We start from the raw sequence: 288,358 nt of genomic DNA, 5'->3' as shown, positions 1-288,358 counted from the left end.
AAACATTATCACATACACAATAAAGTAAATATGTAAGATGATGAATATGTTAATTTGATGGGGAAATTCTTTCACAGTGTGTAAGTATATCCAATCATCATGTTGGGAATCTTAAGTAGCTTATTTTATTTGTCAGTTCAGTTCAGTCACTCAGTCATGTCCTACTCCTACTCTCCACTTTCACTTTCATCAAGAGGCTCTTTAGTTCTTCATCACTTTCTGCCACAAGGGTGGTGTCATCTGCATATCTGAGGTTAATGATATTTCTCCCGGCAATCTTGATTCCAGCTTGTGCTTCCTCAAGCCCAGCATTTCTCATGATGTACTCTGCATAGAAGTTAAATAAGCAGGGTGACAATATACAACCTTGAGGTACTCCTTTTCCTATCTGGAACCAGTCTGTTGTTCTATGTCCCGTTCTAACTGTTGCTTCCTGACCTGCATATAGGTTTCTCAAGAGGCAGGTCAGGTGGTCTGGTATTCCCATCTCTTTCAGAATTTCCCACAGTTTATTGTGATCCACACAGTCAAAGGCTTTGGCTTAGTCAATAAAGCAGAAATAGGTGTTTTTCTGAAACTCTCTTCCTTTTTCGATGATCCAGCGGATGTTGGCAATTTGATCTCTGGTTCCTCTGCCTTTCCTAAAACCAGCTTGAACATCTGGAAGTTCACGGTTCACGTATTGCTGAAGCCTGGCTTAGAGAACTTTGAGCATTACTTTACTACAGTGTGAAATGAGTGCAATTGTGCGGTAGTTTGAGCATTCTTTGGCATTGCCTTTCTTTGGGATTGGAATGAAAACTGACCTTTTCCACTCCTGTGGCCACTGCTGAGTTTTCCAAAATTGCTGGCATATTGAGTGCAGCACTTTCACAGCATCATCTTTCAGGATTTGAAATAGCTCAACTGGAATTCCATCACCTCCACTAGCTTTGTTTGTAGTGATGTTTTCTAAGGCCCACTTGACTTCACATTCCAGGATGTCTGGCTCTAGGTGAGTGATCACACCATCGTGATTATCTGGGTCATGAAGCTCTTTTTTGTACAGTTCTTCTGTGTATTCTTGCCACCTCTTAATATCTTCTGCTTGTGTTAGGTACATACCATTTCTGTCCTTTATCAAGCCCATCTTTGCATGAAATCTTCCCTTGGTATCTCTCATTTTTTGAAGAGATCTCTAGTCTTTCCCATTCTGTTGTTTTCCTCTATTTCTTTGCATTGATGGCTGAGGAAGGCTTTCTTATCTCTCCTTGCTATTCTTTGGAACTCTGCATTCAGATGCTTATATCTTTCCTTTTCTCCTTTACTTTTCATTTCTCTTCTTTCCACAGCTATCTGTAAGGCCTCCTTAGACAGCCATTTGGCCTTTTTGCATTTCTTTTCCATGGGGATGGTCTTGATCCCTGTCTCCTGTACAATGTCACAAACCTCTGTCCATAGTTCATCAGGGACTCTGTCTATCAGATCTAGTCCCTTAAATCTATTTCTCACTTCTGCTGTATAATCATAAGGGATATGATTTAGGTCATACCTGAATGATCTAGTGGTTTTCCCTACTTTCTTTAATTTAAGTCTGAATTTGGCAATAAGGAGTTCATGATCTGAGCCACAGTCAGCTCCCGGTCTTGTTTTTGCCAACTGTATAGAGCTTCTCCATCTTTGGCTGCAAAGAATATAATCCATATGATTTCAGTGTTGACCATCTGGTGATGTCCATGTGTAGAGTCTTCTCTTGTTTTGTTGGAAGAAAGTGTTTGCTATGACCAGTGCGTTCTCTCAGCAAAACTCTATTAGCCTTTGCCCTGCTTCATTCCGTACTCCAAGGCCAAATTTGCCTGTTACTCCAGGTGTTTCTTGACCTCCTCCTTTTGCATTCCAGTCCCCTATAATGAAAAGGACATCTTTTTTGGGTGTTAGTTCTAAAAGGTCTTGTAGGTCTTCATAGAACCGTTCAACCTCAGCTTCTTCAGCATTACTGGTTGGGGCATAGACTTGGATTATTGTGATATTGAATGGTTTGCCTTGGAAACAAACACAGATCATTCTGTCATTTTTGAGATTGCATCCAAGTACTGCATTTTGGACTCTTTTGTTGACCATGATGGCTACTCCATTTCTACTAAGGGATTCCTGCCCACAGTAGTAGATATAATGGTCATCCGAGTTAAATTCACCCATACCTGTCCATTTTAGTTTGCTGATTCCTAGAATATCGATGTTCACTCTTGCCATCTCCTGTTTGACCACTTCCAATTCTCAGTGATTCATGGACCTAACATTTAGGTTCCTATGCAATATTTCTCTTTACAGCATTGGACCTTGCTTCTATCACCAGTCACATCCACAACTGGGTATTGTTTCTGCCTTGGCTCCATCCCTTCATTCTTTCTGGAGTTATTTCTCCACTGATCTCCAGTAGCATATTTGGTACCTAACAACCTGGGGAGTTCCTCTTTCAGTATCCTATCATTTTGCCTTTTCATACTGTTCATGGGGCTCTCAAGGCAAGAATACTGAAGTGGTTTGCCATTCCCTTCTCCAGTGGACCACATCCTGTCAGACCTCTCCACCATGACCCTTCTGTCTTGGGTGGCCCCACACGGCATGGCTTAGTTTCATTGAGTTAGACCCCGTAGACTATACAGTCCATGGAATTCTCCAGGCCAGAATACTGGAGTGGGTAGCATTTCCCTTCTCCAGGAATTACAAGCATACCTTGGAGATATTTCAGGTTCAGTTGTGTGGGTCGCACAATAAAGCAAGTATCACAGTAAAAGGAGTCAAACAAATGTTGTTGGTTTCCCAGTGCTTATAAAAGCTATGTTTACACTATGCTGTTCATGTTTACACTATACTGTAGTGTAAGTGTGTAATAGCATTTTGTCTAAACTAATTATCATCTGAGCCTTCATTGCATTGTAGTCAGAATAGCAAAGATCACTAATCACCAATCACTGTCACAAATATAATAATAGTGAAAAAGTTTGAAATATTGTGAGACTTGACAGAGTGTTACACAGAGACACAAAGTGAGCAAATGCTATTGGAAAAACGGTGCTGATAGACTTACTCAATGCAAGTTGACACAAACCTTCAATTTGTAAAAAGTGCAGCATCTGCAATGCACAGTAAAGTGAAGCACAATAAAGCAAGGTATGCCTGGATATGAATATTAAAATAAAGTCCCATGTTTTCTTCCCATATTACCATAGATTTGCTTGACCTACCAGATGAATTCTGCCCCCATAGGAGGCTTCTTGGCTTCCATATGCTTTAAGGATGCTGGAAGGAATGAACTGTGCCACTGAGGCTGGTGCAGCCCCCACCAATAGCCTTGCTTTCTAGCCTCACAGCTCAGGAATGCATCCTTATTAAACCAGGCTCAGAAGCTCAATGTGTCTGCTTTGAGTCACTGAAAATTTTCCTGGAATATGACATCTGCAGTGTTAGGGAGAGCACAACTTTGTTGTGTGGCATTTAAACTTTCAGCAGGATCACAGAACATCTGTTATTTCAAGTTGGACTTGATTATTTTTTTTTTTAACCGCCAGACTTTCAGACCATACAATACCAGCTTTCTTCAACTGTAACTCTTAAGTTCCTTTTATGGTAAAGTTTAATATGGTGAACATATGGAAGGTCTGAACGTCTGCCAAATGTTTTAAAAGACAAGGTTATAAATACCCCGGCAGCGAGCTTTGTTCCTTAATGTATGGCTCTGTTACTCAGAGTCAACGTGGAAGATAAATCAGAACATAGAGCTGGCTTGGGCATTAACTTGATATTTCTGGCAAGTGTTCATAGTATCTCATGAGAGAGAGAGAGAGAGAGTAGTGGTTGTTCTGAGGTAACATTAACAAAATGCAAAAAAAAAAAAAAAAAAAAATATATATATATATATAGCAAAGAGTAAAATTACAGCTTAACTAAAACATGTAAAATGTGAATGCACTGTCCAATTTTCTCACCGGAAAATTGAAGCATGAAGAGTCATCAGGAAGCCCATGGGACTGGATACTACACTATTTGCCTCTTTCCTCTAGGCTTGGAATAGATACCTCTTAATTTCCTGGGTAATGGATCCCCCCATCCCACCTCAAGCTCAGCTCTTCACTAATCCCCAGAACTCTATTCTCAAATGACCCTCTGCCCAAATTTGAGCTCATCCCCACCTGACTCAGCTCAAGACCCACCACGATCATTTCTCTGATTCTGGTCTTTCCCTAGAAATGGGGATTTGCTGACCTGCCCTTGCTCCTCCCAGTGTCTGACATGGCTGGTCCCAGTTGTGGCTGGGCTAACAGTCAAAAGGGCCCTTACGAACTCCCACAACACAGGATGCACTATGTCAAGCCTGGGCCAAACACATCTTGGAGACGAAGCCTCTCAGGTGAATAAACCTCAGTATGGCATAAGGAAGGCTCTTTGCATGAACTTTTCAGGTCACTAGGATAATGTTGAATGGTCCATGTCCTTCTCACGTAAGTGCACTTAGTATCCTGAATGGTGAAATGTAGCTTCCAATGAGTCCAGAAACGGCCAAGACTGAGTGCATGTATGTGGCAGAATGTGATTAAGGGCAGAAAGCCAAAAAAGGTATCAAGAGAACTTCACTATTTTTTTCACTTCCTGGTTGAGAGTCATTTGTTCTTTTTTACATACCATCTAAGCCTGAATTTCCACATTTCTAAAATGGGAGTCATAACAAACCTGACTTACTTAGAACATTAATATGAGTCTCACATGACATAAAGCCTGAAAAAGCTCAGAAGAGCCTAAAAAGTGCTCTCGTGCTTTGTATTTATGAGCTGAAGCTTTCTTGTGTAACAAAGAACCTTCAGCTCACAGTGGATTAGAAACACAGCTTCATCTCTCACACGTGATACCTGTTATCTGTAGGTGTCTTGGCACTCTGCTCCAAGTGTCTGCTTCACTCCAGGATCTAGGGTATCTCTGCACCCAGAACTGTTTTCTGGTAGCTGAGGGGAAAAAAAAATAGTAGAACCCTAGGGAGGTTCTTGAACCTTTGTCTCCAATGTGGCATGTATCAAAGCTGATCATATTTCGTTAGCCAAAGCAAGTCATACTAAGAAACCTAACCCCAATTGGGTAGAAAAATATACATATCTCACAGGAAAACAAAAAATCTGCCCAAACTCTCTCGTTTCTGCCTTACCTGTAGCCCTTGACAAGCTATGATGAAGTAGCGTAGAAAGAAGGGACTCATCTGAAATTGAATACATAAGGATGGAATAGAGGATAGGTTTTAAGGAGACAGTTCGAGAGAGGAAAAAGACAATAAGGAATGAAAAGAGAGTAAAAAAAGAGAGAATAAAACATCACACACAACACTTCTGTCCCAGAATTTGTGGAGGAGATGTTGTAATTAATAGCACACGATTAGAGGTGCATTTTTAGTGAAAACAAGGGTTCACACACTTGGTCTATCAACAACTGTGACAACTTACATTAAACTCTGGGTCTCACTGAGCCTTGGTTGTGTGGGTGCATGCTAAATCACTTCAGTTGTGTCCAGCTCTTTACAACGCTATGGACAATGGCCTGCTAGGCTCCTCTTTCCATCGGTGTTCTCCAGGCAAGAATACTGGAGTGGGTTGCCATGCCCTCATCCAGGGGATCTTCCAGACCCAGAGATAGAGCCCAAGTCTCTTATATCTCCTGCATTAGGCAGACTGGTTCTTTATCACAGGTGCCACCTGGGAAGCCCTGCACCTTGGTTACTTGGCTGTAAAATGAGACGCAGGTAGCCAAGTGCATCTCATAAATTTCAATGAGATAATTAGATATGGAAGTGTAAATCATAAACCTATCAGGCAGAAATAAATGTTAAAGCAACATTTGGGGTGGAGAGGGGGCAATTTATTTGGTTTTGCTTATTCTAACAACAATCATGATAGAAAGACCCAGTAACAATCATTCTCTCCTCCCACCTACCCCGCCATTGGCCACCAAGTCATCCATACGCATATACAACCTATATCTCCCTACACGAATGATTTAAAAAATTGAGACCTCCATAAAGATAACAAAAGCATTTGCTGAAAACAGCTGGCAGGTATCATAGTCCTGTTGATAATTACATAGATGTAATTTACCCTGCTTATTTAACTTCTATGTAGAGTACATCATGAGAAATGCTGGACTGGAAGAAACACAAGCTGGAATCAAGATTGCTGGGAGAAATATCAATAACCTCAGATATGCAGATGACACCACCCATATGGCAGAAAGTGAAGAGGAACTCAAAAGCCTCTTGATGAAAGTGAAAGTGGAGAGTGAAAAAGTTGGCTTAAAGCTTAACATTCAGAAAACGAAGATCATGACATCTGGTCCCATCACTTCATGGGAAATAGATGGGGAAACAGTGGAAACAGTGTCAGACTTTATTTTTTTGGACCCTAAAATCAGTGCAGATGGTGACTGCAGCCATGAAATTAAAAGACGCTTACTCCTTGGAAGGAAAGTTATGATCAACCTAGATAGCATATTCAAAAGCAGAGACATTACTTTGCCAACAAAGGTCCATCTAGTCAAGGCTATGGTTTTTCCTGTGGTCATGTATGGATGTGAGAGTTGGACTGTGAAGAAGGCTGAGCGCTGAAGAATTGATGCCTTTGAACTGTGGTGTTGGAGAAGACTCTTGAGAGTCCCTTGGACTGCAAGGAGATCCAACCAGTCCATTCTGAAGGAGATCAGCCCTGGGATTTCTTTGGAAGGAATGATGGTAAAGCTGAAACTCCAGTACTTTGGCCACCTCATGCGAAGAGTTGACTCATTGGAAAAGACTCTGATGCTGGGAGGGATTGGGGGCAGGAGGAGAAGGGGACGACAGAGGATGAAATGGCTGGATGGCATCACTGACTCGATGGACATGAGGCTGGGTGAACTCTGGGAGTTGGTGATGGACAGGGAGGCCTGGCGTGCTGCGATTCATGGGGTCGCAAAGAGTCGGACACAACTGAGCGACTGAACTGAACTGAACTGAATTATGGACCATATTCAGTATATGCACATTTCTTTCTGCAGAGCAGATGCGGGGAGGGAAACTCAGAAAACTGGCTGCACAAAGCTCAGGGATTTTTGGTTGTAAGCAATGGAAACAGAAGCTAAGCTTAAACTAGAAAACTTAACACTTTCTTAAGTTTGAACCTTCCTTCCATAATTGGAAAGGTTGTAGGTATACATGAACTGAGTCACAGGAGATGAAAAGATGCTATCACACTTATTATCATCTTCATTACCCTCACCCTCCTTTCACAGTATTTTCCTCTCCCTCCTGTTCTTTCTCTCCCTACTGCTTCTTCAGCCTCCCTCCCCTCCCAATTCCCTTCCTCCATTACTTTTCTCTGTGTCTCCATTTCTATTTATGAGTCTCATTCTCTACTGTTTCAGGTATGGTTTCTTCCTGGAGCTGGGAAAGTGGTCCTAGTTAGCAATGAACCCATATCCTTAAGTTTATAATGCACAAGGAAAAGTAGGTCTTTTACCCTCATGCTGCTGCTGCTGCTAAGTTGCTTCAGTCGTGTCCAACTCTGTGCAACCCCACAGATGGCTGCCCACTAGGCTCCCCCATCCCTGGGATTCTCCAGGCAAGAACACTGGAGTGGGTTGCCATTTCCTTCTCCAGTGCATGAAAGTGAAAAGTGAAAGTGAAGTCATGGAAGAATCTGCTTGAGTCCAATGGTCACCCTTCTATGCAACTTTGTGGACAGGCAAATGATGTAAGACAACGTGCTTGCAGGAAGCAGCATGCAAGATTATCCCCTGAGAAACAAACAGGGTGGTCCGGCACAGCTCTCACTGGAACAGGACAGACACAGCAACAGAACCCCCCTGAGGGCATCTACTGTTTGTAGCTGTCATTGCTACTGTCCTCCCTATGACTAACAAGAATGTCTACACTTAACAGTCTTTAATGACTTCAGAGCAGCAACTGTCTACCTTGCCTACACTAATCAATTAATATGAGCTTCCCACCCCAAATCCCCAGGCTTTGAGGAACCCCAGGTTACAGTCTATCCACACAAAGTTAGGAGAAGCCCATGATACACTTGACATTGCTATTTGATGATGCCTACAGAGCATTACTGGAGAAGGCAATGGCACCCCACTCCAGCACTCTTGCTTGGAAAATCCCATGGACGGAGGAGCCTGGTAGGCTGCAGTCCATGAGGTCTCAAAGAGTCGGACACGACTGAGCGACTTCACTTTCACTTTTCACTTTCATGCATTGGAGAAGGAAATGGCAACCAACTCCAGGATTCTTGCCTGGAGAATCCCAGGGATGGGAGAGCCTGGTGGGCTGCCGTCTATGGGGTCTCACAGTGTCGGACACAACTGAAGCAACTTAGCAGCAGCAGCAGCAACAGAGCATTACTCCTGAAGACTAATAAAAAATATCACTTTTTTTTTCACTTCTCTTCTGCAATTCACTGGAATTACAGAAACAACTATTACAATTTTCTATCTACATTAAAAAATTAAATGCAAAATGAGTTAGGTTAGAGTGCAAGTGTTATGGCGAGAAAGTTATTTTTAAAATGCATCAGTGGCTCCCACACAGTGGGACCTTAATAAATGTTTAATAATGGCTATATTAGTTTACATCCTATAATTGTTTCTGCCATTAAAATGCACTTCTACCTTCTAGAGGAAAATGACAAGTGAGAAGGGTTAAGATTTGGAAACAATATGCCATTAAGATGATATAAAGAACATTTTTTCCCCAGCCAGAACCAATAGCTCAGGGGTTTGAACTTTTTACTTTCTTATTTAGTCACACATAGATTGTGTATGTAGAGACTATAGGATTCATCTAGTGGCATCCAGCACTATTTTATTCTTCTCTCTCCTAAGTGTTGTGATTTTGGAATAATCTGTGAGCAAACCAGTACACCAAACATTTTCAGAATGCCCCCAGCAAACAAATAAAGGTATCAAGTGATGTGGGCAATGCAGAGATGAAAGTGCTGAGAGTTCCTGAGAGATGGGAAGGAAAGATTTCTGTTGAATACAAAATATGTTGTAAAATTGTCTGATATGATTATTGTGTGTGTGCTGGTTTTATAAAGCCTGACATTCATACAAAATAACAGAAATCATGTTTTGTGAGGCACACTAGCAAGCATCCATTCAAATTAATTAATGCTCCATTTAAAACTTAATCACTTGGTAAGAACAACAAATTCTTACACAGTGTATTAGATAATCCATTAAATTCCTCATTCCAAAATATCTAATGTGTCATTGTTTTGTACTAACCTGCAGAGACAAGTAGTCAGCTAGCTCGTTCCTATCTTTCTTTTGTTCCTATTCTTTTAAAATAGCAACATAACTGACATTTTGAAAAACAAGTGCTAGGAATTATAAATAACCAAAGAAATAAGAAAAACTGGGGAGATATTTCACATTTTATCAAGCATTATTTACTACTACCCATCCTTTGAGTTGTTTTTTCCACTAAACTCAGATGTGTGATGTACCCTTCTGTTTCATTTTATATTATTGCAATCCCTAGAGTAACACATTCCCCTCTTTACTGGCAATTAAACTTTCTGAGCTACTATTCACAAGATATGAAATCAGACTTGATCTTCCAGTAGGGAAGATCCTGTGTTTGAAATATTTGATGTGTTTAAAGAACCATAAATAGTTCTTTGGGCTTCCCTGGTGGCTCAGTAGTAAAGAGTATGCCTGCCAGTGCAGGAGGCATAGATAGGTTCAGTGTGTCAATTGGGAAGATCCCCTGGAGAAGGAAATGACAACCCACTCCAGTATTCTTGGCTGGAGAATCCCATGGACAGAAGGCTATAGGCCATGGGGTCACAAAAGAGTCAGACGTGACCTAGTAACTAAACAACAACAACAAAAAATAGTTCTTTATATCTGGTTACATAGATATATCCTATGGGAAAACCCAAATGAACTTTTTCACCATCTAATATGGGTAGGTATCGAAGACAAGAATGATGGACGGCAGCTGGTGTCAGGGGTTTCCCTCATCATTTCATAATGTTAGCTGTGAGTGAACAATAGAGGATTCTAAGCATTGACGTAATCCGATATGTTTCTTAGAAATATCACTCCAGTGATTAGCCAATGGACAAGATGGACTAGACAAGATCACTTAGAGCATTGAAAGAATGAATATAGGAAGATCAGTAGGGAGAAATTTTGGAAAAGCCCAAACCAGGCAGTAGTGGAGCAGACAGGGGATTTGAAATCCATCAAGGAGCAAACACTATTGGATTTATGGGATGATGGAGCATGGGGCTGGGGGATTCAAGTATGCTAAAGAAACAATTGGGTAGATAGATAGGATCTGGAATTACTTGTTTTCCCATATCTTGTCAGAAATTCTTAAAAGGTGGTATGATCCCTGAGAAAATATATTCATGCGGAAGTTAAGAGAAGCCCACTGAAACCACAATGTTCATGGGAAACCAGGCCACCCAAATTCTTATTAATGGCAAAAGATGGGACCTGGTTATAAGCTTTAAAAAAAAAGAAAAGAAGGAAGGAAGATTCCACCTTATTGTTCAAGAAATGTTTGATTATTGGCCCAAATAGAACCACCACTTTAGACTGAGGAGTGTGGAAGTTACCTATATATTACACTTACAGTCAAAAAGACAGAACTTAATTTTGACCAATAGTTATAAGGCTTATAGCCAAAACTTTATGTGATATAACTGTTAAAGTACATTACATGGGTTTGCATGTTTAATTCTTGCAACAATTATTTGAGACAGGTACTATTATTAGCTTTACTGTGGGGTTGTAAAGAGTTAGACATGACTGAGTGACTTTCACATTTACATTAGGGATAAACCAATGAATTGCACATTAAAAATCTTACATCAAAAAAATGGTTGTGAGGGGATAATTTATCACTGTAAACTCAGACTTAAGGTATGACTAAACACGAGTGTGCTAACCTTACGGATGTGAGGTCAGAGGGAAAACAAAGTGACAAAAGGTGTACGTTAATTTTATTTCTACTTCAAACGTCTAGTTTGAAAACAGTGATCCAAGAATTTGGCACCTTGGGTTGGGTTTTTGACATGAGAAATTAAGAAATTATTGCAAAATGCTCTTTAAAATCATTTTTATTTTATCATTTTTCTTTCAAATAGCAAATTATTTTGGAGAAGGAAAAGACAACCCACTCCAATACTCTTGCCTGGAAAATCCCACGGACGGAGGAGACTGGTAGGCTACAGTCCATGGAGTCACAAAGAGTCGGACATGACTGAGTGACTTCACTTTCACTTTTCACTCTCATGCATTGGAGAAGGAAATGGCAACCCACTCCAGTGTTCTTGCCTGGAGAATCCCAGGGACGTGAAGCCTGGTGGGCTGCCGTCTATGGGGTTGCACAGGGTCGGACATGACTGAAGCAACTTAGCAGCAGCAGCAGCAGCAGCAGCAGTAAATTCTTTATGGAATAGTTTCTTATTATTAATATTTATAATAATTGATCAATGATTCTTTGGTTTATAAACATCATATGGAGAAGTTGGGAGGACTAAATGCTGTATTTGATTGAATAAGTTTTCATGAAGTTCTTTGAATAAGTTCTCATGAAGTTCTTACATATCTAGATTTTATATCTATAATGTATGTGATCATTGAAAGTTAACAATTTACAAAACCATACTAAAGAGCATAGCAAAGTCAATAGACAAAAAGGTGAAGATTCTATATTTTTTATGTTTATTTTTAATTGGAGGATGATTGCTTTATGATACCATGTCAGCTTCTGCCATACAACAAAGTGAGCCAACCATGAGCATACACGTGCCCTCTCCCTCTGGAGCCTCCAGCCCACCCTCCACCCCATCCCACTCCTCTAGGTTGTCACAGAGCACCTTGTTGAGCTCCGTGTGGTACACAGCAACTTCCTATTGCTCAGCTGCCAAGCTGTGTCCCACTCTTTGAGACCCCATGGACTGTGGCCCACCAGGCTCCTCTGTCCATGGGATTTCCCAAGAAAGAACACTGGAGTGAGTTGCCATTTCCATCTCCAGAACTTCCCATTAGCTATCTATTTTACATATGATAATGTGTATGTTTCAACGCTACTCTCTCAACTAGTCCTACCCTCTCCTTCCCCACTGTGTCCAAAGTCAGTTTTCTATATGTGTCTCTGTTCCAGACCTGCAAATAGGTACCATTTTTATAGATTCCATAAATATGTGTTAATATATATTTGTTTTCCTCTGACTTCTTTGTGTAACAGGTTCTAGGTTCATCCACCTCACTATAATTGACTCAAATGCATTCCTTTTTATGACTGAGTATGAAACTGCATTTGCTAACATGGCTAGCCATTTGTGAAACTCACCATGTCTATATTCATTTCACACTGCCCTGATTATATCTAGCACTCTGTTTCTCTGAACCAAAATTTAGCCTCAGGATCCTTCTCAACATAGGACTTTAATTAGCCATTACTAACGAAGAAGACTCTTGAGAGTCCCTTGGACTGCAAGGAGATCCAACCAGTCCATCCTAAAGGAGATCAGTCCTGGGTGTTCATTGGAAAGACTGATGTTCAAGCTGAAACTCCAATACTTTGGCCACCTCATGCAAAGAGTTGACTTATTGGAAAAGACTCTGATGCTGGGAGGGATTGGGGGCAGGAGGAGAAGGGGACAACAGAGGATGAGATGGCTGGATGGCATCACGGACTCGATGGACGTGAGTTTGGGTAAACTCCAGGAGTTGGTGATGGACAGGGAGGCCTGGCATTCTGCGACTCATGGGGTCACAAAGAGTCGGACACGACTGAGCGACTGAACTGAACTGAACTAGACAGAGTTTTGCCACATGAGATAAAACTTTGTTTCCATCCAAAGGATAAAATACCTATCCTATTGAAAATGAAACAAACATGCTTCCATAAAGCTGTCTCGCTTAGGTAAATCTGAACCTGTTTCTGCAAACTTTTAAGGAGAACAGCTGCCCTCATGTCCTGAAGAAGTGCTGGGGAAATTTTCTTCAGTTTCTTTCCAGATGTAATTCTCTTAATAGCCTTTGTCCTGACTGTTAAAGACCTGAGAAAACTCTCTGCTGTGAAAATCTCCTCAGAGACTGAAGATCTATTTATAGGCTGGGAGAATTAATAATAATTTTACTACCTAGGCAGTAGGTGTTTGTTAGATTAAAAAAAAAAAGCCAGCATTCACTTGTGTTAAAGGGTCAACAGAAAGACTTTAGGACCCACCACCTGAGCACTTCTGGGCTGCTGCTTCTCACACAGGCCCCATGACACATTAGAAAGTCAGGAAAAGAAGCATCACACCTTTATTTGTCTCTGAGCTCAGAAAAGGTGGTGTGGAGTCTGAAAAGTGTCTAGAAATTAAAGCCAGGTAAATAGGTTTCATAAATTAGTTACAATAGTTGTTACTACCTTTTGGGGATTGTGTAGGTAACACCAGCAAATGAATTAAATGGCTGATGTTCTAAGACGGAAATCAAACATACCTCTCTGAAGGGATCATGGTGTCCTGAAGCTCCCTGAACGCCTCGACTTGACAGTAACGGTTGATGTGCTCAGTCGCTTCAGTCATGGCCCACACTGCGACCCCATGGACCGCAGCCCACCAGGCTCCTCTGTCCATGGGTTTTCCCAGGCAAGAATACTGAAGTGGGTTGCCATGCCCTCCTCCAGGGGATCTTCCCAACCCAGGGATGGAACCCGAGTCTCTGGCGAGTTTCCTGCCTTGCAGGCGAACTCTTTACCTCTGAGTCACTGGGGAAGCCCCAGTAACGATTGATAACTTATCCAGAGTCAGAACAAGTCCATCCAGAAGGTGGGAGAAAGTGGTCTGCCGTGGACATCTAGTAAAGGATAGTCACAGAAACACGTGCAGGCAACGTGTAGAAGTGTCTGTGTAAAGATGTCTAGGAGGTGAGTCTTAATGAAGTGAGGAGGAATCTTAATCAGAGATTGCTTTGCTTGAAATAGGGGAGGGGGGTAGAACAGCAATTCTAGAATTCAGTGACCTTCTTCAGATACATTCAGATAACATCTTTCAAGGAAATAACAATGTCCCTAAATCCCTAAATTATTTTTTCCCCCTTAAGTCCAACCTGTATATTTCAAAGCAGCTACTTTGAAACTAAAATGTCTAATTATGAATAAAAGTCTACAGCTCACCTCTTGAAGAACTGCCCTGACTGGGTTGTTCTAGCAGCAAGAACAAATTCTTTTCATCAATAATCCTGTCTAAAAGCCAACATTTTATGCTGAGGAGGGCAGGAGCAGTTTGAATCCCAGGAGAAACTTTTTTGACTTTAATTTTTAATTAAATTGTTTCTTGCCTGCAATAAAATATAGTTTAGGGAAAGGTCATCCACCAAAAAAAAAAAAACATGATTTTAAAAGGAGCTGAGAGAGTGAGAATAGGAAATGCTTAAAATCTTCTCTAATTTCCCACAATACTTTTAGAGAGTGATTCAATGTTTAATTAAAGGCAATCAGCATTTATTAAATGCATACGTGTTGAAAATTCTGAGCTGGGGGTTTAATTTGCTACCATCTCAAAATACCCACAAGGTCTGATCCTAGCTTTATGTTGATTTTTTTTCAAGTGAGGAAACTAAATGTGGGTGGCATGAAGTAATGTACCCCTGGTTGTAGATCTGAAAATGGGAACATCTAAGACTAAAACCTCAGGTTTAGGAATTCAATATTATCTTTCTCAGCCATAATCTTTCTCAGTGAAGGAAAACACAAAAGAAACTTGAAAAAACACAACGCAAACACTTAGTAATATGTGCAGCCAGAATCTGATAGAAATTCAAATTTTCTGAACACTTTCCTCTGAAATATAACAATCAATCCTGCCACTTTTCTTAAATTGGAAACTGTAATGCACTGGGTTAACAGTATTCTTCTTTTACTGATACTTGATACATCTTTTTCTCAGTAAATGTATTGTGTTTGAGCATATATGCATATGTGGGTGTATAATGTTTGCTTCTAAAACAAGAGGACTTCTGTATTATTCTCCTCAGATGCCCGTTCAAATTAGCCATAGGGGAAAAATTATAAAGTGATGAAATCACGCATTCATGCATACATTCTTTTATTGTCAACAGTACTGTGATCAGTTAACAAGGTAACACTGGTAAAAAAAAATCATTTTGATTTTAGTAGAATTACATCTCACTATTCTTCAGAAATGCAGAGAAACTTCACATTACTATGGATGGCATTTTTAGATTTTTAAGTACATAGCAGCCAATCATTCATTTCTCCCCCCCCCCCGCCCCGCCACTGGGGGAGAACTTTGTTGCACACTAGAAACTTATAAATCAAATTCCAAAGAAATTAAAATACTTATGGAACATAGGGAAAAGAACTACATAATTATGTGGTTGTAGTGGTTTGGAACACTTAGTAACCTGATAAACACTTAATATATTAATAAGATCGTCATTGTCTCTACTCCAACGGGTGCTCTGTGTGAATTGCACTTATAAGCCAATCAAAATCACACTTATCCTTAGGAAATAAAAAATAGTAGCAATGCCTGAGACGCCTATAGTGTATTCATATTTTTAAGAGTTCACTGTTTCATTAGTCCTCACAAAAGCCCCAGGAACAGCGATAATTTTTCCTCTTTGGAGAAGAAGACAGAGAACCAAAGACTTATGCTGGCTGCCTAATTTGACTAATATAGTCAGTGGAAGAGCTTTGACTTACAATACGTTCGTCTTCTGAGGCTAGAGTCACAACTTCCTACCACAGCTGCCCACAAGGAGCTCCAACAGTTTGATCACTGAACCACTACTGGCCCATAGTGCTGTAGACTGCTTGCTTATTTCCTGACCAGACGTGGAAGTGCCTGCTCTGTGCCCAGGACAGTGCTGGACACTGGGCATGCCGCACTGAGCAAGCACGGTCACCATGTACAGGGCCAGGTGAATATTAAACAAGGCAAAGCCTGATGATGGAAAGACGATCAGGTGAGCAAACCAGACAATGTATTTAGAGTGTGTACGGATCAGCAGGTTCTGGGCCAAAGAGACAGAAGGAGCAAGGCTCTTCGATATGAGTCCTATGAGCTGAGGATGGAGGAGTAGTGTCAGACTATAATAGGTCCATTAGGCCATCAGGATTTAGCATATCTCTAAAAGTCAGTATGAGGTGACTAAAGGGTCATAACACTGTGGGCAGAGAAAGGGTGATGTGATTACATAGTAGACTGACAATCTTAAGAAGAGTCTACGGAGTTGGGATCACTGAAGGCAGCAAATGATATCTCCACCTTATTCTCAGCTAAAATAAGCAATACCAGATCAAATAATCAAACCTTTTATTTTTTCCTTTTTAAAAAGGTCTCATGGTGCAAAAAGGCTGGGGTAAGGCCGCAATATTTATTATCAGTCCACAAATACTTGGGATATAAAAAAAAATTGTGTGTAATTTCAGGAGTGGAAATAATCTGAGAAAAGCCCAAGTCATAGCCCTTCCCCTTACGGGCAAGGAAACCAAGGGTCAGGAAGTGAGTTATCAGAATTCACAGAGCAAGTGAGAGTCAGGAGGGGCGTTTTCTTGGCTGCCTTAGCATTTTCCATTTCTAGGGAGATGTGAGCAAATTTCCAGGAGATTAATCTCCCCTCTTCATTCTGCACTGTTTGCAACCAAGATGCTACAGTACCTTTAGATAACAAAGAGTAACAGCTCTCAGTTGACTGGCAAATATCCATTTCAGAAGCAGTGGGGACATTAAATGCAGGAGGCACGTACACATTTATGCATTTTCCATATCAGAAAATGACCTTGTTAACTGTCATCTTCCCATTGAGCCATCTCCCTCAGCACAACATATATTAAATTTATGAATACAAGGTATAAATATAGTCACTAGCCATTCATTCAGCCAGCATGTATTAATCACTCGTGTGCATAGCACCATAATTCAATTAAATTCAGTTCACATTTATAAGTATTTGGAAGGCAGCAAGAGGAAAGACTACCAAATACAATTTTGAATCACACCTTCAGTACTTCCTGAGGGAAATGTTAGGTGAGACATATAATAACCTCTGCAAGTCTCAGTTTCCTCCTCAGGAAAAGGAGGATAATAAATAATGATGTCATTGTGGATAGGAGCAAGCATATAAAGTCATTCTGCACCTAGTCCTTGCACATAAGTGCTTAATACATGTTTTCTAAATGTACAAATGACTTAAAAACACTTTGGGCTTTTTCACTCTTCTGTTCTTGATTCTCTGTTTCTGCACAGATATTTTGGTATTTCTCTACTAGGAGACCACTTAGAACAGAAATTGTTCATTTGTTGGGTGCATCAAAAATGAACCCATTAGTGTTAAATTGACTCAAGGATTATGAAGTGGAATCAGAAAACTGGGTTCCATTTTGCCAGGACTTGGAACACTGTCCCATGCAGAGAGGAAACACCGCTCCTGTCTCAGGCACTTAAAGATTCTTCTAGACCCATTATATTCCCACCATAAAATGAAACTGATTAACGGCCATTTTAAAATTCCTTCCTGCCACACTGTGGTTTGGCCAGTGCATGAACTGCTAACTGGCTTCCCAGAGTCCCGGACTATTTCTGTGCGCACAGAACTCAGCTCAGCTGGGGAAGCAGCAGTGCCTGATTACATTAGTCTTGAGTGCCAAGGACAGGATGGCAGATCCATGAACCGCTGGGAGAGCCATTTGTGTACTGCATTTCTTTGACCATGTGGCTGTTTTCCCCATGTGTCAATTTCTGGTTAGAGTTTAGGATGTGCTTGACAGTGCTCACCTTCAAAATGAGGGAGATGGCTCATATTTGAAAACTGTCCTTACCGTTTGATCTAATAGACACTCTCTTTATGTATTTAAATGTGAATAATTCTACTGCTTTGTGGTACACATACACAGACACGCGCACACACACACAAATATAAGTGCACTATGTACTTACACTGTACTTATAAAAATATGCAGATGGATATAGTTAAAAAGACATGGGGTTCAGAATCAGTTGAATTTGGAATTGATCCTACACTCAATCTCTTGCCAACTCCATGACTTTGAGCAAGTTATTCTGCCTCTCAGAGCAGGGCCAGGAGGAAGGTGGTGTCAGAGAGGCACCTAGGGTGTATACTTTAAGAAGGCATACAAATCCCTGACAGTCTACCTCCTGGCATACTCATTTTGTATCCCAGGAGTCTTGTTTGCCCCACCATCATGCTGGCACTATCTTGGAGCTTCAGAATCTTATGAATCAAGACATGTAAAGCACTTACTGTACTACTTACCACAGACACCTAGTAAATGGTACCCTTTAACCAGAAACATTCACATATATGGGAGTGAGTGTGCCTGGTGCCATCAAAACCACACCCAGCTGTAGTGCCTGGCTCCCTTCCACGCTAGGGCAGAGTAGGTTCTATGACCACCAAGGGGTCATATCAGAAAGCAACTACTAATAACTTGGCAGGAATTTTGAGATACAGATTAAATAGCAACATGTGAAATTTATGGGGCAGTCCTGGTAACCCAGTCCAGCCACACTCCTCATGGAACCATCAGACTAAAGCAAAGGAATACCAAAATAACATTTAGAATAGCTTTCCTGCTCATTTGAGTTAATTTTAGGGAACAAGTAAAATACAAAACCAAAGTAATATTCCACAATAGAGTCACTGTTCATTTCTGGGGTAGTTTTTTTCCTCTATTATTCACACTTGCACATAATTTGGCTTGCATTCCATTTAAAGATTTCCTTTTTTGCTGTTGTCTCTTACTAAAGATTGCATCAAGACTATTACTCCATGTCATTAAATGTTTTTACACTGCAATTGCTAATGGCTAAAATGAAGGCCATTTCATAGATGTAGCATGACTACTGGATTTTATAGTATTAGGTTTTGAATTTAGGTCTGAAACACATAATATTTTGATGACTATCTTGTACTCATTTATCAGACCACATGTTTGTTTATGTATTAATATTTGTCAATGGAATTATGCATCAAATGTCATGAACATGTTTAAGGCTTCTTAATACCAGATTTAATACCAGACCACCTGACCTGCCTCTTGAGAAACCTATATGCAGGTCAGGAAGCAACAGTTAGAACTGGACATGGCCCAGCCCTGCCTTCCGCTTCCGGTTGAGGGCGGGAGAATGCTGCTCTGTGCCGAAGTGCCTCAGTCCTGCCTAGAATGAAGCACATCAACTTGTCCTTTGCAGCGTGTGGGTTTCTGGGCATTTAAAAAAAAAAAAAAAAGAACTGGACATGGAACAACAGACTGGTTCCAAACAGGAAAAGGAATACGTCAAGGCTGTATATTGTCACCCTACTTATTTAACTTCTATGCAGAGCACACCATGAGAAACACTGGGCTGGAAGAAGCACAAACTGGAATCAAGATTGCCAGGAGAAATATCAATAACCTCAGATATGCAGATGACACCACCCATATGGCAGAAAGTGAAGAGGAACTCAAAAGCCTCTTGATGAAAGTGAAAGTGGAGAGGGAAAATCTTGGCTGAAAGCTCAACATTCAGAAAACGAAGATCATGGCATCTGGTTCCATCACGTCATGGGAAATAGATGGGGAAACAGTGGAAACTGTATCAGACTTTATTTTTTTGGGCTCCAAAATCACTGCAGATGGTGATTGCAGCCATGAAATTAAAAGACGCTTACTCCTTGGAAGGAAAGTTATGACCAACCTAGATAGCATATTCAAAAGCAGAGACATTACTTTGCCAACAAAGGTCCGTCTAGTCAAGGCTATGGTTTTTCCACTAGTCATGTATGGATGTGACAGTTGGTCTGTGAAGAAGGCTGAGCACTGATGAATTGATGCTTTTGAACTGTGGTGTTGGAGAAGACTCTTGAGAGTCCCTTAGACTGCAAGGAGATCCAACCAGTCCATTCTAAAGGATATCAGTCCTGGATGTTCTTTGGAAGGAATGATGCTAAAGCTGAAACTCCAGTACTTTGGCCACCTCATGTGAAGAGTTGACTCATTGGAAAAGACTCTGATGCTGGGAGGGATTGGGGGCAGGAGGAAAAGGGGACGACAGAGGATGAGATGGCTGGATGGCATCACCGACTTGATGGACATGAGTTTGAGTGAACTCTGGGAGTTGGTGATGGACAGGGAGGCCTGGCGTGCTACGATTCATGGGGTTGCAAAGAGTTGGACACGACTGAGCGACTAAATGGAACTGAACTGAACTGATGCAGATTGCTGGATGTCTTTCCAGGAAAGTTGTACCAATTTACATTACCCATAGCTGATGCTATAATGTGTCACAAGAGGACATCTTCACTGTTCCATGGTTGGCAGTTGAGGGAACAGACTGAGTCTTAAACTATTTAGCCGGGGACAAACCTCCTACTTGTGATGACTCTTCTCCACTCAGCCACCAGCCTGTTTCCTTAGCCACTCTACTTGTGTCCCATCCCCACAGCTATAATGCCCCCTTGGTTCCAACAGAAAATCAGGCATCCGTCATAACTTTGCTACCTCATTCTTCTATAAAAGCAAACTACGGCATAAAAGAGTGAGTAGGCTGCGCTGGACACAAAGCAAGAGGAGGCACTGCAGAAAACTGACCTTCTGTGTCAAAGTACAGCTGGATAAAAGACAAGAAGTTTCTAGGAATTAGTTAAATATGTGAAAAAACATTTTGCACCTCAAAAAGTGAAGGTGGCTGAAAAGGTGGATCTGAGTCATTTATATAAATTGCTTTTTACTCAGCACAATGTATTTTACTTTTTAAATTCTTATTGAAGTCTTGTGACACAGGCTATTATTACTCTCATATTAGGTGAGAAAATAAGTTCAAAGAAGTTCAGAGAAGTTCCATTCCCCCCACCCCCCACCCCCAGAAAAATCAACTAGTTAACCGCTTACCCTGGATTCAAACCAGCCTGACATCCATGGTTATCTTCTTTGTTTCAAAATGTACTTTGGCACCAGGCAAACTAATTTGGATAGTTGGACTTCATAAGTAAATATTTTTAATCCTTCTGATCTCAACATTGTTTTGAAGTGGTTGAGCTTGTCCAACTCTCTCTCTTTCAAAATAATGACTGGTGGTAACTCAGTGTTTCTGCTCTTCCAAGGCATTTTTCCGAGAACGTTACTTCTAAGAAGTCATTTAAACCTCAAACATCCCCTCAAGGTAGTTACCATCATTCTTCTCATCTTACAGTGAGGAGGAGGAGGCCCATAAAGGTTGAGAAATTGGCCTGTGGCTGTGCAGTGATTGAGTGGTATAATTGAGCTTCTCTCCAGATCTTCATGATTATGTTCTGCTTCAGAGGTATTCCTGGCAACACCTTACATCCCACTGTTGACCCAGAGGTGGAATCTGCAAGAACCTCCTGGAATGCATTGAAAGCATAAAAGCAATGGGTAAAACCCCATAGGCAAGTGGTTTTAGACCTGGGACTTATCAGAGATTATCAAATAAGTATAAAAAGTCAGCTGCCTCTATATCATTTGCACCTAAAATGTATTCAAAATGACCAACCTTGGTGGTGCCTTACCATCTTTCTTGTGCTGGGTTTCATGAGTCTGACCTTTAGACACATAATGCTGCCTGCATATCCATGCCCTACACCTGGCCCCTATTAGAGTGAGTACATGCTCAACATTAATTGCCTGAATAACTCCAACCGCAGAATGGCAGATGAATTTAAGCAACCAACCATCCAACAAAGAAATTGCCATTAATATTCACAGAACTTAGAGTGCAGTAGAGCAAAGATTCAAATTGATGTTGGTTTTAATCTGGTGATGAATACATTCCTATACTTCTTAGCAGGGGTGCGGGAGGTTGGCAGTGTGTGCAGATGGGGACAATTTCTTCCTGCAACCAAAATACAGCGATTCCTTGTGCTCTAGTTTGGACACAGCCAAGTTCCATCTGCAATATGAACTTCAGAATCAGGTGAGAAGATTTTAACTCCTTTAAAGACCTGGGTAGTTCCACATGCCGCTGCAACATTTAAGTGGAGAGTAAAACATATGGTGCTTCTTCCAGATAGTTTTTCCTTGTTGAGCATATAGATGTTTCTGTATCTTCAAGTATCTGGCACCAAATAGCAGAAGAAAAATTCAGGTGATAGATTACATTTTTCCTTTTACATCCACACATTTTTTGTGGGGCATGTGAAATGGTGTGCTGCAGGGATCTATTTCTGGTTTGAAGGAATAAACTAACCTACGAGTGTTTTCCTATTTTCTCCAGCCAAAACAGAAAATAGCCACACACCACACAATCTCAGGGCTTGATAATATATCTCACCCTGCCATGAAAAACTAGGCATACTATTTAGCAGAAAGAATAGAGGTTATTCGTAGGGTGGGGGAAGGGGAGGGACAGTGTTATTTCTTCATAACATGAAGAAGAACTTTGAAAATATTTGAGAAAAGGAATAGAGAATTTGGAAAGAACAAGGCTGAGGAATCACACGGATCTTCCATTTACCAACTGTGTGAAGTTGAGATAATTGCAAAACCACTCTGATCTGTGACTTGAATTTTAGGGAAAGCAAAATTCTATCAGTTGCTATAAGAACTTAGGAGATGGCTTACACTGAGTCCCGAGTGGCTTATATTGACCCCTTCTTTTGTAACACTCTTCTAAGCTCTTTATATAAACTAATTCACTTTAGATACAAAATAACCCAATGAGATAGGAACTATCACTTTACAGATGGGGAAACTGAGCCTCAGAGAGATTGAGAGTTGGTTTATATAAATGACAGAACTGGGGTTTGATAAAAGGCAACTTGACCTTGAAATCAGCATTCTTAAATATTATACAACATTGCTCCCAGTATATCAGAAATGATTTATAAATGTCTGCCACCTCAGGATTATCTGTTGCAAAGTTGACCAAGTTCTCTGAACAAACTCTTCACAAACAGAATGCTCACAGGTGTAATCCCCAAGAGTGGCCCCAGGGTTTCAAACTTGAGTTCCAAATATTTCGTATACATTTCATGTACCTTATGATTCACCTGTACATGAGGGAAAACACAGCACAGAAGTAAAGAACATGGGCTTTGGAGTCAGGTTGTTTTGGGATCTAAAGCCCATTTTGTTACCTAGTAACTGAGTAGTCCATGCACAGGCTTAATTTGTTTATCTGCTTGCTTTGTGGACTAATCAGTACTGTAAAAATAATACCATTAAAGTTCAACAAATATTACTGATTGGGACGATGGAGTCACAGTAGCAGTACAGAGTAGTAGAAATAATTGTAGTTGCAATGGTAATCCTAGTAGTAGAAAAATGGGTATTTAAGGTTGCAAGGGCCACAATAACAATGTATGCAGTACTACAGACTGAGTGGCTTTAACAACAGAATTAATTTTCATCCATTTCCTCTGGATACTGTAGAGATCAAGGTGTTGTCAGGGTTGATTTATTCTGAGACCTCTCTCCTTACCTTGTAGATGGGTTTCCTCTCTCTGCATCTTCTGTGTGTGTGTGCGTCCTAAGCTTCTTTTTTTATAAGAGCACTGGTCATATCGGATTAGGACTATCCATATGACCTCAGTTTATCTTAATTACCTCTTTAACTACCCCTTCTCCAAATATAATCACATTCTGAGGTACTGGAGGTTGCTGCTACTGCTACTGCTAAGTCGCTTCAGTCGTGTCCGACTCTGTGTGAGCCCATAGACGGCAGCCCACCAGGCTCCTCCATCCCTGGGATTCTCCAGGCAAGAACACTGGAGTGGGTTGCCATTTCCTTCTCCAATGCATGAAAGTGAAAAGTGAAAGTGAAATCGCTCAGTCGTGTCTGACTCTTCGAAACCCCATGGACTGCAGCCCACCAGGCTCCTCCACCCATGGGATTTTCCAGGCAAGAGTACTGGAGTGGGTTGCCATTGCCTTCTCCGTCTGGAGGTTAGGACTGCAATATAGAAATTCTGGGAGGCACAATTCAGCCCATAATTTCAGGTCTTACACAAACCAGTTTCCTGTAAGTCAAAAATCCTTCAGAATGGTTAACATTATGTAATTCAGGACACTCAACCTCAGAAGTAATGATTTAAGCAATTCAAATAAGACATCAGACAGGTGGCACTCCACCAAGGAAGCACCACAGAATGTGTGTTTTAATGATGATGAGGATGGGAGGATACTGGTATTTGAATGGTGGGAGGGTGTAAGAGAAACAGTCTTGTACAAGGAAAAATTCTCATGCATTCTGTATGACTTTTGAAAGTCCCCCAGGTAAATTAGGTATATTGAAACCTCTTTATAATCATATGTACCTAGATTCTAGTCCATTTCTTGTGTAAACATGTAGAGTTTATCTCATTGCTTTAAAATGCACTGAATTTTTCAGAAATACAACTTCTGTGTAAATTGGGAAGGTAGATTTTTAAGATCTTACCAAGTCAATTATACTTCCATTAAAATAAAAATATTACAAAGACTTATTTACCTTTGGGGAAGTCATATTAGTTACAGAAATACCCTCTACTGATGTCTATACTGCCAATATGATATATCTGTTCAGTCTGCATTTTTGGCTATTCCATTCATGGTGATTTTATGTATGGATGTAGGTATCTTACTACTTCATTATCTTCTATAATGTCATGTCACACATTATAACTTAACTTATGGGAAAAAGTTATTAATATTATCACAGTAATACTTATAGGGAATAGTTATTACTTTATTATAATCTATCTATCATCTTTAATTTCTCTTCTGTATTATGATTAGGGCATTGTACCAGTTTTATAGAATTTATGTAGATAATCTATATTATTTATGAATTGCATTTCAGGATGACAAAGGGAGTATTATAAAACATGTGTTATAAAAGGAGGCACTGGATCAATAAGATTTAAAATAACTGGTGCCCGGGCGAAAGAAAGCCAAGGCGGCAGCGGCCAATCAGCAGCCAGCGCGTGCGGCTGTGCGCCCCTCGCGCCCCACGTACGTGCGGCGGCTGGCTCCGCCCCCGTGGGCGGGGCCTTAATTTTAAAATAAAATAAAATAAAATAACTACACTCATCAGTGCACCCAGGATTAGAAAGTCTACAGTGGCGAATGGGTTGAATATTGCACCCTGGAATTGAATCCAAATCATCAAAGCCAAAGGGGGAACTGAGTCTGAGAGAGACCAAGTGATTTGCCAAGGTCACAGAGCAAGAATTAGAATGTCTGGAATTAGAATGTCTGTATTGTAGAAATGTTGGTGGTATTAGATCTCTGACTCTGAATGAGGTTTTCCACACTAGCTTTCCTGGTAACCCATGAGCATGCATAAAGGGCCTTTGGATTTGAAAAGGAAAGCTGAGTTTAACATCCAAAGCTTGAGCATCCTAATACGTCACTTCTATTGGTGGTTTTGTTTGTTCATGGCCCTAAATTAATTTCTCAAGTTTATTCACTCAGCTTGGAACTCTATGAAGGAAGAAGATAAAACACAGTAATTAGCTTATTGCCCTGCAATTATCGAAAACCTATGATGGCAGTCCCCATAGGAATCTCGCTTTGTGTTACACTCTTGGAAGAAAATGTTACTTTATACATAGCTTAGTTTTGCTTATTTTATGGTGAACCACATGATTCTGCCAACAAACTAAGTTAGAACAGACAGAAGCACTCTCCTTTTAGCTTTAGATGAGCGAACTGCATCTCTTATCTTCACTACAATAATCCTGGTTCAGAGAAATATCTCTGTAAGTTTGAGCCATTGATTGACAAACCAAATTCTGTCAAAATCTGCAGCAATCCTCTACCACATAGATGATACAATTCATATTCTCCGGAATGGCATTTGAGCCTGTCCTTATGATTTCCCCATTGATTCAGCCTCATCTCCCATCCTGTCTCCTCTAATCCAGGTCCAATCCAGCCACATATACAGTAGGAGATTCATTATCCATCATGGCCTCCCATATAGACTGTTTCCAATGCTGGGTTTCCTAGTCTACACAATATTAAATTTATCCTCAATATCAAAGACCCAGCTCACATGAGAAGCACTTCTGTTCATCATCTTTCTTCCCTTTCCCCTCATGTCTTCCCACCCTATCACATGTCACTTCAGAACATCATCAATGATGAGCCAATGTCTGTGGATCCCACCGAATCAAATTGTGAGTTTTTCAAAGGAAAATACTTTTCATATTTATCTTATAGCCCCAGAAATGAGGACAGTGTTTGGGACATTGCAGCTTGGTCCTATTCGGTGAATAGAATAACTGATGAGTATCCAGCGCAGAACGTTTGGCCTCCTTATAGAATCATGAGAGAGAAGTGATACTCAAGAACTGGAAGCAGTTAATCAGAATACTGGTAGAAACTTGTAAAAAGTGGTTATTTCCTTAAAAGATATAGGCTGGTAAGTCAGCCTTGGTTCAGGTAACTGTTCATGACTCTGGGGCAGAAGCATTCAGTAGAGACTTCTGGTGAGGCCATATGATGCTAGAAGGCCCTCCCTCTTCCTGCTGAAGCTGCAGAGGCAGCCAGACACACTAAGAGGAGAAGAACCCTCTCATGAACAGCTGGCAAGAGGAGATATTGGTGCAAACTTTCTAGGGAGGAACGTATACATCTCTGTGTTCAGTTCAGTTCAGTTCAGTCACTCAGTCATGTCCTACTCTTTGCAACACCATGAATTGCAGCACACCAGGCCTCCCTGTCCATCACCATCTCCCAGAGTTCACTCAAACTCACGTCCATCGAGTCAGTGATGCCATCCAGCCATCTCATCCTCTTTTCCTCCTGCCCCCAATCCCTCCCAGCATCTGAGTCTTTTCCAATGAGTCAACTCTTTGCATGAGGTGGCCAAAGTACTGGAGTTTCAGCTTTAGCATCATTCCTTCCAAAGAAATCCCAGGGCTGATCTCCTTCAGAATGGACTGGTTGGATCTCCTTGCAGTCTAAGGGACTCTCAAGAGTCTTCTCCAACACCACAGTTCAAAAGCATCAATTCTTCGGCACTCAGCTTTCTTCACAGTCCAACTCTCACATCCATACATGACCACTGGAAAAACCATAGCCTTGACTAGATGGACCTTTGTTGGCAAAGTAATGTATCTGCTTTTCAATATGCTATCTAGGTTGGTCATAATTTTTCTTCCAAGGAGTAAGCGTCTTTTAATTTCATGGCTGCAGTCACCATCTCCAGTGATTTTGGAGCCCAAAAAAATAAAGTCTGACACTGTTTCCACTGTTTCCCCATCTATTTCCCATGACGTGATGGAACCAGATGCCATGATCTTCGTTTTCTGAATGTTGAGCTTTCAGCCAACTTTTTCACTCTCCACTTTCACTTTCACCAAGAGGCTTTTGAGTTCCTCTTCGCTTTCTGCCATAAGGGTGGTGTCATCTATGTAGAAAATTTTATTAATAAAGATATGAGCATATTCCTTCTAGAATTACTGATATGAGACACCAGTGAAGAAATTAAAAATTTAAAAGTAGGGGCTAATTCTAGTAAACCATGTGATGTCTACATGATGAAATATTGTGAATCATCAGACGCTTATTCCAAATGATAAGAATACCAACCACACAGCTAGACAATTTTAAACGTTAGCCATTTTCATTCCCATTATCAAGATATTTAAGATATATGGTTATTATCATCCCCAGTTTACAAAGAACCTAGAGTAAAACCAAACAAAAAACACGTTGTCTTGCTTAACATTACATGATTACGTAAAGCTGTGATTCAAACCAGATGTGCTGAATGAAAAAAAATCTGTATTTTTCCCACTTTACTGAATTTCTTGTAATACTTTCAGTGACATGGAAAAATGTTCAGGCTATAGTGTTACATGACAAAGATGATTATAGATACATGCACTGATTTAAGACCACGAAGTAAAAAAAAAAAAAAAAAACAGAAAAAAAAAGGCAAGAGAGAGAAAGAGAAAGAAATAATAAAGTTGGAACTTGGCTATACACAACTTTTCTTTTCCTTTTATTTTTCCTGTTCTTCCTATTTATTCTATAATGAGCAGGCATTACTTATATAATGCAAATATGAAAATAATGTAGGATAAGGAAATATTCTAGTATTATTGTAGATATCAATTAAGATGGCATTCGCTTGTCATTTTCAGGCAGATCCTAGTGTACCCACTGAGCAAAACTAGGCAAGAGAGGGACTTTATCCTGGTCCCAGCAGGTCCTGCTGCATTTATAGCAGTATCACAGAACAGCATGGGTAGGAGAGATGGGGTGGTCAAGGTGACAAATGATCCAGTATGGTTGAAGGTAGTAGCAACCAAGAAACGCCATTAGACTTGGTGATTAGAAGGATACTGGCAGCACGTGCCATAGTCCGTGGGGTATCAGGCCCAGAGCCAGACCACAGGGTGTGAAATGAGGAAAATGTCAGCAGGTGTATGCCGCTTTCAATCAATGGGAGAGTAATAGCATGTCAATTGAAGTGTGCCCAAGTTTATGTGGAGCTTGCCCATTGTGATTCAACAGTCATTTTAAATTTCTCAACCGCAAATATTCATACACATTTGACGGGAGGTAGAAATTGTTGTTGGTTTTTTCCTAAAGAAAGGTCTAAGACTGAGCCATTTTGGATTGCCACCTGAATACTCTGCTAATTCCTGGAATAGAGTGTTTTCAATGGCATCATCTTGAAAATGGGGTTGTCAATGCAATAGGAGTCTCGGTGTGGATTAACTGCTGATTTGAATCCTTGTGAACTAAACATTTTTGCTCTATGTAGCTTTCTAAGAAAAGAATACTACAGGAGAAGCAACTGCCATTAGCTCAGCCTGCCCTGGGAGAATTTAATGAAGAAAAGCAACCTGAGGAGAAAATAGCACTTTTTAGATACAACCCGGATACATCATTTTCACCGGCTTCCCCATCCTAACTTGTCTAAGCAGGATCCCTTTTTCTCCTGAGCCTGGTAAGGTTTTCCAATCCGCCATCCTTTCTTTAAGTGGCTGCCTACAATTTAACATATTTATTGGCATCCTCAAGTGAGCCTTCAACAGAACTGAGCCATTTAAGGGTTTGCCCTCATCTTATTATAAATTAGGTTTGAATATCTCTCAGTATGCACAACATTCCTCAGCTACCCAAGTTAGAACTCCTTATTAGACTAGGAAGAATTTGCGTTTTAATTAGTTTTACCTCTGGTGTACGAAGCCCACTGAGATTACTACACTTAGTAAAATTTAATTAACTTGACAAAAGATCCTAATTGTTTTCGTGCCACTGGTCCTTTGCAGGGCTAAAATTAATGCCCTCCAAATTAAGCGGCCACCACAAAGCTTCATTCTGACTGCCCTATATTGAAAAAAAATTCAAATTATAATTCACGGGAAGTTTTTGTTTGTCAGACACCAGGATTTGGGTGCAGAGGCAGAGATTTACAGCCCCCCTAGGAAGAGCTATCTAGGGGCAGGGATGGGAAGAGGGCAGCAGGAATGAGCCCCCCCCCACCCGCCGCACCACACAAGCACACACACACACACTCTCTCTCTCTCTCTCTCTCTCAACTTCATTCTTGTAGAAAGCTTTGTGGAAATGAGATGAGGAACATATTGATTTGTTCAACTCCTCAAAGACTGAAGCAGATATAATATATCATGTGAATTAATAATGAAGGCTTATAAGTAAAAAATGCTGAATGAATAAATATTCATTCATTCATTTAGGCCTCCAATATGCATTTCCCAAGTGCCTTTGGGGTCAGGTGCTCACAATGGAATATCTGACTGTAAGAACCTGGGCCTCTGCAGTGTCATTCTCAACGTGTAGCTTTCCTTTTTGTCTGCTCACTCCAGCTAATATCCTATCGCCTTCAAGACCAGCAACATTTTTTGCTTACTCCTTTGTGTTCCTAAAGTGTTTTGTCTTCCTGTCCTCATAATGCTAACTGCATTGGAGTGATGTGTCCTGACACTGTGTGCTCCTGCTGTTGGCTTTTCTTTGTTTGTGGCAAAGGAGGTTTTAACCTAATCAATCTTGGACTTGGTACAAGAAAATCTTTGTATTTCAGTCTTCTCTTCAGAAGTGATAACAGCCGCTTGCTGGTGGAAGCTCTGAAGGATTGAATGAGAGCTTAATATAAAAAGAACAAGATTCAGCATAGAGTTGATGTTCAGTATTTCATTTTGAGTGTCACTCCTAAGAACCAAGTCAGTTCCCTCAACTCTGATCCTACTTGGCCTAACTTCCCTGTATCCTTCCTTCAGACCACCATATAATTTGAGAACGCTCAGGCCTTATGATTAAGCCCATTTCATGGTATATTTTTGACCTGAGAACATTGTCATCATCATTATTACAACTTATTTAATGAACACAAGACTATGCCTGTTTCAAAAGTTGTATCCATTAAGTGTGGCTAAAATTTTTAAAAGAGTTAATAGTTAATATTGAGTATAAGCTTCAGCATTTCAAGAGGTCCTAGTTCCGCTTTGTTGCAGAATCAGGCCACTCTGCCACATGCTGGAATACGGTGGCGATGCCCAAGGCTGTACTTTCTTTGTTCTGTTCTAACTTGCTGCCCTTACCAAATTAGCAAGGACTCTGAAAAAGTTCTTCCATTTCACCAGTTTTTTTCACTTCTTTTCTACATTTCTGAAAAGGCAGACTCCTCATCTTGTGTTTAGTAACATCCTCCTCCCACTCCAAAACATCCTTTTTGGAGCGCATCTTTCTTCTGCTGTTGCTGCCAATCACAAGTGTCACTAGTGGTAAAGAATCTGCTTGCCATTGCAAGAGACATAAGAAACTCATGTCTGATCCCTGGATTGGGAAAGGTATGGCAACAGACTCCTGGGGAATCCCATGGACAGAGGAGCCTAGCAGGCCACAGTCCATAGGGTCATAAAGAGTCAGACACAGCTGAAGCGACTTAGCCCGCAGGTATCCCAATCACAGTACTCCATCCTTCTGCGTGTACACATGTGAGCCAGGTCTGGGGCTGCTGCCCCAGCCCAGTGGCCGCAATGACTGCATAGTGATGAGTGTGTCAGCAGTCAGGACTGTGTACAGACAAGTTAAGCTCTCCATCTCCTTCAGGCTCAGAAGAATAGGCCAGTGAAAACCTGGAGTTGGCTATGCCTGGGACTCTCTTGTCCAGCCACACGGAGGATGCCTGACTAGGGAAGGAAAGACAAAGGGGCATCTACCGAGAAAATTAAAGCTAAGACATGTAGAAAGAGAGACCAAGAAGAAGAGAACTGGAGAAAAGAGAGGAAGATGACAATAATCCTAAAGTCACTGGAGACATTTAGCTCTGAACCTCAGACTTTCTCTTTATGTAAGAAAGTAAATCTTTCCCACCCCTCCCCTCCCACTCTCCTCTTTCCAACCCCCACCCCACCCCTTGCCCTAGGTTAGTTTGAGTTAAATTTCTTTTACTTACTACTGAAAGACTGGTTTTTTAAAAATATTTATTCACTTATTTGACTGTGCCAGGTCTTCGTTGCCACAGTCAGGGTCTTCCATCTTTAGTTGCAGCATGAGAACGCATTGTTGCAGCGTATGGGATCTAGTTCCCTGACCAGGAATAGAACCCAGGCATTGGGAGCATGAAGTCTTAGCCACCGGACCGTCAAGGAAGTCCCCACTGAAAGACTTCTTCTCCATTCCTTTGTACCTTCCACCTCTTTATCATGCCTTCCTTCAAATCCTTTTCTTCAAGGAGGACATGAACAGCTCCAAAGATGAGGCTGCCACCAGTGCAGACATTTATGGGAACGCAGGTCAAATGCTGAGTGCCCGTGAGGGTGCCACCCTTCACCCTGCCTCCAGGCTGTGTACATCTTGAGCACACCAGATGGCACGTTGTTTCAGGGACTTGCTCTGTGCTCACTGATGAATTCTGATGGGGTCAGCCTTAGAGAATCTCAGCCTCTTTCAGCACCAAGGCCTTTACAAATTTGAAGGACAGCCAGAAATAAATGAAGACTCTTCCAAATCACTGCACTGCAAACCACACATCAGACTTATGGCTCAGAAAGGGGCTTTTTTCCTGCTGAAGCAGGTAGACCTTCCTGGCAGTGTCCCCCCCTACAAGATACAGTTCAACTTTGCACCACATTTTAAATGAACCGAAGTCATCTTTGTTATTCAAATACCATATATTTCTAAGGTCAACCATTAGCACAATATTTATGAACTTTGACAAGCCCACATTTTAGCACAGGGGAGAAATGTGTATGTGATTGATATCCACAGCCATATCCATAATTATATCTATACTTTTACCCGTTACCCATAGCCATAGCCATTATCTGTCTCTCTCCTTCTTGCTCTAAATTTCCCAGGGACCAGAGCGATAACATTTATATTATTATAAAGAAAATCATCCCTAACCTTGTTTAGTCAATCCACAGCTACTCTCACTCAACAAAACATTAATGAGCACCTACCATGTGCTGCTGAAAGGTGTCAGGAAACAAAGATAAGGGAGACAAGCCCCTGTTCTCAGTTTATACTGAACCCAGTCTGCCCTCCATGTCATACTCACATTTTGCACTTAAACTCTTTCTTCTTTCTTCAGTACCCACTGCTTCCTGATGTGTTTATCCACATTCCTCCCAAACTTTACAATCTTATGAAGTCATCTCTGATCTAGCCAATGTGGACATGGTTTCTTTTCTAGATTTTCATAGTTTATTAGCTGTCTGTCCCTTTGGAAATATAATACATTTGGTCATTTAGTAGTTATGTATGTGCATGTCATCTCTGCAAATCAATGATTCTATTATAGAAATATAAACATCTATGTATACATATGTGTGTATAGCACATAATACTCAAAAGTGTGTGTGTGTGTGTGTGTATGCATCCTAGGAAGCTCCAACTCTAGTTACTGTGCTCAGTACCAAGTCTGACACATCGAAGGTGATTAAAGTAATAAAAGAATGTTCAGTGATCTTACAAATGACTGACTCAAATTCCCCATTGAGTGTAGAATCCGTCCCACTAAGAAATGCTCTTTAGAGACTCTTTAATGCCTCTCTGAGCTTGTTGTATTCCCCAACAAGAATGCTGAGGTGTGTTTGCACTGGACAGAATGAATTGCTTCCCTCTGACTCAAGCATCTGTTTGAGGGATAAAATTAACAAGTTCCTGCAATGACCACCAAAAAGGATTATATTGATCTCTGAAATTGACAGGCACATGTCCTACAGATGGAATATTCATTTAAGAAAATTATAAGGATCAATAGCTTAAAGGTTATCAAGAGAGATCACAGATTGTAATTTCAATATATGGCCTGCCACAAGCTAATGAAAAAGGAAAGGCCCCATTTGTCACATCCGGGTGATAAATCTCCCATGTGGCTCTTTATTAAACTTAAACTCACACAAGCTGTCGGCAGCTGTGGCCTGGGCATCATAAGCTGAGAGATGGGGTAAGGTTTACTCTGTTTAACAAAAGTACCATCCCAAAGGAAAGAAGTGAAGGCAGAAATGGTTAAAGGCATGAAGCACATGCCAAACTTGGCAAAACAGACTTTCACAAGTGCTATCAAGTCTCATACTCACAGGAGCCTCAGGGGGCAAACAATGTCATTCCTGCTTTTCAGATGGAAAAACAAAGTCCTCAAGGGTGGCAGGGCTTAGCACAGTCTGTGAATGCAAGCGGAGAAGGCAATGGCACCCCACTCCAGTACTCTTGCCTGGAAAATCCCATGGACGGAGGAGCCAGGTAGGCTGCAGTCCATGGGGTTGTGAAGAGTCAGACATGACTGAGCGACTTCACTTTATTTTTTCACTTTCATGCCTTGGAGAAGGAAATGGCAACCCACTCCAGTGTTCTTGCCTGGAGAATCCCAGGGACGGGGGAGCCTGGTGGGCTGCCATCTATGGGGTCTCAGAGTCGGACATGACTGAAGCGACTTAGCAGCAGCATCAGCAGCAGCAGCATGGATGCAAGAGGAAACTGGGGTCAGAACCAGCATCTAACTGATTCTGGGGTCCAGAATCTTAGCACTAAGCCTTATAGAGCAAAGACTCCTCAGGACGGCATTCCAGAAAGATCATCTCAATCCCCAGCTGGATCCACCAATTTCCTCCAGGCTGACATTTGTTCTCCCAGCCTCAGTCCCTCCTCTATGAAGTGGGAATAAGATGTGTGAGAAAGGTATTTAAGTTCTGGAGGATTCTTGAAGCTTCTGCATGTCACACTTTGAAATGTCAGAGCATTTTATTTGTGTATTCAGATAAAATATTTTTACTGTAAAGATGAAGGTAATGTCACATATTGGAGAGAAGGCTTTTATTTTTTTTTTAATTTTGTTATTCATCTATCTAATTCATTTATGATCTAATCCATGAACGTTAACACCAGCCCTGGGAATATAGCCCTCCTCCATCTCATGGAGATAGCAGAATTCATTTGGGATTCTTGGTTTCCCCAAAAATCCATGCTTAGGGTCCTATTCCACTCACTGTGAAATATACAGGCAAATCTCAGATCTAATCCCTCAAAAGTTTAGAACAAGAAAGGGAGATGGTATGAATATAGATATAGTATAGATATGAACATTAATCACACACACACATTTCTCCCCCTGTGTTAAAATGTGTGTTTGTCAAAGTTCCTGAGGGCACAGAATAACATGCCTCCTGAATCAGAACCCTTAAGACTTAGGCAATGGAAACCAGTTTCCCTCTCTGAGGGTGTGTTGATGGCCCTAACACACTGTCTGGAGCTGCAGAACATTAAAAAATGGCAGATAAGAGACATACTGGGAGATGCTTTGGAGGAGGTCAAGGAGACAGAAGTCACACACTCAGGGCTCACTCTGTGGCAGGCCCCGTGCCAAGTGTGCTGCACGCAGCACTTGGTTGACATGTCCCGACACCATGAGGCAGGGCTGTGATTTTTGCAAGTGAGGCCACAGAAGCACAGAGAGAGTAGAATTCTCTTCAAGGGCACGACTGGGAGGATGGGGCCCAGGGGGATTGACATCACCACGGTGCCTCTGCGGCTGCAGAGTGCGTGGAGACAGGCTGCCCTTGCCCTCCAGGGATTCATTCCAGCAGACTACATGGGTTTTTAATCCCTTGGGGATTTAGGAAGTGACCAGAGGAAATAACCAGCCATGGTAGATGAGAGGTGGGCATAGGGCCATTGGGTGTGCATCTCTGGACAGAGAGCCTGGAAGGAGGAGGGGCAGTGAGAGGCTCTGGCAGCCTGGCCACGACCTCGGAGGGGAAATGGGCTCTTCGCCAAGCCTTGTACTGCAACTCCCGCCTCCTGGGGCCAAGGCCACAGACCTTGCCCTAGGAGCACGGCAGTGCCGAAGAAAAGCCTTCTCCTCCTCTGGGCTCCTCTGTTGTTTCTGGATCCTTCACCACTTTTGAGCTCTCTGGCCACACTGGGAAGTCCCGCTCCAGAAACAACCTGTGAAAGTTATTGCTCATCTTCTCTTCCCTTCTTTGCCCTCTGTGTTAGCCCTCCTGCATTTTTAAGATACTAAAATATTGTTTGTCACAGCATTTTCTTTAAATAATAAATTTATGGCAACAAAATTGGAACAGCCTTCGAAGCACATTCTTTGAGATGAACTTGACGTGATGTATTACCACACATAAAGCGGGAATTTCGCACACAAATGACTCACCAGGACCTGAAATGATTAGATACATATGAAAACAAAAAACAAAAAACAAAAAACAGCAGTAATGGGAAAGGCAGGCCCCTCTCTGACCTTTGCTTCCCACAGTCAATACTAATCTTGTTTCTTTTTAATGACATCCATAGCTCTTGCCTAATGAAAAATTTCCCACTATGAGCTTCTGTCAAAAGAATGCACAAGAATGATGCACGTGTCCACATCTGGGTACATACAGGAGTATTTGGGCTTCCCTGATGGCTCAGCAGGTGAAGAATCCATCTGCCAATGTAGGAGACATAGGAGATGTGCATTCAGTCCTTGAATCAGGAAGATCTCCTGGAGAAGGAAATGGCAACCCACTCCAGTATTCCCACCTGAAAAATCACATGGACGGAGGAGCTGGGTGGGCTACAGTCTATAGGCTCTCAAAGAGTTGGACCCAGCTGAGCAATTAAGCACACAGCCCAGAAATAAGGACAAGCCTTCATAATAGCACACACTTCTTTTTCAAAAGCTGATGGTAGCAATTCCCAATTTGTGTTTATCTCAAGGGCAGTAAAAAATTACAGCAAGTTGCCATAAAGAATATGATTCTTTGGCCCTGATTTAATAATACAGGGGCAACTTGAGAGGCATAGTTCTAAATTATCCTTTTAATTTATTTTAATACATTAATCAGCCATGGAAGGAAGTGAACGTAATTACCACACTTTTGGGGAGACCATACACTGTCTGCCAGTTGACACTTCAAAATAAAGGTGGCCCTCTTGAGCAAAATATGGTTCCTTAATTTTGTGCTATTGCATTTTAAGTCACCTTTGAGATTTTGTAATAGCCTATAATTGATTGTTTTAGTGAATTGCATCTTAATTGAAAAGTATAATGTCTAAAAGCTATTTTAATTAGCAGTTATAACTGCATTTAGCTGCTGCAGACCCAAAGAAAAGAAATAAAGAAATGAACAAATAAGTACATAAATGATTTGCCAGCTCTGTCTCATGGCAGTGTTCTATTTCAGAACATAGAGCTGTGAACTGGAGCTCCAAGGGTAGTTACAGAAAGACTAAAATCAGCACCTCTTATGTGACTTAAACTTCAGTCCACGAAAAAGTGTCTGATTTTTCACCCTAGCCATCATACCCCACTGAATTGTCTTCAGTCACTTACCCAACTGCTGTTTGAAAAACCAGGTCTTCTGGACAATGCTAATTTTAGATTTAGAATCATGGATTCTTTACATAGAATTAAAGGAGTATGCTTCACAAGGGATTTTTTTTTTCCTATATCATTTGAGGGTGGGGAGGATGAAGACCTATAAAACTAATGCTTTAAATCTACTTTCTAGAAATCTGATTTCCTTCAATATTGCAGTATTGAACAGGTCAGAAGTCACTCAACTCTACATTAAAATCTCTGCATTTACTATATGTAAATTGTGCCTCAATTTAAAATACACAAATATTAGGAGTACATAAACCTAATTTACCTAGATTTATGGCCTTCTTGGCTAGTTTAATGTGGCATTCAGTTCTAGTGGGGAAACAAAGCTAAAGGTTTTGTGCCAATTCATGTTTACAAAGATGATTATCATGTAGCACCTTCTATATCCAAGGCATGCGTTTTTAAATGAACCAAACAAAAATGTCTCCAATTTTGGGGGAAAAAAGTTCAGAAAACTTGAAAAACCAAGTGACATGGAATTGTACAACTTTAAGCCTCAGGGGAAAAAACAGAAAGAAAAAAGAGAGAGGGGTGGGAGTATAAAACCGAACCTGTTTATAATATATTTAACCAGCCAATTACGCTGTTAGCCCACAATAGCAAATTTCTCTCCAAGTACTGCTTAGCTGTTTCTCCATTCGGGGCATTAATTTTCTTCCAATTTGCTACTGTTTCATAAAGTTTTGTCAATCATAAGCATTTTTTTAGAAGATTGAAATGGCAAGTTGATGGTTTACTCTAAAAGAGGCAAACACCGGGGAAAAGAACAGCTGCAGCATTTAAACATCGATAGAGAACAGCGAAGTAACGAAGGGGCAAGCATACAATTAAAGGGAAGGAAGTGCTCTCTCAGAATGAAATCCTGAAGTGGGGAGTTCTCTAATTTGTAAATCTATTGAGGATTGTTTAAACATGTTCCCTTTGATCAGTGAAAATCCTGGTGGCCATTTGCATTCCCTGTGAATGTCCCCAAACTGGTATCTGCAAGCTTAGCAGAGTTGAACACAAATGAAATCAAGGCAAACCCAAAACACTCGTGTGTGTGTCATTTCTGCAAAGATTTGAACATGAGCAAAAATGGTGTGGATCCTAAAAACAGTGAATTGAAAAAAATCAAAGAATGTTACAGGTGTCTTAGAAGAAAAAGAAAAAATATATGTATATATGTCTTGGAAGAATTCAAGTCCAGACTTCCCACATTGTCTTTTCTTTCTTTCTTTGAAATCTGTAGAAGGATGGAGTGAGACATGAAAGCAGAACACCAGTATTTAAATCTCTGCATTAGGAAGCTGGGCATATCCGAAATAGATCTGGGGAGAAGGGTGTGTCTGCCACAGAGAGTTTGCCACAAAAGGCTTTCCTTGCGCTTCACTCTCTTTGCTTATTCTGTATGCTTTAATTTACCAACTCTGTTACTGACATCATCAGATAGAAACACTCCTCTGGTATATGCTGCATATTTTCATTTTAAGTGATTTCTCTTGGCTTAACCCACACAACATTTTCAAACCTTTCTCATATTTCCCATCATTTGGTGGTGGTGTGTGTGTGTGTGTGTGTGTGTGTGTGTATTCTTATTACCAGTGTTCTTTAGTTTGCTCTGTTCTGCTATGGTCTCTTGCTGCACTTCCAGTCTATAAATTCCACTGGGTTCCACTGTCATAAGCTGCCTTGGGTAAAAAACCTCGCCCTTCTTTTGCTCCTATCTTTGCACATCTCTTTGAAGGGACTTTTCCTAGTTTGATAATCTGATAATAAATCTACCCAAGTATAATACTAGTCACAGTAATGTCCATTCACCTCTTTGGAAGTGGCAGATGGATCAAATGAGTGGGTAAGGAAGAGACTTAGCAGACAGCTAGGAAAAGGTTCAGTTGGGCAAGATGGCTATAAACACTGAAACCCAATGATTGGGGGTGTCCAGGGATCCCCTTCATCACAGGTAGGAAGCAAATGGAGAATGTGATACTATTTGCCCCCAGAAATCTGGGGCCTTCAGCTCTGACCTCTGTGCATAGCAAGAGCAACGCTTACTCTCTGTGATGAGGGGTAGACGGGAATCCAGGACTATGGGACATTTCTATTTATTTCTTTTAAGAAGAAATTTTAAAAGGAAAGGATTATCAGATAAGCAAAATTTCCCATTAAAACTGCAGATGAGTGAATGAAAAACTCTTACCTGGTGTTTCACAGCTGGGAAAACTGAAGAGAGACGCTCTAAATGACTAGGCTTCTGCTACACTTTACATTACATATGCACTCATCTATTATTGACAGACAAACAAAACCTTTTCCTTTTGAAGAAACACCCTATGCCAGTCCCTGTGCTAAGTGCTAGGACAAAGTGACAGAAAGGCATGGCCATGGCCCTCATAGAGTTTACAGGTTAGTAGAGGAAGCACTCGTTAGAAACTAAGGTACGGGGGATTTGGTTTCGTTTTGGCCAGTGTGAGGAAAGCAGTTAATTGTGAGGTTCAAATTCAAATAGTTAAATTATTTTTCTGATTGTGGAAAAATGCGTGCTCATTCATAAAGGTGGCATCACACCATGTGAGCTGCTCCCTAAGCTGCTTGTATCACGGAACAACTGAAACCTGCAGAGCGTGTTTTCCAACATCAAGATAGGCTTCTATTTTTTGAAGGGCTGCTCGGTAGTTCATTGCACAAGTGAACAATTTCCCCTAGTTTTCAGTTATTTCTCCCTAAATCATAATACTCCTGTTTGCATCAGACTGTAAATAGGGTTCTTTGTGATTTTACTATGTGTTTTGGAAGCACATTAGACAAAATGTTTGAGAACATTTTATAAGCAATGAACACAACACAAACTGTTATTTTTCTGTTTCCTTACTATTTCAAGAATAGACTAGTATTTTGCTTCACAGAAATGGTGATCAAATCCTGGTTCTACCAACCAAATGGGGATTTTTGTCTTGTTTTATTTTTCTCTCTCTCTACTATATGCTGCTCCTCCTTAAAATCAGTATACTTACATCTCAGGGTTCTCCCAAGGACTAGGGGTATCAGTTCAGGCTAAATGCCTGGAATGTGAAACTGCTGATACACGTTAGGTGTGTTCACTGCTCACTGCACCACTCTGGGCTCTTGTCACCTCTAGTACAGTTTACTCCTACCTGGACTCTCTTTGACTAATCAGTCACTCCACACTGCAGAAAGGCCTGAAATGCTCATAAGTGCCTGTGTATATGAATTCAACTAGTCTTCCAACAACCCATAGGAGGATACTATACCACCTTAGAGGCAGAGGGGCTCAGAGAAGTTAAGTAAATTGCCTAAGATCATTCTGTCTATAGGTAGTTCTCTAAGGTGGTATACGAACTAGGAGAAGGGAAAAGTTAAAGTTAACACTAAAGAGATAGGCAGAAGCCATATGACAATAAGCCAGTTTGTGCATTTCAATATAGAACATGAGTTCAAAGACCTCGGCTCCACTACAACTGCACATAATAGGATCCAAGTGGAAGAAATCATCACTGAGGGGCCGGCATGTTAAGACAGGAATAGTATAGAGTGCCTGAGGCTCGCGGTCACGTCACCAAGGTTTGAACTGGCCTGACAACAGTGATAGCATCACTTACTACTTATTAAGCGTGTAAGATACAAGTCACTGTCAGAACTGGATCTAGAGTCAAGATCGAACACCAGGACTGCAGCGCTCACCACCTTTCTGAGTTATCCCTACGTGAACAGAAATGTTCACTGTGGTCTCATTGATTAGACATTCCAGGAAGAGAAGAGAAGAAAACAAGCTCCTAGTCATTCCTGTTATCCACATTTTAATTCGTAAACATTTTCCAAAAAAAAAACAATAAAAAGAACAAAAATTATCTCCCCAAAGTATCCTTTGTCACAGAATTCTTTTAAGGAAGACAGATGCTGATAGAATGCAGTCATATGTAACTGAGTAGCTTAATATGGGGTAAAGGGAAGACTATATATTATGACAGACAGCAGCATGTGGAGGAAAATTCCATTGCCACGTGATAACTTCTGCTTAGATAATACATTAAAACCCTAAAAGAAGTCTCTAAGGAGCGTGGTCTGATGGGCTGGGGTAGAGGAAAGCCCAGCATAAATAGCCATTTATGTATGAGATCATACACCAGAGTTGCTTTCACAAAGACTGAAATGGCTAACCAGGAACCCACCTGACAGCAGAATGGAGTAGACCCTCCATAATGCATGTGTGTGAGAAGGGCTGATATCTCAAGGGGACCCCCATAATAAAGATGCTTATGTTGTTTCCGAGAAGGGTGATACTACCTTATGCTGGAGAATGCCTCAGTTACAGAAATTCAGATTTCCCACTTTACCCACACTCATTACTATCAAGAAATGCCCCCGTGTTTGATTGTGTTGAAAACTACTGGTTAGAGCTGGAATCAAATTATAAATTATTCTGATTTCTTGCATGATGCATACAAGTTGGCAGAGAAGCATTCCATTAAGTCTGAAATCACTTACTTAAAAGAAGATTCTAAAACAAATCAAAAGGATCATTTTACTCTGGTGTAGAATGGAGTACCATGTAATCCTACACTCAGTTGTGTCCAACTCTTTGTGACCCCATGGACTACAGCACACCAGACTTCCCTGTCCACCATCTCCCAGAGCTTGCTCAAACTCATGTCCATTGAGTCAGTGATGCCATCCAACCATCTCACCCTCTGTGGTTCTCTTCTCCTCCTGCCCTCAATCTTTCCCAGCATCAAGGTCTTTTCTAATGAGTCAGCTCTTCACATCAGGTGGCCAAAGTATTGGAACTTCAGCTTCAACATCAGTCCTTCTAATGAATATTCAGGATTGATTTCCTTTAGGATGGACTGGTTGGATCTCCTTGCAGTCCAAGGGACTCTCAAGAGTTTTCTCCAACACCATATTTCAAAAGCATCGATTCTTCGCACTCAGCTTTTTTTACAGTCCAACTCTCACATCCATACATGACTACTGGAAAAACCATAGCTTTGACTAGACAGATCTTTGTTGGAAAAGTAATGTCTCTGCTTTTTAATAAGCTGTCTAGTTTGGTCATAACTTTTCTTCCAAGGAGCAAGTGTTTTCTAATTTCATGACTGCAATCATCATCTGCAGTGATTTTGAAGCCCCAATTCTGTCATTGTTTCCACTGTTTCCCCATCTATTTGCCATGAAGTGATGTGACCGGATGCCATGATGTTAGTTTTCTGAATGTTGAGTTTCAAGCCAACCTTTTCACTCTCCTCTTTCACTTTCATCAAGAGGCTCTTTAGTTTCTCTTCGCTTTCTGCCGTAAGGGTGGTGTCATCTGCATATCTGAGGCTACTAATATTTCTCCTGGCAATCTTGATTTCAGCTTGTGCTTCATCCAGTCCAGCATTTGTCATGATGTACTCTGCATATAAGTTAAATAAGCAGGGTGACAATATACAGCCTTGACGTACTCCTTTCCTGATTTGAAACCAGTCTGTTGTTCCATGTCCAGTTCTAACTGTTGCTTCTTGACCTGCATACAGATTTCTCAGGAGGCAGGTCAAGTGGTCTGGTGTTCCCATCTCTAGAAGAATTCTCCACAGTCTGCTGTGATCCATTCAAAGGCTTTGGAATAGTCAATAAAGCAGTAGTAGACGGTTTTCTGGAAGTCTCTTGCTTTTTCGATGATCCAGTGGATGTTGACAATTTGATCTCTGCTTCCTCTGCCTTTTCTAAATCCAGCTTGAACATCTGGAAGTTCATGGTTCACGAAAAGGGAAGACTCATGCAATTGACAGTTATAATGCAGTGTGATTAGCTCTATGATATTTTTGTTTGTCCACACAATATGATAAGAATGATACAGTTTATCTTAAAGTGCAAAGGATAAAAGGAGACAAGATCACTCACAGGCCATGGAGCCACTGAGACTTTGGCTAGAATGGACCAACTCCTGAAGGTCAAGACAAGGATACACAAAGGAAGTGTTTTTAGCACAGATATATCACAAAACAGCTAGCAATTCTGAGAACATTCTCTGCTCTAAAATATATTGCTTCCTGAAAACAGAAAAAAACCTCACAAAAACAGCATCTGCCTCTCAAGTTGTTGTAGAAGTACAAGGGAGCATATACAAGACCCAAGCAGTATGCCTCCTGCACAGTGTGTGACCACTCTCACTTTTTTCACTACTTACTCAGAATCCCTCAAACCACTAGGCCATCTCTGACCATGGTGACACTAACCCTATAAATGTGGATCTTTATTTAGAGAGAGCTAAGCTCTTGAATATCTTCCAACTCCTCTGGCATTCTAAATATGTGAAAGGAAAATTCTACCAGCAAGAATCCATTTTAGCCTTGCCGTTTAGACCTAATTATGTCACCATGTCAACTTAACATGTCCACCACTAAGAATTACTGAACTTCAAGAAGTGGCTTTCCTAAATACGTGACTCCTTTCTACTTCTCTCTTTATGTCAGTTTCATAAGTTCCGTTTCTATGAAATAGCACACCTCTCTATCTAGCTCATAAAACCAGCAGACACTTTAGTTGGAAAAAAAAACAAAAACTATCATTTGTGGCTTTTTATGATAGTTACTATCTTAATAATTAATAGCAAATCAATACTTATCGTCTGGTAATAAGTTTTAATTCTGGTTTGATGTAAGCTTTGAATCTGAATTAATGAATACCTCATTAATAAAATGGAATTAATATTAGTAATAACTATTGCTTCTAGCAGGTCAATACTGATAGATGCCAACAGATCCTACAATAATTTAACTAGATCCTTGAGACAGGATCTATTAGCATTTATCTAACAGACTTCAAAGCCTGTACTCAAGCATTGTGTGGCTCTTAATCCCAAATGCTTCCCCAAGAACTTGCATGTTCTCTGTTTGTCTCCTCCCCATAGCATCCTGGACCTGTGTGAGATACTCATGACAACTGCTCTTGTATCACTTATTCAGGAGGATGATACAATTTACCAGAGAGAGAAAGAGAGACAGACTTATAGAAACAGACAGTGAGAAAAAGAAGTGGAGGGTAGGGGCACCCAAAGATCTGAAGGTGTCCTCACTCTACTACTATGTTGAGAATGATGGCATTTCACTAGCAAAGTTCCTCTCACAGTTAAGAACTCACTGATCATAAAAAGGAGGCAACTTACCTTTCTACTTAGAATAATACAGCCACTTAAGTCTGCAGGAAACCTTTCTAAACCACTTGAAAAACATGAAGAATTAGGTGTCCGACCCCATAGACCTACTTTCGGACTTCCTCTGAAGTCCGAAGAAAAAACAGTGTTCCACTCTATGGAAGAATCGTATTCCCTAATGGTGCCCTTGGCCAAGCTTGTATGAAGATTACTACCATCACTGTAACAGATTTGAGACTAAAATATAGAACATTGATTCTAAAATATCATGGGGAGAAAGCTGGGAAATGGCAAAAGGGGAAGAAAGCCCTAGCTTCTTAGATTCTGAAGGGCCCTTGAAAATCACACGGATCTACACCATGACCTTGAATCCTCCATTGCTTTCAAGGCAATTACCCAACACTTTCTTAAAACCTCCAGATGCAGGAAATTCCATTACCTGCCAAGATAGTGCATGTGCTTTGTTTCTGACATTGCTAGAAGTTCTTGCCCCTATTTAGATGAAGTTCCAACCACACCCAGAATAAGTGCTGTCCCTTTCAATCATGATACACATTAAATAAGACAAGGGGGTGTCACCCTCCCTCCCCTAACCCCCTAAGTATTCTCTGAAGTGAAGAGGCTGGGCCTCAACTATTTCTGGGAGAAGAGATTCATTGCAGAGTTAAGGTAAGAGAAGCTGTCAGGAAACAGACTGAAAAGAATAGTACTTTATCACATCTTGAAGGAAGAGAAATACATCCCAAGTCTTTTGTGGTTTTTTGGATGCAAAAGCAGCTCTAGTTCCTAATATGATTTGTCAGCCCAGGACTGATATTACATCAGGGTGATTTTCCTTACAGGCATGTAATAATGAGAGGAAACAGGCATTATTCATAGGAATCACTGTGCTTATATGGAATACTGTTCCTCCAAAAAGCCCATGCATTTAAACTCTTTTCTTCCTGTGCCTGCCTTTCTGGTCTCCACACATAAATGTTTAATTCTCCTTCTTGTCATCAATCAGTTCACTGCTTTGGGAAGGGTCTGTGGATAAAAGCCACTGGGTGAGGTCTGCCTGGATCTCCTGATGCACTCAAGGCACCGAGAGCTTCTAAAGAGCTGGTGTCAGGATGGGGCCCTTGATGAATGATTCCCTGGGACATTCTGACACCCCTGCAGGGATGGGGGAGATAAGAGCCCAGACAAGATTGCCAGAAAGCCCTGCTTTAGAGGAGTGAGGTCAAGGTCAAAGACATCAGCAAATCCACCACAAATCCAAGGCCAAAGTTTCCTCTGGGGCAGCAGTGTTTGCCAGCAAGGCCAGGAAGAGAGCTAAAGATCACATTATGGTACTCAGAGGCAAGTGGGAGATAAGACAGATGGAGTTAAAGGGGAGAGCAGAGACAAGAGGAAAACTCCACAAATAAGTGAGGCAGAAGGCGCCCAGGGATTTGTACTGGAATGTGTGATTCCATCTATCAGAGGAAGGACTGTTTTGTGTCACTAGCCTTTGGGTCTGCTCACTCGGGGGGAGGGCTGGTCATCTGCTTAATGCAGGAACATCTCAAAGTATAGGACTTTTTTTTAAATTGAAGCTCTAAATTTTTAAGAGCTGGAAACAATATTCTCCCTGGCATGCGTTCTTAACCAAGGAAGGTGGCTCTGGTCTCTCACTTCAAGAGACCATCTCAGGCCAGGAACAGTTGCTGTCACAGACAAACTCAACACATGATCCACTCCCAGAAGAGAAGGAACGAGAATTTGGTCTCCTTGAGTTTATCCCCTGAATATTTAACCTCCACTGGCCGCACCCCATCCTTCTCCCCATGCTGCTTGAGCCTAGGGCTTTGTCCCTCTCAGCTTGGATTATCACAGGAGGCCTCTGCTTGGCTCCATGGCATGTGTCCTAGTATCCTCAAGTTAGTCTCTAATAAGAGTGATCCACACCAATCAGAACAGTGTGTGTGTGGTGGGAAGTGGGGTGTTTGGGGAGAAGGAGAGAAAGGTTAGCATCCAGTGAGTATTCTTTAAGCGTGAACCAGTTTAAAAATATGTATGTGTGTGTATTGCTGTTGTTCAGTCACTCAGTTGTGTCCGGCTCTTTGCGACCCCATGGACTACAGCATCCGAGGCCTCCTTGTCCTTCACCACTTCTAGGAGCTTGCTCGAACTCATGCCCATCAAGTCAGTGATGCCATCCAACCATCTCATCCTCTGATGTCACCTTGTCCTCCTGCCTTCAGTCTTTCCCAGCACCAGGGTCTTTTCCAATGAGTTAGTTCTTTGCATCAGGTGGCCAAAGCATTGGCACTTCAGCTTCAGCATCAGTCCTTCCAATCAATATTCAGGATTGATTTCCTTTAGGATTGACTAGTTTTATCTCCTTGCAGTCCAAGGGACCCTCAAGAGTCTTCTCTGGAAGCACAGTTCAGAAGCATCTCTTCTTGGGTGCTCAGCTTTCTTAATGGTCCAACTCTCACATCCATACGTGACTACCAGAAAAGCCTATATGGACTTTTAGCGTTAGAGTAATGTCTCTGTTTTTTAATATGCTGTCTAGGTCTGTCATAGCTTTTCTTCCAAGGAGCAAGTGTCTTTTAATTTCATGGCTGAAGTCACCATCTGCAGTGATTTTTGAGCCCCCCAATATAAATTCTGTCCTGTTTCCATTGTTTTCCCATTTATTTGCCATGAAGTGATGGGACTGGATGCCATGATCTTAGGTTTTTGCATGTTGAGTTTTAAGCCAGGTTTTTCACTCTCCTCTTTCACCTTCATCAAGAGACTCTAGTTCTTCTTCACTTTCTGCCATAAGGGTGCTGTCATCTGCATATCTGAGGTTATTGATATTTCTCAATCTTGATTCCAGCTTGTGCTTCATCCAGTCCAGCATTTCTCATGATATACTCTGTATATAAGTTAAATAAGCAGGGTGGCAATATACAGCCTTGATGTACTCCTTTCCCTATTTTGAACCAATCCATTGTTTTATATCTGGTTCTAACTGTTGCTTCTTGACCTACATACAGGTTTCATGGGAGGTAGGTAAGGTAGTCTGGTATTCCCATGTCTTTAAGAATTTTCATGCATATGAACACATAGCTGTGTATAAACATGTATATGTTTATTTATTTATTTCCTTATTTATGTATATAAATAAATAAATATGTGTTGATATAGACAAATACCAAGGAGATCCAACCAGTCCACCCTAAAGAAATCAGTCCTAAATATTCATTGGAAGGACTGATGCTGAAGCTTAAACTCCAATACTTTGGCCATCTGATGTGAAGAAGACTCGTTGGAAAAACCCTGATGCTGGGAAAGATTGAAGGCAGAAGGAGAAGGGGATGACAGAGGATGAGATGGTTGGATGGTATCACCAACTTAATGGGCATGAGTTTGAGTAAACTTCAGGAGGTGGTGATGAACAGGGAGGCCTGGTGAGCTGCAGTCCATGGGGTCGCAAAAAGTTCAACATGACTGAGTGAATGAACTGAACTCAACTGATAGACATACAGATAATAGTATCTATCCGGCTGCCTAACTATCACTTGAATGCATGCTGTGACTATAACATACACCCTTTATGCCATAATTCTTAGACATCTAGTGGAAAAAAATGTCCTGATTATAGAATTTCTTAAAGGTCCCTCCTGGCTATATATTTCTCTGGCATTTGTCTGTTTGAAATTGTGTCACTTGTCAGAGGGAAAAAATGTTGACCGTGAACTTTATTGTCCAAGGACTATAACTTGAAGCAATATCTGTCCATTCATTCATTCATCATTCAGTAATTATTGAGGTACAGACTAGGCACTGTATGATAATCTGGAGTTAAAATGATCAGAAGAGTTGAGTGTCTGCCCAAGAGGCTCAAAGTTTATTGGAAGAGATAGGCAAATAGAAGGGCAGATTTCAATACACTGATAATTTTTGGTAGCAAAGCAGTGCTCCAAATACTTTTTATCCACCTCCTCAAACAGAACATATCTTCTTGTATATGCCAAATAAGATATGGAAATCAGAGACTGATATTAAGATGTGGTTTTTCTCAAACAAACAAAAAAAAAGCCCTTACAAAATTATAGCAACAGATAGTTTAAACTAAACAATTAAATATTTCTTGACCTTGCTTTTGAACATTTTGGTTTTTTTTTTTTTTTTTGGCCATGTGGTCACCGTCTCAGCTGAGCATCCCTCAGTGCTAGACAGTCCTATGAAGGTAGCAAAGTCAGCTGCATTTTGAGTGTTTTGAGCTCCCTAATCAAAGACCAAGAGACAGTAAGAAGACACAAGGGGTAATATAAAAGCTTAAGGGAACAAGTGTATAATGTTTTACTGTCCCATGGAGCCCCACTGCATGGGAAGTAGTGAGGGAACTTCTGATACATCCTATGGGAGAAGCAGCACAGACCACAGCCACATCATCCTGAGATCCTGCTGCTTCTGGCTGGAGAAGAACCACTGGGTCCCACCCCTGAGGGGCGAAAGCAAGGAAGGAGAGGCAGGAGCTATTTGCACATAAGAGGAAGACACCAATGACTCCCTCATGGAACTCTTAACTTGCTTGGATTGGAAAGAAAAGATGGTCAAGAGCCAAATGAAATCAGAATCATGATAAGAAATAGCTGAAACTGAAGGTTTAGTTTCATCATCTATAAATAGTGACAATAATACACACCTCTTGCCAACCAGGTGCAAAGGTGAAATGATGACATTTATAAAGCCCAGTATGGCACCCCACTCCAGTACTCTTGCCTGGAAAATCCCATGCACAGAGGGGCCTGGTGGGCTGCAGTCCATGGGGTCACTAGGAGTCGGTCACGACTGAGCGACTTCACTTTCACTTTTCTCTTTCATGCATTGGAGAAGGCAATGGCAACCCACTCCAGTGTTCTTGCCTGGAGAATCCCAGGGACCAGGGAGCCTGGCTGGCTGCCGTTTATGGGGTCGCACAGAGTCGGACACGACTGAAGCAACTTAGCAGCAGCAGCAGCAGCATGAAGCCCAGTATCCCCTACTTATTGCAAAGAATTAAAGTCTGGTAACTGGCAGCCCAGCATTCTCTCTGTGAGCATGCTCTTACCCTGTCTGTCTTGAATGATCTTGATGACATTCCCCCGCATTCATCTTCGATGAGTCCTGGAGGCCCAGACTCCTTCCTTCTGATGCACATTGTCTCACTGAAGCAGAAGATACCCCAGTTCTTTCCATCCCAGCCTCTCCTTCCCTAAATGTGGAAACCAGCCAAGAATGGAGGAGCCCTGATCCCTGGGGAGTTCTGAGGGAAGCTGAGCCAATACCCAGTCAGTTATCAGACAAGAAGCACAGCAGACAAGCTTTCTCTTCCCAGGAGACCAAAGCTCACCAGCAAAAGGGATTCCAAGAAGGAAATGCAAAGCCTCGAATTAGACACTTGGCTGCCTCAGGCATCCTCACTGCCTTGCAGTATACTTGAACACCTGTCACTCCTTCCAAAAGTACAGCTGAGAGCCTTCTGCTGTTGTTGTTATGAATAGAGAGTCTGAAGAATCTGGGGGCAGTACAGCAATGGAAATGAGAAATTAAGATTCTGAAAAGCAACAGGGTATGGTTGGGAGAAGCACAGATACTCTGAACATGAAAGGAAAAAGCACATTGGACAATAAGCCTATAAATTAGTCTTAAGTTTAGGGTAATCAAGTGCATGAAAATTTAAAAGACATAATTTGACTATTAGTTTGGCAAATTGAATGAACAAATGAATAGAGAGATGATACCTAGTAGTGGAAAGTATTTTGGAAACTAGAACTTTAATGCATTGTATAGGAATAAAACCAGGCCACCTTACTTATCAGTGACAGGCTTGACAAAATTTTAAACGTGCTCTGTGCCCATTGGGCTTCCCAGGTGGCTCAGTGGGTAAAGAATCCCTCTGCAATGCAGGAGACATAGTCAGATGCAGGTTTGATCCCTGGGTCTGGAAGATCCCCTGGAGGAGGGCATGGCAACCCACTCCAGTATTCTTGCCTGGAGTAATCCCATGAACAGAGGAGCCTGGCAGGCTACAGTCCATAGGATCACAAAAAAAGTTGGACACAACTGAAGCTATCAAGCACTCATGTGTGCTTGTGCCCATCAACCCTAGAAATTTATACTAAATGAATCACTGGGTAAATATACTGAAGAAGAAATATTTATGCTTCTTCTTTACTCACATTCTACTTCCAGAATGTTTCTGACACTGCTGGTACCCAAATACATAGAGGTGGGTAGGGTAATTCCATACCAAATAATTCTCAGACATTAGCAGGGGCCTTACAATTTTGTTCAAATCAGATACTATCTACCTGGAGATAGCACCAGAACCCACAGTTCAAGGACTCGGTCCCACAAGACTGCCCCCACTTCCAGTCACTAGTCTAGGTTGTCAGCTGTGCTTCTGACCAGCTGGCTATTATTCAGAGTTCCCCACAACCCCTTTTTGAGTTTGATAATTTGCTAGTGTAACACACGGCATTCAGTAAAACAGTTTATTTACTAAATTATGGGTTATTATAAAAGGATACAACTCAAGAACAACCAGAGGAAGAAATGCCTAGGGCAAGGTATGTAGGAAGGGATACAGAGTGTCCATGCTCTCCCTGGATATGTCATATTCCAGGTATCTTCATGTGTTCATCAGCTCTAAAGCTCTCTGAACTTGTACATAAGGGACTTATCTGAAGATTTTACTATGTACGTATAATGTGAGTACCATTGGCTATTGGTGATTGATTGAATCAATCTCCAGCCTCTTTCCCCTCTCAGAAGGTCTAGACTGGACTAAAAACTTCCAACCCTTTAATCAGCTGGTTCCTTTGGCAACAAGCCCCCATCCTGTAGTTATCTAGGGGTGTTCCAAAAATCACCTCATTAACATAAATTCAGGTGTCATTGAAAGGGAATTGTTGTAAATAACAGAAAACACCCATTCCACCTTTCTGGATCTGAAGTTATTTCAGGAACCCATGAATAAAACCAAATCATAGAATAAAAGATACCCTTTCACTCTAATCGCTTATTTACCTACTAACTAAATAACAGAGATTATTCTAAGGAATTTGCATGCTTCATCTCATTTGAGCCTCGCAACTTCTCCAAGGGCAGATATGATTAAATATTATTATTATAATTCATATGGAACAGTATACAAGTCAGGCAACTTCATTATCCTTTCTCACACAATTAAGTTTTTTAATTAAAAAATTTAGCGAGCAAACAGAAACATTTTAAATGATATCTTGGGATTTTTTTTATTAATATAGGAAAAACCAAAAATACAGAATTTGATAGGAAAACATACCATTAAAATTTTATACATAATACAATCTTAACTGTAAAAAGTTCATGTAAAGTCATGCATAAGGAGATTGGTGAAAAGAATGCAGCAAAAAATTTGTAGTTGTTTCTTTGAGCTGTGAATTATGATGATACTCAGTTTTATGTTCTTCCTTTAAAACTTCAACATGAACCTGAATTAATTTGAGAGTAACATTTCATAACCATAGGTCATATGCTCAGATAAAATACTAATTTTTAAAGAGTATAAGCATAAGTGTTTAAATAAATACATTAAATACGTGAGTAAATAGTAGTACACAGTTTCTTTTACTCAGTTTTACTGAGGCCTGAGATAGTCTGGTCTTGTTTCTATTCCTATTTAGGATAGAAAATGAAAAAGAAAAGGAAAGAAATACAAAACAATGTATTCCTGGAATGCTATAAAAAACCAAAACCAGGGTTTTGCTAAATGCTAAAATGCCTTTTTGACATAGGATCTTAATCTTGTCTCCATGTTATAATCACTTGGTGAACTTTATAGCTTACAGAAGCCCAATCTTCAACACCAAGTAATTCTGATTTAATTGGTGGGGTATGAGACCCAGAAATCTGTGTTTTTTTCTTAAACCTTCCTAATTGCTACTGGAACTTCTCTGGTAGCTCAGATGGTAAAGAATCTACCGTCAATGCAGTAGACCTGGTTTGATTCCTGGGTCAGGAAGATCCCCAGGAGAAGGGATAGGCTACCCACTCCAGTATTCTTGGGCTTCCCTGGTGTCTCGGATAGTAAAGAATCCACCTGCAATGTGGCAGACCTGGGTTCAATCCCTGGGTTGGGAAGATCCCCTGGAGGGACTGATGTATAGCCATGGCTGAAAATCATTAGGTTGCATCCTTTAAATTCCAAAGGCTGTTTCCAAAGCCTGTGACAAGAATTTCAGAGTGTAGGTGTTGGAAATATTGCCCCCAGCCTCCCTCCATACAGATACAGTCAATGGCTTGACCTAAGCCTATTTCTGAACCAGACACTATTGTAAATTTTCTTCTATCTTCTCCTCCATTTTCCTTTTCAAGTTGCAGACAATGCTTCAAAGGGTATCTTAAGATTTTAGATGTTTTTCTAATCCTTTACAACATACTCTTTTTTTTTTTTTGAGATATAATTGACACTGTGTCTAACTTGAAGTTGTGCAATGTTTAGATTTGATACATTCATATATTGTAATATGATTAGCACAGTAGCCTTCAGTTTAGTGCAGTCATTCAGTCGTGTCTGGCTCTTTGCAACCCCACAGACTGCAGCACACCAGGCCTCCCTGTCCATCACCAACTACCGGAGCTTATTCAAACTCGTGTCCATCAAGTCGGTGATGCCATCTTGTCATCTCATCCTTTGTCATCCCCTCCTCCTCCCACCTTCAATCTTTCCCAGAATCAGGGTCTTTTCAAACAAGTCAGTTCTTCACATCAGGTGGCCAAAGTATTGGAGTTTCAGCTTTGCATCAGTCCTTCCAATGAATATTCAGGACTGAGTTTTGTTAGGATTGACTGGTCAGCTCTCCTTGCAATCCAAGGGACTCTCAAGAGTCTTCTCCAACATCACAGTTCAAAAGCATCAATTCTTTGGCACTCAGTTTTCTTTATAGTCCAACTCTCACATCCATACGTGACTACTGGAAAAACCATAGCCTTGACTAGAATGGCCTTTGTTGGCAAAGTAATGTCTCTGCTTTTCAATATGCTGTCTAGGTTGGTTATAACTTTTCTTCCAAAGAGCAACTGTCTTTTCATTTCATGGCTGCAGTCACCATCTGCAGTGATTTTGGAGCCCAAGACAATAAATTCTCTCACTATTTTCATTGTTTCCCCATCTATTTCCCATGAAACGATGGAACTGGATGTCATGATCTTAGTTTTCTGAATGTTGAGTTTTAAGCCAACTGTTTCACTCTCCTCTTTCACTTTCATCAAGACACACTTTAGTTCTTTTTCAATTTCTGCCATAAGGATGGTGTCATCTGCATATCTGAGGTTATTGGTATTTCTCCCAGCAATCTTGATTCCAGCTTGTGCTTCTTCCAGCCTGGCAATTCCAAGGCAAACCATTCAATATCACAGTAATCCAAGTCAGTAATGCTGAAGAAGCTGAAGTTGAATGGTTCTAAGACCTACAAGACCTTCTAGAACTAACAACCAAAAAAGATCTCCTTTTCATTATAGGGAACTGGAATGCAAAAGGAGGAGGTCAAGAGATACCTGGAGTAACAGGCAACTTTGGCCTTGGAGTACAAAACGAAGCAGGTCAAAGGCCAACAGAGTTTTGCCAAGAGAACGCAGTGGTCATAGCAAATACCCTCTTCCAACAACACAAGTGAAGTCTCTACACATGGACATCACCAGATGGTCAATACTGAAATAGATTGATTATATTCTTTGCAGCTAAAGATGGAGAAGCTCTATACAGTCAGCAAAAACAAGACCAGGAGCTGACTGTGGCTCAGATCATGAATTCCTTATTGCCAAATTCAGACTTAAATTAAAGAAAGTAGGGAAAACCACTAGACCATTCAGGTATGACCAATATCAAATCCCTTATGATTATACAGTGGAAGTGAGAAATAGATTCAAGGGATTAGACCTGATAGAGTGCCTGAAAAACTATGGACTGAGGTTCGTGACATTATACAGAAAGCAGTGATCAAGACCATCCCCAAGAAAAAGAAATGCAAAAAGGCAAAATGGTTGTCTGAGGAGGCCTTACAAGTAGCTGAGAAAAGAACAGATGCTAAAGGCAAAGAAGAGGAAAGATATAATCATTTGAATGCAGAGTTCCAAAGAATAGTAAGGAGAGATAAGAAAGCCTTCCTCTGTGACCCATGAAAAGAAATAGAGAAAAACAATAGAATGAGGGAGACTAGAGATCTCTTCAAGAAAATTAGAGATACCAAGGGAACATGTCATGTAAAGATGGGCACAATAAAGGACAGAAACACTATGGATCTAACAGAAGCAGAAGATATTAAGAGGTGGCAAGAATACACAGAACTATACAAAAAAGATCTTCATGACCCAGATATCCACAATTGTATGATCACTCACCTAGAGCCAGACATCCTGGAATGCGAAGTCAAGTGGGCCTTAGGAAGCATCACTATGAACAAAGCTAGTGGAGGTGATGGAATTCCCCTGAGCTATTTCAAATCCTAAAAGATGATGCTGTGAAAGTGTCACACTAAATATGCCAGCAAGTTTGGAAAGCTCAGCAGTGGCCACAGGACTGGAAAAGATCAGTTTTCATTCCAATCCCAAAGAAAGGCAATGCCAAAGAATGTTCAAGCCAGCACACAATTGCACTAATCTCACATGATAGTGAAGTAATGCTCAAAATTCTCCAAATCAGGCTTCAACAGTACATGAACCATGACCTTCCAGATGTTCAAGCTGGATTTAGAAGAGGCAGAGGAACCAGAGATCAAACTGCCAACATCTGCTGGATCATCAAAAAAGCAACAGACTTCCAGAAAAACATCTACTTCTGCTTTCTTGACTGTGCCAGAGCCTTTGACTGTGTGGATCACAACAAACTGTGGAAAATTCTGAAAGAGATGGGAATACCAGACCACCTGACCTGCCTCCGAAGAAATCTGTATGCAGGTCAAGAAGCAACAGTTAGAACTGGACATGGAACACCAGACTGGTTCCAAATCAGGAAAGGAGTACATCAAGGCTATATATTGTCACCGTAGCCTTAACTACTAGCTAACACTTTCATCATGTCACATAATTATCACTGCATTTTGTGGTGAGAACATTTAAGATCTAGTCTCTTAGCAACATTGAAGTATATAAGACAGTATTGTTGACCATAATCACAATGCTCTGCTTTAGATCTATAGAACTTATGCATCTTCTGATTATATCTGTATACCCTTTGGTCAACGTTTCCCCAGTCCCCCCACCCCACAGCCCCTGGAAACTGCCTTTCTCTGTTTCTACAAGTTTAGGTTCTTCAGATTCTGCTTATGTAGTATCTGTTTATCTCACTTAGTATAATGTCCTCAGCATCTATCCATGTTGACATAAGTAGCAAGATTTCCATCTTTCTCATGGTTAAATAATATCCCATTCACATCTTCTTTGTTCTTTCATCCATTTAGGTAGTTTATATAGCTTGACTATTGTGAATAATGCTATAATCAACATGGGGTGAAAATGTCTTTTTGATACTGTTTTCATTACCTTTGAGATTACTGGACAACATGATAATTCTTCTTTTACTTTTTTGGGAAACCCCCATACTATATTTCATGGTGTCTGAATTTCACAGTGCCTACATATCTCAGTTGGTAAAGAATCCACCTGCAATGTGGGAGACTTGGATCCGATCCCTGGGTTGGGAAGATCTCCTGCAGAAAGGGAAAGGTTACCCACTCCGGTATTCTGGCCTGGAGAATTCCACGAACTGTACAGTCCATGGGATCGCAAAGAGTCGGACAAGACTGAGAGACTTTCACTTTCACATTCCGACCAACAGAGCACAAGGATTTGTTTTTCTTCATATCCTTGGCAACAGTACTTATTATTTCATGTCTTCTTGATAACAGCCATTCTGACAGGTGTGAGGTTATAGTTCATTGGGGTTTTGACGTGCATTTTTTTGATCATTAATGATGTTGAGCATCTTTTCATGTTCCTGTTGGCCATTTATATGTCTCCTTTAGAAAAATGTCCATGCAGTTTTTGTGCTCATTTTTTAATAAGATTGTTTTTCAATATTGAATTGTATGAGTTCTTTATATATTTTGGATATTAACCATTTATCAAGCACATTGTTTGCTGTTGAATAACTTCCCTAATCCTCTGGAGGAGGAAATGGCAACCTACCCCAGTATTCTTGCCTGGAAAATCCCATGCACAGAGGAGCCTGGTGGGCTATGTCCATGGGGCCACAAAGAGTTGGACACGACTGAGTGACTGAGCACATGCAACTTACCTCATATTAATTCTTTGGTTAGTTCTTTTAACAAGCTTGAATATTTTCATGACTCTGGATATTTTATATATTAAAGTCCAAAAAGGTTTCTATCAATTTCCATGCCTTCCCATAGCATGAGTTTGCTAGTTCATCACAAGTAAATGCCAAATTACTCCATTTTTCAGTTTTTTATTTTATAGCAAATGAAAACATTCCATCTGTGTCCTCATTTTTGACCATAGACTGTTCTTCCCTACTTGAGAATTTTTCTGTACCAATGTATATTATGATTTGGGATTGATTTTATTACCAATATGTGTACATTCTATAGGTGTTTCAGATATCAACTTTATTGATGATTTAAAGCCTTTTTTTTTTCTTCTGAATCTCACTTAATTTTTTTGTTTCTTTTACTTTACAGCAGAGAACATTTTCATTTTATGAGAGATAAAACTGTGGATTTTTCCTTTAAGATACTATCACTTCAAAATGCATACATAGTTTATCATAAAGTGTCAATTTTTATTTTTTGTGCTCAGATTATCTGTTAGTCTTTTATCCATTAAGAATTTATATTAGCACATAGATGTAAAGGATTTGTTGAAATTTTATCCCTTCAAAAATTAACTAATTTTACAAATATCATTTATAAAATGGTCCCTGCTTTCTAATTATATAATGCCATGTTGAAGTCATATGGGTACCTACACAAACAGGTTTTCCCTTCTGTCTCATCAATTCATTTGTCTGATTTTGTACAAGCACCATGCTGTATTATGTTTTTGCTGCTGTATAATATAGTTTTATACCTAAAAGAGAAGGCAATGGCATCCCACTCCAGTACTCTTGCCTGGAAAATCCCATGGACGGAGGAGCCTGGTAGGCTGCAGTCCATGGGATCGCTAAGAGTTGGACACAACTGAGCGACTTCACTTTCACTTTTCACTTTCATGCATTGGAAAAGGAAATGGCAACCCATTCCAGTGTTCTTGCCTGGAGAATCTCAGGGATGGGGGAGCCTGGTGGGCTGCCGTCTATGGGGTCGCACAGAGTCCGACATGACTGAAGCAACTTAGCAGCAGCAGCAGCATACCTAAAAGAGCTAGTATTTGCCATTTCATTAAGCCATTAATCGACATGTATATGCCCCTAAATATTTTATAATAATTTTATTTTGCTGCTGGCATTTCCTTTTGATGTTTTATTTAGGATTAATAAAATATATGCATTAACTTATAGACTAAAGACATGTTAAGCAAATGGCTTTTTTGAACACTCAGTGAAATTTTCTAATACTCACATTGGGAATCAAAGAAAAAGATGATTACTTTGTCTGCATGCGTGCATGCTAAGTCACTTCAGTCGCGTCCAACTCTTTGCCACGCTATGGACTGTAGCTGGCCAGGCACTTTGTGTCTCTGCTGAGGACTTAATTTTGATACTGCTCCCTTAGAACTGAGTTTCTTACCTCCCAGAGGTCTGAGTGTTATGGAGAAAAATCACAAGATTTTCATTTCTACTTTCTGACAGAGACACTAAACGAACAGAGCAATAACAAATCTATGACTGGCACTGGATTTAGATTTTCCCTGCAAACAAAGCATGCAGTGCCATGCTGAGGTTGGATGTGTACTCTTGCCTCATAAAAGAAAAGGGTCGAGGCAATTACACAGGGCAGTCACGTTGAGGTGCCAGCTTTTTTCCTTGCTCAGTTCAAATATTACTGCTTTTAAATGTCAGCATATCACCATTGTAAGCATGTGTACTTATTAAAACTTCTTCTTCCTGAGCCATTTCAGGTGGACACCTTGGAACATGGTATGTGTTTAAAATGTTAATCACAACTCCAGAACAGTGAAGCTTGGATTGGAGCTGAATTGTCTAGGAGATAATGAAATTTAATTAACGTCCTGCCATAGGCATGCTGCAGTGTTAGGCATGTTCAGTTCCCATGAGGGTGGGATGTTTTTAAATTCCCATTTCACAGATGATGAAATTAAGTTTCAGACGTTGGGAATTGAAGTGAGTCTCAAAGGACACCCAAGTCACTGCCCCAGCCTTTCCTTGCTCATGGGCATTGTCAATATCTTGCTAACATTGCAGAGAAGCCTTGTTGAATACACACGTCTGTACACCTCTGAGGATATTAGCTCATGCCTCTTCCTCCAAAGCGAGCTCAGTCCATTCCGGTCTGACTGTTTAAAAACAAACAGAACAACACGCTTGATACCAAACCACAACTAATTTCCTGACCCTTTCTGACCTGAAACTTTATTTGTGTCTACTATAGTCAAGGAAGAAAATTCTTCTCTCTATTCACATGTGACTCAGAGGCAACTCAGGGGCCAAGTCATTCCCAATGAGTGACAAACGCAGCATTTGTGAGATGAAGAAACTGGCCCCTGTTCTGATGTCTGTTAGGAACTCAGAGTGCCCTGTCTCCTTTTCTAAAGACCACCTCCTTCATCCTAGGGATATCAAGGACACCTGTTTCCCCTCCCCAAATGTCAAGACTCACAAAAAGCCCCTGGACCTCACCTTGAGCCCAGGGAGGAAAAAAAAAATGTGTCCTCAACATCCATTTCTGAGATCTCTGTGTTCTAGGAACATGTAACCTTTCCTCTTCCTATAAAGTAGAGGGAAGTCAGAATTTTACACTATTGTTCTTTTCTCCTTTGGAACCTCTCAGATGATAGTTTTTCAATGTCTTGTTTGATTCACCCTGTAGTCCCTCAGAAAATGTGTGGGTGACTTGTCCCTTGCCTGGTCTTCCTGAAATCTCATTTCTCTCTGCTCTGCTTTAGAGAGGAGATGGAGACCAGGTCATTTCTGGTTATGCCCTCTAATGAAGGCCTGGAGTAACAGCATCAGGGTAGGGGATTTGATGTCAGGAATGATCAACGTCCAATCAGTATGAAATTATTTTCTGACTCCAGCTGACCACGCACTTTTCTTTGCCGCTGCAACTTCATTAAATGGAGGAGTGAATTTCCAACAAGTAAAGGTCAACATTTCCATTCGGGCATTCAAACATCTCCAAGATGGGTTTGAGGCTTTAGTGTTCTATTGATTCAGCCATCCCCATGCTGAGCATAGAACTTTGCCCGGAATAGATGGGCTGTGTCAATCAAGGCTTACCAGTGGGGCTATTTATTTTCCCTTTGATTCACAGGGCTATCAAATATTGAAGTTGAAGGGGATGGAGGTAATTCTGCTTTGGTATAAATGTGCAAATAGGGCTTTATTTTCACAACTGTTACATTACTGAAACTAAAATTCATGAAGAACACTTTGAAATGGCAAGGTTTTCTCCTGCAAGCATTTGATTTATGTTTAGCAAATATCCACTGAATATAAAAAAACTCCAAAGCAGGGATCTCCAGAGGAGACAACTGAATCTGTCTAAAAGCAGCTATCATAATTAGGTGGCATAGAAATATAAAGCACTTTTGATCAGGGAAGAGGCAGTCGGTGATTTGGAATATAACAGAGACTGGTGGCATTTGTACATGCAGAGATGAAGGATACTCTCCTGCTGGAAGAAATAGTAGTAGCTTACCTAAACGATAAAAATACTCACAGCAACTTCTTTAGTTTTATACTTTTTTGTGTACTTCTATGGTGTGTAGTTGCATCCTGTAATGCTTTTATTTTAAAAAGCTATTTTTATACTACACTTGTAAGCTTCTTCTCTCAATATTGTAAGCTATATGATAGATGTTGTTTATCAATTATTTTTATGAACCCTGTATTTGGGAGCTTTTTTCCAGGTTTTCTCCTTCTAACCTCCATAAGATGAAATTTGCACTCTGAGTGGTTCATCCCCACTCCCCCCACCCCACACACACACACTTAAGATTCAGGTTTTCTGGAACCTTGGAAATTCTTTGTTCTCCAAGTCTGCCTCTGTCTTTCCATTCCCAATTAACTGGCTTTAATTTCAAGCATATTCAATTAGCAGTGAATATATCAAATCAACACTAAAGAAAATGATTCAATCACTGATAATCATACCCCTCTACCCAAAGGTTACTTATAACCCTTCAGATAAAATGCCTGCCCTTTACTTTGTAAGCATGCCCACATCTCCAGCATCTTTACATCTCTAGCATTTGGCTAATTGATTTCATAGATTTTATATTTTATTTTATTTTATTTTTGGTAAAGAGAAGGATCAATTTCTCCCTCTTTACTATCTTCTCTTTTGAACTTTTCTTTAGAGATGTTCAAATTCTGACTTTCCTGAACCAGAATTTAATGCCTATGTTTAATGTAAAATATATATGCCATCTCTTTTAAAAAAAGTATGAATAACCATTGACTATATAGGATAATTGAGATATTACTAAGTCTACATATGTGAAAGTTCTGTAGCAGGAGAAAAGCCTGAGCAGGGTAAGTCATATCCCTGTGGTGTTGCTGTGTGACATGAGTTACAATGGCCACAGCTCCTTCTACCCTTTGTGTTTGGAGACTGGCTGTGCAGAATGCAATCATGAGCTCATCTTGACTGGTCCCCAAGGTGATGCTTCAGGCGTGCCTAGGAGCAGGTTCTCTGGCCTTTTCCTCACCTCGTCATCTAGCTACCTCAACTCACTCTCTAGCAGTGACCCTGAAGAAGTCCCCACTTGTCTAGGAAAAGCTGTGCATTGATGGTGACTCTGTGCATGCCTCCACTCTGTGTTCATGTCCTCTGGTCCTAGAGGAACCCCTTTCCTGGGACTTACCTAAGGCTGCAGAGACATGGCTGGCAAGGTGCATGAAGGTTTTGCTGAAGATCTGCTTATAGCAGAGAGGACAGACTATTCTGCCCCTCCTTGGAACACAGACTGCACTGAATGCCTCTACAGAAATCAGACTTTCTCATCCTGGTTCTTTTCCTAGTCAAGATGACTTCTTCCAAGGGTGATTGATAGCTAGAGTCCCCGTTCCCTTTAAGAAACACTCTCCCCACCCAATATCCCCAGCACCTGCTCTAGGAGACCCCCATGAGACCCCATCTCAGCACACAGACACTTATTTCTCAGGATATGAGTTACTCAGTCTCTCATATCCCCATGTGTGAGATGACCTCAATGTATGCCAATTCTCTTTAGTCTCTCCTTCCTAAAGGCTTTAGAAAATCTTGATGCCAATAGTTTCCTCACCATGACCAAAGAAAGCACAGTCCTTGCACAATAAATCAGTTCACTCAATTCATCCTGTCTCTCCACAGTAATATGCAGCTCATCTTTCTTCTTGATTCCATTCTTTTCATATCATCATGGACTTTGGAGATAGAGATTAAATTCAGCAAACATTGTGTGAGTATCTGTGATGAAACTGAGCTTGAGTGAGCACGGTGGTTAGGACTAATTTTAAGAAGAGAGGTCAGAGGAAAGGTTCTGAATATCTTCAAGGAGAAGAGTAGCCTGTTTTAACTGGAGTATGTGAGGGGATGTCATGGAGGTAGTAGCATAAGAGTTGGCTCTAGAATAAAGGTGATTATCCAAGAACAAGCACCCACTTATTATTCAGGTAGATGCCAGGAATATTCTCTATTTGTATATTACTGATATGATGATGTTTCCTTTCACCTGACACTACAAGCCTGATACCCAGCAGCTCTTTCCATCAATTCTTACCTAGAGACTCTGGCATACTTTCTCTGTGTCGTAATATTTATCTTTCTAAGAACTCCCATACACTGCATGGAAATGTAAATTGATGCGGAAGTCTCGCAAAGCAATTTGGCGTTAATGGATTGAGAGTCTTAAAAATGTTCACAGAGGGTTATTATGAGCCAGCAATTCCACTTTCAGAAATCCATCCAAATGAAATAACCTAAGACATAGGGGAAAATAAACATGCCTAAATATATTTGCAGAAATGTATTTATCACACCATAGTTTCCCATCCTGTTGATATAATAAAAAACCTAAATAGATAATAAAAGAAAGTATTAAATGATAACCCATCTATATGATGGACTGTTATGCAGCCATTAAAATAGTGCTAATGAAAAATTGGTAACAAAAAATACATGTGATATACTTTAGGAGAAAGATGTAAGGTGCAGAAATGTGCATGGGATATGATCATGATCATGCAAAACTTGCATCTGAAACAGGCTAGAAGCAAATAAGTAGAGTGGGGGAAAGGAAAAGCTCTAAAATGTTCCCAGCTGGATTCTGTATGGATTGTTCTCAACTTTTCTTTCTACTTTACTGAATATTCTCAGTACTCTTGAATGGACAGGCATCCTTTTTTTTTAATGTATAATATCTGCAGTCGATTTTTAAAAGGCACCTCTTCATCAAAAAGTTTCTCTTGTTCTTGCCAGGCTATGTTTTGTACACAGGCACACAGCCCAGATGTCTCCACTTGCCTCCCTTCATTATCAGGCTTGAGTGCTCATAAATTTCACGTTTGAGGCTTCTCAGCCCACACACGCAACATCAGTCACTGGGGCCAACTCGCTCCCTCCCTGGTAGGGGTCATTTCCACCCAGCCCACCCACAGAGCACAGAGAGTCTGGCTACTTTAATATACAATAAACATACATATTTCTGTAACTTGTCTAATGTTCCTGACCCCTGCATTGTACTAAAGAGAAAATTCCAACTTGTTTGATACAAACTTTGGTCTTGATTAAGCTCTTAGTCCTATCTGTCTCTCTCCATTGTCATGAGTTTGGTGTCCCATAAATGTCAATATCAGCTCCTTTTGGAAGGTCTCTGCAACTGACACTCCAAGCCTTCAGTTATCTTAGTAAAGGTGCACAGGTGTTTATTTCCATAAACACCTGAAATTCATGTTTAGCAAAGCCAGTGCATTCCTCCCACTTCCAATGGACTCTTTCTCACATTTTGTAATGACATGTTCATTGTCCCACGTCTTCCGCTGCCCACAGCTCTCATCTACGCCTGATCATCCAGCCTGAGATTTAGTGCAAGTAAGGAAGTGAGACTGCTTAGTAACCTCCTCCACAGTTTGGTCTGCTGCTAAAACATACATTATCTGATGCTGGTCACTTTCTTGTCTCTTTCTCCCTACGTTTGTTTTTCTTCCCTCCTTCCAGAAGAACTACAGCATGGGCAATTTTGCTGTGTGCAATTAATCAATAATCAGACATGCATTGAGTGCCTGCCATATGAAAAGTATAGTGCCAGCTCCATGGGAAAGTCAGAGAAAGAAAAATGGGTATCCCTACCTTCAGAGACTGAGTTGTCTAGTGAAGGAGATAAGATAGGTTTGGTTAGCATGTACACCTAAGGCATAACATGTAAGTGATACAGAAGGAAGGAAAGAAAGAAGGAAGGAAACTAATGTTGATTAAGGCCCTTTCATGTGCTAGGCCGGTAAAAATCCGCTACAGAGAAATAAAGCCAAAACTTTGAAAGAACTCCATAAATATTCACAACTGTATTTATCTTCATAGAAAGAGCAGAAAGATAAATGCACACTCAGTGTGTGGGGGGAGGGATGAATTTGTAGCAGAGTTTCAAAAATCCAAGCTTAAGAGATATAAGTTTGTATAGATAAAATTAAAGTGATAAAATAAGCAAATAGAGATGGCATGTGGACAAAACATTCACTCATTCCCTCATTTGATATATTACACACTTGTTATGGGACAAAAATAATTCTAGGACTTCTAAAATGGTGGAGTAAGGAGGCTGGTGGATAGTTTCCCCAGCAAAAGAATAATTTAACTCATGGAAATTATAAAAAATAAAAACAGATTGCCTAAGGTATCTGGAAATCGTCCCAAGGACATATTCAAATGAAGAAATATGTATTTAAGAAAATTTACTACGTTTCAATATGTAAAACAAGAGTCCATAGCCTCTGAGCTAGGACCTGCTCCCTTTCCTCCTAGCCCCATGTCACAAAAACTCTACCCTGGGCACTCTACTCTGGAGTCAAGAAGACAGAGTTTCCTTCTTCCCCAGCTCATGATGTGGGGCTACTGGTCTACCCATGATAGGCAGGCTACCTGTGGTTTTTATCCCTCACCCCTATGTCACAGGGGCTCTATTCTCTATTTCAATTATCCCTCATTCCTAAGGGGAAAGAATGCTTTTAGCCCCAGCCCTCCATCAATTCCTCCCCATCACCTCTGCCCCAGCTCATTCATAGAGAGGAGTGGCTATGCTGAAGAGGCAACTGAGAAGACTGTGAGCTTCTGCTTCCACATAGTGCCCAATAATAAAGCGCTGATATCACTCATGGAAGAGTGGGTTCCATCCCCAGTTCCATCCACATTTCCCCTGTGACCTGGAGAAAAGCAGGTCACAGGACGAAGGCTCTACACTCTGCTTCCTTACCTATGAGTGCTGTGGTCTGAATGTTTGTGTTTCTCCCAAACTTATAGTCCTGAACCTGAAAGATGATGGTTTTCCTGAGTGGGGCCTTTGGGAGGTACTTAAGTCACAAGGGTATAAAAGAGGCTTCAGAGAGACACCTTCCACCATATGAGAACACAGTTAGAAGATACTGGCTATGAAACAGGAAGATGGTCTTTACCCAACCATGCTGGCACCCAGATCTTAGACTTTCAGCCTCCAGAACTGTAAGAAGTAAATGGTGTTGTTGATAAGACATCCATTTGGTTCCATTATAGCTGCCCAAAAGGACTAAGACAATAGATGTTGTGGAGAACAAATGAGATCTTGGTGGAGAGTAGTTCTATTGTAGAAACAAAATGGCAGAGTCAACAGAAGTTTAATAGAGAGAACCAAGGAAACAGAAAAGAACATAAGCAAAGCATTATTTGATATAATTCATAGCAATATTTTCCACAGTCAGCTTCCCAAAGCAAAAGAAAAGCAAAAAATAAACAAATAAACTTACAAGCTTTTGCACAGCAGAGGAAACCATAAACGAAACAAAAAGATAGCCTATAGAATGAAAGAAAGTATTTGTGAATGATGTGACCTAAAAGAGATTAATTTCCAAAATATGCAGACAGCTCAAAAAGCTCAATTTAAAAAACAAAAACAAAACACAACAACCCAATCAAAAAAGATGGGCAGAAGATCTAAATAGATATTTCTCCAAAGGAAAGATGCTCACCAATCCTGATTATTGGAGAAATGCAAATAAAAATTGTAACGAGGTATCACTTCACACCAGTCAGAGGCCATCATTAAGAGCTCTAAAAATAATAAATGCTGGAGAGGGTGTGGAGAAGAGGGAACCCTCCTACACTGTAAGATGGGAATGTAAATTGGTGCAGCCCCTATGGAAAACAGTATGGAGGTTACTTTAAAGACTAAAAATGGAGTTACCACATGACCCAGAAATCCCACTCCTGGGCATATATCCAGAGAAAACCATAATTTGAGAAGATACATGCACCCCAATGTTCATAGCAGCAGTGTTTACAATCCAAGACATGGAAGCCCCCTAAGACATAATCTATTTAGCCGGGATACTCACTTGAATAATTTGTTTCATCACACAACTTTCTAAGTTCAGCTGTATCCTCTCCTCTGGAATTATTCCATGTTGTTAAGGCTCTAAAAGTTCTGCTCTGGTCACAAAGCAAAGTCCCCAACCCTACCAGAAAAAAAAAATGTATTTTCTTAAGTTTAAGTGAAGTAGCAACTAAGGTGTGAGAGGGCAGGCACTGGTTGGAAACCCCGCGTTTCTGCCCACAGCAGGAACGAACAAGACCGTTTGGGGCAAGTCTGCTAGCCTGGAGTGGAAGTGCAGGCACAGATGATGGGAATACACTTACACAGCTGTATGAAGAGACACAGTTGGCTTCCTGCACCCCCACAAATGCCAGATGGGCCTAGGAGTGACTAATAAGGATATACCAGGGAAATAGCCCTTCTCATATTCGAACTGAAGAAGATCTCTCTAACCACCAGAGGTTTGGCACCAACACCTCCAGCCGTCCAATTCCCCTCTTTGAGCATTTGAGTGAATTCTTCTCCAAGAAGGGTTGGCTATCTGTTGCTTAGACTACTAAGCAGATGGAGTGTAGTTTATAGTTCAATCAGGAATCCAAATTAAAGTCGTTGGCTTGTTCTTAATGGGATTAATGGGAGTTGATGAATTCATCCTGGCAGCTTGAGAAGCTGCCTGGTTTTGGCATTAAGCCCACCCTGTGTTAAGTACACATAGGTATGCCAAGTGGCAAGATCCCCTTCTGGGATTTCGGATCTGGACCAGGAAGCCTGCTGGCAGGATGGCACAAGATGAAGATGCTCTTGTTTATTAAAGCCCCAACATTTTGTATCTTAATACAATTATTTTTTTCATTTATTTTATTTAGGTGTAAGTTATATGCAGTAAAATTCATACTTTAAAGAGCAGAGTTCTGCTAGGCTTGATAAATATAGACAGTCACATAACTACCACCATGATTTAGATATAGAAGAAAATTCCTCCGTTTTTCTTTATAGTTGACTTCTCCCCCACCCCCAACTCTTGGCAAACACTGGTCTACATACTGTTCCTACAGTTTTGTCTTTGAAAAAAGGTCTCAGAAATGGGAGCATGTAATATGTAACCTTTGAAGCTGGCTTCTTTCACTGAGCATAAATGCTTTTGAAATCCACCCATGTATTTAACCCTATCAACAGTTCATTCTTTTTGTTTGATGTACCACAGTTTATCCATTCCCAGTCATTTTTATTTTACATGGTTAAACACTGAAGAGTAGGTGTACCTCACTTTATGAAAAATTGCTGAAAGGTTTTCTAAATTGGTTGTAATATATTGCACACACCAGCAAGGTGTGAGAATTCCAGCTGGCCCATGTTCTTACCAACACTTGGGTTTTTTTTTGTTGTTTTCGTTGGTTTTATGTTAACCAGTTCTGAGAGGTGTCTAGTGGTAGTTTTCCTGTGGCTTCAATTTGTATTTCTTCAGTGACTAATATATTAAGCACCTTTTCATGTGTTTATTGGCCATCTACACATTTCCCTTACTTTAAAAGAAAAGCTGGATTTTCTTAAAACGGGGCTATATCAAAATATTCATTGTAACATTCAGAATTATAGGTGTCTAGGCCTATTACACCCAAACCCAACCCTAATATTCTTGGATTTGGTAAGAGTATTTAGAAATGAAAAAAAAAAAAAAAAAAGAAGAGGGACCTTTAGATTTTAGTCTAAATCCCTAACAATCAATGTATAAGCAATAACCCTAACCTGTAATTCTATAATATCCCTGTAAATGCCACCAGTAATGGAAAGCTTATTTTCCAAAGACATACATTCCGTAGTCCTTCTTTACACTGAGAACAATGTTTTTATTGCTGTTACTCCCACCCCCTGTCCCACCTGGAGGAAACCTAACCCCATCCCATAGGATAATCCTTGGGATTATTGTCAGTCCTAAACATACCCAGACGGGTCTGTTTTGTAGACTAACAGGACTGTACCTTTGGCCTTCATTCCTGTGAAATGGTTTTAAGATCCTTTATCACTTAGATATCAATTTGTTAGTGCTTTATGACAACTGGGATTTTCATATCTAGAAAAAATTCTATAGTTGTGATGTGACCAGGGCAGACAGATATCTATCATTCCCCCCTTTATTCTGTTGAACAAATAAAGGACTGTCCTTGGAATATAAAATGATTATTAAGAGAAGATTTTTGTTTTAGCTCTGCTGGTTCTTCGTTGCAGTCCACAGGCTCTTTGCTTCTGTGTGTGGGCTTTCTCTAGTTGCTGCAAGTGGGAGCCGCTCCCTAGCTGTGGTGCGTGGGCTCCTCTTTGTGGTGTGGTCTCTTGTTGCAGAGCACGGGCTCTAGGGTGCACGCTGAGTAGTTGTGGCACACAGGCTTAGTTGTCCCGGGGCATGCAGGGTCCTAGTTCCCAGACTGGGGATTGAACTGGTGTCCCCTGCATTGGCAGGCAGATTCTTATCCACTGTACCACCAGGGCAGTCCCCAGAGAAGACATTAATGCCACACTGAAAGCTCTGAGTGGGCTGGCTAGGATAATACCTGCAGTGACTCTAGTCACACCTTTTGTCTGCTCAACACAACTAGTGTCCTCCTTCCTCTTGTATCACTTTTCTCCAAGAGATCTGCTCCATATGGTACAATGGAGGCTGCTTTTTTTCCCATTCCCACTCTTGTTTAATATGTCGTAGCATTTACTGTGTCACCATATTACCTAGACATTTTAACCACTTTTGATAGCTGTATATTAATTCATTGAGAGACTGTGCCATAATTCTTAGCTCATATCACATGCTAGACATTTAATTTGCCTCTGATACCACTGATGACTCTTGTGAATACACACATGCATGTATTTTTTTCTGTATTTGGGTGACATTCCTGGGTAGATTCTCAGAGGTAGAATGACTGCTCCTATGACATTTGGGGTTAGGGTAAGTTCAGTTGCTCCATTGTGTCTGACTCTTTACGACTCCAAGGACTGCAGCACACCAGGCTTCCCTGTCTATCACCAACTCCCAGAGCTTGCACAAGCTCATGGTCATCGAGATGGTGATGCCATCCAACCATCTCATCCTCTGATGTCACCTTCTCCTCCTGCCTTCAATCTTTCCCAGCATCAGGGTCTTTTCCAATGAGTCAGTTATTCGCATTAGGTGGCCGAAGTGTTGGAGCTTCAACTTCAGCATCAGTCCTTCCAATGAATATTGAGGACTAATTTCCTTTAGGATTGACTAGTTTGATCTCCTTGCAGTCCAAGGGACTCTCAAGAGTCTTCTCCAACTCCATAGTTCAAAAGCATCAATTCTTGGGCACTCAGCTTTCTTTAAGGTCCAGCTCTCAAATCCATACATGACTACTGGAAAAACCATAGCTTTGACTATATGGACCTTTGTCAGTAAAGTAATGTCTCTGCATTTTAATATGCTATCTAGGTTTGTCATAGCTTTTCTTCCAAGGAGCAAGTGTCTTTTACTTTCATGGCTGCAGTCACCATCTGCAGTGATTTGGGTACCCAAGAAAATAAAGTCTGTTACTGTTTCCATTGTTTCCCCATCTATTTGCCATGACGTGATGGGACTGGATGCCATCATCTTTGTTTTTTGAATGCTGAGCTTAAAACCAGCTTTTTCACTCTTCTCTTTTACTTATATCAGGAGGCTCTTTAGTTCCTCTTCACTTTCTGCCATAAGGGTGGTGTCATCTGCGTATCTGAGGTTATTGATATTTCACTTGCGATTCATCCATCCTGGCATTTTGCATGATGTACTCTGCATATAAGTTAAATAAGCAAGGTGACAGCATACAGTCTTGACGTACTCCTTTCCCAGTTTGGGTTAGGGTACAAATTGCCAAATTGATTACTGATTTATACTTCTGTCATCAAAACACCAGTGTGTTTGTTTCTATGAATTCTTGCCAGGACAAGCACTATAATTTTAGTTGTTTTTGCTTGTTTTTATGTTGGTTTCATTGAAATACAGTGGTTTAAACACTACTTTAGTTTAGTATGTTTGTTTGTTTACTTGTCAATGATGCTATATACATGATTTTTTTGGTTTATTGCTGGTCGGTGAAGTTACTCTTTTGTGGTTTGCTCATAATCTTTACTCATTTATCTATTAGTACTTTACTGATGATTTGAGTTATCTGTATGTTAAAGATGGGATCCCTTTACCTGCTGTATTTCATGGGAATATTTTCCCTCTCTCTCTTTGCCTTTCTAGTTCGGTTATCTTTGCGCTAGCTGTTCCGACTGCTTGAAATGCTCTTACACCACATGTCTGCGTGATTAGCTATGCCTCCCCTTCACGGCTGTACTCAAATAACAGCTTCTCACTGAGAACTTCTCTGGTCACACCATTTAAAATTTGAATAGCTTCTCTTCCACTCGACAATTCTTTTCCACTTTCACTGGCTTATTTTTTTCCTCCTTACCACTTTTTACTATACAGCTATATATAACTTTAATAATAGCTATAAATATTTATATATAGTATTATGTGTTACTCGTGTGTCATGCTTACTGCCTGCCCTCTCCCATTGCTAAAATGAAATAGTAGTATACTTTTGCTAAATATTAATCAAACCTGAGTCTCCTTATAGTCTCCATCCCACTCTATTAAAAAGAAAAAAAAAAAAAGCTGACAAAATGTTTTGTGCCAAGAATACTGGAGCGGGTAGCCTATCCCTTCTCCAGGGGATCTTCCCAATCCAGGAATTGAACTAGGGTCCTCTGCATTTCAGGCAGATTCTTTACCAGCTGAACTACCAGGGAAGCCCATTAAAAGAAAAAAAGTTGCCAGAATGTTTTGTACCTCTAGCCTCAAGGATATTTGCCCTGGAGAAAGCAGACATAGCCTGAAGTCAAATAGCTTTTCAAACTGTTTTATGAAAGATTAAACCCAATGAGGAAATAATAACAGTGGGAGGGGAGACATTTAAGCTTCCACCTCTGGTCTCAACGAAGACAAAAAGGTGTGATACTCATCTGATGGGACTGACCCACAAAACCCAGAGGTACCTGCTGAGACTACATTGAAGTAGAGATTACAGACTATACCTCCATTTTTCAGAAGGTTTCCAGACTCGAGCCCCAAACAGAAAGTTGAGGGGCAATAAAGGCTGGGGTGGAATTCATCCAGTTTGGCAGATTGGACATGCCCCCATAGATTAAATAGACTTAAAAGAAAAAAAAAATGGACAGTGGTATTCTTTGCAGTACCAAGGTTGCAGTCTGAGATTAAAAACCTATACAGTTTCCCAGTCAGAGTTGGTTGCAGCTCAACCCACTTTGAGCTGCACGCATCAAAGCAAAGCAATAGAACGTATGTACTCCAGGTAGGATGTTTTGCCCACTGACCCCTGACCCGAAAGGGACTTTTTCAACCAACTGTGGCAGGCTTGTGGGGACCTGAAGGAAATATATGAACAGGATACAGAGTAAGACAGGAATTTGATGGTGATTTTCAAGAAACTGGGTTTGGGGCTTCCTTTGGGCAGGATTGCTGTCATACCCTGGTCAGTAGTAATGGCAAGAGGAGTCTCAGACCTCTTGTTTTCCAATCTCTGTTTACTTAATGGGGAGTCCTGTGGGTTATGAAATGACTCACTTCAGATGGTTTTTTATTTTCGGTCACATCCTACAGGCTCCATTCCAGACCTGCTGAGTCAGTTTCCAACAGGATCCCAAGTTAGTTCACATGCACATTCAATTTGTAGACGTGTAGGCCTAGACTGGTGCCTACAGAAGGCTTCTCTAGGCAAGCATTAGAGTTCAGGGCTGAAGAATTTCCCCCGAGGCACTGGCCTTGGGTGGAGAATATAAGAGAGCTCTGAAAATCCAATTCTCAAGATAACAAAATTTAAGGCAAACTTTTTTTTTTTTTTGGAGAGTCAAAATTAGTCCAAAAAATACAAGATGAAGAAAATATCAACTCTCTAAGTAAAGGCAAAATTGGTATTACTAATTTTTCTTTTCCCTCTGGCTCCAATATTGCTAGATAAAGCACTGCTTTAAAAAATACAGATGTGTAAGTACCACCCTATTCTAAAACAATTGGTCTTGTATGAGGGCAAGATATTAGTAGACAGGGGAGAAATTTTCCTCTACCCTTCTAGATTCTTCTAGTTGGTCTAAGAGTCAAATTGATGTTAGACATATTAACAGGAGAAAAGCAAACAAATTTAATAACATGTATATGTGGAAGAGACCCAGGAAAATGGAGAAATGTGTCAAAATGGCTGAAACCCTCATCCTTAAATACTGTCTTTAGCTAAAAACAAAAGAGGATATCGGGGTCCTTCAAAGGGGAAGAACACAATTCACCTGGAGATGAAATAGCAAATGTTTGGTTAAAAAAAAAAGGTTTGCTGGGCTCTGTGGACGCAGTGGGACACAGAGAAGAATTTTAACAAGCAGACTCTGCCGGGTTCCTCCTGTCTACATACCTTGTTCATAGTATGCTATGCTATGCTAAGTGACTTAAGTCATGTCCGACTCTGTGCAACCCCGTAGACAACAGCCCACCAGGCTCCCCTGTCCCTGGGATTCTTCAGGCAAGAACACTGGAGTGGGTTGCCATTTCCTTCTCCAGTGCATGAAAGTGAAAAGTGAAAGTGAAGTTGCTCAGTCGTGTCCGACTCTTCACGATCCCATGGACTTCAGCCCACCAGGCTCCTCCATCCATGGGATTTTCCAGGCAAGAGTACTGGAGTGGGGTGCCATTGCCTTCTCCGTGTTCTTAGTGTAGTTATCTATTTATCTTCCTTCCTGAAACTTTCCTTTAGGTGGTCAGGGAGAAAGCCAAAGGTTCTTCCTGTGTGTTTGGGGCCTTAAAAATAACCAGTCTAAATTGATTCTTATGCCAAAGTGACACATTTTGGGATGGCAGATTTTGCCCCCCAACATTATCAAGAATAGCAACAAGCAACAACAGTAAAGCCAGATGAACATTTTCTTTATTTTTTACTAGGGAAAATATAAAACAAAAGTAGAAAGAAGAGTATAGTGAGCCCACATGTATCTATCAGATAACTTCAGCAACTTCCCACACATGAACAATCTTATTTCATCCATATACCTTACCATTCCCTACCACATCCCAGCCCCAATTGTATGTGGGAAATTTTAGACATCATAATATATGTGTGTATATATATATAGCAAAAAGAAAAAACTTTAAAAATTGAATCACACTAGCAATAACATAATGAATAATATAATGTTAAATTATTATCAAATATTAAATGATATAAAATAGCCAGGGTCCAACTGACTGTGTGTGTATGTGTGTGTGCGTGTTTACTGAGCATTTTGTTTGCTTGAATAAAGATCCAAGTAAGATTGAATAAGGATCCAACATGTTTTATTTGGTTGCTTTATACCCCACATCTTATTTAGTTTCTAGGTTCCTCCTCCATAATTTTTTGTTACAATTTAGTAGTTGGAAAAATTCAGCCATTTGTCCTAACAATTTTCCTATCAAGTTATATACCTGTGTCAATACTTCATTACCATCTGAACATCACCAGTAGAACTTACTCCACATGAAGGCAGGCACTTGGTCTATTTTGCTGTTGTTTTCCCTGGGCAGTGATGAACATCCAGTTTATAATAAGGTGTTTAATAAATATCTGCTAATTTAAGAACATATAAGAGAGGATTCATCCATACAGTATAATATTATTTAAATTTAATATAATTTAAGCAAGTGTTAAAAAGACCTTTTGATGTTGGATACAGCCCATATGTTAAGTGAAACATCAAACTGTAAAAACAATATAAACCCAATATTCCTCTCTTTTTTTTTCCTTCAGTATTTCTATATCCTGGGGAAGAGGGTTAAGTTTACTTTTAAAAAATCGTTTTTAAAATTTAAGCCTGCAAAGAGGGAAGAAGAGGATATATAAGAGTATTTCTTCAACATTAATGAGATTGAGTCTCAAGTTTCTTTCTTTTTCTTTCCTTCCTATAGTAGATGAATCACCTTTCCATAGTTGTGGGAGAAGCCTCTATGGGCCACTGAACACCTGCTGCCCTGTCAACATATTGTGGGATAAGATCATTGGCAGGACAACCGTATTAAATATTATCCAGAAAGGGCCATTTAAAAAATTTGCTTTAGAACCACAAACAAAAACTGACACCGTCTCAGGGAGAACTAACATGCCCGTAAGAAGTACCCTGCCCGTACTTGTTACTGATAAACAAACAAGAAGTGTGGCTATGGGACATTTGGATCTTCTGGACTTCAGTTATCTTGCTGGAAAGTTAAAAAAAAAATCCACATAGTGAGTGGTATCTAGAATATTTCATTCCATTTGGAGTTTTATCCATAACACTAAACAATTGAAAGGGAAAGGTTCTGAATTTTATATGGGTCTAATTTCTGGAACAAAGCAGGCTGCCCATAAATTGGCCATTTGATTTTTGAGGGTGGGAATTATGTGCATTTTGCATACATTACAGCTAAGAGCAGGTGTTTAACATTTAGCAGAACGACTAGCAACTACCTTGTTCCTTCTCTACCACCCTACCTGGGTTTAATAACACATCATAATTTAAACAAAAAATGTACCCCATTAACTAGAAACTCACTTCATGGCAAAGCTCTTCACATCCTTGTGGGTAATTAGGATGGGATTTTGAAGCTTTCTTTCACTGAAACATTGGGTACCCAAGAAAACGAGGTCAGAAGACTCTTTGTGCACTCACAGCGGGCTGTATTCACTTCCTGTAGAGTCTGTTCTTTAGCACCGGGGATGCCTAGCTTTTGGTCCTCTTTCTAGATGATGGAAAAGCTAGAGGGAAAGCCTCTGATAAGGAGTTAACAATTGCTGATCAATCACTGCTCTGAGTATCTGAAATGCCTGTAGTGAAGGAGTGAATGCAGGTACACTGTATTTTCTCTGACCCTCATTTTGTTGACAGCATCATTCCTATTAATAATTGGAACTGAAAGAAATAGTTGAATGAAGTCTCACAGGATTAAAACTGTATGTTAAAAACCAAGGGTTGATAATGCTTATTGTTACTGATTAGTTCAACAATTACTTACTGAGCTTTTGTATATGTCAGACACTGCTCTAGATTCTGCGCTTATGGGGAGGAACATCACAAAACTACTGTTTTCATGGAATTTTCATCACAGTAGGTCAGAGGACACAAATAATAAACAGTACATAGGTATCCTTTATAATGTCAGTTAGTGCTAATTGCAGTGAAATAAAAAAAATGAGATAACAGGCTTGGAAATGAATGCAGAGAGAAGGGATATTTTATATAAGGTGGTCAATGGAGGCCTTTCTGAGGTTACATTTGAGTAGATCGATGATGAATATAAGGAGAAATCAGTGTGTCTGGGCAGGAAAAAAACACCTGGCAGGAAAAAACTGACTTAGTGGTTGGTAAATCTGAAGTTCAGTTTTCCTAGAACTGAAAGAAAGGTCGTGAACAGAAGACCCTTATTTTCTTTCCAGATCCTCTTCTTGGTCCTCCAATTCTTTTTTTTTTTTTTTTTGCCTGCCTGGGTCTACACTGCAGCATGTGAGCTTTCTCTTGCAGTGGCACATGGGCCAGTAATTGAGTGCATAGGCGCAGTAGTTGAGTGCATGGGCTTAGTTGCCCCACAGCAAGTGAAATCTTAGTTCCCTTACCAGGGATCAAACCTACATTCCCTACATTGGAAGGTGGAACCACTGAACCACCAGTCCTCTGACACGGGTATCAAGATAACTTATCTTCTAGGACCTCAGTTCTGCTGCTGCTGCTGCTAAGTCGCTTCAGTCACGTCCAACTCTGTACAACGCCATAGACGGCAGCCCACCAGGCTCCCCCGTCCCTGGGATTCTCCAGGCAAGGACACTGGAGTGGGTTACTGTTTCCTTCTCCAATGCATGAAAGTGAAAAGTGAAAGTGAAGTCACTCAGTCCTGTCCGACTCTTCCCAACCCCATGGACTGCAGCCTACCAGGCTCCTCCGTCCATGGGATTTTCCAGGCAAGCGTACTGGAGTGGGTTGCCATTGCCTTCTCTGAGGACCTCAATTCTTTCATCCATAAATAGCCAGTGTTGCCCAAACTCTCAGGAGACCACTGAAATATCCCTTCTTTCCCCATTCTCTGCCCAGTCAACATATTTGAGTAATATGTACTATTTACGTAATATACATTTATCTTTAAATAACTCATTGTTTATCTAAACAGATGTATTTTTAAAGGTTTATGCACCCAGATCCAGAGGGGAGGGGATTGGATTTTCCCCACCAGCAAGTAATTACTGGGTACAAACGATATCCTATAGTGTTAGTGTTAGTTGCTCAGTCATATCTGACTCTTTTTTGACCCCATGGACCATAGTCTGCCAGGCTCCTTTGGCTGTGAGATTCTCTAGACAAGAATACTGGAGTAGGTAGCCATTTCCTTCTCCAAGGGACCTTCTCAACCCAGGGATTGAACCCGTATCACCCACATTGCAGGCAGATTCTTTTCTGTCTGAGCCACGAGGGAAGCCCAGATATCCTATAAGTCAGTTTAGTTTTGACACTATTATGGAGATGGTGTTGTTACCAAACCATGGGACTGAGGGAGGAAAGGAACAGGCCGACTGACTCCATCTTGAAAAAGAAGGAAACTCCATCTTGCACTTCCAGTGAGCTTTGGACCATGTGCCTAGTAGCCCTGGGGATAACATACCTACAGCCAAACTGGCCTCCCAGACTGATAAACACCAGACTATACCAAGATTTCCCGTCGCCAAAAAGAACGTGATAATCCCCTGTGTAGTCAGTCACCTTTGTAATCTTTATGGACCCATTGGTGTAGGCTACAATGTGTAACCAGCTGACCCTTCTGATTATGAATCATGGCTGTAACCTGATTGTATCTCCCTTTAACACTTTCCAGACTAGGTTTAAGGAATTTGGGGATGTGGGCTTTCACAAAAACTGGTCAGGGTCCTTGGCTAAGAAGAGACTCTGCCTTGTGCCCACTGGTGTACTAAACTGCACTCTACTATCTGCATCGTCCTTCTGAGTGCGTTTGTTTCCTGGAACGGGTGGCTGAGCACTCAGGCCTTGAGACTATCGCCCCTCCCCTGCCCTATTCCAGATGCTGCACTCTACTATCTGCATCGTCCTTCTGAGTGCGTTTGTTTCCTGGAGTGGGTGGCTGAGCACTCAGGCCTCGTGACTATCGTCCCTCCCCTGCCCTATTCCAGATGCTGCACTCTACTATCTGCATCGTCCTTCTGAGTGCGTTTGTTTCCTGGAGTGGGTGGCTGAGCACTCAGGCCTCGTGACTATCGTCCCTCCCCTGCCCTATTCCAGATGCTGCACTCTACTATCTGCATCGTCCTTCTGAGTGCGTTTGTTTCCTGGAGTGGGTGGCTGAGCACTCAGGCCTCGTGACTATCGTCCCTCCCCTGCCCTATTCCAGATGCTGCACTCTACTATCTGCATCGTCCTTCTGAGTGCGTTTGTTTCCTGGAGTGGGTGGCTGAGCACTCAGGCCTTGAGACTATCGCCCCTCCCCTTTCCTATTCCAGATGCCAGTCAAAAGTCCAAATTGTCACTTCTGCTTACCACTGACTGACTAGAGATTGGTGGTTCCAACCACCCCTTCCTTGGGTTTGATTAATTTGCTAGAGAAGTTCATGGAACTCAGAGAAACATTTTAGTTCCTAGATAACTGGTTCATTATAAAAGGAAATAACTCAGGAACAATCAGATGGAAGAGTTGCAGAGGCCAATGTAAAGGGAAGGGGCATGGAGCTTCCGTGTTCTGCAGCACCACTCTCCCGAAATGTCACATGTTCACCAACCCGGAAGCTCACAGAGCCCTCTGCTTTTGAGTTTACAGAGACTTCATCACATAAATATGGCTGGTTAAATCATTGGCAATTAAATCTGTTGTGGTTGACCTCTCTCCCCTCCCTAGATGGTCAGCAATCAGCCCCTGGAACCTTAGGTGTATTCAAAAAGTCACCTAGTTAACACTACAAAAGACACGTCTATCTCTCTACACTAAGGGGGTTCTAGTGGTTTTAGGCTTCCTTGGTGACTCAGAGATAAAAGATTCCACCTGCAATGCAGGAGACACCAATTTTATCCCTGGGTGGGGAAGATGTCTTGGAAAAGGAAATGGCAACCCACTCCAGTATTCTTGCCTGGGCAATCCCATGGACAGAGGTGCCTGGTGGGCTACAGTCCCTGGGGTCAAAAAAGAGTCAGACACGACTGAGCAATTAACACTGCATTACTACAAAGGGGGAAGTGGATTCCAAGCAGAGGAGAATTGTGTTTATTTTATCAGTTTACTATTTTAAAAGAAGACGCTATTCTCTCTTTAGTATTGCTGCTGCTGCTGCTGCTGCTAAGTTGCTTCAGTCATGTCTGACTCTGTGCGACCCCATAGACGGAAACCCACCAGGCTCCCCCGTCCCTGGGATTCTCCAGGCAAGAACATTGGAGTGGGTTGCCATTTCCTTCTCCAATGCATGAAAGTGAAAAGTGAAAGTGAAGTCGCTCAGTCGTGTCCGACTCTTTGCGACCCCATGGACTGCAGCCTACCAGGCTCCTCTGTCCATGGGATTTTCCAGGCAAGAGTACTGGAGTGGGGTGCCATTGCCTTCTCCGTTAGTATTGCTAATGACATGTAAATAAACCTTTTCTTCCAACCACCAGAGAAATGTAGAAGTGCACATTCAAACTTGGAAAACAATGGACAAGGATGGACTATCCCTCATAGCCTCCACTTGAAAATGAGTCCAGTTGACACTCTGCATTGGCGGGTTCTGCATCCGCAGATTCAACCACACAGATGGGTTTGTTTTTTTTTTTAATTCCAGAAAACTCTAAAATGTGAAATTTAATTTGCTGCAGGTCAGCAACTATTCACATAGTATTTACATTGTATTTACAGCAATTTACATAACACTGACATTGAATTAGGTATTATAAATGATATAGAGTTGATGTAAAGTAGACAGGAGGATGTGCTTGGATTATAAGAAAATACTCTGCCATTTTATATAAAGGACTTGAGTATCTGCAACAAAGTTGAGAGGCGAGTCTGGGAGAACCCGTGGGACCACAGTCCTTACACAGTAAATTGCAGTATCCGTTTCTTAGAGTCAGTTTAAAGCCTACCCTAAGGCTACCAGATCAAAGTCTTCAAAAGAAAAACCAAATCTCTCTTGACTTCACTTTGGATCAGAGGTCACCTCTTGCAGATGCTACAAAGATCAATTTATGGTAGAAACCAGCCCAAATAACATCAGAAACAACAATAAAATCTCTCATTTGTGCAGCAAGTCATACAGTAATTTTCCCATTCTAGATCGGTCATTCCTAGACTTCTTGGAGGAATGCCAGACAGACTACATATCCCCACTGTATTAAAAAAAATGAGACCCACAGACGGTAAGTAGAGTTCCAGGGCTAGGAAGTCACATAGATTATCAGATGACGCTTCAGTGATCTGCTCTGTGCATCCAGGCCCAATTTGATCTGACTGTATGCTGGGTAAATATCCAGTCATGTCAAATCTAAATCCCAAGCATTATTAATGGTACTATCAAAATAGTACCATTTTGATGGAGGCGAAGTGGAGGCAAGGTACCCAGAGGAATCCCCATATACACATTTCCAGTAGTTTAAAATGCTATAATACCTAGGTCATAAAATGAAGAACTTATTTTCCTTTGCCCGTTCATCCTTATATTCCTGCCCCAAACATTTGCTCAGCACCTGTCCTGGGCTAGGGATCCAAAGAGAGAGAGAGAAAAAAAGGTGGGTCTCCCACTGATCTAGTTTGCTTGGTCACCATCATCAAACTAACCACCTCTTCACTAATTTATCTGAGAAAACATTTTGAAAATTGTATTTCCAAGCACTATTATTTCATTCACATCCCAGTTAGTGTTTGGAGAAAAGAAAAGGAAGAAAATTACCATAGCATGAAATAATTTCCAATTTCCTGAGTGCTAAATGAAGTAAAAATTGTGGTTAAATTAAACTCATCAGGATTGCTATTAAAAAAAAAAAGTATTCTAATAAAATTATATATCTTCAAATCTAAATATTTTCAGAGTTATGTCTATTAAAAAGGATTCCCATTGTTTGAACAAATGAGCAAAGATATATCAAATATGAAACGCACTGTATTAAAAATGTCAAAGTTTGTGCAGTTCTTGACAACCTCATCCCAATTTCATGTATCACTTGATACATAATTTCTACCTAATTAAACACAATTCATAATCAGGTCAATTTATTTATTGTTTTCTAATGAAACATTTAAAATCTATTTTACCTGGTGCTTTACCAATGTGCTATACATTGTAGTCAAACAGCTGAATTCATCGATCAAGTAATTAGCCTTATTGTATATATATGTAAAGGTATAACATATACACGGACTGCATATATTATAAGTAGCCTGGCATGCTGCAGTCCATGGGGTCACAAAGAGTCAGACCCGACTAAGCGACTGAACAACAACGACTCTATACTTATATTTGGTGGTAGTAACCTCTGCCTGTCCTAAGCTATGGAATGCCAGGCTATGTTCTACTGTTGGCTCAGGCTAGAATGATGAGACAGTGAATTGATTTTGAAGAGGAAAAAGGAGGTATAAAGAAGAAAATTCTTCCCTTACATTGTTCAGCAACCTAGGACTGAGAAAAGGTTACTCATAATAATATAATTGCTACCTTATTTAAAGCATTTGCCCTGTTCTAGAATCTGAGTGGCTCTAGAAATATGAGCTCATTTATTCATTACCACCACAGGCCATGTTATTTTTTGCATTGCACATTTGTAGAAAAAGGCATTCAGAGAGGTCAGTGTACCTGGCCAAAGTCACACAGCTAGTAAGTGCTGGAGCCAGGCTTTACACACAGTGGTGCAATGAATGCCCACCCAACAAGGCTGGGTAGTATACAGCTTTTACTCTTGAGCTGAAGATTTGAGGTTTGTGAGGTTTGAGCCTTAGACTTGTGTTGCCTCTGTGAGCCTGTGAGAGATGATCATGTGCCAGCCATCAGCTGATTCAAGTGGCAAATAACTGTAAAATCACATGTAAAAATGGATCACGACACCTGGAATGAAGAATGCTCCATGATCCTAAAAATGATCAGCCGAGTTAGTCTGCAAGATGAAAATTCAATTCTTCCTCCCAGTCTACTGGGGCCTGACAAAGACTCTAGACATTGACCTTTTCCCGCCAGCACAGTTTTATTGCAACGAAGAGGATGAAATATCAAACTTCTCTGTGAAACATATTACAAACAGCTATGACATGCCTTATCAGTTTCTTTTATATCTGATTTTCAACAGCCATCTTGTAAAAAGACTTCAAACCCCAGCAGAAAGAATTCACAATCCTGTCTCATGAATCACTTTGGACTTGGAAGGCAGGCTAGGCATTCAGAGCTGTGACTGGATCCAGTTGTCCAGCTCTGTGGTGAATGGCAGCTCAAAGGACCGTCCATCCCAAGTTCTTACTGCCAAGCCTGAGCTAAGTCACTGATGATGAGGAATAGCTATCACGGTTAGCTCTTTAAAGGATAAGCCCTTGACACCAGGTGGGAGAAACAGGATCCATTCTTATCCGGCTCTGACAATCACTTCCTGTGTATGTGTTGAAGAGATGTTTAGCCTCTCTGGTCTAGTAAGGTGAGGATCATAGCATAACCTTTGTCTTCTCATAGGAATCAGTGTCGTGTATCTAGTACACATTCTCACACAGTACAGGCTCAAAAAAAAAAAGCCTCATTAATTGAAGAAAAAATTAATGCATTAATTAATATCCCCTTCTTATTTTCAAAGCATTTGACATACATGAATAAGGTTTATGCCTACTAATTATCCTTATTAATAAAACTAAAGCCAGCATTACTCTTCAACACCAGAGGGACTTACATTACCATCAAAACACTCCTTTATGATCCAGCAACCCCACTGCTGGGCATACACACTGAGGAAACCAGAAGGGAAAGAGACACGTGTACCCCAATGTTCATCGCAGCACTGTTTATAATAGCCAGGACATGGAAGCAACCTAGATGTCCATCAGCAGATGAATGGATAAGAAAGCTGTGGTACATATACACAATGGAGTATTACTCAGCCATTAAAAAGAATACATTTGAATCAGTTCTAATGAGGTGGATGAAACTGGAGCCTATTATACAGAGTGAAGTAAGCCAGAAGGAAAAACATAAATACAGTATACTAACGCACATATATGGAATTTAGAAAGATGGTAACAATAACCCGATTATACGAGACAGCAAAAGAGACACTGATGTATAGAACAGTCTTATGGACTCTGAGGGAGAGGGAGAGGGTGGGAAGATTTGGGAGAATGGCAATGAAACATGTAAAATATCATGTAGGAAACGAGTTGCCAGTCCAGGTTCGATGCATGATGCTGGATGCTTGGGGCTGGTGCACTGGGACGGCCCAGAGGGATGGTATGGGGAGGGAGGAGGGAGGAGGGTTCGGGATGGGGAACACATGTATACCTGTGGCGGATTCATTTTGATATTTGGCAAAACTAATACAATTATGTAAAGTTTAAAAATAAAATAAAATTGGAAGAATAAAAAAAAAAAAAGAATAAAAATAAAACAGAAAAAAAAAAAAAAAAACACTCCTTTATAGTTGGGAGAGAGCAGTGAAACCCAATTAGACATACAGTCACTCCTGAGACTTCACCCCCTTGATAAGGCTTACTCCGCATGCCCAGCCCTACTTCTCTAGTGAGCTAAATGGCAAATCCATATTTCTCATTACCTAGTTCCACTTAGCTGCCACAGAAGCACCTGCGATTTACAAGTCCAACCCAAACTTAATTCAACTTCTTTGCCCCCACACCACTTCTCCTTTTAGATTCTCAGTCTCAGATACCAAGATCACAATCCACTCAATTTCTCAGGTAAAGAAAGCTTAGTATCACACAGACGTTCTCTAATCAGTCATCAAATCCCAATCAGTCTGCCTTATTGGGTACCATCATCCATTCAAGTATTGATTGCACAATGCAAAGGACTGGGCATACAATAGGAAGACAAAACCTCTACCCCCTTGAGGTTTACATTCTGGAGGGGCATTCAGAATCACAGACAAAAGAAAAGCCAATAAGCAAAATAAGTTTACAGAGTTCTAATCGAGACAAAGGAGACCAACAGAGGATGAACCACTTTAGATGGAAAGGGGGGCACATTTTGTCTGTATGAGGAAGTAATAGATGGCCAGGGTGGTTGGATCACAGTGCACTGATAGGAGAATGGAGGAAGGTCAAGTTGGTGAGATTTGCAAGGCACTAGTCATGTAAAGCAATATTTAAGACTTTGGAAAGCCAGTGAAGAGGTTTAAGGTATGAAGTCAGGTGGTCTGAGTTGGGTGTTTGTATCCCTCTGGCTTCTTTGTGGAGAAGCTGGGAACAGATCAATTTAAGAGGCTATTTCCATCCTCCAGGTCAGAGATGATGATGGGCTAGGCCAAGTTGACAGCAGTGCAGAAGCAGCAAAGCCTTGCCTCTTTTCCATCACCAGTTTACCGAATTCCTTTAGAATACTTATGTCACATTTTGACATTCATAAAAAGCCTCCTGACATGCCTCTAGGTCTATATGACCCTAATGTGTCCACACTGCCTGCCAGATAGATTTCAATACTCTTCTCAGAGATCCCAACTCACCCCTTGCTGTCCTCCAGAGGCTCTCAAAGAGATGAAGGACGTTGCATAATCAGCCAGGAGCAATTTCAAATACTGTTGACCAGGTCCCATCTGATTCACAAGGCCATCCTCTCTGGGCAGCCTGAGTGTGTAATTTTTAATAAGGTCTCCAAGAAATGTAGATCATCTGCTCTCTTACTTTCCCCATCATGCCAGAAACACTGGCTCATAAAATGCGACTTAGCAAACACAAGGTCTGTCCAGAAAGTTCCTCCACTCAGTCAGCATCTCACTGTTTTCTGTTAGGCCTTTGATTTGTTTCCTTCCCTCGACCCTTAAGGATAGGAAATAGCCAGATGCATTGTCTGGAGAGGCAGGTGGGCACAGAGGTAAACAGGTGATTAACAGGATAGGTATTTTGGAACAAGTTTGCAAAGACTAGAAGATATCAAGGAAGCTTCTTCATTCTGTATCCTTGAGAAACTACTACAGGGTCTACAAAATACGTTTTGATGAGTGAATGAATGACGGATGGAATAGTACCTACCACTGAAGGACAAGAAGAATGAAGCAGGGCCCTTTTGAGCTGAATCCATGTCATAATGCAGAGATTCCTTTATATCGAAATAAGGGAGGACCACTTAAACTAAAGCTTGCTTTTAAAGGAATATGTTCCAAATGAAAAAGGACTCCACTAGTCAGGAAAGACACTTTATTTGAGAGCTTCTAAGAGGGTTCTACAAACAATAGAGGCTTAAAGCGAAAAAGAAGATAAAAAGGAAAAAAAATGAAAAACAAGTATTTTAACTATTGAAAAAGTAAACAGCCTTTTAAAAAAATTTAAACACAAAAATGTGAAAATGTAGTGAAATCTAATCCAAATACATTCCTAGAAAAAAGGATCATCCACAGTGACGGGGTTACTTACAGCTGTATACTTGTTTAAGTGCTATTCATTTTCCTTTTGAATTATTTCTTCACTTCAAATTCAATTGGAGATCTGTGCAAACCTAGCAAAATATTCTTTGGATTACAAAAACTATATAAAAAAATGAACAAAACTTGTCATTTTGGAAGTATTGAGAGTGTGCAATCCTTCACTGAAATGAAAGATTCCAAAGTGACATCGTCCACAGAATTTATTCCATTGAAGTGTTCAGTTTGATTCAAATGCAAAGGAATGTGGAAGTGAGCACTTCATCAAAACATTTCTCTTTGTATGCATTTTGACTGAGTCATAAAAATAGTCTGTAGCAGGATATCAAGAAATTGCTTGAAACAAACTCCCACAATAAAGTTTAAAAAAAGAGAAGATAATCTAAAAATTATCTGCAGTCCAAGAAAAAGCATGTGCCCTGTGTCTAGGGGAAAGAGAAAAAGCACTTCCAGCACAGCGTGACTGGCGTGTTCTTCCCCCAAGTATTGCTATGTTTTGACCTTTGGCCCTACAGAGCAGGTGAAGTATCTTTCACAGAAGTCCCAACCCCTAGACAGCAAGATGGGACCGCAGGAGACTGCAGGCATCCCTGCATCAGAATCCCACCGTGGTCCCTGTCCTCATTCAGAGCTTATGGCCCAAAGCATATTTTAAAACAAAGGTTCAGAAATGAATTGCTCTTTCTTTGATCAAACTTTGAAATGCCACATTTTAAAAGGAGTTACAATTATAAAAGGAAAAAGAAACAGTTTCAACTGTCAGAGTCATTATGATAGCCTGGCAAGATCAAAGTAAGGAAAAATAGAATAACACTGGAGGTCTGATCTGATAACTACACGTGGCAAATGTGTATTTTTTACTCTTCACCCCCGCCAACCCCCAAATGCTCGGTATGGGGCAATAACATCCACATCTTGAACTTTAGAGTTCTAATAGATTCATTCCCACATGGATTCATTTCTCATAAGCATCAAATTACTGATATACAAGATAAGTCCATATTATATAACAAGTATTGCAAAATCATAGACTGACCTAGATCTTTAGCATCCTTCTTTGATAGAAGATGTGTATGAAGAAAACCTAAGAAGCTAACACCAAGAATGTACAAAAAGGCTTTACACAATGTTACAGAATCTTGTCTGAAAAAAAAATTTGTAAAACATATCCAATTTTAAATAAACAATAAAATCAGCAGACTATAACAGATCATAAATAGGGTTATGAAAAGATCACAAATATCTTAAATTAGAATTATAAATGGGTAATTAGAAATACTTAATTGTTTTCAATGTTAAGAATCAAACCCAGAATTAAAAAAGAATCTTTTTATTTCAAAGGTTGCTTCTTATATTGAAGCTCATATTAAAGCAACAGTACAATGTTCATAAAATATAAGTGTGATGCCGTAACATTTCTTACATGTCAGAATACTGATATTCGTATGTATACTAAAATAAGAACTTTAAAATTGTACAAATAGATACATTAAAAATGACATAGAAATAGGGCGCCTCTCACTGAAACAAGACAGTTATATCTGGCACATATTAGTTTAAGATGAAAGTAGAAGCAAAAAGATTTACAAGAATCAGCAGTAACAAGATTGATGCTCAAGAGACATAATTGTACATTGTATTGTACATACATTGTATGGGTTTAAGCTGGCTGAATATTATATATTTCAAGTTTAAAAATGCACTACATATAGAGTGTCCATAGTTTAAGGCGAAATTACAGCTCAGAACTGTTGTCCTTTCTAATTTTGTGGAAGCATCTTTGACAGATTAAAAACAAAAAGAAGAAAAAAAAAGAGTTCATTGTTCATGACACATAAACAATTTCCCTTCATTGTGAGTTCACCATTAAGACTTCCCCTTCTCTTAAATATTTTGTATGCCAAGTGGTTTTTCTCTAGCCAAGTTGATAAACAACTTCAATATTTGCCTTTTTGTGAGAAAAGGTACTTCACAGTATTTACCACTTTGATGTCCTTGCAGTTTTATTAAATGTATCCTCTCTGTAAAACTTTGCTTGTTTTAAATGAGCCTTTCCTTGATTTAAAAAAATACCTGTTTACATATCTTCTAGATTCCTCAGAACGCCAGACACAGTTCTTAAGGCCAAATTTGTATCGTTATTGTTAAGAGTCGTCATCAAAAGTGTCTTTGGAACCGTACAAGTCCGCTAGTTTCTTAAACCGAGGGCCCCAGTTCTGTAGGTAGTCATAGTCCAAGTCTGAATCTGTGGTAGCCGACTCTAAGGAGCTCAGGGACCCAGCCACGGAGCCCCTGCCTTCGTAACCGTAGATCTGGATGGAGTCATACGGAGGGGCAGTCGGGTCATTATCCGCCTCCTGTATTCTCGTGTTGATGAAGTCATCCACATCCACGCTGTTGGGCGCTGGCCGCAGCCCAGGTCTAGGCATGTACTGATACTCAGGCTTGATGTCTTTGCGAGGGATAAATCCATTGATACCATCAGGGTTCTGGAGGGTGGCGATATCAAAGGCTTCTGTGTCTTCTTCCCCACCGCCCTCGTCATCATAGGTGATGATGTTCTCACGGACATCTTCTTCCTCGAAGACGATGAGTGGTTCTTTCTTTTGCCTTCTCAGGGTCACGAACAACACTACAATAACTACAGGGAAAGACAAAGAAAGGAAGCAAAGGTTAAGTCCAGTCTTCTGGGGTTCTCTTCCCAGGGGAACTCTGCTTACCTTAAAGCATGGCGTACACAGGCTTCAGAACAGGGACCAGTCTATGAAATGAGTGCTTTACCTAGAATCCTCAAAGATTTGCAAAAGCTACCTGTCTCTTCCTCTGCAAAAACACTGCCAGGAAAATATTATTATCCAAACAAAGTGGCAAGTTGGAACTATGGTGAGGTTTTTACAAATCAATCTGATACTATTTGGAAGTCATTTCCCAAAGAATTAGGAAGATTCTAAATATGTCTGTCCGTCTGCAGCCTCTTAAATGTGGGTTATGCCTGTCTCTTTTTGCAAAGGAAGGCAGCTGCCTCTCCAAAGTTTACAAATGAGGACACGAGAGACTTGAGGTCCTGTTCTAAAAGAGGTTGCAAGAGCTCTGAGGTGAGGCCAGCACTGAACCCACTACACCTTTATAAGAAACTGTATCATAAGCATGGCTACACTCTCTTCAGACCACCATATAGAAGAGAGGTAGCTTCTAAAGACCCCCAACAGACAAATGACAAATGTTCTCTATTTGTTTGAACAGAAAACAGTGTCAGCTGAAACTCCAGATGAAACCAGTTATTGTCTCTTCTCTGAGAGAGGGGATTCCACCAAACTCAGGCCATCTAGGTAAGTGAGCAGAGTTGCTTACAAAGAAAGCTCAGCCACTGCTTCATTCCTCTGGCAATCCCCCCCACTTCCCCATAAGAGGCTTCTACAGTCTTTCATTGGAACACATGGGCTTCCCTGGTGGCTCAGTGGTACAGAATCCACCTGCCAGTACAGGAGACATGGGTCGGGAGGATGCCTTGGAAAAAGAAATGGCAACCCACTCCAGTATTCTTGCCTGGAAAACTCCATAGAGAGAGGAGCCTGGCATGGGGTCACATGGTGTCTATGGGGTCATAAAAGAGTTAGTCACCACTTAGCAACCAAACAACAGCAACTACATACTCAGCAAGACTGCAGAAAATGTTTGTGACTGAACTTGGCAAGTGACCTTAGAGCCTCTTTGGATCCACCATCACTGTGAGATGTAGAATGAGGGTGTGCACTTGCCTAGACTCTGAATGACTTCCAGTGCTCACTAGGCAGTGTTTTTCCCCTGTGCCTAGTTCCTAACAACACCTTCACCAGGATCACTCCTTTTCACTTTCTTTGCTTGGATAACTTTTAATCTTTCATCACAAAAATCCTTCCTCATATCCCATTCTGATACCAGACAGGACTGCTGGTATCCATTCTATGTATCCACCTGGCCATCACCATGACACGTGTTACCCTGTTCACACATCTGCCTCCCCCACTCGATGATGAACTTTTCAGAACATTTCTGTTTTCTGTCCCCTCTGCTTGGACTATCCATCCATCCCAGCCCCTTTCCTCAGATAGAACACTCAGCATCTGATAGGTGTGTTACATCCTCCAGGAAGATGTCTCTACCTTCCCACTCAATGTCAGGCACTTTCTACTCTTGTGCCCCCACTGCCTGTTATGTTCATATCCCCAACATGGTGCTCACCATGTGCCTCTGTATTTATCTGCTCATGCCTATTTTCCTCAATAGATGATAAACTTTTTGATCACTGAGATCTTGTATAATTCTGCTCTTTATCCCTCTAGGCTGAACACAAGGCCTGGTATCCTGAAAATACTCATTAACTATTTGCTGAATTCAACTCGTTGGCTCTTCCCTATGCATCGAGGATCCATTAATTCATTCAGTAGACAACTAACCATGATGGAACAAGTATAAATTGATGTCTGACATACTTAGGTTTGAATCCTGACTTTTTTGTCATGCATGAGTTCTGAGACTTTGCGACTACTGATGCAATCTTCCTGAAGCTTTCCTGCTATTACAGAGTAAACTATAGATGGGATGACGTGCGGAAGAGGGGCACAACTCAGTGGGCAAGTGCAGGGAAAGCTTCTCCCAGGTCCCTCCGAGCTGAGGCATATACCCAGATATTACATATGACAACTGGGGTGGGGGGTGGCGGGCAGCCAAGATCCAGCTTCAGCCGGGCCAATGTTCATCCAGTTCCTTGAGTCCTCCATAGACCGTCTTTGACGTCACAATTACTCTTTCTACCTCTAACTCTTCTCATTCTTCTTGTAAGGCAAATGGTTGTTCATATACTCTATCTCTGCCTAAATTGCTCTCCTGAAAAGTATTCTGATGTTCTACCTGGGCCTCTGTTGATGCCCCCAGATGTATTCTGCTAGCAGTCTGGTGATGCCAGCAGTTTGCTCAATACAAAGTTCCCCCAACTCTGCTCTAATGCTTGTTTAGTCACCTGCTCCCCCTGCCACACCCTGAAATAGATGAGCAGGCAGATACCACTTCTCTTTTTGTCCCAACTTGCACCCACAGTATATAGCACATATAACTTGGGAAATATACGTGTGTCAAGGATGGGCATCTGGTTGAAAGGCCCTTCCCACGGGTGCCCGGGGAGATCCCTTACCCAGGAGAATGACGATGCAGGCAAGGATGGCGATCAGCGCCCCAGTGCTCAGGCCGGCGTTCAGGATGTAGGCTTCTGCGTTGCAGGACAGCAGCGCCCCGTTCACATCACACCCACAGACTTTGATGGTGAGGGTGTTGGTGCTGCTCATGGGAGGGATCCCGCCGTCACTGATCACAATGGGCAGGAGGTACAAGTCCTGCTTCTGCCGACTGAACCCTCCGCGCCGGGCATACACCCCCGCGGTATTATCTGTGGGAAGAGGGGAGACAAGGCTCACTTGGAGAGCAAGGCCAGGGAGTCACAGCCTTCATCCTGCTCCATTCAGCTTGGCTGATCTGAGCGTGCTCTTCTCACCACCAAGGCTAACAACCAGAACCGCCCCACTTGTTCTTTAGTCTAGACATCTATAGAAGCCGCTGCCACTTGGCATGACAAAGATCCCTGAGTTTTGTCCCATCTGGAAACAAAATTCAGAAATTGGCTCTTTTTTATTTTGTCAATATGAATACTTTCAGTGGCTGGGCACCATTTTCTGTTTGAGTGTGTGTCCTTTTCCTCAAATACAAGGACGTACGGGCTTCATTGTATCCTTAGTGAAGGATACAATTAAATAGATAGGCGAGTGTGCACTTTCCCAACTTCATGACAAGCCTTTGGCCAGTTTTTGTTAGTTTTTTGAGAGATTTCTAATCCACTCTCAAATCTTGCCCAAACTACAAACCCACTCATAAGTCCTAAAGGGAAATGTTATCTTTAAAATGAAAATATTTTATAAACCTAGCAGCAGGTTTACAGTTCCTCTGAAATTCAAGCAACATCAGCCACCCAGTTGAAAATATAATTCCTGCTTAAAACAATGATGTTTTCTCTGTTGCTTACACAACACAGCCCACATCTACACAGTGGATCACCAGATAGTTCCCTGATCTAGATTTACCTTGCCTTCCAGCCTCACGCCTGCTGTTTCCCGCACACCCAGTTCAGCCTGCTGTGCAGAACTTAATGATCGTTCCCCAGCACACCACATTCGTTGTACGCCTTGACTTTGACCCTTTGCTTTAAAATGCCCTCCGATCCACCCTAAGTTCCTTTAATCATGACAAGTGAGTTTCTCAAGCCTCAAAACTGAATCCAAAGTCTCCTTTCTAGACCTCTCCCCCCATCTCCGTTGGGACCCAGCACGCTGTACATTCCTATAAAAATCAGTCTCCCACTCTTCTGTCATTATTTGTTGGCATAAAATACTTGGTTCTCCCCTAGACTGTGGACTTCTGGAAAACAGGGGCTGTTATCTGCTTCATCTCAGTCCCTCCAGTGCTGGACACACAGCAGACATTCAACAAATATTTGTTGAACAAATGTCGTAACCATGTTTTGGGAAAGGTTTCACCCAAGTTCCAGATGTTGGTTTTCATGTATTTCTCAATCTTTTGTAACCTATTCCCAAATGCTTCCTCATCATGTTTTCTGCATATCTCTACCCGCCAAAAAGATTTTTTCTAGACCATATGCTCTGCGCTTGGAAAACATTGCTATTATAAAACAGTGGATGTTTTGAATATGCTCCATCAAATTACACAGACACACACACACACACACACTCAATATGGCATGCCTCATTTTGTGAGGTTGGAATCAGTAATTTATAGCAAGGTTATGACCAAGATGATGGCCCATTGCTTTGAATGAATTGATAGTACCATGAATTAGCTCTTGTGGTAGGAAAAATTATCCTAGAACCTAAAAGCTGAATTCATATGTTTAGGTTAAAGAAATTGTAACATATTTCTGTGTGAGGTAAAAAAAAAAAATATCTATACCAGGTTCAGTCTCATTTAGGACTGAATAGATATTCTGAGTATTGCAGAAGCTAAGGTGTGTGCACTGGCTGGTTTTTGGCAAATCTTATTAATGACAGATCTTCTGCCCTTTGCTGCCAATCTCTCAATCAAAACAGGGCAGAACTGCCAGCCCTCTTCTCTATATTTTCTGAAGTTTGTGTGATTAGCATATATTGCTCTTATCACTGGAGAAAAATTATATGTACTATGAAAAATCATGTTTTTTTTAAAAGCTGGTCAAATAGAATGTAAACTTAACATTCCATTTGCTGGCTGTTCTTTCCTATTGTAGGCTATACCATTGTTCTATGCTTAACAAACACAAAAAAACTGACATATATACATAAATTACTTCAAATGTTATTTTTTCCTTCTCATAATTTTATTTGAATTCAAGTAAGACTTTCACAAATTAAATGTTAAAACATTTACTGTATTTTAATGATCTGAAATATCACAAATGCCATGCCATCATGAATAAAAATAAATATGAAAAAATTTATGAAGAAATTAATTAAATTGCTTGGTCAAATATACCTCTCTGATATGAATGACACCCCCAAGAGATGTCATCTATTGAGTCCCATCCTGTTACCCATGGAGAAGTTTGGTGGGAACGTGACCTGAGTGTTTTTATTTTTCTTTAAACCTGTGGAGGCCATGGCTTAAAAATCTACTCTTCAGTGTGCAATCCATGCAAAACTGTACCTCCAGATGACAGCAGGCTGGCTTACACATGGAGGTAATTGAAAATCAAACACTAGTAGAAAACATGTATATTAGCAGGACACCAGCCTGTGAATTCAAGATGTTTCATATTCCGAACAGCTGAGTCCTCTCACACACACTGAGACTATGAAATGAAAGCTCATCAAAGGACCCAGCTGACTGAATCGTTTATTGTCTCTGAGTGATTCATCAGTAGAATCTCAAGAACTTTTAAAAAATGTTTCACATATGGATTTTAAGTTAGTTTGAGAGGTGGAAAATAAATGGACTGAATGTCTGTTCCTTGGCATGGTCCAAACACATGCTTTAGAAGGAGTCATTTGTCCTGCCAGAGCCTTACTTGTTCACCTTTAAAGTGAGGACACAAGTTGATAGCAAGCATGCCTCATGGGGTTCCGATTAGTAGTAACAGTTGCTCAGTCATGTCCAACTTTTTGTGACCCCACGGACCCCGCCAGTCTCCTCTGTCCATGGGATTTTCCAGGCAAGAATAATGGAGTGGATTGCCATTCCCTTCTCCAGAGGATCTTTCTGACCCAGGAATTGAACCGTGGTCTCCTGCATTGCAGGAGAACTCTTAACCCTGTGAGCTACAGGGAAGACCTGGGGTTGCGATTAGGACCAAATAATAAAAACCTCTGGTTGTGCTCTGGGCTGTGCTTCCAGGAAGCTCAGGAATCCTTCTATAGGAAAACCCGGCACCAGAATCCAGGTCCTCCAGAGCTCGTGAACTGGTGCGGAGTAGGGTATGGCATAGTTAGACGAGAAGCATGTCTAACCAGACTAGCTTGGCACTTAGGTGGTTGCTGTTGCTTGAATGCATACAATATCCCCCCTTTAGATCTAGACATCAGCACCAATGGGAGGATGGTGCTGCAGGGAGGGCCATATTGGAGGAGACAGCACCATGTCTGTGATGGTCTTTCTTGTTGTCCACTCTGGTCACTGATCCTTTATTAACAAAAAGAACCACTATAGGCAGGGAGTCCATGAAAAACAACTCTAGCAAAATACATGGAAAATGAAACTGACAATAATAATAAAACCTCTGTAGGAAATCATTTTTGTATCCTAGGTTTGGCTACAAATTCTCTCATTATTTTAATTAGCCAGCTACTGTATATCCATCTTTGAGAGGGTCCCCTCAATTTGGACATACACATTTCTGAGATGTATGGGTGACACAAGAAAAAAAATAAGAGCTTCTGTAAGACATATTTTCAGGGAAGTGTCAAATTGATTCCATGGTTAATAAGATGAGGCAGAAAATGACAAATGTTCTGTCAATTTTTAAGTTTTCATCAAGAGATTTCTCAAATCCTTCTCCTTTATTACTGTTGTTGTTAAGTCACTAAGCCGTGTCCAACTCTTTGCCACCCCATGGACTGCAGGCTCCTCTATCCTGCTGTCTCCTGGAGTTTGCTCGTATTCACGTCCATTGAGTCAGTGATGCTATCTAAACATCCCCTCTGCCACCCTCTTCTTTTGCCTTCAGTCTTTTCTAATGAGTCAGCTCTTCACATCAGGTGGCCAAAGTATTCTCTTTTATAAAGCTTCCAAAGAGCAAATCTCAATATTTGGGGTCAAACAGATCTGGGTTTGAATCATGACTCTTCTACATATTAATTGCCTGACATTTAGACATATTAGGTAAATGTCTTAAGTTGCTATATTCTCATCCAGGAAATTAATAGTTTTTAGGGTTAAATTTGATTCCATTCATAAAAGCACTTAGCACAGTGCCAGGCTGTTGCAGATGACCAATAAATATCAATTCTTTTTTGGAAGTTCTCCTCTTTGTGCAGTAGACTAATGAGGAAGAGAAACATATTGGCAAAGAGAGGAAAGTGAATTCTTAGAAATGTCATTGCAGCCTTGAATGCAATTGCCTACAGAGAAGGGCGCTTCCTTCAGAGGTGGGAAGATAGTTCATGCTCTTCAGTTCTGGGTAAGGTATTTCCCATGGTAAGAAAATGTTTTTCAATCACCTTGGTGTTTCATCCTGACACCTTATATTCTTCTCCCTGTCCACAAACATAGAAGCCTTTCCTTTCCACCAGCCCCCTCCCCCGCCGCCACCTTAGGCAAAAACTTGCAAATGAGGTCATTAATTACTAGTATATGTCTTGTACAAACTGTAGTATTTCTATTAATGGTAAATAAATTCAGGTTTCAAATTTTTATGTCTACAACCTAGACTCCTAACTGGATGCTATTTTTATCTGTATACTTTGTGATTACTTTAACAAAAGGTAAAAGTTCTTCATAATGATGGTCTCCATGGTACCGGTTTGGAGATACAAACGTAAGGGCCATGATGATGATATCACCCAAGGGAGGGATATATACAAAGGATATTAAAAGGGAAAATTATGATAGGGAAGCAGCCTTTGATACGTCAACTGCACTGGGTGCCAGTCTTGTATTAGCCAAAAGAAAAACAACCATGGCAAAATGGCAAACTCAGTCGTGTCTGACTCTGTGACCCCACAGACTATAGCCTTTCAGACTCCTCTGTCCATGGGATTTTCCAGGCAAGAATACTGAGGGGGTTGCCATTTCCTTCTCCAGGGGATCTTCCCGACCCAGGGATCGAAACTGGGTCTCCCGCACTGCAGGGAGACTCTTTACCATCTGAGCCACCAGGGAAGCCATATATGGGCATAGCAACCTGAAAAGAGGAATCACTGCAGCAAAGGATTTAGTACTTTCTGCCCTCATCATGATGTCAGAAGAGAGGCTTGGCCTAAAGTGAGAGAATAGTGCCCTAAAGAGCATCTTAAGACACTCTTCCTTACCACTTCTTTTCCTCTGTCCCTCTCTGCTCCAAAGCTAAAGATCCCCCTACTGATCAACTTGATCAGAGATATTAATACTTAGCCTGTGCAGACAGACACTGTCTGCATCCTACTAGAGCCCATCTCTTGAGACTGCAAAAGATCTAGGCCAAGCCTTGCTCTTATTTAATTCACTTCTGACCTAAATCTACCTAATTTACCCTTTCTGCTCCAACCTTAGCAACAAACTAAATCCATCCACCCCATTAAAAGCTTCCACACACTTGAAGACAGTTATGCAGTCCCTAGCAGAATAATCATGATGTGATTATGTTCCTCTACTCTTGCCTGGAAAATCCCATGGATGGAGGAGCCTGGTAGGCTGCAGTCCATGGGGTCGCGAAGAGTCAGACACAACTGAGCGACTTCACTTTCACTTTTCACCTTCATGCATTGGAGAAGGAAATGGCAACCCACTCCAATGTTCTTGCCTGGAGAATCCCAGGGACGGGGGAGCCTGGTGGGCTGTCGTCTATGGGGTTGCACAGAGTCAGACACGACTGAAGTGACTTAGCAGCAGCAGCAGGGTCTTTTCTACTTTCCTTATATATGTGGCAATAGCTCTATCAGGATAATGAAAAAAATATATATATATATAAAGTGTGTCCCAAAAGTATTTAGTGAAGCTTCAAACTTTTAAAATTTCAGAAAGACACATGCTACAGAATTATTGTACAAAAGACATCATTGAAAAGTCTAGTTATTTAGAGTTTTTGGTACCCATTTACATTTGTGATTTTTGAAAAAATAATTTTAATTTTTGATGGCAGTATTTGTGACACCTTGAATCTGAGGGAGGGACTGAAATAATAGAAATTTCAAATAATGTTTTTAAAGTTTGCAGCATTAACTTTCTGAGATGACTAATGCTTAAAGGTAAACTTAATAGCTTCTGTATATATCTTTTATTGTCTTTCTAAACACTGTATGAGCCACCTATCTACCTGTAGTCATTGCTCATATTGAATATTTCACAATCTATGACAACTATTTGAATGTGTGTCTTCTCCAATGGACAGTAACATCCTTGAAGGCAAGAACCTTGCTTATTCATCTTTGTTTGGTCAGCAGTGTTTTGTGAGCTAGAAAAATAAACAGTTGAAGGAGGTTTCTGTCATCACATTCAGCATCCATTTGGCTTTTCCACACAGTCAGATTTTACTGACTTAATAGCTTGCCATCAGTTTCCAGACTGCCTATCTTCTCCCACTTTGTACTTTTGAACCCAACTTGATCATCACTGCCTCTATCTATAGTATAGATTTTGTTCCTGGAAAATATCATCTCTTTATCTCATAATTTTTTCTTATTATTTTGGGTGAGTCAGATTTAATTAAGTAACATTTATTGAGCTGCTAATATGTGCAAAACTTATTCTTTGTTACTTCCACCTACTTAACCCCAAAGAAATTTTGAACTATGTGCAACATTTCTCTTCCCATAGCATTTCCAGAAACACACACACCTTCAAAAACAAACCAGTATCCAGATGTAAAAAGAAATCTATTATTTTTCTAAAATTTTGGAATGATGGAAATGCTACAGTGAGGTAAATTCTATGAGACTAGCCTTAAAATATTAATGTAGAAAATTGTTTGATCCAAGACTCAGAAGGCTATGTCTCCCCTGTAAATGAAGGCCTACATCTTACAGAGGAAGGGGGATTATGATCTTTTAATTTTATCTCTGATACTGAGATTCAAAATTCAAAACACAACAAATAACACGGGAATAACTGCCTATGTGCATGTATATACACACATAGATTTGATGCTTTTGAACTGTGGTGTTGGAGAAAACTCTTGAGAGTCCCTTGGACAGCAAGGAGATCAAACCAGTCAATCCTAAAGGAAATCAGTCCTGAATATTCATTGGAAGGACTGATGCTGAAGCTGAAGCTCCAATGTTTTGGCCACCTGATGCAAAGAGCTGACGCATTGGAAAAGACCCTAATGCTGGGAAAGATTGAAGCCAGGAGGAGAAGGGGATGACAGAGGATGAGATGGTTGGATGGCATCACTGACTTGATGGACACAAGTTTGAGCAAGGAGTTGGTGATGGACAGGGAGGCTTGGCATACCGCAGTCCATGGGGTCACGAAGAGTTGGATACGACTGACCTGGACTGAACTGACCTGATGTGTATAGGAGCATCTAAGTGTGCACTCTTTGTTGGTGTCAACAGACTTTTCAGGTTGTAGTTTATCACATTCCTGAGAATCAACTCTCCTTCCACTTTTGTTAGAGGATAATTTTCTCTTGGTGATAGGGAGGGAGAAAGGAACGTATTTCCTGGTTTTAGAAAAGGAAAACTACCAAGGAATTCAGTGGGAGATAAACATTTAGGGTCTTTTAATGAGTTGAGAAATCCCAAGGGTTAAGTCACTGACCAGAGTGAACCTTGAAAGAATAATATATCTAATTCACCGAAAACCTATTTCTCCTTCTTTAAGGTTGAGGAGGGGGTGGGTTTCCAGACAAATTGTGTTCTGTGTTGGACAAACCACAGCAGTGAATTTCAGGCAGAAAAGGAACATAATTATTTATACAGTGAAAATGGCAGGGCATTAAAAGCCATCTGCCATTTTGATCTGCCAACAGAGAATCTTCCATATTGAAGCAATTAAGGGGGGAAAAGTCCCACAGAAATCTGTTTGATTATCTTTAAATTATAAAAGTGAAAAGCTAGAAGCATATTTGGATGTTTTTTGGTGCTGCTCATCAGAAAAAGAATTGTCATTTGTTTAGACCAAAAAAAAAAAAAAAAGAAGAAGAAAGAAAGAAAGATGTTTGCCAGTTGGTCTAATCAGGATGAATCTGTCTTGGCTATCTTTCCTTACCCAGCCAAACCTGCTTTCCATACAAACTTTTTTTGTTCTATTTTTAAAAATATTTTTAATTAATTTATTTTTTATTGAAGGATAATTGCTTTACAGGATTTTGCTCTTTTTTTGTCAAACCTCAACATGAATCACCCATAGGTATACATATGTCCCCTCCGTTTTGAAGCTCCCTCCCATCTCCCTCCCCATCCCTCTAGGTTGATGCAGAGCTCCTGTTTGAGTTTCCTGAGCCATGCAGCAAATTCCCATTGGCTCTCTATTTTACATATGGTAATGTAAGTTTCCATGTTACTCTCTCCATATATCTCACCCTCTCCTCCCCTCTCCCTATGTCCATAAGTCTGTTCTCTATGTCTGTTTCTCTCCAATGTTGCCCTGTAAATAAATTCTTCAGTACCATTTTTCTAGATTCCATATATATGTGTTAGAATATGGTATTTATCTTTCTCTTTCTGACTCACTTCACTCTGTATAATAGGTCCTAGGTTCATCCACCTCATTAGAACTGACTCAAATGCATTCCGTTTTATGGCTGAGTAATATCCCATTGTGTCTATATACCACAATTCTTTACCCATTCATCTGTCGATGGACATCTAGGTTGCTTCCATGTTCTAGCTATTGAAATAGTGCTGCAATGAAAAACGAGATACATGTGTCTCTTTCAATTTTCGTTTCCTTGAGGTATATGCCTAGGAGTGGGATTGCTGGGTCATATGGTGCTTTTATTCCTAGTTGTTCTATTTTTTTTAAATTTGATTTAATTTGATTTTTTAGCAGTGTAAACTTAACTCTGAATGTATCATGTATCAGAACTCATTTGATCTGCAACTTGGTGCATATTAGATAATATACTTACAAATTTAATACATTTGAAAGTCATCTCTTCCTGGATCCAGACCTTAGATGTCCAATATCACTTTGTGCAATAATATATGATGAAAGGATAAAGGGATGGAAGGGGTGGCTGATCTGGTACTGACTCCTTCAGAACTTTCCAACAGAGAAAGAAGGGTTGTCTTTTTTAGCCTGGAGCTTATCTCATAACATAATCATTTTTCCACAATAATAACTAACCCCCAAAATGACTGAAGCACATTGCATGTCTTTCTATCTACTTTTTCCACTTTAATTCATGCATTTGGTCAACCCACTTTTTTTTTTTAAGTTTTGGGATGCCAGAGCTCGTATTCTAATGGGAGAGAGACAGAGAAACGTATGCTTAGAACGCAGAGTGATTAAAAAAACACTAGAGGTTAGTGCAGTGTTCCTGGAGCACAGAGGACGTAGCATCCAGGGATGGGCTGGGATGCCCAACAGAGCTTCACCTAAGAGACTTCATTTACTACGCGACTTGAAAGAGGAGGTATAATAGGCAGGGACGGGGATACATTTCCACAGAACAAAAGCATGGGCATGTGAGAACACAGCGTATTTGGGAAAATAAAGATGGTTTGAAGTTTCTGGAGCATGGTTTACGGTAACAAGAGAAAGGAGATGATAGACCCAAAGTTTATGGGAAGTAGGTCATATCATTTCTTGCTCACTAGGCTATAAAGTTTCAGTTAAAGCCATAGGAAATGGAGACCCATAGGAGAATTTTAAAAAGAAAGACATTATCAGTGGGGGCAAGTTAAGTTACGTGGGGGCACGACCAGAGTCAGCCTGTTTGGAGGCCGCCGTGAGGGTTACAGCTCCTCTGCAGGACGTCATGGACAGTCACTACCAAAATCACCTGTGCTTTCACGAAACAGCTAACTTTGCTGCGTGTGCTTTAGGAATCTCCTGATACATGGGACTATATCTCACTCGCTGCTACAGCCAACATTTAATCTTTAACCCTTGCTCTTTCCTCTACATTTTATCATTATGTGGAATAGAGGTTTGGAAATTAGAAATATGAAGTTCAAAATCAGGATATTTCAATTTAATGTATCAATTAGGTCAGGGGTCAAAATCATACTATCTTATTATTAGTACCCAAAAATTGTGTTAAAAACTGAACATCTGTTTTTTAAAATAAAATTAAAATGGAAAGGAAGCTTCCTAAAATACACACAACACAAATCTTAATTTTAATCTAACAATCAATATTATGCTTAACGATAAAACTCTAGAAATAATATACCCATTAAATTAACAAGTAAAGCCATTATTATTGCTATTATTTAACACATAAAGCACAAATCTATGCAGTTTGTCAAAAAAACCCAATTTTTTTTTTTAAAAAGATGAAGCAAATTGTCATTATTTAATTTTTATGTAGTTGTTTCCCTAGAAAACCTAGGAAAATAGCTGAGAAGTTATATTAATAACTTCTCAGTGTCCAATAATAAATGAACTAAGTAAAATAGCTATAGTTTATACTAAAAATTGTCACTTAGAAAATATACATAATTTTAAAAATCTATCCTAGGACAGCATCCAAAATATAAAGTAGCTAGTCATTATCTTAATAAGAAATACTAAGAACAAAAATGAAGAAAACTATAAAATATCCCTTATGGTAATTAAAAAGAGAACAGATTCAGTGGAAACTCAGATCATGCTTCTGGATAGGAAGAATACTTTAAAATTCTTAGTTTTTAAATTAATCTGTAAATTTAAGGTAAACACAACAAAATTCATGAAGATACTTATCAAGCACCTAAAAAAGTTCTAAATTATATCTGGAGGAACAAAGAAACCAAAATCTAAGGAAGAGTAATAAAAGGAAAACAATGTGGACAAATTTTAGATTTTAACATAATATGCGTGAAACCATTAATGAAAAATATGATGCTTTCATGAGAGTAACTAGAATAGGAAATGTTGATAATCTATAAAATTTAGCAGTATGTAATGCAGGTGAAAATAAGGATGGTGTTACAAAGAAGCTAGAAATGACTATTTCTTAAATAACATTTTAAAAATGGCCAACAAAGGGAGCCTGTGTATTTATCTCATAAGGATAAAAGGTTGGAATGGGAAATGTGATATATAAGAGAGAAGCTAAGTGAATATTGATGTCAATTTTTCATGAGGCAAATCTTGCTAAGAATAATATTACACAGAAAAACTGAAAGGTCATGTACACACTGCTATATTTAAAATGGATAGCCAACAAAAACCTATTGTGCAGCACATGGAACTCTGCTCAGTGACATGTGCCAGCCTGGATGGAAGCGGGGTTTGGGGGAGAATGGATACACGTATATGTATGGCTGAATCTCTTCATCGTTCACCTGAAGCTGTCACAACACTGTCAATTGGCTACACCCCAATACAAAATGGTTTTGGTCTTAAAAAATTAAAACGAAAAAAAAAACTTAAAAAAAACACAGCATAAACAGGACTGAAAGAACATTGAAACAGTGGGGAGATTATGCAGTAGGTATGATAAGACATGCTATCAAGGTTATGCTCAAAATTCTCTATGCAGAGCTTCAGCAGTATGTGAACCAAGAACTTCCAGATGTACAAGCTGGGTTTAGAAAAGGCAAAGGAACCAGAGATCCAATTGCCAATATTCCTTGGATCATAGAGAAAGCAAGGGAATTCCAGAAAAACATCTACTTCTGTTTCATTGACTATGTGAAAGTCTTTGACTGTGTGGATCACAACAAACTGTGGAAAATTATTAAAGAGATGGGAATATCAGACCACCTTACTGCCTCCTCTGAAACCTGTATGCAGGTCAGGAAGCAACGGTTAGAACTGGACATGCAACAACAGATTGGTTCAAAATTGGGAAAGGAGTGAGGCGAGGCTGTATATTGTCACCCTGCTCACTTAATTTATATGAAGAGTACATCATGTGAAATGCCAGGCTGGGTGAAGCATAAGCTGGAATCAAGATTGCTGGGAGAAATATCAACAACCTCAGATGATACCACTCTAATGCCAGAAAGTGAAGAGGAACTAAAGAGCCTCTTGATGAGGGTGAAAGAGGAGAGTGAAATAGCTGGCACAGCATCTGATCCCAACACTTCATGGCAAACAGAAGTGGAGAAAGTGGAAACAGTGACAGATTTTCTTTTCTTGGGCTCCAAAATCACTGTGGAGGATGACTGCAGTCATGAAAGTAAAAGACGCTTGCTCCTTGGAAGGGAAGCTATGACAATGACAGACCTTAGAGAGCATATTATAAAGCAAAGACATCACTTTACGGAGGGTGAGATGGTTGGATGGCATTTCAATGGACGTGAGTTTGAGCTAACTCCAGGAGATGGTGAGAGACAGTGAGGCCTGGCGTGCTGCAGTCCATGGGGTCACAAAGAGTCAGACAGGACTGAGCAACTGAACAAGAAAAGTGTGTGAAAAGAATGTGCTTGCCCAACAATAGTCAACTGATATCATATACCCTCATAATGAGGTCAGGAGGTTATTTAGGAAAAATATGTTGACGTAAGTATAATGATGCTAAAAAATACACATCATGTATTATTATGTAGGGAAAAAAGAGAACATTATTTTATGGCTGCCTTTTTTTAAAGATCAAAATATATGCCAAGAAAACAGCTAGAAGGCTATAAAAATTAGCAGTGATTATTTTTAGATTGTATATTACCAAGTTATTTTATTATTTCTAAGTTTATTTCTGCTTGTTTGTATTTTCTAATTTTCATACAAGGAATATGTGTTAATTATGCAGTAGAATAAAATTATAAAATTTGTCCTTCACAAATATATTTTACTATAATTTCCATGGCTGATTAAAATTACAGTTTGTCCTTTTCTCTTCATACTTTCCCTGGAATCCTAGATTGATGAATTGAATTTTAGATCTTTTTCTCTTCAAAATACTGTTGTTATTTGATTACGGGATAAACAAAGATTTTTTAAACAATAATTCCAAAATCAGAAATTAGAAGAGACACAAGCTCTATATTCATAACGTACAGTGTTACTACACCTGACAGAACTCAGTAAACACACAAGCATTCTAGGTCAATTTATTTCTTGGCAGGGTGACCTTAGGCAAGTCTCTGAATCTTCTGACTTTTCATATTCCTTCCTCATCTAGGAAATGGGGACAAAAATATCCAAAATGCCTACTTTCTGGGGCTGTTTAGGAATTAAATGGCAATTAGAAAGCTTTATAAACCAATGAAGAGCTACATACACGAGAGGTGCTATTCTCAGTATTTTTTTCTTTGTGCTTTTCTTATTCATTACATGTTCCTCATGTTTTTAAAAGGTGCCATAAGTCTAGTATTTTCAAACTAAATGCATCTCAAAGCCTGGGTGGATCAGCTCTTCATCTCCCCAAACAGCACCACTCTTGATATTAATAGCCAAAGATGGACTCGAATGTCGAAGAGTTACCAGTGCTCTACTTCCCGGTTCCCTGCTGAGTTGTCTTTGAAGCTCCCGTGCTGTAGAACGGAGTAAGATAAAATATGAAATAAAAGGCTCCTGTGTATTAAGATGGCTTCCCCTCTTGTATTTTTAAAGAGGCCGAATGCTTCCACGGAGTTTAGGCAAACACAATCCTGATTATTTACATGGCATAATGGAGGTAAACACTCAAGGAGAGAGAAAGCTGATGCTTTTACTCAGCATGCTATAAACCATTATCTCATGTTTTCTATGGAAAACAGTCTCAGCCGGGAAATTTGGTAACTCAGTAGGCTATTAATAGGATGTGGAATGTGATTACTCTTTTTGGATTACTTCAATATGTAATTACTTTTAGGAGCTGGTAGAAAGAAACTCTATTAAATGATAATTATAGGACTGTATTTGCTTTAAGGTTTTGTAATAGCTCTAAACATGGGAGTTTTCATTAACTGTTTGCCATAGTTAATAAAGGCATTTTTCTTAAAAAGTAGCAATTCCGTGCAAAAGTGGGGGCTCCACATAGAATTAGTTTCTTATAGGAAAGGGCAGGGGAAACAAATCATGCAGTAGGTTGGCTTCTCCATGGTAATATAATCTCCTTTAACATATAGATGGCATCCCCAAAGTATTGACAAAGTGAACTATTTATAGTCGGACACAACTGAGCGACTTAACAGCAGCAGCATCAGAGAACAATAGGTCTTAGTATAATGCTTTCAGAGGGTTAATAGCAACTAAATATTAAAGAACACATAAAATGAAGACAAGGCAGGTGATGGAGGTGAAGCTGGCACAATAAGAAAAGCCTAGAAACACCAGCTGTTTCAGGAGGTGTCCAGTGATAAATAGGGATGTTGCCAGGAATACATCCAGGAGTGAGACCTCAGATGTAAACTGGGGATTATATGAATACACAGATATAAGGATCATAATGAAATGCTCAAATCAGCCCCAGAAGTAATAATAAAGTACCATATCCCTTCAAATCCAAGGGGCATGGGAAGCACTTCTCTGCTTTAATAATTTACCCAGGAGGGCACAATGGTTCAAGCTGTCACCTCTAGCCTTCTGAAAGTCCAGGTTTAAAATCTAGGTCTCGCTCCCACGTGGCTGACTTACTTAATGGCCTGTCCCTCATTTTCCTCATCTTCAAAATGGGAATGATACTAATTCTTACTGTTGAGAAAATTTAACAGAGTGCAGGAAGGATCTTGGCATGGTGTTTAGAACATAGTTTGCGCGATGGTTGTTTAGTCACTAAGTCATGTCCGGCTCTTTGCGACCCCATGGACTGTAGCCCACCAGGCCCCTTTGTCCAGGGGATTTCCCAGGCAAGAACACTACAGTGAGTTGCCATCTCCCCATCCAGAGTGTCTTCTCGACCCAGGGAACGAGCCTACATTTCCTGCATTACAGATAGATTCCTTATCCCTGAGTCACTGGGGAAGCCCCTAGAACATACTAACTGGTATTTATAATATTGATAACACTGATAACGGTGATGGGGAAAGTAATAATAATTAGTTTAATTGAAGAAGCTATAAGCCTGATCTCAGTCACCAAGAAATCAATATATAACCTCCCACATAGCTAGCATGTATCTAATGAAAAGGTGTGAAGAAGGACCACACGTCCTTCTTTTATTCCTATATTGAATCACAGCATTTGTCTTCCTGTTTTTACAGACTTGCATTGTCACAGGCTTATAGGAGCAGGTGCAGATGAAAATAGTCTGGAGAGGAGTCAAGAAACTTATTTTTTGATCTTGGCTCTGCTGCCAGCTTTGTCTAGGGACTGAACTGTTTGGGCCTACACAACAACATCGAAAAACAACTACTGCAAACAATTTGCAAATCTAGAATCTCCTTGACTAATGAAATAAGAAGTAGAAATCACATCAAATCTTGCCATGTTTACAGCAGAGAGACTAATGCCCTTCAGGCAATAATTCTACAGCCACCTTTAGGTATCAAGCTCTGTACCCAACCATACTACAATAAAACTGTGGTGGAAAGGGAAAGACAGCTGAAAGATTACATTGCCTTACAAAGTTGAACTAATCTCTTTTAATGCTTTTCTTGATATCAATATTCATAAAGCCATACTGTCCCCAAAGGGTTTATCAACCTCTTAAAAAAAATAAATGAAGTTGTTTGCATATTGACCCTGTAAGCATCCCCGCTTGGTTTCCTCAGCACTTCATGAATATCAAAGCCAACAACAACAACAAAGAGTAAAATAAAAATAGACTCACTTATTCCTATGCACCAAATGAGCCCGTGTCTCAAAATAAAGGTGGCGTTATTATTTCTTGTTTGTTCTTCAACAGAAAGGCATTATTAAGATTAGGGGGAAATACTTGTGCTCTGCAATACAAAAGCCATTTGTTTTCCATTTCTACTTCTCTGAACACACAGGAACCTTGGTACGAACCTCTGTTGTCTCTGACTGTGAAATTTGGATTGTGAATGATTTCAGGGGGTAGGCTGAAGATAAATCTTGGTCCATTGGCTGTGTCATCCTTGTCATCTGCACTAATTGTAACAATTGGCTGAAAGAGAAAGGTGGCCCATAAATAAATCATGCTGACATTGACACATCATTTATTTAAAAATTCCTGTCTGGCTAAGAAGCCTGATTTTAGAGAACTTAGCTTCTGAGCTAAACCAGGGCTCTGAAGCCTTCTTGGGCAGTTGGGAAGTTTCTCCAAGGGATGCTCTCAAAAGCAAACTCTGGTCCTAAATGATTGCTCCTAGCCAGGGCAGGGCAGCATTACCTGGTTGGAATGCGGCTTGGTCTGGTCACTCTCACAGATGAAGCCTTCATAGGGGGCAGCAAACTTGGGAGCATTGTCATTAACGTCAAGGACCCTAATGGCCACAGGGACTTTGGCTTCCTGATGCCGGTTGTCTGGAAGGAGAGAATTCAGATGGTAAACATGTGCAAGGGAAGAATCCATGTTGCTCCAAGGTTACTCTCAGGAAAGAGTGAGGTCCAGCTTCACTCAGGCCCTGCAGGCAAATGCACTGTTGGCACTAAAGTCACCTAAACCCCGAAGCATGCCAAGTCCAACGTGCAGGTGATGTCCTAGAATAAAGGCTATCATTAGACCGGTAGGAAATAACACCACTTTTCCCTTTCTGCTGAGGTTTAATTCCAAAAGCTTATAGTGTAGCCTGGCTCCCCAGAGTGTAGTCCAACAACAGCAGTTCTCAAAGGAGGGTTCCAGGACAGCATCAAACGATATGGGAATTTGTTAGAAATGAAAATTCTCAAACCCAACCCAAGACCTGAGTTAGAAGCTCTGAGGGTGGGGTCCAGAGATCTTTGTTACAACAAGCCCTTCATGATAATCCACTGCATGATCAAGTTTGAGAATCTCTGGTCCTCGACTGTTTGCGACCCCATGGACTGTAGCCGCCAGGCTCCTTGTTCATTAAACTGTCAGGAAAGAATACTGGAGTGGGTTGCCATTCCCTTTTCCAGGGAATCTTCCTGACCCAGGGATCGATCCTGAGTCTCTTGCACTGCAGACAGATTCTTTACAATCTAAGCTACCAGGGAAGCCCCCATAGGTAAACAAAAACCCATAAATCTTGGCTTTAAGGATTCTGCTGCTCTGGGTTTAAACAAAACTGAGGATAAAGTGGGGAATCTTTTGGTGGTGGTGAAGAGTTTCAAGCTGCTACAGGCTATCAGCTCATGTGCCAAGCCTGTACCCAGTTCTGCCAAAGAAAATGAAAACAACTCTATTTGCTTACATGTCTTTCTAGATAGATGACCAAAAATAAATTTTAAAGATTGAAAAATATATTTGACTGAAAAAAAAAAAAAGCTTGTTCTATCTCAGCTATCTACTATTTTCCAGAATATACAGAGTCTGAAGGAATACTATTTGGCAAAGTAGAATCAAAACCCTTAGGATAATACTTACGGATTTCTGCTGCAAAAACTGATATGTTGAGCCAGGCAGTTTCTTCTCTATCCAAAGGTTTTGTAGTTTTAATAAAACCATCCTCTGGATTAATAGTGAAAAACCTGTCCAGGTCAGTATGACGATCGATTGAATACCTAAGCAGAATGCAAATGAGGCAATTAGACTGAGACATTCCAAGCAGCTTAATATTGGAATATTTTCTCCATGCTATATTTAAAGCAACTTTTTCAATGACTTGCTTGAGCTAGATTTTCTTTTTAATCAAATTTACTTTTCAAACTCCGTACATGAATCTTTTATAGAAATCATTTTGCCACATTGGAATTCTTTATTCAGGACAATGAATGAAAGAGCTGTTTAGCATATTTGATTGAGAAACAGAATAACATGCTGCATATTTGATTGAGAAATGGAATAACAGGCTGCATATTTCTTCATATTTACTACAATCATCCACCATCTGAATATTTATGAACCTGCATTTGGGAAGCGGGTTTACCTTGCTCCCAAACTACTCAAATAGTCACAAGTGTATGGAACTTCTGCCAGATTTTTGCATATGAAATATTAAATACTTTTAAGTTTACCTAAAGTTATCATCAAAGATCATTCACAGTCTAGAAAAAAATCAGTTTTCTCCATACTTAAAGGAAAATGATAACTACAGTTTGAGTAAATGTATTCAATGTATTTGGTTTTAGCGGTTCTCCAGGTAGCTTGGTTCTGAATTCCTTTGTGAAATATGTAAAGCAGGCTTGGCCATTCATTTGTAGAGCATCCTCCCCACACTTTAATGACCCCCTACTAAGCCTAACACCATAGTTGGAAGGTTTCAGCTACTCCAGTCCACTAGAAAATTTGCTTTTTTCTAAAATAAGACAGAGTAATTTCTAGAATATTACAGGGCAAGGTGAGGTAGAATATGGTCAAGAGGAATGGTCTTTACTGAGGTGTCATAAGGTAAAATAACTTGCCCAGGATAATGTACTAGAGCTGCTGAGCTGCTAAGTCGCTTCAGTCGCGTCCAACTCTGTGCAACCCCATGGACTGCAGCCCACCAGGCTTCTCCATCCATGGGATTCTCCAGGCAAGAACACTGTAGTGGGTTGCCATTTCTTTCTCCAATGCATGAAAGTGGAAAGTGAAAGTGAAGTCACTCAGTCATGTCCAACTCTTAGTGACCCCATGGACTGCAGCCTACCAGGCTCCTCCATCCATGGGATTTTCCAGGCAACAGTACTGGAGTGGGGTGCCATTGCCTTCTCCCAATGTACTAGAGACTCAGCTCTAATAAGTGTTGACAGTTGTCCATTGACTTCCATGGGGGACTGGATCCAGGATCCCTGAGGATACCAAAACCCATGGATGCTCAAGTCTCTTATATAAAATGGTGTAATATGTGCATATAACCAACACATATCTTCCTGTACACTTTAAATTATCTCTAGATTACTTAAATACTTAATATAATGTAAATGCTATGTAAGTAGTTGCTGGTGTTCCACAAATCAAGTTATGCTTTTTGGAACCTTTCTGGGCTTTTTTCCTGCAAAATATTTTGGATCTGCAGTTGATTGAATCCATCAATATGGAACCCATCAATGCAGAATCCATGGCTAAAGACGGCCAGCTGTACATATGTCTAAAGGCATTCACTGAGAGCCATACAACCAAATAATATTACAAAGAGATAGCAAAGACCCTGGGTGTCACAGAGTTTAATCTCTTCAATTTATAAATGATGGGATTTGCAAATGACCTATCTCCTGGTTTCTGGGGAGCCAATATTAGAACCTGGATCTTCCAGTTCTAGATCATGTTATTTCCAAGAAAGAGGAAATAAGTATGGAGCAGCACTTCATAAAACATAAAACATGAGCTCATCCATGATACCGTTGACTTCACAGCTCCCTATGGGAATGGAATGATGAGTCCCCTTCCCCGGTGATAAAACAGAAGATAAACTACCACACACCTCATAAATGTCAGTAGAAGCTCAGTGATTGAGCTGACTGAACCCTAAGTAGAGCTCTATGTGAAAAAAAGAGAAAAAAATAACATATTTTCCCTGACTCCAGGGAGTTTACTATCTACTTGACATGACAAGACAGGCTCATGGGAAGAAAGATAATTAACAAAGTGTTATTCTATACAAGTGGAGCACATGGATTTTGGTTTTGTAAAGTCCTAGGTACAAGTTCATGTCCCCACTGTATATACATCAAGTGATATTGGAGAAGCCACTTAAGTTCTTTAAATCTCAGCTTACTTATCATTTAAACTAGAATATTAATAGTTCCCAACTCTCAGGTCTTCTGTGAGGATGACATGAAACAACAGATGTTGAAGATGTACAACCCAGTGCCTCACACAGTCAACAGAACAACAAATACAGCTGCTATGATTTTTGCTGTTGTCACCGCTAATGCGCACTGGGTAGACCATGGAAGCTCTCGAATGTCAGTCTACAGAGTATGACTTTCATCCAGTGAAAAAATCACGAAGGGCTTTCCATCAGAGGAAAAACAGACTGAATCAGACCATCAGGATGATGAACACGATACGGGGGGCAAGGTGGGCTGAGCTAGTGAGAGTGGGGGAAGGAGCAGTGGAAACTTAAGGAGTTGATGTACTTTTTAAGGAATATGAGGTGATAAAAGAGTTCGGTGTAGGAGTGACAGAGGGAATGAAAGGCCATGTGATAAAGACAGAACCAGTAAGATTGAGTTGATATTTGGGGATCTGTGGGAAGCTGGGAGAGTCCTAGAGAATTTTTAGCATGAGTGTCACAGAGAGGGAGGCACTGGGAAATACTAAAACAAAGTCAACTTAGCAGGAAGGAGAGACTTAAATTCTACTAGGGCTACGCTGCCATGCCAGGGAGGAAAGATTCAAGTCTATCATAGGTTTCACAAAGTTACGAGAAGAGCTGATCTTCTTCTTCTTCTTTTTAAAGTATGTCACAAGAAGCATAGGCTCAAAAATATCTTTCTAATGAATGAGCGAGGGAAGGGAAAAGGAAGTGGGTAAAAATGCACAGCAGATAGCAGAAAAAGTACAGAATTAGAGTCAGGGAGAAAGATCAGTCTAGAGGTAGAAAATCTGGAGCATTAACTCAATTTAAACAGCAGAATGGAATGAAACTATAAATAAATGGACACAGGGAGAAAGAAAACCTGAGGTCAAAGGTTGAGTCTCAGGGAGTCCCCAGTGACTGGGCTGGGATGGAAAACTAGCAAAGACACCACGTATGTCTGAGGCATGAAGAGGTTACTGGCAATGAAGCTAAGACGAAAGAATATTTTAGGAAGGCAATGGTAAAGAAAGGGTCTCTAATGCTACAGAGTCTGAGAAGAAAGATTTGCAAAAATTTCTAAGCAGCTAAGAGTTTGGGTGACACTATAAGGCCCTACCTGTATGTCCAAGGACACAAATGCCCTTAAAGGTAAAAATAAGCACTCAGGAAAGTAGGCAGTCTGGCTAGAAAGCTTACCGAATAAAAAACTTTAAAAGTTTTTCTATGCATTGTTTGGTAGTTCTAACAACTAGGACCTGAGTGGTTGAGGGAAGTTGGTTCAAGGGCAGTAATGAGCATCTTTGGATAATTATAGACATGAAAAATGCCTTCATTCATTCATTTCATTCAAATGAAAATATGACCCAAATAACCAATCACAGATGTGGATCCCCAGAAATAATGAGGTGCCAAGGAAATGAACGGTTGTTCATGTGTTTTTACGTCACCACTTCTAAAATGCTACTGCTGCTAAGTCGCTTCAGGTGTGTCCAACTCCGTGCGACCCTGTAGCCCACCAGGCTCCCCCATCCCTGGGATTCTCCAGGCAAGAACACTGGAGTGGGTTGCCATTTCCTTTTCCAATGCATGAAAGTGGAAAGTGAAAGTGAAGTCGCTCAGTCGTGCCTGACTCTTAGCGACCCCATAGACTGCAGCCTACCAGGCTCCTCTGTCCATGGGATTTTCCAGGCAAGAGTACTGGAGTGGGATGCCATTGCCTTCTCCGAAAATGCTGCTAATGTACCTCAATATCCTAGGGCAGAGCTAATTAGTTTAAAATTAACACCATGAAAATTTTTGAGTAGTTTAAAGGTGCTATCAAGCTCCTCAGATCAGATCAGTCGCTCAGTCGTGTCCGACTCTTTGCGACCCCATGAATTGCAGCACCCCAGGCCTCCCTGTCCAACACCAACTCCCGGAGTTCACTGAGACTCACGTCCATCAAGTCAGTGATGCCATCCAGCCATCTCATCCTCTGTCGTCCCCTTCTCCTCCTGCCCCCAATCCCTCCCAGCATCAGAGTCTTTTCCAATGAGTCAACTCTTCGCATGAGGTGGCCAAAGTACTGGAGTTTCAGCTTTAGCATCATTCCTTCCAAAGAAATCCCAGGGCTGATCTCCTTCAGAATGGACTGGTTGGATCTCCTTGCAGTCCAAGGGACTCTCAAGAGTCTTCTCCAACACCACAGTTCAAAAGTATCAATTCTTCGGCGCTCAGCCTTCTTCACAGTCCAACTCTCACATGCATACATGACCACTGGAAAAACCATAGCCTTGACTAGACGGACCTTTGTTGGCAAAGTAACATCTCTGCTTTTCAATATGCTATCTAGGTTGGTCATAACTTTCCTTCCAAGGAGTAAGCGTCTTTTAATTTCATGGCTGCAGTCACCATCTGCAGTGATTTTGGAAACCAAAAAAGTAAAGTCTGACACTGTTTCCACTGTTTCCCCATCTATTTCCTATGAAGTGGTGGGACCAGATGCCATGATCTTCGTTCTCTGAATGTTGAGCTTTAAGCCAACTTTTTCACTCTCCACTTTTACTTTCATCAAGAGGCTTTTTAGTTCCTCTTCACTTTCTGCCATAAGGGTGGTGTCATCTGCATATCTGAGGTTATTGATATTTCTCCCGGCAATCTTGATTCCAGCTTGTGCCTCTTCCAGTCCAGCGTTTCTCATGATGTACTCTGCATATAAGTTAAATAAGCAGGGTGACAATATACAGGCTTGACATACTCCTTTTCCTATTTGGAACCAGTCTGTTGTTCCATGTCCAGTTCTAACTGTTGCTTCCTGACCTGCATACAGATTTCTCAAGAGGCAGGTCAAGTGGTCTGGTATTCCCATCTCTTTCAGATTTTCCCACAGTTTATTGTGATCCACACAGTCAAAGGCTTTGGCATAGTCAATAAAGCAGAAATAGATGTTTTTCTGGAACTCTCTTGCTTTTTCCATGATCCAGCGGATGTTGGCAATTTGATCTCTGGTTCCTCTTCCTTTTCTAAAACCAGCTTGAACATCAGGAAGTTCACGGTTCACATATTACTGAAGCCTGGCTTGGAGAATTTTGAGCATTACTTTACTAGCATGTGAGATGAGTGCAATTGTGCGGTAGTTTGAGCATTCTTTGGCATTGCCTTTCTTTGGGATTGGAATGAACACTGACCTTTTCCAGTCGTTACGTAATGTATCTTCTTGCATACAGAGCACAGTACTCAAACTTTCCTGGGAAATCTTTCCATTAGTGCCTGCTCAGCCAGAGTAAACCACTCAAGGCAGATACGGATTAAAACCCAGTCTCCAATACTGACTGGTCATGTAACTTTGAGCAATTCACGTCAGTACTTTGAGCTCCAGTATTTCCATCTATTGGATCCTAAAGTGATCACTGTCTCAAGGTTGTTTGAGGACTAACTTCTATAACTTAGCGCAGGGTTGTCTGGAGCCAAGAAAACTGTCTTCGTTTCTCTGCCTTTAAAAACTGTCTGCCTTTAAAGACTTAAAGGCAACTGAACAACATTTACATTTGGACTTCCTTCTGCTCTGTCAGCATTTTTTTTTTTTTGGTATAAATAGAAAAACTCCACTGTCTGTGATTTTTTTTTTTCATATTCAGATATATTTACTTTTCTTCCCAGCTTTATTGAGATATGATTAATAATAATGAAAAATCTGTATTTAATGTCTAACAACATGATGTTTCAAAATAAGTATACCTTGTGTAATGATTACCATGATCAAACTAATTAACATATTCGTTGCCTCCTCGCATAGTTACTATTCTTGTGTGTGTTTTGCCTGTGTGTGGGGGCAAGAACACTTAAGATCTACTCTCTTTGTAAATGTCAAGTCCACAATACATTATTATTAACTATAGTTACCATGCTGGTCAATATCCCCCCCCATTTCCCCTATTCTCTAGATCCTGGCAACCACTGTTCTACTCTGTTTCTATCAATTAGACTTTTTTAGATGCCACAAAGGAGTAACATGCTATATCTTATGTCTTTCTGAGTCCAGCTTATTTCATTTAGCAGTTGTTGTTGTTGTTTAGTTGCTAAATTGTGTTCAACTCTTTGCTACCCCATGGACTGCAGCATGCCAGGCTTCCTTATCCTTCACTATCTCCTGGAGTTTTCTCAAACTCATGTCCATTGAGTTAGTGATGCAATCTAACCATCTCATCCTCTGCCACCTCCTCCTTTTGCCTTCAATCTTTCCCAGCGTCAGGGTCTTTTTCAGTGAGTCATTTATTTGCATCAGATGGCCAAAGTATTGGAGCTTCAGCTTCAGCATCAGTCCTTCCAATGAATAGTCAGGGTTGATTTCCTTTAGGACTGACTGGTTTGATCTCCTTGCTGTCCAAGGGACTCTCAAGACTTCTCCAGCACCACAATTTGAAAGCATCAATTCTTCAGCATTCAGCCTTCTTTATGGTCCTGCTCTCACATCCATACAGGACTACTGGAAAAACCAAAGCTTTGACTATATAGACCTTTGTCATTTAGCATAGTATTTATTCATCATTTAGCATCAGATCAGATCAGATCAGTCGCTCAGTCGTGTCCGACTCTTTGCAACCCCATGAATTGGAGCACGCCAGGCCTCCCTGTCCATCACCAACTCCCGGAGTTCACCCAAACTCACGTCCATCAAGTCAGTGATGCCATCCAGCCATCTCATCCTCTGTCATCCCCTTCTCCTCTTGCCCCCAATCCCTCCCAGCATCAGAGTCTTTTCCAATGAGTCAACTCTTCGCATGAGGTGGCCAAAGTACTGGAGTTTATCCCCAAAATACACATATGTTATCACCATTGGCAGAATTTTCTTTCTTCAGGCTAAATAATATTCTATTATATAGATATATCATGATTTCTTTGTCCATTCATCTGTCGATGGAAATTTAGATTACTTCCATAGCCTGTCTATCATGAATAACACTGCAGTGAACATGGGAGTTCAGGTATCTGTTCAAGATACAGCTGTTATGGAAAGCAGTATAGAGGTTCCTCAAAATGCAGACGGTGGCTTGTTCTGTGGGCTGTAACTTATCAACCCATGACCTAGACAGACATATCCCTGGCCCTCTTTGAGTATGCCAATGGCAACACAGTGTAAGCTGTCACTGTGATGCAGCATGGTAAGAGCTGTGAGGTAGAAGCTGCATCCGATCTGTCTTAGGGTGCCTGGGAGAACTCCTAGAGGACATGACACCTAAGTGGAGATGGGAAAAATGAGTACCATGTTGCAAGCTGGAAAGGATGAGGGAGAGAGCTCCAACCAGGAGGAAGAACATACAAAAGTCAGGAACTAGAAAAGGACAGGAAATAGCCTAGTCTAGCTGCAACTAAGAGTCTGGTGAGAAGGGAGAGGAAGAACGCAGAGAGACCAGCAGTAACTGAGGGGTGGGGCTTGAAGAAGAGCTTAAGCTGAGTGAGAGACTTGAGATTATTTTGGATTATGAGACAATGAGAAACAATTTGATCAGTGACTTTTTTGTTGTTGTTGTTTAACTGAAGCACGATATGATGTTTGGATCTTGCTACAGGATGATGGAAAGGTAGGTGGTAGTCTGGGGGTAGGGAGACCATGAGCAGGCAGAGGGAGGAATCTAAGCAAGAACAGAATTAGGGGAGTGGCCACGGAAGTACAAACACCTGCTAGAATCCAGGGCAGGTTTCAGACAACTTTCCATTCCTGCCCTATATAGACATGCCTTGACTGTATAACTCAAGCTTCCTTCTGGTCAGCTTCTTTCTCAACACTGTCTCATCTTCATCATCAGTCTCATTGGTTATTAGCTCAGGTTGGGGAGACAGGGGAGGCAGGGTTCTGTTTTCTAGTTTTCTTTTCTAAGTCACAAAAATGTATTCATGATAAGAAAAGCACTTTAAATTTGAGGGTCACTTTATTGTCTCTTCAAAATGTTCAGCAGTTAGATAGACAGGGCTTGCTTTCTGAGCCCCCTGATCACTGTCTGGGTTCTTTGGTTAAGTCACTTTGTCCTGCAGAACCCTGTTTTTGTCTCAGCTTAAGGAATAATAATTCCTATAAAATAATGTTGACAGGATAAATTAATTTATGTATCTGATTCCCCTTAGTGAAGTAACGGGAACATAGAAAGGTATTCAATAAATTAGAATTACAGTTATTATTTTACAACCATTATTTATACTTCACCACAATTCTCTGAGACAGACAGGTGAAGATAAGGGTTATATTACCTAGTATAACCAGGAAATCTGCTCCAGAAATTATGGAGCCTGAATGAGTCTATCCAAATAACTGGAGTAGAATTTTCATGTCTCCTAAGTCTTCATCTTGTTTACATTTAATGATATCTTGGACCCTTCTTGAGACTGAAGGATGTGGCTCCTGTAGGGCTTTCCTAAAACCTCTTGCCTCTAGAATTCCCCATCCAGACTTTAAAAATAAGTTTATCTGTACCTTATTGGGCTGTTGGCAGCATCAGGGTCTTTGGCATGCACTCTCCCCACCACAGTGCCAGGGGCTGCATTTTCTTGGACTTCGTGGATATAACTTGGGGCCAAGAACATAGGGGGCTCATCAGCATCTTCTACTGCAATCTTGACTGTCACGGTGTCCTTGAAAGGCCCATTGCTGATGAACTTTGGGTCAATGTGCACGTTGGCTGCCTCTACCTTCAAGCTGTATGCTCTTTTGGTTTCAAAATCTACAGGCTGGCAAAAAAGAAGAGAAGATTGACAACCAATTCCTTGAAAGAATAATGGAAAAGAAAGACCTGATTGTTTTTATAGGGCAGCGTGAATAGTTGTTCAAAGACAGAAAATCAGTGTCTATTCAATATCCAATTACCTGAGCCATTTGGTCAGAAAATCAGACAAATCAATTGTTAAAACTTGGAATGTGTTTAATGGGTAATTCTAGGAGCAGGGCAGACTCCGAAGGACCCCATCATCTAAAATGAACCACATTATCTGAACACACTAAGGCTTCCCAATTCAGTCACTAAAATCACTTAAGGAAAGGAATTAAAACATTACAAAAATAAATGTTGTAGCCCATTATGAAAAGTACTAAGAATCTTGGTAATAAAAATACTCAATGAATTTTAGAGAAAAAAGCAATGTCTTGTTAGATGACTCTCCCCTCTACCCACACACACTCTGGCTTAATCATATTAACAGTCTCATTTTTAAACTTTTTGACCACAGAGCATTTCTCAAAGTCTAGAAACCTTACCAGCAGTGGTCCATAATCTGACTTAACAGATTATGGACCAACTTAACATGGTTTATGGGTAATTTGAGTGGGTGGGTTTTTTGAATGACATTATCCTCATTACTGATACTATTATCCTTTTTCCAATTCTTTCATTCTCAAACACATCAAGGACATCTCAGTACTAATTTTTAACATACCTGTTATGCTTCCTACTCAGTACTAATTTTTAACATACCGGTTATGCTTCCTAATCTCCCTTTTGAAAGATTACGATAGAACTCTCTAGCTAGAATGGAATGACATCACTTTGTTTGGACTGAATTCATTTTTTTAGGTTACTTCCTATTTATGGCAAGTGATATAGGACAGTGTGAGTACTTCCCAGTTACAAGAATGTATATTTGTACAGAAGTCCATTGAGAGAAAAACAATTATAAATAATATAGGTTTTACACACATGTGAAAAAAAAATGAAGTAACATTTGAATGGCTGTCATTATTAAGAAACTGATAGTAAGCACTCCCACATTCTGAAGGAGGGGTGGTTCTGTGAATCAGTCAGCAACGGGTGCAAAGTAAAATCACAGAGGAGAAACAAGCCTTCCTGCCCGGAAACCGAACTTTCTAATTAGCACTCTGAATGACGCTGAACTCCCAAATGTTTGCAAAGAGTTGGGTCTTTTAAGGCTAGCATCTGCCTGCCATGTTGCTGTCATCCGCCTAGTTTTATTTTGAATGGGCATGTAATCATAGGGCTTAGTCCTAACCTAATTCTACAGAATTCTAACTGAGGATGGTTCCAGTTTCAGGAAGGTTAGAAGCATTCAACACCCTTGAAACTTTTCTCGCCAGATTCAGAGAACACTCCCTTTTCTTGAAGCAAAATCTGTCCCCAGCTGTTCCAGGTTCCCCAGCAGTCTCTTTGTCCTTCACTGGGTTACTGAACAGCAGGAAGGAAGGGTATTTATAGGCTGAAGGTGTGAGACTGCTGCAATCCTTCAAAAATCTCTGTGATTATTAGACAAAATAAAAAACCTGAATATGATAGTTCTGAGACCAGGCAAGAAGAAATTTTCTTCTCTCAGGTAATCTATCGATTCACCTGGTAACAGAATGTTTTGAACTTGACTTAGGTACACGCCTAAGGACCCAGAGCACTGTTTCCACTGGAAAACCTTGTTAATGTTAAAGTTGGTATAGTATAGTTTGACTGGTACCTGCTGAATCTAGAGCAATTCTCCCCAGATCTTTGCAAATGCTTGTCTGGAATGCCCTTTCTAGTTTGGTGAAACTTTACTGTCGTCTGGTGGTCATCCCAGGCTTATGAAATCCTCCCCATCTCCCCCAGACAGATTGGTCTGGCCCCTTAATTGCCCATCTGCAGTCCCTTGTCCCCCACCCCTGCTGGGTGAGGAGCATCCCAAAGAACTATACGCAGTTGCGTTGATCTTTGCTGACCTCTGCCTCCCCAGCAACCAGGAATGACTATACCAAGTGATAGTATGCACCAATCACTGTGGCTGAAAGGAAAGCAGAGTTGATGGATGGACAACATTTAAGCATCTGCCTCTAATTTATTCCCTGCCTCCTTCCAAAAGAGATTTAAGGTAGTTTCCCTATCCATGTTATGAGTAGTTGAAATGAAGCTATATGAAGCAACATACTACATAAGCCATAAAAATCTCAATACTCCCGAGTTTACTAATCCCACCTCTAAAAATCCTGCCTGAGGGATTAATTCAACATAAAACCAAAACACACAGTATTCAAAAATGCATGATGTTGTTTAGACATCATTGAGGGGTTATATCTAATCCTGGGAAACATACACACAAAACACCAAATCCAACTGTGAGATTTTATTAAGGAAATAATGGTCCATCAATAGGATGGGATGTTATGTAGTCATTAAAAATGATTATGTATATTATATAACAGCATGTAAGACATTTATGATGTGCTATTAAGTTAACACATCTGATTACTCAATGACTGCAACTGTGTTAAATGTTACACATCCACATCTATATATATGTGGACAGAGAACATAAAGAAATAATCAGGCATGCATGAGTGCATGCTAAGTCACTTCAGTTGTGTCTGACTCTGTGACCCCATGGACTGTAGACTACCAGATTCCTTTGTCCAGGGGATTCTCCAGGCAAGAATACTGGAGAGGGTTTCCATTCCTCCTCCAGGGGATCTTCCAAACCCAGGATTGAACCCACGTCTCCTGTGGCTTCTGCATTGTAGGCACTCTGTTTTTTTTTTTTAACCACTGAGCCACTGGGGAAGCCATAATCAGGCATAAAAGTGGCTTTACTAAAATTGTTATTTTAAAAATATTTAAAATGCCTTCTAATACTGCTCTCTCACTGCTTTACAAGGAGTTTATTTGTTTGAAAGCGAATACCTCAGAGACCATGAAGAGATCTCTCAGTGATAACTGGGAATCCCATTCAGTCAAAGCTGTTGCAGCATCGGATTTTCCTAAGTCCACCAAGCCACCTACAGGTCTCATTTTTACTTTGCACTGGTTCTTCTTCAGCTAGTCACACAGAGACCATCTCAATATGCTGAAGGCAGCTCCTCCGTTTCTCTCTCTTTTTTATAAGCCTGACACTCTGTCTCACACAGGGTATTCAAGAAATATTTATTATTTTCTAAGCTATTCAGTACAAGAAAGTGAAAGTGTTAGTCACTCAGGTCCAACTCTTTGTGACCCCATAGGCTAGAGCCCTTCAGGCTTCTTTTCTGTCCATGAAATTCTCCAGGCAAGAATACTGGAGTGGGTAGCCTTTCCCTTCTCTAGTGGAACTTCCCAACCTAGGCATTGAACCCGGGGTCTCCTGCACTGCAGGCAGATTCTTTACCGTCTAAGCCACCAGGGAAGCCCATTCAATACATGAATAACTCCTAAGTAACTCTTGAATTCTTTTTTTTTTTTTCTTTTAAATTTTATTTTATTTTTAAATTTTACATAATTGTATTAGTTTTGCCAAATATCAAAATGAATCCACCACAGGCATACATGTGTTCCCCATCCTGAACCCTCCTCCCTCCTCCCTCCCCATACCATCCCTCTGGGTCGTCCCAGTGCACCAGCCCCAAGCATCCAGTATCGTGCATCGAACCTGGACTGGCAACTCGTTTCTTACATGATATTCTACATGTTTCAATGTCACTCTCCCAAATCTTCCCACCCTCTCCCTCTCCCACAGAGTCCATAAGACTGTTCTATACATCAGTGTCTCTTTTGCTATCTCGTATACCAGGTTATTGATACCATCTTTCTAAATTCCATATATATGCGTTAGTATACTGTATTTATGTTTTTCCTTCTGGCTTACTTCACTCTGTATAATAGGCTCCAGTTTCATCCACCTCATTAGAACTGATTCAAATGTATTCTTTTTAATGGCTGAGTAATACTCCATTGTGTATATGTACCATAGCTTTCTTACCCCAATGTTCATCGCAGCACTGTTTATAAACTCTTGAATTCTTTACGTTTATCTCTTCTGCCTTCTTCCAGTCTTTGTAATTTCTCTCTTGAATTCTAGCAAGATTTTTTCAACTGGTCCCACTGTATCCATCTCAAAACCCTCAAGACTGAACTCACTCAAGTTTCTTAAATGTGTCCTGTTTTCATCAAGACCAGTCCTTCAGGCACTAGTGTTCTCTGACCCTTCTCTCCTTATCCACTTGATAAATTCCTACTCACCTAGGAAGACGTAGCTCTAGAACTGCTCCCTGTAAGTGGTCATCCATGACCCATATTCATAGACACTATCATGCGTTATCACAGTTGCTTCTCAACCAGGAAGTGATTTTGCTGTGCCTCACCCCAGGGAATATTAGGCTTTGTCTGGAGCTATATTTTGTCATCACAGCTGGTGGGGCTGGGTGTGTGCTTTCTGACATCAAGTAAGGAGAGGTCAGGATGTTGCTAAACACCATACAATGCACAGAACTGCCCCCTACATCAAAGAAGTCTCTGTCCTGAAATGTTAAAAATCTCAAGGGTCAGAAACACCCTCTCTATTTTAATTGTCTTTTTTGCTTAACTGTCCTGTTAAATTCTGATCTCGCTATGACCAGAACTCTGTTTCTTCAATTTTAGATGCCCAGCCTCTCACAAAGGGCCTGCCTGACAAATAATAAAAACTCAATCACTCTTGGTAGAAAAATAAGTTGAATGAATTAAGAAACAAGTGAAAAAAAACAACTATATTAGAGAATATTTTTAAAAGGCAAAAATAGTTTGGTGGGTCTCTCGACATCTTTTTATATTATTAAATAATATATAATGCTTCCATCAATTTACTCTATTAAATTCACCTCTCAATATTTTTTTTTCCTCCTGGACAGTTAGAACTTTATGCTATAAGTTTAAGGAAATGTTCTTTTACAAATGAAAGAACATCCTACTCTGTTTTCAACCTAAACATCAGTGCTTTATGGAAGATTATTCCTTTGCCTGAAATAAACACATTGAATTGGGGGGAAATGTGCAAATTAATCATATGCAGAGAGCTCATTTGCAATGTGTTAGTCCCATGGGGTGACTTAAATGTTTCAGATTTTAGAGACACAGTGTGTGTTCATACCCTGAATACACTGAAAACAGGTGACAACCTTAGCATAACCAACTACCAATTACTTGAACAGCCAAGGATGCGGGCAGGAATCGTTGATGTCACTGCTCGTATGTCAGTGTCAGGCAGGAGGGATAGTCATATTAATTAACAAAGCAAGTTGACAGCTCTATGCTACAGGCCAATTCACACAGCTACTTTTCCAGAGGAGAAACCAGAGGGAGTGATTATCCCAGCCCCTTGTGGCTGGTGATTAGGCTTCGGAGACTATACCATTCATCATCACTAATGTTGATTTTTCCATATATCCAAAGTTTACCCCAACTTCCATACTCTTTCATGACAGAGTCACTCCTACTTTCTTTGTTTTTGGGTCCCCTCATATTTCTCCCAAACCCAACAACGTTGCTTTCATATGTTGTGAAAAGTGGGCTTCTGAGAACACATCTCTCCCTGCTCCCTTTACTAAAAGATTCCTCCCAGGAATCTCCCTCCCATCCCACCCTTGCCTCCTCTCCAGCAGCTAAACTCTTTATTGGTTCTTGAAATTAATTTTTTCATCAGTGTTCAAGTCCAATCTTTCCTATCATACCAAGGAGCTTAATCTTCAGGCTACAAAATCAAGTTGAAAATGAATGTTTGATTAAAACCAAGGTAATTCCATCATCCAATTCAGATTTGATACTCCTTATACTTTAATGATGGAGAGAGATTGATTTCTCAAGTGGTAAATCGGTGTGGGGGGGTGGTAATCGTTTTACTAGAATATACACTGAAAGCAAAACCAATCTGGCTCTCTTTTATAAAACCTTTTGGTCCAGCTATTTCCAAAATGCCTTAAGTGGAAAGATGTTTTAGAATACATTAATTTTGAATTCCATGTCTTTAAATTGCTAGCTGTGTGATTACAACAGGATTAAATTATTTAACCTGTCTGAGCCCCAGCCTCCTCCTAATTAAACTAAGGTATCATTGCCCACAGGGATACTACCATCTATTTTATATGATTTTCATCATATACCAAACAAAGGTTAGTATGAGTCACAGGCTGTCTCTGGCCAATATTTAGAATTGAATAAATTAAAAAAACAAAATAAGAATAAACAATAAGCTCATCTTTGTAGTGAATTAATCCCAGGAACACATTTTTAGCAACAATTTAGCTGACTATGAGGGAAGATCCATTATTTTTGTTTCTCAGGCTCAGTTCTGAGAGAAAATTGAGCAGAGGGTTTGGTTCACGTTTCATAGAAGGCCTAATAATGTAACAGACCTTGGATGTTTGAGATGGGAAAAGTTCTGGAGAATCTATATTAATAGACTCAGCTTGGCAGATCCAACGAGGAAACCTCATGCATGCTGAGGGCTGCTCCAAAATCTAGATTTATCTAAACATCTTTCTTTCCCTGAGGAAACTGTGCCAAGGCATAAAAGAACTAATCAGTAATCTCAGGGCAAGTATTATCACCCCCTCTCTTTCTTCCAGTTTTACTGAGATATAATTGACATACAGTACTGTATAAGCTTAAGATATACAGTATAAAATCTGACTTTCATACATCATGAAATCATTACCACAGTAAGTTTAGTGAACATTCATCATCTCATATAGATACAAAAGAAAAAGCAAAAATTTCTTTTTGATGAAAACTCTTAAGGATTTACTCACTGAACAACTTTCATATATAACATTCAGCAGTATTAATTATATCCCTAATACTTATTCATCTTATAAATGGGAGTTTTTCCCTTTTGACTGCCTTCATCCAACTTCCCCTTTACCCATCCTCCACCTCTGATAACCATACATCTGATCTCTTTGTCCATGAGTCTGTTTTTTGGTTTGTTTTTGAAGAATAATTGACCTACAGTACCATGCTAGTTCCTGGTGTACAACACAGTGATTTGATATTTGTATACATTTCAAAATGGCAAGTCTGATTGTCATCTGTCACAATAGCAAGATATTACATTATTATTGACTATAGTCCCCAAGTTGTATAAAAACTATCAATCTCAGGTAGGCATCATCAGTCCCTTCTGCCAGCTCCCTCTGAAATATAGTTCTGTTCTCTCCCAAAAGCTCAAAGCTCAGCTGCAAAGTCTGAAGTCCAGCCCTCAGTTGTCCATATTCTCAGTTTTTAGCCTTCAACTCTTTGTTTCCTGCAGCGTTGTCCTGGCAAAGCAGGCCACACTGCTGCCACATCTGACTCCTCACCCTAACTCACCTTTTTCAGTTTCACCACGCCCTCCTGTGTTTCATAGTCCGTTGTGATTTCAAACAATTCCATCCCATCTCCATCAACAATATTGTACGTGACTAAGCCATTTTCTCCAATGTCTGGATCTTTAGCCTTCACTCTTCCCACTTCCTCCCCTGGGACAGCTGCTTCTGACACAGACATCTGGTATACGCCTAGAAGAAGAAGATATCTATTTTTATTTTCCCTTTTATTTGGCAGCTGTAAGACTTTAGATTTCATTGAATCCCAATAAATTTCTCAAAGGGTTTGACACTGAGCTTCCTATTGATTGAAAACATGAAAAGAAGTGAATGGATGCAAGGAAGATCCCACACAGCTTGCTTGTCAAAGAAATGTTTTCTGTAAAGAATGATGAAATAATATCAGGGTCCAGGGTGGTAGGGTGGGGGCATGTGCCACACGTGAGAAAGGAAAACAATGCCCAGTTACATTTCCCATGAGGAACTGATGGAGGCCCATGCATATCTTCACACATTCAAAAAAAATCAAAACCTCTCTTTACGTCTTTGGAATGGCCCAGAGTTCATTCTCAGGCTCACATATGGCACTCCCAGGTGCCCAGAAAGAGGATGTCTTCTCTGTTTAAAAGCCTTCTGTAGCTCCATATTTATTTTAAAGTCAAATGCAAATTTTGTCTTTCAAGGTCATGACCCTTCCAGCTCTATATTTGACTCTCTTCTTACTTTACCTCCTTCACCATTTGATGAATGAATATCTTATATGGAAAGGTTTCTCACAGTATGACATTTCCATATAGATTTAATATGTATTGGGAACCTACTATATGCTGAGCACTGTCCTAGCCTTTGGGAACTCAGTAGTAAATGAAAGAGTCAAGATTCTTCCCTCCTTCTACAGAGAAAAAAAAATCAGATGTATACATACTCTGATATCATTGCTAAGAAGGAGAAAAATACAGTAAGGGACAAAGGATAATGAAAGTGTATAAGTGTGACTGTGTATAAGTGTATGTTGTGTGTGAGTGTGTTCATGTGAGTGTGTGTGAATATCTCCTGAAAGGACTGGGCCGGATAAATCATGTAAATATCTGGGGATGAAAGTACAAACAAAGCAAACAGCAAATTGCAAAAACCCTAAAGTGAAAACAGTGAATATATACAGAAGAGTAAGACCACAGGTGTGATTGCAGCCTTCTGGTAGGAAATCAGTGTAAATGGGCTGGGGCCTAACTGTGCACAAAGGGCACTGCAGGAGCCGGAAAAGATGTCCGAGTTTCTTTAAAAACGTGTAGGAAGTCGCTGAAAGGTTTCATTAAAGAAATAAGACTTGAGATCATCTCAATTGTATCATCAGAATTAAAAAAATATTCTCTGCGAAACAACGTAGAGAAGCAAGGGTTGGATATCTCTGCCTCTGTCACCGCCAAACCTAGTAGTTTGGGACAAGCTACTTAAGCAATTTAAGCTTTAGTTTCTCCTTACGTGGATTTTATCAATTTTCATACTCTGTGTACATTTATCTATATTGTTTGGCTGTGACTGCTTTCTGTTCAGACCCATATTCAACTTAAACACACCATGTCCTCCATGATAAAGCACAAGTAGGAGATGGGAGTCTCTGTAGATAATTACCAATTTACATCAAGGTTTAGAAAAACTTGCTCTCAGGTAATTTTCTCTAAATCTCATTCAAGTCCACAGCTATAAAACTGGTTATCTTCACAGCAGTGATGTACCTTCACTCTATGCCGGCAGGTGAGCAAGGACATTGATCACCGCCTGCTAATAGCCCCGCATGGTCCTTTCCATCCAGCATCCATACCAGACAGTTTCAGAGTGTGGATAATGGAGCATGCAGCTTCTTAGAGTGCTCTATGAGGCTTAAGCTTATTGGGGATGCTGAATCTTGTGCCTGACCAAGCAAAGTAATCTTCATCTCTTTGGGGACTTTATGAGAATTGGCTGTCACCCTGTAATCCTCCACCTTAATGTCTCCCTTCCAGAGATTGTTGTCTTTGAATTCCTTTGAGTGACCATGGTCCTTTCTGGGACCATACTTGGTGGCCTTCCCTGTTTTCTCATTTGTAAAAAGTGCCATCTCTCTGGCAATAAACTCATAGGCTCTACCAGCTAATCTAATAAAGAAGCTTTCATGCTGAACTCCCCATGATCTATCAGCACCAGCATCATTATGGTTATACTGTACCTCTGTCTATACCTGCACTATACACATAACCAGATTTGTGTTCAAAATCTGGCTATGCTGTAATTCTTCAGGCAACTTACAGCACCTTCCATGGAACCCAGTTTTATCTGTGAAATAGAGGCTCTCATAGAGATTTGCAATAGTAGTAACTATTCATTGAAAGGTTGTAGTTGTTGTAATTATGATTGTTAATAATGACCTTTCAAATTATTTTTCTTTTATTTCCTGCTGCAATCCTATTAATTTTGTAGGACCATAATCACCTAGATTATAACAATGGCTAACCTTTGTTGAGAGCTTATGCCAGACATCATTGTAAGATTCTACAGTAGCTCATGTAGTTCTAACAATATCCAACTAATTTAAATGTTTTTTTAAAAATATTTATTTGTCTATTTTGCTCTGCTGGGTCTTAGCTGCAGCACGCAAGATCTTGGCACATGGACTCTCTAGCTGTGGCTCGGGCTCAGTAGTTGCAGCACGTGGGCCCAGTTTCCCCAGAGCATGTAGGATCCTAATGCCCCGACCAGGGATTGAACCTGTGTCTCCTGCACTGCAAGACAAATTCTTAATCACTGGACCACCGGGGGAGTCCCAGTATCCTATTAACTGAATCTTGTGGAAGATTTTATTTTGCAAAAATAGTCCAAACAGTATCTCCCAACCCATATGCTTCTCTTTCAAAGAGGCTTTAACAGTCCTTCCCTTGAAAGGTGGGGTCTGTAAGAACTCCACTTAAATTTGAGCAGTCTTATGACTACAGTGGAAATGATGCTATGTGATTTCTGAAGCTCGGTTACAACAGGCAATACAGTTTCTACTTGGTGTCCTTGGGGCTCTTCTCACTTTCAGAACCCATCCAAGCCACTCCTTGGAGAGGCTGACACGAACGGGAAGCAACAGCTGACATTAACTTGCCAGCCTCGTGACTGAACCAGCTTGGAAGTGGATCTTCTAGCCTCAGTCAAACTCTGCCAACTGATGCTGTGAAACAGAAACAAGCTGCCTCTTTCAGGTTTTGCCCACATTTCAGACTCATGACAAAATAAACAATTATTATTGTTTTAAAGCACAAGATCCGAAGTAGTTTGTTAGGTAGCAATAGAGAACTGATCCAGCTACGATTACATATTCAGGTTAGAAATGAGAACACTGAGGCAGAAAAGTTAATTAATTACTACATCACATTATGAGTGCCTAGCAAAATGGATTTTTCTCTTTCCAGGGTTGTGAAACATTCCATGCCTTTCTCCCACTTTCTCCCACTACCTCTCCTCCACTTAAGATTTCTGTTGTTATTACTGCTGTCTTCTGTGTTTTGTTTTTTTTTATCAAGAATGTTATAAAGAGCCTCCGTTACTCTAGATTCCTTCTGGAAAGTTGAGTATAGCAGGGATGGGTCAGAGAAGAGAGTTGGCTGTGGCACCATTGGAAAGTGAAAACCAAGCCCACTGACTTACTCTGCGGAAACTTTGGTGGGTTGTCGTTGACGTCGGTCAGTGTGATCGTCACTTTGGTTGTCCCTGAGAGTCCACCCATGTGTCCACCCATGTCCTTGGCCTGGATCACCACATGGTACTCCTCCTTGGCTTCCCTATCCATGTTGGGAAGGGCAGTTCTGATGATACCTGGACAGGCGAGCAGGGAACACCACAGATCTTCATTAATTACATTATAACAAGAAAGGTCTAGGCACAGGAAGCAGAGATGAATAAAACAGCAGCTGTCCGCACAGAAGAGTCACTCCAACATATTTATCATCAAAAATAGCCATACTTGGAGCATCATATAGACATATTTTCCAGCAAACTGCCATCGTTATTAATGTAGCATTAAAATTTTATGTTTTATATGTTGTACTATAAATGCAAATTATAATCTCATCCTTCTCAGGTATAACAATTAAAGATGCTAAAGACTGATACATTTGAGGACCCACTACATGAGCATCCATAGCATAAACCCATGCTTCTGGACTGTCAGCAGAATCCTTTGACTATCAGTGCCTGCATATAATTCTTAGAAACATTACTCTGGTCTATTTTAAGTTAAAAGTAAATGGCAATACACTAAAATGTTAATATTAGCTTTTTAAGTGTATAACAAATGGGTTAGAAATATACACAATGCTTATGTCAACTCTAGTTGTTTACTATCACCTATCACTGACAAGGATACATTAATAATTAAATTCTACATGATCTCTGTATATTAGTGCATTACTTGTGTGGAAACCATGTTCCCTTAAAATCTTTTGGGAACACGTGCAAGCTTTTTCTGTCTGTAGATGTAGCAACATTTACACTGGAAATCTAAGAGAGTGTCGTGGAAGCTTTAAGCCCTTATCCTTTTCTGACCCCGATGTTTGTATTTTTTTCAGCAATATTCTTCAACTCGCTGAGCCTCGTTTTTCTTGTCTGTTAAATAATTTGGTAGGTTCAAATTTGTCCTTCCTAACATGAGTCCTTGAGATAACGAATATTGCAACTAGAGTCCCTCCAGCAATTTTAGTATCTCAAAAACTTAGATGCAATTCCACATTTATCCTTGGCAAAATTAATTGGTAAATGCCTTTGATGAAATCATAGCAAGTAGCCCCCTAAATTGTGATCCAAAGCATAGTGTCTACAAACAAATGATCACATAGGTAAGTGGAAATTATATTCGGTAAGCAGGCAAAATATCTGATTGGCAGGCTATGCAATATAATATTATACACACACACACACATATATGCATATATTTGATAAATTTCAACTGTATTAATATAAGTGGATTTTTTGTAAATATTTTGCAAACATATGGGGGTATATTGTGGAAAAAAGAAGGGAGTTTGAGGTATAATACTGTGGACTGACAGTTTCATAGGATTTTAGTGTTTATTCTAATAAAAGGATCCTAGAATCAAATTTGGTACACATGGAGTGAAATATTTGGTGTAGGTTTTGGCTGGCATATTCGTTCACTCTTTTTGTTTGCTATTTGTTTTCTGTAAGGATTTGCAGAACCTCCTTTTTGGATGTTAATGCCTGTTGGGAACCTCGAAGCTCAGCAGAAGAGGTGGGGATGTGCCACCTCCCAGACATACCTGAGCCTCATCAGTTCCCACCCCCACCACCCCCAACCCTGCACAGAGGTCTTCAAGCTTTGAGAGCTGCCAGTTTTTAAAAGTCCTCAAGTCCTATGGTCTCTTAATTTGGATCCACAGTTGAATTTTATGATAAAACATATTTGAAGATACATTTTTAAGTTGAAGTTGAGTTTTAAGAACTGATATCAAGAGGAAAGTTGCAGTCTAGGATTATATTTATTGCTGTGACATGGCACAATACAAACAAAAGCAGTCACAAGTATAATTCATTGGGTGCTAACTACAGGCTAGGCCATGTGCAGTATGTGACATGCTGCAATACAAATAAAAGCAGTCATAAGCATAGTTCATTGAATGCTAACTACAGGCCAGGCAATGCACAGTGTCTACACTGCACAATAGTCTTGTTAGGTGGCCCATTTTATATTTTAGAAAACTGAGACTCAAAAAGGTTTCAGCCAGCAGGCCTGGACTCCTTATTTACAATGTGTCACAAATCACAACGCCATTCCATGGTACCTGTCTGTGCTTCTACTGAAAAGTAGGGTTGTCCTTCCAGGATGCTGTACACTAACTTGGCACTGTTTCCATAGGTGGGGTCATCTGCGTCTGAAGCTGTCACCTGGATCACTGACGTTCCTTAAAAGTGAAATATTCATTAGAGACAATCCCTCCGCTTTTCAAATTATATGCTAGTTTGCAAATTTTGTCTTAAGATTAAAAACTAACGAGAGCCCCAATATGCTTTGATTTTCCAGACTGAGATGCAAAAGTAATTTCCCTTCCTCCCCCCTCCCTTTTTAATCCCCATAGTTTAAAAATGAACTTTCTATATTCATAGTGCATCCTGCTATGCTTAGTAGTTAAAATAATAATGTGAACATTATTGCAAAAACATTCTAAGGCCCATGCAACTGGAATGTTCAGTATATGAAATAATTAAATAAAAATCTTCCCAAAGAGTATAATAAAGGATAATTAATGATGAATTGCTTTTCATGAAAGGACAGAGTGCAGTCTTCCATCTGTAGCAGAGCAATAAATACATCATTTTATTGTTGCTTTGCATGTAATAAAATGGCTGCTAATACTACATTTTAATTAATTTATGGCCATAAATATTGTACAGAATGTTGTTCCCTACTGGCATGAAAATTGCATCTTCCCACCTGCAATGGGTCTAGTAGTCACACAACAGAAATCACCAGTAGACATCTGGTGAGATCTAAGGCCAGCAATTGCGAGCCACAGTGGAAAGAAACCAGGGAATTGAAAGAAGCGGGGATTCTGTTTTTCGTAGGAAAACCCTTTATTCCTTTACGGTTCAGAATGGGGCAGGGGAGACGGTCAAGGGAGAGAGCTGGTAATTATAGAATCCCTCTGTGCCAAGCACTGTTTGGGGCATGTTCCAAGTATTCCGCCCCTCTGCTAGGTGCTTTCTACGTTCATTGCGCTTGTGAGGTACTGAGTGTGACAGGTAGGAAGTTCTGCAGGCTGTTTTGCAAAGTGGGCCACTGTCAGAGTCAGGATTCTAACCTCTACCCAGCAAACAACCAAGCCCAAGTTCTTTCCGTGACAGTTTCAACCGAGGAGCCAGGTTCCATGTGAGAGGCAAGGCAGCCCATTTATACAGCCCGTCAGCCCTCTGATCTACAAGTTTGCTGGTGATTTTCACACAGTGTAAGAACAAATTTTACTTTTTAAAAAAATTCTGTAATTCATTTTTTCATACAAACAACTTTTGGGGGAGGATTCATCCCACAAAACTAGGTACTATTCTAAATCATGGACATTTGTAATGGCATTAATAAGCTCTATTTTCTATTTTCATGGTAGAGCTTGTGAAAGTATTATTTTTTATGCTTAATTTGCTTCAAGAAATCCACTAAGTTCATTAAAACTCTTTGTATTTTACATCTATGTTTATTTAACCCTCATCAGAGTTTATATTATCCTCATGTTATAGATGACAAAATGAAAACTGAGAAAGATGTAAGCTGTTGTCTGGGTTGACCTGGTTGGTCAGAGGTACAGCCATGATTCCAATCCAGTACTATCTGACAGCAGACAACTCTCATAGGCCACGATGCAAAGTCTGATATTAATCCTTAAGCACTAAGCTGCCCCAAGACATGGGGTCAATGAAAATTCCCCTGGAGCATCCTTTTTGATGACTGGCCTTTTCCCCCTGGCTCAGCTGCTGACACTGTTGTCCTCTATTTAATGATTTCTTTGATGTCTGCTGCTTCTCATTAAAAGTCCCCAGGTGACTACTGAGAAACTAAAGAACTGGGCAAGGCAAAGACAAGACAGAATAGGCCCAGGTGAGTTTTTATAAAGTATGAGAAGGGTTTCACGTTAGTTGGAGGAGAAGAGGGCTTTTTTTTTTTTTGCACCACAAGCTCTATATGCAAAGTGGAAGGAGTAGTTTTTAAATCTTTATTTGGCTGCCCCCAGTCTTAGGTGCTTCATGCAGGATCTGTCGTTGCGGTGTGCAGACTCTCTGGTTGCGGCTCATAGGTTTAGTTGCTCCAAGGCATGTGGGATATGAGTTCCCTGACCAGTGATTGAACCCACATCCCCTGCATTGCAAGGCAGATTCTTAACCACTGGACCACCAGGGAAGTCCCGAGGGGTAGGGTTTTAGTTACTTCTGTATCTAACTTTCTTGGGCAAATTGATTCTCAGTCTCAGTGCTTGGTTTTCTCATCTGTAAAACGGGCAGTTAGGCCCTGATGATCCTTAAGCTCATCAGAACTTTAAATCTCTGATTTCATAACCATACTTACTCCCTGATCAGAACAGCCCTGGTCACTGTCTGAAAAGCAAACCCTTCTTAATATGAGGCATGCTTCTAAAAAGCAAGCACAACAACCTGCATTCTATAAAGTCAAACAAGAATTATTGCCAGGAGAATTGTCCACTAACAATGTTAGGTGTCTGTATGCATGATGAAAGACATAGCTGCTTCTGAATTATTCTAACAGATGGTGACACAGTGTCATGGTGAGGTGTATATCCTGGATCCACTTAATAGCTCAGATGACCTTGAATAAATTATAATTAACTTGTTTCTAGCTTTGGTTTCCCATTTACAAAATATGTCAAATAGGACCTACCTCATTGCAAAGATGAGTCACTGAAAAGATTAAATGCAACAGGGCATGTAAATCATTAATGAGCACTGTGCTGACATGCGACAAACTCTGCCGCTATTACTTACTGAACACCAACATGCGCTAGTGACCAGATGTATATTATTTATAATCCTACATGAGTCGAAACTTTTAGTCCCATTTTACAGAGGAGAAACTCAGGCTAAGAGAACAGATGGAACTGATTCCAAGTCAAAAGGTTAACAAGCACCAGGGCCAGGATGGCCTGAGTTCCATCACATTTTTCCTATTCTTCTATGCCTCCTCATCTTTTGTAAGGTTACAGTTTAAAACGTCAGGGCAATTTGAAATATTTGAAACTTCAACTATATACATGAAATGTTTTTTGTTTGTTATTTTGAACATAGAAGCTACAGCATAAATTCTACATCCCGACTTGGGAGAATGGGCACCAGCCCACCCACCCGCAGAGACAGCACGCCTGCAGGTGGAGCAGGTCCGTCCTCCCCCTCCCTTACGTACCCACGTTGGACCTCTCGGGCACGTTGGCGTGATAGGTCTCATGTAAGAACTCAGGAGGGTTGTCATTAATGTCCTGGACCTTGACAATGAATTCCGACGGTGGCTCCAGGGGCCGGTTGGTGTCCCTGTCCACCGCCTGAGCCATCAGCGTGTACTGGGCTCTCTCCTCTCGGTCCAATGTCTTGGTGGCATGAATGTTCCCTGATTTGTCATCAATCACAAAAATGGTTCCGGCTCCTTCACCTGAGAGAATGTATTTAATGTTCCCATCACCAGAGTCAATATCGGAATGAAGCTAGGAAAAGAGAAATGGAGACTTGTAATTCCATGACGGATGCTCTGGGGAGGTAGAGACACACTCACATGCTGTTTGCTAGAATACACTGTTTACACGCAGACATACACACACACTGAGAGGGAGACACTCTCAACCCATTTACAAATGAAGAAATGTAATCTTAGAGAAGATGTCTTGGCTAAGGGCACATATGGGGAGCAGTGAAGCCAGAGTCCAGAAGATTTGAATTTTAAGATTCATGCTTTCCGTCTCCCTTTCCTATTACATATGCATACATATGAAACACATATAATACACATTAGTAGAGCTATTTTGAATGAAATATATGCATATTATAGAAAGTAAAAGACACACATTTGAGCAAGAAGTAAATCTTGTAAGTTCTGATTGCCACGCCTTCATTTTCCCTGTAAAAGACAGCTCTTGTTATCAGTGTCTCATGAGTCCTCTAAGACATATTCTATGCATATGCCAGACTATCTATACAAATACATGTGCTCCGGTTTATTTTTACACAATAAAGTGCACAGTGCACACACCACTCTCAACTCTGTTTTCCTACCACAGTAAATTCAGAGGACCCTTCCAAACTGGTATATATGTATTGATCTCATCCATTGTATAGAGGTCATTATTTCAGTCTTCTTCCAAAGGACACTAAGGTTCCAAAGGACGCCAGGCTTTTGTTACCGCAAACAATTCACTGATCAGGATTTCTGGATGACCTGCTGTGTGGCACAGAAAGTATGAGGCTCTGGGGATGGACTCTGCCTGGAGGACCTCCCCCATTCTCCTCATAAGCACGGAGTGCGTGGAGAGGGCGGATAGACATGCAGCTTCTTAGACTAAAGAAAGACTAGTTCCTTGAGATTTTCCCCTCCTTTGACAAAGCCCAGCAAAATGATGGAACTCACCTAAATCCACACTTGGCAGGGCCAGGAAGTCATCCAGGTCACCTGACCACCCACTTGTGCCTTCTGCCTTACTCTGCTGTATTTTGTAACATGGAACTCCCCTAAAGACCACATCCAACTTTCCCATAGCAATAAAGTCTTTAGTGTACTTTGTTGTCCAAGCTAAATTTCTGCAGCTATCATCTTAATCTGAGTTCTTCTGCCCTCATTTTACCCTTTATGGGAAAAGATAAGCATTACTTTCACTGTTCTCATAGGCTTCAAGAATAGGCAGGTGGATAAAAAGCCCTTGGTTCTACCTACTACCTAAGAAAACCTAGTGTAAACTAAAAAGCTTTATTCTCAGGGAAGTAATAATGATAATAATACTTATTACTTAAAATTATTATCTTAATGTTTATTATAGTGCCATTTTAATATTATTATTAATGTGATTTTAATTATTATTATTATCATGAAACCAAGACCTAGAAAGCTTGCCCAGAATCACAAAGCAGGATAGAATACATTGCTTTTTAAATTTTTTTGCATTGTTTCAATTTTCCCCAAAATATCTAATGGATTTGCATTGCCTCAGTGAAACACCAATTATTTCAGCACAGAGGGATACCTGTAGGTACAAATTACATTTTGATTTTAGTCTATAGTGCTTATTAGGGGGAAAAAATACTTTCCTTCAGAACTTGTTATTCATGACAAGCTACGTGTTGTCATGAAATTATGGCTAAACACTTCTTATGAATAATGCAGTTTATAACATACAAAGTTATCTGAATATACAGAAGCTCCAAAGGATGACTCAAATTGCCCCAATCTTCATACAAGTTTCCACAGTAGAGGCAGACAGTCTTCTGGCTGTCCTCCTAACCCCCCATAATTGTTTATATTTGTTTGTTTTCTCTGCCTCAGACTTGGCAAAAGTCAGGAGCTCAGCCATGACTGTGGAATATGGAACAAGGAAGTCAATGCAACACTTCCTTTAATGGGAGTCTAGACAAGGAATGTTTCTAGGGACCTTTATATATTACATATGAATTTGGGAAGACTCTTGGGAATTAAACTTCATGATCAACCAAGTAACTGAAACATTTAAATATAGTGCTCATTTATATTTTTTATCTTGTTTTCAGAGTTCAAAGTTGGATATAAATTCCCTTTTGCCCTCTCCAACAACAACTAACCACACAACTAACAATGACATTTATTAGTTTGGACACAAAAAGCAGTTTGGAAACCCATTCAGTTCTATCAAGGGATCAGTTGCTGAGGCAGACACAGCCAATTCCTAACTCCCAAGACTGAGGCCATCCCCTCAGCAGAGCATAGCATGATGCAGACTCTGCTCCCTGCAGATCTAAAAGTCCATAGTTTGCCAAATTCCACATTTTCAGAACATCCTGCTGCTGCTGCTGCTAAGTCGCTTCAGTCATGTCCGACTCTGTGCGACCCCATAGACGGCAGCCCACCAGGCTCCCCCGTCCCTGGGATTCTCCAGGCAAGAACACTGGAGTGGGTTGCCATTTCCTTCTCCAATGCATGAAAGTGAAAAGTGAAAGGGAAGTTGCTCAGTCGTGTCCGACTCTTCGCGATCCCGTGGACTGCAGCCTACCAGGCTCCTCCATCCATGGGATTTTCCAGGCAAGAGTACTGGAGTGGGGTGCCATGGCCTTCTCCATCAGAACATCCTAAATCACTCAATTTCAAATGACACCAAATCAAGGTTTTTAGGGAACAAGTCATCTAGTCTAATCCTCCTATTCATGGAGAACTAGAGATCAGCATTATCTCAAAGGGAAGTTCCATAGGCTCTAACCACTTTCTTTCTTTTTCTTTCTTTCCCCATCCAATCTGACATCTGGTTCATTCTCACATGCCTAGATTTTCCCCTCCTCTTGTATCTGCCGCTGCCTTTTAGTAGATACAACACCTGCTTGCTCCATAGAGATGCCCTCTAGGTCCTGTGTCTTTTGCCCTCCCCACCCTAACACACACCCTGCTCCCTAGGGAGAAAGTCCCTGTGGCCAAAGTTCTATTTTCTCAGAACAATTCACAGACACTCTCCACATTGTTCAAGCCACACAGCTCCTGCTGTGGCTCAAGTCTCTTCTTCCTCTCTGGGCATAGAGACTATCTCCTTGATGGAAGGAATTCTATGTGCCAATCATTTCCCTGTGCTCCATTTCTCAAGGGTACTTCTACTTTGGGTGTGATCTTTCCATTTTGGATATAAATGATGAAACTGCTCTGGTACATCTCTTCAGAAAGACCCTTTTCCAACCCTTAACAATATTATCAGGACACTAATATGAACCTCTTCCAAAGATGTCAATTCCATAAATATGGAATGGTAGTTCCATGTTAAGCAGCAACTAAGATAACTTCGTTGGAATCTATGAGGCTCAGAAATGAGAACCCCACAAATCTGCTCTTGTCCCTCTCCCCTTTCACTAGATAACTCCTGCTCATCTTTCAGGTCACAAGTTATTACTATCGTCTCCATGAAGCTTCCCTTCATGCTTCCTAAACTTTGCCACGTAAATTCATAATCACTTTTAGTGAATTTCTTTATTATTCTACTCCTTATCTTAGTTTTGTTTTTTTTTTTTAATTGCTTAGATAAGTGTCTCTTTTTCCACTAGCCCCTGAACTCTTTGGGGCCAGGGACTATTCTACTGCAGTGTACCATTTGCCTCCCTCTTACCTTCACATAGCAGGCTTTCTGCTCTTATGTGTTATGTATCTGAAAGATGGCTGTATGTTTTACCACAAGTGATAGCTGGCAGTCAGTTTTTCAAACATATTTTGTTATTTTGTTTGTTTTTATTTTGGGTTTTGAAATTTGGCTGCACGGCTTGCAGGATCTCAGGTCCCCTATTAGGGACTGAACCAAATCCCCCATCAGGGGCTCCTCAGGGAAGGTGCCAAATCCTAACCCCTAGATCACCAGGGAACACGCCCTCAAACATATTTTGGACTCTTTCTGCCCTTGCACTTTTGGAGGGGATACTCAGAGAATGAAGGATTTCTCAGTAGTACTAGGACTCTCAAGCCTTCTGAAATGGGGTTTTCCATCCCTGAGCCCAACTGGATAGAATCCCACCCATTCCCATGACGCATCCATTCATCTTGTCAAATATTCACAGAGGTGTCCCCAGAAGTGGGCTTTGGTGTCAGAACCTGGGGATACAAAACTGAACCAGTTCCTGATGGAAGTGGCTCAGGGTCCAGTGAGGGAGACAGAGGGATACACAGACGTGTGTACTACAGGGAAAAAGCCATGAGGAAAATAGTACAGAGCATTATAAGAACACAAAGGAAGGCATCCTCGCTGGGGTTTGGACGTCGTGGGGGAAATGCCCCCAGTTGGAGAATGGTTAAATAAATAATCATCATTTCTATTCAAGAGACTACTGGGTAGCCATTAAAAATATAGTTTTTAGGGTATAATATCAAGTGGAAACAGAAGTGTTCTTAACATGGATGCCTAGGAATTAAAAAAAAAAAAAAAGCTGGAAGGATGAATGAATAGGATATGGTGGCTTTTAGTGATGATCAGACCACTGCTACCTTCCCTCCTAGATTTTTGTTTTGCCAGGACCCCTGTCCGGAGAGGGTGGGGAGTGAGAAGTGAGCATGCAGTTAGAGCAGCCTTACCCTGCCCACGAGCACAGGGTCGGGTCCCGTGTATTCCTCTATCACGAAGAACTGGTTCCAGACCCAACCCCTCTTGGAGCGCTGCAGCACCTGACCCTCCTTGCCCTTCTCGTGGTGCCCGTGGAACGAGGGTCGCAGGTGGCTCCTCCGGTCCGTGGCGAAGGCCTGGCTGTGGCACAGCATGCCCAGGCACACCAGGGCGGCTTGTAAACAGTAGTTCTCCTTCATTTTTGGTTACGTGGTAGGCACAGGAGAATGCGGCTGTCACCCCGTCCGCTGACCGTGCGGCTGCCTGGCGGATGGCGGCCTCCCCAGACGCGTCACGCAGACCTCACTCGGGCTGGAAGGTCTCTCCTCGCCGAGCACATCACGTCAGGGCTGCCCACGTCCCCGGTCGGCCTCTGCAGGGAGCAGGAAAGGTCAGATTAGTCACAGGTTCCATCCCCACTTCCATTCTATTCTGTAAACACTGACCCATGCTGGACGCCGTGAGGGCTTTGCGCTGGGTACTGAGGAGTTAGATGCCAGTGAGAAATAGTCTCCAGGCTCTAGCCAGTTCACCACGCCAAATAAGATAAACGTACAGGAAGAAACCCCTCAAAGTCTATATGAGGATAAAACGTGTGTGCTGTGGAGTCCAGCTGCCCAAGTCTGAGAGTCAGTTTTACCAGTTACTTAGCTCTGGGTTTAGGGTAAGCCAACACTGAGCCCAGCCTGCTCATTTATGAAATGGGCCAGGGAATCCTACTCAGTAAAAGGTACAGATCTGAGTCATAGCCCTAAGTCTCTTAGCCCAGACCTCCTATGTGGTCAGCACTTCATATTTATCTGTTATTATTATATTAATGATCGTGGGACTTCCCCTGGTGGCTCAGATGGTAAAGCGTCTGCCTACAATGTGGGAGCCCCGGGTTCAAACCCTGGGTTGGGAAGATCCCCTGCAGAAGGAAATGGCAACCCACTCTAGTATTCTTGCCTGGAAAATCCCATGGACGGAGGAGCCTGGTGGGCTGACAGTCCATGGGGTCGCAGAGTCTCAGACATGACTGAGCGACTTCACTTTCTTTCTTTTCATTATATTAATGATAATGATTGTTCTTGGCTGTGTTTTTGTAGTAGGGAGGCCTAGGGCACTATGGGCATTCCACAGAGGAACACATAGTTGATGGGGATTGAGAATGGAGATGGCAGAGAGTGGGGACTGTTAAGGAAGACTTCCAGAAGGATGGGATGGAAGGGCTCAACTGTCAGATGAGTTACTGTGATAAGAGTGGGATGGATCGGATGTCCAGGTAGAAGGAACAGCGTGCCCCAAAGCACAGAGCTGTTCACAAGCACAGTACCTCCCAAGACTGTTCAGCTTACTGGATTGTATTACGGAAGGAGGAAGCCAGCAATGACTCCTAGGATATGAGAGGTCAAGGTAGACCCTGAGATGGTCAGTGATGGCCACTAAAACATTTGTCATTGAAATAATGGGTCAAATTTGCATTGTTGGGTCAATATAGTGTCAATTCAATAAGCACGATTTGCTTTTGTCTGGTCACATGTCCACCCAAGAAGATGAAAATCCTACCTTAACCTGACAGTCTTTCTAAGCATACTCTGTAGGCTCCCTTCAACACGGAAAAACAAAATAAAACAGCATTCCCCACCAACTGGTCCAAAGGTCATGTTCCTGGCACTCGGCCTTAACTCCGCTGCTCATCGACAGTAAGGATGAGCCACTAACACGTTTCCATGCCTCTGTGGTTTCTCCCCTATAGTCACTCTAGTCCTCGCTCCAGCACTCAGGTTCTTCTCTCTGATCTTTAACTCCTGCCTCAGGTTTCTTGGCTTCTTTATGGGACTGTCTTTCTGGTGCCAGAAACTTATTCTTCCCCAAGGAACTTCCAGTCCTCATTCTCCTGTCTTAGAATCCCACACCTTCTTTTGAACAACCATCATCTCCTCTTGCAACACCTCTCAGACACAAGTTGGAGCCTGAGTTCCCAGAACCAGATGGTCCTCACTACCACCCTTACCTGTAACCTGACGGGCTCTCAGAAAGTTGCTGGGCATGGAGGCTGCAACTATATTTCAACTCCCATGGGTCTAAATGAAATTGGTGAGCTTCTTCTTTTTTTTTTTTAATTGAGAGGTATAGTTGATTTACAATTGTGTCCATTTCAGGTGTATCGCAAAGCAATTCAGTTATATGTAGCTGTGTGTGCACATATTAATGTTCTTTTTCATATTATTTTCCCTTATAAGCTATTATAAAACTGAATATAGTTCCCTGTGCTATACAGTAGGTCCTTGTTAGTTTATCTATTTTATATATAGTAGTGTGCCTATGTTAATCCCAAACTCCTAATTTATCTCCCTCACTCCATTTCTCCTTTAAGGGAACTCCATTTCCCCTATAAGGGGAAGAAACTATAAATTTGTTTTCTGTGCCTGTGGGTGTATTTCTGTACATTAAGTAAGTTCATTTGTATCATTTATTTTAGATTCCACATATAAGCAGTATCATGAGGTTTGTCTTTCTCTGTCTGCTTTACTTCACTTGGTATGATAATTTCTAGGCCCAACCATGTTGCGGCAAAGGGCTTTATTTTATTCTTTTTAATGGCCAAGTAGTATTCCATTTATATGCCACATCTTCTTTATTTCTCTGTCTCTGGATGTTTCTTTAGGTTGCTTCCAAGTCTTGGGTATTGTAAATAGTGCTACAATGAACACTGGGGTGCAGGTATCTTTTCAGTGATGGTTTTCTCCAGATATAGGCCCAGGAATAGGATTGCAGGTAGTCTTATTTTTTGTTTTTTTTAAGGAACTTCCATACTGTTCTCCATAGTAGCTGTACCAGTGAAATTGGTAAGATTCTTGAATGTTGTATGAATAAAAACCATCACCTAATTCTTTGCTATCTGATTTGGACAAAGTGGTTGGATGGGGAGAGAGGTGAACAGAAAGGAGACAGTATGCATCTTGGCAGAGTGGAATATATCTAGATTTGGAGGTTGGGTTGACCTGAACTGAAATATCATTGTATACTTTAGTCTGGGTGGCCTTGCACACATTGGCCAGGCACTCTGAGGCTTCAAGGTCTAATCTGAACAACGGGGATGACGAGAACTGGTGCACACATGTGGGGCTAAAGACAGAGAGAGAACTGGGCACACACTGGGTCTCCTCCTCTCTTTCCAGAGCTCCACAGTCCAAGTCTGTGGGCCTCACTCAGCAGAAGGAAGTGCTCTGATCTGCAGGTGGAGATGCCCTGAAGACAGCGGTGAAGTGCTTTCTCTAAGAGAGGAATTGAGGAATAAGAGTTACATGGAGATATCAGAGCCATCTGTCCTTAGAAGTCTCAGAAATAAGGGAACTGGTGGAATTCTACTTTGCTGGTGAACAACTCCTTTTCTTCTGAGGCTCTTTCATTTCACTGACCCAAGCCTTTCTGATGCTTTGTATGTAATATGGCAAAATGGTATCTGGAGAGGTCACACATGTACAGTAATTCCAAGTATCCATCACTGCCCTGAATACTATTTTGTGATGTATTATGTAAGTCCCTTTTCAAGGAATAAGGACTTCAGTATTTGTTGTAGACAGACTCCAGGATATGTTAAAGGCTGTGTAGAAACGAGAGAAAGATTCAGGAGGCAGTGTGGTCACTTAACAGCTTCTCCCGCGACTTGGGCATATCAATACTACATCAAATTCTGCTTCTTGTAAAGCAAACTGACTGCATGGAAGGGACCAGGAGGAGTTAAATCCTATAGTGAGGTAATGTGAAGTCATAGGAAGATGCCTGCATTTAAGTCAGAAAGCCAAAGATATGATTAAGCATCTTCCACTTAGCTCGCGGTGGGGCATGCCTCAGCTCCGAGAGTGGCAGCTGTGCCTCATTCTCTGTAAAGGGAAGCCATTGGGTGACATTTTCTACAGGTGGTTTCCACGTTCACATTCTCATTTGGGTGAAAGATTTTGGAGGCATTTCTGATTCATAGCACCATCTCCTTACTAGACTGGTTGCTTCTTAATGGTTGGGATGTTATCTTATTCACAACTGGGTGGCCAGTGCCTGAGCAGGACACCAGTAAAAGCTAAATATATGATTTGAACCCCATACTTCAAGTACAAACTTGATAATGCCTCCATAGAATCTCAAGAGGAAGAAATAGAAAAGTAAAAGCATATGGTGCAACAAGATCTCTGCCCATTTCACACCACACCAAGTATTAAGTGTTCATTCACACAGTGATAAATTATTCTTGCATATACTGGGAAGAGTATTTAAAAGAAAGGGTTTAATTAAAGTTGATATTTCTGCACCTCTTTCTTCTGGCTGCCATTTTGCTGTAAAGCACAATTATTTCTGACACTAAATGTGTTGAAACTAGATGACAACTTTTTTTTTCTTTATAAAAAATTTCTAGATTGATACTAACAGATTTAAGTTTTCATGTGACCAATAAACGATAAATGTCACCCTTTGTTAAAAAGGTGATACATTTCACCCTTTGTTAAAAAGGTGAAATTATCTATTTTCTTCTGTTGGAAAGAATAGCAAGATCAACTTGCTTTTAAAAGTAGTTCCTTTTTTTTTTTTTTTATTCTTCCAATTTTATTTTATTTTTAAACTTTACATAATTGTATTAGTTTTGCCAAATATCAAAATGAATCCGCCACAGGTATACATGTGTTCCCCATCCCGAACCCTCCTCCCTCCTCCCTCCCCATACCATCCCTCTGGGCCGTCCCAGTGCACCAGCCCCAAGCATCCAGCATCATGCATCGAACCTGGACTGGCAACTCATTTCCTACATGATATTTTACATGTTTCATTGCCATTCTCCCAAATCTTCCCACCCTCTCCCTCTCCCACAGAGTCCATAAAAAAAAATAAAATAAAATAAAAGTAGTTCCTTGAAACCATTATTTATAAGTGCTTATATGACTGTGTGTATTATATAAAGTTATTTTAATGGTAAATCTCAGGTATGTTAAGATGAATTTTTAAGACATTGTTTTTTAATTCAATTTTGGAATGAAAATTTACTGAGCAAAATCTTTTTCTAGCCATTGCTCTAAAATCTTTATAAATAGTAACTCATCTATTAATTTCTATAACAAACTTATGAATGGGGGACTGTGAATATTCTTATTTTAAAGGATGGAAACTAAGATCTGGGTAGGTTAAGCAGTTTATGCAAAGTTATGCTTCTGATAAATCACAGCACTGAGTCTGAGCCCATGACAGCTGGCTCTGGAGTCTGTCTTTAACCAGTGAGCAATACCGGCTGTCACCACTTGTTGGCTTCTGAGGTTCGTAAGGGAATGATACGGACACTGTGACAGAAATGGAAACCCAGATGCAGTGAACCAATAGGAGAACTAGGTTTATGCTCATAATATGATTATGATGAAAATGGTAATAACAGTTAACATTTGCCCAGTCTTATTGTTTGCCTGGGCTTCCCTGGTGGCACAGATGGTAAAGAATCTGCCTGCAAAGTGGGAGACCTGGATTCGATCCCTGGGTTGGGAAGATCCCCTGGAGAAGGGAATGGCAACCCACTCCAGCATTCCTGCCTGGAGAATCCCATGGACAGAGGAGCTTGGAGGGCTATAGTCCATGGGGTCACAAAGAGTTAGCCATGGCTGAGTGACTAACACTTTCACTTTCACCTCTTTCATTGTTTGGCTATCATTCTTCCAAGTGCTTTCAATGAGTTGAGTCATAAATGTTCATAATAACTCTACACTGCAGTATTATTGTAATCCCCATTTTACAGATAGGTAGTCTGAGGCATACCAACATGAAGTAAGTTGCTCATAGTTACAGAGACAGCAAATGGAGGAGCTGAGATATGAATACTGGATGGTTAGTTCCAAGACCTGCATTGTTATCCCCCACAATGCACGTGATATTGCCTCTCTAAGAAAAGACAGGAAGCCACATATATACACATATCATAAGACAACAGTCTCACGATGAAAACAATTTAAGTTTTGGTGGTAAGGGGTAATATGGTAACTAAAATGTTAAAACCAAACCAGAAAGAGGAAGATAAAACATTTTACAGCAGTGATCAAAGTGAAGATGAATAGGAGGTAATTATATCTGTTATCTGATTCTGTGGTACCAGTATATACCAATATAACCAGGTTATATAAACAGTTGGCCAGTTAACAGTATAACCAGTTAACCAGTATACAGGTTATAACAAGTCCTTGAATAGTATAACCAGATCCTTGAACAGCACCACTACACAAAAGTAAATCTTTGACTTCTTATTTTTAAACACAGTTTCAGAATTTTCAAATGTATAGGTTAAAAAGATGTGTTCAGAAAGATTATTATTAGTATTATTTAGAAATGCTTCTAAAATCTAGAGATCTGGTTGATATATGCAGTGGTACAGAGTTTGCAGGAATCATGCATAAAAACAGGGGACAGCCCTCCTAAGAAGACCTTGACATTGGCAACAACTAGGGAAATATATCAATGTTCTAAGTGGTTTTAATAAAGACCCCCCCACAAGGCAGTTCTTGAACAGTCCTATTAAAGCACTTTCTAGCAGTATGCCAGAAATGTCTAAGCATTGAAGTTCTACTAAAACATATAGGAGGACTTTATGATAGAAGCATATTGCTTGGAAGGAAAAATAAATGTTGTTGAAAGTCACAGAAGTAATAACACGACAGGAAAATGGATTTGCAAAACCACCAGCTCTTAAGTGGAAGGCTCGCCCCTCTATCTTGAGAGCAGATAGCCCGTCATGAGCTACTGCGCCTTGAGCATAAAACTCTCTCGCTGTGCTTGCTTTTGTCTCCGTAAAAGAAAATGACATAGACGGGTGTTTAAGTATATTTGGACTCCTGCTGGAAATTGTTATCGGGTAGAGAAAGAAAGACGAAAGCGCTTAGCACAAAGCAAGCGGCTTTGGTTTTTTAGCGTTCTCCTCCCCCACGGAGCTGTAAAGATCAGACGGCTGACCTGTTCTTTTCATTTCCAGGGAGTTAATTTACAGTTAAAGGCAGGTTATCATTACATTAAGAATATTACTTAGCCCACGAGAGCTCAAAACCTTATTCTGCAAGTGCTCTGTCCTCCTGTCAGGAGCTCAGGGGCTCTAGTCCCCACTGCAACAAACACAGCTTTGTAACCAATCGGATTCCATTATGCAAATTAATTCAAGCATATTTTATTCTCGGTTCAGATCTCATCACTCAGCACTGAGCTGGTCTCTAGTTTCAAATCAAATCACAGGAATTATGCCATGTCTGTGGAAATCACAGAGAATGGGGACAGGAAGTAGTACAGGAACTACTGAATCACATTTCTTCCCCCATTTCTACACTTGGAGCAAAGCATAAGCTTGTAGTAGTAATCACTTCTGCTTAGGTGCAAAATACACAGCAGAGATGCAAAAATAGGCATTGCGTATGTTACTCTATCTCCAATACCAAATTCAAATGTTAAAATAGGAAGCAAATGGGGCCCCTTATCAATGACCATGATGTTCTGTAAGGGCAAGTGGAATGTTTAAAACCGCTCCAATGTAAATGTGATTCTCTGCTTCTAGAGATAGAGAACCACAGGAGTGTCAGCTTTGAAAGTGAAAAGATCACTCCCTGCCTGGTGTTGGGAAGGCCCGGGTCCAAATCACTCATCACTTGTGGGAGATATAAAATTAGGTAATGAGAGCTGGAATTATCCTCGATGAGGTACTTGCTTTTTCTGTACTGCGGGGCAGTATACTCAGGGCTTGGTGTACTGCATTTAATTGCATTTCCACTACAACTATATGTAAATATCACCCATGATATTATCTACAAGGAAACCAAGGCTCTAGGCAATTAAATAAATTACTCAAGAGTACACCCTGAAACACTGGCAAGGCTGCACTTCAAATTCAAATTTATATGATGGCAAAACCCATGCTCTGGCTTTACCTGGCTCCCAAACACTAAGATCTTCAACACATGGAGAGGCAGGATCCATTTCCAAGGATGATCTAAACTCCATATAGTATTTGACATTGAAAAGAATTTTTGTTAGAGGTGAATTTCATTTATTTTAAGTATGTACAATCAGCTTTTATATTCTTAGGCCACAGAGTATCACAGAAATCCAGCTTAAGTCCCCAGACCTCAAACACACAGAATCCCTCGCTGATTATTTATTTATCTTTTGAAGTAATTAAATCATCTCCAAATGATAAGATGACTAAATGCAATGTGTGCTGTGAAGAACTTATTATTTTTGCTCTACTCAATCCTTAAGATCGTCTTTTCCTCACTGTAATATTTTTAAATGTTAATCATTAAGATGAATGAAATACATCGACCCATACAGGAAATAACATTGTCACCAGTGTCATCTTGGGCTATGAAACACCCCATATGAATGTGTGGAAAGAGAGCGATCTTATTTTCCATTTTTCTTTTGCATGAGTGAAAGTATCAGAGGGAAGATCAGGGCAAAAATGGTAATGATAAACAGATCCTCAACATAATGTAATGTCATTGGTGGTATCAAAGGCCTATGTGTAAATCCCTCTTTGTCTCAGAGCTGTGAAAATCTATATATAAAGTTTTCTTTATTTGCTGGTTCCTTCAATCAGCAGTAACTTTTCTCAGTGTCACACCTGAGTTGGTCTCTGGGGAAACATAGCTGCAATGCGTCTCTGATCTGTAGACTCAAATGATGGTGAGACAGTTGTCTGAGCAGATAGATGATGGTATGCCATGACACGTGCAGACAGGACTGGGTATCAGAACACAGAGGCATCAGTGGCCACTCTCTGCAGATGAATCTGTAACATATCCCTCCTGCCTTTTGGAACTTGCCTACTCCTGCCTCTTCCAAGTGTTAACAAATATGTATATTAACAATCTCCCACATCTGGAATTTCTGCTCTCACCCTGAGCCACGGCTGATTGAACCACATGTAGTCCAGTGACACAACCAGACCATAAACCAACCACAGATTGTTTCAAACTGTGTAACCTGGTCAAAATGATAACCTGGGTGAGTTAGATTCACTGGGGAACTTGAATGAAAGGAAACAGAACCATTTGCCAGTTAGTAAGGGAGCTGAAATCCCATGGACAGAGGAGCCTGGTGAGCTACAGTCCATGGGGTTGCAAAGAGTCAGACACGACCTAGTGTCTAAACAATGAAGGGAGCTGAAACAGAAAGGTCAAGAGGCATATAGGCAATGGAATAGCAACAAAGTGATATCTGATGGCCAATGTTTTGGTAAAATCAAGGTATGAACAAGGTATGAGAAACCAAACAGAAACAAGCATGGTCTCTGTCCCTCAGCCATGTAAATGGCAGAATGCATGGCCCTTCCTGGTCTCTGAAGATTTTGGCAATCAAGGACTGCCCTCCGGCTGCTGTCTCCATGGGGCCCAGCCTTAATGATAGTCCGTTTCTGAATTTCTGTGAGGTTCTTTGCACTGCCTCCCTATGCATAGGTAACATTAAGCCCCTTGTACATGAGCCACCTTAGGTGCTTTTTTTATCATCAAACAGCAGACCTAGTTAACTATAATAATCCAGAGGAAAAGTTAGGTGGTTCTTCCTCTGGTAGAAGGTGAAGTAACATAGCTATGGAGATCATTTGTTCAGATGTACAAAATGCCTTTTTTTTTTCTCTCTCTCTGAATTCCCAAGGCATTTTGAGCAATAGGGAGAAAGTGAAGTCATTCAGTTGTGTCCGACTCTTTTGCGACCCCGTGGACTGTAGCCTACCAGGCTTCTCTGTCCATGGGATTTTCCAGGCAAGAGTACCTGAGTGGGTTGCCATTTCTTTCTCCGGGGATCTTTCCGACCCAGGGATTGAAGCCAGGTCTCCCGCATTGCAGGCAGACACTTTACCCTCTGAGCAATAGGGAGAGCTCTAGAATAAAATTCAAGACAGTTTTGTTGTAGGAAAGGTTCTGCCACTGAACAGTTGTGTAACCTTAGAAAAGACACTTTTCATTTGGGACTAAGTTTCCCCTGCTATAAACTGGTAACAGCCTATGAAGGGTCTTCCACAACTACAGGAGCCTGTGAGTCTGTGCTGGGCTTCGACAGAGCAACTTTCCTGGGGTGGAGAGAGGTGAAGATCTCTTTAGAAGGTTTAGAAGGTCTGGATCCCACTGTGCTGGCAGGACTGCTCCACACACAAGTCCAGGAGGCCCCACTTACATCAGATAGAATGTGAATGGTGCCGGCAATGCAGAGCCCTGATAATGTGACAGGCCTGGAAACCCAGCATCAGGGATCCAGACTTCACCTGAGGGACAGTGGGCATCATTAAAAACTCTGGTCAGGAGATTGCTGGAGCCCGAGCTGTCAGAGGTATGCAGGATAAACCAGCGTGAGAAATGGCATTTCTAACAAAATGGTTGAGAGCATGGGCTCAGGAGTCTGATGGGGTTAGAGGACTACAGCTCAAGAGTTTCTACTCACTAGCTGTGTGACTCAGCCTCTGTGAGTTTCCACGCTGCCTTACTGAAAATGCGAAAAACACGAGGACAGTTCTTAACAGGGGAGATCTAAAATGAAATGAGATGGTTCCCAGAGAGAGCTCTGTGTAGTACTTGACACTGGCTGGCACACAGAAAGTGATAAAGAGGATACGTTAGGAGTTCTGTCCCTTGAACAATAATACATAAATATGGACTGTAAGCCCTGGATGCATGAATGTGACGCGTAATATACATACAGCAGCATGCCGTACAGTACAAGCCTTACAAAGGGCTCCAGGAGGCTGTCCATTAAAAGGACATAAACACAATAACACTTACAACAGGACTGCTGAGTGCACTGACGCTGCTACATGAGTCCAGGGAGACTCCTGGAGTCACTGCAGTAGTTCAGGTGAGAGGTAGTATGCTTCTGAACTAGAAAATAAGGCCCACATGGAGGCAAAGGGGACTTTCTAGAAACCACGCAGGTGTGAAGGGCTCTGGGACCTGGACAGGTTGAGGATAAAGGATGAGATTGCAGTCTGAGCAGAGAGAGAGAAGACAGCGGTACTGTTCCTGGCCTCAACAGAAGAACAGACTGGTTTGGGGATAACAAGCATGAGTTTGGTTTTAAACATATTAAGCTTGTAAAGCCAGTGGATTGATGCTCAAGCGGCGAGCTAAGTCCAAGTTCGGTTTCCAAGTACTTCCGAAAGCAGGTACTGTCAACGTCAGCATTTCTGCTTCAAGTTTGGACACCTTCTTGCCTTAATCAATCCTAGAATCTCAGAACTGGGGGAAACCCTAGGTAGACTTTCCACTATTAGTCCTTATTCCACAGACAAATGGGAAACTGAGATACAGAAGTGAGAAGTAACTTGCAAAATAGGAGACAACATGAACAAAACCTGAAAGCCCTTGCTGCACAGAGGGAAAATGCAGGGGGAGGAACAAGTGTCAACAGTGAAAGGAAATTTTTATAGCATCTACCGTGCCCTTTCCTCACAAAACCCGGCTTAAAAGCAACCCTCCTTTTCAAAAGATTTCTATGGAAACAGCCAGTCCAGGTTCCATAAGGGAACAGACAGTCAGAAATAAGGACCTGGGAGCTCTTTAAAGATGATCTGTGGAGAACTGGAAGAGAAAAAACAATCTACATATTCTCACTTGACTGTGACATCCTGCAGAGAGCCACTGTCCACAAAGTCTGTTTCTTAAGCACAAACAATAAGAGGAGGAATTATCCCAAGGTGGCCTTAATAACTGACAAGGGCCTGATGTGGTTTTTCTGAAATAATTACTAAGGCGAGGAGAGAGAGTGCCTCCAATCAGCACCTCCAAGAGCCTTTAGAATTCTGAGAAGGCCAGCCTGTGACCCCAATCCACCTCAGTCCGTGTGCATCCGTCCAGCTTAATCAGCCACCAAACCGGAGTGAGGAAAGCACAGACTCAAGCTGCTTCCAATTATCAGAGGCACAATTTTTTTTTTTATCGCAGCGTGGGTGGGCTGTTCTGGAGGTCTCTTTCCAATGGACCTCCTCAAACTATGCTATCATGCTAAGAGTAGACTAAACTCTGCCATGTTTTTAAATGGCTTTTTATTATTATTATTTTTTTGTATCTTTATATACCCCATAGAGGGTCCCCCTCCTTGTTCTCAGAAAGCAGACACCAACAATAGCCTCATAATGATTGCATTGTGGTTCCAACTAATCCAATCTCTGAAATCCACTTCTTTCTTTTCAAGTGCATTAATGTCATTTATCAAAAGGAAGGGGATTTTTTTGAAAAAAAGTTAAGCATAAAAGAAAAGTAATGGGATACAGCAAACTAGTCAAGTGCGTTGTACAGACGTGCGCGGAGCATTTTCTGAAGCATATACCCAACGCTCAGACAGGCAGGACTTTCAAAGGCAACGTTAAGTGTCTTTTGTGGGTCTCAGATAATGTGGTTCACTTAATTAGATTTTCTATAATCCCAGGTTAATCCTATTGTGAATTACAGACGTGAGTTCACTTGCCTGGCAGAAACATCTACTGCTACAAATGCATTTCTGGAAAAAATATATACCTTACTTATAATTCATTAGCAGAGTCATTTTTGCAAAGAGACCTACTTCATTTTCTCCCTCTACCAGGTAGAAGAAACCCTTTCCCATTCCTTTGGATCACAATGTCCTTTAAAACAATTTAATTATGTCTTCCTTTTACCTAAGTACTTCCCCGGTGGCTCAAGACGGTAAAGCGTCTACCTACAATTCGAAAGACCCAGGTTCAATCCCTGGGTGGGGAGGATCTCCTGGAGAAGGAAATGGCAACCCACTCCAGTATTCTTGCCTGGAAAATCCCACGAACAGAGAAGCCTGGAGGGCTACAGTCCATGGGGTCGCAAAGAGTCGGTCACGACTGAGCGACTTCACTTCTTTTCTTTTTTCCCTAGGATTAAGTTCCCTACGAGTTGGGGACACAACAGTTAACTTCTCACTGAATACCTTGCCCCTGACTACAGTGATGTATATGCTGACATGAGGGCCCAGGAGGCCTTCTGTCCCTCATGGAACTTAAAATATAGACTAGTGTCTCTAGAACTTGACTGCATATTAGAATTAACCAAGAATGGGGGAAAAGTGAAAGTGAAAGTCACTCAGTCATGTCTGACTCTTTGTGACCCCTCTGACTGTATAGTCCATGGAATTCTCCAGGCCAGAATACTGGAGTGGGTAGCCTTTCCCTTCTCCAGGGGATCTTCCCAACCCAGGGATTGAACCCAGGTCTCCTGCATTGCAGGTGGATTTGTTACCATCTGAGCCACCAGGGAAGCTTGGGATTGGGGAGGGGGGTGTCTTAAAAATCCCATTGCCAAGGCCTTACTCTAAACTAATTAAAAGCAAAGAAACTAGCAATCAATATTTTTTGAAGTTCCCTGGGTGGTTCCAGTGTACATTCAAGATGAGAACCACTCGTCAAGAGTAATACTATCCAATATGGTAGCAATCTAGACACATATAGCTTTTTAAATTTAACTTCATGTAAATTAAGTGAAGGGCGTCCCCAGGGGCTCAGCAGTAAAAGATCTGCCTGCAATGCAGGACTCCTAGGAGACACAGGCTCAATCCCTGGGTCGGGAAGATCCCCTGGAGGAGGGCATGCAACCCACTTCAGTATTCTCACCTGGAGAATCTCCTGGACAGAGGAATCTGGTGGGCTATAGTCCATGGGGTCACAAAGTCAGACAGGACTGAAGCACCTTAGCACACAAATTATATAAATGTTAAAATTTACTTCCTCCATGCCCTAGTCCCATTTCAAGTGTTCAATGGTGATTTCAGTCATCAAAAAAAAAAAAAAAAAAGTTCTGTTATTCATCAGTGCTGGTCTTGGACACTAAAACATCCTCATCTGAAGCAGAAATGAAGCAGGATGAAGGTGGACAAAGAACACTGCATTTAAAGACCTGCCATGAACTCACTGCCTAATTCCTATCATCTAGACCTCAGTTTTCCTCTCTGTGAAACAAAGGGCTGAGTAAGCTGGTGAATCTCTACGTGACATTAGCAGAATGCCTGAGAAAAACCAAGGGACAGGGTTACAACGGGTGGGGCCACTGAGCCAACTGGCCCCTTGTGAGTGTGCATGCTTTACCCAGGACCGACTCTTCGACCCCATGGACTATAGGCACCAGGCTCCTCTGTCCATGGGATTGACCAGGCAAGAATACTGGAATGGGTTGCCATGCCCTCCTCCAGGGGAACTTCCCAACCCTGGGATCAAACCTGCAACTCCTGAGACTCCTGCGCTGCAGGTAGATTTTATACTGCTGAGCCACGTGAACTGGCCCCATACTCCACAGGAAACAGAACATCCAGCTAACCTGGCCAAAATGTTTCCTTGAAAAGCAGTTCAACTGCATTACAAAAAAACAAAGGAAAAAAAAAAAAGAAACCACTTCTGAGATCTTCATACTTCACAGAACTTGCTGTCTCAGTCCAGGGATGGTTAGTAAATTCCTGCTTCAGTGCCCATAATCTCCCGGTTCAGGAAGGAGGTCCAAGCTTAGGAAACTGTGGGACCACTGACAACCGACAACTCACTTCACCTCTATGAATCTGTTTTCTGTTATGAAAAGGAGGGCGAAGGATGCATGACCTCCCTGGCTCCCAAGTTAATCTGAGGGTCGAATAAGATAATGGTTTGGGAAGCTCTTTGTCAAAGCATAATGTGGGCTACATGGGTGAAGACAAGCCTGGTGAAACGCTGACAGCAGTGGCAACATCTATTTATTTGAGTAATTTTTTAAAGTTTTGGCTTTTAGCCTTCAGTGGCGTGGATTGTAGATGAATGTAAATGACTTGTTTTTGTGACTTCACTCCTTTTCTCTGATAGGGATATAAAATCTTTCAGATGCTGCAATGGACACGGGCATCCTTTCTGTTTGCCCCCGGACCCAATGGGATTCTATAGTGGTGACTTGTGAGAACACTGTCCTCCTTGTCTAGGGGATGGTGTGTGTGTTGGGGAAAGTGGGATGGCTGATTCCCACAAGGAAAGGTGTGACAGTGTATTAGGGCCCCCAGACTCAATAGGGATACAGACCAGAAGTCCCTCTGCAGAATCTAAGGGTCTTTCAGTTATCCTTGATATGGATGAGTATAGAGTAATCATGGGGAATGTGGACAAAGATGCCAAATGCTCATCACAGGAGAGGGCTGGCTCCCTTAACTGGATGAGTTCTGGGAGGCCACCTTAGCAGATCCTTTATTCACCATTTAACCTCCGTTTGAAAGAGCCCCATCCCTGGAAAAGAGGCGCATGGCATTACTGTTACAAAGTTATCATCTACAAACTAGCTGCTGTGTTTCTGAGAACCTACTATGGGATAGGTGCTTTGCTAGGTGCTATACGTAGATTCTTTACAGCCTCTCTCTCCCCAGCACCTTTGAGAGTTTTGTATTACTGCCTCCTTTGCCTAGATATGGAAGCAAGGGCTAGGGGCACTTCATTTTCAGAGCATTCTGAAACCTGCAGTGGAATTTGAAGCCATATATGGCCCATTTGGAAGCTCTTGTCTTTCTGCCTTTGATGATGAACTTCTCTACAATTCTTTTCTGAAGGTCTTAATTTTTCCTTCCAGGGATATTCAGAGTTCAGTGAGATCTCATTCCACATGGCAACCATTTGATAAATTTTTGTAGGATTTCCACAGTTGTTAAATGCTACAAACTTAGGTGAAACATATTCTTTGCTCTCAAGGAACTCAGGTTACTATCTTTTTAGAGTGTGCATTCCCTCTAAGAGTTTTGCAATTAATTCTTCACTTTGAACAGTATCAGTCTGTTAACATTTCCTTAGAGCAACTGCCCCAGCCCTTCCCTAGATGTTCTCCAGCCTGCCCCGCTCTTCAGAACAGTCCTCGAAGGAATGAATCATGATTTCCAAACTCCCCTCTCTCTCACACACACAACATTTTCCACTTTAGAACAAAATTTTGCTCTACACCCTTCACTGCCTCAGCCTCAAAGAAGGTGCTAATGAGTAATAAGACACAAGCGGCACAGGGAACTAACTGTAGGAAGACAGCCAGACAATAAATACCTTCCAACAAAAGGAACGAGCCCAACAACGTGAGACAGCTCCGTGAGATCTCACATGCTAACATCGTTGAAAAGATTAGGTATGTCGCTCTTAGAAGGAGGGATTATGCTTTGATGGAGGCAAGTCCCACACATCAATGGTTCACCCAAGGACATTCAAGGTGAGACCCAGACGTATGCCTTCCTCTCAGACAGGAAGACCATCACAGTACCCACACCGCAAAGGAGATTCAGTCCAGTTTTTAACAGCAAATGGAAACATGGTGGGTAGGGGAATGACAATAAGTTTTTTAAAAAATAAAATTACATAAACAAATAAAAGTGTAAAGACTTTCATCAGTGTATAGAGCACCACGGTGATATTTCCCCAGACATGCATGATGGCTCCCCAGGGGAAGCATGTGCAGCAGGGGATGGGCACTGCCCTTGCTCTCAAGAATCTTACATCCTTTAAGCAAGTACCTCTTTCCAAAAAGATGTTATTGGAAGGGAAACTTGCAATCCGTGAAAATATAAAAAGGGTGCTTCAGTGTCACCCAGTAAGGGGATGTGCCTTTGGACCAGAGCTGCCCCAATCTCACAAGGAGTAGATGAAGACAGAACAACAAACCAGTTATTGTATAAGTCATGAACTTTACCATCAAGGACTTAGTTAAGCCTTCCCTGAAAGATATCCATAACAGAGATGCCCACTCTTGCCTCTCAAGGATGGCTGCCCAGAGGGTCATAGAAACATGGCTTCATCTCCTCATTCAGTGTGCTCCTATGAATGTGAATCCAACCATGACATTGGGTATCCCAGACTGGGGCCCTCTGCATCCCCAACATTTAAGTTCCCATCCTCCATCTCTTCTATGTATAGATATTTTAAGATCTAAATCCCAGCAACCTAATAATGCTCACCCAGAACTTATAAGTTGGGTGTATGTTTGTGGGGGGGAAAGGTGGGGAATGAAGATTCAGAATTTGAAAGCTAGTTGATTTGACAAATACACCTATTCAGAAAACACCAACAACCGCGGATCAAGTCAGCTCATTTAAATGAACAATAGAGATAAACATTCAGAGAGGTCAAAATACACTCAGGATGGCACAGCCGCTTTACCAAGAGAGGAGATAGGACCTAGATCTGGAAACAAATTGGTAGAATTTTGAAAGGCAGAAAATGGAAGGACGGTACTGTAGCCTGTTTCTTATTCCTCCTCCAAAGACATGCTCTCCACAACAGGAGCTGATGGGAAACCCACTGCCTAGTCCTCACCATGACTGTTGCTCTGCTGATGTGCCCAGCTGGACTGCCTAGAGCTTTGAGGTTCTACCTAGGCGATGCTAGGTTTTTCTCTCTGGGGTCTGCCCCCTGCCTCTGACATTTTACTTCTTGGGGTCTCCCTTCTATTTGCGCAGAGGAGACAACAAATGATGCTGCCTCCTGCCTGTATCTGCTGTGTATCTCTGCCAAGGACTATGCTTCTTTCCCGGATTTATACCCTTTAGACCAACCCATGGCAAGGACTCTGGGGTCCTGGGGTCTTATTACTTCCTATTCCATTAAAGTTGTTCTAGCTAATGGCTCCAACCAAACACACACACACACACACACACACACACACACACACACACACCTGTGTCTCCCCTTCCCACCCTTCCCCACCCTGCCACTGAGGCCTTCCCACCAGGCCCGGTGACAGAGTTTTTGCACCTTGCTGCTGTTTCACCCTACAGGGAGTGAACTGAACCTTCAGCTGCTACAAAATTTAAATCTTTGTCTTCTGTCAGATTTCACCAGCTTGCACATCCTCTTCAACAGATGGTCAATCTTCAGTGCTTGGGTAATACCTTCCCACTGAAGAGGAAAAGTTTAAGTGTTACACAGGATACAGCCTGGCAACTATGTTTCCACAGAAAGAGGGAATCTGCTTTTCAGATTGTTTCCAGATTGAAAAGTGACTCTTAACCATAAAATGAGCAGAGGAGTATAGGTTTCTTGAGGGTGAGGAGGGGATGGAGGTTTCACTATGAGAAAACCCACAGTGAAATATCAGTGATATCTAAACCAAAAGCCAGAAAAAAATTTTTCCGGGGTCATAAGAAAAAGCAGGCAGACATTTTGTTGAACATACTTAAAAGAAGCCATCTCCTTCAAATCGTTACAAGTCACAGACTTGGCGCTGAGTTTGCACTTTGAGCAGATACATTTTTCCCCCTGCAAAGAGTAAGGAAGACCTTAATACAAAGACGTGATTTTTTTTTTCCCAGTGAAGTCATCTTGGAACAAAAAAGCATGACAAAGAGGAGAAACTCAGATTACAGCAGAAGAGTGACAGTTATTTCACTTATGACTGGTTAAAGAATTTTAAATCAGTTCCTTAGTAAGCATGGAGAACTGGAGTTTATTTTGGAGACAACGAGACATCATGTATACTGGCTAAATGGATGGCTTCAGAGGAAATTGTTTGCCAATATGCTATTGTATGACTCTGGTTATCCTCAGTACAGTTCCTTTCTCAACATCTCACATAACAGAAAACAGCATTTTTTAAAAGAGAGAACCTAGCCTCAATGCGCACACACCTGGCATGTGCAGTCAGGCTTGTGGGCTGAAATGACGAAACCATGTTGCAATTACCCTCGAGGAAACTGTTTTAATATGGCTCACTTCTACTGAGTTGGATTGTGTGTTGAAACAACTCTTTACTAAAATGGGCAGATTTCTAGGAATAATCATCACAAATTTGCAAAAAGCAATGTGTGTCAGAGTAGAAAAATTTCCAGTTGCAATCACATGATTTAGGAATGAATACTGGTTTAGGACTCAGAAAATCTGCCTGTTTCCAACTTTGTCATGCTGATGTGAGGCCTATCAAATCATAATGGGCAGGTGATTAAATTTAATGAAAAGTAGAGGAGCTCCGGGCTTCCCAAGTGGTGCTACTGGTTTAAAAAAAAAAAAAAAAAAATCACTTGCCAATGCAGGAGATAGAAGGGATTCAGGTTGGATCCCTGGGTCGGAAAGGTCCCCTGGAGGAGGGAAAGGCAACCCTCTCCAGTATTCTTGCCTGGAGAATCCTGTGGACAGAAAAGCCTGGTGGGCTACTGTCCATGGGTCAGACACAACTGAAGCAACTTAAAACATACACACACAGAGGAGCTAGACTTAGCAAATGAAAATACAGGACGTCTAAATAAATTTGAGTTTCAAAGGAACAACTATTTTTAGTACAAGCATGTCTTACACAATGTTGGGGGATATAGTTATACTAAAACATGTCTTTGTTTATCTGAAATTCAAGTTTAACTGGAAGCCCAGTATTTTGTCTAAAAAAGCCGAAACATTTGTATAAATAAAGAACCAGACTAGGTAAGCCAATCTTCAAGCTTCAAATTATTTTTATCCTAAATCCCCAAATCATCTTATCTTCAAATACCTTTTCTGTGAACTCATTACACTCCTGCCCACAGAAGCAACATCACAGACTGGGCAGAAAAGATTGCATTTGGGGAAATGTTGACAGTTTGGGAACTTTTAACAACAGCGTAACTGAGGTCAGAGAAATCCAAAGCAGGAATTTAGATTTCCCCAGAGAAGGTAGAATAGGCCATCAGATATTGACAGGTGACCTACAATGTAGAAAGCCTAAGGATGAAAGGATTATCTATAGCGCTAATTGATTGAGGAATTAGGAATAATGTTCTCTTTCATCCTCTGACTTGACACTAGCTCTGAGGAAACAACCCAATACCTAGGTCTGAGAGTCAAGATCATTTATAGTAGGAACATATACCATGCCAGATTAGCAGGCAACTTCCAAGGTCATTTTCAGAAGGCAGCATTCATGGATCCCTATTCTTTCACACACACACACACACACACACACACACACACACACACACATTTAATAAAAATGAATTAGCCAGAAATGCCCTCAGCATGAACTGGGAAACCAGTGTTGAGTCAAGCAGAGGGAATAACAAGAGGATGTTGTCATGGTCCTCCAGTCACCGAGTGTCTCGTGGTGGTGGCAGACTGGGCAGCAGCCTAGAAAATTGGGAAATAGGATGTGGAAGGAGCTTTGCTGGGGATATGAGAGAGCAGAAAGAGTTCATAGGAGACTCACGTAAATGAGGGCATGAGGATGAGGTTGGGCAGGGAAGACTTAATTGATAAAGCAGAATTAAGTCTTGAAATATATGAATGAATCAGATGTTCAGGGTTGGACCAGTAGGAATAAAAATCTATGGCATGAAATTAGATGCTGTCTTTGGGTAACAGTAGGAACAACGAAGGAGAAGGAAATGGCAACCCACTCCAGTGTTCTTGCCTGGAGAATCCCAGGGACAGGGGAGCCTGGTGGGCTGCCGTCTATGGGGTCGCACAGAGTCGGACACAACTGAAGTGACTTAGCAGCAGCAGCAGCAGGAACAATGAAAGCACAGGGTCTGCTCAAGAGGAGGAAGCGGGTGAGGCAGCAGAGGTGGGCACAAGGCAGACCACAAGCAAAAATAATCGCTAATTACTATAATACTAATAGCATTTACTCTTTGGCCAGTGCAGGTGAAGGAGATGCTTGGCTTCATATCTATACTGCAGCAGTGCAAAGAGGGAAAGTCAGCAGTGAGTCAGTTGACTATGCAAAAATAGCCAAATGTCCAACGCTGTGGTTCTTCTCTGTCAACATAAATGGGTGTCTGCTTCAATTATTCATTTTCCATCTGGATGCATTAAGACCTGAGAACTCAGAAGCAGCAGAGTGCCTAACACTCAGATTTAAGGTGAGTGTGTTATGGCCATGGGGAGAAAAGAAAACCAAAAAAGCAACCAACTCTGCTCCACCCTTCAAGGATTGGTGGGTGGGGGAAGGGAAGGAGAACAAAGGGAAAGGCACATAATATTGTATCCCTTGCCTACGAAGATATTAGACTTCAAGCTAGAAGCATGAATGATGCTTGAATTCCTTACAGTCTTGTGATGTAGGGATAACTATTCCTACTTGACAGATGAAACAAAGAATCACAGAACTTCAGTTTCCCAAGTTCTGTCGCCAGATAAAATGGCATAACTTCCATTTCACCCCAACTACAGGAAATAAGCTCAAATACATGTGTTCAGCATTCTACCAATCCCCAACAAAATCAGCCAAAGAAAAGTGGCTCATGATATAACAGAGGTGGTGCCCGTGCAAAGAAGGAGATTCATTTCATTCTGATTTTCCCTGATCTGCTCTGTAGGTATCAAATCAGAACCCTCTTTGCAAAATTAAGGGCCTTAGTTATCTTTCCATTCAGTCGGAGTGGCATTATACTTGCATGCAGACGTTCCTAGCTAAGCGGAGGAATATCAAGTTTTTACAAAATCATTCATCAAGAGGTGAGACCTAACCCTGATTAGCGTTTCAATAAGAAGCCTTAGACTAAATAGAGACTAAGCAGACGATCACAACGGCAATTAGGCATCTTCTAGACAGCCAAGCTTTTCCTCAGACCAAACGACTAGGAGCAAATGAGAAATTTTTTTTTCCTATCTCTCTTTTTTTTTCCCCCCCCTGCTGTGAAATGAACTGCCTTAAATAACTGATGAGGTGACAGCAAATCCGTTAAAGAAAACATTTGCCCATTAAGTGAGGCTTAATTAAACAGAGCACAGGCAAATCGTTATTCCGTCTAACAAGTGGTACGCTATGGCTAAAATCATCCTATTTTCAGTGCTTGGTCTGGGAGGCCTGTGATGACACCCCACCAGTGAACTAGGGGAAAACACACACACAGAGACTTTTAAGAAATCACATGCCACGCTGCAAAGCAATGGATGAATTGGAGATGTGCATGTGCAAATGAAGTTAATCAAATATTAATATTTTTCTCTGGTTACTCTCTCTAGATTTTCTCAGAATAATGAAGCTTATCCCCAGGGCAAGGGGGCTGCAGGGAGGGAGGTGTCTTGTTGTCTAGTTAGTAAGTCGTGTCCAACTCTTTGAGACCCCCTGGACTGCAGCCCACCAGTTTCGTTTGTCCATGGGATTTCCCAGGCAAGAATACTGGAGTGGGTTGTCATTTCCTTTTCCAGGGGATCTTCCCAACCCAATGATCGAACCTGCATCTCCTGCATTGCAGGCAGATTCTTTGCCACTAACATTCACTTATCTGCTAAGATGAGCCATTTGGAATTACTGATAAAAGGGCTTAGCTGTAGGACTGTGAGTGTCTAGGACTGAAATTCTCTAAGAGTGCATCATCAATGCTCCATGACAATGGGGGTCATATGTGTTTTGTTCATCATCCTATCTCCAGTCGGTAGCTTGATATTGGGCACATGGGCAGCAGTCAATGAATACTTGTTGACTGAGTTTGTGAGAAAAAGACTCGGAGTGGACACATTTGTGTCTTAAGTGGTAACCCTAGAAATAAGCTTGGAGGTATTATAGCCCAAACTGTGTTTCTCTAACAAAGGCTTGACTCCTGACTCCCAGGAACTGTGAAGGAAAGGTGATCGTATTTGCAAACAGGGTCTTTGCAGATGATCAAGTTAAGATGATGATAAAGTCATCAAGATAGTCTCTCATAAGGATCATCTTCCTTATTAGAAGAGGACATTAGGATTCGGGAAACACCATCAATAAGCCAAAAACTGCCCAAGGCCACCAGAAGCTAGGAGAAAGGGGGGCACAGAGTCTCCCTGCCAGGCCTCAAGAAGAAGCACACTCTGCCAGCACATTGATTTTGGACTTTGGGGCTCCCAAACTGTGAGGCAATAAATTTCTGTTGTTTAAGCCACCCAGCTTGTGCTGCAAGCTGCTAAGCTACCAGGGAAGTCCTGAGGGACTGTCTAAGTCCTCCACATTACCGCACTAGGTAATGTCCAGAGCTTTCAGATCATTATCTTATTTACTCTTCACAGCCACTCATGAGGTAAGAATACTATCCATATTTTACAAATGAGGAAAGTGAGGTTCAGGAGTCCTTTGGTGATTCTGGGCAAAGTCACAAAGCACAGCAGTGGCTGGTGTTCAAACCCAGTGGAATCCCAGAGCTGCCCCCGCTGACCATCGTGCTCCACTGCTTGCTGGCATCTGAAGTGTTGCCCCTGCTAGAATGCTGCTGGCACTTAGCAGTTACTGACAGTTCAGCAGTACTGAAGACTGCAGTGTCAAATCCATCTGCTCATAGTTTATAGCCACACACTTAAAGAGGCATAAATGCTTTCTGAATAGCACTGGTTCTCCTCCTTAATTTTCTGCATTGTTTATAAGATGCCTGGAGTAGAGCAATCACAATAATAATTCATATTTAGAGCACTTTGTAACTTACAAAGGGCTTTCACACACATTAGCTTGTGTTACTCATCATCCAACAAAAGTAAGGGTTATTATTATCACCCTCGTTTAATTGATGGAGAGTGAAAGGATAAGTCAGACTCTTTAATGTGCACAGACACCAGTGAAGGTGAAGGCTGCTATCTGTGAGTAGGGCTTAGGCTGAAAATCCTGCTCCAAGAAACGAAAGAATTTCCCTGAGGGCGAACAGAGTTTTCAAAATCAGCTCCCAATTGGCCTTCTTCTCATCCAAGACAGAGCTGATTAACAGCAGCCGGTGATGAGGGGGCTCACAATCCCAGGGTGCTTACTCCATGCTGAATATCGAGCCCTGCACTCTGCATGCATGCTTCATTTTGATAATCTGCACACAACTCTGAGGGTTTATACTACTGTTCTCCCCATTTTATAGGGCTTCCCTGGGGGCTCAGACAGTAAAGAATCTGCCTGCAATGCAGTAGACCCGGGTTTGATCCCTGGGTTGGGAATACCCCTTGGGGAAGGGAATGGCTACACATTCCAGTATTCTTGCCTGGAGTATTCCATGGACAGAGGAACCTGGAGAAGACCCTTGAGAGTCCTTGGACTCCCAGAAGATCAAATCAGTCAATCCTAAAGGAAATCAACCCTGAATATTCATTGGAAAGACTGATGCTGAAGCTCCAATACTTTGCCTACCTGATGTGAAGAGCCAATTCATTGGAAAAGACTCTGATGCTGGGAAAGATGGAGGACAGGAGGAGAAGGGGGCGGCAGAGGATGAGATTGTTGGATGGCATCACTGACTCAACGGACAGGAGTTTGAGCAAACTTTGAGAGCTAATGAAGGACAGGGAAGCCTGGCATGCTGCAGTCCATGGGATCACAAAGAGTCAGACACAAGTTAGCAAAACAACCCCATTTTATAGGTGAAAACATGGAAACTCTGAAAGGTAAAATGACTCACCGAAGGTCACATAACTAATACCACCCTGACCATCTGACCTTAGAGGCCTGGCTTTTAACAATTCAACTTTAAGGATTGCTCAATTAGTATAGCCTTTCTTGTAAAGAGAAAAAATAACAAAACATAGGATCTGTTTTCTTTTTTCCCACCCCCAGAGCCTTCTGACTTTCACTGCACTTTGCACCAGGTCGGATTCAAGGCTAGATCTGTGTTTGATTCAAGTGTTGGCTTCATTCTGCTCAGGACTCTTACAGGCACTGGGTCTGATACTTCACCCACTTGGAAGGTGCCTGCTGTGTTCCTCCTCTGTACAGACTGTGGTTTTCAACTAAGGAGTTTAATTCTGTGTAAACACCTGAATAAAAGTGGAAGTCACTCAGTCATGTCCAACTCTGTGTGACCCCATGGACTATATAGTCCATGTAATTCTCCAGGCCAGAATACTGGAGTGGGTAACCTTTCCCGTCTCTAGGGGATCTTCCCAACCCAGGGATCAAACCCAGGTCTTCCGCACTGCAGGTGGATTCTTTACCAGCTGAGCCACAAGGGAAGCCCAAGAATACTGTAATGGGTAGCCTTTTCTTCCTCCAGGGGATCTTTCTGACCCAGGAATCAAACTGGGGTCTCCTGCATTGCTGGCAGATTCTTTACCAACTGTGCTATCAGGGAAGCCCAACACCTGAATGCATGCATCCAAATGTCCTTATGGAGACAGCTTCTGAGTCACAGAAGACACACAGACCCACCTCATCAAAGGCACAAGTCACAGCTCACCACAATCCCCACCAAGTGGCAGGACCCCCTCACTGCCTGCACCCCTCTTATCTCTGGATGACTCTGACAAACTCCCAGTACTCTCCCAAGACAGCTTCCAATGTGCACGGGGAAGTGAGCTCTGAAGGCTACGTGGGTCCCTCAGATGTGGGGTCTCAACTTGTTTGCAAACTCCCATCACTCAACTTCACCTAAAATAACTCGGAAAAAAGGGATCTGAGGTAGGAAGACAGAAGGCTGAAAAGGAGACAACAGGGCCGATGGAGATGTTTTTCTCAGGGAGTTTGGGTAAAAGGAAATGATGGAGTGAAATATACCGCCGCCTTGGCTTTCTGACCATTAGGGAGGGAGAGTGGAGACCACCAGGGCTGACCGAGTCGCCTCACAGAGTGCGATGCGCATCCGGGAAAGTGGACCACCCGGGCTGAAGCAGGCTCCCTGCTACAGCTAAAAAGCCCCGTTTCTGGAATTTGAAGTATTCATTCAGTTTCCTTCTTCTCCAGTCACTTGCCAGCTGTGAGGCCTCAGGCAAATTAGTCAGTCTTTTCTAAGGCTCTGTTTTCTCATTTGAAAAAGGAAGATAAAACGCTCCCCCTACCCGGGCCAAGTGATGGGCATTCAGTGATATAAAGAGAGCACCCTTACATGTCTGACACCTACTAGGCATCCTCCTCTTTCTGCTTTCTTCCTCCTCAACACTGTATCCATGACTGATGTATCTTCTAAATAGAAGAATTCACCACCACCACCCTCACCTTAAGCGTGGAAGCCTGAGCTCAGATCCTCACTTGTCTGGGATCCAGTCATTACAGAAAGCGCCCAGTGCCAGGCTCCTGTCTACCCCATCATGTGGCCCAACCTGAGCCAGAAGCACCCAGTCAGCAACCCTCTTGAAGGCCCATGAAAGGCAGGAGAAGACGAGAGCTGTTTTTATTGCTGTTGTTTTGCCATGTGCCGTTTTCTCTGAGAAGCCAGGGAACATCCCTTAACATCAACCTGCACCTTTGCGGGTTCACGTGTGACCATTTCTTATAGTCTATAGATTTTCAGCAGAAGAGCTGCTGAACCCCAGAGCTCCTGAGCCAAGCCCCTCCTCCTAACCTCAGTGTGCAAATAAGAAAGGGGACACTTATAAAGAGGTGAAATTTGGCCAGGCTAACACAGTTGGAGGGAGCATTGTTCAGATAGAACTGTCTCTGCAGACTGGCTTCCTTCCAAGGCTGAGATGAGTGGAAGCCTCCAGTCACTGCCAAACAAGGCCACTGTCCCTGCCAGCATGCAGAGCAGGGCAGTTACAACTGTGGCCGTCCCTAGCTGTCTCTGGGAGGTATGCAAGCAAATGTCATTATCAGTGATTCTGAGCAGGAGAAGACACACTTAGTGAGTTACTCCTATGAGCTGGGAATCGTGCTCAGTGTTTTACACGCATTATCTCATTCGATCCTTGCAGTTGCCCTCTGAGTACAAACAATGCTCCGGTTTCACAAAAATGTCCACGTGCTAATTCTCAGAACCTATGAATGCATTGAGTTGTATAGAAAAGAGGACTCTGCAGAAGTGGTTAAAGTAAAGGTCTTGAGATGGGCATAGCATCCTGGATTATTCACGTGGACTCAATGTAATCAAAAGAGTCCTTATAAAAGAGAGGAGGAAGGACAGAGACAGAAAGAGAATGGGTTAGAGGAGCAGAGGATGAGGTGATGAACTCTGAAGACAGAAGAAGAGCCCATGAGCCGAAGTATGCAAGAGGCCTCCCCCGATCCGATAAAGACAAGAAACGAGATTCTCCCCTCGGATCTCCAGAAGGAACGCAGTCCTATCAACATTTCGATTCTAGCCCTCAGGACCCATGCTGGGCTGCTGATCTCTAAAATTGTAAGACAATAAAGTTGGGTTGTTTTAAGCCACTAGGTTTGTGGCAGTTTGTTACAGCAGCAACAGGAATCTATACACCCTTTTAACAGATGAGAAAGTGGGTGCTTTGTGGAGTTAAAGCTCTTGGCAGAAGTCGCAGTTGTCAGTTCACAAGGGAGCTGAGATGATGTGTGGGTGGGGGGAAGGGGGAGGCCATCACTCCTGCTCCTCTTACTGAGCTGCATCTTGCTGGGGAAGGAGGAAGAATGCACAGTCTCACGATTTAATCATGCAAGTCCTTCTTCAACCCTGGAAGACAGTCTGTTTTGTTTCCATTAAAAACAGAAACAAAGAATCATGAGCACAGGAGAGAGTCACTGATCTGTTCAAAGTCACAGTTAGAGGAATACGCGAAATTCCAACCCAGGTCCCTTTAGTGACACCACTCCCACTCCCACCCCCCACCCCCCACCCCCCGACCCAGGCACTGCTGTCCTGTATCTTCTGGGACACTTTAATTGGCACTACCCTTCTGCAAAGAGGAGCACCCCATCCATGGGAACTAATTTTGCTACCTTCACAGGCTAACACTCAGGCCAGTTCAAGAGCGCCAGCCCTCCAGGGTAAGCCTGCGTGCACGTGCTATACAAACCTGACTATGATCTGGATTCCATCAACCACTGCAGATTTCTGTCTACATGGACCTGAATCTGGAAATACCTGGATATTTGGAACTGTATAGACTCAGACACTACCATCACCTCCACCCTGAGTCCTGTTGAGGAAGCCCTCTTCACGTGACAGGCATTGTTCTAAGTGCTTTAGAGGTAATACCTCCATCCACTGTCACAAAATCCCTACAGAGTAGATGCTGATCATCGGGCGATTACAATAATCACCCCACTGTTGACCACATTTGACAAATTAGTAAAGAGGCACCCAGAGCAGTCACTTTCCAGCACGAAACAAGATTAGAACCCGAGCATTCCCAGCCCTGAGTCAGGCCACCAGTCCAGACCCTTCGATGAGAGGAAAAAAGCAAACCCTCTGAAACAGACAGGGGTATATTTCAGGAAGTACTAATCTTTTATTTTTAAAAAATTCTTTTAACTTCTTTAAAAGCTAAGAAAACTGTAATGAAACTGGGAAAGAGGATTCTTCTGCTTGACAAAGGCACTCGTTTCCTAAAGCTCAGCTCCTTTTTACCCTGCAAAGATCTTATTTTATTTACGCATCCTGAACGCAGCTGAACAGTGGGGACTGCCGGGATGTGAGCTCTGGCGGGAGATCGCAAACAGAGCTTTTGTTTTGATCTCACTCCTTAGGTTAATGCCTCGTGATTCCCCCACCAGCTGTTTCCCAGGATGCTGTTTATTCCAGTGTCTGCTGGGGGAGAAAATGTCCCTGTGAAAGTAAATGCAGTGCAGCAGTATTTACAAATCCCGAGTCAGGTTTCCATCCTGTCCAACAGGATGAGAATGAGAGCCATTATTTACACTAGTAAGCTGAGAATGACATCAAAAGCTCTCTTATGAACTGCAGGGGAGATAATGATGTAAGTGACTTTAATCTAGACATGTGCTTTACAATGGAAACGTGTATCCGCTCTTTCCAAAGAACAGCACTGACTTCTACGTTACACTCACACGACACCCAATTCCAGGCCTTGTTTCTAAATATCTGTGGATCCCACATCTCTATGGTTTCACTTAGAAACTCTGCTTGCACTGGAGAAACAGGATGCATATCCAGGTCCAGGGAGAGACAGAGCCCTAAGTGGAGGTGGAAGCACCCTGAATGCCTAGAGAAGAGAAGCCAGTGTTCTTTATGCGGACTGGAAAGCAGACGTGATCTCCTTCTTCTTAGACACACCCCACCTCCACAGATGCAGGCACACCTGTACCCATCACTCTCATAGGGATGCCGTAAGAACAGATGAGAGAAAAGAGAGGCGAGGGTGCTCTGCAGAGGGAAGTCACTGTTACCGTGTTATTTGTGTTATTTGTCATTTGTGTTATTGTTACATTCCAGGGGCTGGTTTTTTTCTGGGCACCGGCAGTGTGGTGGGGAAAGCATCTAAACACTGGAGCCAAGAAGGGCTAGAAGTGAAGTCGTGGCCTGAATATTTACTGTGGCTTCATGGGCAAAGGACAAACTGATCTGACTTCATTTGCTCATCTGAAAAATGGGTATGTGCTTCCTTCCTATCCAAGCTAGTCTGTCTCACCCCTTCTTTCTTTTGGAACTATGCCCAACTCTCTCTGAACGTATACAAGATTTACTGAAATTTAACACTTAAAAAATAAGAGATTTCCTGAGATATAATTCACATAAAGTCCACCCTTGTAAAGAATATATAGTTCAGTGTTTTTAGTAAATCTTCCAAGTTGTACATCAATCCACATATATCTATTTCTAGAACATTTCATCAATTCCCAAAAACAAAATTATAGCCACTAGCAGCTATTATATTTAGAATAAAGTTTCCTATTTAACATCCTGTTCTTCCTCAAGGTGTAAAAACTCTTCACCAACGTCCACAATGAATTACTCCTCAACTTACAGTCAGCACCAAAGCGTTAGGCATTTGATGTACACCCCTCTGGCGCTTCCAGGTTGACAGCGGAAATCTGCCCAGCCTGCCCAAATTGATGGTATGTTCTTGGAGTGCAAAGGCCGTGTTGCCTGCACTCTCTTTCCCCCAGCACCTCCGCTCAGGGATGAACACACATGTAGGCGCTCGGTAAATGCCTGGCTCCCGACCGACTGACCAGTCGCCGCTTCTTCAGAAGACCAGCACGTTTGTCATCTGTCTGCTTCTCTGAATGCCAATGCCTCCACAAGCTGTCATGTTCCATGATTATTCTCCCCAAAGCATGTGCTGTTAATTTTTCATCTTAATGAACTGTCCAGTCGAGTTTAGCAATGGGAATAGTGATAGAGGCACAATAAAAATGGCTTATGTCTTTGCTATTGTCAGAAACCTTCTCCCCACAACACCGGCACATAATTGAAATAAAAATATCTCAACAGCTACAAACATCATTTGTCAAGAATAAAGTGGGGTTTAAGTGCTATTTCAAAAATTCATACTACAGGCTTCATAAACACGGATTATTGGAACGTTCTTCCAATTGATATCCGCTCAAGCATTTAAGTGCTTGGCTATTATTCTATGTTTGCTTGAGTGAAACCACTTTGGGTACCAAGCTACATGTCAGCCCCAATTTTCCAGAGTATTACAGATGCACATTCTTTCCTGGTGGGAGAAGGGTCAGGCAAGCCAGCGCAGGCCCGAAAGGCCTGTGTTAATGCACAGATGGACATGCGGGAAAGCCATTATGCAGCTGTTGGCATCCTCAGAGTGGAGTGCTCTGGGAACCGGTGTCACTCAAATCTGAATGATGGCCCAGGAGGAGCCCAGAGGGGGAGAGAGAGAATATGAGGAATAGAGGAGAGAGGCTTGAAGATTCTGAACAAGCCAGCAATACGGAGAGGCCCACACTCCAGCCCTCGGCCCCACGCGATTTTCTAAGGCCGGCAACCCACCATCATCTTCCTGCCGACCCATAAAAGAGATGTTCAAGAATTAGGTATCGGCTGAAGTCATTCAGTCGGGAACTATTTACTGAGCTACAATTAGCCTGGACCACACTGCTCCTGATGTTGACGATATAGGGGTGGGCAAGGCAGGCCACATCTCTGAACCTCAGGGGGCTTAGACTCTCACGGGGGAACACAGAAAATAAACAAGTAAACCATGAAGGGAACTAGACATGATATTCACACATTATGATGACTCCTGTGAGGGATAAGACAGCAGGATGAAGTAACGAATAACAAAGCAGTGGGTGTGGCTTTACAGGTGGTGATGTCAGGAAAGACCCTAAACAATGAAGAATCAGGGGTATGAAGAGACTGAGACTGAGGGAAGAGAAAGGGCCAAGGCCCCAAGGCTCCTCCATTAGACAGAGTGCCTGGAGTCCACAATATTTCTAGGGGCTCAAGGAACGTTTCAGTTTCTTTTCAAGTCGGAAGAAAAACTGATCTTTGAGGGTGAAGATTATATTCATCTTCATACCGAAGCAGTCATAAATACAGTATTTAATTTTTTCTTTTAATAGAAAAAAAAAAGAGTTCATAAAGGCAAAGATGCCCCAGGCCCATGAAGACATATCAAGATCCCTAAGGAACAAAGGACTCCAGTCCAGAACCCCAGCTGGAAGATAGGGTCCTTCTCAACCTCTTCAGACAAATGGAGCCTGAGAAGGAGAACCAGCCCAAGAGCATGGAGGGTTAAGCATCATGATATGTGGGACTCACAGTAACATGGTACGGATGGAGAGTTAACTTGGGGGAGGGAATGAGGTTTCAGGAGAGGGGAGGGGGTGGGGGCTGGATCCTGCCTTAGGAGCCAGGCAGAGGACCCTGCAGTTTATCCTGCTAAGGGCCACAAACTTCTGAAGCTTGGGGCTTTTCACTGAAAGGAACTCAATACAATTCAGGCTTTAGAAAAACCCATCCTTCTGAAGCTCGGCAGAAAAGGACTGGGGAAGAGATGAGGGAGCCGGATGTGCTCCCATGAACCCAGTCACAGTTACCCTGGCCCTTCCCATGTGAGCACAGGCTGCTCCCTGCCACTGTGGGGCCCAGCACAAGCCCTGGACAGGAGTGTGGCCATGCAAGCATCCAAGGCCTTTTCTTTGCCCAAAGCATGATGTAAATGGTTTAGGGGCAATGAATAACAATTCTCCTGAGTCCATTTCTCAAGCGGAAATTCTGAAGAGAGATTGGGAGCGTCGAGAGGTCCAAAATAGCATCAGTTATGGACAGAAATGTGATCCTTAAGGAAACTTGCTAGACATTCCTTTAGAGAGGTTCCTTCTCACCAGTCCTTGCAAGTGTGTGGCCAAACTTTTAAACATCCGTTTTCTTTCAACAAAAATGGTTGCTATGACAACCTAACATCATTTCCAATGGTGCTTAGAGACTAAAATTCAGAGCCTCCTGAGAAGATGAACTCACTGGCCCCTCCATGGTTTTTCTGAAGCTTGCACACAGAGGTGCCTGCCAGGTGTCCAGTTGCAGCCTTCTAGATCCTCAGCAGACACAATTAGTTGGTGGCAGATTTTGTCCTGTTACCCTTCCTTCTCCGCTCTCTCAAACTGCCTTGAGCTCTGAGTCCCCCACAGGGCGCAGGGTAATTTGGGTTAGTAGCCTCCAGAGGAAACGATGAGTCTCTGGCTTAGAAAGCATGTGGAGCTGGGAGGGCTGTCAGGCAGTGGCCTGATTTTTGTCCTGAAACATTCTGGGAGCAGCTGAACCTTCCTAATGGACCCAACTGAAGGAAACAGGTAGACTTAGAAGAGGGTCGGGGAGCCCCATCACTGGCACATGATTCCATGAGAACAGGAAGTGCAGTGAGTCATAGATGCACATATGGATTTAGCACAGGGCTTCCCAGATGGCTCAGTGGTAAAGAATCCACCCGCCAATGCAGGAGACGCAGATTCAATCCCTGGGTCAGGAAGATCTCCTGAAGGAGGAAATGGCTACTCACTCCAGTATTCTTGCCTGGAAAATCCCATGGACAGAGGAGCCTGGCGGGCTATAGTCCATGGGGTCACAAAAGAGTCGGATATGACTGAGCAACTGAGCGAAAACAAGCAGTCAGTAAATGTGTCTGATGTATGAATGAATCAGTTACTGAATGGCCAGGAAGTCATTCCCTGGAGATTTCACCCCACCCCTCTCAGGTCCACCTGTTTTCTTCAGGCCAGATTCATCTATCACCCTATAGACAATGGGCATCCAGCCTGCACAGAGCATGCCTAGGTCTTGGCACAAAGCATGAAAGAATGTCACGGTGTCTTTCAAGAACTATTTGACGAGTGAGTGAATGAACCCCTGAAAACAATCCCCCTGGGCCCAGAGCACTTGACTGCAAAACCATATATTATTCTGTCTTCTTGGATTACTTACCGTCTGTCACAGTATTCAAAGTCCCTCTCACATGGAGTACAAACTATTTCTTGCCATGAAATGCACAGAGGAAATGCACAGATAAACCTGAGCAGCTCAAGCGCTTTGATCTTTAAAAGGAGGGAATCCTACACCAGCCTTTGAGATGCCGTGTTGACTCCAACAAGCAAAAAAGAAAAGTCACACTATCTAAATGAGTGGTTGTCGGAAATGAAGTGATTAGATTTCAACGGGACTGTCTGCTCCCACCCTGGACCCCTGGGTCCTGAAGGCAAGTGTGCAGAGAGTGCGATCACCTGGCCGAGACTCCAGTGCTCAGTGAGATGGGAACTGATCCTTTCCCAAAGATGAGCATCAGAGGGGCAGTCCATGGCCAAAAGAAGGGCCCTTCCTGCTGTCTCCATCCTGAGGGTGCATTTGCTGTTTCTGGAATATCAGGGAAAATGACACAGACAGGAATGTGTTCTTGGTTTCAAGTACATCTTGGTCATCTTACTAAATAAGTGCTGGGGGGAAATAGGAAGCTCACCGAAGTATCTGGGTAACTGATGTCAAGCTGTATCTCGGTCAGGCATTAAATTCATACAGTTGTTGCGTGGAACGTGAGTAATATGATTTCTTTAAAAAATCAATGACTCTAGATGAAAGGTTTATAGGAATTAATTGTACTATCAATATTTTTGCAGCTTTTCTGTAGGTTTGAAATGTTTTAAAACTTCAAGAAAGTTTAAAATCAGAGAACAAGCAACAAAAACAAGGGGGACTATTTAAAGTTCTCTTTTTTATTAAAATATAAAGTGCGGAACAGTGTACATACTAGTGCTTACAGCTGGATGCTGCCAGTGTATCCAAATGCGCAGGAAACAAGTACATGGGTGTGTGTGGCTGTAGCTTCATGACTGCTTGGAAACTCTGAATGGTCGCATAGAAAACTGAACTGAGAAGTTGCCTCCACAAAAGGAGGGAGGGACTAGAAATAGGATTGAAGGATACTTAATTTTCTGTAGACTTTGTAACTGTCTTGTCTATTTATATATATATATATATATATATATATATATATCTTTATATGTATCTTTGAGTGTATATATATTGGCATGTATATATATATATAGTTGGGCTTCCCTGGTAGCTCAGTTGCTCAGTTGGTAAAGAGTCCACCTGCAATGCAGGAAAGCCCTGGGTTTGATTCCTGGGTCAGGACACCTGCTGGAGAAGGGATAAGCTACCCTCTCCAGTATTTTGGCCTGGAATTCCATGGACTGTATAGCTCATGGGGTTGCAAAGAGTTGGACACGACTGAGCGACTTCCACTTTCGCTATATATAAACAAACCACCTAGTCAGGAAAATTTTGGCTCAAGAACCTCTGCGCTGTTCTCTTTGTTTAAAAAATCCTTCATGATTGTCTCCTGGTAAATTCTGACTTATGCTTCATATCTCAACCCAAAAGTCACCTCTTCCCTGAAGCCTTTGCTGATTTCCTCTATCAGATTCCATCCCTCTGTGCTCCTACAAACCCATGGAGCTACCTCCAAAAAACTCTACACCATGGTTATTGTCTGCTGGCCTGTCTCCATCAGAAGAAGGGGTGCTCTTTAAAGACATGGCTTTGATACAACTGTTGTGTAGATACATGTGCATCGGGTTCATTCGTTGTAGCTGCACCTAGTCCACGGCCTAAAACAGGAATGCTTTCCAAGAGATGATTTATGAATGAACACACTTGGGATTCTTTTTTCCTCTCCCCATGGGTTATCTCTCACGCAGTACACACATTCAGCAGCACACTGCTGTATTAGCCAGAAGCACTTGGCCCACATGGAGATTTAGGACATGACCACCAAAAGAACTGTAATATAACCCCACCCTCCAACTTGGTTAAGATCAGAAAGCACGATACCAAAGAATCAGAAGAGACACACTGGGGGCACTACGGCGTGGAGGCCCCGACTCTACAGAGTTCACTGTATGGCCCTCGACAAGCTCATTAACCTCTCCGAACCTCAGCATCCTCATCATAAAAGAAGCAGGATGACGGCACATACCAAAGCACTGGTGATGTCACACAAGACAATGAACGTAAATCATGTAGCCCAGTGTTTGCATACGGGCATCTCATTAAATCAGGAGGGTCTCTGCATTGTGTTCATCCGTCCTAAAATAAAGCAAGATCAGAGAACCACAACTTCGGTTGAAGTTTGTCCTTTCAGTACTGATTCTGGCAAAGGTAGGACATTTCCACTGCCTGGCACACGGGAGCTTCCTAGCTCTTGGTCGATCACGTTAGTGACAGTCACACGGTACACACTGAAGATCTGCAAAGGAGTCAGCAAGTGAACTGACTGTCTGTTTATGATTCTCATGGCACCGGCTACAGACAGAAACTTGGCCTCTTTCTCCACAGTGGCCTACATCCCAAAATAGGAAATGCCTTCACAGACAGACCCAGCAGGCAGAGGGGGTTAGGAGGCAGGCTGCCAACATTTCAAACTGTCAGGGACAGGGCAGAGCCTGGAGGATGCTCCAGCACAGGTGAGTTGCCCAGGCCCCTGGAAGCTTTTCAGGATTGATTTTTATGCAAATGAAAGAGAATCAGTGACCTGTGAGGAGCAGCCCCTGCTGAGTAATCAGTCGGGAGGGTCTCAGTGTGTGTACACTTTTCATGAGTCTAAGAGCAAATATTTTTCACTTTAAGACTTTCGATCTGTGCCCCACTGCCCTACTAAAAGCTCAGTGAGGTAGCGCGGCCGGGAAGCTCTGTCCTGTAGCGGCTTAGGTCACCTCCCCTGCTCCGGGAAGATGCCTGAGTCAGTCAGATGTCCCAAGAACAGAAGTTCAAGTGGACTTCCCTAGAAGTCAGCTGGAGAGCTGCTCCTGTAAGTCCAAACCACTTCACCACCATTTGTGAAACGTGTTTCTCTCTCTCTCTACACAACCCATATCCCTCTTTTCTCTTCCTATTAGGATTCTGGGTACTTTATACGGAGCTCCTTGACTGTAAGCTCCTTGAAGAAAGTGAAAGCTACTTTATCCCTGCCTGTGTCCCAGTACATCATAAGCACCTGTTTAAGAAATGCTGGCATCATGAATGGATTGAGGATCAAGAATCTGGGTCTTAAGCCAAAGTTGTAGGTTAGTTTCATTTTGTTCTTCCAAAACCTTATAGTGTGATCATGAATAAACCCTTTCCTCTCTCTAGGCAAAAAAAAAAAAAAAAAATCCTCTGTCTAAAACAAGAAGATTGTTCTGAAAGATCAAAGGACTGTTAAGGACTGTTCCATCTGTACTATGCTGTGTTTTTTTAAGGGTGCTGCAAACATCAGAATAGTTTACCTTCCTGTCCTTGGAATAAAAGCGATGCAGAACTCTTCGAAACAGGCTGTTCTTAATTTCAAAGTGGAAGAAAAAAACCTAAATAATTTCCTAGATGAGAAATTAAATTGAAGTACTTTCTATTTAACTTCTGACTCTGTTTCACTGCTACCTCATTCTAATTGTCAATATTATCGAGAAAAATAGAAAATGTCAGTCGCATGTCCTATTGAAAAATTCGAAGGGCTGCTGAAATGAAGAGACCTATTTGGCTTCACAGAAATGAGATGATCGTCATTCACAGGCATTTTCCACAGGAGGGATGCGTTTCCTCTGCTGAGCCAGGCTTCAGAGCAAAATATGCTAATGTGAGAGGAGCCAACTATATAATTTCCAAATCATATTGATACATTTGCAGGGAAGTATGGCCCTGCTTCCACTAAGAGTGTTTTCATTTAGTGGTTTATACCCATGACAAATGTCGACCAGAACATGAGAGAAGGAGATGGGGTAGGGCTCTCCAAATTGAAATTTTGTCCCCAAACAAACCCACATTAAAACATGAGTGAAAAACATCTGGAAAATCACCAAATATTTACATGTCCCAGTCACAGGGGCTGACCATCTAAGTAAAAATAGTTGGTGTGGACTGCAGAAAAAGTCTTCAGCCTGCCATAAAGGACATGTCTTTTGTCCATAATGGACCAGATTCACTCATGGGGAAAACAAAAGAGAGGAGTGCTCAAAGATAAAAGCTCTGGCTAAAGTCAAACTTCCAAAGATAAAAAAAGTACAGCAATATGGCTACAGGCAACTTATCTTTTCTAAAATTCAGTTTTCTCATTTATAAAATCTTTGGATATTAATAGTGCCTATCACAGTAGGTTTTTGCAAAGATTAAGGGAAGTGATACCTTTAAAGACCTTATGTTCCTGACATAGCATAAGCACTCAATACCTGTTAGCTGCCAGTGCTGTGACTTTTCTCTGTGTGGTAACATCAGGCTCCCTTTCTTATCTTAAAGTCTCTATTCATATGTTCAGTAAATATTTATTGAGAACCTACTTGGGGCCAGAATAGTGCTTACAACCAGGAACCCGGTGGTCCCAAAATAAAGCCAATCCTCAAGAACCTCCAGGTCTAGCTAGGAAGACAGACACCTAAACAGTGGGAATCACAGTAAATGGTATAATCTTGATGACTAAAGCCCAGGAGATACCCATAGCTCAGTCTTCAGCAATTAGAAAGAAATCCTTAGAGGTAGTGAGGTTCAAGTGAAGGTATAAAATGAGTAAAAGCTAGCTTGTGAGGAAAGGGAGCTCACTGGGCTCTGTGAAATAAAGGTTGTGCCTTACAGTAGACCTAGAGTGGATGAGTACAGTGAAGGCTAGGTGTGCAGAGACAACAGCTGAGTGGGGGTCTAAACAGCACAACAGTGGGCCCATTACTAGAGGGTCCTGAAAGCTTGAAAAGGAATTCAGATGCCTCAAAGGGAAAGGATTAGTAGCAAAGTAACATACTATCTGGATTTAGGGACACTGTTCAGGATATGTATGAAAGACGGATCGTGCTGGAGTTGACAGAGGGAAAAGTAACCCTGGAAGCATAAAGATCTGTGAGGTGGCAACTGCAGCAAAATCTTGGAGAAAGGGATTCTGGCTTGCATTTGATGGTGGCAATGTGGGTAGACAGAATAAAGTGTTTCAGAGATAATCAGAGAGCAAACCAATCGGAATCAATTACTCCTGGAGATAAGAGGCTAGGAGGTATATAGGATGCATCATGTTTCAGATTCAGTGAGTTTTGATGCTGGCACTGAAATGTGGCACACAGGACAAGGTAAAGGCTTAGGGGGAGAGGTCATGACTTGCATTTGGCCTCTGCATCTAGGTCACTTGGTGGACACTCACAGCGAGATGAGCCACTGACACACGCAAGGGTGAGTTCTACGATGGGACCGTGTGGCAAGTCATGCTGCTAGAATTAATTCTTAAAGTTTCATCGGAATATTTCAACATCCTATAAAAATAGCTTCAGTTCCTAGTGACCCGATAAAGGAGGTAAATGTATTCATAGAATCCTAAAACTTATGGACCATTAGTTACTCTGGATCCAACCACCTTTGTGGCCCAGAGAAGAGTTTGTTAACCCAGGGGCACACAGACAGTGAACAATAGAGCCAGGTTTGGAGCTCAAGTCAGTCTCCCAGCTTAGGATCTAGTGCTCTGTCTTTTGAGAGCTAAAAGATTCAGCCTCCTAGCAATCTCTTTTCCTTGAGGGATATAAGCCACCTTGTACACATTTAAAGAATTCTTTTCAAAAGAAGAAAAGGGGATAAAGAACAACATGGTAGTCGTGTTAGTCTCTCCAGCCAAGTTTTTGCTATGGAATTATATAACCCCTTTAGTTCCTTCTATCTCCTATCAACCTTCTATGGTCCAAAAAGAAAAACACCCAAAACAAAAAACTATTATCATCTTCGTACAGGCACATAATAGGTGCCCCCTAAAGATAACCCAATAATAACAGGAATAATCACATTCCTCAAGGCTCAGGATACCTTCCCTGTCAAATTCTACTTGGGATCTGTGAGGGCAGGCACATTTGCGGGATGGTCCTGGAAACCATCATTTCTGTCCCCGCAAATAAAGTAATGATACACTCAGTAACGCTGGTCCATCTTACCTTCTTCACCCATTGGATACTTGCTGCCAGTTTCTGTAACACAAAACTCCACCCATCTGATTGGTCATTCAACAAATGGCAACCGGAAGGATCGTCAGGAGACCTCTGAGCCGAATACACAGCGATTTCTGCAAAAAGTGAAAGGATCATTAGTAACCTGGAGGTGACATGAATCAACAGAATGATACTCTCCTAAACGCTGGGGGTACACAGTTGCACAGGATACGCTTTTCTCTTTGACAATAAGGGTCCATGTATACAGTGAGAGATGTAAATAAATGACCACAATGGTGTGCAAAGTGGGAAAAACTTGTCATGAGGTACCACAGGATGGTTCGATGAATGTTATGCATTCGGTTCTTTGATAACAAAGATAAAAGCAGTCATGTATCCAACGTCGTGAACTATTCTACATACTTCACACGTATTTGCTCTAGCACGAACGACAAACCTGTGGGGGAGATAGGAAATCGTAGACTCAGTTGCTGATAGAATCCACATTTTACTGGCCTCCAAAGCTAGTTTCCTCCCTTCTAAAGAGAGAAGCACCATCCTGGTGCTGTCAAATCCTGGTGGAGTGACAGACTCAAGGGCAAAGAGTGACAGCGGTGGCAGTCGTGACAGGAGATGTCATCCCCACGCTGGCAGAGCAGAGCACTGGGCTGACAGAGCTGCGATTCTTTATCAGGACTACATTCCTCTGTGTTCCCCCTTCTGCTCCACATCACATTCTGAAGTTTCTGTGTGTGGGGGCTGTGTTCTGCCTGGATGCTGGTCTGATTCATCTTCATATCTCCCGAAGTGTCTACCACTTTTCCTAGCCCAGAGCAGCTGTTCAATGTATATTTGCTGAATGAATGAAGAGAGGAATATGGAGTGTCTGAACAGCTGCCGTCTTCAAAAAACCAAGGCACTGAACCAAGGAAGGTGCCGCTGGCATAACTTCCCGAACACGACAGCAGAAAGGAGTTCTTGAATGTCCTTCCTCTCTAGAACATCTACTTTCGAGGATCAACCCGGGCTGCACTAAGGGCTTAAACAGCTTCTTACTTTGACTTTGTGTCGTGTCTGACTTTTTTGCAACCCCATAAACTGCAGACCGCCAGGCTCCTCTTCCCATGGGGATTCTCCAGGCAAGAATACTGGAGTAGGTTGCCATGCCCTTCTCCGGGGTATCTTCCCGATCCAGGGATCGAATCCAGGCTCTCCTGCATTGCAGGTGGTTTCTTTACCATCTGAGCCACCAGGGATGCCCACTTTGACTCTATTATCCTTCATTCTCCCAGACCCACTTTTCCTTGTTTCATCTTGGCTCTACCTATCAACTCTTCACATACAATGCCTTTTCCAAAACAACAGGGACAACAGCAACATGGGAAAACCCATCTGCACAGGGCTGAGGATGGACTGTACATCTACTGAAATCTGTTCACAGCACCTTAATTTGGTGACTGTAGCAAGAACAGCAGAACTGTCCTGTGCATGCGTGCTCAGTCCATCAGACTCTGCAACCCCATGGACTGTAGCCCGCCAGGTTCTTCTGTTCAAGGGCTTGTCCAGGCAAGAATACTAGAGTGGGTTGCCATGCCCTCCTCCAGGGCATGTTCCCAACCCAGGGATAGAACCTGTATCTCCTTTGGCTCCTACCATGTGTGCTATTTCCAGGATGTCAACAATGGAGCAGGGCTGGGGTCATTCCCAGATGTACCTGGAGTCATGGAGAAAAAGCCACAGGGGAAGGACCTGTTCATAACCCCAGAGGAAGGACCCAGCTCACAACCATGTCATAGCCACTCTCCAACAGCCCTCCCTGGATGAACCACATGCCCAGAGAACCATACCCTTCTGTGATCCCCTTCCATGTGACTCCAAATTGCCCTGGGGTAACCAATGAAATATCAATAACCTCAGATATGCAGATGACACCACACTTAGGGCAGAAAGCGAAGAACTAAAGAGTCTCTTGATGAAAGTGAAAGAGGAGAGTGAAAAAGTTGGCTTAAAACTCAACATTCAGAAAACTAAGATCACGGCATCTGGTCCCATCACTTCATGGCAAATAGATGGGGAAACAGTGACAGATTTTATTTTTTTGGTCTCCAAAATCACTGCAGATGGTGACTGCAGCCATGAAATTAAAAGTTGCTCCCTGGAAGAAAAGTTATGACCAACCTAGACAGCATAGTAAAAAGCAGAGACATTACTTTGCCAACAAAGGTCCATCTAGTCAAAGCTATGGTTTTCCAGTAGTCATGTATGGATGTGAGAGTTGGACTATAAAGAAAGCTGAGCACCAAAGAACTGATGCTTTTGAACTGTGGTGTTGGAGAAGATTCTTGAGAGTCCCTTGGACAGCAAGTAGTTCCAACCAGTCCATCCTAAAGGAAGTCAGTCCTGAATATTCATTGGAGGGATGATGCTGAAGCTGAAACTCCAATACTCTGGCCACCTGATGGGAAGAACTGACTCATTTGAAAAGACCCTGATGCTGGGAAAGATTGAAGGCAGAAGGAGAAGGGGTTGGACAGAGGATGAGATGGTTGGATGGCATCACTAACTCAATGGACACGAGTTTGAGTAAGCTCTGGGAGTTGGTGATGGCCAGAGAGGCCTGGCATGCTGCAGTCCATGGGGTTGCAAAGAGTAGGACATGACTGAACTGAACTGAGCCAATGAAACATAGCAAAAGAGATACTATTAATATATGATTTCAGAAGCTGAGTTCTAAAAACCTGGTAACCTGTCTTGTGTTCTTAGAAAGGTTGCTCTAGGAGAAGTCAGCTGCCATGTCTGGAGTCTGAATGCTCTAGATCCCCATGCTGAGAGGAAGCTCCAGCTAGCCATGTGGAGAAGGTGCACAGATAGCGAGAGAAATGCCCAGCCATCCCCAGCTGCTGTGGGCATCTAAGCTGAAGAGTCAAGTGGTGAGTGAAGATGCCATCTTAGACATCCAACCCACCTGGACCTTCACGTGACTCCAGCCATCTGACTTTACACCATGAGACCCCAAGCAACAACTGCCCAGATGAGTTCACTCAGTTGTAAGAGGTAAGGATAGACAGTTGTTAAAAGACACTAAATTTGGGGATGGTATGTTACCCAGAAATGGATAAATAGAACACCATGAACAGGGATGGAACAGGCATTTGGTGCTGTCCTTACCAATATATTCTCTTTAAATGCCTATAACCACGCTGGGTAGCATGAACCCATCAGGGTTCATCTCACCCCAACCCCTAAAAAGATCAAACTTTTGCCCTGGGCATCTAGCCCATAATACCCACAGTGGGATCAGAATCCAGCAGCACTGACTTCAGAGCCTGTGTTCCCTCTGTTTTTCTCCTGCTGTCTCCAATCAGTTCATGACACGTCTATATCCGTGGCCAGTGTGTTTTCAAAACTTTAGTTGTTATCTATAAAAATGAATTGAACTCCCACTTTGCCTTGCATTCTCTAGTTAGTGTCAGTCGCTCAGTCGTGTCCGACTCTTTGTGACCCCATGGACTGTAGCCACCCAGGCTCCTCTGTCCATGAGATTCTGCAGGCAAGAATACTGGATTGGGTTGCCATTTCCTTCTCCAGGGGCTCTTCCCTGTAAAATATCTCATATAAAACTCCTCTCACCCAAAGCCTGCACTGATCATTAAGAGCTTTGGAAGGAAAGCAAAAATAAATGGGTAAGTTGTCTATGAATTCTGATTACTGCAAACTTTTGAGAAAGAGAGGATTTAGGTTCTATGGACAATGTTGCATATAATTACACTGTGTTTCTTAGAGGAAAAAAAATAGAAAAAAATCTAAGTTGTTTTTGTACTTTTTCAGAGTTGATGGGGGGAAAAAAAGAGCTCACTGGGTCTGAGAGGGCTGGGCAGTGTACTAGAGGGCTGGGCAGTGTACTAGAGGGCTGGACAGTGTACTAGAGGGCTGGGCAGTGTACTAGAGGGCTGGGCAGTGTACTAGAGGGCTGGGCAGTGTACTAGAGGGCTGGGCAGTGTACTACAGACGTTCTCTTTTTGCACTGTTGGTGTTCTGGGTTGGAATGTTCATTTCCCTGCCTGTCCCCCACATCTCATGACTCTCCAAGACCTGGAATCATGTATTCCCTTCTGTGACAGGGAAATACAACCCGGCGCTGCAGCACCCATTCCTACCTACTCTCAGGGCACCATCCTTTAGTCCCCCAAGTCCTGTGTACCATCATGGGCCCTCTTCACCTACTGCCCTGCCCTCTACCAGCCCCTCCCATTGCCGTGCTTGGCCACCCACACTGAGCCTCTTAGAATCAGACTCTCCACACCATCTACTAGTTCAGAGAGATTGAGAAACAGGAAAAAGAAATCCATGAAGCCAAGGGTGTAAACTGGGATGGAGAACATACTTGGCACGGGTATCAAAATCGAGGAGGAAACTCGGCGGTGGAGGCAGATTTCCTTCGCTGCACTCTGACCATATGGAAGGCTTGGTACACACAGGGCCACATCCTCCCCTCTGACTCCTGAGTCAAACTGCCATCCCTCTCTTAAGGTTTCTGCTCCAGATCAAATGCCCAGCTCCTAGCTCTCCATGTGTGGGTCTTCTTCTAGAATGTGGGCTCAGCCAGGCCAGTGTGTTCCTGGATCATTGTCAACAGCACCCCACCACCACCACCAACATATAGTGCTGTGGGGGAGGGTAAGCGCTGAAAGCATACGTGAGTTAGATTAAAACAGTCTCCACCCCACGTACTCCATCAGCGCCTGCTTCAGGATCCTCAAGTCACTTACTGTGTGTAAGTATGCCCCAGCAGTGGTGGGTATAAAAGAGGAAGAGCTGCCACTGAATGGGGGAGGGTTGCCAACGGAGAGAGTGACAGCTCCAGTTTACAGGTGAAAAAACAGGCTGAGTGGTAAACATCCAAACGTATAGTGCAATGAAGCAACAGATCAAATCGCTAAAAAAAATCCACTCCGTTCCCGCCAGCTTTAAGAATCCATGACAAGACCTACTTGCCAGGGTAGATCATGCCTGTTCCTCTGAAAAGTGATCGTTCATTTCTACTTTTTGGTCTAACAACACAACAGTGAATCTGAGATATTTTGGTAGGGAACTGAGTAATACGAACTATGATTAAATACAGTATTATTGAATAAATAAAATATCAGCTTTTTGAAACTTTTATTAGGCAAAGAATTCAAGCAAAGGCCATATCCTTTCCTGGTGGTCTAGGAATACCAGGCTGTGCTGCTGATGCTGCTGTGTGTTCTTGCTCTTCAGGCAGGAGAAGGGGCAGAGGAAGCTGAGACTGGGTGTCTGTAGGTGGGGGCTATTTCCTTGTATGGGGGTCACATGTTCCTGACATTGTGGAAGGGATGAATAAACCAAAACAATACTCAGCACTGGGTGTTTTTCTTTCCTTTTATCACCCAAGTTCCAAAGCCACATGATGAAGCATATTTTGTAAGATAAGACAGGTTTGCAGATTATGATTTTTTTAAAAATGAGGGAAGAAGTAAGTTATTAAATGTGAGGGGACAGGACTTAAAATACAGGCTTTGCCTCTTCCAAGCTAATTTGACTTTGGCAAGAACTCTTTGAGCCTCACTTTCTTCACTATAAAATGGGGATATCAATAATTTTTGTGGGATTATTGATTATCGTAAAGAATAGTGAGAATAAATACCTCACTTAGAATAGACACTTGATAATTAGTAGCTGCAATTACAAAAACACATAGGTTATGCTTTTTCAATTGTGTATGATTAAATCGCTTTACCTTTCATTGTATATTTGCTATTTACAGAGCTCCATGGTAGGTGGATAACTTTCATATATTTCTTGTCGTTGTTCAGTTGCTAAATTATACCTGATTCTTTGCAACCCCACGGACTGTAGCACACCAGCCTTCCCTGTCCTTCACTGTCTCCTGGAGTATGCCCAAACTTATGTCCTTTGAGTCGGTGATGCCATCCAACCATCTCATTCTCTGTTGCCCCCTTCTCCTCCTGCCCTCAAACTTTGCCAGCATCAGGGTTTTTCCCCACTGTGTCTGTTCTTCGAATCAGGTGGCCAATGTCTTGGAGCTTTGGCTTAAGCATCAGTCCTTCCAATGAATATTCAGCCTTGATTTCCTTTAGGATTGACTGGTTTGATCTCCTTGCTGTCCAAGGGACTCTAAAGAGTCTTCTCCAGCACCATAATTCACACACATCACTTCTTCGGCACTCAGCCTTCTTTATGGTCCAACTGTCACATCTGTATGGGACTATATTTGCATACATTAATACATACTCATGGAATATATAATTATTATTCATCCATAAGCATTTTCCACCCCATTCCTTTTCATATGAGGAACTGAATTCTCAGAGAAGTTCAGGGACCCCTCAGAGTTCAAAGGCTCAGCTGAGACCTCTGTTCCATAAGACGTTAAAGGCTGCCAGCTGCCCACAGCTCAGGGCTCCCTGCAAACTTGCCATGGCCGGCTACTTGCTGCTTGTGTGGGATGATGCCCAACGTCTGGCTGTAATTACAAGGAAACATCCATAGAGTTCCTGGGCTCCAAATGGATTTGACACAGTGGCCCTTTAAATCAAACTCTTAACACGATTATCTTGATTTCTCTTTGGTAGTTTTTCTAAGTAAGCCATGCCTTTAGAGGCACCTAATACAAAGTGACAACCTTTGCCGTTTTCCAAACCACCGATGGACTGGCGTAGAGAGGGCCCATTGTCACCATGGTAATTACCGCACAATACCTGACGGCCAATGGACAGTCAGGAGGCGCAGGCAGCAGCTGAATCCGGCATTGTCCAGGCCCGATAAAAAGATTAGAAGCCCTGAAAAGCCGGGGAGCAGGATCTCACAGCTCTTTCGCTGGGCCCTGAAAGGCCCATTGTGCTGTCACCATAAATTCTGGGTTCCCCGGGCACTTGACAACTGAAGCCAGGGACAATAGAATTCTTGTGTCCAACAAAACACTCCTTGTCCAGTGTCAGTCTTATCAGCCGCATTTACAAATGTCTTTCGTTGTACCCAAATAATTCCCTATTAGAAGGGCTATTGGGAGCAGAACTAAATAAATATTCACAGCCTTTGTAATATCTTTGGGAAATGAATAAACAAACAGTCTCCTAGCATATGAGCAAACCTCCTGCTACTCTACATTTTATCCCTATTTCTTGCCCAAATGATGGAGTTTCTCTTTCTACCCTTTACCATATTAACAAGTGCAATAGAGGATGCTCCAGTTTTACTTGTACCTACTACATAGCCCCAATATATATAGCCTTGGTGCCTCTACATGCATTTTTCCTTTAATTAATCTTCCCGACAGCACTGGTCAGGGCTTGTTTTATTCTGTTCCTACCTCCTAAAAGAGAAAGGAATCAAACCTCAGAGAAGTTAAATAACTTGCCCAAGATAACAAAGCTAATTAGCAGTAGAATAAGAATTCAAATCCACACTTCCCATGCTCCCAAGGATCTGCCTTCCCACTTCGCCATGACTTCTCTACTGAATAAAAAAGGAATACAATGTCAGAGAAAGAGGAAAAGCTAAACACATCCACTATAAAAGTCACATACATACATGAGTCTATTGTTATAGAACCTGGGAGCACTTAGAAAGAAAATGAAAAGCCTTTCTCCAAGAGAATATATACATATATATTTTGCCCTAAAATAGCAGCAATTTTACTTTTTAAGTTTTGGGGGGCCATGGTGAAGAGGAGATGGAAAGCAAATAAAAATAAATATAATCTAGCTTCAGTACTCTTGCCTGGAAAATCCCATAGACGGAGGAGCCTGGTGGTCTGCAGTCCATGAGGTCCTTAGGAGTCAGACACGACTGAGGGACTTGACTTTCACTTTTCACTTTCATGCATTGGAGAAGGAAATGGCAACCCACTCCAGTGTTTTTGCCTGGAGAATCCCAGAGACGGGGGAGCCTGGTAGGCTGCCCTCTATGGGGTCGCACAGAGTCAGACACGACTGAAGCAACTTAGCAGCAGCAGCAGCAGCCTCAGGAGAATCTTGGGGATGTCCATCAGATCAACTGGAAAAGTTGTAGAAAGCATTGCTGGGGTAAACAAAGCAAGCCGGGCACACGTGATCACACCTGTCTCAGAACAACATCTGCTCCTTCTTCTGAAGTTTATTTAGCTTGTCTCCTTGTCGTGAATGAACAAACATCCAACATTTGACAGTAATGCACATGACAAAACAGAAACCTCCTTGGACAGCAATCTTAATATTTTATTTTTGGTTGCACTGAGTCTTCATTGCTGCTTGGAGGGCTTTCTCTAGTTGTGGCAAGCAGCAGCTGCTCTCTAGCTGTGGTTCATAGGCTTCTCCTTGTGGTAGCTTCTCTTGCGCACTGCAGGCTCTAGGGCGAGTGTGCTTCATTAACTGTGGTTCCCAGGCTCTAAGCACGGCCTTAGGAGTTGTGGTGCACGAGTTTACTTGCCTTAAGGCGTGGGGATCATCCCAGACCAGGGATGGAACCCGTGTCCCCTGCATTGGCAGGTGGATTCTGAACCACTGAACCACTAGGGAAGCCTGAAGAGCAATCTTTACGTAATGATTCTGAGAATATTTAAACTGTAAACAGTTCCCTACCAGGTGAAGAAACATCCACACTGCGCAACACAGCTGACACAATTCTCCCTGGTCTGTCCCAGCTTCACCTCCTGCCCAGGTAGGGCCTGCTGTTCCCAGCAGGCTATGTACCTCCATTCCTCCCCGCACATACTGTTCCCTCAGCTGAATTCCCCTCCCATTCATTGCTGGTATAACTGTGGTGGAACTTTCCCTGCTCCCTGTTGCAGACTTGGGCGTGCAGATTCCCTTGGTATACCCTATTACGTCTTGATTTCTCCCACGGGTAGAGTTCTTTGTTATTATGGCTGTCTGCCTCTTCCAACATTGCATCCAAGAAAGCTTTGAGATCCTAGAAGACAGAAATCAAGTCTTACACTCATTTTCTGTCTGTCCTGGGTCAGCCTGCTAACCCTCTAAAGGGCTTGGCCTATGGGAGAAATGCAGAAAATGTAGAGGTGAAATAGAGAACCACCATACAAGTGTTTAGTTTTTAAATTTTAGACCACTGAAAACCTATTGCTTTCTTACCTACCTGATGGTAAAATTCATAATCTTTTAAGGACAATAATAAGACACTCCCTTGGCCCAAATTACTGAGCCTTGATAACAGCTATGTGGAGCTGTTCAGTTTGTTTTCTAAAATAGTTAAGATCAGTAAAATGGACTATCATTTTGTAAGCAATTGGCTATTAACAACACTGGGTAACCAATAGGTACTTCCTTAGTGACTGACAGTAAATCCATGTGTTTGTACAAGTACTGAGTTTGAAAAAGTGTGATCAGTACTTCCCAAATACTTTCGAAGCCAAGTGAAGCACTTAATCATCTCCGAGGACTCGAGGGTATGGTTACAGTCACGTACACGTGATGCTAGCTCTTTCAGCTCTCCTGCACCCCCTGGAGCTGGGGGGCACCCAGACACACCGTAATCCAAACAGCTAAGACGATTTCTAACAGTTACTGAGAGCTCACAAAGTGCCAGGCCCTGGGCTATCATGTAGAATTTAATCCCATAACCGTCCTATACGTCAGGTGCTATTTTATTTCAAAACCAGGAATCGAGGCACAGAAAGGCTGAATAAAGTTGCCCCTTATTCAAAAAGTCACTAAACAACAAAGCCATGATTGGGACACAAGCAGTTTGAACCTATGGCAATCCATCCAACCACGACATTCAACTATTTTCTTCAGACATAAATTAGGGCACTGATTTAGGGAAATAATGCAGTGATTGAAAAAATAAAAAATAAAAAGATCAAGGACTACTACATCACCTTACTAGGCTACTGAAGTATCCAGAGAGAGAGAGAGAGAACAGACATTGATGAAGCACCACCCCCCAAATGAAATGATGAACAGCAAAGACCTCTGACCATGACCCAAGGCCTGAAACAGTAGTTTCATCAAATCTGAGCAGCCTCCATACAGCCAAGAAAGCCACTTATTTGCAAATGTCTTGGTCTTTACACACACACACATACATGGCCATACACACTCTCTGAGAGTTTTTGCTACGTGCACTTCTCACTTTCCTGCATTGGAGAAGGCAATGGCAACCCACTCCAGTGTTCTTGCCTGGAGAATCCCAGGGACGGAGGAGCCTGGTGGGCTGCCGTCTATGGGGTCGCACAGAGTCGGACGCAACTGAAGCAACTTAGCAGCAGCAGCAGCAGAAACAGTCACAGTCTCAGACTTCTCTTAGGAAGAAGAGCAAACTGCACTGGCCATAGCAATATGGCTGATATATGATGTAGTAGGAGAGGGTTCTCTCTTGAGCCCAAGGCTTCTCAAAAGTAAATAGGAGTGTCCTTCTGCAATGTAAAATTAAGAAAAAGAAAATGCCATTTTGTTATTCATCTCTTCTTAGACACTTACTCTGAAGATACAAGCTGTACAAATTCAAAGTGTCGACAAGCTCCACAAGGTCAGGAATCATGAATGTTTTCTTCTTTATTGTAAATCAGGTGGACAGAGGCATAAACTAATGCTCCCAAGTGATTTCTGAACAAATGATCAAAAATAAATAAAGAAGTAAGTCCCTAACACCAAAGTCCCACCTGTGCACAGGTGCAAAGAAGGCCCACTGTGGGTGGTGACTTGCAGTTTTTCTTTAGGAATAAATATGAATTTGGCCACAGAGAGACTATATGAGACAGCAGGCTGGTCTAGTGGGCACTCTGCATCCTTATCACACCTCACTAAGTATGCTGGATTCATTCAGGGTCGGCAGGGGAAGTGGGCCATTAAAAGGTTTCAGCTATACTTTGCTGCACTTTATTGGTAGAATAATATTCTCCACTGTGTGCATCAATTTTGAGATTCTTAAAGAATGGCATGCCAATATCAAGAATCTAATATCCTCATAAGAAGCATTTTCTAGGCTGTTCCCCCTGGACTTCCCTCCCAGGCAGAAGTACACACACATACACACACACACACACACACCATCGTCCATTTCTTTCTTTTCATCTTTAAAAAGAAATTCTTCAAATAACAAGTGAAGGCTACTTTTACCAACTTCAATGATAAGAACTGAAACTGAAGATAAAATGGCATTGATCACAGTTGTGTAGAGTTGGGTCATCTTAAGACTGAGCTTAGATCATTAATGTGGAAGTGACAGGCAAATGGCCTTTCTGTACTCAAATCAGAGGCTCTGTGAGGTCTTCCACTGTGCTGGGTGCGTGCTAAGTCACTTCCGTTGTGTCTGAGTCTTTGTGATTCTATGGAACATAATCTGTCAGCCTCCTCTGTCCACTGGATTCTGCAAGCAAGAATACTGGAGTAGATGGCCATGCCCTCCCCCAGGGGATCTTTCCAACTCAGGGATCAAACCCACATCTCTTGTGTCTCCTGCATGGGCAGGCTAGTTCTTTATCACTATTGCCACCTGGGAAGCCCCTTCCACCGTAATGTTCACTTGCTAAATCGCTATCTTAAGGTTTCAGCCGAGAAAATCAGGCTGAATTTTGAAACAGGGTTTCTGTATGCTTTCCAGGCTTTGATATCTTCAGTTATCTGATACTGTAAGTGTGTGAGTTACACACACACACACACTATGAACATGCTGATTTCTTACTTCTTAAAATATTTAAACCACATTCCATATCCAGCAACTTATACATTTTGACCCGGGGCACTGGACTGGATTTGATGGTCAGTAAGGTTCTTTCTTGTTCTGAGTCTACAAAATTCTGCAGTTGAAGCAATCAGTTCCCCAGCTAACAGCAGCCCAGCTCCTTCCAACAGAGTTCTGACCACAGTTGGGAAAATACTGAGCTAGAAGATCTCTAGGCTCTTTCCCTCCCTGATAGTCACTCTGAGTCTTTGATTTCATGGGGCAAACCTGATACCAGGATGAAGCCATTTTTAAGAGGACACTGCATATGCAGGAGACCGTGAGGGCAAACAAAGTCTTTCTTTAGCTCTCGGGGAGACATGTAAACACAGCCAGATTTCACAGCCCCTGACAAGATGGTCTGGTTACCTCAGGGACAGCCAGGAACCAGACCAAGTAGGCGTGTCACCCAGCAAGCAGCAAGAGGGTAGGGAGGCCATGCTGTGGATTAGACAGACCTTGGAAAGAAGCGCAGCCCCTGCTGGGGTAGGAAATAGCGGCCCTGCCTGTTGGCATTTGGGACTTGACTCCTCACCAGCTCCATGACTAAGGGTTGTTTCCTTATCTGTAAAACAGGCATCTCAACACCCTTCGGAACCTCTGGTGGTGAGGGCAAATGAGTTAATACATGCAAAGTACACTATTATTTTCTGGGACAAATTAATTGTTCACTAAATGTTAGTCCACATCATCATGATCAAAAATCTATCACATTTCTGTTACACCGACTCTATGTAAAGATGAACAATTAGTGCAATGCCTGACACAATAGGGGCCCAACAAATTACTGTTATTATTATTGCCATTAAATGACAATGAATCAGGAAGTGGAGAAGTACCTTTTCAATTATCTTTCTGTCCTGATCTCAGCAAAAGTAATGTCTCTACTTGCGGTGATCCCTGAACAAATATCTCTTTTAACTGAGAAGGTAGTCTCAGGTTCAGAGTAGACTGACTATATTGTTTCCTTTTTATTTTATTTAGTTGAAGGCTACCTTCTATTTAGGAGGGCTTCCTAGGTGGTGATCATGGTAAAGAACCTGGCTGCCAATGCAGGAGACAAGAGACATGGGTTCAATCCCTGGGTTGGGAAGATCCCCTGGAGGAGGGCATGGCAACCCACTCCAGAATACTGCCTGGAGAATCCCATGGACAGAGGAGCCTGGCGGGCTACAGTCCATAGGGTCGCAAAGAACTGGACATGAATGAAGCGACCTAGCACTCAGCAGCACTCAGCATTTCTATTTAGGATGGCGGCTTCCCTTGTGGCTCAGATAGTAAAGAATCTGCAATGCAGGGAACCCAGGTTTAATCACTGGGTCAGAAAGGTCCCCTGTAGAAGGGCAGAGCAACCCACTGCAGTACTTTCACCTGGAAAATCCTATGGACAAGAGGAGCCTGGTGGGCTATAGTCTATGGGATCCCAAAGAGTGGGACAGGACTGAGCATTTAACACTTTCTATTCATGATGAGGTACTAGTTTGCCATTGATGATAAATGATATAATTTTCTTCAAAAATATTGAAGAAAAGCAGAATGAGCCAAAAGAAAATATGAAGTAAATAGCAATGAGGGTGAAGACCAGATATTCACACCAGATTTGTGAAGACCAGCATGAATGACTGACTGAAATTGGTGGTGGGGGGCCCTAGAAGGAGAGACCGAGGCCCCAAGTAGGAGGTGGTAAGGCGCAGGGCCCACGAAGACCCTGCCCCCAGCATCCCATGGTTTCTCTGCAGGAGCCTCAGAGTGACCAGAGTGACCCCTCAGATCCTGTGCATGAGGGGACTGCAAGGCATGACCATGGCTCCCTTGCAAGGGTAGAGACAGAATGACAAGGAAGAGACAAACCTCAGTCCCTACCTGGTGGTGGAGGCGAGAGCTAGAGTCCAGAAATCTCCAGGAACATAGGTCTTCCTGGAGAAGAAACTAGGTTGTAAACTCACTGGACACAGAATCCACCCTGCCTCTCTTTAGAATTCATGTCACACATCTTATGTACACCCTGTTTTATCCCAAAGGGGACCTAAGGCTGCCTGCGAGGAGGCCTACAGCACAGAAAACATGTAGTATTGCTTCACATGATAAAAGCGAGAAGAGGAGAAATGGCAGCATAGAATAATTTGAACGAAGGTTCACAGGCAGAGCTCTGGCTAAGAACTCATACACTCGCCCAGGCTGCACCACACATGGGGACGGAAACCACGTTCAGGTGCAGGGCCACGAGCCCACGAAAGGAGAGCCCGTCCTCAGATCACAGTCATTCCAGACACTGAGGCCAGACAGTTATTTACCCCATTGGTTCTCACATGGACGACCCTGCCTCAGGCAACGAGCAACATCCTGAGAGTAAACACAGTGGAGCTGGAATTATTTGGCAGCTTAGAGCAGAGCGGGTGTGGAGGACACGCAGAGTCTCTAGCAGGTGAGGGAGGGAAGGCGTTGTGGGAGGATGCCGGCAGCACCTCTCTCCCTGGAGGGTGTGAGGACCCGTCCATCCTGCACAGGCTGGTACAGTCCTACTCTGCACTGTGAGTCGGCTTCTGCCGCTCCTGGTTTCAAAGAATAGAAGTCCTCCTTGGGTTGGCCTCTTCTGGCTGTCGCAAGCAAGATGGCTTTCTTCGAGGGCCTGTGCTTACATGGATCACCACATGAATTAGAAAATGGAGAAATGTACCACAGAGAGGCTGAGTTAATGTACCCCGGCCCCTAACTTATAGGGCTTCAAACCCCGGCAATCTGACTTTCATTCTCACCCAATTCTGACCCCCACAGAACGCCCTGCATGAGCGAGCTCAGCCAACTTTCGGCCTCACCAGGGGCAGCTCCTTCCAGGAACTGATCGTTTTTGGCCCCACCTACCATATGATCTCACCCTTCTCTACCTTCGATCCCACTTTTGTCTCGCACAGAATGCATTAAACTCTTTTCATCTTTTTAAACTTTTCTTTGTCCTCCAAGGCCCTAACAAAATGATGACCTCATGATAATTCACCTTCCATTCCCACCTCTACACACACACATACACACCAGCTCCTTAGGGCATCATCACTACCAACCATTCAACCTGACCCCCACTGCTTCTTGAGCATCTACTATGTGTCAGATCCTGCTCAGGACACTATAGTCCAAACATCAGGGCTGCTATCTCTGCAGAGCTTATATCCAGTGGCAGAGTTAGGAAGCGAGCATAAAAAATAAGCAGCAAACAATTAATGATGAGTGACATAGAAAATTTTAAATGGTTAATGAAACAGAATGGATCACGTCTTTTTCTTGGGACCCCTTTAAATCAACTGTGATGCTCAACCAGTATTTGATGGAATGAGAGGCAATATCGAGGGCTTCTCAGGTGGCGCTAGTGGTAAAGGACCCGCCTCCCAATGCAGAAGACATAAGAGACATGGGTTCGATCCCTGGGTTGGGAAGATTCCCTGCAGGAGGGCATGACAATCCACTCCAGTATTCTTGCCTGGAGAATCCCATGGGCTACAGAGAATCCTGGTGGGCTACAGTCCATTAGGTCACATTTCAGACACAACTGAAATGACTTAGCATGCAGGCACGGGGCAATATCGACTGCTCACAATCTTTATCAGCCATTCTGGCCTTATGCCCTAGGGTACCTCGTTGTTTTAGGGAACCATTACATTTACCTGCCACCCCCCATGCCTGTGAACTTACAGAGAGCAGAAGCTCTGCATCACTTAAATCTCCTGTAGCACCTAGTGTATAATTATCTGCATTTGTTATAAACTTTAAGCACAGAGACGCAGACTTGAAGGTTGAAGGTCATCACAAATCTCAGGATGTAAGAGCCAACTGGAAACTCAGTGGTGCTCTAATCCAGCGATTCTTCTAACTGTGTTTAGCAGAGACTAGGAAATTCCCAGATTCCCCAGAGGCTACTGACGGGGCTGTGGTGGGTGAGGGCAGCGTGGGTGGTGGGGTTCTGGGATCCCCACATCTTCCTCTTCTCTGTTTAATCCACGGGAGCTCTGTTTTGTCCATTTTATACATAGCAGGGGTGAGAGTAAGGGTTGTTTTTAAATTATTTAATTGGAGGCTAATTACTTTACAATATTGTGGTGGTTTTTGCTATATCTTGACATGAATCAGCTATGGGTGTACAAGAGAGTAAGGTTTTATTCACAAAAATCTGCAGGAAATTCACAGAATCACAAGGGGGAAAATAGAAAATTATTTCTATTTGTATGCTCATTAGAGCATACAACAGACAGATGACTAGGCAGCCAGAGAGAACATATATGTGAACAGGTTAGATATTACATAGGACGCAGCGGGTACATGCAGGAAGAGGAGACAGGAGGGTATCACAACAGTAATGGGTGTGCATTCAAGGGAGGCAGACGTCTTCCTAGCCCCACGGTCCCCTCACTACAAGGCTTTCTTCTCTACAGCTCTCACCATTCATTCCTTCACTTATTCAATAATAACATGTCAAGTAGTTCTATGTGCCAGTCTTTTTGCAGACATAAACACAAGTTAAGGTGGGACAGAAAGGAACAGGAAGGGAGGGGGAAGAAGGAAGGGAGGAAGCAAATGTGGATGGTATGGTAACTGCAGGGTGAGTGGGGGTCCTGACATCTCCTGCCCTCGCTCTCGTCCCCAGCACACAGACACCCATGGCTTATCCAAAGCAAACGCCGAGTTACAGGGGAGGCGGGAGGGCGAGAAGGGAGAGAGCTCCCCAAATAAGATAGGACGAAAAGAAAGGAGAAATGGCAGCTTACTTGGATCTACTAGACTGTCTATTTTTGTGGCCTAAAGATGATCCCCTCCACGACCCCGCTGGATTACAGTGCAAACAGAATTAGCCTCCCGACCTTCTCTTCCAGGTCAGCTCATCACCAGGTCACTTCTGCAGCCACATCCCCTTAAACCCCATAGCCTCCTACAAGGACGAATTCTAACACGTTTGACCTGAACGTGAGTGGATGGATTTATTTCAGCCATTTTCTGCCTTTCTAATTGTTTCTCCTGAAGAAGTTTGAAGACCAAGTTGGCTTTCTTAAGTACTCAGCTTTCACTGTTTATTGCTTTGGTTGTTTTGGCTGCCAGTTAAAATGCTACCCATTTTCAGAAATGAGGAAAATGCTTCTGGCAATTAGGAAGGATGCTTGCTTCTAATGGCATTTTAACATTCTAAATTATTAAAAATAGAGAAAAGGACCAAAAAATTCTGATATTGGCCAGTTCTCGGCTTCTCTGTGCATGTTTCAAGTGTTCCTTTTTTCATTAAGGAAACAGAGCACTTGAGCTTTTAACAAGCTGGCTGATATGGAATAACTGACTTGAAGTACAGGACCTTCTAGGTATGGCAAATCTTTTCTAATCCTATTCTATTTCACCCAGATTCTCAATAATAACTATATCTTTCTGCTCACCTAAAGCCAAAATTGCCTTGTTGTAATAGGACGATTTTAAAGTAAGACACAGTACACACCCTGCATGAAATTGCAGTCCTTCCCCAAACTGAAATTATGCGAATTGTAAAGCAATGTGGAAGAACATGTTGGAATTTTTCAACGCGGTTCATTATGAAACAAAATCTTCACTCCAATTACGATGATGTAAAAATATTCTTGAGTACTGGAAAGGAGGAGAAAAATAAGGACAATTTATGAGTCAGAGTGGAGGAACCGTGGGTGGTTTTTCCCCTCTCTTCTTCCTCACTTCTTATATAATGTAAAAAAAAAAAGATATTACCTGTCTTAGACATAAATTTGCAATTGTATAAAGTCTCATTAGGCAACTGGCAGCATCTCTCTTGCACAGAAGATAACATGAGGTGGCCACACCCAAAGGGAACCAGGAGCCTGATACTGAAATCCCTCCATCAATTTCCCGTAGAGCCAAAAAAAAAAAAAAAAAAAATTCTGCCGAGAGATACCAAAAGAACCAGCCAATTTATTCCAAAATAGAAACAGGAAAATAGTTTATGATGCTAAATGACTGAATCATCAAAGTGTCCAATTAAATATTGATATCATCAATTTGGTTCTAAAGTACCCTTTGGTGTGGGAGGATGCAAGAAGGGAGTTCTACAAGTACCAAAAAGGTAGCACGATTGGATTATCCCTGGAGGCCCCCCTTCATTTCATCCAGTTCCTTCATCCAACACGCACCTACTGACCACCTAGGTGGATGTGGGGCTGTGTTGGAGACTGGGAACAGAGGGGCGGACAAACTTAGACCCCACCCTTAATGAGCCCATGTCCTCCTCTAATGCTGGCTGCTCTTATTGCCAGCCTGGAGAGAATTACCCAGAAGACCTCTTGAGAGAACAGATGAGCCAGTAACAAGGAAATGTGCTGTGAGCAACACGTCAGGGGTCCTGAGTACATGTCCAGACTCTGAGGCTGTGTGACCACAGGCAAACCCCTTTGCTACTCTGTTTCCTCATCTAAGCAGGAGGTGAGTAAGCTGAATGTCTTAGGAAGCCTGCAGCTCCATTTATTCTATGAGGCAACACACTCATCTGTACTTAGGGTTTTCAGAGACCTCAAACTTAACTACAAACAAAGACTTCCAAACAATCATGTATTATATATTTGAAAGTTGCCAAGAGAGTAGATCTTAAAAGTTCTCATCACAAGAACAAAATATGTAACTATGTGAAGCGACCCATGTTAACTGAGTGTGGTGATCATTTTGTGGTGTATCCATATATCAAATCATTATATGGTGCACCCTGGGCTAGGACAGCGTTATATTTCAATTATATCTCAGAAAAAGGGGGAGGGAGAACCCTAAACCAGAAACACTAGAACATGGAGAAAACATACGGCACTCTCGTGCCCATGAAAGCAAACACCTACCCAGTAGGGAAGAGAAGGAAGGAATTCAGGAGTTAGTGATTGTAATATCCATGGAAAAGTTTTAGAGTCTTGCAATCCTGAGTTCAAATCCTCTGCTTTGTGATTAAATGTGACTTGGAGTGAATGACTCAACTCTGTAACTCTGTCAGTTCCCTGATGTGAAAAGTGGTGTGTCTAATGCCTACCTCACTGGACTGCTCTGAGCAGGAAACGGGGTGGTATACTCAAGGAAACTGGTGCCACTCTGGACACACAGAGGGAGCTCAATCAACTCTACCCCAAGTTAAAACGATGAGTTAACAAGAACAGAATATACTGGAAACTCCCACTAAGACTGATTCGTGTTCCCTTTTCTATTCCCAGCACCTGGCATAGGTCAGCCACAGAGAAGGTGCTGGGTGAATAAATAAATGTTAAGGCTGATTAACTCATACTGATTGGAAACTCTGATTGGCAATTATGTATATACGATTAATTAAAAATGAGAACACAGATCGGTTATTACTTTATAACTGCAGTTTGTTGGAGGAGGGGGGAAGTATCTTTCAAAATGTGAAATAAAACGGTGCTGAAAAGGTCACAGACCCCGGGATGCACCAACAAAACCAACCTCCCACATGGCTTCTGAGATCAGCAGAGGCAGATGCCAAAGGCATGAGTCACGGCCCAGCAATGAGGCAACCGGGACCCGCTGGAAGCGTGTGCTGTCCCAGTAACCGTCCCAAATGAGCTCTTCACTCATTGAACACACAGTTCAAAAGGTCCTTTGAGTAACGCCATGGTGCCCTTTGGCAGAAGAGAGGCAAACAGAGCTGACACCAAGAGCAGAAAATGTGAGCACCCTTGCTCACGAGAAAGTGCTCCAAGTAGAAAATGAAAGGAGATGGATGCAGGGAAAACAGCAAGCCTGTTAACAATACCCTGATACACAGCACAGGACTGCTCCCATTAGCAAAGCACCAGCATAGCAACGAGGAACATGCCAGCCTGCATTCAGGTAGCTGCACAACACACACACACACACACACACACAGGCGTACATGAATCCACACACATGCATCACACATGTATCCACATGCACAAATACACACCTCAGGAAGTAGAAAGGATTCTAAAATGAGTCCACTTTGAATCACAGTGAACCAGCCTTTATGATCCATTTATTATGATGAGCGAGGGTGAATGTAGTGGCTCCCTGTAAGTAGGTCAGGCACCAATTGGTAGTCAACTCCACAGGCCCAGGAAGGTTTAATGAGCAGGAGACCAGACAAAGACAAAGATGGAAGGAGTGCCCCAAGTGCATGTCCCCAGGCACCACAATCTGGCAACAGGTCCCAGCTCACACCAGCTCTCTCACCGATGGGCCAGAACAAACTTCCCTAAACTCCTAAAATAGGATCAACAGTTCAGGCTGAGCCTCGGGCCCTGGCTCTGACAGCAGGAGCGCCCAAACCGGAATTAAAAACCAACCTCAAATCAGCTGGAGGTCGGGAGTAGCAGGTACAGAAAAAGCGCACATCGTACAGAGCGGTCCGGAGGGGACAGCTGCGATAGCCCGGGCGGGGCGTAAATAAAACCCGCACTAAGCTTGTGTCCGCCAGAGCCTGTTCCCTTTGCCGGGATCCCTGTGCCATCATTCCCGTCCCACGTCCGGGCCAGCCACTGCGGCCGGCACCTGCACGCGAGCTGGCTGATGGAGAGGCCAGGCGCGTTAAATTCAGTGCCTACTCACTGCACCATCGCAGAGGTCACCGCGCAGGCGCTGGCCGCCTAGAGTCTTCCTTGAGAGGCAGGAGCCGGCCGCGACAGTCCATCTCCAAGGTACCTTCCCTCCTCGATCCCAGGGCACCTCCCACGGGGACTCCAGAGGCTGAAGGGCCGTGAGAGGGTGCGGCCCAGCTCTGTACTGGACAGTGGGGAGCGGCGGCTGGCCCGGGCAGCCAGAGAGGCGGCCACTATCCCTGGCACCGCCGGCAGCCTTGTGAATAAACCACTGTGGCGAGACACACACCCACTGCTAATGAGTCCCACACAGACACCAGCCAGGGAGGCCGGAGCAAGCAAAGACAGGGGCGGGGCAGGGCCACCGGGGGGCCCACCTGGGCTCACAGGTGCGGCCAGCATGGCAGGGGAGACTGAAACATGTGTCCTCCCCTCCAAGGAAAAGCATCTTTGCCCCGCCCCACTCCTGGCCTAATTAAAAAGAAAATGGCAGCCAAAATTTTAGGCACATTTTTGAAAGGCAACTACTATCGTCTATTGCTCTTGTTTCATTGTTTTAAAGAGAGTTTTAACATAAAAAATGTAAAAAGGGACAGATTTTCCAGGCTAAAAAGACACTTGGCAATCTAATAGTTGAACACTGAAGGAAAAGAAACCTGCATAAATTTGCTTTAGAACTTTGAATACCATGTAAATTCATCTCCCTCCCCCCCCCCACCCTGCCACTATTTTCTTTGTAGATTTGTTAAGTAGTAAGGAGAGCAAGGAGAAGGCAATGGCACCCCACTCCAGTACTCTTGCCTGGAAAATCCCATGGACTGAGGAGCCTGGTGGGCTGCAGTCCATGGGGTCACTAAGAGTCAGACACGACTGAGCGACTTCACTTTCACTTTTCACTTTCATGCATTGGAGAAGGAAATGGCAACCCACACTAGTGTTCTTGCCTGGAGAATCCCAGGGACGGGGGAGCCAGGGGGCTGCCGTCTATGGGGTTGAAGAGTCGGACACAACTGAAGCGACTTAGCAGCAGCAGCAGCAGGAGAGCAAGCTCTGGAGCAAGTTGTCTGGATCTGAATTCAACCCCTGCTAGTTACTACTAACTGGACAACCTCAGACAAGCTGCCTTATCCTCTGTACCCCTCCATCTCTTCATCTCTAAAGTGGAAATAAAAATGGAACCTCTCTCATAGGGTTCCTGTATAGATGAAATAAGTTCATTCATGTAAAGCATTTAGCATACTGCAAGCCCTAGATGAACCTTACCTACTACTTTGATCGTTATCAGCATCATTAGTATGATCCATGTTCAGGAGTCAAACTGAACTCGGAGTTTAAATGTTTGGGTTATAATAGTCCATTCTTTGTGTATAATCACAGTTATGGAAAATCCAATAATATAGAGGTATGCAGACCAAAACAGAAACAACTCAATGCAATTTCACAAGAAATCAAAGCTCCCAGAACTTCTCTAGCCTTTTCTCCCACCCTCTCTCCCAAGGATCTAGAAGGGAGAAGACTGAGGATGTCCAGGTACCTTTAATTTAAATATGTATATATATTTAAAATATTGTATTAAATATTGCTCACATTGATCAATGCATTTGGAGCAAACTTTAGACCCTGCTGAGTGACTCATTCACTTCATCCTGGCCCTGGTCTTGGCTGGGAGGTACTGGGCAAGTCACATTAATTATAGGAACAAAGGATATTATTAAAATGCAGATTCTCCTCCAGTAAGTGTGGGGAGAGGACTGAGACCTCCTGAGGCTGCTGAGCTTGGGACATGGGGAAGAGAAAGTAAACACCTGAGCTTCATTTCCGTGTGTCTCTTCGATGCCATGGTTATTTTCAGACAACTTGGAAATTCTTGCATTATTCATAGGAACCACTGTTGTAAAATCTGAAGCTAAGTCCTTGGACCCAGAGGCAGGGAACACTCATTGTTTTGTTCTAAATCAAACAAACAGAATAAAGCAAATACACACTGACTCCCAGTGACTGCCCTTTGGGGCGTTCATTTAAGTTTCTCTTCCCCTGGTTCCTCTGCCTGGATGTGGAAGCAGGGACAGGAATGTCACTGAGGACAGGACAGGGCTGTGCATCAGTTAGCACTGCAAAAACACCACGGCTCCAAAGGGATTAAGCTGTGATAAGCATAATAAAACAGCGCTTGTTCAACATACCCACATTAACTGTCTTTCAATGCCCTGCAGTAAAACTCCAGGGAGGGACAGGAATACAGCTGGTTTGGACTTAGTAACCTGGGGTTCAGGAAAGCCTGGCATGCTGCAGTCCCTGGGGTCGCAGAGTCGGACATGACTGAGTGCTGAATGAACAACAACCTGGGTTCAGAGGACCGTCCCCTCACATGTTAGCCCTGTGACCTCGGGCATGTGACTTAACCTCTCTGAACCTTCTTTTTTATTTGGAAAGTGATCCTAACAGTGTCTACCTTACAGGATTGTTGCAGTGAGATAATTCATATAGATTTATGCATGATACATGAAGAATAACATTACCTTTCCTTAAGTCCAAAAAAAGCACCCAAGCACATAAACATTAGTAAGACGCTCCCATGGACATACCCTTGTAATTTTCACCTCTGTTTCCAAGCCCAAGCCTTCCTCAGAGTGTGTGTGTTCCAAATAATATTCTTCCTAACTGTTATACAAAATAATGCAGAACTTATTGTGGTGATATTAAAGTGTCTTCCATCCTGGGGTGGAAGAAACGGTTAATATTCTTTATTAAAATGCTGATGCCTGGGAATATCCTTTCAAAAGGAAGAAAGCACCCCTAACCACACACACACACACTTACCATTCTCCTCCCTCACATCTCACACCCTCGAACACAGAGCACTGTGTCCTACACATGGTGGATCCTGGCAAACATGAGCAGACTGACTCGACAGAAGGATAAGCTTGCCTGCCTGGTGATCTGCTCCTCTCTCCACCATTTGGGGGTGTGTACTGCCAGACTGGTCTGCCAGCCTGACTTGACTAAAGGGATGGAGGGAGAGAAGACTGGAAGAAATGGCTGTCAGCCATGCCTTCAGTTTTCACCGAGGTCTGGAACAGAATATCAGACAAGCTTGCTTGTCTCTGAATGAGACGTAACAACTCAGGATGGGGATTATAAGAATCCACATGTGACAGTGGCCACTCAGACAACACTGTCCAAAAGCCCTCACCCGCTCTCCATGTCGGGGGAGGGGGACTCTTCATCAAATCCTACTTATGGGACCATCTGTGTCCCTGCCCATGTAAACAAGCCCCTCAGCTCTCATTCAAGCGTGGCTGCAAATTTCCCTCTTCTGGACACTTGCTCCAGGCTGTGGGCCACTGCAAAGAACCTTTCTTCCTTCAGGGATTTCTGTGTCTAAACAGGATTTATGGTGATCCTTTGGCAAGGATCTTTGAATCACTGGCTTTCACAGTATAGCCAAAAGGGTATTTCAGGAGAATCTACCTCTAACAAGAAATATAGCCCTACAGATTTATCTCTTTTGATGGAACGGGCACAGCCATATCCTCCCATGATACTGTCCCTGGACAAGGTGCTACTGAAAAGCCAGTGAAACCACATGGCATCGAATGGAACAGCTCTGTCCCAAATAGCTGTGTGACCCCGAGGCAGCCACTGAACTTCTCTGAACAAGCAGTCTTGTCTATAAAATGGAAATGGTTAGGTCTTCTTTACAGAGCTGTCACCAAGGTTAAATTGTGGCAGTGAGATCATTCATAAACACATACTTTAATATGACACATGAACAATAACATTATCTTTCCCAAAGTCCAAAAAAAAAGCACCCAAGAAGTTGAACATGAATAAGAAACTCGCTGGATATACACATATTTGTCATTTTCTCCTGGTGTAATTGAGCACTTGGTTTACCCCACACCTAGTTCATGGTGGGGGCGGGGAGGGAGCTTTGAATATGTGTATGTGTGTGTGCTCAGTTCTGACCCTATGAGACCCTACGGACTGTAGCCCACAAGGCACTTCTGTCCATGGGATTTTCCAGGCAAGAATATTGGAGTGGGTTGCTATTTCCTCCTTTCCAGGATCTTCCTGACCCAGGGATTGAACCCTGCATCTCCTGCATTGGCAGGTGGATTCTTTACCACTGAGTCACCAGGGCAGCAGTACCTAATATTTTCAGTAAAGGAGGTATGCCAAGAAAGAATGGGCATTGACTGACTGCCTAGAGCTCTGCTGTGAGTCTCAGGTCCTCAGCAGGATGAGATTAGTGCTCCTGTGCCTCCGAGCATTTGCCAACAAGATGCCTTCCCCTGGAGGTGCGGTAAATTGTCTTTCAGATAGAGGAGCACAAATCCTGCCTCACCACTCCAGCACTTATTAAGCTCAAATTTCGTTTGTACCAATTCTAGACAATTTTCTTTGATTTATCTCCTACAAACCCCTCTTCCAACTCCTGCATCCCAGCTTGAAAGGCATGGCTGTCTTCACTTGTTCTTTTCTCTTTTTACAGGGTGATGCAAACAGACCAAAAAAGAGAACTGTCCTTCTCTGGGGCTCACTGAGCTGTTTTTCCACCTGCAGAAGCCATCAATAACCTCCGTCAGTGGCTCATAGCCTGGGAAAATGAAGGATGGGTGGAGAAATAAGAAAGGCAGACGACTAGCTCCCTGTGATCCAGCTCATTCTGGGAGAGCGTGGTATTTCTAATCCTGCAGACACTTAGGAAGAGAAGTCTGGTCAACCCTATTTCTTAAGGGGCAACTAAGCCTCAAGAGAGTCTAATCAATCTCCAACAGGCATCTAAGGGGTATCAGGAGCATAAATGTGACGCAGACCTGCCTGACTGCACATTCCATGCACTTTCCATAATTCCAGGTTATTTCTAAGTGGAAAAAATATCCCCAAGGTTCTTATTCCTCAGCAAACACCCTATGCAAAGGTCATGATGAAGCCAAGACACCAGCAGGTGTAACTTCTGACTCTACCATCCCAATATATGAAAACCTGAAAATCACTTAATCTCTTTAAATGTTAGTTTAAGAAAAAATGTGTATAAGCACTTTTGTTGATGGTTACACAGGGGTAAAATGAGGTGATGGGGCAAAGAGCCTGGCATGATATAGAAGCTCATTACATGTGTGTACTTTCTTCCTTGGCTCCAGAAGAAAATATTTGTTACCATAAGGTGCCTGTGGCAGAAACGTGAAAATTTAATGTAAAAAGGATAATTAATAACAATGAAACTGAAGCTATCGCATAGGCTAATTATACACATGGTACTCGAATGCAGAAACACAATGCCAACAGAGAAAAGAAAGGAAAAATAAAATTAGCAAATGCTCCATCTCACGCCCAACATATCCTAACACGTTCCTCACAGTCAAGACAATGAAAAAGTGAATTATGAGGTACCATAAAAGGAACTGTACAGGTTTTTGCAATCAACACAGTATGCTTAAAGGGGGAAATCCTTTTAAATATTAAGTCATTGCACAGCTATAAAACTCAGCAATATCAAGTTTCCCAAGCATTTGATGGGATCGATTGATAAAACGGCTTTAACATTATATCATTCACTATTCTGTTCATCTTCAAGACTTTGCAGCATCTTACCTCTTCGTATCAAGGATAAAGCCGACTCTTTCCAAATATTTTCGCTTCAATTCATGTTAGCCAGAAATGCATCTGTACGTTCTCTGTGTGCTTAACACCCACATTCACACCATTCACAGACATGGAAACACAGAGACATTTAGTTCAAGTGCTTCTGAAGCAGAAGGTGGCAATTATGTTGATCCTCTGATTCTCGGACTATGATCACTGGCTTGAGAAAACCCCACCCCTCCCCCAGGAGATACATCATCACTGAAGGCAAAATCATGGCATCGTCTGTTCATTCTTCTGGAAATCTCGTCCATATCTATATCTAGATATAAATACAGATATATATTCTGACAAAATATAAAAGTCAAAGAAACGTCCCCAACACTGAGAGTGAAATCAAGAGAGCTAAATTGTGTGATGGTGTTTGTCTACAAGACTTTGCAGTTTCTTGCCCTCACTCTGCTGTTTCCATGTGTAGAAAAACAATTCACAGATCCCTACTAGGGAGTAAATACACATGTATTTATTGAGCTCAAAACCTTCTGCTTGAGACATGTGATACATTAGCATTCCTGATGGGAACAGGAGCATTTACGATAGCAGTGGGACAGAATGTGAAAGAAAGTGAAAGTGAAGTCACTCAGTTGTGTCCAACTCTTTGTGACTCCATGGACTGTAGCCTACCAGGCTCCTCTGTCCATGGAATTTTCCAGGCAAGACTACTGGAGTGGGTTGCCATTTCCTTCTCCAGGGGATCATCCCAACCCAGGGATCGAACCTGGGTCTCCCACACTGCAGGCAGACACTTAACCATCTGAGCCACCAGGGACAGAATATCTTTAGTATTAGCATCAGCAACAACACTGTCCCTTAGTATCCAAGGGGGATTGATTCTCCTGGCCTGCTGCTGCTGCTGCTAAGTCACTTCAGTCATGTCGAACTCTGCGACCCCATAGACGGCAGCCCACCAGGCTCCCCCGTCCTTGGGATTCTCCAGGCAAGAACACTGGAGTGGGTTGCCATTTCCTTCTCCAGCGCATGAAAGTGAAAAGTGAAAGTGAAGTCGCTCAGTCGTGTCCTACTCTTAGCGACCCCATGGACTGCAACCTACCAGGCTCCTCCGTCCATGGGATTTTCCAGGCAAGAGTACTGGAGTGGGGTGCCATCGCCTTCTCCGTCCCCTGGACTACAGATACCAAAATCCATGGATACTCCAGTTCCTTACATAAAATGGTGCAATCTTGACATATAATCTACATACATCCTTCTATATACTTCAAATCATCTCTAGATTATTTATAATAATATAATGTAAATGCTATGTAAATAGTGGCTGGCATGCAGCAAATTCAAGTTTTGCTTTTTGGAAGTTTCTGGAATTTTCCTCCAAGTATTTTTGATCTGCAGTTGTTTGAATCCATGGATGCAGAACCTGTGGATACAGAGGGCTAACTGTATTTCATATTATACTATGACTGTAATAAAGGCATTGAGAGTCCCCAAAGGAAACCATGGACTCTCCGATTAAAATACAGTTTAAAAAATGCCCTGTCACACTGTAAGAAACAGATATTTTCTTCCAGAACTTCCCAGAAACTTTATAGGATGGTGTTATCAGTCTGAAAACGTACAGAATTCTAGTCTAATAATCATTTTGATGAACAGCCCATCAGGCATTTATCAGGTGCTGCTTCCTCTAGGACTTTGCACTGGTGATCATGAGGCAGGTAACAGCAGATGCTTCCATGATGGGATCCAGAAATCAGTCACTCAGAAGAGTTCAGAGCCTCTTAGCACAGGGCAGAAACTGAAGGAATAAAGCCAAACTAACATTTGGGAAATCTGTGGCAGCTGACTGCCTGACCTCAAACAATGTGTTATTCAGCCATTTTTTGTCTCCAAGCTGAACAACAGTTTCAAAACGAACACCCACATGTGTGTTAAAAGTGACATTACTCCAGCCCAATATGCCTACATTATTCCTAAACTAGGCGTGGTCTGAGTCATGCAAAGTTACAAAAGTAGGCCACTGCATGAATTCTGACAGAGCCTTTCACTTGCAGAGGGATGGTAACGTCATTCAGGTAGACACTCCAACTGAGCATGATTTATTTACTAGTTGCTGGGGGTACCGAGGCGTATACAATAGGTCTCTTCACTGTCTGCACAAAGTCTACAGTCTATTAATAATTAGTGATCATTAATAGATAACCAGGAGGAAAGAACTGCTGCTGTAGGAACAGTTGGTCAGGAATAGCCTCCCCAACATATTTATTAAAGACGAGGAAGACTTGAAGGACGAGAAGAGTTAACCGTGGTAGTGGTGGGGAGAAGAGTATTTTTAAGTATGGTAATTTTTTGAACTACCATTTTTTTTTTGAATTTTATCATAGAGAAAACACTGATTTTTTTTTTTAGTCCTCCCCAAGATGTTTTCTGAAAAGTAATTGTACATGCTTTTACTTTGTGTTATGAAATGTATCTTACTCTGTGTATGCATGCGTGTCTTCCCCAATCAGCATTCAGCTCCAAGTCTTCCAGACTCGGCGATTACATTCTGACGCTTAAACTCCTTTGCATGGTCTGAAAGTGGAAAGCCTTTCACAGCCTGGCATCTCTCACCTTTCTTGATTCAGCTGAGTCCTGTGCCCTGCAGAGTGCGTGGTCCCGGCACACCAGATCTCCTCCATCCCTTCAGCCTGCCAGGTGTGTTTATGCTTCTGTCATCTGCACAACACGCACTCCTGAAGGGCCTGAAACGACCTTTCCCTTTTCCGAAGGGCAAATTATTTCTCAGTCTTTAAAATCCACCTCTTTTCTCCAGCTTTCTCTGCCTGACTCATCAAGTGGAATTAATTTATCAATCTCCTGTAAACCTCTCTTTCCTTTGTGTAATTCTCGACTCACATTGCATTATGATTATCAATTCATTTCTTAGGTTTTATTTATTGATATTTTTGTAATTACCAAATAATGCATGCCTGTGAAGTCACTTTAGTCATGTCCAACTCTTGGCAACACTCTGGACTGTAGCCCACCAGGCTCCTCTGTCCATGGAATTCTCCAGGCAAGAATACTGGAGTGGGTCGCCATTGCCTTCTCCAGGGGATCAACCCACGGGTTCGATCCCTGGGGATCAACCCGGGGATCGAACCCGAGTTTCTTATGTCTCCTGCATTGGCAAGGTTCATTACCACTAGCACCACCTGGGAAACCCACCAGAGAATGCATATTTAGTGTCAAAATTTTGAGAAATAAAATGTATAAATGAGAAAATAAATATTTCCTTCCACTATCCCCTCCTTATTAAACACAAGTGAAAGCTTTCTTCTACTGCGCCTGACCTCAGCACTTCTGAAGATTCTTCAGGAACTCTGCTATTAAAGGTAACTGCTATTGCCAGTTAGGATGTTCAACAAACTATGTAACCATTCAACATCCTACTCGTGGACTATTTGGTAGTTTTAATTTTTTCTTATTATAAATAACAAGGCAGCAAACAATTGTGCATTAATCTCTGTCTATATACCTGTGTATTCTATTAGAAGAAATGCTTACAAGTAACATTACTGGTACAAAAGAGGTTCTATTTTAAAGCTCTATGTACACACTGTGGATTATTCTCCAGAAAAGATGTTTCAATTAACACACCACAAGTAGGGTGGAAATGCCCATTACACTCCCCTGTCCCTTCTTGGTAGCAACTGCTCCACCCATATATATTTTTTAAAAGGTGCAAATGCAATGTTGCTTGAGTTTCTCTTTCTTTAAATAGCAAACACAGTTGAATTTTTCATGTGAGAGTTTGTGTGTATGTGTGTGTACCATCACACGTACAATTCTGGGAGTTGTATGATTAGGGGTGATGGTATTTTTTTCTTATCCCTTTGCAAGAGTTCTTCATTCAAATATTAAAATACTTCTTTAGATCATATCAATTTTGAGTATTTCCCGGATTTGCTCTTGGGTCAAAATTTTGCTTGTGATATCTTTGATGTACAAAAGTTGGCAGTTTAACCTGTCCATTCTTTACCCTGTGATTTTTTCTTTTACGACTGTTTCTTCACATGCCTTGCTCCCTGATGTACCATGACCTCCATTAGGACAAGTGTCCTACTTTATGCATCTTTTTGTCTCCAGCATTTTATGGAATGACAGAGTCCAGGACATAATCAACCCATAAATCATTGCCAGATAGAATTGTATTTTCTTAGTAAAACTCGTCCCTCAAATGATTTGCTATTATATAGGAAAGTGCACATGTTTACAATTTATATATACTATTTCATATTGAATATACATTTATAATTTATACTGAATATATATCATATTGGATAATACTGCACATATATGCACCTCTCTATATTCACTTTTCTATTATTTCTCTTAAATACTTAAAATTGGTATGAAAATTTAATGGCATTGCAAGGATGAGCACTCAGTGTAACGGTAGTGCTAGGATGGGTCACACAAGATAGGGAGGGTGAGTGTCCGCTATCGACTGCAATATAATAGAGCCGATCTAAATTGTGGATGACTTTGTCTATCGGAGTAGACTGGTGTTTGCCAGATAAAACCCCAGAACGTCCCCAAAGGGAGCCTGGGCATGTATTTTGGATTCTCTAAATCACACAATCTTATCACTCAAATATCTTCACCCTGAATATATTCATAAATAAAACCTAAAATCAATTTGTGTTGAAAACGTAGATGTGACTTGAAGTGTGAATACAAAATAAGTTCAAATAAATGTCACAGAAAGCCTACATAGCATTCCCGAGAGTGAGGGGAGCAAAGGAGATGGTGGTGCTGGTGACCCACTCTGGTCCACGCACCACACCCAGGGCTTCCTCAGTGCTGCTGCTCATTTCAGTCTGAGTTCAGCTCCCAGACTCTCCCCTTCCCTTCCCACCTGGGCAGCATTCCACTCAGAGGCTGTGGACAGGAGGTCCCCACCCCCTGCAGGAAACCACAGGGCTGCTTGTCCACCCACATCCTTTTCAGGAAGGTTCAGCTTCCTGGGCTGTGCCAGCTTACATGCCTCCCAGTGGCATCCAGACATCTGGCCAGGTTCCCAGCTGCACTGAGCTCTGGGTGACAGCTAGGAAACTCACCCTTTAGTAGGTAATAGCTATGTAGACAGGAATAGGCAGGAACGCGGGCCTCTCCCAGTGTGCTCTGCTGCCAGTAGGATGGTGTAGACCAGTGAGCCCCTCATCATAAAAGGGGGAACAGCTAGAAACAAGTCCCAGGCAGTGTCTGAGCAGAGGTGAGGAGCATGCAGACTGCAGCACTGGACAGTCACAGAGCCACACTGGCTTCCCCTTTGCCCCAACATCCACATCCAAAACCCGCGTTTTTCCTTGTGTGCATCCATGCCAGTTGCTCCGTCATGTCCGACTCTTTCAGACCCCATGAACTGCAACCTGCTTGGCTCCCTGTCCGTGGAATTCTCCAGGCAAGAATACTGGAGTGGATAGCCATCCTCTTTTCCAGGGGATCTTCCAGACCCAGGGATCGAACTAGATCTTCTGTACTGCAGTCGGATTCTTTACTGCCTGAGCCACAAGACAAGCCGCCTTCTTTTTCTTGCCTCAATCCAAATGTGAAATAAAAAGTCCAGATTCAACTAAATTCCAGGAAAAACAGGCCCTCTGGGAGGAAAGAACCATTTGATAATAAACTTCTAGCATCACCTTCTTATAACCATTTATTTAGTCAATCATTTATCCATCCATTCATTCAAAACTTAAGCACCCAATTAAAAGCAGGCTGTACAGGGGATATTAGAATGGATTTTGGCATTAGGGAGGTCTGAATTTAGTCGAGAGTCAACCATGTCGGCTTGAAGATTTGGGCAGGCCGCTTAACTGCTGTAAACCTCCTTCTCTTCCCTGCCACACAGGGTAGGAGCGCTGCAGGGGGGTCAAATGAGAGGGCACACAAGGGCACATGTAGTAAGCATGGCCCAGACGACTGCTCCCTAAACAGGAGGTACTTTTTAAAATTTTTTTCTTTTTACATTTTTTTTGGCCGCATCATGAGGCATGTGGGATCTTAGTTCCCCGACCAGGGATCAAATCTGTGCCCCCCGCCTTGGCAGTCTTAACCACTGGAGTGCTAGAGAAGTCCTTAGAAGATCCTTTTTTAACAGGAAAGAACACCATACATGTGTTTTGAACGTGTCTCTCATGAGCACTGCTCCAAATGACTTGATCCTTAAAAACAGGTCCCTGAGAGCTTACTGTTTCTATTTTGACAAGTAAGACACCAAAGCCTCTGAACTTTGAGGATCCACTTGAATCACCCAGCAGCAACTTCTCATAATTGGAGTTTGGGTCCAGGTTTGTCTCACTGCCAAGCCTGTGCTCTTTCCAAGGTACCTGGCTTCGTGGTTCAAATCTTGGCATCGAGATGCAGAAAGACAGAGAGGACATAGGGACCAATCGTGACCAATGATCACGCCCAACATGGTGTGTCTGACACGGAGCCCGAGCATCACAGTGGCACCAGCTGATCTTACAGGCCAGGCCAGGGGTCACTCTAGGTCCTGACTCATTTGATAAGTTGGGCCTTAAAAGCTGAGTCGTTGGCATCACCAACTCAATGAACATGAGTTTGAGCAAGCTCCGGGAGTTGGAGATGGACAGGGACGCCTGGTGTACTGTAGTCCTTGGGGTCACAAAGAGTCGGACACGACTGAGGGACTGAACTGAACGGAACTGAAAAGCTGAGACGGGTATGTCTAAATGGTAAGAATGGTAAAGGCTGGCTAATGGTGAAAGACATCCCAGGACAATGGAAAATCCAGGACAGTGGAAATCCCACACCTTTCCCACGCAAGCCATAATGGCAACTGAATTGTAGCTGAGGCAGGCTTCTCTTCATACAAAGATTCCCATAAATCAATGGCAAGGCGATGACAGAACTGGAATATCAACACCCTCAGCCCCCTTAGGCACTGGGTGCCAGTGGTCACTAGCATCATGGAAAGAAATTACAGACTCTGTGTGCCTCCGAGGGAGAGTTTCACACCTAGAAAGTAGTCTTAGCAATGAACAAAATAAACACAAAAATTGAATCTGGGTGTGATTAAGATTCATCCAAGATCCAGTTTTCAGAAGATTAAGAGGACAGAGCCAAACTCCAGAGCAATGGTTCTCAATTGGTAGCAGTTTTAGCCCCAAGGGACACTGAGCAGTATCTAGAGACATCTTTGGTTGTCACAACTGGCAAGGGGCTGCTGTGGGCATCTAATGAGTAGAGGGAAGCTGCTAAACATCCTAGGATGCACAGGACAACACCCCCAAGAAAAAAATTATCCTTCTCCACATATCAATAATGCTGAGGCTGAGAAACCCTGTATCATAGGATAAATGATTCCATTTCTTCAGTGACAGGGAATGATGGAAGCACCTACAGACGGAAGTAAATGGAGAAGGACTATCTAAAGATAAAACAAGGAAAACAGGCAAAACTAAATTGCAGTGTCTGGAGATGAGATGGCGATCACCATACAAGTCAGAAAAGCAGTCACACTTCTGCAGAGGGACTGCCAGGTAAGTTTCTCCCTCCCCCTGGGGAGTGATGGTTTAGAGGTCCTCTCCTTGGACAGTACACTCAGCTGCACAGCTGTCTTTGTGTTTTCTCTATTATAGCTAACAGGAACAGAGTTTAAAATTATATTAACAACAAAATTAAAAAGCTTTTCTTTTCTCACTTTGGCTAGGAGTTAATTGGCTTATAGCTACAGAATTTTTTTTTAAAAGCATCACTTATTCATCCAAGTGCATAATTTCTTTCTCCATGTTTCCCACAGGTACTGAAAACCTTGTTTCTAACCTTGCCCACCCCTGTTGCTTATTTCTAGAGAACACCAAAGTCACACAGCGGGCTGAAGCTGCAAGTAGAATAATCAAGCATGGGTGCCCTGAGGTCCGGAGAAGGCAATGGCACCCCACTCCAGTACTCTTGCCTGGAAAACCCCATGGATGGAGGAGCCTGGAAGGCTGCAGTCCATGGGGTCGCTGAGGGTCAGACATGACTGAGTGACTTCACTTTGACTTTTCACTTTCATGCGCTGGAGAAGGAAATGGCAACCCACTCCAGTGTTCTTGCCTGGAGAATCCCAGGGACGGGGGAGCGTGGTAGGCTGCCATCTATGGGGTCGCACAGAGTCGGACACAACTGAAGTGACTCAACAGCAGCAGCCCTGAGGTCAGATAACCCAAACTGTCACTCCATTCCACCATAGTTTACCCAAGCTCTCTGACTTGGGTCCCTTCTCTGTAAAACAAGGTAAGTAACTCTACCTTCTTCATGGAGTTGTTGGGAGCATCAGAGGAAGGATTTTGTTCATGATAATAAGCATAATTACCATAAACAATAGTATCGTAGACAAAATAACTTAGAGTATATAACTAGATTCTGAAAATATTTAGCTCTTTAAAAACTGAGCCTTGATTAATCATATACATGTCTATTCAGCGAGTGCTGAACATGTGCTGAAACCCTCTGAGGCTGAGGACACAGACAGGTCCAGTCTCTGCCCTTCATCTTTCATAGGAAGACCTGAGATTCCATTGCTGCAAAGATTCACTCAGTTCCGTTTTATTACTGAAACTCACCACTTTTAGGTCCTACAATTACTTCCAATTTAAAATGAGGGAAGAAAAGGTCAGAAAACTGCAATGCATATCCATGGTTACAGGTCTTCTAACATTCTTTGGGCACTTGCTGATTACCGGGCCCTCAGCAAAGCCCTTTTCACTTGCTGCCTGAGTTAATGCTCGGAATCGCCATGTGAAAGAAAGGAACTCTCATTATATCTTTTTCAGATATGAAAAAGTAAGGCTGCCAGATAATCTTGAGTGTTCCCAAAAGCTGCACAGCTGGTACATGTCAATACCCAGATTCAGCTGAACCAGCTTCAACTTAGGAGCCCGTCTTTTAATTTCAAACCCAGTGGGTCTTGTCAGACTAGCTGGGGGCTACTTTTAAAAGATCAAACTATTCCCTTCTTGGTAGGACCATTCTCTGTTTTAAAGGCATCACATCATTTGCCTAGACATTGATTCTAAAATCTCTTCTGCATCTTTAAGTCTGTGAGCTTCTCTAAAAGAAACTGTGTTCTGAAGGAAAGCCCTGTCTCATGCTTTACAAAAATCACAAAGGTGAACACTTTTCATAAATGAAGCATGCAGCTAGTGCAAGGAGCCTGGGAACCCACACTCTAGACCGGTGGTTCTCAAACCTTATGAATCTTCAGAATGCACCCCCACCGCACACGTATTCCTGACTCAGAAAGTCCCCAAGTGGATCATCCTAAATGCATTTCTAATACCACCCCAGTGATATGGATGCTGCACATTTTCTTTGATTTTATTTTTTTAAATTTTTGAGCTGCACTGTGCAGTATATGGGATCTTAGTTCCCCAACCAGGGATCGAGCCCATGCCTCTTGCAGTGGAAGACTAGTCTTAACCACAAGATCACCAAGGAAGTCCCCCAGGGAGCACATTTTGAAAGTCAAGTCTTAGACTCATTCCTGCTGGTGTGGGAATCCTAGAATGCTTATTCTCCCTTTCTGAGTATCCATGTGCCTCTGTCAAGATAGCCTTTAGAAGTAAAGAATGAGATAGTGGGGGTGGGTGCTTTCTGAAAATGGACAAGCGCTAATGCAGGTCTTCTCAAATTTTCTAAAGCTTCACCATCATCTGGAGACTTATTAAAAATAGAGCTTCTCAGAGCCTACACCCCATCCAGCCACACAAGGCCTGGCTTAGAGCCCTAGAAGCTTCTTTTGAAACAAGGTTCCCAGAAACGTAGAAGGAGAGGGGGTGCGAACTCTTGTAAAATAGACAAGTCCCAGGGCTTTTAAGGAAATAGGTCCTAAGACTTTTCACTCTGAAGGCCAGGGTTTGGCCTCGATATTGGGCATCCCACAGAACTATATGCTCTTAGATATTCCATGACAGAGAGAAAGAGAAAGTCCATTTAATTTGTGTGTGTGTGTGTGTGTGTGTGTGTGTGAAAACTTCTAAGTCAAATATTTGACTTTAGGACCTTCAGAGTGAATTTTGAATGAGAAAAATATGGTATCATTTGAGATGAAAGGAAGCTCTAGACCAGCACACTCTGGAATCTTTTGACTGAGAGCAGGCTTCAGAGTTAGGTGTGAATTGGAAATGTCCTGGAAGATAGGTATGGGGTAATCAGAGCTATTACATTTTGCACCTGACACAGGATCGCTTCCTCCAACAATGACAGCGGTGCAGCCCAAGCAATTTCAACATGTTAATCACTCTCCCTTTCTTTCAGAATCCAGGGAATTTAGTGTAATTCTTCATACCTTCCCTTAGGAATTACGAAGTGTCAGCTACCATAGAGACTCTGCAAGTGGCTTTGTATAAGAAATGTTTGCAGCAATTCAGAGGACTGTGTAATTGAGTTAACAAGTTGCAAGAAATACGTTTACATCCTGGACTGGAACCGATGGCCTGACCAGGAGAAGGTATCAAGCAGCACGGGCTGGCGTATTAATGCCAATCATTCACCACACGCTGCTGTAGTGAGCAAATTGAATTCCAGGCTCTTAAAACTTTTGATTATAACTTATACAAAGAATGGAAATTAAAAACCCCACTGTTGGCTAAAGGTAAAAGGGAGGATTTATTTAAATTGATTGCATTCAGTGAATTGATTGTGATATAACATGTCCCAAGTGATATCTCAGGGATGATACGCTATTACAATGACTGAGAAAGTGAAATGATAATGGATTTTGCCGATCCTGTTTAACTGGGTCCTCCTCACAGGTAAGGACTATCTTTGGATCACAGCTGAATCTATTCTAAAGTATGCCACACATGTATCCTTTGATAGCACCAAGATGCCTCTGTGTGAGGCCAACTCACTTTGATCTTGTCAAACCATCCTTTTACTAATTTTTAACAGTAATGCATTTTCATGGAAGGACATTTTTAAAATGCAGAGGTTTAAAACAAATTCAAGTTGACTGAATAAACAAACAAATGACTGAAAAATGAACTACTGATAATTTTATCACCCAATGATAATCATTATTACTTTCATCCAGTTTATTATTGATACCTAATTATTTTAGCCATGCTTTTTAAAATTTAGTTTTCAAAGTAGAGATTGCAGTTTGCATGCAATTTTTATTACTCATCTTCTGATAAAACTATATCACATTTCCATAGTATTTTCCCATATTATTAAAAATATCCTCATATATGTAACAAATGACTTCTCAAATCTAAATTGTATGAACTGTTACGATTTAAAGATTTCCTCCTAGGGCTAGTCATTTAGCATGTTTTCACTTTTGACTCCAATAAAAAAAAATGTAGTGAGCAATTTTTAACAGCTTTATTGAGGTATGATTTACAGACCTTAAGAAATCATCTGCAAGAACCTTTCTGTGTGACTCAATCTTTTGTGTTTCAGAGTGTTTCATATGTCTAGATATCCAGAAGTAAAACAGTTAAGACAAAGGGTCAGTATATGTTTAAGCTCAAGAAACACTTTGCCAAATGCCCTCCAGTATTAACTGATACTCCCATCAGCAAATTATTAGAGTGCTCATCTTATTCTACCCTGGTCAGCATGAGCAGTAGTAGTATTATTTAAGGTCCTGTCACTTTTAATGAAAAAGTCAGGATGTCATCATATAGTTCAAAAATGGAAAATGCATTTAGGAATTTTCATTTTCACTTTTGATATACTTTGCTTTTGTCCTAGTCTGTTTAGTTTTTTTTTAGTTAATTTTTTGGGGAAGTATAGTTGCGTTACAATTCTGTGTTAGTTTCTGCAGTGAAGTCAATCAGTTACACGTATATGTGTGTGTGCTCAGTCACTTCAGTTGAGTCCAACTCTTTGCGACCCAATGGACTGTAGCCCACCTGTCCATGGAATTATCCAGGCAAGAATACTGGTGTGGCTTGCCATACCCTCCTCCAGGGGATCTTTCCGACCCAGGATTGAACCCGCATCTCCTGTATTTCCTGCACTGTAGGCAGATTCTTTATCCACTGAGCCACCTGGGAAGTATACATCCCCCCTTTTATAGATTTTCTTCCATTCGGTTCCCCACAGAACACTAAGTAGAGTTTCCTGTCCTCTACAGTAGGTTCTCTTTAGCTATCCTTTAGCTAGTTTTCTGTAACATGGTATTCACATGGGCTTCCCTTATTGAACTTCTTGGTAATAATTAATGCTGAGTGATAATAAGAGTAAGTTGCATGCAACCCAGGTAGCAACTTTACCTAAGCAAAGAGACATCAACTCCATCTCTGGGATCCCAGTCATGAGCTGTATTACCCTCACTAAGGATTTAACCTCTCAGCATCATCTTCCTTACTACTAGAAAACAGAAGATGATCAAACGAAGTTTGCAGACACTTAACCAGACAACTAAAACATCTCCAAGTCATTGCCTGGGACAAGGAGTCTCATTTTTAAGAAGATATGTTACATTTATTTAATATATACCTAGAATCAAATTCTTTATAAAAGTCATAGTTTGCTTTCAAAAAGTGTCTGCCTGGGCATGCCAAACATTAATAATACTCTGTGTCTGAAGAATACAAAATGATTTCTAAATGTTCTTCTAGCCCTGCTAAAATTTTGTTCTTAAAACTGTCAAAGAATGGCAAAATAACTAATTATTCCTGAATTACTCTCATGACTTATTCCATTCTCTTGAGGCATGCTGTGATTAAAAAAATGAAGAATTTAAAAAAAAATGAAGAATTTGTAACTGTTAGTTATCAGCATTTCATGTAACTTTTGATTCAAGTAACAAATAGCATTTCAGCTCTATGTATTCATTATGCCACTAAATTGCAAAGGAAAGAAGCCAATTCTAATGAATTGTAACCATAGTTTCCTTTGCATATTACATATTAGAAGTGGGTAGCACTTTAAATTATGGTACACAAAACAGCATATAATTAATTCTGAATAAAAGATAATGTATTCTTGCTAAATACGAGTTATTTTAAAATCTCTTAATGAAGAACTAAGCATATGCTGTGCTGCACTGTGAAAATGTTTAGCATATGTCGTTAGAGCCAACATTTTGCATTTATTATTATATTTATTTTCAATAATAATATATTATTTTAAGTGAACACACACAAAAAAAACGTAATCACCAACATTCCAAATGTGGAAAATATATGCAAATTATAGGAAACTTTTTGGCTCCCCAGAAGTTGTCACTAAATAACTTTTTGATGGCGTGGTGCGATTGCAATTTGCAATAGAATAAGAAAATGGAAGAGACTGTTACTTTTAAATCACAGAACATATGCACAATGAATTTTAAAATTCAGATATGGAGATAAACATTTCTATTCTGAAAATTGACATGTTCTGAGTTTTCATGGAACAGCAATGCTTAAATCTAGACCTTAAGTTCCATCTGATTTAGTACTGAGTTTATAAATCCCTTTGTGACATTGTGCTTCTGGTTTTAAAAGAAAGCATCCTGAAGTTACTCTCTTATGTACACTGAGCTTCTAATTGAGCATGATTATCACTATAAACACCACCACCATCAGCACCAAAACAACACTGAATCCTGGGCCATATCCTTTCTGCCTTACTCTCCCCACTTGTACCATGATGATGTCTAATGACCCTATAAACTAGCCACATGACCACAGACAAACCACCCCTCCTAACTAAGCCTTAGCGCTCTCAGCTCTAAAATGGCTATGCTGAGGTCCTTTTTATCTCCAATAAGATCTGCCCTTTCTTTCAGCTCTTCCCTGAGTGCCAACAGAAACAGATAATAAAACCAGATTTTCTAAACTCATATGCTTTCTACTCTCGCTTCATTTAAATTTGCAGTGGGGCGGGGCGGGATGTGGACAGTAGAAATGAACTGTGAGATGGCAAAAGCTTAGAATTTAAAACAAAATGTAAAGTTTATTTTTAAATTCAAGGTTCAGCTTCTGTTCCAGAGGAATAATGACTGATTCATCAGAAACAGACTGAACTTGAAGGAACCAGTCTTCCATCCTTCTCCAAACACCCCAGGTTTGGCGTGGCTTTCAATGTATTTCTTTCTCAAGTACTAATGTACAGCAATGAAAAACTGAACATGGTAAAACTTTAGTATTCATCACACCTCCCCTATATAACGGCCACTGGTATTTCAGGATGATACCTTTCCATCCTCCAGCGTGTGCGTGTAGGAAGTTGAAATCACACCGAGCCGATAATTCAATGGCATACTTTGCTCTTCTTAACATTTGATTCTAAGCATATGTCCATGTAGTTACGTCTTCTTTGTGAACGCTTCCAGTGACAATTACAGCCCACCATAAAAATACACCATAATTTTACAGATCGCCTCTTTGGTAGATATTTAAGCACTGTTTTCCTTTTTTTTTTTTTTTTTTGCTGTTGTTGCTATGATGAATATTTTGTGCATCTAACTGTTGGCACTTTATGCTACTTTAGTATTAATTCCCCAAAATGTGAAATGAATATTGTAAAAATCTCAGCAGAAATAATATCATTACTCCAAAATAACTGTAGCAGCTTATTTTTTTTCCCACTTAAACACTCCTCCTGAGCATTTTCTGTGATCTGTTTTGATCCTATCTCAGCTAACCAGCACCATTACCAATGTCCTAAGTGTCCCATATCCCTTCCCTCTACCAATGTTACAGTGCAAGAGAGATTTTTATTTCTATATACCTCCTCCTCCTCAAGACTAAGCCCTTCTGCAGGAAGATTCTAGATGACTAGGCATCCTAGCCCCAGTCCCTTGCTTAAAGTCAGGCGCATAGTAGTTGTCCAATAAACATTCACTAAATTAATGCACCTTGAAAATTACTTATGGAGTCCCATCCTTGTCCCACAGCTATCAAAGCGTCTCTTGCCCAAGATACAAAGATCTTTTTCTACTTATTTTTTCCTTTATTTATATCCTGGCACATTCCACAGAGAATTTAGGGCAGGAGACCTCTCTCTAAATCAGTTCTGTCATCTTATGCTACTGCTGAGATGAATTTGCAAAGGACAATGCTATTCTTTCAAATGTCATTTTAACTGTTCGGTTTGCAAGGAGGAAGAGGAGCGTCAGAACATGTCTTTTCCTCAGAGATGTCTTCCTCACTGTACGTGTGTGAGTATGTGTGTGCGTGCGTGTACACATCGATATGTAAATGCATATGTGCTGTGCATGCAGCTTTCTGTTTGTGCTTGGGCTTATTGTTGTACTGTTAAAGGCACTGGTCTCTTCACAGGGCTCTTTGAAAGAAATTCTCCTGGCATCAGTTCCAAGGAAAATTTTGTCTCACCTGGAAACAAATGCATTTTTCCTTTGTGGTGGTTGTCTAACTCTTGGTGTTTCTCCAGCTGCTTTGGTTACCAGGAAACAATGCCATACTTCATAAATTACAGTGTGTTTCCCAGTGAAGTTCCTTGCTCCACTTTATAACCTTACTTTTTCTCTCCCCTCATCCTCATTTCTTTTAAACTTAATTTTTTTGAAATTTTATTGCAGAGCTGGTGTTTATGAAGGCCATTTCAACTTGTCTTAAGAACAGGAACAGCCATAAATAAATAGAAAAAGTAAATAAACCATACTGTCTGAGCTCTTCACCTGACCAACCTCCAGGAATCCGATCACCTTTCTCCTGGCTGCCTGCCCAGAGCTTTAAACCCTAACACACAGTAATTCCTTATGAAAGCAGAGTTGGTCCTCACGGTCATCCAAGGAGCATATACTCAAAGAACAGACTTCTAGCTAATTAATATTGCTTTCAGTTACTCAACATTTAGGAGACATTTTTATGGTTTTAAACGTGTTGCATTACAGCCTGTATAGAACACACTGAAATTACCAATTTAATGACAGCTTCCTCCTCCAGACTACCAGCACTTTGATATGAGACTATGATAGCTTTACCTCGGTGTGCCTAGTACTAAGCACTGTGGCTATGAATCTTTTTGTATATAAATGGATGCTTGTTAAAATAGCTTATGTGTGCACGTGTGTTTGTCCACATACATGCACATATCTCTGCATGAATGTATCTGTATTGCCTTCCACTGCACAAGCGTCTCTCAAGCTAATCTCACCAGAACCTACGAGGCAGTGTGTTTTTACCTCTTGTGCAGTTAAGTCACAGAGGCACTCACGTGGCTCTTACACAGCACAGTCAGGCTCTGAGTCCAGGCTGGCTTTACTCCTAGCTCTGACAGCCTGCTGCACTGCTTCTCCGTGTGACGTCACAGTGAGTTGCAAGGCGGAATCACAACTAGTGTGTTGTATACAAAGGTATCTCCAAACATGGAAGACTGATGAGCTCTAGGTAGCTGGGCATGGCTAACCGTACTCTCATGCTGTTAGGAAAAATACTGTATTTTACATTCCTTCACACTCATTATGCATTTTTATAACTAGATTGCACCAGCTAAAATACAGGTTTTAGGAAAAAAATATGTAGTTACTACATGTGACGGTCAGTTTTATGTGTCAGCTTGGCTAGGTTGTAGTTTCCAGCTATGTGTCAAACACTAATTGAGGTATTGCAGTAAAGGTATTTTGTGGGTTTTTTTTTTTTCAAACTTTAAGCTTTTTATTTTGTATTGGGGTATAGCCAATTAATAATCTGGTAATTTCAGGGAGGAGCAAAGGGACTCACCATACATATACATATATCCATTATCCTTCAAACACCCCTCCCATCCAGGCTGGCACATACCATTGAGTAGAGTCCCATGTGCTATACAAGAGGTCCCTGTTGGTTATCCGTTTTGAATATAGTAGTGTGTACATGACCTTCCCAGACTCCCTAACTATCCCTTTCCTCTGGGAACCATAAGTTCATTTTCTAAGTCTGTGAGTCTCTATTTTGTAAGTAAGTTCATTTGCATCATTTATTTTCAGATTTCACATATAACGGATGTTATATGATATTTCCTTCTCTGACTTACTTCATTCAGTATGACATTCTCTAGGTCCGTCTATGGCGCTACAAATGGCATTATTTCATTCTTTTTAATAGCTGAGCAATATTCCTTTGTGTCTGTATGTACCACATCTTCTTTATCCATTCCTCTGTCCATGGACATTTAGGTTGCTCCCATATCTTGGCTATTGTAAACAGAGCTGTAGTGAACATTGGGGTGCATGCATACTTTCGGATCATGTTTTTCTCCAGATATAAGCCCAGGAGTGGGACTGCAGGGTCATATGGTAGCTCTATTTTTTTAGTTTTTTAAGGACCCTCCATACTGTTCTCCAGAGTGGCTATAAGGCATTTAGTTGATGTAATTAAAGTCTAGAATTAATTTTCTATAAGTAAGGAAGATTATCCTAGATAATCTGGATGGGCTTCATTCGACCAGTTGAAAGGCCTTAAGAGGAGAATGGAAGCTTCCTGATGAAGAGAAGCACAGTGTGTGCTCACACCCCACAGCACCTGTCTGCCCGTCCTGCCCACCTGCCCTGTGGGTTTCAGACACGCTTCGCCAACCTTCACAATAGCTTAAGTCAATTCCTCTCAATAAATCTCTTAATATATGTATATCCTATTGATTCTGTTCCCCTCATAGAATCCTGGCTGAGGCTTTATGTGTACATCAATATTTACAGATGGGAAACTACAGAAGATTTCAGATGCAAAGAAATGGAGAGGGTTATGCAATCTCCATTATGCAACAGCCAAGGACACATTTTAACTCCCCCGAAAGACAGCTGTTGCCTTACCCGTATCCAAAGGCCAAATTTCAGATTCCTTAAGAAAACCTAAGAAACACTGAATTTAAGGAAGCTGGATTAAAGGAGCAACCAGGGTGTCTCCAGCAGAATGGCATTTATTGGTGATAGCCAAGATGGGTGGACAAGCGCTGTGTTTAATGCCCTTTGAGTGAACAATCCCCTGTACTTCCACTAACAGTTAACCCCTCTTATGAAGGCAGAAGTTCAAATTTAATGTAAATGTATTTTGGTAACATGGATATTTAGTTGCTTTTTTTATGTTGTCAGCAGTGAAAATCGAATAACTTTCTCCCTCAAAGCAATCCTGCAAATGTGCGTGGGCTATATTCTTCCAGGCATCATCTCAAAGCTTCTTTCCATTACTCAGAGGAACTATATTCTAATAAATGTATCCATTTCAACCATTTACTTGAGCAAACTTGTTCTACCCATTCATCCACCTCTCAGAACCCCAAAGAGATATGTACCACCTTCCCAACACATCACTGCTAAGACAGACCATCCCGGGCATGAAAGCTAGGGAGAAGATGTAGAGATGAGGAGAGGCAGGCATGGATTCATGTGCTGTGACAAAGAGGCCCAGAGTCCACTCCTGGCCGAGCCCTGACCTCACCTCTGTTGCTGATCAAGCTCCTTTACCTCTCTGGGGCTGACCTTCAACATGAAGGGGACCCAAATCTCAGGACAAGTGTCAGGATTCCCAGTAATCATTCATGAAAAATCTCAGCCATGATACTGATGTCTTGTCCTCCTCTTCTCCCTCCCCTCCTTTTCACTTTTCTTCTTCTTTTATCTGTTTTCCTTCTTCCCTTCTACTCATTGCTTTGCAGGCCTCCAATAATGGTAACTAACCTCGCAATCATCTTCCTCATTTTCATCAGCTGCAGTCCTCAGCCAGATGGGCAGAGTGGCTGTCATTCTCAAACATCAGTCACTTCTTAACCCATCCCACAGATATGTTTACTGATGGCACTCATCACTACTGAAAATACTGTTTACTTGTTTATATTTTATTGTCTTTTCCCTCAAACTAAAATATAAGGCCCATTAGAGTAGAAACTATGTCTGTTTTGTCCATCCTTCCTTTTATCTCCAGCCTGACTATCACTGTATCATGAATACTTGCTAAATGTATGGAACTGATGGGTGACACATCTTTAATCTAATGTATTTTGCTTTTACTCACAGGTAGCCCACAATGCAAGGTCTGAAGCGTGCATCAACATTAGCTCGCTTGTACTTCAGGAAGCCAGGATTACCTCTGGTTGGAGGTAAGAACGGCTCTGTCTTGGCCAGCCCCTTTCTATGGATACCTCTGTTAGACCCAGCTCTGGGGTGGAAACTTGGAAGAGCTACAGTGGAGGCAGGAATTGTTAAAGAAGGGGTCTCAGGAAGTTGTGGTTCAAAAGGTGCCAAGACAGACACGTGGCTATGAGCCCATCTCCTGGGCCTCTCTTGTCTCCCTCTGCCTGGGTCTTGCACAAGCATGTTCACATATGTGTGTGACCACGTGGCTCAAGCACCACACTGCATCTCCCTGCAGTTCATACTTTACATGAAACCCTCTCTAATCCTCACATGAATGTGATTTCCTGGATAAACTTGGCATTGGAAGCAACTGGGTTTGCTGAGTTATCACATCTTTTGGGTTAGCTTTGGACCTGTCTGTCTGCAACCTGCTTAGGGCTTATTTAGGATGTAAATACTTATTTTAAAGGACTGTGTATCAAAAGTGAATAAACACAACCTTAAGTTAAAGTTATAAATTCACCAGTACCAGGGGTTATCAGGATCCTTATGCTGATATTATTAACATTTCACCATCGTGTCATCACCATCATGTGGTTACAGTATTGTAGGAAGAGCCCTGGAGAAGGAGACAAAATCTGTGAAGTCTAAATTCAAGTTCTGCATCTTGCCAGCTGTGCAATGATAAGCATGTTATGTAATCTCAGCCTTTAGTTTCTTAGCCTGAAAATAAGGGTGAAAGCACAAGGTTGTTTTGGGAATAAAATCAGATAACATAATAACATACCTTACAGAGTACCTCCCTCACCCACAGGTGTTTAACATTTTTTGTTGTATACATTATCCTTTGAAAAATTAAGACCTGTTCTATCTACACAGTATCCATTAGCTACAAGTGACTACTGAGCTCTTAAAATGTGTCTAGTTCCAACTGAGATGTGTTTTATATATATAATACTCTGCTGCTGCTGCTAAGTTGCTTCAGTCGTGTCCGACTCTGTGAGATCCCAGAGATGGCAGCCCACTAGGCTCCCCCGTCCCTGGGATTCTCCAGGCAAGAACACTGGAGTGGGTTGCCATTTCCTTCTCCAATGCATGAAAGTGAAAAGTGAAAGTGAAGTCGCTCAGTCATGTCCAACTCTTCTCGACCCCATGGACTGCAGCCTACCAGGCTCCTCCGTCCATGGGATTTTCCAGGCAAGAGTACTGGAGTGGGGTGCCATCACCTTCTCCGGTATAATACTCAGGAGGTTTCAAAGATTCAGTATGAAAAAAAGAATGAGAAATATCACATCAGTCATTTTATATTAATTAAACATCATAATATTTTGGCTACATTGGCTTAAATAAAATACATTATTAAAATTGCCACATATTTCCTTTTCACTGTTTTAATTGGACTTCTAGAACATTTTTAATTTCATCTGTGGCTTACATTGGTGGCCTGTGTTACTCGTCTATTGAAGAGCATGGGCATGGATAGAACTATCATTCCTGAAATTTCAATGATAAACATACAAAAGCTCAAAAACAAAGGATTTCCGGGAGAAAATTGAGTTCTTAACATCCTCAGAGCTATGCAAATATGATTCATACTGAGAAAGAGAGCATTATGTCAATTTTTTTTTAAAGAAAGTACAGCATGAAACCTTCATAGACAATAGAAAACTAGTTCCCATCAAATTCCGATTAGAGTTTGGTGCGGAAGAGAGAAACAATAACACTTAGCGAACTTTAGTAGAGGGAATGGAAAGGAACAAATGGATTTTAAGTACTTGAACTTGGATGCAAATTCCACAGTGTCACTCACTTGCCATATAACCCAAGGCAAGAGTGTGTAAACTCGCAGCGCCTCCGCTGCCTCTCTGCAGAACGGAAATAATAATACACTTCTCATTCATAGGCTTATCAGCTACCAAGGACTAAGTGCTCATTTGGATCTCTGTAGATACTCTGATCAATGCAATGGTGCAGATGAGGAAACCGACAAACACACAAATTCATAAGGTATATACCCATGGCCAGATAGCTAAAAAATAAAAAATAGTAGCAGCGAAATCTCAACCTTCTTAGTCTGAACCCCCTCCACATGTGAGCTTTTACTCACTCCTCTAAACCCAGATCAGACTTTCACTGTTGTCACGAGAACTGAGGCAGACAGTGGACTTACACTGTCAAGACCAGCAAGGAAGGGGGCATGTTTTCATTGTTGTGAAGGCATGACAGAGCACGGAGAGGATACTGCATGTAAATCACTCTGTGCCCATTAGCTCAGAGACATATATATATACTGGAGTGGGCTGCCATTTCATTCTCCAGGGGCTCTTCCTGACCCAGGGATTGAACCCAAAAGAGACCCCAAAAGAGGCGGAACCTACGTTGACTGGAGAAACTCAGAAGTATGCTGCAAAAATTATTGAGTGCTTTGGATAAATAACATTCAGAAGTTAACCTATGAAATATGAAGCCAGAAGATTTGTGGCCCCACAGATAAAAGATTTAAAACCCGTCTCTACATGTTCAATGCAATGAGTGCGTCTTCCCAGTTCTTTCCTGAACTGCACTGCACCCCCAGGCTCACCTTTGTAAGTACAGCATCCCATCACTATCTTTATTCAAGGTGAAGAAACAGGCATTGTAAGAGTTGAACAGGACTTAGCCACTGAACTACCACCACGAATGTCACAGAGACTGAACTATTTACATCAAGGGTTGCTTTGTTTTGTCTTGTTTTTTGTAAGAGACCCACCAGGGCACTGGGAATAAGGCTGAGGGGGAGCCAAGTACAGTGGGAGATGAGGGAATACTCGTAGCTGGAGTGAGCCACTGCCAGGAATGGTCCCGAGGAGGTCCCCCGAGGGTGTAGCTGGCTCCAGCACACTGGATGACCTCCATCTACACACCCACATGTCACCGCTCGGACAGACACGGAGGAACGGTCACACCTCAGTAACTAGCCAACCTGGCACCTCTGCAAGAGTCATGATTATTTCCGACAAACTCATTTCTTGTTCAATTTGATATGAAAATTAAAGTCGTATTAGCACAATTTCTTGCATTCGAGAGCATGTGAACAGCATTCTCAACGCTCTCCTGTAGCAAGCCCAACAGAGCCCTGAAAGGAGGCACATCAAAGCAGGTAAAGTTACTGTTTCCAAAACAGCTCTCTTTTCCATCCAAATAGGCCCCTCATGGGGACGTGTGATCAGTGGACCAAGCCAATATGATGAATGTAACTTTCTCAGAGAAGGAAAACCATCTTCAGAAGAAATATTCATCAAATCATTTCCCATGCAAATACAAAAACAGGGGAAATAATACCAGAGGTAGTATCAATATCTTCAACTTAGGCAAAGATAGGCAATCTTTGAAAAGGGATGCTATTTCCATGAAATTAATTCATATTCTTGCCCAAAAAGCTTTTCTTACTTCATTTTTTTTTTTTTTTGGAAGCATTGCTTTAAATGAGGCAGGAGACACGTTTTGGCGGCTCTTTGCCAGAAAGTGAAAGTGAAAGTGAAGTCCCTCAGTCCTGTCCAACTCTTTGCGACCCCATGGAGCCTACCAGGCTCCGTGATCCATGGGATTTTCCAGGCAAAAATACTGGAGTGGGCTGCCATTTAGCTGAGAACTAAATTCTGAGTCCCCAGTAGCCCACCACCTATTTGGTATTAATTGTCCCAGTGAAAAATCTTAAGTCCAGGAGCTGGGTTCAGAGGAGAAAAATACAAGTATTCTCTGGGTCAAGTAGAGTGACTGACTTTTTTTTTTTTTTAACTTTTCAAACAGATCTCAGCTGGTCTCCCAGATCCCTCCTGTGTGGGAAGCAATTTTCCATTGGAACCTTCTTACTCTACATAAGAGGAAACAAATCCAGACAAAGGAAGCACGTTCCCTCTTGTCCAAAGGTGAGTTGACGAACAAATTACGGACTAGAAAAAAAGATGGGTCAAGGGGAATACAGAAGAGAATGCTCCAAGGATATGAGAACAGATAAAGAAATACAAAACACAGAGACCCTGTGGACTTCGTCTCTTTTTTTTTTTTTTTTTTTTTTGCCTTTTAGAAAGATTTTATTAACGTACTTTCAAGTCAAATAGGATTTCCAAATAACCTCAAAAATAACCTGAACATTCTGTACTACCTTCCAACTTAGGTAGGGAAAGAATTTCTTCTCAACAATCTTCAGTCTTTCTTTTGTATTTTATGCCATTTCCTTTTTTGCCTTTTTTTTTTTTTAATTTATTTTTTTTTTTACATTTTTAATTTTTAATGTCAAGCTTAAAGAAAAGTTCCAAAAATAATACAAATAATATCCATATAACCTCTGCCCAGATTTTTCACTTGTTCTTATCATTTCACCCCATTTCTTTATTATTTGTCTGCTCCCCACCCAAAAAGTTTTTTCTAAACTCTTGGAAGGCCTGCTGCAGATATCATGGTTTTTATTCCCATGAAGTATCCCACATACTTCAGTACATATTTCTGAATTTCCTAAGAATAGGGATATTGGTTAATAACTGTAATAGTACAGTTGTCAACTTCAGTAATTTAACATGGATAAAATACTTTTATTAAATCTACTGTCTGTATTCTAATACTGTTAACTGACCCTCAGTGTCCTTTTTAGCACTTTTTCCTTCTAGTACAAGATCTAGTCCAGGATCAGATATTGCATTTCATTGTCATGTTGATAAAGTCTCTTTTAATCTGGAACACTTTTACAGCCTTTCTTTGTTTTTTTATGATATTACTTGTTAGGATTTGTCTTACATACTGTGGTGCTCCCATGTTGGGTGGATATATATTTATAATTGTTATATCTTCTTCTTGGATTGATCCTTTGATCATTATATAGTAACCTTCTTTGTCTCTTTTCACAGCCTTTGTTTTAAAGTCTAATTTATCTGATACCCAGTATTGTGACTCCTGCTTTCTTTTGGTCCCAATTTGCATGGAAAATCTTTTTCCAGCCCTTCACTTTCAGTCTGTATGTGTCCCCTGTTTTGAGGTGGGTCTCTTGTAGACAACATATGTAGGGTCTTGTTTTTGTATCCATTCAGCCAGTCTTTGTCTTTTGGTTGGGTCATTCAACCCATTTACGTTTAAAAAGTATGATCCCGTTGCCATTTACTTTATTGTTTTGGGTTGAGTTTATACACCATTTTTGTGTTTCCTGTCTAGAGAATATCCTTTAGTATTTGTTGGAGAGCTGGTTTGGTGGTGCAGAATTCTCTCAGCTTTTGCTTGTCTGAAAAGCTTTTGATTTCTCCTTCATACTTGAATGAGATCCTTGCTGGGTACAATAATCTGGGCTGTAGGTTATTTTCTTTCATCATTTTAAGTATGTCTTGCCATTCCCTCCTGGCTTGAAGAGTTTCTATTGAAAGATCAGCTGTTATCCTTATGGGAATTCCTTGTGTGTTATTTGTTGTTTTTCCCTTGCTGCTTTTAATATTTGTTCTTTGTGTTTGATCTTTGTTAATTTGATTAATATGTGTCTTGGGGTGTTTCTCCTTGGGTTTATCCTGTTTGGGACTCTCTGGGTTTCTTGGACTTGGGTGATTATTTCCTTCCCCATTTTAGGGAAGTTTTCAACTATTATCTCCTCAAGTATTTTCTCATGGTCTTTCTTTTTGTCTTCTTCTTCTGGAACCCCTATGATTCAATGTTGTAGCGTTTAATATTGTCCTGGAGGTCTCTGAGATTGTCCTCATTTCTTTTAATTCGTTTTTCTTTTATCCTCTCTGATTCATTTATTTCTACCATTCTATCTTCTAATTCACTAATCCTATCTTCTGCCTCTGTTATTCTACTATTTGTTGCCTCCAGAGTGTTTTTTAATTTCATTTATTGCATTATTCATTATATATTGACTCTTTTTATTTCTTCTAGGTCCTTGTTAAACCTTTCTTGCATCTTCTCAATCCTTGTCTCCAAGCTATTTATCTGTGATTCCATTTTAATTTCAAGATTTTGGATCAATTTCACTATCATTATTTGGAATTCTTTATCAGGTAGATTCCCTATCTCTTCCTCTTTGGTTTGGTTTGGTGGGCATTTATCCTGTTCCTTTATCTGCTGGGTATTCCTCTGTCTCTTCATCTTGTTTAAATTGCTGAGTTTGGGTGTCCTTTCTGTATTCTGGCAGTTTGTGGAGTTCTCTTTATTGTGGCGTTTCCTCGCTGTGTGTGGGTATGTAGAGGTGGCTTGTCAAGGTTTCCTGGTTAGGGAAGCTTGTGTCGGTGTTCTGGTGGGTGGAGCTGTATTTCTTCTCTTTGTTCAGTCACTATGGGGAGGGAGGGAGGGATGCTGCAAACAAATGACACTGGCGTCTTCCGCAGTGCCTCAGCCACACTGGGTCTGCCCGCTCACGGCGCGCGTGTAGCCTCCCTGCCCACACTGCTCAGGCTCTAGGTTGTTCCGCCGGGAACAATCCGAGGCTGGCCCTGGGTTGCATACACCTCCCAGGTCCAAGCCACTCAGGTTCAGGCACTCAGGTAGTCCTCAGAGGCGCAGACTCAGTTGGGGCTGCGTTTGTGCTCTTCCCAGATTCGAGCAGCTCAGGTGATGAGGTGTTTGGCGGCGCCAATGCTGCGACTTACCGCCTCCCGCCACTTGGTTATCTGGGTGTAAAACCGCGCACCTTCTCAGGCAGATGTTGACCGTCCAGACCCCAATAAGTTTTAGTTAGCAAAGAAGCCAGTTTTATAGATAATGTCTCTCTGGGGCTGCGATTGCCCCCTTCCGGCTCTGGCTGCCTGTCACCGAGGAGGGGAAGGTTTGCAGCCGGCTACCTCTGTTTAGTCCTTTGTTTCAAATCTGGCTGGCGGTGTCTTAGGTTAGGGCTGGCTTTTTCGCATGGTAGGTATCCCACAGTCTGGTTTGCTAGCCCAAATTATTTCGCTCAGATAGTGCTCAGGGTATTCAGGCCAGATTCTTACTCTCAGCGATGCAGCCCGCGCCACGCTCCCTGCCCAGCCCCGCTTGCTAATGGCGGATGCAGGTGTCTCGCGCTGCTTCTCCGCTGGAGGAGTTACCGTAGGGCTCGCAATCTGCGAGTTTTAATTGTTTATTTATTTTTCTCCCTGTTATGTTGTCCTCTGTGCTTCCAAAGCTCGGCACAGATTGCAGTGAGAAGGTTTCCTGGTGTTTGGAAACTTCTCTCTTTTTAGACTCCTTCCCGGGACGGAACTCCGTCCCTCCCTCTTTGTCTCTTTTATTGTCTTTAATATTTTTTTTCCTACCTCCTTTCGAGGAGTTGGGTTGTTTTTCTGGGTGCCTGATGTCCTCTGCCGGCATTCAGAAGTTGTTTTGTGGAATTTACTCGACGCTTAAATGCTCTTTTGATAATTTTGTGGGGAGAAAGTGTTTTCCCGTCCTACTCCTCCGCCATCTTGGCGCCTTCCCGGACTTCGTCTCTTTGAACAAGATTTTGCCAGGTTGGTGTTTGCGATTGCATTTGTTTTCCCATCCTAGCTTGGAGTGTCAAATCTGATGCCTCTTTGAGTCCTCTTCAAATCCTGTGTAGATGATTCTTTTATCTCTCAGAAACCTGGGTCCTTATTAATATGCATGATGGCAGCTGCAATTTGACTTTGCTATCTTCTCCCACCTTTGCTATCAGAAAGCGGAGCGGGCCCATTGATGGGCTTACACGTCTTCTCTCAACACCTCCTAGAAATACACTGTGAACCCTGAGTGTCAAATAAATGTTCTGATGTGACACCCTTGGTGGCATCTTCCCTTCAGCTATGCCAGGGCTGGACGGGAACCAAAATATCAAGAGAGAACGTGGATCGTGGAATCACAGCTTCTTTCCTGCTTCAGTTCAGTTCAGTCGCTCAGTCATATCTGACTCTTTGCGACCCCGTGAATCACAGCGCACCAGGCCTCCCTGTCCATCACCAACTCCTGGAGTTCACTGAGACTCATGTCCATCGAGTCAGTGATGCCATCCAGCCATCTCATCCTCTGTCGTCCCCTTCTCCTCCTGCCCCCAATCCCTCCCAGCATCAGAGTCTTTTCCAGTGAGTCAACTCTTCACATGAGGTGGCCAAAGTACTGGAGTTTCAGCTTTAGCATCATTCCTTCCAAAGAAATCCCAGGGCTGATCTCCTTCAGAATGCACTGGTTGGATCTCCTTGCAGTCCAAGGGACTCTCAAGAGTCTTCTCCAACACCACAGTTCAAAAGCATCAATTCTTCGGCCCTCAGCCTTCTGCACAGTCCAACTCTCACATCCATACATGACCACAGGAAAAACCATAGCCTTGACTAGACAAACCTTTGTTGGCAAAGTAATGTCTCTGCTTTTGAATATGCTATCTAGGTTGTTCATAACTTTCCTTCCAAGGAGTAAGTGTCTTTTAATTTCATGGCTGCAGTCACCATCTGCAGTGATTTTGGAAACCAAAGAAGTAAAGTCTGACACTGTTTGCACTGTTTCCCCATCTATTTCCCATGAAGTGATGGGACCGGATGCCGTGATCTTCGTTTTCTGAATGTTGAGCTTTAAGCCAACTTTTTCACTCTCCACTTTCACTTTCATCAAGAGGCTTTTTAGTTCCTCTTCACTTTCTGCCATAAGGGTGGTGTCATCTGCATATCTGAGGTTATTGATATTTCTCCCAGCAATCTTGATTCCAGCTTGTGCTTCTTCCAGTCCAGCATTTCTCATGATGTACTCTGCATATAAGTTAAATAAGCAGGGTGACAATATACAGCCTTGACGTACTCCTTTTCCTATTTGGAACCAGTCTGTTGTTCCATGCTTAACACATCTTTTAAAATATCTAAGTCATGAGCACATGACATTAGACATAATATTCGGTGTCATCTTTAAATCAGCCTGGGCGGAGAAAAAGCCAAGAACCCGGCAATTTGGGATACATTAGAAAAGTCTCAGGAAAAGCTTTCTGGTTCTTTCATGTCCTGAGTTCAAATGCTTTGCAACTGCCTATCAGTGTGAAGTTGGGGCTTCTATTCATGGAGTTTATTGCTAAGATTCAACGAGATAATCTCTAGAAGGCTCAGTCCCAGGCACTCAGTAAGCACTTCACAGAGCATCCACCCCCATTCCTCACTGACAGCCAGAAGCAAGTTTCATGAACCTATCCTGGAAGCCTCTTAAATCGGTCCTGTGATAACAGAGCAGTGAAGAATGCAAAATCTTCCTGTTTGAATCCCCAGTTGCCCCCTTACCAGATGTATAACGCTGGGGAAAGTTGTTTGACTACCCTGAGTCTTGGTGTCCATGTTTTATAAATGGGGATAATTATAGCTTCCAACTCATTAAGGTTGTAGGGAGGATGGATTGAGATAATTTGTAGGAAAGGCTGAGCACTGTGTGTGCAGCCAGTAAAGACTCAGTACATATCTGCGATTCTACTAATAAAAATGCTGCCGCCTAGTCCCAGCTTCCTGCCAGTCTTCCTGTTTAGAGTCTCTGCCCCTTGCTACTATCAGTTCTTCTCAATGTTGGTCCAGATATCATTTAATAAAGTATTGAACACAGCCTCCCCACCACCACCGCTCTAAACTGGCAAAGGCTCCTTAGGACCTGGGGAATGAAGTCCAAAGTCCTAAATTTGATACGCAACATACTTCACAGAGTCCCAAACTCACCACCCTGCATGTGCACTCTGCTCACACAAATCATCTGTGCATTTCCACCCTGGCATTTTTGTCCACATGGAGGGCACCTTTTCCAGAATGCTGAGATTCAATGGTCAGAAGGCACAACGCCAGGTGATTTGTGGAAGAAGGTTTGAGAGCCAGACCATTTTAGAGCTGGAAAGTACCCAACAGGCCACTTTACAGATGAGGAAACTGAGGTTAAGTGGCTTGCCCAAGGCCACACAGCTATTTATCAGAATGCCAGGGTTTCACCAGGCTGGTCTGCCTGGAAGGAGGGAACCACAGGACAGCCTATTAGGGAAAAATCTGTCGGCAATTGGCCGCAGGCTTGCCTGCGGAATGGAGGCAGGAATGGAGATCTTTCTCCATTCATGAGAAATGAGACAGAAGCTAAGCACCAATAAGAAAAGCACACAAGGTATGCCTCTCTCTAAGTGAAAGCCAGGTCCCTCCCGGGCTTGCGATGCGGGCACGGCAGGAGGGGGTTGCTGGGATGAGGGCAGCTGAGATTATTCGGCAGGCTCCATCCCTCACTTCAAAGACATGTTCTCTCAGGCTGTATTAGTCTCCTGACTAATGCTCCCAAACGCACCATGGAGATTTGCTGAAGCTGAAGATTCTCTGAGGTTTGCAAGGAGGAACGGTGATGAATAAAACACAAGAATCGCCAATGCATTACTTCGAAGGCGAGTGTGCCCAGTTCTAACTGCTAAATTGCAATTTCCACTCTAAGATAATAATACTAATAGTGACACTTCATTTATATAGTGCTTCTTAAGTTCCCGAGAATAATAATGAAAATGAAAACTACATCTTATACTACAGCTATGTCTATATATGAAACATATACTGGAGTGAGACAGTTCAAGAGCCAACTCCCTTCCCTATTGGGTTACTTTAGGACAAAGTGTTGTGGACTGGAATTGTTTGCATAAGGTACTCCTAATTTTCAATTTGGATCTGGAATTTAAACACAGTTTTGCTGCTATTGTCAAAGAAATATTGTTTTAAAAACCTTTAAATATGTTGTTAAATATTTAAAACCTTTAAACATTCATGCTTCCATAAGTTAGACACTGGAAAGATGCTAAGTATTGATACAGCTGCCCAACCAGCCTCACCTGTATTTGGTTAGTCCTTCTTGGTTTGTGGTCTGGATTTATGTCCATGGTGACCAGTTGGGGAGTGCCACATAGAAATTGAGAGGCATGGCTCCAAGAGCTCTGCATGGCACAGTGATGCCTGGGTCAGGTCTGGGCAAGGGGCACCATCAACACAAAATCAAGCCATTCAGTGGTTTAACTACCAGGCCCAGCAGACAGGCCAGCAAGTCTTAGATGCTTAGAAACCCTGACCTTGCCCTGAAGGCTCCACTCCCTAGAAGTGTGATTCAGATTCCTTTCAACAAGGGTTGGACTGCCCTGGGATGACAAGGGACCAACAGCAGAGGAAACTTTTCTTTCTTTGCTGCCCCATCCCCAACTCTCCCTGCTTTAAGCACTGCCAACTTCTACCTGATCATCCAATCCTGGGGCCAACACAGGGGCCAGGGAGCTGGGAGGGTGTGGGAGCTGCCCCCTACCCCTAGAACCTGGGATGTGATGAAGTCATTTGTGGTGAGGAGGGGCATCCTTTGTGCTCCCATCAATGCCTGGAAAGCTTGCATGTATTTGATCCTGGCTTCTCCAAGATGTTTGGCTCTGAATTCAGACTAGTCTTTTCTATCTGGCTGCCCTTAGATTAGGAATACAATTTGGACTCTCGTCCCTGAATCTGGCCTTAGTCTCCTCTGCATAATACTTCTGGGGGGAATTTTGCATTGGCTCCAGAGCCAGCATCCATGGGCCACTTTCCCACACAACCTGCCCTGTTCTTTCCAAGAGACCATTTGCCATCCACATGCCTAACAGTTGTGTTGTTTGCCATAGCTGCCTGTGTAAATTCCACTTCATCTACTGAGCCATATCACTTAGCTTCCACCCAGGTTCTGATATCCTGCCCAGTTCTTGCTCAACCCAAATCGGACCATCCAATGTTTAATAAAGGTTTCCTCTGCTCTCTCCTCACACCTGAACATCTAACCATCTATCCATGTTCTATTCAGCATTTGAGAGGAACCCAAAAGCCAGATCTCCCCTCACCATTGCAGTGCATAAGTTTTCTTGCAGCAGTCTTGCAAGGATATCCAGGGCTATGAAGCCTTTTTGGGTTTATTAGTTCAAAGCAACTCTGAGTAGCACATGGCTTGCAGGAAGACTAGAGAAGTGGTCAGGAACATCAGGTGCCCCAACAGTCAGAACCGCAGACTAGATCCTGCCACAAACCTGGAGGAGGGCATGGAAACCCATTCCAGTATTCTTGCCTGGAGAATTCCATGGACAGAGGAGCCTGGCAGGTCCATGGTGGGTCCATGGGGTTGCAAAGAGTCAGATACAATGAGCGACTAAGCACAGCACACAGCACAGAGGGCACTGCCACGGTCCCCACTGAACATGGGTAGTGACAGCTTTCCCTTCCACTCTGGTTACTCCTGGATGTTGGATGATGCAGCAGCCACTCCACAGTGACCAGAGTGGATTCTTTATGGTCAGCATCCATGGGCTACTTCATGGCCAGGGCTTCTGTGTGTGCTTGTGTGGGTGTGTACACACACACAGGCACATAAGTGTAAGATACTGATTCCAAGTTTAAAACACACTGGGAAGTAGGTGCTGAGTCATCCTTCCACCTTCCAGGAAAGAGAGGACAGAGACTCTGGCCCTTGAAGCCTGTGGAGTAGAAAGAAGGCAGTCTTTCTACAGAGAGTCTTATTGTGGGTTATCTCCAAACTTAGGAAGGTGATGTGGGTGCTATGAAGCCACACAAACAAGCAAACAAAACGGCAACTACGCATCACCAGGAATGAGTAACATGAAGAAGATTGTATTCCAGGGCACGTGTGCGTGCCAAGTCACTTCAGTTGTGTTCGACTCTTCACAACCCTATGACTATAGCCCACCAGGCTCCTCTGTCCTTGGGATTCTCCAGGCAAGAATACTGGAGTGGGTTGCCATGCCCTCCTCCCAGGGATTTCCCAACCCAAGGATCGAACCCACATGTCGTATGTCTCCTGCACTGGTGGGCGGGTTCTTTACCCACTAGCACCACCTGGGTAGAATCACTCAAAAGGAGTGTCTTCTGTGGTTAACAAGGTGCTGTCCCTGCGTCTATCAGTTTTGCTGTTTTTGCTGTTTTTCATAAGAAAGGTAGGTATGTAAGTAAACCAAACTATTGCATGGTTAGAGGGATGACAGATATTCTGCACAAGAGACTAAAGGTTTAAATTTAAAAACATTTTGGGAATCAGTGGATCCAGACTATTGGTATGTAATGTAACAGAGATAATAAAAACAGCAACCTCATTCAGTGTACTCTTTAAACACTTTCATATATTAATATCATTTAATATCAGAACCACACCTGCAAGGTTGGTATTATTAACCCAGTGTTACCGATGAGGACATCGAGAGACAGATACGGTGGCTTGCACAGCCGGGAAGCAGCAGGGCCAAGCTTTGAAGCCAGGCAGCCTGACGCCCTCACACTGCTGAAGGTGCCGTATTATGTCTTCTGTGTACAGGGACAGGTGGGAAAATGGGGCTTAACAGCAGCACACCAGGAAAAACAAAGAAATAAACTGTGGAGCATAAGTCCTCTGGGTGATGTGGCTGGCAATAAAAGCTAATGTAGCCTCGGGCTGCAATAAAAGAAGCGCAGAGGGAGTTGATAGTCTAAGCTGCCTCTAGATTTCTGTGCTCAGTCCCGCTGTCCAAGGAGGGCAAAAAGGAGACAAGTGTCCATTCTGGAGATGGGAGACAGAGACAGCATCCTGGAAGACCACTCAGATACTGAACAGCTGCAACGGGGAGGGAGAATTCTGTCTATCCCTCGTTGACATCAAAGGCTCATACCCAAGAGTACAACCTCTGGGGACACAGAGTTTGGATCAACCCAAAGGAAGTGTTTCTAAATGTGGAAGTCCCTAACGCCTTGGTGGTCTGTGCCCAGGGGTGAGGAGCTCCCTGTGACTAGTGACGCCCTGGCTATCACTGGCACACGGAGCCAGGACTGGAGGGCCTGGTGGCATGATGTGTTCCTCCAGTTGGTCTCTTGGATCCCTTCCCCCCGTGCAGGAGTGCAATGTTTTTTTTCCCCTTCCCCAAACCATCCTTGATCACTGAACTGCATGTGGCTTGTCTTTACTGTGGTCCTCCTTGCTTCTACTTCCTTTGGGCACTGACTGTACGCAGCCTTGAGATTTGAGTATGTTCTTCACCAGCGATGTTGTCAGCTCTCTGAGGAAAGGCCCTGTGATTTGAGCATTTCAGTGTTCCCAGCCCAGGCCTTTCATTAAAGTAGGGGACAATGAAATGAGTTTCAGATGGAGTGCAAACCAAACCCTGCCAGCGGGCCCTGTGAAAGCTTAGGGGTGGCAAAGTGGTGATGCCATTCTTACTGTTAGTTATGGAAACTCAGAATAGAGATATTAGTGGTAGATATCTATAAAGTAGGACAGAGCTGAAGGGTGAAATCAAATGGTACATACTGCAAAATATTACCAAATGACACTGGATTGGCTAACCATGACTTCAAAATATTAAAGATTCATACAAAGTTCCGTATTTAGATGTTACAACTTAACTGCCAAATAATATTATAGGGTGAATCTTTTTTATATATATACTTGAACTAGTGATATGTTTTAAATCATAATCAGGCCACAGGTATATCAACTCTAAAAAAATAAATAAAAAGGCTTTTGCTTTTAGATAGTGGTAAGAGATAGGATTAAGAGCCAAGACCACCCACTTCTTATTCCACCTGCTGCTAGATCAGCATGTGATATTAGGCGAGTCGTGGTTCTTCTATGGGCCCCTGGACCCTCATCTCTGAAAGATTGTTGATGACAATAGCCAACAGCTCAGTTAAGTGACTTCAGACACCTGATTCCTGAGAATTCTGCTTTAAAGTGAGATGTCCAATTTTCATTACAGGAAACAGGAGGTCCAGTCACTCTACAGTGGTTAGACCACAATAGGGACTCTGATTTAAAATGCCACATGTTTAGGGGGGACAATGATGAAACAGAATGGAAGCAGACATGAGAGATGAGGATGGTGAGAGGTCTGTAATCTCATCAGGTTAGCTGAAGCCCTGAATGGCAGAGCACCCTGACGCAGGTTAAGCTGGCTGTCGGATGCCTGGCTTTTAATCTCAGCTTTGCCAATTAACAGTGATGGAACCCTGGAAATTTCTGGGTTTTTTTTTTCCTCTATAAGATGCTAGCAATAATCTTAACCAGCTCATAGGTTGCTGCAGATAATTCTCACGTCATAGAATGTCCTTAGCATAGTGCCTAAGTCTAGCTTAGTGCTCAATACATGATGGATTTTAACTGTTATCAGATGCCATTTTCCAGTATTTGTAGGGCTTTCAGAAGGAAAAAGTGCCAGGGAGCAGGGCAAAGAGACTACTGGGAGAAAGTTACAGCAGAAGATATCTTAGCTCCTTATATGATGGGATATTTTAATGAACAGAGTTAATGAGTCGCCTCTGGTGTCATGGGTTTCCTGAGATGTCGTTAGCGGGCTGTCATCAGGACATTTAGGAAGCTGCAGGATCAATGACAAGCAGAAACCCTGCAGAGAGGCGAGTTGGACCGTAAGATCTCAGAGGCTCCTTTAATGGACAACATCTGGGAGCTTGTAGGGGCACAGGGTCGAGCCGTCAACTCAGCTCTGTCCCGCTGCTCTTCTCCAGGAAGCCGAGGAGGCCGGGATTGCAACACACGTCACACATGACAGGGAGCTGCTGGCCTTGGGGTCAGAACGGGCTTGGACACCTGCCTTTGCTTCCTCCAGCCTGCGGAGCTAGGACGAGTGTCTCAAATCCTCCTGGGGGTCATTCTCCCGATTTGTAAAGTGGAGATGACAGTACCTTCCTCACAGGGCGACTGCACACAATACAGGAGGTACCTGGAGCACGGTCCTATCTCATCAAGGTGGCCCTCTCCCCTGGCCCTTTCCAGGCAAACACAGGCAGCGAGTGCCTTGCTCTCATGGTGCCACGTACTCAGGAGGGAAGGCAGGAGGGCCTGGGGTAGGGACAGATGACACAGGAAAGCTGCAGATGGAGCACAGCAGGGCAACCTAGAAGGACTAGGAGCTTTGGAAGCTGCAGCCTGATGGTGACACTGGGGTGAGAACAGCTGGAATGCCATGGAGGGCTACATGGGGGCAGGGATTCCTGTTATCTTTAATCCAATGCCAAATCACTGTGCTTCTGCCTGGGCCTGAGGAAGACCACAGACAGGGCAAGCGCTTCTTCAAGCCGCAGTCTTTCCAGGAGTCAGACTGTCACAGCTCATCCTCCTGAAAACCCCAAACTACATTTACCTGAAAAACAAACAGGAATATTCTGGAAAATGGTGACAATTTATCAAGAGACTAATTATCATTTCAGCTAGTCTGGAATAGTAATGAGTCCCTTTTAAAAAGAGGCAGACCTTGTGATGAATATCTCAACATCACAGGCTTAGCCAACTTTCCCAGTAAGATATAACTTCAGGGCAACTTTCCACAGCAGCCCGTATGTAAAAATTAGCAGGGGAAAATGCAAAGGTATCGAGGAGGCAGGCACTTTTCAAAAGCCATAATTATCTCTAAAATCTTGACTGCCTCTTGAATATTTTAAATGGAAGAGGGATGTATCACTTAAACTTCTGAAATACATTTTTTTTTTAAAAGGCAGGTTCTAATAAACAATTCATCACTAATTGGGAGGGCCCTCAAGCCAAAGGGAAAGTTTAGTGCAGGATTTTGGCCAAATAATCATGGGGAAGAACTTCTACCTGCTATGGTTAGTCTATAAAAGTGAAGCCCAGGTCTCTTTCTCAGAGGACAAAAAGTCTCAAGCAGTTACTGAGAACTCATGAACCAGACATTGTACCCAATTCTTCTGTTATTTTATAGCAATGCCAGGACATGGATATTATGACTAGGTCCATTTTTACAGATGAGGTAGCTGAGTCTGAGAGAAGTTACTTAGCTCAGTCTTGGGTTCCTACTTTGCAAGCGGTGGAGCTGGAACTGAGAAGAATCAGACTGCTGGGCATGGCTGGAACCAGGGTGAGTCAGGTGGGGCTCCGTCCGTGGGCACCAAATGTAAGGGGGTGCCAATAAACTCAGTTGCAGTTACTGCTAAGTCACTTCATCGTGTCCGACTCTTTTCAACCCCATGGACTGTAGCCCACCAGGCTCCTCTGTCCACGGGATTCTCTAGGCAAGAATACTGGAGTGGCTTACCATGCCCTCCTCCAGGGCATCTTCCAGATTCAGGGATCAAACCTGCGTCTCTGATGTCTCCTGCTTTAGCAGGCAGGTTCTTTACCACTAGCACCACCTGGGAAACCCCCAAAACTCAGTAAATCAAGATAAATAGTATTTTTAGGAAACATTTCAAAAATCAAGATCACTAGGGGAAGAAACTCCATGATGAGCAAAATACCAACATTTTAAATACAGTCGGGATCTAAGTCTGCACTTGCCTGTCTTTACCTCACTCTCCTCACCCTGATCTTGGCCTGATTGCTCGGCAATACCAACTCTGAGTCTGAATAGGTGGTCCAGGCCTCAGGAATGATGGAAATAGGGCTGACTGTTCGGTATGTGACAATTGGTAACACACACCCAGAGATCACGGTGGGGGTGAATGCACTGTAATTAGATACGCTCTGTCTGTCCCGGCCTTCATCCGTGTTTGTTCTTCCTGAGAATCCACGGCCAGGATGTTGCTCTGAACTCCCACTCCTCCCCCCGGTGGAGCCTGATGACGGCTGAGAAGAGATCTCTGTGTGTCTTAAACTAAATCCAGGGCAGGGCTTCCACTGCTCCAGTTTCCGAGCCAGGTGGTCATCGTGGTGGAGAAGACGCTGCATCCGAAGACATTTTCTTCAGGGAAAAGTGAACGTGGAGAAGTAATCTTAATTTGTGAAATCATGCCAGCACAGAGGACCGTGTCAGGAGGATTTCTGGCAAATAAAGAAGTTCATGGAGGAAGTGAGGGTTTTTCTTCAACTGGAACAACCAGGGGAAAGGCAGGAAAAGGCAGTGCTTATTCACAGGATCCTTTGACAAGTATTCAGTGCCAGAAGGCAAGAGAATAAGGCTCTGGCCACTGTTTACCGTGGCCTGTGGGGCTGTTTATGCCAGCTTTCTGGATTCGGCACCTCGCATGGTCTAAATGAGTGAAAAAAGAGAGGAAAGAAGAGAGAGACACCAGAGCCTGACCTGCCATGAGAAAGGGCATCCGTAGTCTCTCCCACACTCTTTTCTCCCCGCTCCTCTTTCTTCCTTTCTTCTCTCTTAAACTCCCATCTCATTTAACATCCTGCGTACTAGCTTCTCGCCTGAGCAAAAACCTTGACCATAGAAACTCTGAGAACAATGCTTTATCTCAATAAGCATCTCAGAACTCTGCAACAGTCAGACGACTAATTAAACCAAATAACAGTGAAATTTTGCCTCCAGTTCTAACAAACGTGCATTATTCACAAGCACTTAGAATGTAAAAGTGCCTTCCTTTTTAAAGTTAAATAAACTGTCCGGGCGGTAAGTGAGCTTTGGTTTACAAAACACTTTGTCTTACTTTCAACTGAGTTACTTAATACTCCCTCCCATGATCCATTTCCATTGATTCCTCCTTCATCAACTGCTCATGCATTCCAACATACTCAGAGCTGCAAAGAACTCCACTGCTGATTCACCAGGGAGGCGACTATATTCAGTTTTAAAGAAAAAAAGAAAGATACAAATAAGAATCCACTTAAGCCAGTAATTTTTTTAAAATAGAGCTTTCCTCTTAATTATAATATAGCATCAGGGGTTTTTTTTTGTCTCATTCTTCTTCTAAATTCATAATGATACTATCAAACAGTAACAAATATAAATTTGTGCAGCCTGGAGTATGCAATTTAATCATAAGCAGTAATTTCCATATCACAGAGGAGGGAAAAAAAAGTCAGATGATTAAACTCCAGTGCATGAGGACCAATCTTGAATTAAATTTTACTCTGCTAAAGTTAGGTTTTGTACAGCAATATCAGGAATGGTTTAAAGGTAATAGTAAAACATTGACTGTTATATTAAAACTCCATGCCCCAAAGTATTTACCAAAGATCAAACTGCTGTTCTTTTTTGCAAATTAAAAATGCCTTGCAGACATCTTCAAAACCTCTTGAAAGAATAGGCAATGTTATCACAGCAATCTCACTAATATTTCCCTTCTTATACTCCTTCCCTCCCCCCTCGGAGTCTGAAATGATGCTTTTTTTGCAGGAAAAAAAAAAAAAAGAACCAGAAAACCCTCCAGATCACTGCCTCAGTGAGAACTGACCTTGTTTATTATACAGTCCAGCCCCCCTCATCTCCTGCTCAGAGGATTTCAAGATTCAGATTTTGCAACTTTCTAGTAAACTCCAAGGTGGGAAGAAGAGACTGAAGGTAACGGGATCCACGGACTAGAAAGATGTTAATCCTGACAAACTGCTGAAGCAGTAGCCTGAACCACAGCTAGATTGAATTCGGTCTCTCCTGAGAGGTGCAGACAAGGCCGGTGGTAACAAAACTGCTTTTCATGGTGCCCTCAAAAGCAGATGGGCCCCAGGTACACAGCTGGAGCAGGGCGCCATTGCCCTCTAGTGGCCAGACATGCAATCTTCCGCGAAGGAACCCATTTCCAGAGACGCACAAGGCTCTCAATGTCAGGGTAAAATTATAGCAGAAGATGTCTAATTATCCTCCTCAAGTGTTTTCTTTAGTTCTTCTTTGCCCATAGAGGAGGCTGTGGATGGCTATCATAGTAATACTGATGGAAACCTCACTGTTACTCATACTGGTACAACAGAATTTGTCCAACTTTCTCCAGCTTTTAAAAAAAATCTTTTTTTTTAACCAGACCTGTTGATGTTTTTCCCCTAGTCCCTTGAATCACACACACACACACACACACACACACACACACACAGAGGACCAAATACATTTACATATTTCAGGGGCAATAACTTTGAACCAAAAAGACTGACAACTACAGTGGCTGGTAAATCTAGGACAGGGGTTCCTGACGTATCAGGTAACTTTGTATGAAACAATGACCAATTGCATAAGGGGGGAAATATCCCAAGCACATTTCAGTCTCTTTAATCACTGGCTGGTGAATTTACACAATAGTGAGATTTTCTAGTGAGGAAAAAAAATGTACAAGATAGTAGTTATTCTGCAAATTTGACAGTTAAAAAAAAAAAAAAAAAAGGTTGGTTACCCTCTTTTAAACTCTTTAGACCACTGTCTTATCATTATTATTTAATGATAAAGTATTCCTATGATCAAAGTGAAAGAAATCAATATTGAAAATAAACAAAATGATCATGTTTCTGGAACATCTGCCTACATAAATGTGTAGAAAATGAAGGCAGAGTAAAATCAGATTTGCAGATCTCCTTTAGATGGTTCCGAAAATAGCTTTGAATATCACAGATCAAAGTTTATGTTAACTGTCAACTTCATAAGTCACAGACGTTCACAGGCAAGGTTCTGAGACACACTAGGCTCAAGGGAGTGTAGCTCTGGCATTGTAAATCAAGCTTTGAGGTCAAAGTCATGGCATTTCCCATATGAGGATCCCCAAACCAGAATCTTTACAAAGCAGCCGTGTAATTCTATTCAAAGTGGAAGAAAAACCATGAATTATGAAGACAAGTGCATTAAAGGAGCATGAAATTGATCCGTATTCCCCCAAATCACGGCATGGCTCTCCAACCCTGCCCCCACCCCTTTTCAAGAACAAACATACACACACATCCACAGCCACCACTGCAAAGAGGAACCTTGAGTTCTGGGTCAAAAAAAAAAAAAAAAACAGTTGTAACTTAAAAAAAATTCTCAAATTAACAAAAGATTACATCTTAATTGAAAACAGAATTTGCATTTCTAGTAATTTCACTGTCTAGCCTTCAGATAAGAATGCAGAACATAATGAAAGTTCTGAAGTGCTATCAAGATGGTCCACTGCTTCAATTAGAGCTACTTCCAAAGCCTATTTTTCTAGTAAGCAGTAAGCTCAGTTTGAGTAAACCCACATGCCTGGGCCTCAACAGATTATCCTATCTCAGTCCTCCCAATGCAGTTCCCTCCCCCAAGGGTTGGGGGGGAGGTGTTGTTTTGTTTTTCCCTAACTACGTAATAAAATAACCAACTTATACAGACTCCAAAACAACATGGAAAAAAAGATCATAATAATAATTATGAATAAGAAAATGTGACTGCAAGACATTTTAAATGTATTAATTTGCATTGTTTCAAAAACAGCATGTAGAGCTAATTCTCACTCAAGGAAACTTTCCTGTCCTCTCAGATGCTTTTCCTTGGTCTGTACTTGAAAACTACTCACATTTCATTGTACTAGGCAGGATTTCAGTCTTGCGGAAAGGTTTGAATTTTAGGGCCCACTGGCCAACTCTGAAACTTTGAATCAGAGCTCATGACTAAGGAACTTCAGTGAGCAGGAGCTTCAGGGTCCCACAGGCCTTGGCCCCAACCCTCTGTCTCTTTGTTTTGCAACTTTTATTCCTTTGTTCTGCTGGACTAAGACCAGGCTCTCCTGCAGCTGGGGTTTGGGCAGATTACTTCTGGATTCTGCTGTCTGCATCTCTGTATTTGTAGGAAAAAGAATTCCAGGATTAATGAAATGAAGGTCAGCCTCGTCTCCTCTCTCTCATCGTATTAGACTCTAGCTCTCGGAGCCCCGCGTGGCAAATGTGCTGATGCGATGATGCTGGTGGATCCTCGCTCCTGAGAACACTTCTACGTCCCCTTCCCCGGGAAATCCAGACACCCCGCAAAATCATCGATGCCTGCCGCAAGCCCAAGTGATAAAGACATCGACCCGTGTCCTCTCACCAGATTAATCATTGTGGCTTCCCAGTGATTAAACTGAAAACTTACTCTGCCTCATATAAAAACGATAGGAATGATTGGAAGAGGAAAACAAGGCACGATTTCAGAGCCACCCGACAAAGATTTGTTTAGGGAGGGAAGACTTTACAGGCATGTCTATACCTTCATGCAGCAGGGTTTTAGAAACAACCTTCCACCCCCACCCCTTAGGAACGACCCGTCGCCATGCAGAGGTGGCGTTATTAAACGATGAGAAGATGCAATTTCTTAATAGCAGTGCGATGGCCCGTGAAATCCCTGCTGCATTATCAGCAAAGCAACAGGGCTTTTCTTTTTCAAGCATTTAGAAAACCTTTCACGCGGGAGAAGAAGGCGTGCGGACACCACCGCTCCCTACCCCACCCCATCCCCACTTCCACCCTCACCCCCAGAAAACGAGGAACAAGGCCTTGGCAAGAAAGGGATGAAGAAGCGCGACCCGGGAGGTGGGGAGGTGACGCTCTCTGACCCCACTTTCTCTGGGGACTCTTTTCTTCACAGCACCAGGCGGGCCTCCTATAGCTACACCCGGGTGTAGGGGGAGAGGGTTGGTCTCCTCGCCGCCCCCACATCCTGCGGGTTTCTCCAGGCTCCTCACTCGCCGCTAGGGTTCGGGGCAAAGATGCGGGAGGGAGGCCATGCGCGCGGAGCTGGAAAGGCTCGGCGCACTTCGGGAGGAGGCGCAGGCTGCGGGGAAGGCTCGCTTCGCAAAGTTAACGTTGACCTGGGCAGGCTGCGCCAAGCCTCAGCCAGAGCGAGCCCGAGTCTGAGCCGCTCACGTATCGCCCCTGAAGCTGGCGGGAGCTGACACACTTCCCCCGGAGACCCCCGAAGACACTCTGGCTTGAAGGCTGGAGCGCGCACCGCAGTCAGCAGCCCCCCCGAGCCGCAGTCAGCGGACCCAAACCCACGCTCTGAAAGTGCGGGGAAATCGCCGACCCGAGCTGGGTTCCTGCCGTTTTCCGGGGCTTCCCCGGCGATCTCGATGGAGGAACTGAGTCCCCGGGAGCGCCCGGTCGGGATAGAGGAGGAAGGGGTAGGGACCCTGCAGAGCACGGTCACGTCGTCGCTTTCGGAAAGAGGCGCAGCGCCGGCGGGAGGGCGGGCGGGCACCGCGCTGGGGGCGACTTTCCCCGGGAGACCTGACCGGGGGCGGTCGGCGCGTCCGGGGCGCAGCTCTGCAGCTTCCAGCTCCAGCCGGGTGTAAAGCCCCTCTCTCGAGGCCTCGGCGCAGACCCGCTCAGAGACCGGAGCTGCGGGGAGAGACTGGAGCGCACATCTGGCGCCTCTGTCCCCTGAGCTGCCCGCGCCCACAACTGGCTCCCTTCTTCCTTTTCGATTTTTAAACAAATCTTCTCTTAACCTCCGCCCTCCCCAGTCCGCTTAGCATTTGTGAAACCTTGTCGAGTCAGTCCTCCACCCCCCACCCCGCTCTCCAGACATTCTCATCCAGAGACGAGCCCCCCCCGCACCCACCCCAAAGAAGCCCCATCCAGGCGAGAGGAAGGCACTGGCGGCGCGCCTCACCTGGGGCCCCGGAGGGTGGGCGCGGGATGCCGGCCGTCGGTCCCTGGCGCAAGGCGAGCGCAGCGATGTCAGCCCCGGCCCGTGTCCGGGTCCCATTCACAAGTCGGCGGCGGCTGCGAGCGGCCCCCGCGGCATCTGCTCGCGACGCTCCCCTCGGCTGGCGGCGGCCGCGGAATGAGCCGCCGAGCGCGCTAGTGGCAGGAATGAGAAACCGGGGGGAGGTGGCGGGCGGGCGAGGGGGGGGGGGCGGAGAAGGAGGGAGGCCGCCGCTGGGAGGGAAGGAAAGGGCGGGGGGGCGGAGAGGAGCTGAGGCCGCAAGACGCGGCTAGCTCGGCCTCGCGGAGGCTGCGGGGGCAGGCCCGTCCGCGCCCCTCCCCCCAGGGACCCCCGGGATGTCAGCCCGGGGATTCGTGGCCACCCCCCTACCCCGCTCTGGGTCGCCGCACTCCGGATCCCCTGGGTCTCAGATGGAGTCTGGAGCGGCTGAAGTTGGGCTCCAGGGACGCACAGCCAATCAGGGAGGGCGGCAGAGGAAAGCTGGGGAGGGCGCCGGGGCCCTCTTTCCTCCTTCGCCCAAATCCGCTCCAGCTGGTCAGGCTGGGCCCTGGCCCAGGAGGCTTGGGTGGTGGGTAGGGGGAAAAGCATCGCCCAAGTCGGGTAGGCAATCGGGAACTGTTCCTCCTCACTCCACCACCCCACGTTCCAAAGATCCCTCCACGTCGGCGGCTTCTGCCCTGCCCCCTCTCTCCATCCCTAGCAAACTCTGCTAAGGGTGCGCATGGTGAAACCTGGAGGAGGGAGACTTTGGACTCGGGAAGAGCCACGTCTCCTTCTCTCCCAGGTCTCCCTCCCGCTACCCATCTCCAAAGCCTAGTGTGCGTAAGGGTAACGGGGCCGGGGAGGGGGCCAGGATCGCTTAACCAGGGTCGGCCCGGCCCCCGCCCGCACGATGGGTCACTTGTTGCCTCAGGCCCCTTCGCTGCGCCCCCCACCCCAGGCTCCGTGGAGAGTGCGGTTCTGCGGGAGACCCGGCCTAAGGATTCAGTGCCCGCATCCTTCCTGAGTCCTGCCCTATACCCCTCTAAGAAGACGCCTTGGAAGAAGGGGCCCCGGGCCTGCTTCCTGCCCTTGTGGAGTCGCCGGGAGAAAACGTTGGCCGGGCCTGGGCTTCGGAATCACGCCAGGGACTGGGCGGGGCGCTCGTGCCTCGGGGAACGGTATTGGGACCCGCACACGCTGCCGTCCCTAGGGAGGAAGGGGGACAACTGTGACCGGAGGGGGACCCCTGGCCGGAGCAAGTTTCTCGAGTGGGAGGTGGCAGAAAAAGCTGAGGTGGAGGGAAGATGAAGCAGCAAAAGGATAACTGGAATCCCAGGAGGGACAACGATGAGGACCGAAAAGGAGTGACGGGCTCTCCAAGAAGAGGGAGGGGGCGAGAGGGGTGCAGTCGGGCCGAGGAATTAATATTAAAAGAGGTCGAAAAAGGAAGAGAGCGCCTCGGACAGCGCGCGAACGGGGAACTGAATTGGAGAGGTGGCGGGACCGAGGGGGGCGACCAAAGCCCGCCCCCGGGCTCCTCGCCCTGGGCTCCCGAGTCCGCGTAGCACAAGGAGCCTCGGCGTTCGCACGCGGCGCCCGGGATGCGCGCGGGGGCTGGCGGCGGGGCGGGGCCATCCGGTACCACGCCCTCGCCCCCCGGGCGCCCGCGGGCTCCTCGGCGATTCCGGGATTCCCGAGGCGCCGGAGGCCGCCCCCGCCCGCGTCCAGGGCAGAGCTGCCGAGTCCTTCGCTCTCCGTATCCCTGTGGCCCTTAAACTGCTGGTTCCTGGGCTGGGGGTGAGGCCGCTGAGTTTGCCATTTCTCATTTCTTTTGCTCTTAAGTGCACCCCCCTCCCCTTTACTTCCCGAAGGTTGCAAGGAGACAGGGCTCAGGGCGCCAGGTACTCACTCTCGCCGCACAGGTGCCCACGCGAGGCCCGCGTGAGGCTGAGGAGGCGGAACGCTTTCCGGGAGCGCAGTAGCGGGCCGCGGTGCCTGTCTCTTCTCCCTCCTCAGGTTGGTCCCTTACCCCACGGAGCCCCTTCCACACCCTACCTGCGTCCTGTCTTAGCGTCTCTGGTCCTGTCTGTTCACCTTCCACTTCTGCGTTCTAAGCCCTAAAACCTGGAATGTCTCCTAGGCCTCGGCCAAGGTCCCCACCCTCTAACGGGGCAGAGCACGGTGATGGGGGTTCTCAGTTCCAGGGCAGGAGGGAAGGGGGGCCTGCTCTCCCTCAGAGATAACGTGCGTTTAGCTCTTTGTCTCCTGACTGTGGTCTGAATTTTCTCAGGCTTTCCACGCAAGTGTAAGTGGGAACAGGAAGGGAATGTGAAGGACTCTTCGGTCTAATTGCAGGTATACAAAAATGTCGAGGATCATTCACGATGGTTAGGATATGACTTGATCCGTGAGAAAAGTCATTATTTCCATTTTGGAGGTACAACCAAGGATGGGCCTCGTCGCATGTGACCTGACGTTATCCAGAATATATCCTTTGCCTTTGTTTCAGAATTCGTCAAGCGACAGCAGTTTGGTGGTGGTGGTGGTGAGATTTTTTTTTTTAGACCAGGGGTCCCATGGTCCATGGCCTGTTAGGAACCAGGCAGCAGAACAAGAGGTGAGCAGCTGACTGGGACTGGGGAGAGAACCAAGCTTCACCTGCCACTTCACAGTTGCTCCCCATCTCTGGCATAACCAGCCAGTCCCTGCTCTCGCTGACCCCGCCCCGCCGTGGAAATATGTGTTCCGTAAAACGGCCCCTGGTGCCACAGAGGTTTCGGACTCTTCTGTGAATGATCACATATTGGGTTTTAAAAAGTATGTTAAAAATCGGTTGGTAGATTTTTACTGACATTGCACACCTGAATCAGACGGAACTCCGTGTATAAGGGCTGTCAGTATTCCTTTGCGCAAACCAGCAGTTTTATGCCTGGGTATCTACTTAAGACAACTAGAAACTGATGTCAGTCCACACACATGTACCTGAATAGCAGAATTAGCCATTATAGCCCAAAGCTGGAAACTGTCCAAGTGTCCATGTACTAGTGAGTGAATAAATAAAATGTGGTATATCCATATAATGGAATAGTATTTGGCATTAAAAAGAAAATAAATACAGGTGCATGTTACAACATGAATGAACCTAAAAAACATGTGAAGAGCCAGAGGCGGAAACCCTATATTTTCTGATTCCATTTATATGAAATGTTCCAAAAAGGAAAATTTATAATAGAGACAGAAAGCAGATCAGTGGTTGTCCCAAGGGTGTGAATAAAAATTGATGAAAATGGGCTTGAGGGAACTGTGTTGGATGATGAAAATGTTCTAAAATTGGATGATGATGATGGTTGCACAAATCTATACATTTACTAAAATTCATTGAGTCACAATCAAAAAAAAAGGCAAAAATTTTATTTTACACCTTTATTCCCAGAGTATCTATGACCTGCAGCTGAGCCCCAGGGGGAAACTTTTTGCAAGGCAGTTTTCTAGAGAAATGTAAAAAAAAAAAAAAAAAAGCTAGTTCTTGTGGAAAGATAACCATGCTTCTATTCAGCAAGTTCTATTTTGGCAAATGCTTTGGAGAATCTTATAAGTGTTAAAGCAAGTTAATTCCCCCCTTTCACTCTTAAGTGATTAATTCCTGAGAACCAGAGTTAGGCATTCCAGTTCGTGACATTTTAAACACACCTACACATAGGCACAGTACAAAGTGCACATTTCCGAGGGGATTTTTTTATGACTATGTTAGGTTCTGTCTTAGAAATCCATATCAAGCTCTTGGGTGGAGTATTGTGTGATTACAGTTTGGATTAAAAAAGGAAAAGAGAAAAAAAAAAACAAAAAAAACCTCTTTTTTGACAGTTTAAATTAAAAGGTTCGGTTCATCCAGGCAGCCGAAAGTTTGGGTGTTTATCTTAACTTGCCTCACCTTTCCTTCACCTTGTTCTACACGGGAGGAAGCCAGGGTTCATAGTTGCTCTGGAGGCAGGATTAAACAGTCCCCTCTGCTTCCTGACTCTTCCAATCCAGACAGAGATGAGGCTCAAATGGGCCTTTTCTTGTCTTTGTCCTTGTCAGCAAGAAGCTGATAATTTCCTGTTGGTTCCTTCATCAAAGGTACCAGGCTGTCGTCCCTTTGATGTGTCTGTCCTCAGACTCTGAAGATAGCCAGACCCTGCTGAGTCAGTTCCTTGTTTTCACTTAGAAGCCCTAGGCTACCCTAGGCCTTCTCAAAGCTTCCTGCTCTAGAGACAGCCTTTGGTAAATGGTATAAAAAGAGAGGCAAGATCCAAATAGGGAGATGGCGTTATCACCTTGTGGTAGGCTCCCATTATGCCTTCCCCAGGCAGAGGGAGTATGCTGAGGAAAATTTTTCAGGTATGCCTTTTCCGAACCCAACGTTTCAGATGGAGATTCTCACAGCTGAGCCCACAGAGATAGGTGGGGAGACTGCAGGCCTTGGATCTGAGTCTGATTCTTGGTTTTGCTGCTTTCTAGTAAGTTTCTGTGAGATTCAGTTTACAGTTCCATAAAATAGGGTTTGGTATCTGTGCCTGGATTGTTGCAGGGATTAAATGTGCCCATATACCTACAGCAGTGAGCACTGTGCTTCAAGCAGGGGCTCAATAGATGGAAGTTATTAATTATTATTATTAATTACGAGGTCTGATTATTATCACACCTTAAATCACTTGGGCAAGAAAGAAGTCATGTTATGAATTATAACATGTGGAGTTATATAGTTATGAATTATAACAATGTGGAGTTTCATCTTATCATAAATGATACTAATAATAAAACTTTTGGTCAAGAATATTTAGCAGTTCAGAATTTACTGACACTGTGAGGCCTGTCATGGGTCATATAGATCAGATGTGCCAACCTTGGGGGCACAGGCCCTGGATTCATGTCCTAGATCTGCAAATTCACTGAATTACCTTGGGTAAATCATTCTCTTAGTCTGAGCCTTAGTTTCCATAGATGTGAATGAGAACTTACCCAACGTAAGTTCTGAGGAGGACCCTTTCAGTGCTGAAAGTCAGACTATTGAGAATCCCCATGGACAGAGGAGCCTAGTGGGCTTCAGCTCATGGGGTCGCAAAGACTTAGACAAGACTAAGCAGCTTAGCAGAGCACAGCACGTGAAAATTAAAAGGGGCTTCCCTGGTGGCTCAGACGGTAAAGCATCTGCCCGCAATGCGGGAGACCCAGGTTCGATTCCTAGGTCGGGAAGATCCTCTAGAGAAGGAAATGGCAATCTACTCCAGCACTCTTGCCTGGAAAATCCCATGGACGGAGGAGCCTGATAGGCTACAGTCCACGGGGTCGCAAAGAGTCGGACATGACTGAGCGACTGGGGTCGCAAAGAGTCGGACATGACTGAGCGACTTCACTTCACTTCACTTCCCTGGTGGCGCCAGGGAAGCCACAGATGGTGAAGAACCTGCCTACATCTCTTAAATGCAATTCCCCTTTCTGCCACTAGGAGCAGTCAGACAGTCATCTCGGGCTAAGCCCTGACCAGGCATTCTCTGTCTCAAACAGACCCTCTTTAACTCTGTTAGCAGTGCTTCTTTTTCTTTCCCTCTCAACTAGACTGTAAGTTCCCTCAGGGCAGGTATGATAGTTTTCGGTTTTGTTTATATCCCCAGCATCTAGTGCATTAAAAATCCGATCAATATATTTGATTAATTGATAATGTTAAGCAATATTGTTTACTAAGGCCAGTCTATCAGTCAAATATTAGAGTATGAATGACCCCAGCATTCAGTGGCTTAAAATAACAATTATATATTTTCTTACATCTGTGGGTTGGCTGGGGTTGCCTGGTCTAGATTGGGCTGAGCTGTGGCAACTCTACTCAGCTTCCTGTGTTTCTCATCCTCCTTCTTGGCGCTATCTTGGGCGTACTCTCCTGGCGATGGCAACTGCACAAGACATCAAGCAGAATTATGCATAATGTCTTGAGGTATAGGCTTAAAACTGGAAACTATCTTTTCTGTCTCATTTTGTTGGCCTAAGCACACCATTTGGCCCCACTGAAAGCAAAGGGGTGGAGAAATATAATCTGATTTTTTAATGGAAGAAATTTGAGAAGTTGCATAAAAGAGTCTCAATTCAAAGAAAGGTAAAGAGTTGGAGTATTAATGCCCTCTCCTGTAAGTAAAACCAGATTTCCATCATGCCACCATCCTGGGACATCTTGGGTTGTCAGGGCCCGTGGGTTATATTCTATAATAACGAATACAGTAGTCTAGAGGAGACAGAATATCTCCTCTACAGAATACAACATTAGAGGAGACAGAAAATCAGAAGTAGATTGCAGTATCCTACCAAACTGTCGTCACTGCTGCTGCTGCTAAGTCACTTCAGTCGTGTCCAACTCTGTGCTACCCCATAGACGGCAGCCCACCAGCTCCTCGGTCCCTGGGATTCTCCAGGCAAGAATACTGGAGTGGGTTGCCATTTCCTTCTCCAATGCATGAAAGTGAAAAGTGAAAGTGAAGTTGCTCAGTCCTGTCTGACTCTTAGAGACCCCATGGACTGCAGCCTACCAGGCTCCTCCATCCATGGGATTATGTCCCCTTTATTCTGAGGTTCAAGTTGGAAAGGAAGAAAGCAAGCAGAAATAATAATGTAAAATATTAATCACCCACTTATATATAAAACTAGAAATTCTCAAAACATTCCTTCAAAGTATGTATTATTATCCTTATTTTACAGATGAGAGAATTGAGGCAAGGAAATTACATACATTGCTCAATATAAATGCAACTGATAAGCAATGGAAGTCCAACCTCTGTATGTTTGACTCGCAGCCTTGCCCTTTCAGTGGAGGAGCTCAGGCAGCAGAGTCTAATCGACATCTTTGGGGGGGTTGGGGGAAGAGAGAGACGATCTTGGCTCTACACCCAAGACAGAGGACATCCATTGGATCCCTAGGCACAGTGCCTGGAACACAATAGGTGCACAAAAAATACTTTTATGAAAGGGTAAAAGATGAAAGAGTGAGAGGAAGTAAGAGAAAGAGGAAGGGAAGGTCAATAGAAGTGGAGAAAAGACAAGAGGAAGAAGGAGAATAAGAGATGATATAAGTATGTTGATCCATTTGGAAAAACCACAGTTTTCCATCATGGGCAGAAATCTGTGGATTCTGAGTGTCATTTGTCCTCTGCCCCTACTCATGCTGAGAATAGTGGCCCCATTCCTGCCTCTATGCCGCAGCCTAGAGGGTGCAGCCTGAGCCAGTCCTCAACTATTTTGCTCATCTACCAGTCTCTGCCTTGATCAATCAAGACACACTCATTTTCTTGTTCAAAGTCAGTTGTACTTCAGATTCAAGACACTTACATTTCCTCTGCCTGAAGCACCCTGACCCCTTTCCATGGTTTGCTCCCTCATTTTGCCTGTTTACTCAGGATTTACCTGCCTGTCTTATCAGCAGAAGCACCCATTCTGTAGTCTAATCCATTGTAGGCTACCCACATTTTATCCCTTTAGACTGCTTTATTCTTGTTTATAACATACTTATTTACTTCACATCATATGACACATTTTAATTTACCTGTTTTATTGGCTATCTTGCTCCACTAGGAGACAAACTTCTTTGGAAGGGCAAAGTACTTGTTCACTCCTCTCTCGTTCTCTCTTGTTCAGTCCTGTATCTGGAGCATCTAATACTGTGCCAGACATATGGTAAGCACTCAGTAAATATTTGCAGAATGAACACATGAATAATGTATGGATGAAAAATGCTAACGGAACGGATGAATCCCCAAACCAAGAGCAAATGAATCATCTGCTTGAATCTAAACGTGGTGCAAGTGTCCCTTATTTACAAAACGAATGTAATGATGCCAATTATTCACACTACAAAATGATTCTTCAGTTTACCAAAGGTTTCATTTGAAAGCTAGTTAAAATAGCTTCCTCATTTAGCGATTTTAAAAATATAATCCAATGTACAAAATAGTGGTGTGCAAACACCTTTTCTAGAACATATGAATTTCTTAAAATGAATTGCAGGTATGCATAATGATGGTTCTGATTCTGATTTCTAATTCTGGTTTGTTTGTTGTGTGGACAAAGAGAGTGGTTTATTAAAACTCCTCACAGAGGGCTATTTCAATGTTTGTATGTGCATACATTTACATTACTTTTTAAGCTTGTGAATAGGTGCATTTAAATAAGTTTGTGCTCCTGGAGAATCCCTGGAAGTGTTCTCAAGATTGGTACTTTGCAAATCAGCTGGCTTTGCAAACAGTCTAAGGTTGGTTTAGGCTACAGAATTTGAGAGTTCTGGGTTCCAATTTGCATGAACGTTGAAATGTTGGCTATCAGTGCTGCAAAGGGGAAGGCAGAAATGATCCTTAAATGGAGAAGGCTTAAAAAAACCTTCTCGAGTGTCCTCGGCTTAAGATAGATGAATGTACGCAGCACAGACTGTGAGTATGTCAGTACTTTAGCTCCTTGTTGTGTGCTTTTCCCCTTCCCTATTCAGTTGCCCCTCTGGTGGCTCAGAGATAATAGTGATGTTTCTGTAGAGCACAGGTGGGTCACAATAGAAGGCAGTATTTTATTCAGGTGGCTCAAGAGCCTTCTTCTTGGAAACACTATATCAGAGAAGTTTCTCTATTCTGATTGACAGTCACTTTAGTCCTGGGTCTTAAGCCATGATGGATTCCCCATTGCAAAGAGTATTGTTCTGGGCAGGGGTAGAATTAAAGAATAAACTTTTTTTAATTTAAATTTATTTATTTTAATTAGAGGCTAATTACTTTACAATATTGTATTGGTTTTGCCATACATCACCATGAATCCGCCACAGGTGTACACGTGTTCCCAATCCTGAACCCCCCTCCCACCTCCTTCCCCGTACCATCCCTCTGGGTTATCCCAGTGCACCAGCCCCAAGCATCCTGTATCCTGCATCGAACCTGGACTGGCGATTCGTTTCATATATGATATTATACATGTTTCAATGCCATTCTCCCAAATCATCCCCCCTCCCTCCCACAGAGTCCAAAAGACTGTTCTATACATCTGTGTCTCTTTTGCTGTCTCTCATACAGGGTATCGTTACCATCTTTCTAAATTCCACATATATGTATTAGTATACTGTATTGGTATTTTTCTTTCTGGCTTACTTCACTCTGTATAATAGGCTCCAGTTTCATCCACCTCATTAGAACTGATTCAAATGTATTCTTTTTAATGGCTGAGTAATACTCCATTGTGGAGAAGGCAATGGCACCCCACTCCAGTACTCTTGCCTGGAAAATCCCATGGACGGAGAAGCCTGGTAGGCTGCAGTCCATGGGTTGGATAGAGTCGGACACAACTGAGTGACTTCACTTTCACTTTTCACTTTCATGCATTGGAGAAGGAAATGGCAACCCACTCCAGTGTTCTTGCCTGGAGAATCCCAGGGACGGGGGAGCCTGGTTGGCTGCCGTCTATGGGGTCGCACAGAGTCGGACACGACTGAAGCGACTTAGCAGTAGCAGCAGCAGCAATACTCCATTGTGTATATGTACCACAGCTTTCTTATCCATTCGTCTGCTGATGGACATCTAGGTTGCTTCCATGTCCTAGCTACTGTAAACAGTGCTGCAATGAACATTGGGGTACACGTGTCTCTTTCAATTCTGGTTTCCTTGGTGTGTATGCCCAGCAGTGGGATTGCTGGGTCATATGGCAATTCTATTTCCAGTTTTTTAAGGAATCTCTACACTGTTCTCCGTAGTGGCTGTACTAGTTTGCATTCCTATTCATTCAATGCTTATTAAGTACTTTAATTTCAGTCTTTACAACTGTTCTTCAGAGTAAGTATTCTTATGCCCATTTTAGAGGTAAGAACAGGGAAGCTTGGAAAATTGAACCACTTACTCAAAGTCAAATTGTTTTTTAATAGATGAATAATTAAATGTGATTTAATTGCTCAGAGTCTACAAGAGAATATAACTGGGAACTAATTTATATGGGAGAGGTGGGAAAGAGAGGTGAGTGGAGGCCTTCTTAATGGTATTCTTTTCAAGCTGAGAATTAAAATATGCAGACGGGCTAGTTAGGATTATTGTAGGGAGATACTGTTACTGGAAGGCATAGACTACAGAAGGGCATTGAAACAAGATGGAATTTGGAGGTTTTGAGGACCTAAAAAATATCTGTAAAACTGATGTTTAATGAGCTTTGAGGAAATACAGAGATAGATTACCCAGGGTGTTGCAGGACAGGGAAAGAATCCTGAATTGTATCTCAAATGCACTGGGCAGTTGTTGATTTGTTTTTACTTAAGTAGAGGTGATCTGTTGTATTAGTTAATGAAGAGCATTTTGGCTGCTAGTGGATGAGAGACAGAGGGGATGCATGGGTCTTTTCAAATTAATGTTTTCATTTTCTTTGGATATATATCCAAGAGTGGAATTGCTGGATCGTATTGCAGATGGTGACTGCAGCCATGAAATTAAATGACGCTTACTCCTTGGAAGGAAAGTTATGACCAACCTAGATAGCATATTCAAAAGCAGAGACATTACTTTGCCAACAAAGGTTCGTCTAGTCAAGGCTATGGTTTTTCCTGTGGTCATGTATGGATGTGAGAGTTGGACTGTGAAGAAAGCTGAGCGCTGAAGAATTGATGCTTTTGAACTGTGGTGTTGGAGAAGACTCTTGAGAGTCCCTTGGACTGCAAGGAGATCCAACCAGTCCATTCTGAAGGAGATCAGCCCTGGAATTTCTTTGGAAAGAATGATGCTAAAGCTGAAACTCTAGTACTTTGGCCACCTCATGCGAAGAGTTGACTCACTGGAAAAGACTCTGATGCTGGGAGGGATTGGGGGCAAGAGGAGAAGGGGACGACAGAGGATGAGATGGCTGGATGGCATCACTGACTCGATGGACATGAGTCTGAGTGAACTCCGGGAGTTGGTGATGGATGGGGAGGCCTGGCGTGCTGCGATTCATGGGGTCGCAAAGAGTCGGACACAACTGAGCGACTGATCTGATCTCATGGTCATATCATAATTCCATTGTTAATATTTTGAGCAAGCGCCATACTGTTTTCCATGGTGGGGGGTCCAGTTCACATTCCCACCACAGTGCACAAGGGTTCCCTTTTCTCCACATGTTTGTTACCACTTTTTGTGTCTGTCTTTTTGTTGAAAGTCATTCTGACAGATATGAGGTGATATCTCATTTGCATTTCCCTGATGATTAGTAATGTTGAGGTTCTTTTCATGTGAACCCCCATGTTCATACCATTACATACAGTAGCCAGGGTATGGAAGCAACTTGTGTCCATTGATAGGTTAATGAATAAAGAAGATGTGAGATGTACACACACACACACACACACACACACACACATGAAATATTACTCAGCCATAAAAAATAATGAAATTTTGCCACTTTCCCATGGATGGGCCAGAGATGATTATGCTTAGTAAAATAAGTTAGAGAAGACAAGTACTGTATGTTTTCACTTATATGTGGAATCTAAACAAAAGAAAAGAAATGAACATAAAAAAACAGAAACAGACTCCTAGATGCAGAGCGCAAACTAGTGGTTATCAGCGGAGAAAGGAGTAGGGGAAGGGGCAAGCTAGAGGAGGGGACTTACAAGTACACACTACTAGGTTTAAATTAAGTAAGTACCAGAATATACTGTGCCACACAGCAAATACAGCCAATGTTTTATAATAGCTTTATATGAAACATAATCTATAAAAATGTTGACTTGTTATGTTGTTACACCTGAAGCTAGTATAATATTGTAAGTCAACTATGTTTCAGTATAGAAAAATAAAGAATGGATGCATCCAGATTGTTGCAGTTTACCTGTAGACAGGGGCTGCTGGCTTGGACTAAGGCCATGGTGCAAGTTCTAGGTGTGTTTTGGATTGGAAGCAGGGCTTTGTGTTGAATTGGTTGTGGTGGGTGAGACAACTCCCATGAGTCATTCTCATGAGACTAACTCAAGCAGTTGGATAAAGGTGCTTATTATTGACCAGAAAGAGTCTGGAGAATGACCAGGTGTGTGAGTTTGGGAACAGGTAGGAGGTAAGGTGCCCCAAGCTGCAGCTTTATGAGACCATTTTGGACAGTAGGCTGCTCACCTTCCAGTACCCACAAATACCCTCCTGGGTCAGGAAGACAGTGTCACCTGATGGTTAACCAGTTAAAAAGAGAGACTCCTTAGCTCTGACCAGACTCGGACTTTGGACAAATGCTTGCCCTGCTCTGAGCCACCTCTCGTCTCAAAGGAGGGGTTTGGCCCAAAGACTTCTACATTTCTGTTTCCCTCTGCTGCTGCTGCTGCTGCTAAGTCGCTTCAATCGTGTCCGACTCTGTGCGACCCCATAGAAGGCAGCCCACCAGGCTCCCCCGTCCCTGGGATGTTTCCCTCTAAAAGCCCATAATTTCTGCATACGTTCACTCTAGGCACGGTTTTTCAAAAGTATGTCCAAAAAATATTTTTATAGTAATTCTGTGTCAGTCAAGAGTCCTGTCCTGAGACACAGGTGATATAGGACGCAGAGCAGCAGTAATGGCTAGAGGGCACTCAGGGGCATTCAGTCCACTCCAGAGCTCAGGGCAAAGCTTATCCAGCTCCCCTGCTGCTGCCACTCAGGGCCGTTTGTCAACAATCCCTTGTTGTTCATGGCCTCCAGAGATTTTTACCTGTTCACTTTCTCACCTTAAGTGTCCATGCCATTACTCATCTCCTTGTCTGTTGCTGGCAGGGGAGGAGCAGAATTCCACGACACAGACAATGCACTTAGACATGGAGCTGCCTTAGTCTGAATCCTATCTGTAACCCTTACTCACTGTTGGCAGATCTTTTTCTCCATGACCCTCATTTTCCTCATCTATAAAATGGTAATAACATCTGTACCTCCTGCGGAGAATTGTTGAGTTGGAAAGGTGATAAATCAGAGTGCCTGGAATACAGTACATGCACAGTGAATGTTTTTTCCTTCCCCTCCCTTCCCCCCTCAACTCACTCCTACTTGTCATTATCTTTCATTTCTCAGAATTGAACTAAGACATCAAACATTTCAGGAAAGTATTTCCTGACCTTTCCTTTCCCACAAAGAGTCTTGTCTCTAATTTGCTCTTGCCACAGTGTATCATATCCCCTGTGCTCATCTGTCCCACCCAGTCCCTTTGTAGGAGAGGTCTAGAGACCAACAACTACTGATACTTCATCATCGTCTCTCAAGCACACAGGCATACAGTAGGTGTTCAATAAATGTTTGCTAACATTTACTGCCAATGAGGATGTTTAAGGAAGGCATCCTCAAAAAGAGATGATGACCAAAGAGGAGGGAGAGAAAAAATCACCTATGCCCGCTCCTCTAAAGAGACTTTGGCATAGAATATGAAGGGAAAATCCAACCAGTCCATTCTGAAGGAGATCAGCCCTGGGATTTCTTTGGAAAGAATGATGCTGAAGCTGAAACTCCCGTACTTTGGCCATCTCATGTGAAAAGCTGACTCATTGGAAAAGACTCTGATGCTGGGAGGGATTGGGGGCAGGAGGAGAAGGGGACGACAGAGGATGAGATGGCTGGATGGCATCACCGACTCGATGGACAAGAGTCTGAGTGAACTCCGGGAGTTGGTGATGGGCAGGGAGGCCTGGCGTGCTGCGATTCATGGGTTAGCAAAGAGTCAGACACGACTGAGCGACTGAACTGAACTGATGAAGGGAAAATAGGGTAAAAGCAGAATCCATTAAATGGCCCCAATTGCATTAGTAGTTCTCTGTTATGTGGCATACAATCATCATGTAGTCTTCAGTACAAGCAATTCTTGATTGACTAAGAAATGTTTATCAGAAGAAGCAAAATTCATGGTGCGTATTTGCAGTCTGATTTGCTCTCCTTCTGTAGCTTTGCTTATATCTATGGAAAACTAGCGAAATGCACCCAGACAGTCTTAATTTCTTTATGTCAGTTGAGTCACAGCAGCAGACATCGGAAGATGTGCTGTAAAATACTCAGTCATCAGAAAAAGCAGTTTGGGATGTGGCAGATTTTTTCTAGCTAAAAGTTTGCATATTTACAAAAGAGTCTGGTGGAACAAATAGAGATGTAGCCAGACCAGCACTTTTAAGTAGGTAGGATTTCAAAGCAGAAAGGCAACTGAAAACAGCAGCCAGTCCTTTCCAGCCCCTTCCTAATAACCCTGTTTCTCATCCCCATGCCCACCACCTAGTAATTGCTTCTCCACGATAAACATCTTTTCCTTTCCTTTTGTTAACAGGGAGGCTTCTGGAATAGTTATACATTTCATTTGGCCCATGTCTGTCTTAAATATCAAGTCATAAGTGAGCAGAAGTAGCAGCAGCATCCTAAGTAGTTACTAGAAGGGAGGTGCCTTCCCTATATTATTACTGAATATAATTACACTCATTTTACGGATGAGGAAGTCATATGCCAGGTGGTAAACTGTATGTCCAAGTTGGTACAGCTTAGACATTGTGGAGCTTGGGTGTGTCCCTAGAGCCTTCTCGTTCCAGTACACCCTGGTATCTCTCAGATGTAAGCTGACAAGCTTTCTGTCTGCTGAGGTGATAACTTCCTGTAAACTGGACATTGAACATCTTCTAATGTATCTGTATCCTGAAGCCAAATGCATGGAAACCTGTTCAGCTCTGCCCATGTCTGCATGCGCATAGCATCATCTGCTTTGCATATATTCCTCCCGCTGCTTAGAACACGTGTGCCCTTTCATACTCTTAATTCCAGTTTATTTTTTGAAAATTTCATGCTCAAGTGTCCTACCCTCCAGAAACATTTTCCTGATACCCCTCACTGCCCCTTTCTCCCCTGCTGCCAGTATAAACTCAGCATTCTTCCTTTGTGTCCTGTGCACCCGCCATGTGCCTAATTCCCAAGATCTTCCTCACCATACAATGAGGTTATGTCGCCTACAGCCTGTCCTAACTTGAAAGTAGTGTTAGGTCAAAAATGCTTTTAATAAATAACCTTCCCTGGGTGGCTCAGATGGTAAAGAATTTGCCTGCAATGCAGGGGACCTGGGTTCAATCTCTGGGTCAGGAAGATCCCCTAGAGAAGGGAATGGCAACCCTCTCCAGTATCCTTGCTTTGGAAATCCCATGGACAGAGAAGCCTGGTGGGCTACAGTCCATGGGGGTTGCAAAAGTCAGACATAACTGAGCGACTAACGCTTTCACTTCAACCTAACCTACAGAACATAATAATTGAGCCTACCCTACCTTACACATTTAGCCTACGGCTGGGTAAAATCATTTAACACAAAACTTATTTTATAATAAAGTGTTGAATATCCCTAATTTATTGAATGCTATTCTGAAAGTGAAGCACAGAATGGTTGTTGTGTATTGGTCATTTAGGCTACTTTCAGGTGGCTGATTGCGAGCTGAGACTTGCTGCCCTGCCCAGTGTCACAGGGGACTATCAGACCATATGTCACTAACCCTAGAAAATGTCAAAAATTAAGAATTCCAGGTACAGTTTCTACTGGATGTGTATTACTTTTGCACCATTGTAAAGTCAAAACATTGTAAGTTGGGGACAGTATTCAGTAATTGACCCATCATTAAAAATAATTTCTCCCAGGCTCTTATTTCTTAAAGGGCAGAGGCAATATTTTATATGTAGTTTAAGGATACATATTCCCAGGTACATGCATATCCCTGGAACCTGTCACAGACTTTGGCAAGTAGTCTGTATCTATACATGTGAAGGTATAATAAGGATACGTGTCATTCACCTATAGTCACCTGACCCATGGAAGCAGTTACGTGGAAACTCATTTAAATGTCATAATATGCATGTGCGACTAAAACTGTTTAACTAGGATTATTCTTAGCAGGAGAGGGAGAGAGCAAGAAATATGTACAAAAATGCATATGTAAATTATATATATACATATAAATGCACATACACATATAAACGTACCAGTACAGACACACACATATCACAGGTCTGGATGTCTTAATCACACACTGGGTGAGATTCCACATACAGAACTCGCCAGTTTGTTTACCGTATTGGTGCACACTGTATGGATCACAGGCGGCTCTCTGCTCTCTGTGTTCTGCTCTAGACTGTGTCAGATTGGGCGTCACACTACCGTCAGGACATTGGAGAGCCGGGATGCAGACTGCATGGAGAGATGATCTGAGCACGGATTGTTTGGAGAAGAGAATGCTCTGGGGGAACACGACCACTTTGTTCAGATATCTAAAGCGCTGTCAGGAACAAGAGTGATGGGATTCATCTTGGTTGGCCCCAGGGGGTACAAAACCGGGACTAATGGACAGAAACCTCAGGGAGGGAGAGAGCGTGCCGCTCTGTCTAAGGAAACATGTGTGGCCCAGAGAGTCTCTGTCGCGGATCTCATGCTCAGAACAGAGCTTCAGTCCGTGTCAGATGCAGGAACTCAGACTGTACATCTCTCTGACAGGTGCTGTCATTATTGCACAGGGGGCTTCTGCTGTGGGTAGGAGAGGATGTTACAGGAACCCCATGATCTCATCTAAATACCAGTTTTAATAGAAATTGTACAGAGTCTCCATATGGAGTCCCATATGCCTCAGACAGAGTTTTATTTTTTATTTTCTGCTACTACGGCTACCACCACTATTATGATTAGTATTAATTGTCATAGAATAGCTGCTGTTTGCAGGGTAGCTACTGTGTAAAAGGCACATATTCCTTTGCTACATACTTTCAGTGTTGCATGCACCATGTCCTTTTACCTGCACAGCAGTCCTGAACGGTCAATGCTCTCAACTGTTCTGCGGTCGTGAGGAACTGAAGCCCTGGGAGAGTGAACAGTCCACTCCTGCTTAGCCAGATACTAGTGCTCCAGCCCATGTATGTCTTACCGTGAAATTAGTTACCTCTCTTCTTTACAGAGAGGGTGGGGAGAAGGAAAGGGAGGAAAGAAGAGGTGAGAAGAGGAAGTCAATGGAGAGGAATAACATGAAAATCCTATCCACTCAGATTTATTTGGGGAAAGGTGATACTCTGTTCCCAAAATGTTCTAATTTCTCGAGTGTCTGAGTGCATATTGCTGGTTCTGTACATTGCCATGATCAAAGACAGGTTTGTTTGATTCCTGCTGTGATGAATCTACTTAATTCTGTGGCCACTGCATCCTTCAAAGGAAGCACTGACTCATAATTGTATGAGAAAGGTCAATTTACGTGTGTGACATATCCACATCTTCTCCTAAGGAGGAATTAGAAGGGACTTAGGTAGGGCAAAACTCTATTAGTCTTTGCCCTGCTTCATTCCGTATTCCAAGGCCACATTTGCCTGTTACTCCAGGTGTTTCTTGACTTCCTACTTTTGCATTCGAGTCCCCTATAATGAAAAGGACATTTTTTTGGGGTGTTAGTTCTAAAAGGTCTTGTAGGTCTTCATAGAACCGTTCAACTTCAGCTTCTTCAGCTTTACTGGTTGGGGCATAGACTTGGATTACTGTGATATTGAATGGTTTGCCTTGGAAACGAACAGAGATCATTCTGTCGTTTTTGAGATTGCATCCAAGTACTGCATTTCGGACTCTTTTGTTGACCGTGATGGCCACTTCATTTCTTCTGAGGGATTCCTGCCCGCAGTAGTAGATATAATGGGCATCTGAGTTAAATTCACCCATTCCAGTCCATTTCAGTTCACTGATTCCTAGAATGTCAACATTCACTCTTGCCATCTCTTGTTTGACCACTTCCAATTTGCCTTGATTCATGGACCTGACATTCCAGGTTCCTATGCAATATTACTCTTTACAGCATCGGACCGTGTTTCTATCACCAGTCACATCCACAGCTGGGTATTCTTTTTGCTTTGGCTCCATCCCTTCATTCTTTCTGGAGTTATTTCTCCACTGATTTCCAGTAGCATATTGGGCACCTACTGACCTGGGGAGTTTCTCTTTCAGTATCCTATCATTTTGCCTTTTCATACTGTTCATGGGGTTCTCAAGGCAAGAATACTGAAGTGGTTTGCCATTCCCTTCTCCAGTGGACCACATTCTGTCAGATCTCCCCACCATGACCCGCCCATCTTGGGTTGTCCCATGGGCATGGCTTAGTTTCATTGAGTTAGACAAGGCTGTGTGATTAGATTGACTAGTTTTCTGTGAGTATGGTTTCAGTGTGTTTGCCCTCTGATGCCCTCTTGCAACATCTACCATCTTACTTGGGTTTCTCTTACAAAAAGTTGGCTTAAAGCTCAACATTCAGAAAACAAAGATCATGGCATCCGGTCCCATCACTTAATGGGAAATAGATGGGGAAACAGTGCAAACAGTGTCAGACTTTATTTTTCTGGGCTCGAAAATCGCTACAGATGGTGACTGCAGCCATGAAATTAAAAGACACTCCTTGGAAGGAAAGTTATGACCAACCTAGATAGCATATTCAAAAGCAGAGACATTACTTTGCCAACAAAGGTTCGTCTAGTCAGGGCTATGGTTTTTCCTGTGATCATGTATGGATGTGAGAGTTGGACTGTGAAGAAGGCTGAGAGCCGAAGAATTAATGCTTTTGAACTGTGGTGTTGGAGAAGACTCTTGAGAGTCCCTTGGACTGCAAGGAGATCCAACCAGTCCATTCTGAAGGAGATCAGCCCTGGGATTACTTTGGAAGGAATGATGGTAAAGCTGAAACTCCAGTACTTTGGCCACCTCATGCAAAGAGTTGACTCATTGGAAAAGACTCTGATGCTGGGAGGGATTGGAGGCAGGAGGAGAAGGGGACGACAGAGGATGAGATGGCTGGATGGCATCACTGACTCAATGGACGTGAGTCTCAGGGAACTCCAGGAGTTGGTGATGGACAGGGAGGCTTGGCGTGCTGCGATTCGTGGGGTCGCAGAGAGTCAGACACGACTGAGCGACTGATCTCTCTCTCTCTCTAGGTAGGGCAGGTAGGAGAACTTGAATAGGAATTGGAAAGTCAAAGATGGTGAGAAGATTTGGGGATAATATCAGTGCCTCAAGAATAGGAAAATTAAACAGATATCTGAAAACATAATTCTAAGCAATTTTAATAGTCTCTTCTCCCAAGGACCTTAGAAGCTCAATATGGTTGAGCTGGTTCAGACACATATGCCAGCTTTAGTGAAATAATATATGGAAATGTATCACTGAATCAACGGACATGAGTTTGAGTAAGCTCCAGGAGTTGCTGATGGACAGGGAAGCCTGGCATGCTGCAGTCCATGGGGCCGCAAAGAGTCGGACATGACTGAGCAAGTAAACTGAAGTTCTCATGCCTTTTTTTCACGTATGATGTTCTCTTTACATGTCATATATTCTCCAGACATCTTTCAAAACCTGCCACCCCTACCAAGTCATGTTTGATAATGATTTTATGACACTGAGTTGTTTTGGGAAGTGGGATATTGAAAAGGATTGAGGATCTGAGTTGACATTGGTGGAGAAGCCTGGCAAGTTCCCACTACAGAGAAAGATGACTTTCCATGTAGCTTATGAACTAAAGGTGGAGGAAACATTTGGATTACAGATAAGAGTGGAATACTGACATCAAACTGTTAGGGTTGTTTAGGGGATTAAACAAAAAGCAAACGTAAACTGTGTGAAAATAGTAAATACTCAACCTGTGTTTGCTATCTTCTTATAGTAAAAGTGAAAGTGAAAGTTGCTCAGTCGTGTCCAACTCTTCGTGATCTGTTTAGTCCATGGAATTCTCCAGGCCAGAATACTGGAGTGGGTAGCCTTTCCCTTCTCCAGGGGATCTTCCCAACCCAGGGGTTGAACTGGGGTCTCCTGCATTGCAGGAGGATTCTTTACCAACTGAGCTATCAGGGAAACCCACTGTCTTCTTATGGGAAAGCCAATTCATAGCCACTCTTCATAAGAAACTAAACATGTTATTGAAGTTGATAAGAATGAGAAGTCTAAGAAGTATGTGTGTGCGTGTGTGTGTGTGTGTTTATGTGTGTTCAGGGAGGGGGGAATTGCATGAAAAGATCTGTTATAATTGTCACTTCCTAGCTGACTCCGTGGTAAAAAAAAATCCACCTACTAGTACAGGAAATGGGTTCAGTCCCTGGGTAGGAAAGATCCCCTGGAGGAGGGAATGGCAACCCAAGCCAGTATACTTGCCTGAAAAATTTCAAGGAGCCTGATGAGTTACCATCCATGGGGTCGCAAGAGTTTGACACAGCTGAGCATACACACACACACACACACACACACACACACACACACACACACGGAGAAGGAGAGCACAGGAAGATCAAGGCTGTCAGGCTTCAGACTCACAGCCTGTGCACCTTCCCTGCAATACAGTCAGTCCTGTCCAAGGGCAGGGCGGTTCATGGGGGCAGGTCTGGCCTCTGTTTCACCTTCCAGGCCTTGCTGAGACACATGGTAAATCTGTCTGTCATTTCCTGCTCCTCTCTCTTTTGATAGCCACACTTGTCTTCAAATACATTAATATAAGCAGTTCTGCTACAGCCAAACCTTTCTGTTGCCCAAGAATCGTTTATCCCTTTGTGATGATCATCTACCATTTGTTTTAAGGTTTTTAACCTTGTTGCTTCTGCTTTGAGTTCTGAAGACAGGATAAGGGGAACTTACCAAAATCCCAACGATGGGTGAATTTCCCAATGTGAAGTTCAAGTTCTTAGGAAAGGAAGCTTGCCTCCCTCATAGTCTTTATCCCTGGAGTTTCTGGTGCAGAACAAGGCACAGAAGAGAAGCTCAGTAAACACTCCAATATCTCCTGGAGTCTGCTTGAAGGAAGAGTCTGTATTCTATTTCACGCATTTCTTATTACAAAAACTTTTGCCTTATTCTTAAAGTCTGTTATTGTTAGGTGCATTTTCTTATGTTCCAGTAAATTAAAATTGGTAGCAACTTAATCTTTCTCTCTCCAAACACATTTGTAATGCTTGGTGTTTTTTATCCAGTTGTTCTCTGGGTGTCATATATCATTATACTATGTAGCATTTCTTAAAGAAAAAGCCTACAGAAAGTGTATTTTTTCATTTGAAAATCCTTTATTAGTGTGGCCTATAGCAATTAAAGCTTGAAATTAGAATTAAGGATCATGCATTTTGATGCAAGCGACCATATAGATGTATTAACATTGTGGCAGGGTTTTGCTTTGCGGGCACAAAGTTGTCATTAGGAAATATAATACTCATTTTTTGCCTGATTAATTATAGCAGAGGCATAACAAAATATATATTGTGTGTTGGAACATTGTACCATTTGCAGAATTAGAAGTCATGGTTAAGCTGAGGTATGAATCCAAAACATTCTGTGAGAAGCTCACAGAGCAAGTATGAAATTTGCTTTTGAAATATTTTTGGTAAAGAGAATTCATGCACTTAAAATGTGAAGAAGTACATGTAAGAAGAACACAGTGCACAATTTAAAATAGTCTTGAGTTCTCCTCTCAGCTTCTCAGATCTACCATGGCTTTTGCTATGTGTAACTTCAGAGGATATTCTGATAATGATTCATAATAAGTAATATGTAACATGTAATATAAACATAATAATAGCTACTATTTTCCTTTTTAAAATGTTTTAAAATTTATTTATTTATTTGGCTGCATCAGTGATGGAGACATAGGTTTGGGGACGAGAGTGAACATCTTTGCCAGTGGTCAGGTTTTGAGAATCATTTACCTCTAAGTTTCTTTCTCTGGAAGTTTGTGGCTATGATGTGACATAGATAGATTTAATCTTCTATTTTCCTGGGAAGTCACACCCTTACTGTGACAGCTGTACCATGGCATGGGATGCTTGTTCTTGTTTTCTCTTTGGCTGTTGAACTCATGGAAAATGTGAAGCTCTTGTATTACTGCAGACAGTCCTGCTGCCAGTTCCCTTCATTGCTCTTTAATTCCTTCAAGATAGCATTATTTATGTTGTTCGTAGCCAGAATGGTTTGTATTCCCAGCTAGGGGCCAACTTAATGCCTGCTGATACTTAGAAGACAAAGGTTTTAAGGTTCTAGCCTCTAGAGGTTGTGAGGTGAGTTGAGTTAGACTGCCTCGCTTCTGCTCCAAGCTCCATCCTGTACTATGTCAGTTAGGTAAGTGACTTAACCTCTTTGAACCTAATTTCCATCTTCAGTAAAATGAGGGTAAGTATAGTATCTACCTCTTGGGACCATCATATGTACTAAAAATGTAATCCATGTTCAGTACTTAGCACAGGAGCTGGCATGTGGAGAGCAACCAATAAGCTTTGTCTACTGTTTGTAATGGGATGTCTTTAAGACTGCCGATCTGTCAATATCTAATAAAGAAAACTCTTCTGCATTGCCTCACCCAGTGAAATGGATTTTACCATTATTATGCTGAGAGAGAAGCCTTTTTACATACCTTCAGATTAATCAATTTCAGTTCATTTCCCCACCTTCTTGTAAAGCCAGCTTTGACCCTGTCTTTCAACTCAAAATGATGATTTTATAAACGTTAAAATGAAATTAGCAAAATGGTACTTTTCAGTCAATGAAAAGTCTGTCAGCTGAAAAAGCATGAACAATAACTCACATTTCTCCTACCGCATCCTACATGAAGTTGTGTGTTATCTAACAACAGGGGGATGTTAAATCATACAATGTAAACTTCCTTCCCCCAGTAGCAAGTGAGCTATTTTCATCTTTCTGTTGTGACACCATTTTTTACATTGTGTCAGCATGCTTATTATCAATTTACCTTTTCACACTCTGTGTGCATTTTCTTCTAGTTGGTTGAGATTTCTCCCCCAAGATTGTCTAGGCATTTCCCTGGATGTCCAGGTTGGATTTGTGCTTGAAAATGTGCTTTCTTGTTCAAATACTAATATAATGCAAGCACTACCTATCCAAAAGGCTCATGATATATATATTGGCAAAGAAGTATATAGTGTTACATTCAGCATGTATTCCTAGACATTCTCAAGTAATAATCTGTTTAGCTGTGTTTAGCTGATCACTTACAAAACTAATTTGGCCATGAAAAATTTATTTTCACAAGAAGGGGTGTTTCAGAGAATAAGATATTTGGCAGGATTATGGGCAAGATTGATAAATTATGGTAGTTGGCCTGTTTCTCAGGTTTAAAAAGATAATAATAAAGAAGCTATTGCTTTGTCTGATCTGATTTTCCAAAGCCAGTGGGGACCATAAACACGTAACTCTAATCTGGTTGACGGGGCTGGGACTAGGGTGAGGAAATAGAGCTCCTTGCCATAGGTAGATATCCCACCATTTAAGGAGGTACCACAAAACTCAGTAATCCAGGTCATATTTCAATGCAGTATTTTTTTTTTAATGCAAAAATTCTGTGATGGACTGAGTGGCAAATTTCAGATAAATGCAGGATCAATATTATTTTTTTTCTTTTACTTTTGGTGTTAATATGGCTCTGTATGTACCATTACTGTTATTTTCTTCACTTAAAATTTTGGTGTTTTGTCTATCATGGGTTTTTTTGCATGCATTGAAATACTGTAGGCCTTGATTGCTGAGTTTTGGGGAGCCCTTTTGACTTTATGCCAATGGCAAGTGCCTCATCACCTTGCCCCACTTCCAGCTCCACTGTTTGATCCCTGCCCAGTGTACCCAAGGATGGAAGAGCAAAAGCATTTTATCTTGTGTTGAGGTTCTTAAGGTCAGCATTAAGAAGGGGTGGCACATGCATGTACACGGCAGCACTAATTACAATAGGCAGAAGGTGCAAGGAACCCACGTGGCCATCAACTGATGAATGGATAAGTGAAATGTCATATATACACACAAGGGAACATTGCGTGCATGCGTGCTAAGTTGCTTCAGTCGTGTCTGACTCTTTGCGACTCCATTTACCGTAGCCCACATTACTCAGCCTTAAAAAGGAAGGCAGTTCTTTCACATGCTATACCATTGAGGACAGTTGAGCTAAGTAAAATAATTATACCAAGTAAAATGATCAGTCCCAGAGAAGACAAATACTATGTGATTTCGTTTCCACGTGGTGTCAAGAGTAGTCAAACTCATGGAAATAGAAGCTAAGCACGGTCATTGCCTGGACTGGGGAAAGAGAAATTGGGAGTTGTTATTTAATGGGTATAGAATTTCAGTTTTGCACAATTAAAAAGTTCTGGAGATGGATTGGACAGCAATATTAATATACTTAACATTACTGATCTTACACCTAAAAATGGTGAAAATGGTAAATTTCATATTATGTGTGTTTTTATCACAGTTGAACATTTAAACAAAAGAAGAAGAAATGGCAGAGGTCAGGGGCGAAGAAACACGTCATCAAAAGCTGAACTTGAGAGTGGGGACAAGGAACCATAAGGCCAGGAAAGGGAAGAAAGAAAACAGAGGTTGGGCGAGTGGCCTGAATGAATACCAGCTGAAGGGCTTCTGTCTGTCATTGGAAACAAATGCATCAAACATATGCATAAAAAATGGGACCAAAGCACATTCATTCAACTTCAGGTGTTTTTTCTGGCTCTTCTTCTTTGGCGACTGTCTTGGGGAAAGAAGACTTAAAATATAAGATCTAAATAGAGATCCTGTCCGTTAATGTACATCTTCACAGTGCTGATGGACTGGCCAGGATGTGCAGCACATTTTGGATGCTTTTATAGAAAAGCTAAGACTTATTTTTCTAATAACTCTTTCATCTGCAGCATCTAGTTGTTCCATTAGGAAAACTAAAATAGCTCGTGGAATTGCTTTTTGTCCTTCTACAATAACAGACACCGCAGTGAGCTCGTCGCTTTGGGATATATGTAGAATATGACGTGGATACAATGAGAAAAGAAAAATGTCTCTTCACTCCACACCCTTTTGGCAGAAGGACATTTTTTGACATCTCCTTCATGTTTCCAGGTCAGAGAACATCTTCCCTTGTGTGAACAAAAGAGAGATAATTTATAACAACATATGCTGAAATAATGTACTGTGATCTCTTTGAGGGCAAATATCATCTATAAATAATTTTAACAACTCACAAAGAGTCTTGGCCATACTTAGCATGGCATTTTTTGTTTTTTTGTTTTTTGTTTTTGGATTGCTTTACTTTTTTTTCACCTGGATACACTAGATGCTGCTGCTTTTGTTGTTGAGGTGGAGAGACACTCTAGATGTTTCTTTTATTGTTGGGATGTGTTGTCAGAGTAGGCTACATTAAAGTGATAATAAATGTCCCCAGTGCTAGTGACTCAGAACATGGAGATTCTGCTTTCTCATATGCTGCAAGTCCACTGAGGGTCAGCTATAGCTCTGCTGTCTGTCATCTTTTCTCTGGGACCCAGGCTAATAGAGCAGTCTTCCTTTGGTTGTCATGACTTCGAGGACAGCATGGTGTGACTGACCAAGCTTCTGCTCAGAAGTGACACGTTGCTTTCTCCACAGTTCATTGGCCAAAACAATTCACATGGCCCTTAGAGTTTAACAGAGTAGGCCTGTGTAATCTCCCTTTAGGGACAGTCCCTGCAGCAGCAACACCATAGCAACATTTACAGCATAAGTGGCAGAAAAGAATAATCTACAGGTGATTGAACAAAGGAAAAGAGAGCTAATATCTCTATAGTTTCCCAGGAACTCTATATGCTGTTCTCATTCAGTTGTCATTCAGGCTTGACCACAACCATATGAGTTCCTTCTGTTGTTCCTATAGGTGAAAAAGCTGAGTTCAGGTTGACTCGGCAACCTGCTTCAGGTCACATTAGAGCTAGAATGAGTTAGAGCTGGTGTTTGAATCCATGGCCAACCAACTCAAAGGCCATGCTCTTCCCAAAGACAACATAGTGAAGCCCACACTTGTGTGTGGACTAAGTGACGTCTGAAACTCTATTTTGAAAACCATTTCTTATTAAAGCAATCCAATATGAATACTCAAATTAATAGACAGATGGAAGGCATATCCTGTAAAAACTTGTGGAAAAGATTAAATTCTGGAAGCAGAGTGGTATTAAAAATAGCAGTTACTCCATGTCATGCATTTTCCATATAAAAAAACATCTGGGCCTCACTGACCATCAAAACAAGGGTGATCCAACTCCTTTAAGGAAAGTAATTTTTTTAAAAATCACTGTATTTCTAGAGTATTTGACATAGGACTAAAACATGTATTTCTAGAAATGGTAACAGAATTAATAAGAATAAATTTATTAATAGTGCAAGAAAAGAGTTTATGAAGATAATACTTTCGCATAAATATTAAAGTCAAGGCTGGCTAAGGAGATGCAGTATTGGAGTACAGCTAGGTTTAACCCCTCTGTGCTGCTACTACTGCTGCTGCTGCTAAGTCACTTCAGTCGTGTCCGACTCTGTGTGACCCCATAGACGGCAGCCCACGAGGCTCCCCTGTCCCTGGGATTCTCCAGGCAAGAACACTGGAGTGGGTTGCCATTGCCTTCTCCAATGCATGAAAGTGAAAAGTGAAAGTGAAGTCGCTGAGTCTTGTCCGACTCTTAGCGACCCCATGGACTGCGGCCCACCAGGCTCCTCCATCCATGGGATTTTCCAGGGAAGAGTGCTGGGGTGGGGTGCCATTGCCTTCTCTGAACCCCTCTGTAAGACTGTATAAACAGTCTTGCAAATCTCAGAGAACTTACCACCCTCCCACCCATTCTGTTTTCAGCCAATCCTCTTCTCTCCTCAAATTTCCAACTTACAAGCAAATGCTGTCAGAGTCATGTCTGAAATACTGTAAATCCAAACATTCTCCATGTTCCCACAGCTATCTTTGAGTCCAGGCTACTGATTTCTTAACTGACTCTGTTTTGCCTACCTGCTCCCAGCCCTTCCCCCATCACAGCAGCCAGAATGACCCTTTAAAGATCTATCATGTCACACCTAAGCTCAGAATCTTCCAAACGTCCATGAGCTCTTACAGTAAAAAAGCCACAGTCCTGAAAATTGTCTTCCAAGTTCACAAGACTCCCCTGCCACTAACCACCAAAGCTCTGACCTCCTCTCCTACCTTTTTCTCCTCCCTCACTTATTTCAATTCTTACGTACTTCCTTTTCTCCTTAAAGACCCCAGGTACGCCAAAGGCCTTTGTATCTAGGGTTCTCTGCCTGAATGCTTTTCTCCAGTCATCTGCCTGCAGCCCCACTTCCTACATCCCTCTACTCAAACCTTATCTTTTCTAACAGGCCTTTCATGACCAACGCATATAAAATAACTCAATTCAACAGCGCTCTGCTCCCTTACCTATTTCTGGTATCCCAGAAGCCAAGTTATGTATTTATTAAAAAAAAAAAACACTTAAAATGAAGTATAATTGAAATATAATATTAGATTAATTTTAGGTATATGTATGTATATGTATGGAATCTGAAAAAGAATACTTACATATGTATTCTTTTTCAGATTCTTTATAGGTTATTACAAAATAATGAGTATGGTTCCCTGTGTTATACAGTAGATATTGTTGGTTATCTATTTTATATAGAGTAGTGTATATATGTTCATTCCAAATGCCTAATTTATCCCTTCCCTCCTGGAAAGGTAACCTTGGTAACCCAAAGTTTGTTTTCAGTGTGTATGTCTATTTCTATTGTGTGTGTATATATATATATTCATTTGTATTATTTTTTTAGATTCCACATACAAGCAATATCATAGGATGTTTGCCTTTGTCTGACTTACATCACTTAGTATGATAATCTCTAGGTCTATCCATGTTGCTGCAAATGGCATGGTTTTGTTCTTTTTTATGGCAGAGTAATATTCCATAGTATATATGTAACATATTTTCTTTATCCATTCTTCTGTTGATAACACTTAGGTTGCTTCCATGTCTTGGATTAAATAGTGCTGCAGTGAACACTGGGATGCATGTATCTTTTCAAATTAAGGTTTTCTCCAAAACGAAGTTATATATTTAAAGATGAAGGGAGTTTGTCAGTTGCACTGATGTGATTAAGTGCAGTGAGGACTAATGAATGACCATTGTGTTGGTGACAGAAGTAATTGACAGTTGTTCCAGGGGAGTGGTCACATTAAAAACTGGAATGGGTGCAAGGAAGAGGACCAGGAAGGACAGAAATCAAGACAGTGAATGGACATCTAGTTCTAGGAGTTCTTCTGCAACGGGGAACAGAGGTATTGGGCAATAGTTTAAGGAGGATCTGGGATAAAAGAAGTGCTTTTGTTGAAGTGGGAAATGTTACAGTGATCTAGTCTGACAACAATGCAATAAATAGGGGAAAGTTGATAATTCAAAAAAGAGAGAAGATAACAGCAAAAGAGAGATCCTTAGTTAGGTGAGAGAGGGCCCAGGTCATATAGGAAAAACTGGTCTGCAAAGCTTGTAATTTCACTCGTCATACAGAAGCAAAGACACACCTTTGCTAGTAGTGATAGAGACTTCAGAATATTTGGTGATGGGTGCAAGTAGAACTTCTTTTCTGAATATAGCTTCTATTTGTTTTCAGTGAATCAAGAGAAATCATGTTTTTTCCCCAAGTCAAATAGCAATAAATCATAGAGCTGTCTGGATGCCAAGTTCTAAATTATTCTTTCCATGACACCACAATGGTATTACCTAGCCTTTTTCAGAGTAAGGAACAAAAACTTACCTGTGTTTTAGACATCCTCATTTAATGTTAATATTCTGAAGAAAGGTCATCATTCAATTACCAAAGCTCATATTGGAACCATTTTAATGGGCTAGAGGCATGCATTGAACTTTTCTAATTATGCAACAGTTATCTCTTTTAACTGATTTCCTACAGTTTCCAAAGCTTAATAATAATAATAACCTATTTTTCATAGCAAGATTATGGAGATCAGTATTAAGGTCAGCATCAGTAGCACCACTCAGCCAGATTAAGAAATTTCATCATCATTTTACCTTTTGCTCCTAGCATGGTTCACAGGGCTCACTAAATATTTGATAGATGAAAGGAGATCACTTGTCTTATGAATTTCATTACTTCGCTGACTTTCAGTTGAGTTACAGCAAACAGAAAACCTGTCTGAAAGTGGCCTAAATGATACTACTGTTTCAAGTCCAAGACACTTTAATTCATTGACTCAACATCATCCCAGTGGATCAGGTTTCCAACAGCTCCACATGTTGCCACTCTTAATTTAGCTTGTCCGAATAAGGCCTGTTGGCTCATGCAACTGGAATGCTAGAGCCTCAACTAAGGGAACATTTCTGTCTAGTGTCTCTTTAAGATCAAACAGAGCTTTTCCAGAAGTTCTCCCAGGGCCTGACTATAGTTGGACCTAGATACACCAGATCTTTCAGTTAGCAAGATAAATGAGACTACCATAATATGACCTTAGACCAAGAAAGATTCAGATCATGAGGTTGAGGTAGGCTGTCACTCTGGTGACATGGCCATGTAGGGGATACTGAAGACAAGATCAAGGTGATCAAGGAAGAAGGGAGATGGGAATGTCTGCAGGTGGGCAGTTAGTCATCTCTCATGTCCAACTGGAAGAGCTAGGAACCTAGATTTGACTGATTTAAGAGTCCACAATTTTCTGTCCTTGAGAAAATTACTTATCATTTTCCTTTTTTTTTTTCTTGTCCTTCTTTTCCCCTTTCACCACCTCTTTCTTTTTGTCTTTTCCTCCTCCTCTGTCTCCTCCTCCTTTTTCTCTCTTACTCCGCTCCTTCTCCCCCCACCCCATCTACTTTTGCTCTTAGTGGTCCAGGAGCCAATGCCAATTAGGTAGCAATTCCTCACAAAGTACCTTAAATTATCCCATAGATGGCCAGATTTTTGAAAAAAACATAGGCCTGAGCACAGTGTAGTTCATCTAGGATTAGTCTAGGGTCATCTCTAGGTTTTTTGATCTTGGACTTTATTGATCTTGGTTGCAAATTAATTATTTTATCAAGTCATTAAATAGACCTTATACTGATGGGAATTTACATGTGAAACTTAAAATCATATTTGAAGAGGTCATGGATGTCTGATGATGATTCTGCATCAGTGATACCCCGAGTGACCTGAGCAAGGTCAAGGTCAGGTCAAGTTTATCTTTTAATTCAAATTGATTGAACGGGAATCCTTCTATGTATGCAGAGAATTTAAATGGTCTCAGGTTCTATCTGATAGGTCCCTCCCTCATCTTACTAATTCTCTGATCTCATCTTCTACCACCTGTTCCGATTGGTGTTTCTTTTACACAGTTCATGTAGTCATGCTCTGTGGCCTTTGTAGTAACCAATCTTTTGCCTGGAATCAATACCACCTTAGTTTGAAGCCTTCCTTGACTTCCATTTACAAATTCACTCTCCTGCCTCCTAAACACTTATACAACCTTTTCCACTTTCTCGATTAGCAACCCCCCAGCCCCTCCCCACCCCCTACCCCCGGCTCTAAGGACTTTTCAGCACAGGGCACAGTATTTGTAAAGTTATATTCTTCTTTCTTCCCCTTCCAGAAAGTAAGCTCCAATAGGCTGCTTTTTTTCTTCTTCTTCTTCTAATTTATTCCTTGTTATATCCCAGTTACCCAGAACAGTATCTAGTCTGTGGTAGAAAATCAATGCTTTAGGAATAAATAAGTAAATTGTAATCCTTATTTTCAAGAAGCTTCCTGTTTATTGGAAAAGGCATGCAAACCAGCAAAACAGATGGCTAATTGAGTAACTGATGAACACAGCAGCCATCTAACCATCCACCAAATGGGTCCCACCGCTTGAGTCTTAAGAACATCCTGCAAAGCTTGGCTCCCTGAGACCCCCTTCCAGCTCACCAGTTTAGCCTGATGTTTTGGGGTGTATTATTAAACTCTTTCATCCTCAGTTTTCCCGTATGTGAATGTTTGTTTTTTGTGTGTGTGTGTGTGAGGAATTAAATAATCTCTGTAAAATCCTTAACACAGTGCTTGATGTAGAATAAGTGCTTGACACATGTGCAGTTTTATAAATAGAAAAAAGAGCTAGATTCTGTGGGGGCACTGGTGAGCTCTGTGTGAACAGTTCAGGAAAACAAGGAGCATATGAACCTAAAACTCAGGAGCTTGGTAGTCATGTATGCCCATTTTAAAAAGGGTGAGTATGTTAAGTTTTTAGTCCCTTGAAACTTTTTAGTATAGGGAGACACACCATTATTCCTCTTTATCTCTGATCATCAATCCAGGTTAAACTTAAGTGATTGGTACAGGAACAAAATCACTTGCCAGGTGCTAAAGAACTAGCAAGTGGGATACGCTTAAAGAAGCACATTTACATTTACTTTCTACTATAATTTTTTCAGGGGCTTCCCTGGTGTCTCAAACAGTTAAGAATCTGCCTGCAATGCAGGAGACCCAGGTTTAATCCCTGGGTCAGGAAGATTCTCCTGGAGAAGGAAATGGCTATCCACTCCAATATTCTTGCCTGGAGAATTCCATGGACAGAAGAACCTGGTGGGGTCACAAAGAGTTGGACATGACTGAGCAACTAAATATCAATAACCTCAGATATGCAGATGACACCACCCTTATGGCAGAAAGTAAAGAGGAACTCAAAAGCCTCTTGATGAAAGTGAAAGTAGAGAGTGAAAACATTGGCTTAAAGCTCAACATTCAGAAAACGAAGATCATGGCATCCGATCCCACCACTTCATGGGAAATAGATGGGGAAACAGTGGAAACAGTGTCAGACTTTATTTTTCTGGGCTCCAAAATCACTCCAGATGGTGATTGCAGCCATGAAATTAAAAGACGCTTACTCCTTGGAAGGAAAGTTATGACCAACCTAGATAGCATATTCAAAAGCAGAGACATTACTTTGCCAACAAAGGTCCGTCTAGTCAAGGCTATGGTTTTTCCTGTGGTCATGTATGGATGTGAGAGTTGGACTGTGAAGAAGGCTGAGCGCCGAAGAATTGATGCTTTTGAACTGTGGTGTTGGAGAAGACTCTTGAGAGTCCCTTGGACTGCAAGGAGATCCAACCAGTGCATTCTGAAGGAGATCAGCCCTGGGATTTCTTTGGAAGGACTGATGCTAAAGCTGAAACTCCAGTACTTTGGCCACCTCATGCGAAGAGTTGACTCGTTGGAAAGGACTCTGATGCTGGGAGGGATTGGGGGCAGGAGGAGAAGGGGACGAGAGAGGATGAGATGGCTGGATGGCATCACTGACTCGATGGACATGAGTCTGATTGAACTCCGGGAGTTGGTGATGGACAGGGAGGCCTGGCGTGCTGCGATTCATGGGGTCGCAAAGAGTCGGACACGACTGAGAGACTGATCTGATCTGATCTGAGCAACTAAGTAATTTTCCTTTTGTTTCACATGCTAAGAAGGCAAAAACAGGGAAGTTCAGAATTATAATTCAACATAATATTATGTAATCAAATGTAACGAAGTTACCTTTGTCATTATGTGGTGTATAGGTGACTTCTGTAATATCAAAATTTCTACATCATTTTAATTTTTTTTTTTTTTTTGCTTTTAAAGTAGAGGATATGATGCTTTCTTCTTCTTAGTTGTACATGCATACTATCAAGACTCTGAGTCCGTGATTTGCAGAGTAGGTACACAAAGAGCATCAGAGTTCAAAACTATACACCCACGATGATTTGTTTTTGCCAATAATACACAACTTGTGTAAAGGGAAGGAAAAAACACACACATTATTTCACTTAATAACAATTATCTGGGAAATGTTGTGTTGTTGTTATTCTGTATTAGTTCTACTTGTCTTCATGTTAAATGGATGAAAGCAGAATTAAAAGGTGACATTTGGGCCATTTCCTAAAAAAATGTGATTTCTCAGTCTTTAAATACATTTCCTGAGCTTGTGTTTTCATCTAGGCAACTTTGCTACTTTAATGTTATTTAAAATTAAATTTGTTCTTTGGTTCGTTACAATGCTTAGCAACTTAATAAGTTTATAAATCATAATTAACTACTACTCTCTGTTCTATTACCCTTTTGAATTGCCTTCCTTTTACTTTTTTTTTTTTTTTCCTTTTCCCATGTAATTTGCCACATGTGTACTTTATTTCAGAGATGGGTAGACCTCACTTTCAAGGGGTAGTGGGTTGGCTTCACAGGAAATGTGTGACTGTATCATGAGTGATACACATGTGAGGGTGTGAATCCACATGCTTGCATGTGTGTGTGAACACAGATGTGTACATTAATACTTAATTGACTTTCAGGGAGTGCTTTTTTTTTTTTAAGATTTTCCTCTACTTTGCTGGGTGCAATATCTGAAACGATTCCAGAACTCCATCAGGGACTTTTTATTTCTGTACGATAAAAGGAAGTCAAATAAAGTATAATGAGTTTTCAAACACTTCAGCAAAGCTTTAAAATGTTCAAAGAAAGAGTCGAAAGGCCTGAGTCATTAGGAGTCTACTTAGGGAATGTGGGTGAGCGTCATTGCAAGGCACACCACAGGGGGCAGAGAGCATTCCTGCCAGTGCCTCCTCATTGTATCACAACACACAGATCTTCCCTAGAGGCTTATCTGTTAATAGTCTGACTTTGGTGAGAGGAGATGCAGGGGCAAGTGGTTATAATGAAAGGTTATAGGCTTAAGTGAGCTAACACATTTGCGAGGCCTTCCTCATCCCCTGGCAAACCCCACCCTCACAAGCGTTCTTGTTCATCTGTTGCCAACTTTTTCACATGTTTGTCCACGTTGTTCTTTTTAAAATAATTTTAAGGTATTTATTTATTTATGTTTGGCTAAACTGGGTCTTCATTGCTGCCTGCGGGCTTTCTCTCGCTGCAGAGAGCAGAGCTTGGTCTAGTTGTGGTGCTCAGGCTTCTCACTGTGGTGGTTTCTCATGTCCCGAGCACAGGCTCTAGGGGCACGGGCTTCAGGAGTTGTGGCTCCTGAACAGCTTAGTTGCTCTGCTGCGTGTAGAATCTTACCAGACAGGGATTGAGCCTGTGTCCTCTGCATTGACAGGTGAATTCTTAACCACTGGACGACCAGAGAAGTCCCTCCATGCTGTTCTTAAGCCTAAGACATTTATGGTTTTCCCCCTTACTCTACTCTTCTGTCTCCCGGCCATTACAGATTTTTTTTTCCCCCGTTTTCATTCTTGTTAAGATCATTTAAGTCTTATACTGATGCCAAAACAATTTGACAGTGATTTATGTTGGCAATATATGTAGTTGATCTCGAGAACTTTTTACAGTTATCTCCTGTTTTCCATAAGTATTGCTTTTACCTCTGTAAGACATGAGGACATATACCACTTATTTCCTCTGGCCTCTTCTCCACTCTCAAATGTATGGTGTGTATGGTGGTGAGTTGTTGATACATACTACATTCATTTCTTGGTTTATTTTGCAACCTTCTATGAGGCATGTCCATTGCATGAGACCATCTTCTATAGTGACTTTTTAATTGATGCCACTAAGAATCCACCGAATCTAGCACTTTCTTCGCCCCTGAATTGCTGACGGGCACATCCTCCACCTCTGGATGGGCAGGCCAAGTCAACCCCTGGAACAGCTCCATCCATGGCCACATTCACAGATTAGGACTTTTTAAAACAGTACACTATGATGACCCTCTTGACCGTTAGGGAACTCCAACAGATTTTACCTTCTACCCTTGATCTCTGGTGTAGTGTATTTGGTTTCTGTCGTGATAGTCAGTCCCACATGTAGATTATGATCTTCACAGATACCCTTACAGCTAAGAATTTACTTGAATGCCTGGAGGTGCTAGGCCCTTTTTGTCTATATATCATATGGTAGGTGTATGAATTTAAGCCCTGCTGATACCAGTCATGAAAATGATTCCAAATTAAAAGTTTATGCCAAGCAGGAGCAGTTCAACCTTCTAGACTGGGAGGAGCTCTAGATAAATGTTGTTATAGATTAAAGGGAAATAACAGAAACCCAATACTTCTCAAGAAAATTCTTTTTTTTAAGGTAGTCAGTTTATGCTAACAAGGATATAGAGTGTACTGGGTCATAGTACTGCCTCTCTCACAAACCTTGAGAAGTATTAAATATGTCTCTTCCTTTCTTTGAGATTTAATTTGCATGTTTAAAAAAAAACATTAAGAAAAAGGAAATGGGGTGTGGCTATTGTTTTCTTAATATTTCCAGTACTTTTGCCTGGAAAATCCCATGGGCAGAGGAGTCTGGTAGGCTGCAGTCCATGGGGTCACTAAGAGTCGGACACGACTGAGTGACTTCACTTTCACTTTTCACTTTCATGCATTGGAGAAGGAAATGGCAACCAACTCCAGTGTTCTTGCCCAGGGAATCACAAGGATGGGGGAGCCTGGTAGGCTGCCATCTCTGGGGTCACACAGAGTCAGACACAACTGAAGCGACTTAGCAGCAGCAGCTTCATATTACATTCCAGACCTGCTGTGTTACAGGAAGGAATTTTGTCAACATTTCTATAATCTACCACATTACAACTCAGGTTTGATGTGAGAGAGTTAGAGAAAATAAGGTATAAAAGCCTTAAAAACATACTAGATAGTAAGCTTTAGGTCTTATTATACACAAGTATCTAATTTATCTGTATTAATGTATCAAATTAAAATCTGAATAATACATTTACTATCTATTTTTATTGTACTGGTTTTTGAAAAACAGTAAAACCTTTTCTTCCCTCCAGAGGCAGGATAGAGAAGATAACTTCTATGAAGTCTGTGTTGGTCAGGTAGCTTACATGATGTGATGCTGAGGAAGTGCTCTCAAACCTCAGCAGTTTACAACCACGGACTGTTATCATTCGTTTTACATGGCCATCATGTGTTCAGTGTGGCCTGCACTATACTACTTTTATGCCGAAACTCAAGCTGAAAGAAGAGTTTCTGTTGGGAATGTTGGCAGTCTTATGCCAGAGGTACTGTGCATCTTGGGACCACATGATGAAGTGTAGATTTCTCCTTCATTTTAAACATGTCATTTTCACTCACATTGCATTCACTGTGCAAATCACATGGCCAACCAAAAGGCAGTGAAGCCAGAGTATTTAATGCTTACCAAGTAGATACGTGAGAGCCCCATATCAAAGGACATAAAACAAAGGCAGTCATCCAATAGATGAAAAGCAGTTTGCACAAAATACCAATACACTGGTCCCTACCCTATCATTAATTTACTCTATGGTCCTAAACAGTCCACATACTCTTTCTATGAATGGGGACATTTAAAAGTTTAAAGCAGAATATTAGGGTTTTATTTTTGCTTACTTTCTGAAATTGATAGTAGGAAGAGATAGGGTAATAAAAGTGTCAAAGTGTTGTGCAAATCAGGTGAAACCTAAATAAAATTTCAGTGGGATCTGGGTATCAGAAGCCACTGTGTTTATTCACCCCCACAGATCAGAAGTTATCTTAGACAGGGAGACCCACTGTCCTATAACCTGGCAATATCTGTAGCACAGAGTAAGAAAATAAGTGAAGATTTGCTTCATCATGGGAGAATTCTAGTTTACAGAATTGATTTTAAAGAGATGTCCAACACCACTTTAAATGTAGAGGAAGTCTTCTCTGTTATGATCAATCTTCAGACACAGGTACGAACTGGACATATTGTTGAAGAGAAATCTCACCTCTAGGTGAAATCAAAGTGTCCCCAGAGCCATGCTCCCTCTAAAGGTGCAGGAGAAAGATCTGCTGCAGGTCTTTCTCCTAGATTCAGGTAGCTCCCTGACTTGTGGCAGCATAACTCCAATCTTTACATGGTGTTTTCCATGTGTGCATTTCTATCTGTGCCCGAAATTTCTCCTTTTTTAATAAAGACACCAGTCATACTGTAGGGGCTTCCCAAGTGTCTCAGTGGTAAAGAATCTGTCTGCCAGTGCAGGAGCCTCAGGAGATACCGCTTTGATCCCTAGGTCAGGAAGATCCCCTGGGGGAGGAAATGGCAGCCCACTCCAGTATTCTTGCTGGTATAATCCCATGGACAGAGGAGCCTGGTGGGCTACAATGTATGGGGTCACAAAGAGTCAGACACAACTGAGCGACTGAGCACAAATGCAGTCATACTGTATTAGCGCCCCCCTCTAATGAATTCATCATAACTAATTATATCTACAATGATATATTTCCAAATAAGGTGACATCCTGAGGTACAGAGGGTTAGGACATCAATATATGAATTTCTGGGGACACTATTCAAGCTATAACAAGGCTTAACTTAATTTGCTGTATGATTTTAATTGGAGCATTTCACTCTTCTGTCCTTCAACACTGGTTTCTTTAACTTGACATCTCTTTGCAGGAAAATGTCAAGAAGCAGCCTCTGTTTCAACCCTCTAAGATTGTGAGATACCAGACTCTGAATTAATCTCGTGGAGGAGAAAACCAAGCGAGGTGGCCTGAAAGTATTTGCCTTGCTGAGGTAAGAATCCACAAGAGCTGTTGTTTTCTCTCACAAGACTTTGACCTAGAGAGAGAATCATAAAATAACCGAGTCGAAAGACACTTTCTTTCACAGTCATGTAGAGGAAGCCACCTTCCTTGTCAAGTGGTTTTCTGGTTTGCAGAGACACCTTCAGGAGCCAGAAATGCAGGCTTTGCAGATGGTGGTAAGGAATCTGCCTCTCGGTGCAGGAGGCCTAAGAGACATGGGTTCAATCCCTGGTTTGGGAAGGCTCCCTGGAAGAGGAAATGGTAACCTGCTCCAGTATTCTTCCTAGGAGAATCCCATAGACAGAGGAGCCTGGTGGGCTGCAGTCCACTGGGTCACAGAGAGTTGGACACAACTGAGTGTCTGAGTGCAGCACAGCCGGAGACACACTAGCGCTAAGGCAGTCTTCCTTATGGTGTGATACTTGGGGATGATCAGACCTGCTTTCTAAAGTTGGACCAACTGTGCTCAGGCATAGTTTCTAATTTAATTCTTGGTGATGAGAGTGAGGTAGTAATGTCATCCCCTTAAAGCCAGTGTGAGCCCCCTTTCCTGCCGACGATCCTTATTTTTGACAGCAACAGGAGAAAATTTGAAGCTACAGTTGCCAGGGAGAGGAGACAGTTTGGATGTTCCTGGCTCTTTTTTCTTCAGTCTGCATTCCAAGTTCCTCAGCTCTCACTCTAAACCACACAAAAGTCAAAAAAGTTACCCATCCTATTCAGTATCTGAACTCACTGAACTAAGAGGAAAGCCGCATTTAAGATATTCTATGTGGTATACATAAGCCATGGCATTTTTACTGTTTCAGTTAAAGTAATTTAAAGAAAAAAATTACCTTTGTACTACATTTAGGAGGACAAATTAATTATGACATGCTTAGAAACCATTAATATGTGTGGATTCCTATCAAGTAATTATTCAAACCCACACATTCACAAAAAAAGAGAAAGAAATAGATTCTTGCTAGAAATTTACATATACAAATTTGAAAAGTTCATTTCTAAACTGCTATGATTTATTACACCCACATCTTGATCATTTGAATTATGTGTTAAACACATACTTTAAAAATACTTGCCATTATAATATGCTTTACACAACAATGTGTTATATTTCTTGCTGGGAATTCATTATTAATATATATTTATAGGACACATTCAAATGTATCAAGAAATGTAGATGCATTTATTGGTAACAAGTGAAATTAATGAGGCATCAGTGAATGAGATTTTAATTTACTCTTACCTGAACTTAATAAAACTGTAAAGCCTGATTTTTAAATTCATCAAGCTGCCAAAAAATGATTTTTTTCCCCTAAGGATAGAAGAGAAGGAAAATTAGCATGTTTCTACTTTCCTCCTAGAACAGAGAGCAGTTTACTAAAGACTTCAATAAGAATATGACATTGTAGTGACCTGCAAAATAAAAGCAATCAGAATCTAGCCTAGGCAACCTACCAGCAACATTATATATATATATATATATATATATACACACACACATATGAAATTTTATGTATATCTATAGCTACACACACGCATATGAAATTGAGTATAATAGCTTTAAGTCAGCACACAGAGGTGAGACAAAAGAGAGATTACCAGAGAATAAAAACACAGAGCACAAAGAATATTAATTACAGTATTATTTAAAATAGCATATTATAAAATCTCAATGAATCCTAATGAATCAGAGGATTTATTTGAGCCTAACAACGGCTAAATACTTCTTAAAATGAAATCAAGAGAGATTAGAAAAAGCAAAAAAAAAAAAAGGACTTAAAGGGTCCACCTTGAGCTTAAAATGGGAACAAAGAAACACTGCACATAAGGTCAGTGGAGAACTTGAAAATTTATTCTGATTTCACCAACGTATTTAACTCACTGATTCTTCTTTGCTTCATAGTCAAGTATTTAGACTCCACCCTTGGCAATATTTCCTCAGCAACTAGCTCTGCCTTCTGTTATTTGTTTCCTTTTCCACCATGTAGAAATGGAGACCTAATAAAAGCATATTTTATTTCTTATCTGCTATTTTGTGGGTCTTGCCCTGATAATCATTACCTGTCTTTATTACAGAAAAAAAAATTCTGTTTTTAAAAGGCATGCATGTTGAATGACCATATTTATGTGCTGGCTGTTCCATAAGTGATAGCAAACTTCCCTTTAGCTATTCCAGCTCTTCTCAGTGGGCTGGGGACAAGGATGGATTGAATGATTGATAGCCTTTACTGGTAAGTGAGGCTCCTGGTTTGAGCCCTTAGGGCAGAGCTAAACAGCCTAAGCAAAGCACAGGATTGATAAATTATGTAAATATTTTTGCCCAAATTACCCTGGAAGCCCCACAACCCTAAACAGACTTGAGAAGAGAGGAAAAATACTGATACGATTCCGAAGAACTCAATGCAAGTTCATAGTCTTGCTACCATCTCTAGCAGAATAGTGTTCTCCTTTACTATCTCCTATAGAAAATATTCATGATAGTGATCAGGAGACAGGATGAAGCCTGAGCTCCTTTATGAGCCTCCTCTAACCTCTTTTTTTTCACCTTAGTTTCCTCACCTGTAAAATGTGAATTATTCTTATAATTGTTATATATTCTTATAATCACTGCCAAATACATGATTCAGCAGGTTTCCCCCAGGTCATATACAGAGTGACTGAGTCAGAGTTCCAACCCATTTTTTTTTTTTTGGAGGTTCTTATACATAGGACAGTGCTTCCCTGGTGGCTCAGATGGTAAAGAATCTGCCTGCAGTGCAGGAGACTGGGTTCAATCCTTGGGTTGGGAAGATCGCCCTGGAGAAGGGAATGGGGAATACCCACTCTAGTATTCCTGCCTGGAGAATTCCATGGACAGAGAAGCCTGGTGGGTTACCATCCATGGGGTCGCAAATAGTCGAACACAACTGAGTGACTAACACTATTACATAAGACTGCCTGCTTATGTGGGGATTTGGTCTAAGAGATGTTACATCAAAAGATTGGACGTGAAAAGATCTCTGCCTGTTCAGGACTTTATATTCCCTTCTCTGAATGTTTGCTTTTTCATAATTCATGAAACAATCCCTATTTCACACAGTCTATACACATAGAATGGAGAAGGCAATGGCACCCCACTCCAGTACTCTTGCCTGGAAAATCCCATGGACGGAGGAGCCTGGTAGGCTGCAGTCCATGGGGTTATGAAGAGTCGGACATGACTGAGCGACTTCTCTTTCACTTTTCACTTTCATGCATTGGAGAAGGAAATGGCAACCCACTCCAGTGTTCTTGCCTGGAGAATCCCAGGGATGGCAGAGCCTGGTGGGCTGCCGTTTATGGGGTTGCACAGAGTCGGACATGACTGAAGAGAATTAGCAGCAGCAGCAGCGTCATACACATAAAACTTGTTTGCAGTGTGTTGGTCCTGGCTCCCCCTTAGCTGGTGATCCAGTGATATCTTCTGTCTGTCAACACTGCTGTTTCCTTGAACTCTCCTGCCAAGGGATATGATTCAGATGGAACAAAAAGGGACAAATTAGGAGCAGAACCTCATCTCATGGACTACCCACAGGAAAAAGATCGAAGTCACTTCAGGTTGCCCTGAAGTTAGATTTTATTCTCCTATAATTTTTATTCTTATGTAACTAAACACACAGATATAGGCTTGGAACCTGGCTTGAGAGAAGCTATGAATTTCTATATTTTTTATCACCTTTAGCCACACCTTCACCTAATATCCTAACCTTGTGAATCAAGTAGGGGTCTCTTTTCCATTTTTACAAGCAGGCGATGAATCTCAAACCAAGAACAGCCGCCACAAAAATGACCATGAATGGTGTTTCCACTTAGATTCCATTGGCAAGGCTAAAGCATAAAGCAATTCCACATTGTTCAGCGTTATGGTAGCTAGAGGGTTACAAGAGCTTGGATCCTTACTTGTAAAACCAAGACTTAACTATGTCAAATACTTTATCATATCTAGTTAAGAATATGTCTCTAATGAATGAAAAACACCTCTAGTTCAGATCTCTGTAAACATTTCTTTTTTAAAATCTATCCAGCCCATCAAACTTTATTTCTCTGTCTGAGTTGCCTACCTCCCTGAGTGACCTCACTCTTTACCTCACAACTTAGTACCCTGAGTTAGAAACCTGAGGCTCACCTTAACCTTTACTGCATCCCACAGTCGTTTTGGATTCCAGCATTGCCCTCCCCCTCTTTATCCATGTTGTTTCTCAGAGGGCCAGTTTTAGCCATCTTCAGACTTCCGTGTTAACACCAGAATAATCTCCTTAAAATGTGGCTGTCATCATTTTCCGTACTCGTTTGCAAACCTCCAATGGACAGTTCACCTTCCTGACCTCATCCTGGCTTGGATGAGGTAGTGATACCTTCCACTCCACAGTCAAGCTCCTGGAAGGGGCCTGGAAGCACAGTGCTGCCTTTGCTCAGGCTAGTTCCACTACTGGGCACTTCTTCCCTGCCCTTGTCCACCCAGGAAGCCCTTCCTCATCTCTGCAACTTTAGCTCGGGTCCTATTGTGTATGAGGTGCTGTGTGTTTGTTTATCTAGCACATCAGATAAAACCGTACATTTGAGAGTCCTCTCTGAACTCTATCATGACACTTCTATTACCTCATTGAATCTATCTGTGTAAGATTTGGTTTCCTCCATTATGTTGTTATCTTCTTGGGGTATAAATCATGTCTAGTCCTACTTTGGACCTCCCGGGGCCAACACAGGATTTGGTATTTAGAAAGAAGCAAATAAATATTTGTTGCATAAACAAGCACAATTCATTTTCCCAATTTCCTGTCATCTACCTCAGAACAATCCTTTCAGATACCCTAGAAAATATTTTCATTGTCTCAGATTTTGCAGTAACTCAGACATCCTGTCCATAACACTTATTAATCATAATAACTTTGAAATAATTTCTCTGTGCAAATATTCAGGGTCTCATCCATAACTAAGTGAAATGCAGTCTAAAGTAATCAATCATTATTTTCTAAACCAAAGACCCTGTAATTAAGGAGTCTATCAATGTGCCAACAACTTGTGGGTCTGAAAATTAATTTTTGTTTGTTAAAGGACCTTAAAGATAATGTAATAGGGGGCCTATGGTGAAATGGATTAATAAATTGCTTGTCTCATTTCACTTGTTCTTTTCTATTTAAATTCCATTGGAAAGTAGGAAAATGGTGCAGTTTTTTTTTTTTTAATTTGACATAATGTATACTTTCCTTCAAATCCAGAGGAATCATTACTCCTGCCAGCTTCCTGTCTACTTGCATTTGACTGTAAAGTGTGTGGAAGGAGGAAATGAACCCCTGAATGCCTATGCCAGGTGATACAGATAGGTTATTTCATTTAGTTTCCTGTTGAGTTCATTCACTCAACAAATTTGTATTAAGTATCTTCTGCATGTCCCACACATTGCCATTTCTCTTTTGAGGATGGTAAAAGCCAAGACCCACAGAAGGGCTTGAATCGACCCTGGGATTCATAATTAATGACTGGCAGCACCAGGATCTGAATGCAGGAGTGTCTCTTTCCAGGGTCTAAGTCCATTATGTCATACCTTTGGTCCCTAAGCATCTGATTCCAAGCCTCTTGGTTTACTGTTTGTGTCTTTTTCTTTGAGGCAGTTGAAAGCAAGCCCAGAGAAGCCACATTCTTATGAAAAGATCCAGTGGACATGTTAACTAAAGCATTTCCGAGCTGAAACAGGACTTGGTGAGCATCTCATCCAGCCCTTTAATTTGAAAGATGAATGGACATTGACTATCCCCTACAGTCCGTTCACTTATTTATTTACTCATGAAACACCTGCTATGTGAGAAACAGTGCTGAACACTTTTGTTAGAACATGAGCAGGACAGATTTGCTCCTAAGCTCTGTGGAACTCAGAACTTTGCTTAGAGTAGCAGGATGAGAAGAAGTTAAGCAGGAGTTCTCTGAGCTGTTGTCAATGTGGGGTTTATCTGATGACATTACACTGATGTGTCATTTTTCAGACTAACTGGAGATCCATTTGTAGTATTAGGAAACTGTACCTGTCCCAGAAATAACTGAAGAATGTAATGGAGCACCAGTTGGGAAGAATGAAAAACTTTCCATAGAGAAGTGGAACAGAGGTAATTAACAGTTTCCCTGCCCCAAGAAGTCCAGCCTGACTCGCCTGCTCTGAACCAGGTGCTTCCTTATACATGCCTTTTAGCACCCTGTGATTACCTCTACTGAAGGCATGCATGCCCTCCCTTGTGGATATAAAGTGAAATGTGTGTTGCCTCCACTAGACTTCCAGGTTTCAAGCTCTGGAACTATGTCTTGCTCAACACACATCAGGAACATAGTACCGTCTCAATACTCATTTGTTGACAGAAGGAATGAGTGAATGAGCAAATGAATGAATGAAAGCATGTGGCACACATTTTGGAGGGAAGCAAGTTTCCTTTGCTGTGTTGTTACATAAAGTGAACATCAGTGAGAATGTCAACAAAAGCTGGGGATTTTATGCAAGAACTTTGATAAAAGAGAGTGGAATGCGGTAAATGTGCAAAGGAACAGAGAGGACTAGATAGAAGCAAATCAACAGAATGTGGGCAGCACTGGGGAAAAGTCCAGAAGAAACTTCACCGATACGCTGGCCCCCACGGCAGTGACTGATAGCAGGGTTGGATAGTTTCCTGATGGACAGGGAATTAAAAGTTTTTATCAGGAATACAGTCAGCAACCTTGTAGGTTGTTTTACAATATTACAGTTGAGATAATGACACAGTAAGCTGAATGTAGTTCTTATCCCAATAGATTTTATCCGTTCAATCAATAAATATTTTAAATTGTTTGAGTGAGTGAGTGAGTGAAGTCACTCAGTCGTGTCCAACTCTTTGTGACCTCATGGACTGTAGCCCCCCAGGCTCCTCCGTCCATAGGATTCTCCAGGCAAGAATACTGGAGTGGGTTGCCATTTCCTTCTCCAGGGGATCTTCTCGATCCAGGGATTGAACCCAGGTCTCCCACATTGGA

The 288,358-nt window shown here is 42.1% G+C and overlaps 1 protein-coding gene across 1 annotated transcript; it reads right to left on the bottom strand.

Annotated features, from left to right (window-relative positions):
- Nucleotides 1-85,575: 85,575 nt before the first annotated feature.
- CDH11 (cadherin 11) lies at nt 85,576-244,238 on the bottom strand. Its single transcript, XM_070388319.1, has 13 exons — nt 244,035-244,238; nt 175,979-176,106; nt 137,069-137,469; nt 132,203-132,497; nt 129,084-129,203; nt 126,934-127,101; nt 123,272-123,459; nt 115,687-115,940; nt 106,940-107,076; nt 105,782-105,915; nt 105,439-105,556; nt 89,432-89,683; nt 85,576-86,902 (listed from the first exon to the last, which is right to left on the bottom strand). Exons 3-13 carry the CDS (start codon nt 137,294-137,296, stop codon nt 86,406-86,408), a joined length of 2,391 nt encoding a protein of 796 aa, XP_070244420.1. The 5' UTR covers nt 137,297-137,469; nt 175,979-176,106; nt 244,035-244,238; the 3' UTR covers nt 85,576-86,405.
- Between the last annotated feature and the right edge of the window lie 44,120 nt (nt 244,239-288,358).

This window comes from Bos mutus, chromosome 18 (assembly GCF_027580195.1).
Source record: "Bos mutus isolate GX-2022 chromosome 18, NWIPB_WYAK_1.1, whole genome shotgun sequence".
Taxonomy (NCBI): Eukaryota; Metazoa; Chordata; class Mammalia; order Artiodactyla; family Bovidae; genus Bos; species Bos mutus.
The sequence above is the reverse complement of the archived record's forward strand: the minus strand, read 5'-3'. Positions and strand labels throughout refer to the sequence as shown.

Excerpts from the sequence above, each read along its gene's own strand:
- CDH11 (XM_070388319.1), bottom strand. The coding sequence starts at position 137,296 with ATGAAGGAGAACTACTGTTTACAAGCCGCCCTGGTGTGCCTGGGCATG. Across the intron at positions 123,460-126,933 it reads CCCACCAAAGTTTCCGCAGA|GCGTATACCAGATGTCTGTG; the intron begins GTAAGTCAGTGG and ends TTCTTCTTCTAG. Across the intron at positions 107,077-115,686 it reads GCTGCCAACAGCCCAATAAG|GTATTCAATCGATCGTCATA; the intron begins GTACAGATAAAC and ends CATTCTGCTTAG.